The sequence below is a fragment of the Mastigoproctus giganteus genome, chromosome 2 (assembly GCF_048544385.1).
Source record: "Mastigoproctus giganteus isolate SK-2022 chromosome 2, ASM4854438v1, whole genome shotgun sequence".
NCBI lineage: Eukaryota > Metazoa > Arthropoda > Arachnida > Uropygi > Thelyphonidae > Mastigoproctus > Mastigoproctus giganteus.
This window is the reverse complement of record NC_143576.1, coordinates 223,497,300-223,785,657: the sequence shown is the minus strand read 5'-3', so window position 1 is coordinate 223,785,657 and position 288,358 is coordinate 223,497,300. Positions and strand designations below refer to the sequence as shown.

Here is a 288,358-nt window from a genome sequence, read left to right as displayed (position 1 = left end):
TAAAGTTGCCAGTGCCGATTCTGCAGCTGAAGGGTAATTTTGTGATGTTTTGGAAAAAATTATTGATAAAGGCGGCTATTCAACACAGCAAATTTTTAACGTTCACAAGACTGCTCTGTATTGGAAAAAAATGCCGGATCGAACATACATTGCCAAAGAGACAAATACAATCCCAGGTTTCAAGGTGTCAAAAGATAGGGCCATGCTTTTGCTTGGGGCTAATGCACCGGGTGATTAAAAATTAAAACCACTGCTTTTGTACCATTTTGGAAGTCCTCATGCATTTAAGGGCATCAATAAAGCCACCCTACCCATGCATTTCCGATCAAACCAGAGAGCATAGATAACAGTATCTCTCTTTGAGGATTTGTTTAAATTGCTACTTTCCCAAGGTTGAAAAATATTGTAAAGACAACAACATTCCTTTCAAGATTTTGCTTCCATTAGATAATGTTCCTGGATATCCTACGCATCTAGATGATTTCAATTTGAACGTGAGAGTCATATTTCTACCACCAAACATGACTTCACTTATCCAACCTATGGATCAGGGTGTTATTTTGAATTTAAAAGCATACTATTTATGCACATTTGCTCAGGCATTGTCTGCAGTAGATGATGAGAAAAATTTTATGTTAAGAGACTTTTGGAAATCTTACAATATTTACCACACCATCTTAAACATTAATGAGGCCTGGGCAGAAATTACTAAAAGTTATTTAAATGTCGCATGGAAGAAAATATGCCCACAACACGTAAAAGGCTTCGAAGAATTTTAAAAAGACTAATCATGTGAAGAGGTTACAGATAAGATTGTAAAGGTTGCAGAGCTACTTCAGTTGGAGGTTGATGCCAAAGACATGGAGGAGTTAATAGAGGAAGAAGAGAAGGAATTATCTAATGAAGAACTTATTGACTTGCAGGCAGCGATAGTGAAAGAATAAAATGCTGACGAAGCTCAAGATGAACCAAACGGGGAGCCGAGACGCTTTATCACCAGAGAGATGGCAATGGCGAGGTTTGAGAAAATGGATCCTGACAGTGAACCATTCTTAAAAGTTAACAGAGGGGAGTGAATAATATTCTTGCTTGCTACAAAGAAATCTATGATGAAAAGAAAAAAGCCATCGTCCAGTCATCCATTAATATGTTCTTTCGTAAGGTTGAGCAGCCGACCCCTTCTAAATCTTCACAGCCCTCAACCTCTGCAGTGGCATACTTATCAGCAGAAGACGTCGATTCTGGCAGTGATGTTCAAGAGGTAAAACTTACTGACATTATACCTGTCTCCTCTCTTTTTTTGTAATTTTATAATTTTGAAATTTTTTTAATTTGCATGCTTTCGTAATTTTACCCGTGCATGAGATAAAAAATTGAATAAATACAATAAATAATTTAATTTACATGTTTGTTGAACATTTCTTTTTTGATTCAATAAATTCAGCAAGCACAGTTGCGAGTGCTGCACAAGCATGGAGGAAATTCCGACTTACGTAAAATCCCACTTACGTAGTGTTCCGCAGAACTCTACCCTTACTTTAGTCAGGGAGTTCCTGTATATGTAAATTTGGCATTTTTTCTCCATTGTTTAATTTCTACACTTGTATAATTAGTAATAATATTGTTTTTTTTTTCTCTCTTATCTCATCCTTGTTTATTACATTGTATTAGCCTCTCCTGTATACCCCTGGCTTGTAGTTGTAAAAGGTGTTGTGTATGGCTTTTGCCTTTTGTATGCAATAAAGAGTTCTTCTTAGGTAGCAGTGATTGTAATATATTACTTGGGATTTACTTAAAGATATATCTACTATCAAAGGTAAAGAGGAATGGATTTTGTAAAGGCAGTTATAGACAGTTGTAAAGGTGGTTATAGACAGTTTTTAAATTCCTTTCAATGGGATTGATGATGATATTACCAACTACAAATTCTGAATGGGAAGCCTTCAGAGAGGTTCTTAGAAGCTACTAAGCTTTTTATGCCAGTTAAGCGATATTGTTCAAGGCTTAGACCTAAATGGATGTCAGATGAACTGATGAGACTAGTGACAGAGAAGAAAAATGCATGGGATGATTATAAATTAAAAGGGTGTCACAGAAACCTACATTCTTTGTCTGAGAATACTAAAAAAAAGTACCAAAGAATTCTTTGTTTATGTTTAAAACTAGAGGGAAAGGTATGAACCACATTGGCCGACTAGATATGAAAGGAATAACTTTTGGTGATCCTGCTCAGGTTTGCTGACAAGCTAAATAAATATTTTGCATTTACATTTAGCTGTGAAGCAGTTTTTAGGGATGGAAATACCTGAAATATATCAAATTATAACTGAGCTAAATGATTTTGTGATCACAGAGAAGAAAGTGGAATAGACCTAGCTGAAGCTAAAAATAAATAAGGGACCTAGGGCTGATGGGATCTATCCAATTATAGCAAAAGAGCTAACAGATATAAAAGTTGGCAGGGTGGCTAATGACAGTAATGAGCATGCTTCTGCATCAAGATATAGAAAAAAAGCAAATTAGCTGAGAAGTGGCAATTGAAGTTTTAACATTAACAAATTCAAAGTACTGCATATGGGTAGCAGTAATCCCAAGGAAAACATACCAAAAAAAGACTGGGGATAATTTGGAAGTCAGACATGAAGTTTTCTGAAAAGTGCAGACATGCTGCTAGGACAGCTCATGGGGTTTTGCCAATAATATACAGAAATTTTGCCAGCAGGTATAAGGAAGTAATTGTGCTGCTGCATAAAGCAATCATTAGGATACATTTTGAGTATTGCTTACAGGTCTTGTAGCTTCATTGTAGGAAGGATGAAGATCTGTTGAAATAGCAGTGAGATTAGCATTAGCATTAGTAGAGGCATATGATGCAAGAAAGCAAGCTTATGCAGCATCAGCCAAAAAAAAAAAAAAAAAAAAAGAAAAAAAGTCCACTCCCATTTTGCCCCTCCATTCATTCAAAATACCTGTCCAACTGAGCCTTAAATTTATTTAGGCTATCAACTTCCACAACAAGGGTTGGAAGTCTGTTCCACCAACCAACTACCCGCTTGCTAATGACAAATTTCTTCACATCTGTCCTATATCTGTCTTTCCTCAATTTGAATTTATGCCCTCTCAGGTGATTATTCTGAGCAAAAGGAAGAATCCCATCGGCGTTGAGCATGCTCAAACCATTCAAGGCTTTATACACCTCTGTCAGATCACCTCGCTGGTGCCTAGTCTCCAGACAGTGTAATTTGCAAAACTTGAGCCTTTCTTCATAAGCTTCATTAGTCTGGGGAACATGAATGGTCATGAATTAGTCTGGGGAACATGAACTCTTACAAAGGAAATTTTGTAACACACATGAGGAATTCTGTAGGGAAGTGGAGCTTATCAAACTCTAACAGGGAATTAAATGATTTTGTAATAACTGAGAGCAAAGTGGAGGATAAATTGCTGAAGTTAAACATAAGGAAGGCATTAGGAGTGGATGGGATCTGTCCAGTTTTATTAGAGGAGGCAGCAAAGGAAGTAAGCAAGCCCTTAACCATGATTATCAGAGCATTCGTGGACTCGGGAGGTCCCCATGGACTGGAGATGTGCCAATGTATCTCCAATTCACAAAGGGGGATTGAAAGGGGACATGAGTAATTACAGACCTGTTAGTTTAACTTCTGTTCCGGGGAAAATAATGGAGTAACTGGTTAAAGATGCATTGCAGGATCATCTAGACAAGACTGCAGCAATAATTCAGACACAGCATGGGTTTGTTAAAGGAAAGTCTTGTCGGATAAATTTGATTGGATACTATGATGTGATTACAAAGGAACTGGATGCAAAAAATTATTTTGATATCATATACTTGGATTTCAGGAAAGCTTTTGACACTGTTGCGTATGGAAGACTACTGCACAAATTGGAGCAGAATGGCATTAAGGATACAATGGATAAAAGGATGGTCGAGTGGGAGAAGACAAAGAGTAATGATCAGTGGACACTGCTCTTCGTGGACTAATGTTATTAATGAAGTTCCTCAGGGGTCCGTTGGGCCCATTGTTGTTTTCTGGATTTATCAATGATATTAATGAAGGTATATCAGGATTAATTTCCAAATTTGCTGATGATACAAAGGTTGGTAGGGTTGGTAATGACAGCAAGGACAATATGCTACTGCAATAGAATTTAGAAAAGTTGAGCAGATGGGCTGAGAGGTGGCAACTGAAGTTTAACATTGACAAATGTAAAGTACTGCATATGGGTAGCAGTAACCCCAGAGTGAGATGTACCAACTGTGTGGTGTTACATTCAGAGTAGTGGAGAAGGAAAAAGACCGGGCGATAATTGTGCAGTCAGATATGAAGTTTTCTGAGCAGTGCAGACAAGGCTGCAAGAGTAGCTCATAGGATCTTGTCAATGATATATAGGAGTTTTGCTAGCTGAATTAAGGAGGGTGATTATCCCTTTGTACAAGACAATGGTCAGGCCACACCTTGAGTGCTGCATACAGGTCTGGAGGCCTCATTTTAGGAAAGATGTTGAGCTACTAGAGCAAGTACTGAGAAGGGCAACGAGATTAGTGAGCAGAACAAAGGGTTGCTATTACCAAGAAAGGCTTAAGTTCTGCAATTGCAGCATCTAGAGACTAGGCACCTGCAAGGTGATCTGATTGAGGTGTATAAGGCCTTGGATGGTTTGAGCAAGCTCAATGCTGATGGGATTCTTTCTCTTGGTCAGATTCAACACCTGAGGGGGCATAAATTCAAATTGAGGAAAGACAGTTGTAGAATAGATGTGCAGAAATTTGCCTTTAGCCAGTGGGTGTTTGATTGCTGAAACAAGCTTCCATCTGTTGTCGAAAAGATGACAGCTTAAATAAAGTCAAGGCTGAGCTAACTTTTGACAAACTTTTGGAGTGAATGGATGCGTGAAACAGGAATGGTTTTTTTTTTTTTTTTTTGGCTTATGCTATATATGCATGCTTTGTTGTGCAACCTATGCCTCTACTAATTCTAACTTTGGTTCTGAAAATTGTAGCATCTGGAAAGTGCACCTGCAATGAGATATTATTTAGGTGTTTAAGGCTCTGAATGGATTGAGTATGCTAATTTCTGCTGGCATTCTTCCTCTTGCTCATACAACACAAATGAGGGAAGGTTGGTTTCAGGATGTGTGGAAATTGCTTTCAGCCAGAGGGTAGGTGATTGTTAGAACAAATTTTCATCTAGGAGGTGGCTAATATGAATAAATTTAAGGAAGAATTAGTCTAATTAGAGGAGATGGACAGATAATCTGGGATTTTTTTTTTTTTGGCTAATGCTGTGTGTAACTTCTGTACTTCTCTCTCTCTTTCTCCCCCTTCTCATAATGTAATTTGGGGAGGGTGGGCAACTGCACCTGCATAGATCCACTCTTATATGCTGAATTCTGTGTTCGTCTTTCAGCATAATCTAATATGATTCAGTTCTAAAAATTCATCTAACATCATTCAGTTCTAATAATGCCATCTCTTTGCTGCTATAAGCACCATTCTCTAATGAGCAACATGCATTTTCTCTGAACAGTCTTTTATTTTCTTGCCAGTGCAGAAAAAGAAGTTTTCTGGCTCTGTTCTGTTCAAAGGGGAATACAGAAGATGAAGCAGATGGAGATTACTGCATGCTGGAGGGGTTCCTGAAATATGTAGACAAGCTCACCACTTACCATGTCATGAATTATCTTTTGATTCTAATAGTATTCTTCACCATCCTTAAACATATATGCACTTTATTTTTCCCAATTTGTTTTGTTTTGTATGCAACTCGCATTCATTGATTACTTGAAATATGAAATAATTGAAATTAAGAAACATAAAATGTAATTGACTTTAAATTACTTCAAACCATGAAAAAATTTATATGTTATTTCATTATAATTTTTTTAGTAGTGGCAGAAGAAGTTAGTTCCTGCAAAGTAAGTTTGCATATAATTTCTGTGTTATTTTATAATACTTTAAAGTTTTTTTTGTTGTTATAAAAGGAACTGTTACCACTATGAGTTTTAATTAAGTTCTGATTCTTCCTTGTATTGATTCTTATAGGACAGTTCCTGTAGATATATTTTCTGTAACAAAGTGAATATTATTTTGAAATTATATTTAATAATTATTAAACTGTAAGAGAAATTTATATCATTAGCTTCAAATTATTTCGAAGATTTATGACATTCTCATGTGATAGCAAAGCTTATTTGTCAAAACTTAACTCCATAACCATATGGTTAATTCATTGAAGTGATTGGGAAGAACTAAAATCACATGAAGTAATTAAAATACCAACTTTTGAATCCCCTGGAAAAAGTGTATTTCTCCACAATGGTTCATTATTGTAAAAATTAAATTATATTAAAACAACTACAAGGAAACAGAAAGAAGAACCAAGAGTCCTGACATCAGACTTCCATATAATGTTGTCAGCTGGCTCAAGAGTTATCAGAAACAAAGTGAATTAACCATATGGTTATGGAGGTAAGTTTCAATGAATATATTATTAAACATAATTTTGAAAAAAAAAATAGTGCTTTTCTTAACTATGGATAACAGCTGTTAAATTTTAATGTTTGTGGGTTTACTAGTAATTAGCATAACACAACCATAAATGAAATCAAAATAACAGCTATTAAATGCTGCCAAGTTATGAATTTCTGGACAAATTCTCTAAGTATTTGTATTTATTGTATTGTGCACATCTCCACTTAGCATACTGTATAAAAATCTAATGGCATTGGTATAATTCATTCTGCTCTATCTTATTATTGAACAAATATCACTTATGGATAATTAGTTCTTTTAGTAATGTAGAATACACTGCTATATACAATATCAAACACAAAATATATTTCCTTTTAGTCTTGTTTTCTGTGATGACTGAGTGGTCATACTACTTGTCATACTTATTGAAAGGTCTGGGTTAGATTCCCATTGCCAGATAAAAGTAGAGTACTTTCTGTTGAGAAGGTAAGAACCTTTTGCTGTGGCAGCTGAATTATTTGGTCTTGGGCAACCAAAAACCTACACAAAAGTATTGAATATTTTATCCTGTAAACAGGCAATCCAGTGATTTTCAACCATTTTTTTTAATAATGGCACCCCAAAGTGATTTATTTTATTTTGTGGCACCTCTACTCAATTTTCTGCCTGTTACATCCGATTCTCTCTCTGTATACATATAAATATCTAATATTAAAAAATATTAGATAAAAATATTTTAATATATGTTATCATATAACATATATTTTTTAATATATGTTATATGATAGTTATTACAATAATATAATTATAAACGGTCCTTGAGGTTGTAACAGACATTCTCTCAGTTATGCCAGACAAGCTGTACTTGCTACCTGGGAGTTTAAAACTCTGATGGAACTGATATTCGGGTGACATTCAAGTCAGTGGACCCAATTACGGTAAAGTCCGGACCGTCTGTGTCAGCCAAATCCTCTGCTTGCGCCTTCATGATGGTGGGATTGTTAGTAATCCTGGTTATAACCTCAATGCACAAGCACACTGTGTGTGACCACCCAGGTGTGAACCAGCGTAAGGAGAGGGTCCAGATGTGGCACCCACACCACATGGAGGAATGCCGCCACCTCTGTGTTACCAGGCAATACTAGGTGTTAGATAACTCTCATCAACCAGTGCAATACCACCACATGCTTATTGGAGGCTTGAAGTGGTGGAACCCATGTTTAGTCTCCAGAGCTAAGTTCCGGTCAACCCTTCCCCATCTCTTCCATCATGCAGTATGACTGGTGACTTTTGAGGTTCTGATGAACATCATAGCGAGATCCAGTCTTCCTTACATTTCGAGGGTACAGCTCTAAAACGGTATTTGCAGCCGGCCGCTAGTTAGTACACCGGACTGAACCTATTGATCCTAATAGGTTCCTAACTCTTAAGAAGTCTCCTAAAGAGTTAGGACTGATCCTAACTCTTTAGGAGACTTCTGGATCAGCTAGTGTATAATCTTACTACCTCTACTCTGCCAGATAGTGACTGCAGAGAGTCCAAGTAGTGTGTATGCGGGGGACATTGTCGAGGCCACATTATGTCAAGAATCTGGGTATATTCTTACCATGTGTATGCCATATCCAAAAATTTCATTACTTCATACAGCAAGTCCCCCCCCCCACACACATTTTTCTTACTATTGAATACAACGTAAATTGTCAAACTAATAGAGTTAGCTTATCTGCGAAAAGATCTAAACCTCCCAAACACTTCCTAATTCATTTCACAAATATACGTGGTCTCAATTCTAATCTCAACGATTTCCACTTGCAGTCTACCAAGCCCCATGTACTTTTTCTGACAGAATCTCAGTTATCGGCTGATTCAACTACTGCTCATCTCAGTTACCAAAACTATTCGCTGTATGATTCCTTTCACCTCAAAGGTAGGACTTGTGCATATGTCCGTTCTGATATTCCCTATCAGAGACTTGGTAATTTGGAATCACCTCTTTTCGAACTTCTCGGCTTAACATCTCTCAACCTCATTGTGTCAAATTCATCTGTTGTCTCTACCATTCTCCCAACTCCACTAAGAGCTCTTAGAGCTCTTTGACTTCCTCTCTTTGCAACTTCCATAACAGTGATTTAATTTTCCTTGGTGATTTTAAGGTTTACAACTCGAGCTGGCTTCCATTTTCTAGTCACACCGACCCAGCTGGTCGAGATGCTGAGGCTTTTGCAATTACTAATGACCTTGCACAGATTGTTCATTTACCTACAAGAATACCGGACAATCCTAACCATAGCCAACTTGATCTTTTTCCCACAAACAACCCTTCTAAGTACACAGTGGAAGTTAGTGGTCCTTTAGGCATCTCAGATCACAACTTGGCGATTGTCTCTTCTCCAATGGAGCCTTTATCTCATGGCTATTCCCAACCTCGTATTGTTTGGCATTACAAGAATGCAAAATGGGATGACCTATGAGATTTATTTTCCTTGGTTGGATTACTGTTTCAAAACTTCTGATGTCAACATTTGCTCAGATCGTGTCAGTGAAATTATTCTTGTAAGAATGGAATGCTTTATTCAGCACTCCACTTTAAAATCTTGTCCTTTATCTAAACCTTGGTTTTCTAATAAATGTGCTAAGGCTGTTTAAGAGTTCAAGAATGTTGCATATCGTAATTGGCTTGTTTCCAATTCTTCAGTTTCATTTTTTGCCTACACCAAAGCTCGCAACAATTGTAAAGCAGTTATTATTCAGTCCAAACTAGATTTTGAACAGGCTAAGAGTAGAAAACTTGCTTCTTGACCTAATGGTAGCTGAGCATTCTGGTCTCTTGCCAAAGCTATTGGCTGCAACTTTTGCCCATCTCTGCTCCCACCTCTTTTAAATCCAGATAGTTCTGTCGTCACTTCAGCCAAGTATAAAGCTGACCTGCTAGCATCCCATTTTTCTTCCAACTCCTGTATTAATGATCTTGCTAAAACGCCTCCCACCATTCCCAACACACTCCATTCAATGCCTCCTGTGGTCTTCCATCAAAATGGATGTCAGAAGGATTTTGACGAATCTTGATGCTAAGAAATCTCCAGGTCCTGATGGTATTTCTCCACTTGTTCTCAAAACCTGTGCTCCTGAACTTACTTCTGTTCTTTGCCGCCTTTTTTCACTTTCTTATTCCAAAGGTGTTTTTCCTTCTGCTTGGAAATTTTCTCATATCCAGCCAGTTCCTAAAAAGGGTGACAAATCCCTCCCATACAATTATCGTCCCATTACAATTACTTCTACTCCTAAAGTAATGGAGAAATCAATTAACCGCCAACTCGTAAACTACCTAGAAACCTTCTGTCTGATCAATGATTGCCAGTATGGATTCCATCAGTCTTGATCCACTGGTGATATTCTGGATCATGTTACCCATTTATGGACTAATTCAATGGAAAGGTTCGGTGAAACACAAGTAGTTGCTCTTGACTTCTCAAAGGCTTTTGATCGTGTTTGGCATAAATGTCTTCTAAACAAGCTTCCATCTAATGGTTTGCCAACTGTTTTTAGTAATTGGTTATCCAGTTTTCTCTCTGATTGCTCACTGAGGGTGATGGTAGATGGCTCTCTGTCTTCTAACTTCTCCACTAATGCCGGTGTCCCCCATGGTTCCGTTCTTTCCCCCACTCTTTTCCTCTTGTATATTAATGACCTTCTTCCATTGACTGGAAATCCTATCCATAGTTTTGCCGATGATAGCATGTTGCATTCCACTTTCCATTTTGAGAAACCTAGCCCTGCTTAATCAACTTCAACTTCCCAAATATCTGCTAGCAATTCCTTAAATGCCGATTTCCAGGTAATTCTCCAGTGGGGCAAAGACAACTTAGTTGATTTCAATTCTTCTAAAACTCAGTCTTGTCTTATATCTCGCAAAAAGGATTCTTCTGCTTCTATGCTTATCTTTGGTGGCACTCCAATTTCTAGGCAAAATGATATATCTCTTTTGGGGATTACCCTGACTTCTAATCTCTCTTGGCACAAGCACATTACAAGTATTGCTTCCTCTGCATATAAAAAACTTGGTTTTCTCTTTCACTGTCGGCATTACTTTTCCTCCAAACAGCTGTTCACTCTGTACAAATCACAAATCCACCCTACCATGGAATACCGTTCCCACATCTGGAGTGGTGCTCCCAAAACCTCTCTCAGGCTTCTAGATTCTGTTCAGAAGAGGACAGTTAGGTTAATTAATGACTCCTCTGTAACAGAGTCTCTCCACTCGCTAGCTCATAGCATTAACATTAGTAGACGCATATGATGCAAGAAAGCAAGCTTATGCAGCATCAGCCAAAAAAAAACCAAAAAAAAACCCCTTCCACTTCACCGCTCCGTTCATTCGAAATACCTGTCCAGCTGAGCCTTAAATTTATTTAGGCTATCAACTTCCACAACAAGGGATGGAAGTCTGTTCCACCATCCAACTACCCGCTGGCTAAAGACAAATTTCTGTTCATCTATCCTACATCTGTCTTTCCTCAATTTGAATTTATGCCCTCTCAGGTGATTATTCTGAGCAAGAGGCAGTATCCCATCAGCATTGAGCATGCTCAACCCATTCAAGGCTTTGTACAAAGGGTACTAGGAAAGTTTTGCAATATGACGCAACAATGAATCACAGTAAGCTGCTTGTTGCTGCATGTTGAGACATGTTCATACGTGCATAGTAGCCGCCGCGCCAAGTCGATGGGCTCAGTTATTCATTAGTAGTGAGAGTGTAAAGTGCTTGCGATGGCATCGTGGTCACGAAATGAGATAAGGACAGTTTTGCGGTATAATTTCGTGCGTGGTTTAACCATAGACCAGTGCTTAGAAGAAATGACTCTTGCACTAGATGATGATTGTCCACATCGTACAACGATATTCAGGTGGTATAGAGAATTCCAAAGGGGAAATTTCACTCTGGAGGATTCTGAAAGGCCGGGAAGGCCATGAACGTCAGTTACGGAGGAAAACGTTACTGCTGTGAGGAAAATGCTTGACGTAAACAGGCGAGTGACCTACCAACAGATAGAGGATACCTTGGGCCTAAATGCACCAGCAATTCGTTCGATTCTGCAAGATCATTTGCACGTGAAGAAACTTTGTTCTCTCTGGGTGCCGCATCAACTGACTGAAGAGCAGATGACACGACGTGTGACTTGGTGCCGGGAGATGTTAAAAAAGTTTGATAAGCGACAATCTCGGTATGTGAACAACATCGTGACAGGTGACGAGACTTGGCTGTACTATTACGATCTGCCGACCAAGGTTCAAAACAAAGTTTGGGTCTTTGATGATGACGACACACCCGTAATTGTCAGAAAATCCCGATCTGTAAAGAAGAAAATGATAGCTGTATTTTTCAAATCGAGTGGAATTGTGGAACGTGTCGTTTTGGACACGCAGAAGACAGTCACAGCTAAGTGGTATACTGAACAATGCCTGCCTAAAGTCATTGGATCTATGAAGAACCTGCGGCCAAAGTCAAGAATGGACACCTGGTACCTCCATCACAAAAATGCTCCAGCTCACCGCGCCAAAGCCTGCACCGAATATTTGACCACGACAGGACTGAAACTTCTCGAGCACCCTTCCTACAGTCCAGACCTTGCTCCCTGCGACTTTGCACTGTTCCCGCATGTGAAAATGAAGCTAAAAGGGAGGCGGTTTTCCAGTGATGAGGACCTTCTACGGGCTTGGGACAACGAGTGTGCTTTACTCCCTAGTGAAACTTGGCAGAACTGGTTTAAAGATTGGTTTCGGAGGATGGAGAGGTGTATTGAATGTAGAGGAAATTACCTTGAAAAAATTAAATAAACAAAGCTGTATTGCAAAACTTTCCTAGTACCCTTTGTACACCTCTATCAGATCACCTCGCCGGTGCCTAGTCTCCAGACACTGTAATTTGCAAAACTTAAGCCTTTCTTCGTAAGAGCAACCCTTCATTCCGTTCACTAACCTTGTTGCCCTTCTATGTACTCGTTCCAGCAGCTCTACATCCTTCTTGAAATGGGGCCTCCAGATCTGTATACAGTACTCAAGGTGCGGCCTGACCATTGCCTTATACAAGGGAATAATCACTTCCCTATCCCTGCTAGAAAAATTCCTGTATATCAATGATAAGACACCATGAGCTACTCTTGCAGCCCGTCTGCACTACTCAGAAAACTTCATATCTGCCTGCACAATTACCCCCCAGGTCCTTTTCATTCTCTACCACTGTCAGTGTAGTACCACAGAGTTGATACATTGCTCTGGGGTTGCTGTTTCCCATATGTAGTACTTTACATTTGTCAATGTTAAACTTCATTTGCCACCTCTCAGCCCATCTGTTCAACCTTTCCAGATCCTGTTGCAGCAGCATAACATCAGTAGCATCCTTAACAACCCTGCCAACCTTTGTATTGTCTGCAAACTTGGACATTAAGCTTGATATACCATCATCAATATTATTTATAAATACAGAAAACAACAATGGACCCAACACTGAACCCTGAGGGACTCCACTAATAACATTAGTCCGTGATGAGCAGTGTCCATTAATTACCACTCTCTGTCTTCTGCCACTCAACCATCCCTTTATCCATAGCAACAATTTGCCACCAATGCCACACTGCTCCAATTTGTGCAGCAGTCTTCCGTGTGCAACAGTATCAAAAGCCTTTCTAAGATCCAAATATCAGATATTTGATATATAATATCAAAGTTATTCCCTGCATCAAATTCTTTTGTGACTACATCATAGTATCCAATCAAATTGGTCAGGCAATACCTTCCCTTAACAAAACCATGCTGTGTCTGAGCTATAACTGGATTCTTGTCAAGGTGATCCTGCAGTGCTTCTTTAACCAGTGCTTCCATTAATTAGACGTGCGTAATAGACGTGCTGTTTCTGCTGTATGCCTTTTCTACAGATACTGAACAACCTTCCTTCATACGTATTTCCTGAAAATTACAATCTACAGAAGTTCAAGTCTAATGTCAACAAATATCTTCTTTTGTCTTCTCAATCTCCAACCCAAGCATGGTACTAAGTACTATAGGTTCTTATACCTCTCATGTTTGGGGGTTTTCATAAAAAAATACAATTCTTAATACAAATTATTATAATACAACATAATACAATTCATAATATAAATTAACATCAATTTATAGATCACCACAAAATTGAAAAGATACCATACACCTTTTTATAATGAAATATATAAATAAAAAAAATAATAAGTTTAATCAACTTAAACCCAAATTACGTGGCATCCCTGGAATATTGTTGTAGCACCCTAAGGTGCCGTGGCACCCCAGTTGAAAACCACTGAGGTAATCCATATACACATAATATATACACAGTTTATAGACATAGCTGTTTCTCATAGCTATGGTTGCTTTGGTAAACACCATCAGTAAATTCTAAAAATGAGCAGGTGGCCACTTATGAGGCCTAGTTTCTTTTAATGGTTGGTGAAATCTGTATTTAAACTTTTGTTGTTACTTTTATAATAAATGATGTAAATAAGTCTAACCTCTTTGGTCTTATAAAATTAAGATTTTTGACTCTAGTATTATAGCTTATATCCTCCATGGCAGTATAGTGGTTTCACTACTTGTCACTTCTTTGGATAGGTTTGGTTGTGAATCCCATTAGAGACTAGAGGAATTCTTAGTGGCCTCTTGGTTGAGACTGCAGTTAGCAAATCTCAATCAGAGGGAGAAGGGTTTCCCCCCTCATGAGTTATTCTGGCTTTTTCAACCTGCACAACATTCAAATCATCCTATGAACACTTGCACTTATGCAGACATAACACACCAGTGTAATATAGCCTAAGATGTTGATGCACTATAAAACCAGTAAAAGTGGCAGTTATTAGTTATTAATAACTACCACTTTAATCATGTTATAATTTTAAGAAATTCAGCTAAAATTAAAGTGGTGGTTAAACTGCTAATTAAAATTAAAGTTTACAAAATAGCATGTCATTGTATCTGCAGAGTATCGTATATTGATATGGCTGGATACGAGCATGTATAAAGGTTTTTAAGTTAATTGTAAATGATGAATATATAAGTTTATTGTTTATTATCTTAATTGTGTTAGTTATAAAATGTTAATTTATTCTAATACCTTATTTTTTTCTAAGATGGTTCATGGATTATATATACAAATTATTACATATTGAAGGAACAGTGATACTGTGTTAAAAATAAGTTTTTCATAGTAGTGTGATGTTGAATCTGTAAGAAAAACACATTAGAATTGAACACATGAGAAAAACAAAGATTTTATATATATATATATATATATATTGAAGTCATTGATACTAATCCCCACACACTTAATACTAATTTTCAACAATAATAGTTTCTGTAGTAATAAAATAGCTTCATCCTAATTTTTTTAAAGCTCATGCATTTATACGCTAATCGTCTGGCTGCCAACATTTTTAACTGTGTTTAAATTTTATTTAGTTTTCTTAAATTATGATGGAGGTATTCTATAAGGTTCTAGAGGACAATCATATGCATTTCCATGGTCCCCTTAAGTATAATGGTTTCCGCTACTTGTCACTCATTTGAAGAGATTCATATTTGAATTCCATCAGAAACCTGAGGATTTCTTAAAGGCCTCTTCAGTTAATGCTGTAGTTAACTGAACTCAAGCAGAATGAACAGGATTTTCCTTATGATTTATCCCGGATTTTTCAGCTTGAACATATAAATTCACCTGTGAAAACATTTTACAGACATAATATATGGTGTGGCCTAAACATCAGCAGCTGTCATTACCCTACCCCTTAATTTTATCTGCCTAACTTAATTTAATATTATAGTTTAATTCTTTCCTGTCTGTATCCAAATTATGGTTTCTTGCAATTACTGTGATTAAATACATCTAATACTGCTTGTTTTTTAACCAATTCATTTACAGAATAGTAGGATACCATCTATTTTTAGTAAAATATTGTCAATAACATATGAAAACTAATAATATGAAATAAAGTTTGTGAAAAATAACTGAAAAAACTGTAGATAACTGAAATCCATTATCTGTGAGAAAAGATATTTAAATGTATGTTCTTATAAATCAGCATACGTTAAATTAATTGATAAAATTCATAAATTAATCTGAATTAAATAATATTAAATATAAAACTTCTACCAGTAATCTGCTTATTATGTTTTAAGGATTTTCTCTTGATGACTTTAGAAAATTTATGGAAATTCCTTGAAAGCTACACAGGATTCTAAGTGTGTAGCCGAGTGGTCAGGAGCGGGAGTGCAGTATCACATGCTCTTTGAGTAGACCGGGATTCAAGCCCCTGACTGCTGAATATGGTCGATCTGCCAACCCACACTGGACCAACGTGGCAGATTATGGTCCATTTCCCTCAGCATGAATTGTTGAGGAGGCTTCCATCCTGCAGTGTGTTGATAATGGCTGCACTTTACCTTTTTTTTTTACCAGATAAATAGTTTCCAGGATCATCCACTGAAGCAGACGATTTCAGAAACTGTTAGGTACTTTGATTAGGATAAAAGAAAAAGAGAAAATGTTTTAGAATTGTACATGACTATTGTACATGTAAAAACTGTTATTTATATTTTTTAACATTTGTTTAGGAAATTGCCACAATGAAATTCCAAGCTAACCATTTAGACAAGAAGGACTTTTTGGGAAAGTCTGATCCTTTCCTGGTGTTTTATAGATCCAATGAAGACAATAGGTAGCTAACATATTGCTCAAACTAAAATATTTATTTTAATTAAAATATTTTTTTTGCTATTGATTTTGTTATTAGCTATGCTAACAAGAAATATTAGTATTACCTTCAATTAACTTTTTTAAAATTTTTGATTACTGTATTGTAGTTAGGTGTATTTATTTGATATGCAGTCAGAAATTGTTTTTTTTGTATGAATACATGACCTTCATTCAGTGATGTTGCCATCTATTCTGAGGATACAACAGCACATTCAGTGATGTAATGATTAGCAAACACAGCAATGATTAAATTGGCAATAAATATTTAGAGATACAGTGACTAAATTAATCACAAGAGACAGCTTTTAATTTAGAGTTAATTTTTTTACAAGATACACATGCATTAATTTTTATGAGAATGATCAACCTTAATAATCACATGTCCATATTATTATCTTGGGATTAGCTATCACCTTAATGCACAGCATGTTGAAAAAATTAAGTACTCTGAACCTTTTGAACCCTATATGCATATGAAAGATTACTTAGCATGTTTCGTGCTAAGTAATCTTTCATATGCATATAAGGTTCAAAAGAAAATTCCATAAGGTGTGCTTAACTTAAATTTAAAATATAATTATATTTTAAATTTATTAAAATAATTTTTTTTATTAAAAGCAAGGATCTTAGTTATCATATTAATGTAGTCATAGTAATATACATACTTTTTTTAAATGACTAAGAAATAGTCTAGCAAAGGTACATGACACTCAATAAAGCAAAAACATTTATTTTAAGAATACAGGACTGACACATAATAATATTGACATAGTTAATAATGTTAAGTCAGATATATTTTGATAATTTGATGTTAGTGCAAAGGAACATGATGATACAGGCTATAATTAACATTCACTAGTAAAATTATTAAAACCATAACATTTTTATATATATTTTTTTTTGCATAAACTGAGTCTTGGGACATATAAAAACTTAAATTCCCTAATAAATTAGTAACCCATTTTTGTAATAATGAAGTTTTTTCATTGTTTTTTTTTCCATTCTCTGTAACAGCCACATTACCAGAAATGCTAAAGCAAGCAGTATCATGCAAATTCATGTACACATGTTCAAAAATTTTTACCAGCATGCTACTTACCACCTAACCATAGTTACAAATCTCATAATTTAACTATGAAATAAAATTGATAACTTTTTTTTTTTGCTAAAAAAATGTTTAGAATTTAAGATGACATTGTTTCAACATTTACTACAATTTCAAGTAATAAGTTGATTTCCATATAAAAGTTCACATTAGCTAAATTTTAAAAAAAAATTATCACCCACATCTGATTCTCATGCAACAACTGGTACCAACATCTTTATTCATATGATGTAGTGCTAAATAAATAGTATGGTCCAGTGTAGTGTAATCTAGGTGGTATAATGATGTTAACCTTATGAAATTTGATTTTAAATGGCTTTCATGAAATTTCATTTTCATTCTGTTGAACGTAGCCTTCATCCCTTTTAGAATTTCCTTCAAAATAGCTCTATGTAAACCTGTTATTATATCTTAGCAGAGTATATTTTAAGTTGTTGTTTTAAGTCCTTAGTTATTTCAGTTATCATAAAACTATTAATTAGCACTAAAAGAAATATACCTACATATATTAGCAAGGGCACATGATGCAAGAAAGCAAGCTTATATAGCATCAGCCAAAAAAAAACCTTATTTCACCCATACCCTCACTCCAAATGTTTGGCAAGTTCTGCCTTGAATCTGTATAAGCTATCAACTTCTACAATGACAGATGGAAGTTTGTTCCAGCAATCAACTACCCACTGGCTAAAAGCAAACTTCCGCACATCTGTCCTACAACCATCTTTCCTCAATTTGAATTTATGAGCTCTCGGGGAATTATTCTGAGCAAGAGGAAGAATTCCATCAGCATCAAGCATGCTCAAATCATTCAAGAATTTATACACCTCAATCAGATAACCTCACAGGTGCGTAGTCTCCAGACACTGTAATTTGCAAAACTTAAGCCTTTCTTCGTAAGAGCAACCCTTTGTTCCCCAAAGGATGCTGTTTGTATCCTTTGCTCTTTGTCAAAGGATGCAAAGAAAAACAGCAAAGAGTTCTTTACTTATGTAAACTCTAGAAGGAAGGGGATGAATCAGATTGGTCCACTTGATATCGATGGTTCAACTGTTGATGATCCTGCTCAGGTATCTAACAAACTAAATGAATATTTTGCATCTACATTCACACATGAGGAGTTATTCAGGGAGGGAAATGCCAGAAGAGTATTAAACTCTGGCAGTAAGCTAGATAATCTTTTAATAACTGAGAGCAAAGTGGAGGAGAATTGTTGAAGTTAAACATAAGAAAGGCACACCTAGGGTGGATGGGATCTATCCAGTTATATTAAAGGAGGCGGCAAAGGAAGTAAGCAAACCCTTAGCCATAATTATGAGAGCTTCCCTGTACCACGGGAGGTACCCATAGACTGGAGATGTGCAAATGTGACCCCCAATCCACAAAGGAGGATCAAAGGGGGAGACAGGTAATTACAGACCTGTTAGTTTAACTTCTGTTCCAGGAAAATTAATGGAGGCACTGGTTAAAGAACCATTGCAGTCATCTAGACAAGACTTCAGTTATAGCTCGGATACAGCATGGGTTTGTTAAGGGATGTCTTGTCTGACCAATTTGATTGGATACTATGATGTAGTCACAAAGGAACTGGATGCAAAGAATAACTTTGATATCATATATTTGGATCTTAGAAAGGCCTTTGATGCTGTTGCACATGGAAGACTGCTGCACAAATTGGAGCAGTGTGGCATTGGAGGCAAATTGCTGCTATGGATAAAGGAATGGTTGAGTGGGAGAAGACAGAGAGTGGTAATCAAGGGACACTGCTCTTCATAGACTAATGTTATTAGTGGAGTCCCTCAGGGTTCAGTGTTGGGTCCATTGTTATTTTCTGTATTTATAAATGATATTGATGATGGTATATCAAGCTTAATGTCCAAGTTTGCAGACGATACGAAGGTTGGCAGGGTTGCTAAGGACACTAATGACAGTAAGCTGCTGCAACAGGCTCTAGAAAAGTTGAGCAGATTGGCCAAGAGGTGGCAAATGAAGTTTAACATTGACAAATGTAAAGTAATACATATGGGAAGCAGTAACCCCAGAGTAACGTATCAACTCTGTGGTACTACACTGACAGTGATAGAGAATGAAAAGGACCTGGGGGTAATTGTGCAGGCAGATATGAAGTTTTCTGGGCAATGCAGACGGTCTGCCAGAGTAGCTCATGGTGTCTTGTCAATGATATACAAGAATTATTCTAGCAGGGATAAGGAGGTGATTATCCCCTTGTATAAGGCAATGGTCTGGCCACAGCTTGAGTACTGTATACAGGTCTGGAGGCCTCATTTTAAGAAGGATGTAGAGCTGTTGGAACGAGTACAGAGAAGGGCAACAAGATTAGTGAATGGAACAAAGGGTTGCTCTTACGAAGAAAGGCTTAAGTTTTGCAAATTACAGTGTCTGGAGACTAGTCACCTGCGAGGTGATCTGATTGAGGTGTATAAAGCCTTGAATGGTTTTAGCATGCTCAGTGCTGATGGGATTCTTCCTCTTGCTCAGAATAATCGCCTGAGAGGGCATAAATTCAAATTGAGGAAAGCAGTTGTAGGATAGATGTGTGGAAGTTTGCCTTTAGCCAGCAGGTGGTTGATTGCAGGAACAAACTTCCATCTGTTGTAGAAGTTGATATCTTAAATAGATTCAAGGCAGGACTTGACAAACATTTGGAGCGAGTGGATGGGTGAAATAAGGGTGGTTTTTTTTTTTTTTTTTTGGTTGTAGTTCTGCAAGTTTTCGAGTTTTTCTGTTATTTGGTTTTTAGGAGCATTAGCAACTAAGGCCATATTGCTCTGGGATATGCGGTGGTCATTCCCTGACCTTTCCGCATCCTCAGTATTTGGTGGTGACAGGCTCGAACCTCAGTCTAATCAAGAAGCGTGTGCTACACACTGCTGCTCGTTCCCACCTGGCTACGGAGGCGCCTAAGTTTTCGAGTAGGGAACCCACAAAATATGAAAATATAGCAATAACCAATATTAAATAAAGTCATGGTGTGGATCTGTAACTAAATTATTTTTAATAGAATTCATAGAGGCCATTATTCCGTGGAAACAAGCGTTAAGGGTGCTTGTTACATATCCTTTCTACTCTTTATTTTGCCAAGAATGTTTGTGATAAAATTGCAATATGTTACAATTGTTTCTCATAATTTTGAATTTTTACCTCTGCTCAAGAGGTAGAAAAAAAAATTGCTTCCTCGGGCTTGTTTGAAAATATGTGGCTGCTACATACATTTTATACCTATATATATATACATACATATATAAAATATGATATGCACAGTAGAACCTCAGTTATCTGAGCTTCTATTAACTGAGGTCTCTCTCTACCAAGCTGGCTGGCCAAAGCAAAAATAAAAAAAGAAAATAAAAGAAAGAGTGATAGACTATGAAATTTAAAATTTTGTAATGCATGACCGTGTACAATTTAAGTAGCCAATGACTCCATGGCAGCGCTTGAATGTTTTTTTAAATTACTCTACACATACTTTTTATTGCAATAATTGGATATAATAAATACTGTAAATAATAAATGCATACTATTTATTACGTAACTTCTTTAAAAAAATTGTTGAAGAAGTTGGGCTTCTAATAGATAAATCAGCAGGTAAAGTAAAACCATATCATATTAGAAATAACTTTTATCTTATTAGACTGTAAAGCTATTTAAATATAAAAAAAAATTTTACTTTTAGAGATAACAATACAGGTTCATATATGAGTTTTAAGTTTTTTATGGATATTGAAGAAGATTCTAGTCATACCTTGTAGATTTAAGTTACAATTAATTAAATTCTGATTCTATATTAGGACTTCCACGATACTGAATTTTTAATTACACCTTATCAAATTCTTGAGTGTGCATTGCAAGTCATGTTTCTCTCAGCAAAGAATTACATTAAAATAAAAAATCAGAAATCACTTATCAGATACTTAAACTAGACTATAGCTCAAACTGAAATTGTTCTATGACAAAAAAAGTTGGTATGAATGATGTGTCTATCATAAAATGATGAAGGACCTAGAAATTACTTGGATCTGACTTTCATAAGTAAATCAATAATGGGCTCAGTTTAACCATCACATCTCCTAGGTATTATTGGTTTTAAATGCCTTCAATTCCTTTAAAGGATCATCAGTTATTTGAGCTTAAATATTCAAGAACTAATCATTTGTATAACTTAGATTTTAACTAAGTACCTAGTGAATTTAATGATCTGCACGGTGACTTCTTCAAAGATTAAAAACTTAAGAATATCCTTCTTCTTAAAAAGAAATTAAAAATATCCTTACAAAGTGTTGATTTTGTAAAATATAAATTTAATGTTATACACTTTTATTATAATTATTATAAGCCAAATGTAAAATAAATTTGATTATCAAATGAATTCAATCTACTATCTTGGTTTCATTTTATTATTTATATAAGGAATTTGATTCTAATATGCTGTATTTTTATCTCTGAAATTGTAAAGCGTACTGTGTTGCTGTTCTCATAAAAAAAAAAGTATTTTTATTTAAAAATGAGATAAAATAAGTGACTGTAGTTTATATGTTATAAATTATCAGAATATCAATTTTTGTATTCTCAAACCCTGTACAATCTTTCTCTCTCTTTCAGCTTTACAGCAGTACATAAAACAGAAGTTATAAGGAATACTCTAAATCCATCATGGCTTCCCTTTACTATATCTGTTAGAGCACTTTGTAATGGAGATCTACAGAGAATTGTTAAAGTGGAATGTTTTGACTGGGATAGTGATGGAGGGTAAGAAATTAATTTTGAATTTCATGAATGTATTTAAAACAAGCCGATATGGAATCAAATTAAGAATGTGCTTAACATTCTTAATTTGATTAAGAATTTTAATTAACCCCACAAGTTAAGGTTATATTTGAAAGTGTTTGCAATTCTGCCCAGATATGATAGGAGGCAGTATATGCTGAGAGTCTTTTCAATCAATTCGGCATGGAGAGATTGTGCAAGGGTATGGGGTAGAATTTTTCTCAGAATGCTCTGTGCTTTTTTTTATGAATCCCCACAAACACGAGAGGTATTAGAACCTATAGTACTTAGTACTGTGCTTGGGTTGGAGGTTGAGAAGATGAAAGAAGATATTTATTGACATTATACTTGAACTTATGTAGACTGTAATTTTCAGGAAATACGTACGAAATAAGTTTGTTCCAGAAAATGGCAGTTGAATGAATAAAAGAGGAAGATGAAAAGTTGGTTCTGTGAATTTGAAGTTGGACAGTAGTAGTAGTAGTGGCATGTGATGCAAGAAAGCAAGTGTATGAGCTTATGCAGCATCAGTAAATGGATGTTGGCTGGTGGCAGCACGTGTTCGGACTGTTTTGAAAGAGAGAGTGGGAATTATAGAAGCCAATCCAGAAGAACAGTGCCCATGGAAATATCTGTAGAAAAGGCATGCAGCAGAAACAGTACATCTATGAGACAGCGAGTGGAAAGTCTCTGTCAGAGATGAGTCATTAATTAACCTAACTGCCCTATTCTGAATGGAATCTAGAAGCCTGAGAGAGGTTTTGGGGGCACCACTCCAGATGTGGGAACAGTATTCCATGGTAGGGCGGATTTGCGATTTGTACAGAGTGAACAGCTGTTTGGAGGAAAAGTAATGCCAAGAGCGAAAGAGAAAACCAAGTTTTTTATATGCAGAGGAAGCAATACTTGTAATGTGCTTGTGCCAAGAGAGATTAGAAGTCAGGGTAATCCCCAAAAGAGAGAGATGTCGTGTTGCCTAGAAATTGGAGTGCCACCAAAGATAAGCATAGAAGCAGAAGAATTCTTTTTGCGAGATATAAGACAAGACTGAGTTTTAGAAGAATTGAAATCAACTAAGTTGTCTTTATCCCACTGGAGAATTACCTGGAGATCGGCATTTAAGGAATTGGTAGCAGATATTTGGGAAGTTGAAGTTGATTAAGCAGGGCAAGGTTTCTCAAAATGGAAAGTGGAATGCAACATGCTATCATCGGCAAAACTATGGATAGGATTTCCAGTCAATGGAAGAAGGTCATTAATATACAAGAGGAAAAGAGTGGGAGAGAATTGAACCTTGGGGGACACCAGCATTAGTGGAAAAATTAGAAGACAGAGAGCCATCTACCATCACCCTCAGTGAGCGATCAGAGAGAAAACTGGATAACCAATTACAAAAAACAGTTGGCAAACCATAAGATGGAAACTTGTTTAGGAGTCCTTTATGGCAAACCCGATCGAAAGCCTTTGAGATGTCAAGAGCAACTGCTTGTGTTTCCCTGAACTTTTCCATTGAATTTGTCTATAAATGAGTAACATGATCCAGAATATCACCAGTGGATCAAGACTGATGGAATCCATACTGGCAATCATTGATTAGACAGAAGGTTTCTAGGTAGTTTACGATTTGGCGGTTAATTGATTTCTCCATTACTTTAGGAGTAGAAGTAATTGCGATGGGAGGGATTTGTTACCCTTTTTAGGAACGGGCTGGATATGAGCAAATTTCCAAGTAGAAGGAAAAACACCTTTGGAATAAGAAAGTGAAAAAAGATGGCACAGAACAGGAGCACAGGTTTTGAGAACAAGTGGAGAAATACCATCAGAACCCGGAGCCTTCTTAGCATCAAGATTCATCAAAATCCTTCTGATATCCTTTTGATGGAAAACCACAGGAGGCATTGAATGGAGCATGTTGGGAATGGTGGGAAGTGTTTTACCAAGATCATTGATACAGGAGGTGGAAGAAAAATGGGATGCTAGCAGGTCAGCTTTATCCTTGGCTGAAGTGACAACAGAACCATCTGGTTTTGACAGAGGTGGGAGCAGAGATGGGCAAAAGTTGTGCCCAGTAGCTTTGGCAAGAGACCAGAATCCTTGGCTAATATTAGGGAAGAAGCAAGTTTTCTACTCTTAGTCTGTTCAAAATCTAGTTTGGACTGATTAATAACTGCTTTACAATTGTTGCGAGCTTTTGTGTAGGCATAAAATGAATCTTAAGATTTGAAAACATTCCAATTACAATATGCAACATTCTTCTCTTCAACAGCCTTTGCACATTTATTGGAAAACCAAGGTTTAGATAAAGCACGAGATTTTAAAGTGGAGTGTGGAATAAAGGATTCCATCCATACAAGAATAATTCCACTGGCACTATCTGAGCAAACGTTGACATCAGAATTTTTGAAACAGTAATCCGACCAAGGAAAAGAAGAAAAGAAATCTCGCTGGTCATCCCATTTTGCATTCTTGTAATGCCAAACAATACAAGGTTGGGAATAGCCATGAGATAAAGGCTCCATTGGAGAAGAGACAATCACCAAGTTGTGATCTGAGGTGCCTAAAGATCCACTCACTTTGACAGTGTACTTAGAAGGGTTGTTAGTGAGAAAAAGATGAAGCGTGTTGGCTGCATGTTTAGGATTGTCCGGTATTCTTGTAGGTAAATGAACAATCTGTGCAAGGTCATTAGTAATTGCAAAAGCCTCAGCATCTCGACCAGCTGGGTCGGTGTGACTAGAAAACGGAAGCCAGCTGGAGTTGTGAACATTAAAATCACCAAGTTAAATTACCTCACTATTAGGAAAGTTGGACTGGAGAAAATCAAGTTGCAAAGAGAGGAAGTCAAAGAGCCCCAAGTGGTTAGTGGAGTTGGGAGAACGGTAGAGACAACAGATGAATTTGGCACAATGAGGTAGACAGATTTTTAGCCAGAGAAGATCGAAACGAGGAGATTCCAAATTACCAAGTCTCTGACAGAGAATATCGGAACGGACGTATGCACAAGTACCACCTTTGACGTTAAAGGAATCATACAGCGAATAGTTTTGGCAACTGAGATGAGCAGTAGTTGAATCAACCAATAACTGAGATTCTGTCAGAAAAAGTACATGGGGTTTGGCAGACTGCAAGTGGAAATGGACATCGTTGAGATTAGAATTGAGACCACGTATATATTGTGAAATGAACTAGAAAGTGTTTGGGAGGTTTAGATCTTTTCACAGATAAGCTTACTCTATCAGTTTGACAATTCATGGTGTATTCAATAGTAAGAAAAAGTGGTGGGGGGACATGCTGAATGAAGTAATGAAATTTTTGGATATGGCATACACATGGTAAGAATTATAAATCAGGGGCCATCCTCAAGAATTATTAGTGAGTTGGACTAGGAGAGTTGGAAAAGAAGCTTCCTATATCTAAAATAAAGGTAATCCCTGTTGATTTATAATATAATAGAATATAGGAATTATTGAGCATTTAATAGCTCTCAATTATCAAACATGGTAAGAATATACACAGATCCTTGACGTAATGTGGCCTCGACAGTCCCCCCCCCCCCGCATACACACTACTCAGGCTCCCTCCAGTCGCTGTCTGGCTGAGTAGAGGTAGCAAGATTATAGACTAGCTGATCCGGAAGATTCCTAAAGAGTTACCAATAGGTTCGGTCCAGTGTACTAACTAGCGGCTGGCCTGCGAATACCGTTTTAGAGCTGTAACCTCGAAATGTAAGGAAGATTGGATCTCGCCATGATGTTCATCATAACCTCAAAAGTCATCAGTCATACTGCATGATGGAAGAGATGGGGAAGGGTTGACCGGAACTTATCTCTGGAGACTGAACATGGGTTCCACCACTTCAAGCCTCCAATAAGCAAAGTGGTGGTATTTCACCAGTTGATGAGAGTCATCTACCACCTAGTATTGCCTGGTAACTCAGAGGGGTGGAATTCCTCCATGTGGTGTGGGTGCCACACCACAACCCCTGCTTATGTTGGTTCACACCTGGGTGGTCACCTACAGTGTGCCTGTGCGTGGAGGTTATACCCAGGTTTACTAACAGTCTCACCATCGTGAAAGTGCAAGTAGAGGATTTGGCTGTCACAGACCGTCCAGAATTCACCGAAAATGGGTTCGCTTGATTTGAATTCACCTGAATATCAGTTCTATCAGCGTTTTAGACTCCCAGGTAGCAAGTGCATATCTGAGAGAATGTCTTTTTTTTTTTTTTTTACATAAAAAAAAAAAAAAAAAGTCTGTGACAACCTCAAGGACTTTAGCTTGTTAGCTGAAGAGACTGCTTCTAAAGGGATGAGATATAGTTGAATAGAAAGGATGCAAAAATATTTGCTGATGCTATCGAGGCAGTGTTAAGTGGGTTGGAAAACAACTAGCTTTGGGAGGGGGAATACACAGATGAATAGTATTAGCATTAGTAGAGACTTGCTTATACAGCATTTGGCTAATGCTGTATAAGCAAGCTTATTCAGCATTAGCCAAAAAAGAAAAAGAAAAACCCTTCTCATTTCACCCATCCATTTTCTCCCGAAATTTGTCCAGTTCTTCCTTGAATTTATTTCAGCTATCAACTTCCACAACTACAGATGGAAGTTTGTTATAGCAATCAACCACTCGTTGGCTAAAGGCAGATTTCGACACATCTATTCTGTCTTTCTTCAATTTGAATTTATGCCCCCTCTGGTGTGTAATCTAAGCAAGAGGAAGAATCCCATCAGCATTGAGCTTGCTCAAAACATTCAAGGCCTTATACACCTCAACCAGATCACCTTGCAGATGCTAGATCCCAAATGCTCCAGATGCTAGATCACCAATAGCCACGGGTGAAAGTGATCACCACAGGTGAAAGTGATTCTTGCACTGCTTCTATTGGAATGAATAGCAGCCTTGAAAGCAAGGTGCTGGGTATTTTAAGGACTGATGGGTGTCATCATGAAACAAGTAAATATATGGGCTGTGTTAGGGTAGCTAAGAGTAGGAACAGGTGCATGTATACTTGCATGTGCATTAATGCTAGGAGCATAGTAATTAAATTTGATTAATTTGAAGTGCTGATAAAGAAATCAAATGCAGACATTGTTGGGAAATCAGAGATGTGGTGTCACTCAGATATGAGAAATGCAGAATTTGAATATGGGGAGTGAAATATATTTATATATATATATATATATATATATATATATTTTTTTTTTTTTTTTATTTTTTTTATGAAAACCCAAACATGAGAGGTATTAGAACCTATAGTATTTAGTACCATGCAGGGGTTGGAGGTTGAGAAGACAAAAGAAGATATTTGTTGACATTTGACTTGAATTTCTGTAGACTATAATTATCAGGAAATATGTATGAAGGAAGGTTGTTCCCGAAAATCACAGTTGAATGAATAAACGAGGAAGATGAAAAGTTAGTTCTGTGAGTTTGAAGTTGGATACTAAATGGATGTTGGCTGGTGGCGGCATTCGGACCATTTTGAAAGAGAGAGCAGGAATTATAGAAGCCAATTCAGAAGAACAGTGCGCATAGAAGTATCTGTAGAAAAGGCATGCAGCAGAAACTGTACGTCTGTGAGACAGAAAGTGGAGAGAGACTGTTAGAGATGAGTCATTAATTAACCTAACTGCCCTCTTCTGAATGGAATCTAGAAGCCTGAGAGAGATTTTGGGGGCACTGCTCCAAATGTGGGACCAGTATTCCATGGTTGGGTGGATTTGTGATTTGTACAGAGTGAACAGCTGTTTGGAAGAAAAGTAATGCCAAGAGCGAAAGAGAAAACCAAGTTTTTTATATGCAGAGGAAGCAATACTTGTAATGTGCTTGTGCCAAGAGAGATTAGAAGTCAGGGTAATCCCCAAAAGAGAGAGATGTCGTGTTGCCTAGAAATTGGTGTGTCACCAAAGATAAGCATAGGAGTAGAAGAATCCTTTTTGCAAGATATAAGACAGGACTGAGTTTTTGAAGGATTGAAATCAACTACGTTGTCTTTGCCCCACTGGAGAATTACCTGGAAATCGGCATTTAAGGAATTGGTAGCAGATATTTGAGAAGTTGAAGCTGATTGAGCAGGACAAGGTGTCTCAAAATGGAAAGTGGAATGCAATGTGCTATCATCGGCAAAACTATGGATAGGATTTCCAGTCAATGGAAGAATGTCATTAATATACAAGAGGAAAAGAGTGGGGGAAAGAACTGAACCTTGGGGGACACCGACATTAGTGGAGAAGTTAGAAGAGAGAGAGAGCCATCTACCATCACCCTCAGCGAGTGATCAGAGAGAAAACTGGATAACCAATTACTAAAAACAGTTGGCAACCCATAGGATGGATATACAGAAAGGACAGATAGGATAGTAGGGGATGGTCATGCTCTTAGTTAACAAGCACATAAAATCTAAGGCAGGCATCATCAGCTTGGTGTGACCTAAGCACTGAGAATGCAAAAATGAGAGGAGGAGTGTGTTATGTACAATGAAGAACTGTACAGAGAAATAGAGTAGGCCAGGAAATCAGAATGTCTTATAACGGGGGATCTTAACTTTCCAGATATTGACTGGAACTTGTGGGTTCATCACTTACAGACTAGCAAGACTTTTGTGGATTTATTAGATGACAGTTTTCTACACCAGCATGTTAGAGAGACAACAAGAGGGAGTAATACTTTTCATCTGATTATCAGTAGTGATTATTAGTGCATTAAGACACTGCAGATAAAAGAACCATGAGGTGGCAGTGATCACAGTGTACGGATTTGGGATTTACTTAAAGAAAGAATTAACAAAAGCAAAAACCCTTCCCGAAAGGGAAAGAATTTTTGCTTTTTTAAAGGTGACTACATTGGTTTCAGACAGTTTTTAAATTCTATGCAGTGGGACCAGCTGCGGATGTTAGCATCATCAAATTCTAAATGGAAAGCTATCGAGGAATTAATCATAGAAGCTACTAGGCTTTTCACCAACTAAGAAATACTCTTTAAGGTATACAGCAGGCTTTCGTTATAACATGGTTTGCTTTACGCTGATTCGCTATAATAGTGTTCTTATATTATCTCACTATAATGCTGTCACAAACCATTATAACGCTCATTTACAGATTGCAATTTTGGCATATTTAACGAAATCGTTTCATTTGATGGAGTCGATAGCTTGAAAATGAATAGCAAAACAGCATTAAAACGTTTCCCACGCCGACTTGCGAAATTTTCTCATGCTCAGTGAAATTTTCTTGCACGCAAATTTAATTGCAGTACATTGACTTGTTATGTAGTTCCGAGATCAACATTTTAAAAAATTATCAAATATATTGCTTGTAATATTTGCGTTATATGCATTTATCCTAAGTCTAGTCATCGCTCAGTACATATTAGACATCGTGCATAATGGACAGTTTACTCGAACATTGTATCATAATTAATACAACCAATGCACTTACATTTTTGAAGAGTTAATAATGGCAGATAGGAATGAAAAAGTAACATCTGGATGCAGTACAAAGACTATAATTGTAAGAAAAAGACTGAATTTGAAAATTAAATTAGAAGTTTTGAAGCTAATCGATTCTGGTCAACAACAAGCAGATGTGTGCCATATTTTAGGACTGGCAAGTTTAACTGTAAGAACAATTATAAAAAAATAAAGAATTAATTTTAGCAGTGGGAAAGACAGCTGCTAAAATGAATTCTTCCACTGCAAGCAACTAGGGCTAGGCCGGCTATTAGGATTGAAATGAAGAGACTAATTTTATTGAAGATAATATCCAATGCAGAATTCAGTTAAGTTAAATATTATAAAAAAAAAGAGAGAGAGAGAAAAAAAAATTCACCTAAAAAGAAAAAAAAATATATGGAACCATTTAAAACTAGTAGGGGATGGTTGAATAGATTTAAAATCCTGGGAGAAGCTGCAAGTGCAGATCAAGGAGCTGAAACTTTCAAAAAAGAGCTTGTTAAAATTATTGAAGAGTATTATGTGTTATACTTCTCAAGTTTAACATAGATGAGGCAGGACTTTTTTGGAAACATGTCTAAAAGAAGTTTCATATTGAAAGAAGAAAAAAACATGCCAGGTTTCAAAGCGGCGAAGGATCGGTTGACTTTATTGTTGAGTGGTAACGCTGTGGGGGATTTAAAATTAATACCCCTTTTAGTTTACCAGGAAGAGGGCCAAAGTACAACCCGAAATCGACACATTTTTCATGATTAAATTCATCGATTAAATTAAATCAGTTTAGATCAATAAAATTCATGATTTTAATTGGAATTTTAAGTTTAATTGAGTATTTTGATACGTAAGTAGTTACTACATAATTTGTACGTATGTAACGCAGAATATTTACACTTAAATAAGTGTATATTTAAAGTTGAAATTATTTATTATTTATTTTTTTTTTTTGTATTAGTGTTAGTCAAATAAGGAAAGAAGGCCACAGACTTTGCTGCTCCAGATAAAAGTAAAATAAAATAAATAAATTACCTGTGTGTTTCCCCTCCTCATATAGGTAACTATCCAGCCAACCTCTGAATTTTTCCAAGCTTAACTACCCATGTTGACTAGGATAAGGTAATTTATTCAAGTAATTAGCTGCTTACTAGCTGAAAGAAAACCTCTACAATCCATTCTAAACCTCTTGCTCCATAATTTGAATTTATGGCTCTTAGTTCTTCTTCTTGGATTTCTCCATTGTATGAATGGTTATCCTTGACTTGTTTTTTTTTATATTTTAATTTTATTCCTCCACTCTTTTCTATTCTCCAAGTCTCCATTCTTCAATTTCCTCTTTTCTATAGCTACCCTCACTCCCTCCATACATGTGCTTCTAGGTCTTCCTCTCTTTTTCCTTCTAGGCGGGTGTCTATTCCATTGCTTCTTTAGGTAGCCTCTCTTCCCCCATTCTCATAGCATATCCATACCATTATAATCTTTTCTGTTCTATTTTGTCTATGTTGTGTTTTTTGAGTGTCCATTGCTTTTCGTATATCTTCATTCCTGATTGACTGTTTCCAATTTAGATCTTCAGGCTGATCTCCAAATATCCATCTCAACAGCTAGTAATTTCTTCTTTTGCCTTTCCTTTATAGTCGAAACCTCAGATCATTATAGTAGATACTCTGGAAAATTGCATTATATATTAATCATTTTGTTTTTGGAAGAATGTTATTGCGCCATAATACTGGGTTTAATATTCCCAAGACCTTTCTTCCCTTATTAATTCTTCTTGCAATCTCATCTTCAGATGAGCCATTCATCTGCAGAATAGCTCCTAGATATTTAAATTGCTTAATGTTCTTATTTGTGTTCTATTAATATTCAAAATGTCCCCTGTTGAATTCATATATTCCATCTTATTGAAATTTATTGTCAAACTCCATATTTTATATTATTCCAGTAGCTTTCTACGCATATAGTCAGCATCCTCCTTATCCTGCATAATCAGTATCTGGTCATCTGCAAACAAGATTTGAAAGGTGAATGTTTTGATCCACACCTAATCCCATTGGTCTTCATCTTTGGGACCTTACAACTTGAATAAGGTGGGGGATAAGCAGCACCCCTGTAGCAAGCCTTTTGATGTTTTGAATTTCTTTGATATTTCTGACCTGACCCAACTTTAATATAGCAAGTGTTATTTTTGTACATTTTTCTAATTATGTCAATCAGTGGTTGTCGTATTGACATTTTTTCCATGGCATTCCACACCATCTTTCTTGGGACACTGTTGTAAGCTTTTTCCAAGTCAATAAACATTAATCATATATCCTGTCCAGTAGCTTGGCATTTTTCCAGAATCTGCTTGACCATAAATAAATGGTCAGTACAAGAACATTTAGTTGTAAATCCTCACTCCTCTGTAATTTGATCAATTTCTTCTATCCCCTTTCTTAAACACAGAAGTGATGTAACCCAGTGTCATTTCTTATGGTATTTCTTCCCCTTTACAAATTAAATCTATTATCATGGATTTGTTCATTTTTGGGTTCATGGTTATTTCTTTTCTTTCCTTTTTGGTAAATCCACGGGAACTCCAATGCAGCCTTCACCAGAAAATTATCAGACCCGCAGTTTGCTCCTCTTTGTACTCTAACATCTTTAACATGGATTGTACTTTGCTGCTTAAAAATTACAAAGTCTATCATCAATTTTAGTTTCCTTGTTTCTTGTATTCATGTATCTCCTGGTGCTGGAAAAAAAGCATTACCAATCTTCAGTTTGAGCTGTTCACACAATTCAATTAATCTCTCTCCATTGTCATTCTTTTCATTTTCTCCAAATCCTCCTATGACTTTGTTACCTTCGGCCTGTTCAACTCAGGTCTTCCATCAAAAAGATTTCTCTAGAACTTGGTATTTCTTCTATGACTTCTCTCAGTTCTTTCCAAAACCCTTCTTTACACTCTGTGGGAGTGTCATTGGTAGGGCGCATATAATGGAATCACGATTCAACAATCACGATTCCATCTATCAGCATTTAACCTCAATTGGCATTTTTCAGTTAATCTACATAATTTATCTAATTCTGGTGTAGCACACCCTGATTACGGTCATTAACCAGACTGCCCACCTTTGTATCAACAAACTTAGACATTCAGGTTGATATATCTGAGTTTTTTTTTTTTTTTTTAAATGAAAACACTCAACAACAAAGGAATCAAAACCAATAGTACTTAGTACTCTGTGTGTGGGTTGAAGTTGGGGATGTATGTAATTTTCAGGAAATAGATATGAAGGAAGATTATTTTAGAAAGCTGAAGTTGAAGGAATAAATAAGGAAAAGAAAAAAAATGTACATCCATAATTTTAGTAAATATTGAAAACAGTAAGGGTACTAAGCAATGAACCCTGATAACACTGGCCAAAGAACAGCAGTGACCATTAATAACCAACCTAGCTTTCACCCAACCATCCCTTTATCAGTAATCTGCTCACAATGCCACATTGCTTCAATTTGTATAGTAGTCATTCATGTGGATCACTATCAGAAGCTTCACTGAAGATTTAGTATTTGTTAAAAAAAAAATTATTTTTTGCATCCATTTACATCATAGTAGCCAATCATCAGTCAAATGAGATTTCCCCCTTAACAATTTCATGCTGTTATTGCTGTAGCTGCTAATCAATGGACACTGCTCTTCGTGGACTAATGTTATTAGTAGTGTCTCCCAGGGGTCCATGTTGGGCCCATTGTTTTCTGTATTTATCAATGTTATTGATGAAGGTATATCAGACTTAATGTCCAAGTTTGCAGATGATCCGAAGGTTGGTAGGGTTGTTAATGACAGTAAGGACAGTATGCCACTGCAACGGTAATCCCTTTAACCCTTAATTTGAGCTTTCTAATTGCCTAAAGGCCAGAGGTGGGAACAATCTGTACAAAGTTAAGTCACTCGTAATCTGTTCATTATATGGAAATTTTCTTCATTCTGCAGAAACTATTTTAAAGGTAATTACCAAGAGGAATTAAAAAAAATTCGCTATAAAGAAGTTCGTTAAACAGAAGTCAGACTGTAATTAAATCAGAAATGAAGCAATTTTAAAATACATAAGTGGTTCAGTGCACCCTTAAAATGCTGCGCCTGTGGCTGGAGTCCTGCTCACCCTACCGTAGTTCCGACTCTGGAGCCACCCACTGTCAGGACCACTCAGGCAACACTGGTGCTATTTGTGCATTATATTTACAATAGACCTGGTTCTTGTGTATCTTTCTTTTAATTAAAGATTTTTAATGGTGTGTTGTATGTCATTCTGTAAGTTAAGCAAGTAGGATGACATCATGCACCAATTTATTGGTGATAATCATTGAAATGTCTGCTGAATCAGGTGGCTCTGTATTACAAATGAATAGCATTATATACTTTTTTAATGAAACTACTCTTTATTTGCTTATGAGAAGTTATTGCATTGTGTAAATATTATTCAACTGTTCCATTTCAAATATAAATTTAGAAAAATGCCTATTTTATAGCAAATGAATGTGTCCTGTTATTTGTATTATAGCTGCTTAAAATGTTATTAATTTTCGTGGGATATATATAAATTAATGGGTGACATGGAAGCCTATGATAGATATAAGCTGATCTGTAACCAAGTCACATGCTGCTGTTTTCTGCTGCAGCAGCAGCATGTTCGAGAGGCAACCAGAGAGGGTAATACCAGAGAGGATCTGGTTATCAGCAGTGATTATTCGTGTATTAAGAATTTGCAGATAAAGGAACCACTAGGTAGCAGTGATCACAGTGTACTGATGTGGGATTTACTTAAAGATATAATTACCATCAGGGGTAAAGTGGGATCAACTGATGATGGTACCAACAGCAAATTCTAAGTGCATTCAAGGAATTCAAGGAATTAATCGTGGAAGCTACTAAAAGTTTCATATCTATTAAGAAATATTGTTCAAGGTTTAGGCCTAAATGGTTATCAAATGAACTAATGAGACTCATGACAGAGAAGAAAAATGCATGGGATGCATATAAATTATCAGGTGACACAGAAGCCTATGGCAGATATAAGCTAGTCTGTAATCAAGTCACAAAGGAGGTTAGTCAGGCTAAGGCAGATTACGAGAACTCTTTGGCAAAGGATCCTAAGAAAAACAGCAAGGATTTCTTTACTTATATAAACTCTAAAAGGAAGGGGATGAATCTGATTGGTCCACTTGATATCGATGATTCGACTGTTGATGATCCTGCTCAGAAAGCAAACAAACTGAATGTGTATTGTGCATCTACATTCACACATGAGGAGTTATTAAGGTTTGAAAATGGCAGAAGGTTATCAAATTGTAGCAGGGTGCTTAATGATTTTGTAATAACTGAGAGCAAAGTGGAGGAGAAATTGTTGAAGCTAAACATAAGAAAGGCACCTGGGGTGGATGGGATTTATCCAGTTATATTAAAGGAGGCAGCAGAGCAACTAAGCAAACCCTTAACCATAATTATGAGAGCATCCTTGGACTCAGGGGAGGTCCCCACAGACTGGAGATGTGCAAATGTATCCCCAATTCACAAAGGGGGATCGAAGGGTGACACGAGTAATTACAGACCAGTTAATTTAACTTCTGTTCCGGGTAAAATAATGGAGTCGCTGGTTAAAGTTACATTGCAGAATCATCTAGACAAGCCTGCAGCAGTAATTCAGACACAGCATGGGTTTGTTAAGGGAAAGTCTTGTCTGACAAATCTGATAGGATATTATGATGTGGTTACAAAGGAACTGGATGCAAAAAATAATTTTGATATCATATATTTGGATTTCAGGAAAGCTTTTGACACTGTTGCGCATGGAAGACTATTGTACAAATTGGAGCAGAATGGTATTAAGGGTAAGTTGCTACAATGGATAAAAGGATGGTTGAGTGGGCATAAATTAGTGGAGTCCCTCAGGGTTCAGCGTTGGGTCCATTGTTGTTGTTTTTTTTTATGAATGATATTGATGATGGTACATCAGGCTTAATGTCCAAGTTCGTAGACGATACTTAGGTTGACAGGGTTGTTAAGGAAGCTAATGACAGTACACTGCTACAGGATCTAGAAAAGTTGAGCAGATGGGCTGAGAGGTGGCAAATGAAGTTTAACATTGACAAATGTAAAGTACTACATATGGGAAGCAATAACCCCAGAGTAACATATCACCTCTGTGGTACTACACTGACAGTGGTAGAGAATGAAAAGGAACTGGGGGTAATTGTGCAGCAGATATGAAGTTTTCTGAGCAGTGCAGATGATCTGTAAGAGTAGCTCATAGTGTCTTGTCAATGATATACAGGAATTTTTCTAGTAGGGATAAGAAGGTGATTATCCTCTTGTATAAGGCAATGGTCAGGCTACACCTTGAGTACTGTATACAGGTCTGGAGGCCTCATTTTAGGAAGGATGTATAGCTGTTGAAACTAGTACAGGGAAGAAAAACAAGATTAATGAATGGAACGAAGAGTTGCTCTTACGAAGAAAGGCTTACGTTTTGCAGATTACAGTGTCTGGAGACTAGGCACCTGCAAGGTGATCTGATTGAGGTGTATAAAGCCTTGAATGGTTTGAGCATGCTCAATGCGATGGGATTTTTCCTCTTGCTCAGAATAATCACCTCTTAGGGCATAAATTCAAATTAAGGAAAGACAGTTGTAGGATAGATGTGTGGAAATTTGCTTTTAGCCGGTGGGTAGTTGATAGGTGGAACAGACTTCCATCTTTTGTTGTGGAAGTTGATAGTCTAAATAAATTTAAGGCTGAGCTGGACAGGTATTTGGAAAGAGCAGAGGGGTGGAATGGGAGCAGGTTTTTTTTTTTTTTTTTTTTTGGCTGATGTTGCATAAGCTTGCTTTCTTGCATCATATGCCTCTACTAATGCTAAAGCTATTATAACTTTAAAATATTAGATCTTAAGTTAATATTTATATAATACTTTGAAATTTTTGAATAATATTGTACATAGTATTTTCACTTTTAAATAGCAAAATGTAGTATTTCAGTCAAATATTTTTTGGTTTATTTGTTTGTTCTAGTAGTCATGATCTCATTGGAGAATTTACAACAAACGTTTGTACTCTATCACAAGGTCCTGGTCCAGGAAATGAATATGAGGTGGGATAACATTTATAATGTCAGTTAAAATGGTTTTTATGTATACAGTTTTTTTTATACTGTTATTTTTTAAAGCTAAAACCAACTAATAAAGTAATTATTTTTATTTTAATGTTATTATTATTTTTTTTTTTAACTGCCCAGATTCCTAAGCATTAATTGTATTTATAAAATATTTAATAGACGGCAGCAAAGTAATTAAAGGAAATACATTAATTCAAAACTGAACTGTAGATCAAAACGCTGACTCCCAAATATGAATTCCAGCTGACAAAGGTTAAGAACACATGATGTACAGCTTGGAATCTGTTTATTACTCACAGAGCTTAACAATCGTACATATCAAGGATGCCTTCTCCCCTTCTTCTTCACTGATTGTAATCCTGCAGTTGTGCCATTACAAAAACACTAAAGTCTGAAATGGACAAATTATAGTTTGTCAGTGCTTTTCATCCTTTATTTGAGCTTAAAATCCTTTTACAAGCAAAATATTTCCAAATATACAGGGTGTTTCATAACATGTGGGCCAGAATACTTCCAGAATCAATTCAGAACCTGAAAAACAATGAAAAAATTTATATAAACATATTCCCAGATTCAGTTTGTTTTCAAGTTACCTATTTTGAATTCCAGCAATGATTCAAAATGATCAGCTTGTGCTTGAATATGTTCCTGAAGATGCTTGTAATAGACTTAGGCAGTTAAAATTTCCAGGTATTGTTCAGACTTGTAGATACTGTTATTCTACACGTTGGCAAAGCATTTCAGTGTTGTCAATGAGCAATGCATAAACAATGGATTTCAGATGATCACACAGGTAAATATTATGTCTTCCTATCAGATAAGTAGCTAATAAAATAATGAAGTGGATGTAGTAATAACAATGAAGAGTATAATAATCATGCATAACAACATACAGCAAGCCCTCATTATAATGCGGTTCGCTATAACACTGTTCTTATATTATAAGCCATATTTGACTATAATGCTGTCACAGATCACTATAGCACTCTTTTACCAGAGTATAGAAGATTGCATTTTTGGCATATTTAACGAAAATGTTTCATCTGATGGAGTCGATAGCTTTAAAATGAATAGCAAAACAGCATTAAAACGTTTCCCACGCCGACTTGAGAAATTTTCCCACGCTCAGTGAAAATTTCTCGCACGCTAATTTAATTGCAGTGCAGTGACTTGTTACGTAGTTCCGAGATCAAAAATTGATCACATATATTGCTTGTAATGTTTGCGTTATATGCATTTATCAGAAGTCTAGTCATCACTCAGTACAGTATAAATCATTGTGTGTAACGAACAGTTTACTCAAACATTGAATCATAATTAATGCAACCAATGCAGTTACATTTTCGAAGAGTTAATAATTGCAGATAAGAATGAAAAAGCAACAACTTCTGGACGCAGTATGAAGACTACAAATGTAAGAAAAAGACTGATTTTTAAAATTAAATTAGATGTTTTGAAGCGAATCGATTCCGGTCAACGACAAGCGGATGTGTGCCATAATTTAGGACTACGGTTTAACTATAAGAACAATTATAAAAAAATAAAGAATTAATTTTAGTGGCAGGAAAGACAGCTGTTCCGCTGCAAGCAACTAGGGCTAGGCTGGGTATTAGGATTGAAATGGAGAGACTTTAACTAATTTCATTGAAGATAATATCCAATGCAGAATTCAGTTAAGTTAAATATTATATTAAAAAAAAAAAAAAAAAAAAGAGAGAGATTAGCCAAATGATGATCTGAAGAAAACTCACCTAAAAAAATGTGGAACCATTTAAAACTAATAAGGGCTGGTTGAATAGATTTAAAATCCAGGGAGAAGCCGCAAGTGCAGATCAAGGAGCCAAAACTTTCAAAAAAGAATGCATTGAAATTATTGAAGAGAAGTATTATGTGTTATACTTCTCAACAAGTTTTTAATGTAGATGAATCAGGACTTTTTTGGAAATGAATGCCTAAAAGAAGTCTCATATTGAAAGATGAAAAAAACACGCCAGGTTTGAAAGTGGTGAAGGATCGATTGACTTTACTGTTGGGTGGTAACACTGCGGGGGATTTAAAGTTAAAACCCCTTTTAGTTTACAGGAAGAGGGCCAAAGTACAACCCAAAATTGACACATTTCAAGATTAAATTCATCAATTACAATCAATTTTGATCAATTAAATTCATGATTTTAATTGGAATTTTAAGTTTAATTTTGCTACGCAAGTAATTACCACATAATTATATATGTATGTAATGCATAATATTTTATATGTACAAATATTTGAATATTCAATATTTTGACCAACATTTGTGCATCTTTTCACTACTGTTTATTGTTGATTAGGCAATATCCTATGGCACCGACCGCAACTCACAAATACATATGTTACCTTATGGGAAAGCGGTGCCCGCTTAGCGTGGATTCACCTAGTGCTCTGTTTTTCCAGAATGAATTATTAGCGTTAAGCGTGGGTCACTTGTATAGGAAAGTAATTACAATACACCAGGTGTGCAGGAGCAGCAGTGCGTAGCACATTCCTCTTGATTAGACCGGGGTTTGAGCCCGTGCCCACCAAATACGGAGGATGCGGAAAGATCAGAAAATGACCACCGCATATCCCCGGAGCAATATGGCCTTAGTTGCTAATGCTCCTAAAAACAAAATAACAAACAAACAAACAATTACAATACAAAATGAATATTTTTATGATTTAGCTAAAACATTTGAAAATAACAGTGAATTCTATGTAGATCATTAGTTGCATGTGTATAACCATTCGAATGATATAACCTCATATATATAAAACCATTCAACTGAAGAATTGAGATGGTGTACTTATAAATAGCAGAGAAAGCATCATTCAAATGGCAGAAGATTACTATAAAGAAATATATAAGGAATGAGGAAATGATGCAAGCGGTAGAGAAGATGGATCGCAAATTAGCAACACATACGACATACATGATATCCTTCCTGACGAGGTAGAACATGCACTGAAGAAAATGAAGAATAAAAAAGCCCCAGGTGAAGATGAAGTTACTGTAGAATTGTTAAAATTAGAAGGAAGAGACATGACACAGAAGCTGGCAAGACTCTTCACAAAGTACATTAGGAAAGGTGTGACACCTAAGGAGTGGAATAATGCAATCATAATTTTGCTGCATAAGAAAGGAGATAATTCATAAATTGGAAATTATAGACCAATTAGCTTGTTATCCTACATTTACAAGTTGTTCACAAGGGTCATTACTAACAAATTAGATAGAATACTTGACGAGAATCAACCGAAAGAGCAAGCTAGCTTTAGGACAGGATTCTCAACTATGGACCACCTTCATGTAATATCACAGCTAATGGAGAATGCAAATGAATATAAAACACCATTATGCTTAGCATTTGTGGATTATGAAAAGGCATTTGACTCCGTTCAGAATAAGGCAATGTTTCAAGCACTGGAAAGGCAAGGCATTGACACCGCCTACATTATGATTTTGAAGAAAATATATGGGAACTCTACCTCCTTTATTAGACTGGACAAAAACAGTAGCAAATTTAAAATTGAGAAAGGAGTTCGATAAGGAGACACAATACCTCCGAAGTTGTTTACTGCTGCCCTTGAAGAAGCTTTCAGAAGATTCAACGTGAATCTTCTGAAAGGATCTGAGAGGAGTCAACGTGAATGGAGAGTGCCTAAACTATTTACGATTTGCAGATGATATTGTGTTTATAAGCCATGATCCCAAAGAATTAGAGGAAAATCTTAGTCAATTATGCAGAGTTAGTAAGGATTTTGGACTAAAGATAAATGTGACTAAAAAAAAAATAATGATGAATAATGAACAAGTATGCCACAGAAAGGGATATAATGATTGAAGGAGCAGTAATTGAAAAGGTGGATTCATGTACTTATCTGGGACAAGTCATTAGCTGTAATAATGATAAATGGCTGGAAGTCAAGAGAAGAATAAATTTTGGATGGATAACTTTCAGGAAATATAGTCACATACAGAGGAGCAATATCCAAATTTGTCTGAAACATAAAATAATGAACCAATATATACTCCCCACCATGACTTATGGAAGTGAAACTTGAGCACTCACCAAAAGAATGGAAAAGAAGCCAAAAACTACACAGTGAAGAAGGAATGAATTATATTAGGAATCAGACTGTTAGATAAGAAGAGAAACACATGGATTAGGCAGCAAACACAAATAAAGGACATTCTTATGAAAACTAAAGAACTGAAATGGTCTTGAGCAGGACACATAGCTTGAAGACATGACGACAGATGGACTAAGAAAATAACAGAATAGTACCCAAAAGGAGCTAAGAGAAAACCTGGAAGACAATAACGGAGATGGACAGATGAAATTGACAAGTTTATGGGTAGTAAATGGATGGCCATTGCACAAAACAGAAGGAACTGGAAAGTTGCTGGAGAGGCCTTCATTCTGCAGTGGATTGAAAATGGCTGATGATGATGAACCATTCAAAATAGCCATCCATGGAGAAATGCTAGTGATAAAGCCTGTCCAGTATGTTAATTTTCATGTGCACAATACAGCATATTAAAATTGTTGCCCTTTAAACTTATTACACATTTTCAGAAACATCTCCTAGCTCGTCATGACATACCTGTACCTAACTGCTGATTTATGGTTATCTCATGGTTAGGAAGAATTTTCATGCATTTTTTATACCATGGCTAAGTTAGTTGGTCTTAGGTGATGGTTGCACGGTTCTGCTCTTGGAACTGAGTTTGCTCTCACTCCCCCTCCCCCCAAGCAAAAGGGGCAAAGTGACCAAGTAAATATTCCATTTATAGTCACAACCCACTGATGCCTGACCTGATAGCCTTAGTTGCTATGGCTCAAAAACAAAAAACATCAAACAAACAGTTATTCAATTTTATATTATTTAAAAACATTACAGAATTATATATATATATATATATATATAATTGTATTATACATCTGAGAGTGTACTGTATAACATGACAATGAAAACTACGTGGAGATGGAGGGAACTCCTGGTGCCATATGACCCTAAACACACTTTACACATCTGAGAATAAATACATTCATTTTTAAACATGTATAATATGCAGAAATGAGTATTTTGTATAATAGTAAAATATAGCAGTTCTTTCACTTTGTCTTTTGTGTAGTGTATCAATCCCAAAAAAATGAAGAAAAAGGGCTATAAAAATTCTGGAATGGTAAGTATTTTGTGTGTATGTAGCAAAACAGTAGTGAACCTGACTTAAAATTATATATATCAGTTAAAATCTTGTGAAATGGATGCTAAACTTTTTTCCCAATTGCCAGAAAAGTATAAAATGTATTTTGTTTTAGTACCAAAATGATATAATATATTTGTAATGTTATTAACTTGATTCCTCGTCAAGACTTTTAAGATGATATGTTGTAGATGCAAAACTCAGGAAAGATAATAAATGGTCAAGGGTAAGGTCGTGAATAATCTATATTCTCAGTGTGGTCTATGCTTGTTAACAGGAGAGACTGCTTCTACAGAGATGGGATATACTTAAATAGAAAGAGCGAAGAATATTTGCTGATGCTATTGAGGCAGTGTTAGGTGGGTCAGAAAACTAACACTGCCTCAATAGCATCAGCAATGTTAGGTGGGTCAGAAAACTGCCAGCTTGGGGGAGGATACACAGACTAATAGATTAATAGCTACAGGCACAGGTGAAAGTGATTCTTGCACTGCTTCTATTGGAACAAGCAGCAGCCTTGAAAGCAGGTGCTGAGGATTTCAAGGCCTGCTGGGAATCATCATGAAATAAGTAAATACATGGGCTATGTTAAGGTAACTAAGAGTAAGAACAGGTGCATGTATACTTGCATGTACATCAATGTAGTATCGTAAATATGTTTGATGAATTTGAATTGCTCATAAAGACATCAAATTGTTGGGAAATTTACAGACACTGGGACAGACATTGTTGGGAAATTTAGAGAAGTGTAACTCAGATATAAGGGATGCAGAATTTTAATATGGGGAGTACAATTTATACCGAAAGGTCAAGGTGTGTTTGTTTTAATTGCAGTCTCTAAGGTTTCATCTATATGCCACTGTAGCATCTGAAAAGGCATAAGGCCAAGGCCGGCAAGTGTATGTATGTAGGTGTTGTTATGTTGAGTGCAAGCACCTGGCAACTTCTTAGCCAGGAGGGGCACCTGGTTCCCTTCCCCCGACTATCAACCTTGGCCTTGAGAAGGCATGCCAGGGACTACTTTCTAGCCGAGGCACCTGGTCCCCTTCCCCCTGACTATCAACCTTGGCCACAAGGAGGCATGCCAGGGAATACTTTCTAGCTGAGACTCTTACTGGGCCTATCAGGCAAGCACAGGATCCCCAAGGCAATGTATGAAGGAAAGGAAAAGGAATTTAGAGGGAGAAGTGTGGGAGTAGGAAGAGAGGAAAGTAGACAGAAAGCAATTGATTGAAAGAAGAAGCCAACCCCTGAAACAGAAGAATAGGACTTTAAAAATCACCAAAGTATCTGTGTTTTTTAAGGCAGTGCCCAGGGTTCCCCCTAAATGCTGCTGTAGCATCTGTAAGAGCAAATATGCGAAAAGCCGGCAAGTGTGATTTGTGTAGGTATATTATGTGTAAGTGTGTGTTATGTTGAGTGTTGTATGCAGGCACCTGGCAACTTTGCAGCCAGGGGTCAGTAGACGGTGTTCGGAAAATTTATCGCCCTCAATTCACCACCAGCAATTAATCGCTGGTAGTTTACCGCTGCGTCAGTTTATCGCATAAACAGTTTATAGCCTACACATGATCGCTAGCATGTTTTATCATCTATAAGCAATGAGATGTGTTTGGTCAAATGGGTTTAGGCCTAAATGGATGTCAGATGAACTAATGAGACCTATGGCAGAGAAGAAAAATGTATGGGATACATACAAATTAACACATGACACAGAAGCCTATGATAGATACAAGTTGATCTGTAACCAAGTTATAAAGGAGGTTAGGCAGGCGAAGGCAGATTATGAGAAATCTTTGGAAAGGGATGCAAAGAAAAACAGCAAGGAGTTCTTTACTTATGTAAACTCTACAAGGAAGGGGATGAATCGGATTGGTCCACTTGATATCGATGGTTCAACTGTTGATGATCCTGCTCAGGTAGCTAACAAACTAAATGAATATTTTGCATCGACGTTCACACATGAAGAGTTATTCAGCGAGGGGAATGCCAGAGGCGGATTCAACTCTGGCAGTAAGCTAGATAATCTTGTAATAATTGAGAGTAAAGTGGAGGAGAAATGGTTCAAGATAAATACAAGAAAGGCACCTGTGGTGGATGGGATCTATCCAGTTATATTAAAGGAGGCAGCAAAGGAAGTAAGCAAACCCTTAGCCATAATTATTGAGAGCTTCCTTGGACTCGGGGGAGGTACCCACAGACTGGAGATGTGCAAATGTGACCCCAATTCACAAAGGAGGATCAAAGGCTGACACAAGTAATTATAGACTTGTGAGTTTAACTTCTGTTCCAGGAAAATTAATGGAGGCACTGGTTAAAGAAGCACTGCAGGATCATCTAGACAAGACTTCAGTTATAGCTCGGACACAGCACGGTTTTGTTAAGGGGAAGTCTTGCCTGACCAATTTGATTGGATACCATGATGCAGTCACAAAAGAATTGGATGCAGGGAATAACTTTGATATTATATACTTGGATCTTAGAAAGGCCTTTGATACTGTTGCACATGGAAAACTGCTGCACTAATTGGAGCAGTGTGGCTTTGGAGGCAAATTGCTGTTATGGATAAATGGGTGGTTGAGGGGGAGAAGACAGAGTGGTAATCAATGGACACTGCTCATCGTGGACTAATGTTATTAGTGGAGTCCCTCAGGGTTCAGTGTTGGGTCCATTATTGTTTTCTGTATATATAAATTATATTGATGATGGTATATCAAGCTTAATGTCCAAGTTTGCAGATGATACAAAGGTTGGCAGGGTTGTTAAGGAGACTACTGACGCTATGCTGCTGCAACAGGATCTGGAAAAGTTGAGCAATGGGCTGAGAGGTGGCAAATGAAGTTTAACATTGACAAATGTAAGGTACTACATATGGGAAACAGCAACCCCAGAGCAACGTATCGGCTCTGTGGTACTACACTGACAGTGGTAGAGAATGAAAAGGACCTGGGGGCAATTGTGCAGGCAGATATGAAGTTCTCTGAGCAGTGCAGACGGGCTGCAAGAGTAGCTCATGGTGTCTTGTCAATAATATACAGGAATTTTTCTAGCAGGGACAAGGAGGTGATTATTCCCTTGTATAAGGCAATGGTCAGGCCACACCTTGAGTACTGTATACAGGTCTGGAGGCCTAATTTCAAGAAGGATGTAGAGCTGCTGGAACGAGTACATAGAAGAGCAACAAGATTAATGAATGGAACAAAGGGTTGCTCTTACGAAGAAAGGCTTAGGTTTTGCAAATTACAGTGTCTGGAGACTAGGCACCGGCGAGGTGATCTGATAGAGGTGTATAAAGCCTTGAATGGTTTGAGCATGCCCAGTGCTGATGGGATTCTTCCTCTTGCTCAGAATAATCACCTGAGCGGGCATAAATTCAAATTGAGGAAAGACAGATGTAGTATAGATGTGTGGAAATTTGCCTTTTGCCAGCGGGTAGTTGGTTGGTGGAACAGACTTCCATCCCTTGTTGTGGAAGTTGATAGCCTAAATAAATTTAAGGCTCAGCTGGACAGGTATTTCGAACGAACGGAGGAGTGAAGTGGAAGTTTTTTTTTTTTTTTTTCCTTGGCTGATGCTGCATAAGCTTGCTTTCTTGCATCATATGCCTCTACTAATGCTAATGCGAAATCATAAAAAGTTATTTTTTATTTAAGTTTCTGCCTTAAGCTATGATTAGCATATTTTTGGAATTCTATGAACTGTGATGAATAGTACGGAAATAAAAAACACATGTATGGAAATATGTAATTTAATAGATAGATTATGTTGTTGTTATTTGGGGTTTTAGGAGCATTAGCAACTAAGACCATATTGCTCCATTATATGCGGTGGTCATTCCCTGACCTTTCCGCATCCTCCATATTTGGTGGTGACAGGCTTGAACCCCAGTCTAATCAAGAAGCGTGTACTACGCACTGCTGCTCCTTCTCACCTGGCTACGGAGGCACCAGTATAGATTATGTATTTTAATAGTTACATGTATCACAAAAAAAAATAGTAAAAAATCCATTATTTAAACAATATAACAATTGGTTAATTTTAAACTAAACTAATTACAACATTAGGTATGTCATAGTACACTGCAAAAATTCAAATTGAATGTTTATGCAATCTTCAGAATCAGTCACGTTGGGATAATTAATTACTAAGAAACTGTAATATTTACAACACAGTATGTATATTATTAGTAAGAAATATTATGCGCTATACCTCTTAGATAATCAACAATATCACCCCGTTCATCGTATGCACTAACAAGCCTTTTAATTTGTTCATCACAATTAATTCGCTCATCACAATTTTTTTGTTGTCCGAATCACTTCCACTTAAATATTGTTCAATGCGCATTTCGTTAATACTTCGTTATTTTTTAATGCAATCAATAAATTTCCAAATGTTGGTATGATAAGCAGCAACTTGTTCCTTAAATCCTCTATGCCACCCTTCAACAGAATTATTCGTTCTTGGTAATCCTTCAAGAGCAAGCTGGTGTACATTTCATGGGAATACTTTCGTAGTCAACGAAGATGTCGTCTGGTTGGGCGTCCAATCCACGTATCCTCAAAATAATCAACAACTTCTTGTGATTCTGGAGGAAAAACACCATTTTCACACAAATGTTCAAAAACGACTGTCACAATAGGAGTGAGCACAAATGCAATTACTGCCAAAATTTGCATATTTAAAGCAAAATTAGCATCAGTTTCATAACGTTTCAATCCATTATTCTGAATGGAATGAAAAATACATTGTAAAAAATAGAAAAACAACCCTGTTGTTGAAGCATCAAAAAAACTCTTCTGCAAGCATTCATCATTGCTGTCTCACAATCTATAGTTATTGATTGTAGGGACATAGCCAGTTCCAATACTTTCAGCTGCTGTAGTAGAAATACATATGTTTCCTCAGACTTGTTAGGCAATAATGCATAAACTAATGGAAGTGATATTTTGTCCTTGAATCCATGTATCATATACAGCTGATAAAAAAGTAAGGGAACAGTTTTGAAAGTCCCATCGGCATAACAGTGTTCACTTCGCGCTAACAACTGCAAATTTATTTTCGTACTGAAAATTAACATACGATTGTCCTCGGGTCCAGAATCAAATTGTAGAAACAATTCTCCATTGCATGATGTTTTATATTCTTCTGTAAAAACTATGTCTTTACGATGCATTGGAAGAACTAGGCCATCAAAATTTCGGATCATTCGTTTCATTGTATCTACACTTGGAAGCTTTGGGGCTGCTGTTTGGCTACAGGTTCTCGAAACATTTTAAATAATACTATGAGGCGTATTATTTGTTGTTTCTGCATAAGTTCTAATGGTATCAAGAAGTTGTGCTGCCTCAACTCCTGCTGTGTCTCCACAATGATTGTGCTCCTTCCATGTTTTAATGTGCTCCTTCCATGTTTTAATGTGGTTGGTGGGTGGAACAGACTTCCATCCCTTGTCGTGGAAGTTGATAGCCTAAATAAGTTTAAGGCTCAGCTGGACAGGTATTTCGAACGAACAGAGGGGTGAAGTGGAAGTGGTTATTTTTATTTATTTATGTTACTTTTTTTTTTTTTTTTTTTTTTTTTTGGCTGATGCTGCATAAGCTTGCTTTCTTGCATCAAATGCCTCTACTAATGCTAATGCTAATGCTAATGAAGTTATCTACCGTAGTAACTCAACCGGCACATTTGGTTTTTCGGTGATTTTGACACTTCCAATGAATTTTTGTTTCATTTTGCTTGTCTTTATAAAACAAATGTCCACTAAAGCACAATTTCGGTTTTTCTTTTTCTGTTTTCAAAAATTCAACCGACATGATGCGTTCACAAACTCAAAAGGATGAAAAATAAACTCAAAATAAGAAAATGTGATTGTAAGAGATTATAAACATATAAGTACCTCCCTAATCGGCATGCCCTACCCCCACTCCCCTAAAACATGCTACTTAAGTTAAAGGGATTAAGTAGGTACCTACCTAATTCCAATTTTGGAAAATAACAGGAAATTAAATTAAAGCACCTGCAATGGTATGTATTTCTAGGAAATGTATGCCTATCATATAACTTCCATTTTTAGCTGCACTTAATTCTTAAATAACACCTATAGAAAAACCTTATTTTCAATTTAAAATGACCAATAAATTTATATAAATTATATGTATTGCCTGGCGATAAAATATGCTAGCGATCATTTGTAGGCTATAAATTGTTTATGCGATAAACTGATGCGACGGTAAACTGCTGGCAGTAAATTGCTGGTGGTGAATTGCGGGCAATAAACTTTCCTAGACTCGCAGTTGACACCTGATCCAGTGCCCCCTGACTCTCATCCCTGGCTACAAGGAGGCATGCCAGGGACTATAATCCAGGTAGAGAGACACACACACACACACACACACACACACACACACACACACACACACACACACACACACACACACACACACACACACACACACACAGTGTGGTTCCAGGAAAACCTGAAAGCCCTAGGGTATTTATAAAGGAAAAGAGACATAGAGTGAATAGTATGAGAAATGAGGGAGGAAAAATAAAGAATGGAAATAGAATTAAGAACAAAGAATAGAAAGAATAATACAGAGGGAACAGACAAGATAGGAGGGGGTGAGGGGTTGTGCTTTTAGTTAAGAAGCACATAAAATCTAAGGCAATGCATCCAGTTGACATCGGTAGCCAGTGCAATGTTGAGTCAGTTTGGTGTGACCTAAGCACAGAGAAAGCAAAAATGAGACTAGGAGTGTGTTATTGAGCCTAATTACTCTGATCAGTACAATGAAGAACTGTACACATAAATAGAGCAGGCCAGTAAATCAGAATGTCTTATAAAAGGGAATTTTAACTTTGCAGATATTGACTGAAACTTGTGGGGTGGTTACTCACAGACTAGCAAGACTTTTGTGGGTTTATTCGATGATTGTTTTCTAAAGCAGCATGTTAGAGATGCAACCAGAGGGAGTAATACCCTTGATCTGATTATCAGCAGTGATTATTCATTCATTAAGAATCTGCAGATAAAAGAACCACTAGGTGGCAGTGATCACATTGTATTCATTTGGGATTTACTTAAAGATGTAACTATCATCAAGTGTAAATGGAGGATTTTTGCTTTCATAAAGGTAACCACAGTGGTCTCAGACAGTTTTTAAATTATATGCAACTGATGGTGCTACCAACAGCAAATTCTAAATGGGAATTTATTGTTGTTCCAGGAATTAATCATGGACGGTACTAGGCTTTTCATGACAGCAGAGAAATACTGTTTGAGGTATCGACCTAAATGGATGTCAGATGAAACTCATGGCAGAGAAGAAAAATGCATGGGATGCATATAAATCATCGTGCAACACAGAAGCCTATGGTAGATATAAACTAGTCTGTAATCAAGTCACAAAGGAGGTCAGGCAGTCAGAGAATACTGTTGTACATTAAAAGACTGCTGTACAAATTGGTGTAGTGAGGCATTAATTGCAAATTGCTGCTATGGATAAGGGAATGGTTGAGTAGAAGAAGACAGATAGTGGTAATCAATGGATATTACTCTTCATGGACTAATGTTATTATTAGGTCCCCCAGGGTTTGATGCAGGCCCATTGTTGTTTTCTATATTTATTAATAATATTGATGAAGGCATATCAGGCTTAATGACCAAGTTTGTAGATGATACAAAAGTTGGCATGTTGTTTAATGAAATAATGACAGTATGCTACTGCAACAGGATCTAGAAAAGTTAGGCAGGAGTTGAAGTTTAATATTCATAAATGCCAAGGATGCATGTGGGTAGCAGTAACTCCAGATCAATGTACTAACTGTGTGGTAACAGTCAGAGTAGTGGAAAATGAAAAAGACATGGGAGTAATTGTGCAGTCAGATATGAAGTCCTTTGACCAATGCATACAGACTGCCAGGACAGCTCATGTGGTTTTTGTCAATGATATACAGGAATTTTGCTAGCAGGAATAAGAAGATAATTATCCCATTGTATAAGGCGATGGTCAGGCCACGTTTTGAGTACTGCATGCAGGTCTGGAGACCTCATTTTAGGAAGGGTGTGGAGCTTCTGGAACGAGTACAGAGAATGGCAATGAGATTGGTGAAGGGAACAAAGGGGGGGGGGCTTACCGAGAAAGGCCTTTTCTACAAATTGTAGTGTCTGGCGAAAGGGGGCCTGCAAGGTGATCTGATTGAGTTAAGGCTTTGAATGGATTGAGCAAACTCAATGCTGATGGGATTCCTCCTCTTGTTCAGACCACACACTCGAGGGGGCACAAATTCAAATTAGGAAAGGATGGTTTCAGAATAGATGTGTGGAAGTTAGTCTTTAGCCATTGATTGATTGATAGAACAAACTTCCATTTGTTGTCTTTGGAGTTGATAGCTTAAATAAAGTCAAGGAAGAACTATATAAACTATTGGAGGGAACAAATAGTGAAATGAGATGTCTTGTTTTGTTTTGTTTTTTTGCTGATGCTGTTTAAGCTTGCTTTCTTGCATCATTTGCCACTGCTAATGCTGTATATATGAATAACTTTGCATATGTTTATTGGATATTTTGTTTGAATGCTATAATAATTATATGAGAATATCATTGATATTCTCTTATAATTATTAATTCTGTAAAAATAATGAAACAGATTTCATTGTCGTTGAAAGTTTTTCTTGTAATTTGTTTTAGTTTTACAGAACATTAAAAAGGAAAATTGTTTACTTTATTCTTAGGTGAAATTGATGTCAATAAACATAGAACAAGAGTGCACTTTCTTAGATTACATTCAAGGAGGGTAAGTGATTCATAAATTGTGTAATTTTAATACATTTTAAATTTGTGAATATTCTGTTAAATGTATAAGTTCAATTCTACAGTTGTTTGTAACAGAAATAAGAATTTTCTGATGTGAATCAATTGCATATTACTAACTCTTTGTACATTCTAAAACCTAACTTTGGATCTGTTTAATTATATTTAAAGATAACACCCACAGTAAAATAAATAAGTGAACAAGTGAAATTGCATGTATTGGTATTTTTCAAGGTTTCTTGTTTCAGTGATGACGATGTTTGAAGGAAACTAAAATGACATAAAAATGAATTTCTCTGATCAGTAATAGGAACCAAAGTCAATCCTTCCTCAATGGGTCATGAGCAGTAAAGCCATTTACCACCTTAGATCTAAATGTCTAAAAGCATAATTTAAATATGAATAAAAATCAGATAAAACTTACTTTTGCAGAAATTAATGTACAATTAAAGTAAATTAAAACTGGCAGTAACATGCTCTGTGCACATGATTGCCTGTCCATTTGGTTTTGGTTTTCTTTGCTTTCCTGCCTAGTGAATAAAGTGTTCCTCCAGGTACATGGTGAAAGTGTGTATTATAATTCTTCCACTTCATACGTGGAGTTCAGAAACAGTTCACAACTCTTCAGATGAGTAATATTTCAGCCATTACTACAATAAACAATTGTGTTGATTCAAAATGGGCTAGGTATTAGATATTTCATCCACTCAAAACTTATTGAGTGGATGGAATATCTAAAATTGTTTTGTCCATCCTCCTTTTCATTTATAGTAATGTAGAAAACTCAAGAGAAGTTTAGAAATAAACTGAGCACATTTTCAGTTTTGTTAACTGCCCCATATCAAATAAAAAGTTGACTCCATTTTGGTTTTAAAATGCAGAAAAGTGGATTTTTGCCATGAGTAGGCATTTAGTGCAGATTTCCTGAACAAAGCAAAGAAGGCTACTTGAACTTCTTTACCCCTCAAGCAGAATACATTAACCTTAAAACTGGCAAGAAATGATTTTGAATTGTTCACTTTTGACATGCTTCAATTATAATGAATTTTTAAATTCACTCTCCGATTATTTTAACACTTTAATGAACAAATAATGTTAGAAAGTTTCTTATGTCCCCAATATGCTTATCACTATAATTATCTGGATAATGATAAGTTATCTGTTTCCTTGCTTTTTAATTTAATTTATTTATTCAATCATATATCAAGGCTGAAGACAGATTCAAGAATACATAGAAGAATTAATTCAAATCACAGGCAATGAACCTGCATTTATTATTATAATGTTTATTGACATATTAAGCTTATTGATGTGATATCTAAAGTACAGAGTGTCGTAAATGATGTTTCCAATTTTGATATTTTTTTATTCAGAATTACTTCAAGCTACACTTGAAACACATACCAGTTGAAAGATCAATTCAATAAGTTTTATGAAGGTACATAAAGTCATTGGTAAAGTGTAATGTGGCCACCATGAGTAACTCGAACAATATCTTAGCGATATACAATCTCCGGCCACATGCTGTGCGTCATTCCATGATAAATTTTACAAAAGGCCTCTATGATCTGTGCCTTCAGCTCCTGCAGTATCATTGGTAGTGGAGGTATGTACACATTGTCCTCCACATAACCCCACAAAAAGAAATCCATTGGCGTCAGATCAGGATTCATGAAATGCTAACACATAGAATACTTTCTCCTGCCCAGTCACCATTTTGCCATTCTGACAAATGTAGTGCTATGTAGCAGGTAGAATGAAAAATGGCAGTAGTGTGCTAATTTTAATATAACTTATTGAATTGATCTTTCAGCTGGTATGTGTTTCATGAGTGTAGATTGAAGTAATTCTAAATAAAAAAATATCAAAATCAAAACATCATTTATGGACACCCTGTATTGTTTATTAAATGTTAGCCCACACTCACTGTTGTAGAGGAGATATTATCTTTTAAGGGCACAAAAGGTGATATTGTTGTACACATTGGCACTAATGACATCAAGAGTAGGAGATCCACAGATTTACTTAACAAGTACAGGTCAATATTGAAAAAAAAAAGTCACGAGTTAGGATTAAATTTAAAAGTGTCTGCAATTCTCCCCAGACATGATAAGAGGGAGTGTATGATGAGAGCCTTGACAATCAATTCTATCCTGGAGAGATTGTGCAAGGCTAATGGAGTACAATTTTTTTCAGCATGATCTGTGCTTGTTAACAGGAGTGACCTCTTCTATAGGGATGGGATACACTTAAATAGAAAGGGTGCAAGAATATTTCCTGATGTTATTGAGGCAGTGTTAGGTGGGTCGGAAAACTGATAGCTGAGGGGGGGGGATTAAAAGACTAAAATATTAACATTAGCCATAGGCAGAAGTAAAGTGATTCTTATGCTGCTGCTATTAGAATGAGCAGCAATCTAGAAAGCAAGGTGCTGGGAATTTCAAAGACTTCTGGAAGTCATCATGGAACAAGTAAATACATGGGCTGTGTTAGGGTAACTAAGAGTAAGAACAGGTGCATGTATATTTGCATGTATATTTGCATGTACAAAAATCCTAGCAGTATAGTAAATAAATTTTCTCAATTCGAAGTGATGATCAGGACATCAAAGACATTGTTGGAATATCAGAGACGTGGTGTTACACAGAGATAAGGAATGCAGAATTTGAATTGGGAAGTATAGCATTAGCATAAGCATTAATAGAGGCATTTGATGCAAGAAAGCAAGCTTATGCAGCATCAGACAAAAAAAAAATAATAATAAATAAATAAATAAAAAATAACCACTTCCACTTCACCCCTCTGTTCGTTCGAAATACCTGTCCAGCTGAGCCTTAAACTTATTTAGGCTATCAACTTCCACGACAAGGGATGGAAGTCTATCCCACCAACCAACCACCCGCTGGCTAAAGGCAAATTTCCTCACGTCTATTCTACATCTGTCTTTTCTCAATTTGAATTTATGCCCTCTCATGTGATTATTCTGAGCAAGAGGAAGAGTCCCATCAGCATTGAGCATGCTCAAACCATTCAAGGTTTTATACACCTCTTTCAGATCACCTCGCTGGTGCCTAGTCCCCAGACACTGTAATTTGCAAAACTTAAGCCTTTCTTCGTAAGAGCACCCCTTTGTTCCATTCACTAATCTTGTTGCCCTTCTCTGTACTCGTTCCAGCATCTCTACATCCTTCTTGAAATGAGGCCTCCAGACCTGTATACAGTACTCTAGGTGTGGCCTGACCATTGCCTTATACAAGGGAATAATCACCTCCTTATCCCTGCTAGAAAAATTCCTATATATCATTGACAATGCACCATGAGCTACTCTTGCAGCCCATCTGCACTGCTCAGAAAACTTCATATCTGCCTGCACAACCACCACAGGTCCCTTTCATTCTCTACCACTGTCAGTGTAGTACCACAGAGTTGATACGTTGCTCTGGGGTTGCTGTTTCCCATATGTAGTACTTTACATTTGTCAATGTTAAACTTCATTTGCCACCTCTCAGCCCATATGCTCAACCTTTCCAGATCCTGTTGCAGCAGCATAGTGTCAGTAGTGTCCTTGACAACCTTCGTATCATCTGCAAACTTGGACATTAAGCTTGATATACCATCATCAATATCATTTATAAATACAGAAAACAATAATGGACCTAATACTGAACCCTGAGGGACTCCACAAATAACATTAGTCCACGATGAGCAGTGCCCATTGATTACCACTCTCTGTCTTCCCCCCCTCAACCACCCCTTTATCCATAGCAGCAATTTGCCTCCAATGCCACACTGCTCCGATTTGTGCAGCAGTCTTCCATGTGCAACAGTATCAAAAGCCTTTCTAAGATCCAAGTATATAATATCAAAGTTATTCCCTGCATCCAGTTCTTTTGTGACTGCATCATAGTATCCAATCAAATTGGTCAGGCAAGACTTCCCCTTAACAAAACCATGCTGTGTCCGAGCTATAACTGAAGTCTTGTCTAGATGACCCTGCAGTGCTTCTTTAACCAGTGCCTCCATTAATTTTCCGGGAACAGAAGTTAAACTCACAGGTCTATAATTACTTGTGTCAGCCTTTGATCCTCCTTTGTGAATTGGGGTCACATTTGCACATCTCCAGTCCATGGGTACCTCCCCCGAGTCCAAGGAAGCTCTCATAATTATGGCTAAGGATTTGCTTACTTCCTTTGCTGCTTCCTTTAATATAACTGGATAGATCCCATCCACCCCAGGTGCCTTTCTTGTGTTTATCTTCAACAATTTCTCCTCCACATTACTCTCAGTTATTACAAGATTCTCTAGCTTACTGCCAGAGTTGAATACACCTCTGGCATTCCCCTCGCTGAATAACTCCTCATGTGTGAATGTCGATGCAAAATATTCATTTAGTTTGTTAGCTACCTGAGCAGGATCATCAACAGTTGACCCATCAATATCAAGTGGACCAATCTGATTCATCCCATTCCTTCTAGAGTTTAGATAAGTAAAGAACTCTTTGCTGTTTTTCTTTGCATCCCTTGCCAAAGATTTCTCGTAATCTGTCTTCGCCTACCTAACCTCCTTAGTAACTTGGTTACAGATCAACTTGTATCTGTCATAGGCTTCTGTGTCACATGTTAATTTGTATGTATCCCATGCTTTTTCTACTCTGCCATATGTCTCATTAGTCCATCTGGCATCCATTTAGGCCTAAACCTTGAACAATATTTCTTAGTTGATATGTAAAGCCTAGTAGCTTCCAAGATAAGTTCTTTGAATGCTTCCCATTTTGAATTTGCTGTTGGTAACATTATCAGTTGGTCCCACTGTATAGAATTTAAATACTGTCTCAGTCCATCGTAGTCGCCTTTACGAAAGCAATAACCTTTCCCTTTACCCCTAATGGTAGTTATCTCTTTGAGTAAATCCCACTTCAGCACACTGTGATCACTGCCACCTAGTGGTTCATTTATCTGCAGATTCTTAATGCATGAAGAATCACTACTGATAATCAAATCAAGAGTATTACTCCCTCTAGTTGCCTCCCGAACATGCTGATATAGAAAACAATCATCCAATAAATCCACAAAAGCTTTGCTAGTGTGTGAGTGACCAGTCCCCAAATTCCAATCAATATCCCTGTACAGTTTCTTATTATACTCATCAGAGTCATTAGGCCTATAGCACACTCCTACTCTCAATTTTGATCTCCCAATGCTTATGTCACATCAAACTGACTCGACACTGCGCTGTCCAGCGATGTCGACTGGCTTCATTTCCTTGGATTTTGTGTTTCTTAACTAATAGCATAACCCCTCCTCCCTTCCTATCCTGTCTATCCTTTCTGTAGACGTACTCCCCAAATTCCAGTTCTGCATTCCTTATATCTGTGTGACCCCACGTCTCTGAAATCCCAACAATATCTGCCTTTGATGTTTTGAGCAGTACCTCAAATTCATCAAATTTATTTACTAAACTCCTAGCATTGGTGTACACGTAAGTATACATGCACCTGTTCTTTTTCTTAGCTACCCTAACACAACCCATGTGTTTACTTGTACCCCAATGATTCTCAGCAGTCTCTGAAATATCCTGCATCTTATTTTCCAGGTTGCTGCTCATTCCAATAGAAGCAGTTCAAGAATCACTTTTGCCTCTGCCAATGGCTACTGTTAATCTATTGGTCCTTGTATCCCCCCAATCTAGCAGTTTTCCGACCCACCTAACACTGCCTCTGTAGCATCAGCAAACATTCTTGCAACCTTTCTATTTAAGTGTATCCCATCCCTGTAGAAGTAGTCTCTCCTGTTAACAAGTACAGACCAGGCTGAAAAAAATTCTACCCCTTGAGCCTTGCACAATCTTTCCAGGACTGAATTGATCGACAGGGCTCTCATCATATACTCCCTCCTGTGGTGTCTGGGCAGAATTGCAGACACTTTCAAATTCAACCCTAATTCACAGCTTTTTTTTCAACAGTGACCTGTAGTTGTTAAGTGATTCCACCGGTCTCCTACTCTTGATATCATTATATCACCAACTATATCACCTTTTGTGCCCTTAAATTTAATGTTATATGATCACAGGCTGTTACTGCTCTATATATTTAACATTTTTAATATTCATTTTCAAACCATCCAATAATAATTTGAACTACGCAATGAATATCTTGAAAGGTGGAATAATTTTTTTTTTGGCAGATGTCTTTGTTCTAAGGTATGTATATATCAACAGTATGAACAATAATGTGGCTGCTGGAATCCACATACTCTGATTTTCTATATAGTACTATATGCATTTCTGTATACTCCATTATTATGTATTATTATAATAATTATTAGTATATATATCATTGTATAGTATTATGATTTTTATTATCATAATTTATCATGAGATACATATCAACAATAAGTGTGAACAGTAATGTGATTGCTAGAATCCACGTGCAGGACTGCAAACCTACCATGACAGTGACTAGGGGATTCACAATGATTGAATATAGATGAATTACAGAAATAAAGTCTGTATAGGACATTATACACAGAAAATTGTGATAATAATTCTCATCCTTTCTCTAATACTCATCCTTTTTTCTTCCAGAACACAAATGCATTTTACAGTTGCCGTCGATTTTACTGCATCTAATGGTGACCCTCAAAAACCGAATTCCCTTCATTATATGAATCCATACAATCCAAATGCTTATTCTCTGGCTATAAGAGCAGTAGGTGAAATCATCCAAGATTATGACAGTGATAAATTATTTGTTGCCCTTGGTTTTGGTGCAAAACTTCCTCCAGATGGGAGAGTATCTCATGAATTCTTTTTAGTAAGTAATATAAATAGCTAAAAGATAAATTGGGTATAAGAATAAAATGTAGAATTGTAACTATTTCATTGATATAAATTTGTCTAGAAACATTACACTTTATTATATTACAGCCATAAATGATAGACAAAGCTGACAATTTGTCTGTCTTTTAAAAGTGTATATTACTTAATGACAGTTCTTTCCTTTACTTGAATCTAGTAATCTAGAAATTTGAAATTCATATAAAAGTGAATCTGATAGTGGAGAAATTAAATGAATTCTTTATGCATAATAAAGTTAAATCAGTAGTTAGTTTCACAGGACTTTCATTAACTTTATTGTTTTTATTATCACCATACATCCAGTTGCTAGTTCACCTGTGTCCAGTAATTTTAGCATGCTTCTGGTTGCTCACAGCCATTATAATAATAAAATTGACATTTTGTCTGCCATTCCTATATCTAATAACTTCCGCCAGTTGAACTATTAATTTTTCTATGCATATAGTTTGTCATTTCTCTTCCATTGCTGCATACTCTATTCTCCTAACATATATTAGAACACCTCACCCCTTAGAGATTATGGTTAATTCCAGAGATAATGTCAGATATGTGACATTTCCATTTAAAACTAGGATATAAAATGCATACACATTCAAAAACTGGTAGATAGAATGGGATGAAAGGTAGATAGAATGGGATGAAAAAAGAACCTAGATCCTTTCTCAAGAAGTGTGATAAGGTTGTCACATAACAGACATGTCTATTTGCCAAATTACAGAATTATTGGGATAAATTAAAAAAAAAAATAAATCTACAGCCATTATCAATCCACTGCAGGACGAAGCCTCCTCAACAATTCACGTTGAGGTAAATGGACCATAATCTGCCACACTGGTCCTGTGCAGTTTGGCAGATCCGACCATATTTAGCAGTCAGGGGCTTGAACCCGGTCTACTCAAAGAGCTTGTACTACTGCACTTTCGCTCCTGACCACTCGGCTACGAAGGCCTCATATGCCATTAGAAGGTAGAAGGTAATGCATTTATTCCAATCCAGGTAGACCACCATTAATGGCTCCCAGAGCATGCTGAAAGTTGTCAGCATGCTCTGGGAATATCTGAGAATTATAGTGCAATATCATGTACTGTAATTTGGCTGTTTTTCAAAATCAGCTCCTCAATATGGCATAGCTGTTATTGACTACGCATAACTGTGAAATAGGTTAGCATTTTCCTCGCAGCCTTCAGCAAACTTATTACATCAATCATACACACATGTGACAGAATTTCTTTCCCCATGTCATGCACTTAACCTGTGGAAAATTTCAGCCATTTTACTTTCTCTTTTAATAGAAATGTTATGCTATAACACTGTTCTACAGTTGGATTGATAGCCATCTTGTACTGCTTCTAATATGCATGCATGGTTGTCATGGCTATATGTCAGGGACTGAGAGCAGTATTGCCACCAAAATTATCATAAAGAATGTTTTGTCATTCTAGTGCACACACCTCTTAAAAAGCCAGGTCAACCAGAACCACTCTTATGCATGACTATACTTTTTATTCTATAATATTGTGCTTTCTTATCCAACTTTAAAAGCATAACCTTTATAAATAGGTGCCTCCGTAGCCAGGTGGGCAGGAGCAGCAGTGCGTAGCACATGCTTCTTGATTAGATCGGAGTTCGAGCCTGTGCCCACCAAATACGGATGGTGCGGAAAGGTCAGAGAATGACCACCGCATATCCCCAGAGCAATATGGCCTTAGTTGCTGATGCTCCTAAAAAAAAACCAAAACAAACCTTTATAAATAAATTAGTTAAAAAGGATTTTACAAATGTGTATATATATATTTAAAGATGGCTCTTAGCTTAATGAAAAATCAGGGCAAAAGCAATACAGAAATATAAATTAGTGTAAAGGCATCATATCCGTGTACAGTGAATTAACCAAAATTATTATAATGGCATTTTTTTCATTACATCAAATTTTGTGAATGCCTTCACAATGAGTTGCCTATTCGGTTACACTTCCTAAGTTACAGACATAAGTAAGGCTTTTCCAATAGAGAAGACTATCATTACTTATTCTCTCTGGATACCACCACCACCACCCAGATGGCCATTTCAGGATGTGCCAATAAAACCCAACAACCAACTAACCAGCCATTTCAGGGCTATTTGGCCATCCGAGTGGTGGCATCCACTGAGAATAAGTAACAGTAGTGTTTGCCTACCCACCCACCGATGGATGAAATAGCTGTCTGGGTGGTGGTATCCACTGAGAATAAGTAATGATAGTCTTCTGTATTGGGAAAGCATTTGTTATTCAAAGTATACCCGAATAGGCAACTTGTTGCGAAGGCATTCACAATATGAGATGTAATGAAATGGTTGCCACTATATATTTACTGCTTATAGACATCATGCATTTGCACTAACTTAGATGGTTCTTTGTTATGCAGAAAAGTATCTGCTATTCACTACAAAACTGATTTTTTACATTATTATCTGATGTATCATGAACTGTATAAAAACGGAGTGCTAGGTATATTGATTTTTCATTATACAGCACCATTATTAAAATGTTAGTTCCGTTTCAGTTTCTTATTGTCTGATTTCCCTTAATTCTTTTGATCCAGAATGGTGATCCAAATAATCCGTACTGTCAAGGAGTAGAAGGTATCTTGCAAGCATACCAGAGAACCCTCTCTTCTGTTCAGCTATATGGTCCAACAAACTTCTCTCCTGTAATTAATCATGTGGCAAGGTATGATTAAATTGATCATATAAGAATGTTCAAGATTATTATTATTGTTATTCTGTATTTTAATAAATATGCCTTTCATTTTGACATCCTGAGCTACTTATGTTCTATTTCAAAAATAGGAGCACTGAACTATTGTAAGATAGCCAGTTTTATACAGTCTGCACCAAACCGAATTATTTTTAAAATTTTGCGAAATATTATCCCTAACTATCTCTTTGTGCAAACTGGTTCTTTAGTGGACCAAAATCTGTAATTGTGCTGCAATTCTCTTAGTGGTTATAACAAGCTGCCTAGTTTCCTTCTTTATTTGAGATGCTATGCCATATGTTTTTAATTTATTATAATATGTTGAACCACTACTGGGATATCATTTTAGATGCCTCCTGTTCATAATCACTTTCTTAATATATGTTGTTGTATTGACAATTAAAAACCAACGCAAGTGTAACATTTTGGATTGTTCATTATTTTCCATTATCTGTACTGTTTTTACCTCTCCTTCGCTATGGATAAAAGAAAATTGACTGTGTATTTTTTATTTAGGTTTGCAAATTCTTATCAAGATGGATCCCATTATTTTGTCCTCCTCATCATCACAGATGGAGTTATTAGTGATATGTTACAGACCAAACATGCCATTATTCAAGCATCAAGCCTCCCATTGTCAATCATCATTGTTGGAGTTGGATATGAAGACTTTTCTGGTAAAATAGTTCTTAATACCGCATTAAACTGCCTTCAGTGCTTTTTATTCTCCTTTTTTTTTTTTCGTTGGAAGAATTTTTTAATGGGATGTGCTTGAAAGAGACAGAGAGAGAGAGAGAGAGCACTTTTTAAAGGTAATCTTATAATCAGAGTTCAGAATTAGTTGTAAGGCCAAATGTTGCAAGAAAACAGACTTTTCTGCACGAGCCAAAAAAAAATAAAGTTGGGAATAGAAAACTTCAATACCATAACTTATGATAGAACTAAAGTAGTAGAGGAGCAATTTTCTGACTGTTTCCTTGTTGTGCGCTCTACAGAGATCAAGTTTCATACTCCAGAAAGCCCGTAATGCTCTTAAATGCAGTTGCTGGATTTGTTCTTTATACGTTAGGTTTCCGTCCATTACCACTCCTAGGAATTTTACTGAATGAGTGGCAACGAGAACATGCCCCGCAATGGAAGGCTGCAGAGAAGCTGCTGGATTGAGGTCTGCTTGTGCTCTAGGTGAGAAGATGATATATTTGGATTTTTCAGGGTTTATTTTAAGCCCAAAATAGGTAGCGTATTCATAGAAAGAGGACAGATTTGTTCAGGATGACAGAATTCGATAATTCTTCTGCCTGGTCTGGTGAGGTGTTAGCTGGGCTTGAGAGGTAACATACAATGTCGTCGGCATAGGCCATAAATGCAGATATTTCATTCATTAGTGGAATAAATATCACTGAAAAAAGCAGTGCCGACAACGATCCACCTTGGGGTATACCGACTTCACCTGTTTTGTGATGCAGTTATTCCCTTGCTGGAAGGTAAGGCACCTCTTGGTCAGCAAATTTCTGAGGAGCTTCGAGAAATTACCTGTGTAACCATAGTAGTTCTCCAGGAGGCACATAAGTAGCTTAACTTGCACTGAGTCAAAGGCCGCTTTCAGATCCAGAAAAACAGCATGCATAACATAGCCTTGCTCCAGGCTTGAAGGGTTTTCAAATTCAGAGCCTGTATGCATGTTATCGGCGATCTTTGTGAGAGCGCGTAAAGCATATGCTGAGGTCTCTGGGAAAGGATCTGATTGGCAACCACTTTAAACAAGCACTTCTCCGGGCATTGAGAAAAGGGGAGGAGATTGAAATAGGCCTATAGTCAGCAGTAGAGGTCGGATTCTGCACCTTTGGTATTGGGATGACTCTATAATTTAGCCAAGTGTTTGGGACAACTCCTTATTGTAAAATTCTGTTAAACAACTTTGTCAGCTCATCACTGATGAAGTAGGAGGCAACTTTAAGAAAAAAGATGGGAATATAGTCACTTCCCATTGATTTCTTATTGGACAGGGCATTGATGGCTTTGATTAGCTCCTCTTCGCCAATTGTCACGTTAGTGCGATTAGTTATGTCGTAGTGTGCACTGTTCCAGGGGGAGTCCGCAGCTGCACTGTCTGTTTTGACGAACTGGGTTACATGATCCCACCATTCGGCTAGGTCTAACAATTCTGCTGACTGGATGTGATTGGTCGACCAGGATCGCTGGCCACACGCTATCCTCTTTTCCATGAACAAGTTTATAGCCTGCTTCTTGGATTTCTGGAAACTGTATCTGGCTATTGAGTACGCTGAGTATGAACTTTCTGTGGGTGATCTCTTGAATTGGGCATGTAGCCGTTGTTTTTCTTTAAACTGGTGCATAAGGATGCTGGACCACCACGGCTTTGAGTGTGGGCAGATGACGCAAACTCTTGACGTGGCCACTCTAGCAATGAAAGACAGCCATTTCTGAAGCCAAAACACAGCTTCCTCTATATCAATTTCACTGAGAGTTCGTCAAGGGTAGAGCATAAAGAGATCCATTGCTGTTTCAATTTTTAGGTATTTTGGATCATATACAGCTTTCCTTATCTTTTCAATCGAGTTCGATTGGTTTGGTTGGTTATAGCATTCTTTCAATAGGATGAGAGAAGCTTTAATTGGCCTGTGGTCGGAGAGAAATGCCGAATTAGAACTGATTACAGCTTCGACACTCCCATGGCTGGAAAAGATTCTCTGTAATGTGGCTTCTCCGTGAGAGGGGGGGACAGATGCAATGGATGTTGAGACTCGACAGATACGAAATTAACTGATCGAGGAGCTTTGATGCAGTTGGCAGGGGCAAGTTGAAGTCTCCGAGAATTATTACTTTCTGGTTGCACTTCATAGAGATCAGGCGCCAAGCAGAAAAATTAGTAATACATTGGTCTGCAATGGGTGGGGGTAAGTAAACTGCACATACTAGTAACTGTAGTCCATCGACTAGATAGCAGCCCAGTGCAGCCTCAAAATTGTTACCAGGGTATGCACAAGCCTTGATCAGAAGGAACTGTTGCCTTTGGCAAATTAAGACTCCCCGTCCTTTCCTATTCTCCAGAATAGACTGATAACCAATGTTGGTGGTTAAAGGCGATATGTCCATGTCATCACGAAGCCAGGTTTCAATAAGGATAACAAAGTTGTTATCTGCACTTAGAAGTATGTCACTCAGGGCACTGAGCTTGTTCTTCAGGCTCCTGATATTCTGCATGAAGCATTTCACATGTTTATCGTTGACAGGCTTGATCTGGATTAAGTTTCTAGGGTTCCTTTCCCTGAGGATGGTGGCTGATTGGAGGTGGATTCCTCTTGAGCAGGGTGTGGCACTAGGACCCACCCTACTAGTAATGTGCACTTGTATCTGGTTATCAGACTTGACGAGATGATTGCAGGATTTAGTCAGCACGGTGGCTGCTCTTCTTTCATTAGGTTGAAAGGTAGTCTGATTTGCTGCCTAGCTATGCAGAGAGATGCACCCTTCCCACCTCTGGTCTTGAGATAGCATGCACCCCTGGTTGCACATTCTGGTCGCTGAAAGATGGCATCACCAGACCTGCAGGCCAGATATCTGTGTTTAGATATCTGGCTTGCAGATATCCAATAATTCTATATTGGGATCTTTTGATCTTGATCTGGAAAGAGGCATAGCTTGGATGCCTGGTGGGAACCCTAATGGGGGGTACCTGGTATGTCTAGCTGCTTCAGAAGGGTTTCAATTTGTTCCACAGTTGTTTCCGGGGACAGTCAACTTATAAATATGCTTGATGGTTTAGACCTCCTTCCTCTACGTTGCACGATTTTAATACCTAGTGGGTTAGGGTTAGAGTCATCACGATTCTGATCTGCTTGGCTGATAAAGGTTTCTTTACTAAGACTGGCCTTGCCTTGCTTGGGAGACACGTTACCTTCTGCTTATTGCTGATTTCTTCCCCCATGCTTTCGCAACTTCCGGGGTATGGGATGAAGGCGAAAGGATTGCAGGTGACGGCTCTGTTGGGGGCCGCACGATGCGGGAGTCAGAAGCCATTTATTTTGAGTGTTGAAGCATAGGTAAGGAGTCTGTATCCTGGATGGGCTTACTGATGGATTCCGGCAGCAAGGACACAGAATGGTGCATAGAATGTTGTAGGTCTTCCAGCCTATGTATTGACTCTCTTAGGGTTGTATTCTCTGTGCAGAGCTTTCTCAGAATATTTTCAAATAAGGTAAACTTCTCACCCATTTTACTACATTTTACAATTCTGACACATGTGCTGCTCATGCTGCTCTAGAACCTGATCAGTTTGCGCCTGAGCTTCTTGGCGTAGGAGAACTGTGGCAGAGTTGGACATGCTTGCATTAGGCAACCTGCAGTCAACTTCACTGGAGTAGCCCGCTGGCGACGGAGGTGAAGATGCTATCCCTTGCCTTTGATTCTGTGCTGTTCACTTTGTGCCCACGGCATGCAGCACATTGCCATCATGATCAGCCATCGTGGGTTGAGGCGCGACCTAAGTTTTTTAAAAGACAACAGGTCTCACAAAAAACAAGCCTACAGGGGCCACTGCACTTGGTCCAGCAATTTGTGGATTGTGAGCATTTTCTGCACGTTTCAGATTGCTTCTGTACCATGTCGCCACGGGTATAGTAAGGCTTAACTTCGTGGGAAGAATAAAAGTTTAGAATACAGTACTTACTTTATGACGTATGCTGAGAGACACTTCACCCTATGGGGAGATTATCACACCTTCCTGACCTTGACAGTGGTCACAGACGGTAAAGACGGCAATGAGTAAGCAAATTCTTCCAAGCTGTAGGAATGGCGAGCTTCCGCAGCAGAAAGGTGCCTGATTCAATTTAACTAACAGGATTGTTGGAAGCATTAGAAGGTACAGAACTTGAAGATTTTGACCTCAGAAGACATAAAAACACTTGGCCGTTGCCCTAGTACATGTGTAAAACTCTAATCATTAACTTATATTTAAAAACACAACCGATTGTTAGGAGCACTTGAAACAACGACTATGCCGAGTTTGCGCACGCGCAAAATTATCTACAGATAGTTTTATCAGAGATAAGTGTAAGTTGAAAAAATACATAGTTTTGTAAGAAATGAACAGTACTGAGTTTTCTGATGGCATGTGGAAATCCATATCCCTGCTGAATCAGTTTCTGCAAGAAGAGGGAGTAAGTGTGTGTGTGTGTGTGTGTGTGTGTGTGTGTGTGTGTGTGTGTGTGTGTGTGTGTGTGTGTGTGTGTGTGTGTGTGTGTGTGTGTGTGTGTGTGTGTGTGTACATATGTGTGTGTTCTGATGCAGTAAAAGACTCTGGCTTCCTTGCAGTGTATTACTAATACTTCTGTTAGCATTGAAGTTAAACTAGGTTGCCAATTTTCCCATCCTCACCACTGCTTCAGAGAATGGTCTCCATTATAAAGTTTATGATAGGTATTTTAGAAGTTTTGGTTGTTTGAATACCTGCCTACCTTTCTTGTTTTCCTGGAAAATTTTTGTAAATCATATATCTTTCATGGTTTCACAAATTAAACTGTTTTTCACATCTGGGTTTCAGTCAAGTTTGTGTAATGGTTTTTGAATGTACATACATGTTATGGTTTCAGACTGAATTTATTAACATTGGCTTCAATACCACTTTTAAGTGGTGGCTCTCTTTTGGTTTTGTTTTTATCTAGCAGCTGTGTTTTCTGTGATTTGCACGCTTATATACTTATTTAGTTTCCCATAAATTGTATTAGGTTAAATCTAATTTAACTGGCCAATTGCTTTTAAAAAAGAACAACTTGGGAATGTGATGCCTACTTGTGGATTGAATTATTTTCTGTGAGTATGGTTGTCTTCAAATGTATTAGCCTAGTGGTCAGGCGCGCGGGTGCGTAAGTACACATGCCTTGAGTGACCGGGGTTCAAGCCCGTGACTACTGAATACGGTGCTGTTTCTTGTATTCTATCTATCTTGTGAACTCCTCTGACCGTTTGGTCGTCCCGGAGTATAAACAGAAAATTTATTTATTTATTAGGTATACACCTACTCCATAATAGAAAAAAAATCTCTTCCATTATGGGAAGAAAATATTATTTATTTTTCATTCGGACTGTTCTCTGTGTAAATAGTATTGTTTTCAAGAATACAAAAGGATTACCTATATTATTTTAAACATTTGAGCCCATTTGTTTTGAAATGTAGAAAATTTGATCTTTGTCAAGAATGAACATGGAAGATAACACAGACTTCTATGAACAGACTTAACACAGATTTTCTGAAAAAAAAGTAAAGGTTATTGCTTTTTTTTAATTTTTTTTAATTTAAAGTATTCCACATCAAGTAGGTGAAGCAAGAAACACATATGTTTTACTTACATTTGATAAGTACAATACATATTTATGTTTGATTGCTTTTTATATCTTTTGCTGTACTATTTTTTGTTTTGTAAATATTATTAATTAATTATTTGGACCTTTATACACATCCTAATGCTTAGGCATGTGGATAAAGAAATATGCATTGTGGATAAAGAAATATGCATTACAATTCAATTAAAGTAAAGATGTACACAAAATTTTCAGATGGCTATTTTCTTATTAAGGGTTAAAAAATAAAATTAATGATAATAAAAAAAATTATTACAATAGTTAAAACTAGCTGTAACAGTTGAAAGCCACTATTGCACATTTAAAATGTACAAAGCAAAACTAGAACCATAATTAATATTTATTTGAACATGGTGGGGGCAGGGAGAGAGAATGAATACTGAAATATAGATGTATATAAAATCGAATGTTTCTTTGTTGAAGAATAAGAATCTTGAATATTTAGGATCCAAGCTCACATACTGCATAATTTCCATTCTTGTGATCACGACATATAGCTAAAAAGCTCTGTCAGCTTTAGGAAGGAAAACCATTTTTCAAAATTTACGTTAAACTTTTTAACTTAATTTTTTTATTGTTTTTTGAATTGCTTTCAATTCATTGTTTACTGTAATCAATTTGCATTATTATTTGTTTTAATTTCTGGAGGGTATCATATTAAGATAAATTTCTCTTATTCTTCTACAAATATTGATATCAACGTAGAATGTATTGAGCATCATAGCTCTGTTAACTATCAAATTCATATAAAAAATAGTACAGCAAAAATGTAAAATAGCTAATATTATGTAATTAAGCAAAATAATAAAGTGCATTTGGAACACATACAAAGCAAATAGTTTTAAAAATGATTTATTGTGCTCCACGATGATGTGTAATTTTCTTGTTGCATCATATGACATGTATTAATTACTTATTTGTGTGTTATTTGAATGAAATGTATCTGAACATCATTCTAGGATGTTCTGATTGAAGGATGAATATGTATAGAGTTTTCTGGATTCAGTATCCAAAAGTTGGTAGACATGTGTTTATGCAATTCAAGACTTATCAATTATGAAAAAATAATGTGGATTAATGTCATTAGAAAGCACCTGATAAAATTTTTCAGGATTTCTTAATGTAAGATGGCTATTAATATATAAAAGAAGAAAAAAGCAGGTGAGGTATGCTAGCATACCTCAGCTGTTTTTATTAGCAAACTAAACAGATCAGTTAATTGAAAAAAATAGCAGAAGATAAGATGAAAGCTTAACTAAGCTTTTTTGTTAAATCTTTAATGTAGGAGTTGGAGGAAATGTAGAATACAAGTTGGACAGGTTTCCCTTAACGTTTTCCTCCAATGAAACCTTTCCTCAGTTGTTTTTGCATTATGAAAATAACATGGTTAATTATACAATTTGTGTATCTAATATGGTACATTATCATCATAAATAGCCTAACTACTATTATTTTAAGAAAATCATAAAGGTTTAGTACTTTTCAAATGTGCAGTCTTGAAATGAGTTTTAATTTTCTGGCTTTTTATTTTTCATTCATGCATTGATGCTGGGATTATTTTAAGTCTTGCGATGTATATTTTTTTAAAAGTAAAAGAATTGTCATATATAAAAAGGATATCATTCCATTTAAGTGTATTACTATAAATTACATTAATAAGAAATTTTAAATAAAATAATAGTAATAACTATCTTTATTAAAAAATAGCTATGGAAGAATTAGATGCCGATAATGTGAGAATTAATATTAATGGAAGATATGCTGAACGGGATATTGTACAGGTAAAATAATTAAATTGATGATATTAGTTTTAATTCTTTTTTTTAAAAATTGTATGCTGATATCAAGTGTAATATTTACTCAATGCATCTCGACTTCAATGGAGGAAGAACATATGTATACAGGGTGATTCACTACGAGTGCAACAAACTTGCAGGAGGTGTAGGGGACACAAAGACGAAACGGAATCACATAGCATTGCAGGGTCCGAAATGCCTTCGTCATGCGGTAGAGGACATTGAACGGGAGGTCGCGTGAACAGCGATCCCGCTGGAAGTCAGCATTTGCGAACCGTTTCTGTTGAAGAAACCAAGTAGCAAAAGTCCTCCGGAGTGGATAATCTGCAGGCTCCAATGATTGGACGCGTTGCAGATGGTATGAACTCATTTGGTTTGTTGACAGTATCCTCCATGCAGTGGATTGGGAAATACTCAATCGTTGGCCTATCGCTCGGGTACTCGTACTCGGATTGCCTTCTGCAAGACGTAGGACATTCTCCTCATTGTCTGGCATCCTTGTCGTTTGCTCTTGATTCATGGTACCTCTCGTGAAACAACCAGTCTCACGTAACCTTCTGTGCACACGTGTGAAAAACATATGATGAGGAGCACGCCTGTGCGGGAAACGTTCCTGGTACAAACGCAGAGTGGCACGCCCATTACAGTCTGCAGCTCCATACGCGAGGTGCATGTCGGCCAGTTCAACGTTTGAATACTCGTCCATCCTACTGCCTCGGGAACCAGTTCGCAAATACTGACTTCCAGTTCACGCGACCTCCCGTTCAACGTCCTCTACCGCATGACGAAGGCATTTCGGACCCTGCAATGCTATGTGATTCTGATTCGTCTTTGTGTTCTCTACACCTCCTGCAAGATTGTCGCACTGGTAGTGAATCACCCTGTATAATCCAATCCATAGATAAATAATCCACATTGGGCTGTAATGTGATTAAGTAAAATGGTTTTATTTACATATACAGCCAGACAAACTTCCATATAGCGAATTTTTCTATATAGCAAACTTTTTTGGTTTCCCCTTGGTCGTTACACTGAAAATAGTTACCGTAATGAAGAAAATTTCCATATAACGAACTGATTTCGAGAGATCTGGGTACACATTGTTTGCAACTCCGGCCTTTAGGCAATAGAGCTGATGCTGTAGAAAGCACGAATTAGGAGCTAAAAGGATTAACAATTAATCACTTTAGCTTTTAATAGCTAAAGGGTTTAATTGTTAAGAGCATTCTATAATTTAGTGTTGCCCGTAAAGCCATTACTGTAACGAGAAGTGCTGCTGGTCAACTGCTGTCTATATTGTCCACAGTGATTGGCAAAGATTAAGACATATTCCCGATATGAATATTGGCTCTGGTCAACCTGTTTTCTATTATAAACACCCTATTAGAAAATTAGGAGACAGTGATTTTCCTTTATCCCAGAAATTCATCTGTTGTTTCGCAGAAACTAGTCATCCACACTTTCACTAAATTTCACCTATCTCTGTATGGTGGGGACAAGTGGTCCTTAAATCAGTTTTGTTTTAACTGCCATGCAAATAACCTTACAGTGTCTAAGAGGAAGTCTTTAAGTGTAGTGGAAAATGTGGAAGTGCTTAATAGTGTAGATCAGGGTGTTAAAAAAAAAGAAATCGCTTTAAAATTTGGTAAAAATAGTAAGGAGAGAATTAGCCTTGGTTGGTGCAAATATGGCTGGTAATGAAAAATTGAAGCTTTTGGTAATAGGCAAAAGTAAACAACTCCAATGTTTCAAAGGAGTAAAGTCGTTAGAGTTGGACTACAGCTACAACAAAAAAGCTTGAATGACAAGTGAAATTTTTGAACAGTGGATTTTAAATTTCAATAGAAAGATGACGAAAGAAAACAAAAATCGCTCCGATCGTCAACAACTGCCCAACGTCACTTTGTAATTTCGAAACTTACAAGCATGAAGATTGTTTTCTTCCCTCCCAATACCTCGCCTAAACTGAAGCCCAAAATAGACCAAGGTAGATTTCAAGAATTTGAAAATGCACTACCGAAGGTGCATCTTGAAAAAATTATACCGAGAATAGAAACCAACCAACCTATAGATTTGCGGATGTGCATATCAGAGTTGGCAAAAGTGTGAAGTCAAGATGTGAAGGAAACAACGATTAAGAATTGTTTCACAAAAGCAGGTTTTGCTGAAACAGCAATTAATAGCGATGAGAGGGATGAACTGCTACAAGACATTGAGCAATCTTGGGAAGAACCTCCAAGCGAGAGGTTTGATCAGTGGAGAAATTGTTCTTGAAGAATCTTTAGGCGTTAGTAGTAGTGGCATGTGATGCAAGAAAGCAAGTGTATGAGCTTATGCATCAGCCAAAAAAAAAAAAAAAAAAAAATCACACCATTCCCTCCAAATGCCTGTCCAGTTACTCCTTAAATTTATTTATCCTATCAACTTCCACAACGACAGATGGAAGTTGTTCCATCAATTAACCACCCACTGGCTAAAAGCAAATTACCGCACATCTATTCTACATCTGTCTTTCCTTAATTTGAATTTATGCCCCCTTAGGTTCATAATCTGAACAAGTGGAAGGATCCCATCAGAATTCAGCATGCTCAACCCATTCAAGGCCTTAGACACCTCAATCAGATCACTGCGCAGGTGCCTAGTTTCCAGCCACTGCAATTTGCAGAACTCAAGCCTCTCTTGGTAAGAGGATCCCTTCATTCCCCTCACCAATCTTGTTGCCCTTCTCTGTACATATTCAAGCAAATCTACATCCTTCCTAAAATGAGGCCTCCAGACCTGTACGCAGTACACAAGGCGTGGCTTGACCATTGCCTTATATAGAGGGACAATCACTTCCTTTTCCCTGCTAGCAAAATTCCTATATATCACTGACAAAACCCCATGACCTGCCCAGCCAGTTAGTCTGCATTGCTCCAAAAACTTCATATCTGATTGCACAATTACTCCCAGGTCTTTTTCATTTTCTACCACCTTAAATGTAGTACCACACGGTTGGTACGTTTCTCTGGGGTTACTTCGACCCATATGCAGTACATTGCATTTGTCAAGGTTAAACTTCAGTTGCCACTTCTTAGCCCATCTGCCCAAATTATCTAGATCCTGTTGCAGTAGCACACTGCCATTACTGTCATTAACAACCCTGCCAAACTTTGTATCATCTGCAAATTTGAAACAAATAAACTAAAAAAAATTTGTTGTCTTAGAATGTTCCTTTTTGAAAACAAAGAACAGTCTCTTGTGGGGTTCTCATAGTTTTTATTTTTTTTTATTGCACCATCTGAATCAAGTTTCGATGCGAATTTTAAAATTTTTTTCTTGTTGTTTTTAATGTTTGTTATGGTTGACTTTCCAACCTTGTAAAATTTTGCTAACAAAGACCCTTTGAAAGTCTGTTTAAAATCTCAATCTTCGATTCAGTTATGCAAAATTTCTGCTTCCTTTTAAAAGATGAAGAAACTACAGTATGGTAAAATAAAACTCTGTAAAAACTCTGTTCAGAATCTTTTTATTCCGTATCTCACTTGTGTGTATCGTGTTAGTTGTAATTTCTGCATGCCATATTCTTTATTTTCAATCAACGCTTACCTTTTGTTATTGTTTTGATTTTATAACCCCCAAAAACATGTCAGTGAACGGACATATCAGATTACAAGGTGTGTTGAATAACAGATTACAAAGTGTTATGTTTACTTAGTGCTGTATGTATATTAGTTAAGCTATGTATGTAAGCATAAATTTATTTTTATTTTGCCAACCTGTTGATAATATTCTTCAGATTTTCACATATCATTTAATCTTTTTTAATTGGTAAGAAAAAAGGTGTAAATTTGTGCTTTATATCTTCATTTTTATAGCCTGAGGATAATATTCCTCTGATTTTTGCGTATTAGAATTACCATTTAATAGAATCAAAATTCAATTCACAAACATGATTCCAAAAACTGGCACTTACAGCAATTATTTTATGGCACCAGCATAAAAAAATAAATAAATTCTGGCTCGTTCGGATTATTGACGTTCAGATTTTTGCTGCTCCACTATATTATTAATTGCTGGATTCTGATGGAGATCTGTAAAATTAAGGTTTAATTTAGCTTGAAAGGGAGAGATAGTAGAAGTTTCAGAGAAAGTGCTTCTGATTACAGAATAAAAACAAAACTTCACCTGCAAATTGTTGGCAGTAGCAGCCAATAAAATTGAATGCCTCTGCCAACAATTTTCAGATGAATAGGCATTCAATAAAATTGAAGCAGTCCTATAGGGAGGCAGGACAATCCTCACATTGCAAGATTTTCATCAATCTGCAGTAACATATCAGACCTGACATGCTATAGGGAGATTTATCATGAGAAAAAGAAGGCAACTCTGCAGAGTATTTTGATTTCCTACTTCAACTTTAGAGAGGAAACAATGTCGTCCACCTTTGCTGTTAAGAAGTTTCTACTGTAGCAGATTACCCCTGTAAACAAGTACTACTCTGGGGAGGATTTGAGAGGGCTTTGGTTCTCTCCTCCTCTTTAAAATTATCATTTTATAACATACGTCCATTCTAGCATGCATAACATTATTAGCATTCAAATTAAATAAATTGTACTGTTCATTGTTATTTTAATTTAGTTTTTATGCTTTATTTGCATGGTATAATATTCTTTGATATTATTAAAAAAGTTAAATAGTTTTTATTCTTAAGCTTAGGTACTCAGTTACTGCTAATTACATTAATTCTGTAAATATAAATTGTTTTAGCTTAAGAATCACTAAAATTAAGAAGAGATTTATAACTTTGACTGTGTTTGCCCCTTACATATTTTCCAAAAAATTTTAGATACATATTCCTTCCACTCTCCTTCCATTTCTACTTCTGTCTTGGTTATTTATTTGTTTAGCATTAGCATTAGTAGAGGCATATGATGCAAGAAAGCAAGCTTATGCAGCATTAGCCAAAAAAAAAAAAAAAAAAAAAAAACCCCTTCCACTTCACCCCTCCATTCGTTCAAAATACCTGTCCAGCTGAGCCTTAAATTTATTTAGGCTATCAACTTCCACAACAAGGGATGGAAGTCTGTTCCACCAACCAACTACCTGCTGGCTAAAGGCAAATTTCTGTTCATCTATCCTACATCTGTCTTTCCTCAATTTGAATTTATGCCCTCTCAGGTGATTATTCTGAGCAAGAGGCAATATCCCATCAGCATTGGGCATGCTCAAACCATTCAAGTCTTTCTACACCTCTATCAGATCACCTCACCGGTGCCTAGTCTCCAGAACACTGTAATTTGCAAAACTTAAGCCTTTCTTCGTAAGAGCAACCCTTTGTTCCAAGGGCAACAACATTAATCTTGTTGCCCTTCTCTGTACTCGTTCCAGCAGCTCTATATCCTTCTTGAAATGAGGCCTCCAGACCTGTATACAGTACTCAAGGTGCGGCCTGATCATTGCCTTATACAAAGGAATAATCACCTCCCTATCCCTGCTAGAAAAATTCCTGTATATCATTGATAAGACACCATGAGCTACTCTTGCAGCTCGTCTGCACTGCTCAGAGAACTTCATATCTGCCTGCACAATTACCCTCAGGTTCTTTTCATTCTCTACCACTGTCAGTGTAGTACCACAGAGTGGTAAGTTGCTCTGGGGTTGCTATTTCCCATATGTAGTACTTTACATTTGTCAATGTTAAACTTCATTTGCACCTCTCAGCCCATCTGCTCAACCTTTCCAGATCCTGTTACAGCAGCATAGCGTCCTTAACAACCCTGCCAACCTTTCTATCATCTACAAAGTTGGACATTAAGCTTGATATACCATCATCAATATTATGGTGATTGTCTCTTCTCCAATGGAACCTTTATCTCATGGCTATTCCCAACCACGTGTTGTTTGGCATTACAAGAATGCAAAATGGGATGACCTGCGAGACTTCTTTTCTTCTTATCCTTGGTCGGATTACTGTTTCAAAACTTCTGATGTCAATGTTTGCTCAGATCATGTCAGTGAAATTATTCTTGCAGGAATGGAATCCCTTATCCCACACTCCACTTTAAAATCTCGTCCTTTATCTGAACATTGGTTTTCCAATAAATGTGCTAAGGCTGTCCAAGAGAAGAATGTTGCATATCGTAATTGGCTTGTTTCTAATTCTTCAGTTTCATTTTCTGCCTACACCAAAGCTCGCAACAGTTGTAAAGCAGTTATTAATCAGTCCAAACTAGAGTTTGAACAGGCTAAGAGTAGAAAACTTGCTTCTTGCCCTAATGGAAGCCGAGCATTCTGGTCTCTTGCCAAAGCTATTGGCTGCAAATTTTGCCCATCTTTGCTCCCACCTCTGTCCAAACCAGATGGTTCTGTTGCCACTTCAACCAAGGATAAAGCTGACCTGCTAGCAGCCCATTTTTCTTCCAACTCATGTATAAATAATCTTGGTAAAACACCTCCCACCATTCCCAACATGCTCCATTCAATGCCTCCTGTGGTCTTCCGTCAAAAGGATATCAGAAGGATTTTGACGAATCTTGATGCTAAGAAAGCTCCAGGTCCTGATGGTATTTCCCCACTTGTTCTCAAAACCTGTGCTCCTGAACTTACTCCTATTCTTTGCCGCCTTTTTTCACTTTCTTATTCCAAAGGTGTTTTTCCTTCTGCTTGGAAATTGACTCATATCCAGCCAGTTCCAAAAAAAAGGGTGACAAATCCCTCCCATCCAATTATCGTCCCATTGCAATTACTTCTATTCTTTCTAAAGTAATGGAGAAAGCAATTAACCGCCAACTCTTAAACTACCTAGAAACCTTCTGTCTGATCAACAATCACCAGTATGGATTCCGTCAGTGTCGATCCACTGGTGATATTCTGGCTTATGTTACCCATTTATGGACTAATTCAATGGAAAGGTTCGGTGAAACACAAGTAGTTGCTCTTGACATCTCAAAGGCTTTTGATCGTGTTTGGCATAAATGTCTTCTAAACAAGCTTCCATCTTATGGTTTGCCAACTGTTTTTAGTAATTGGTTATCCAGTTTTCTCTCTGATTGCTCACTGAGGGTGATGGTAGATGGCTCTCTGCCTTCTAACTTCTCCACTAATGCCGGTGTCCCCCATGGTTCCATTCTTTCCCCCACTCTTTTCCTCTTGTATATCAATGACCTTCTTCCATTGACTGGAAATCCTATCCATAGTTTTGCTGATGATAGCACATTGCATTCAACTTTCCATTTTGAGAAACCTTGTCCTGCTCAATCAGCTTCAACTTCTCGAAAATCTGCTACGAATTCCTTAAATGCCGATCTTCAGGTAATTCTCCAGTGGGGCAAAGACAACTTAGTTGATTTCAACCTTTCTAAAACTCAGTCTTGTCTTATATCTCGCAAAAAGGATTCTTCTGCTCCTATGCTTATCTTTAGTGACACTCCGATTTCTAGGCAAAATGATATATCTCTTTTGGGGATTACCCTGACTTCTAATCCTCTTGGCACAAGCACATTACAAATATTGCTTCCTCTGCATCTAAAAAACTTGGTTTTCTCTTTCGCTCTCGGCGTTACTTTTCTTCCAAACAGCTGCTCACTCTGTATAAATCGCAAATCCACCCTGCCATGGAATATTGTTCCCACATCTGGGGTGGTGCCCCCAAAACCTTTCTCAGGCTTCTTGATTCCATTCAGAAGAGGGCAGTTAGGTTAATTAATGATTCATCTCTAACAGGTTCTCTCCACTTGCTTTCTCATAGACGCACTGTTTCTGCTGCATGCCTCTTCTACAGATACTTCCATGGGCACTGTTCTTCTGAATTGGCTTCTATAATTCCTGCTCTCTCTTTCAAAACAGTCCGAATACGTGCTGCCACTAGGCAACATCTATTTACTGTCCAACTTCAAACGCACAGAACCAACTTTTCATCTCGTTTATTCATTCAACTGCCGTTTTCTGGAACAACCTTCCTTCAAACGTATTTCCTGAAGACCACAGGAGGCATTGAATGGAGTGGATTTGGAATGGTGGGAGGTGTTTTACCAAGATCATTAATGCATGAGCTGGAAGAAATATGGGATGCTAGCAGGTCAGCTTTATCCTTGGCTAAAGTGACAACAGAACCATCTGGTTTGGACAGAGGTGGGAGCAGAGATGGGCAAATGTTGCGGCCAATAGCTTTGGCAAGAGACCAGAATGATGGGCTACCATTAGGGCAAGAAGCAAGTTTTATACTCTTAGCCTGTTCAAACTCTAGTTTGGACCGATTAATAACTGCTTTACAATTGTTGCGAGCTATGGTGTAGGCAGAAAATGAAACTGAAGAATTAGAAACAAGCCAATTACGATATGCAACATTCTTCTCTTGAACAGCCTTAGCACATTTATTGGAAAACCAAGGTTTAGATAAAGGACGAGATTTTAAAGTGGAGTGTGGGATAAAGGATTCCATTCCTGCAAGAATAATTTCACTGACACGATCTAAGCAAACGTTGACATCAGAAGTTTTGAAACAGTAATCTGACCAAGGAAAAGAAGTCTCGCAGGTCATCCCATTTTTCATTCTTGTAATGCCAAACAACACGAGGTTGGGAATAGCCATGAGATAAAGGTTCCATTGGAGAAGAGACAATCACTAAGTTGTGATCTGAAGTGCGTAAAGGACCTCTCACTTCAACCGTGTACTTAGAAGGGTCGTTTGTGAGAAAAAGATCTTGTGAGAAAAAGATCAAGCGTATTGGCTGTATGATTAGGATTGTCCTGTATTCTTGTAGGTAAATGAACAATCTCTACTAGGTCATTAGTAAGGAATCATGCGGCGAATAATTTGGGCAACTGAGATGAGCAGTAGTTGAATCAACCAATAACTAAGATTCTGTCAGAAAAAGTACATGGGGTTTGGCAGACTGCAAGTGGAAATGGACATCGTTGAAATTAGAATTGAGACCACGTATATTTGTGAAATGAATTAGGAAGTGCTTGGGAGGTTTAGATCTTATCGCAGATAAGCTTGCTCTATTATTTTGAAAATTCATGGTGTATTCAATAGTAAGAAAAATTGGGTGGGACATGCTGTATGAAGTAATGAAATTTTTGGATATGGCCTACACATGGTAAGAATATACCCAGATCCTTGACATAATGTGGCCTCGACAATGCTCCCCCCATACACACTACTCGGACTCCCTCCAGTCACTATCTGGCAGAGTAGAGGTAGCAAGATTATACACTAGCTGATCCGGAGGCCTTCTAGAGAGTTACCAATAGGTTCGGTCCGGTGTACTAACTAGCGGCCGGCCTGCAAACACCGTTTTAGAGCTGTACCCTTGAAATGTAAGGAATATTGGATCTCGCCACGACGTTCATCATAACCTCAAAAATCATCAATCATACTGCATGATGGAAAAAACAGAAGGGTTGACTGGAACTTAGCTCTAGAGACTAAACATGGTTTCCACAACTTCAAGCCTCCAATAAGCAAAGCGGTGGTATTTCACTGGTTGACGAGAGTCATCTACCACCTAGTACTGCCTGTTAACATAGAGAGGCGGCATTCCTCCATGTGGTGTGGGCGCCACACCTCGACCCCTGTTTACGTTGGTTCACACCTGGGTGGTCACCCACCATGTACTTGTGCATGGAAGTTATACCCAGGATTACTAACAGTCCCACCATTGTGAAGGTGCAAGCAGAGGATTTGGCTGTCAGAGACCGTCCGGACTTTGCCAAAATTGGGTACACTTGACTTGAGTGTCACCCGAATATCAGTTCCATCAGCGTTTTAGACTCCCAGTAGCAAGTACAGCTTGTCTGGCATATCAGTCTCTGAGGAAGAACTACTTCAGGAACTCAGTAGTCAAAAATTAATAAATGTGAAACCGATAATGACTAAAGAGGATGGAAATCTCATTCCAACTAGATCCATCATTTTAACATTCAGCACTCCAGACTTACCATCCTCAAATAAAGCTGGCTATTTAAAGTGCCGGATTCGACTTTACATTCCAAATCAGGTTCATTGCTTGGAATACCAAAAATACGGTTATTCCCAGCAGACATGTTGAGGTGATGCCATCTGTCTGGTCTGCGGATCCAAGGAGCATACTCAAGCTGACTGGTTAATTACAACTCGTTTGTCCAAACTGCAAAGGAAGCCTCCCAGCCTTTTCCAAAACTTGTGAACTATGGATAACAGGAAAGAAAATTCAAAAATATAAAATAAAGTTGTTTCCTAAGATGCATTTATACTAACAACCTCTAAAAAAAATACTCCTCCAAGGAAAACTAGCAAAGCAACAAATACCCCAATCAGCATACCTAGTGGTACTCGATTGTTCCTATATGACACAGGACAATCGAAATCTGACATGCTCAAAAAAAAAAATAAAATCTTCCACCAACAGTATGGATGTAGATGAGTCCATTTTAGAACTCCATGCAAATGACACTGCAGATTCTGGATGCCCTTTTTTTCCCAAAAAAAAAAAAAAAAACAAGACAGACAGAAATGTGCCACCTACAAAAAAGAGGTCAGACCAATCTGTTACAACTAAACCTAAATCAGCTAAACCTAAATTTCTACATCAGCATGTTCAGGAGGCAACTAGAGGGAGTAATACTCTTGATTTGATTATCAGCAGTGATTCTTCATGCATTAAGAATCTGCAGATAAATGAACCACTAGGTGGCAGTGATCACAGTGTGCTGAAGTGGGATTTACTGAAAGAGGTAACTACCATTAGGGGTAAAGGGAAGGGTTATTGCTTCCGTAAAGGCGACTATGATGGACTGAGACAGTATTTAAATTCTATACAGTGGGACCAACTGATGATGTTACCAACAGCAAATTCAAAATGGGAAGCATTCAAAGAACGTATCTTGGAAGCTACTAGGCTTTACATACCAACTAAGAAATATTGTTCAAGGTTTAGGCCAAAATGGATGTCAGATGAACTAATGAGGCATATGGCAGAGAAGAAAAATGCATGGGATACTTACAAATTAACACACGACACAGAAGCCTATGATAGATACAAGTTGATATGCAACCAAGTTACAAAGGAGGTTAGGCAGGCGAAGGCAGATTACGAGAAATCCTTGGCAAGGGATGCAAAGAAAAACAGCAAAGAGTTCTTTACTTATGTAAACTCTAGAAGGAAGGGGATGAATCAGATTGGTCCACTTGATATTGATGGGTCAACTGTTGATGATCCTGCTCAGGTAGGTAACAAACTAAATGAATATTTCGCATCGACATTCACACATGAGGAGTTATTCAGCAAGGGGAATGCCAGAGGTGTATTCAACTCTAGCAGTAAGCTACAGAATCTTGAAATAACTGGGAGTAAAGTGGAGGAGAAACTGTTGAAGATAAACACAAGAAAGGCACCCAGTGTGGATGGGATCTATCCAGTTATATTAAAGGAGGCAGCAAAGGAAGTAAGCAAACCCTTAGCCATAATTATGAGAGCTTCCTTGGACTCAGGGGAGGTACCCATAGACTGGAGATGTGCAAATGTGACCCCAATTCACAAAGGAGGATCAAAGGCTGACACAAGTAACTATAGACCTGTGAGCTTAACTTCTGTTCCAGGAAAATTAATGGAGGCACTGGTTAAAGAAGCACTGCAGGATCATTTAGACAAGACTTCAGTTATAGCTCAGACACAGCATGGTTTTGTTAAGGGGAAGTCTTGCCTGACCAACTTGATTGGATACTATGATGCAGTCACAAAAGAACTGGATGCAGGGAATGACTTTGATATTATATACTTGGATCTTAAAAAGGCTTTTGATACTATTGCACATGGAAGACTGCTACACAAATTGGAGCAGTGTGACATTGGAGGCAAATTGCTGCTATGGATAAAGGGGTGGTTGAGGGGGAGAAGACAGAGAGTGGTAATCAATGGACACTGCTCATCGTGGACTAATGTTATTAGTGGAGTCCCTCAGGGCTCAGTGTTGGGTCCATTATTGTTTTCTGTATTTATAAATGATATTGATGATGGTATATCAAGCTTAATGTCCAAGTTTGCAGATGATACAAAGGTTGGCAGGGTTGTCAAGGACACTACTGACACTATGCTGCTGCAACAGGATCTGGAAAGGTTGAGCAGATGGGCTGAGAGGTGGCAAATGAAGTTTAACATTGACAAATGTAAAGTACTACACATGGGAAACAGCAACCCCAGAGCAACGTATCAACTCTGTGGTACTACACTGACAGTGGTAGAGAATGAAAGGGACTTGGGGGTGATTGTGCAGGCAGATATGAAGTTCTCTGAGCAGTGCAGACGGGCTGCAAGAGTAGCTCATGGAGTATTGTCAATGATATACAGGAATTTTTCCAGCAGGGATAAGGAGGTGATTATTCCATTGTACAAGGCAATGGTCAGGCCACACCTAGAGTACTGTATACAGGTCTGGAGGCCTCATTTCAAGAAGGATGTAGAGCTGCTGGAACGAGTACAGAGAAGGGCAACAAGATTAGTGAATGGAAATTTGCAAAACTTAAGCCTTTCTTACGAAGAAAGGCTTAAGTTTTGCAAATTACAGTGTCTGGAGACTAGGCACCAGCGAGGTGATCTGATAGAGGTGTATAAAGCCTTGAATGGTTTAAGCATGCTCAATGCTGATGGGATTCTTCCTCTAGCTCAGAAAAATCACCTGAGAGGGCATAAATTCAAATTGAGGAAAGACAGATGTAGGATAGACGTGCGGAAATTTGCCTTTAGCCAGCGGGTGGTTGGTTGGTGGAACAGACTGCCATCCCTTGTGGTGGAGGTTGATAGCCTAAATAAGTTTAAGGCTCAGCTGGACAGGTATTTTGAACGAACAGAGGGGTGAAGTGGAAGTGGGTTTTTTTTTTTTTTTTTTTGGCTGATGCTGCATAAGCTTGCTTTCTTGCATCAAATGCCTCTACTAATGCTAATGCTAATGCTAACAATACGCAAGCACACACGCACGCACATAGGGGGGGGGCACATAATGGTATAGAACTACAATACCGTCATAAGCCGGTCAACTCACCTGATCGGCTATATCTGAACTTAGCTATTTTAGCCTTGTTGGGTATAAAACCACAACTACAATTTGCACTGAAGTAACCGTTTCTTTGTGTATTTCATGGTTGCATACAAAAATAGGTATCTGGTATCTACATTACGAGGCGGTGTATTTATATACATGATTACACTTACTGTGACATTTGATATTTTGGTCGTCCAAAGCGAATTCTTATAACTTTACATTGGTCCCAAAGCCGTCAAAACATTAACAACTTTAGATTTTTATGTATACAGTGTATAGCAGATTTAATCATTGTTTTTTGAATTTTTCTTTCATTTCTCCAACAGGAATCACACTATTAAATATAATTAAGCTGGGGAAACAATTCGTACCACGTTCACGACGAATGACAACTCCACCCAGCGTATAACAGAAGAAACAGTCATTCGCAAGGTCATTCACAGAAAAATTAAGGGGGAAAGATATACATAAAATAAAAAAAGAGAAAGTTCCATTTATTATCGATACATGTTTTTGTTTTGTTTTGGTTTTTAGGAGCATTAGTAACTAAGGCCATGTTGCTCCGGGATATGCGGTGGTCATTCCTTGACCTTTCCGCATCCTCCGTGTTTGGTGGTGACGGGCTCGAACCCCGGTCTAATCAAGAAGCGTGTGCTGCGCACTGCTGCTCCTTCCCACCTGGCTACGGAGGCCCCTTCGATACATGTGAGGCCAAAAGAGTTTATTTACTCATTATGGCTACAAACATGCTGAATTTATTAATTAAGAGGGCAAGTTTGCTGTGCCACAGTTTAAAATGGACTGTTCATTTTTAGTCAATTTACAGGTCAAAAGTGTCTGCACGCACTAACTACTGGACAACGGCCAGTTTGTTGTTGGATTGCTTCGAATTTGCAGAAAGGTAGCTAAAGCAACGAAGTGTATTTGCTTTGTGTCTTAACCTAAACTACGCGAATTCTACAGTCGGTTTCCTTACAAGCTGGATGAAAAATGGGAGTTAGCATTAGCTTTAGTAGAAGCATACGATGCAAGAAAGCAAGGTTATGCAGCATCGGCCAAAAAAAAAAAAAAAATCCACTTTCACACATCCATTCCCTCTAAACGTTTGTCGATTCCTACTTGAATTGATTTAAGCTGTCAACTTCCACAATGACAGATGGAAGTTTGTTCCAGCAATCAATTACCTGCTGGCTAAGGGCAAATTTCTGCACATCTATGAAAGGGATGGCAAAATGTAATTTTCGAACCCCACGAAGCTTCTCAAGATTCTAACTTTCTTTTCATCTAATACATTGCTTGCAGAATAAATGCGATTCGCCATATAGTAACCAAATGTACACCGATGAGCCAAAACATTATGACCACCTACCTAATATGATGTTGGTTCTCCACGCGGAGCCAAAACAGCTCGTACCCGGAGAGGCATGGATGCTACAAATTTCTAAATGTGTCTTGCGGTATCTGGTATCAACATGTAACCAGCAGAGCCTTTAATTCCTGTAAGGTCCGTGGTTGAGACACCGCAGATCGGAGTTGCTGTTCCAACACAAACCACAGATGCTCGATGGGATTGATGTCTGGGGAATTTAGAGGCCAGGGCAATACCTGGAAGTCTTCTTCATGTTCTGCGAACCAGTCTCGAACAATCCGGGCGGTGTGGCATTTAGATATGTGTGGCATGGCGCATTATCCTGCTGAAAGATGGCACCATCGTTGTGGAAGTTGATAGGTTGAATAAATTTAGGGAGGAACTGGGCGGGCATTTGGAGGAAAAGGTGTGATTTTTTTTTTTTTGGCTGATGCTGCATAAGCTCATACACTTGCTTTCTTGCATCAAATGCCACTGCTACTACTACTACTACTACTACCGCCAGAGGGGAAGACCGTTGCCATGAAAGGGTGTACCTGGTCAGCAATGATGTTTAGGGAGAGTATGTTTAGTGTCAAACGGCACCAGGGTGTGATTTTTTTTTTTTTTGGCTGATGCTGCATAAGCTCATACACTTGCTTTCTTGCATCAAATGCCACTGCTACTACTACTACTACTACTACTAAATAATGTCTAATATCGTAAAGTGGACCTGCAGAGGACTAAGCAGCAATTCTATTCTGATGACGTAAGAGATTTAATCATTCAATTCAATCCAATAGGAGTGAAACATTTATCACAAGCTTCACCAAAATTTACAAATTACACTATATATAGAAAAGACAGGAGCTTAGAGACTCCTGCTTTTGGAGGAATAGCTATTCTTGTTAACTGTCAAGACTACTTTGATCACTTACAGAGCTTCAAAGATGATCTCTCAATACAAATATGGTTTGGAAATCATGATATATCCATTAAGATAAAATACACACACACACACATACATTATTAACCTTCTTTATATCACATTAATTAGAAAAACAAAATAGGTTTTTACTTATATCAATTACAAGCTTAATATTGATACTAAATTGGTAACTTTTCAGAAATCTTTCTGAATCCTATCATCAGACTTAAGCGAGGCTCAGTAATAGGAATACAGTCGGTCCTCGTATAACATGTGTTTACATTACACGAATTCGATCATACACGATTTATAAATAGGGGAACGTTATCTTATATAACACGAACCGAATTCGCTTATGCACGATTCGCCTTTGTGTTTACAAGAAATGGCAGTTGAACGCGGAATCACCCCAACCGAACGCAACACGATAGGAATGAAGAAGATTCTGAAAATGTATTTATGTGTTTTATATCAGTGAAGGGGAAACACATTTCACCATAATAACGTAAAAACCAACACAATTCCAGCTATCGATATAATCGCAAATGCAATTAGATGGAGTTTACTACCAGTTTATAACAGATTCCACTAGCAGAAACGAAACTGGAAATTGTTTTTATTGTTTTATGGTAGTAACCCCCAGAAATGTGCTTTAGTAAAATGTGGGGTGTTAATAGTGTATCTCGGCAACGAAACTGGAAATTGTTTTTATTGTTTTATGGTAGTAACCCCCAGAAATGTGCTTTAGTAAAATGTGGGGTGTTAATAGTGTATCTCGGCCTTTACGGTGTTGTTTATTCAGTTGCTATATGCGCGCAGCTTTGTTTATGCGTATTAAGCGTGCCTCCTCGTTTTGTAATTGCGCTTTATTCCCTAAAAATTAGTAAAATACTTAAAAGGTGTGAAAAGGAAGCGTCCTGGCGAAGACACTGCAGATTCAGAGAGAAAAAAAAAAAAAAGCAATATCGATAAACAGAGGCGGACTGGGTCAAAAATTCTTACCCGGGAAAATTTATAGTGGCCTCATACTACGGTTTATGGCCAAAATCACACCGGCCTCCAGCCCACCGGGATTTCCCGGGTAAGGCTTGTGGCCAGTCCGCCTCTGTCGATAGAGAAAAAAATATGAAATTGTGAAACGCTTTGAGCGAAATGAAAGACCATGTGATATTGCACGTGCTACAGACCTAAATGAGGCAACGCCGAGAATTACAAAGAATGTGGAGAAAATAAAAACAACTTTCATAGCGGGAACAACTGAAAGTGTAATTAAAATCCATTAGATTAAGACACAAGAATTGGAAGAGATGGAACGGCTGTCATCTGTTTGGATAGAAAATCAAACAAAAAATAAGTTTGCTTACGATAGAAGCAAAAGCATTAGCAATATTTTATTATGTAATAGTCGTAAAAAATACGTAAGCATTTTATTACGACTTACGTATTATAAAATACGTAAGTATTTTATTACGACTATTTTATTTAATATAATAATTTTTTTACGAATAAAATACGTATTTTATTCGTAAAAAATACTTTTTTAGTATAAAAAATACTTTATTATAATATAATAAATAATAAAAAAATATTTATTTTTTATTATTTATTATATTATAATAAAAAATATATTATATTTTTTATTACGTATTTTAATTGTTATAAAATACTTACGTATTTTATAACGATTAAAATTACCCGATTATTTATTGTGTTTGGTAATGTTTTGGTTCCAAATGTGTGTTCAATCTTGGGTGGTCGGCACCTAACCCCACTTTTCCCATAGGGCCTGTTGTTTATATTGCACGATTTTGCATTGCACAAGGGTTTCTAGGAACACAACTGTCGTGCTATACGAGGACAGACTGTACCTCACTGACAACATAACTGCTGAATGTTCCCAGGGAACATTTAGCAGTTATGTTCTGTCAAGAATTGATGTCGTTATGTTCTATCAAGAAGTTTTTTTCAAGAATTGATGAGTCAATTACCTCTCAAGTTGCTGAGTAAAAAAATTGTCCTTGAAGCCCTGTACTTTAATGTCATTTATTTTGCATTTATTCTGAAAATAAATTTTTCATTCCAGTGTCACCTGTGCCATCCGTTATGTTACCAAATGCTCATACAAATTATCTTACCTTCGATAACTTTCGGAGGCTGGGGGAGGTCAGTATATACAGTGGCCAAGAGCCATTATATTGCAGGTCACTCAGTTGCCTATAATAGCTGCAGCCAAACAGCTGCTTACATTCAGGCAATAATGGATTTCCAAGAACTAATGGCATTGATATTAGCAGCAATGCTACATTCCTCAGTACAGCTACTGCTATTTTAAATTACATATACATGCACATACATGCTTCCTTGAATACTGTATACAGGTCTGGAGGACTCATTTTAAGAAGTATGTAGAGCTGTTGGAACGAGTACAGAGAAGGGCAACGAGATTAGTGAATGGAACAAAGGGTTGCTCTTACGAAGAAAGGCTTAAATTTTGCAAATTACAGTGTCTGGAGACTAGGCACCTACAAGGTGATCTGATTGAGGTATATAAAGCCTTGAATGGTTTGAGCATGCTCAATGCTGATGGGATTCTTCCTCTTGCTCAGAATAATCACCTGAGAGGGCATAAATTCAAATTAAGAAAAGACAGATGTAGGATAGATGTGCGGTTGATTTGATTTGGATTTTATTGGCGCATTAGCTAGATGTGCGGAAGTTTGCCTTTAGCCAGCGTGTAGTTGGTTGGTGGAACAGACTTCCATCCTTTGTTGTGGAAGTTGATAGCCTAAATAAATTTAGGGCTGAGCCGGACAGGTATTTGAAACAAACAGAGGGGTGAAATGGGAGCATTTTTTTTTTTTTTTTTTTAGGCTGATGCTGCATAAGCTTGCTTTCTTGCATCATATGCCTGTACTAATGCTAATCTCTATTAAATTATGAGATTGAATTTATAGTTTCATTTATTACTTTGTAAAGTTTAATTACTATGTAAAGCAATTTTTGTTATGGGTAGGCCTAAATATGTTTTTTTTTTTTTTTTTTTTTTTTTTGCTACCTATAAGGAACGTAAATTAAAAAATGCCACTTGTTAAAGAAATTTATCTGTGCATAAGAAAATGAAGCATTCTTACCCCTGAAATGGCTTTGAACATGGAAAAATTTTATTTTAAACTGGTTAAATTTATCTGAAACAGTATATAAACAGAAGAAAAAATGTTTCTTTCTCCAGTCAAGAGAAGCAGACCTATGTTTTGCTTCAAATGAAGTGAAGTTCATGCAGGCACTTTTTAGTAGTAGTTATTAGTGGTCGTAATGGCAAATAATGCAAGAAAGCAACCTTATATAGCATCAGCCAAAAAAAAAAAAAAAAACCCTACACAGATAACCCATCTGTACTCTCCACAGATTTGTCTAGTTCTTCCTTGGATTTATTCAATCCATCCACTTCCACAACAACAACAGATGGAAGCCTGTTCCAACAATAAATCACCCTCTGGCTAAAGGCAGACTTCTGCACATCTATCCTGCAACTATCCTTCCTCAACTTGAATTTATGCCCCCCAGGTTATCCACCAATGAATATTATGTCCATAAAATGTGTGACTTTTCTGTTGGTTTGCTTGTTTTGCTGAACAAAATACCAAAGTTTCTGGGAGAAAAAACTTTGCTATCCCCACATGAAGCTGACCAATTCTGTCACTGAATGAAAAAGCCTGTAAAAGTTCCCCATGTCATCGACAGGGTTTGAACCTGGACCTTTTCCACCCTGTGTGGAGATGACAGCAATTATAACCAGTGCCACCTGTGAGGACTGGCATCTTGTTTAGGAATCACCAACCTACAATTTACGAATAACTATATCGACAAGAGGCAAGGTTTGCAGACCATCTTAAACTGATAAAGAGGTGCAGCAGATCAGTGTGAATAGTGTTCGGAATTCATTTTCTCGTTATATCTGTCGAAGCTTATAATGACATAAAGATTGCAGTCTAGGTGGCAGCAAATTAATATATTATAACCTTATAAGATATATAATGATTAAAGAAAAATATTTAAATGTTTAGTAATAATTATAAGTTAATACAAAACTAAACTATTTTGGAAATTTTATTTGTAGTTTGTGCCATTCAGTAAAGTTTCACCTCAGGGAACTCAGGAAAAAATTCAGTCACAACTAGCCAAGAGTGTTCTAGCTGAAATTCCTGCACAGTTTATTGGCTACATGAAAAAAAGGGGGATAAAACCCAGACTAGCATCTGAAAATTCTCCATCCCAGTACAGTAATGCAGGAAATGTACAGCAGCCATTTGTACCACTTCCCACATCTTCCAACATGGGTGCTTATCAAACTGGGTCTGCACCATTTTCACAGTAACTTGTGTTTAAAAATATGTTATGGGTAAGATTGTAAGTACTTGTAAGAACATAACATGATAGTTATGTTATCATATTGTTATTAATGTCATTAGCTTTTTTACAGCTACATTTATTGCCAAAAGTTTGTTGCTTCTGTGAATTTGTGTTCATTATTAATCAAATTAATTATACACCATAGGTAGCTCATAAAAGAAAAACTACAATCGTAGTGTAAAGGCATCAATTTAATTGTATCTCCTATTGTGACTACCTTCACAACGAGTTACCATGTATACATGGTAACTCAATTGTAGTTTTTCTTTTATGAGCTATCTATGGTGTATTTATGCCGATATTTTATAGTATATTTTAAGCTCATATCGTATTATGCCTTGTGCATTTATATTTTAATATAATCAAATTAATGCATTATTGTAGACAATACATGCTATGCATTACTTGACATTTTCTATATGAGGACTGTTCAAAAAAGTTCAAAAAGTAATGTGATATATTTAATCATCCAGATCAGCCATTTAATATCCACCCTGAAATGCAGTACAGTACACTTATTCCATTGCTTGGATCATGATTGGAACATGTGGTCATACCACTTATTGACAGTCTCTTTAATATTTCCTTCATGGCCTTTTTGCTTGTCTCAGTCAATAAAAATTATCTGCCTCCGAGATCATTTTTTTTCAGTTCTGAAAATGAGTCGCCAAAGTCACAAGGTGTCAAATCTTTACTGTAGTTGGACTTGGTATTTTTCCTGCTCAAAAAAATCAGTAACATTGGCATAGTATGTATTGGCATGCATTATTTTGATGAAGAAGAATGTATAATGGCACTTTCTCTGGCCATTTTTGTTTGTTATGTTGCAGCACTGTGCACAAAAAATTAACAGCGAAATGTTGTAGTACTGCATGTTGGTACCAGGATACCTAAGTGGTTGATAAAGATTAGCATCACCACCTTGCAGCACTTTTGCTGTTTCTTACTTTGAAAATTAGCTATTATTAAATTAATAGGTACTATTAAATTTAATAATTTTTATGAAAAATAGCAGCAGCTGCATTCACCAAAACTTCTCTGAAAATGAGCCAAAGTCACTAGGCACCAAATCTGGAGTGTAGAGGAGGGTGGATATGTGGTAGTCTTTCTGATGAAAAAATCAGAAACATAGCATAACACATGTTGGAAAACTATCAGTGTCATGCTTCTTCACTATAGGCTTCTTGCATCATATAGAGTTTCTATAGCAGTCTTCCTTAAGTGAACACAAAACAGGACTGTTTTCCATAATTGTTTCCATTAGTATGTGGATGCATTTCTCAAACTTTTACTTGCAGTTGAAAGCATGACAATATCCACCAGTTGCAAAGTGGTAATAGTGGTAAGCCGCCACTGCTACCCCTCTGCCACCATTACTTATCTGAAATTAGGTCTGATTGGCAGTGTGACCTTTGTTAAGGCCTATTCACACTAGCAGCGATTAACAAACTTTGAATTGAAACTTTTATTTATTTCATTATATTTATTCAGTTTGCTGTTATCCATTTTAGAAGCAATTATATTATTAACAAACAACAGGTGACATGGATTATATATTTTTTTGCTATATTGCCATTGGTGTCATGTTTTATGTTTATTATGCATTTAAATTTTGCCATAAAAAAAAAGCATATGTTAAGTATAGTTATGAATCAAGTTATCATCTTGAAAACAGGAGTTAAACAAACAATGAAAAAAAAAAAAAGCTAGAGTGACTCTTAATGACTGCAAAATTTAGATGCATAGTGAACATCACAGCCCAAGCATAATATAAGGACTATGCATCAAAGCATAGAATAAGGTCTTTGTCCTTTTCAAAAATAATTTTATTTGCATAGCATCCTATTATGTATTGCAAATGGATCTACACTTTAATTTTTAATATAGTTTACAGTGGGATTGAAAATACTCATAAAGCTAAAACTACTCATTTCTTTTACTGGATTTTTCAAACATGACTATGGCTACTCTTATCTTCTGATTTATATCCATTTTAGACTGTCAGTATTATGTTGATAGGAGCCTGGTTTCCTATCAGTGAAATGACAGTAATCATATAACTGCTTGTCAGGGAATGACACTGCATTATTAATAAATGGCAGTTTTTTCTTGGTAGAGAAGTATTATTTTGTTAGTAGGGCAACATTGGATAACCTGGTATAAGAACTGTATCCCTTTAAAAGTGAATTTTACTCATATAGCATCTCACTATATTGCAAGGATAAAAGTCCTGATTGTAACTCTAAACTGAATGAAATTTAATCTCAGATTTTTTTTATCATGTTGCATCTGTAATTTCATGTGATTAGCAGTAAAAATTCACTGAGGAGGATGCATTTTAGCATGAAAATCTGGCTTTTAGATAATCATGTTGTGCATTTATGATGTAATTTTTTGTGATAGATAATTTTATTAACCTTTGAAATATAGGTATAGATTGTAGGCTGTGATTGTATCATTGCTGTTTTAGCAGAAATTTAGGAAAAATCAAAAATAAGATGAAAACCGGTGTTAATATCATCATGGATTTATTTTTTTGCCTTCCAGTTTTACCATTACAAATGGTTCTTCAAAACACAGACAACTTTGTCATATGTATGTACAAATGCACATGTATGCAGAAATATGTAGTATCCTATACTTTTTAGCTTCATTCTGTTAAAAACTATATTAAAAATGAATTGTATAATTAATTATTATATATAGTAATTAAATACAATGAATTATTACGTAATAATTCAAGAGTATTACATCTGGGACAGTTGGATGGACAACTTCAGTAGTTGAGATCCGCTAATTGAAACAAAAGTGGTTAATGACAATCAGTGTATGCCACTTCCAGGAGATCCAGATGAACTAGACAGATGGGCTAAAAATAAAGGTATAGAGTAACAGAGTAAACATATTTTGCTTCAGCAGAGCTCATTTGAAAGTGGTCAGTTTGCTAAATGGCACAACAGGTAATTGATTTTTATTCATTTATTTTCTACAGCTGTAATTTTATTTTAAGTGTGATGGTGAGATTTAGAAGGAATTCTGAATGTCGAACTAGTTTTACTTCAAGGATTGATCTAAAAAAGGGGGTTGATTTGATTTGGTTTTTAATGGTGCATTGGCAGCCAAGGCCATAATATGCCCCTAAAAAAGGAGGAAAGCTAAGAGAAGAACTGTCTTTGTTTAGCATTCTGCATAACACTTATTTGAAAGGTGATTTAATTTCCAGTGATTACTTGCTATTATAGATTTAATGCAAGGTTATGAGTGGATTATTCAGTGTGTGTGAAATAGGAAAACTGTAAAAAATATGCTTAACTGTACAGAAATATAGTAGTTCTTAATTTATATTTTAAAGAGGCTATTTGTCAGTTATTATATAATTAGTAACATTTGAGAACATCTGAATTTGATTCCCTACCACACCAAAGAGAAATATTTTGAACCTGTCATTTGTTGGGGAGGGGGATATTTAGAATGGGAAGTTTAATTACTTTATTGTTCCTACTACTGTGGCTTAGAGAAATTTAGTTATAAATCAGGGTGGAAGGGTTGACAAAATCAATGTTCTCACCATGTAAATAAGAATGTTGATACTTATTCAGGATTGAAATTATACACTAGTGATTATGATACAGTATTAATGAGGGCATTTATATTAAACCATAATTTCCCAGTTTATGAACACTCTGCATCCCTTATATGTGGTTTTTAAATCAAAAGTTCATAAAAATTGAAAGCAATTTTTTTCATACTTATAATGGAAGGATGTGTACCAAAAAAAAAAATTTCCATGAGTTTATGCAGTACAGTACTATTTGCTGTATCCTTTATTTATTGCATATATTATGCTTTCTTTTCTATATTAATATGAGCTTCTTTATATCAGTTTGCCTTTAATAATACTAATACTTATTATTAGTATTATTTGCATATTTACAAAGCATATAAAAACTAATTGCTGTACATTGTTATGTTAAACAGTGATAGAAAAGGCAATACAACTGTGGATAATTGTTTAATTTCTTTTCTGGAATGTCCTGGTTGTAATAATGATGTATTGTCCTTTTACAATAAATATTAAGAAAATTCCTTAGTAGATATTAAGCAAATTCCTTAGTAGCAACACTAATTTTATTTTTTTTTAAATTGTATGTCTGTATTATATTGTATGTGTAAGTACAGTATACATTTTTAATTTATACTGTACTTATATACAATACAATGAAAGTACTTTATTTTGTTTTCATTTATTTTACTCACAAAAGATTGTGCCTTATGGAGTTGTTAAAATTGAGCAAAAGTTTGTAAGGTAGATCAGGCCTTGAGTTCATAAATCATTGACATCAAAAATTCTTGTTTTTAAGATAAAGTGTTTATAAATTAAGAGATTAACTGTGTATATAATTAAACTACAAGCAGCTGGATATTTAAGCATATAACAGTTATGGGGGTCCTTGTTATCCAAGGATAATTGGTTCCAGAAAATTTCGCTTAAAACAAATCCACTTATAAAACGGGGACTACATTTTTGTAATGTGTATTATGTACTTGTACATAGTAAAAAATGGATTGAAGGGACTGAAAAATGAGACAATTATTTTATTAGACATTTTTATTATAATATGCTGAACAATGTAAGGTTAAGTAAAGTTTATTGTAGTTACACTATTTTTCAGTTTTACAAATAAACTAGTTTTTTTTTTTTTCTTTTGCCATATTTTTCAGATAAAATTGTATTGTAGCCTTTAGTTATGTCATTAACTTTGCACTTAACTTTTGCTGCATGATCATGAAGAGGATTATTCTCACAAAAATATTCAAGTGCTTGGTCAATTTTCTCAAGGGCTTCCTTTAATTCTTTAATTTTCAAATCTTTATCCTTTGGTGATTCCATCAAGTCATCATTTTCAGCTTCCTCTTCTTCTGTGGGTAGTTGATCTAATTCTGCTAGCTCCTCATTTGTAAATGGTTTTGCACTTGATTCAAGCAATTGTGCAATATCCCCATCATCAACTTCATGGAATCCTGCTTCTTTTGCAAGACTTACAATTTCATTTTGTAATCTAGTCACATTGAATTCTTCATATTCACTAACAGCATCAGGGTATAACTTTTTCCATGAGCTATTCGTTAATCTACAAGGAATTTCTTGATAAATTCCTTTCCAATCTTCTCCAATCATTTTTATACTGTGCAGAATATTAAAACTTTTCCAAAAATCTTCCACATTATTTTCATTGCTTCGTTATTATCGATTTCAGAAATTAATCTTCGTAACTGCTGGGACTCTGATAATGAATTCTCAGATACCGGGGGACCCCCTTTATATGATAAATTCCTTTTTACTATATTTTTATAAAGTGTAAAACTGAAAGGTAATAGGCACTGCATATTTTTGAATACTGCTATAATTGAGAAATTTTTTTTTATAAAAATGTAGAAAATAATTTAACTTGTTACATATTTAATTTATTTGGGAATTTTTCAATCTCTGTATTGTCACAATCTATTCATTTGATGAATTTAACACTAGTTTAAAACTGTAGGCCAGTATTTTTCAGACTCAGTTCTGTGGAAATTCCCCAAACATCTAAAGATTCCACAGAGAAAATTACAGTAATAAGACATTTATGTTCGATGATGTCACATATAGCATATGAAAAAAAAAAGTGTCTATGTATCTGCATTGTCTCTCCATTATGATTGAGTAACTTGTGTTAAAATAATTTTTATTCTTTTTAGGCCCAATTTAATGTTATATTTCTCACTGTGTTCTAATTTATTTTTCTTTTTGTTAACTGCTTTTTATTAAATATTATTTGTTTTGTTATTTGGTTTTTGCATTTCATATTGGTTTTGTATTTTTTTTTGTATGTTATTTTGTAATGCAAGTAATTGTGCCTAGTCAAATAGCATTATCATTTTTTAGATTATATGAACCATATAAGAATATTTCTATTTGTTTTTAGTAAATAGTGTAGTACTAATAGTTGAAATATGCCGCAGTGATATTTTTTTTTTTTTTTTTTTGTTCAAAACGCTGTATTTAAAAAAAATTACAGTTAAAATGTAGTTAAATTTAATCCTTTTTTATAATGAAAATGAATGCATTACTCGTCTAATTATGTTTTAATAAGGTGTTTTTGTTTTATTATTATATGGTAAAATTAATCTAGTTATAGGTATTTTAATATGAATTTTAAAATGAAATGATTTATAATTGTAAAAACTGTATTGTTTTTTTGTTTTTTTTTTTTTTTACTTTTTACATAAAATCTACATTTGAAAGTTTTCATTTTGCATCCAACAGTCTCTGCACAATGTGAATTGACCAGAAATTGAAAAATTATGAAGTTCAGATCACTTTAGGTGACAGGTTAAACAGAAAGTTAACAGATGTACTATTGATATTGCCAAATCTGAAATGTTCAAGGAAGAATATAATATATTTGCATTTAATATTTTCAATTGTTCAGTGCTAAACATTACTATTTATGTTTGCATTAAATGTGTGCATATTAGGGTAATAAAGGAGTCTGATATGCTTGGAAGTAACAAGACACAGAGAGAAAGGAAATTATTTTTAGTGAATTTATGTTACAGAAAGTTTGTTATAAGTGCGCTACTTCATTAGGCATGTTTATATATACATATATGTATGAATGTATAGTACCTGTTATCTTTGGCACGTCTGTTCATCTATCCACATATAATAACTCTACTCCTAATTGACAGATTTTCACATACTGTATTTTGTATATTATATTTGAAGCACTGGATGTTATTTATTGCCATGCACTGATTGGAAGAATAAATGGGCAATATGGCTAACGCAAAGAAAAGAAATGTTCTCAATTCATACATATGAAGTGGTTTGTTTTTGCCTATATGAATTTCTTGGAATTTATATATTTATTAAATATATAAATTATGAATTGTTACTATTTGCTTATTATATTAATCAGAGCAGAAATATGAAATATATAGTATCTTTCAACTATTATTAAAATCCAGGAGGAAATAAGAAAAGTACATTATAAAAAAATTACTGTATATTATGGTCTGAGGCACTTGGGCCTATGTTACTATTTGTTTTATTTTATTAAATCATGGAAGTATGTTAAATTTCGATTTTTATTAGTAATCCAGGAGGTAACGAGTAAAGTATTACAAAACATTTGAGTGATATTATGTAGTGAGATATGTGAAGTGATGTGAAACAGCGATTTTGATATATTATTAGTTAATTAATTAGCGATGGATTTGTAACATGAAAATTGGTTATTTATTTTCTACATCTGTTAAAAGTCACAAAAAAAAGAAAAAAATGCAATTAATTTAAGAAATAAAATTTGAACATGCCTGCAATATAGTGCAATGTGTATGTTCATAACTTGCATATTACAGTTTTCAGAGAATCAAAACTAATTACTGTGAATTATAAAACATTACAAAATTTTCTTTTGATTCTGCTATACACAGATTAATCTTTTATAATGTGCACATACCATGTGTTTTTGCACATTTTAACAGCTTTTTACTGTGTGTGTGTGTGTGTGTGCGCGTGCGTGCGTGCACGCATGTGAGAGAGAGAAAGAGAGTTTTAATCAGTGCATTTATTTACTTCTATATAAAGAGCCTTTAATAATAATTATCAGTGTTTCAAAATTTAAAATCTTATGAAACAAGACATACAGTGATAGGATATGTTATAAAACTCCATAATGTTGAACCTGCCATTTATAATAGGCCTTAGTTTTCATTGTTCAAAAAATATTGTGTTCAGAAAGAAATTCACTACACCGAAGGAACTGACATAACTCTATGTACATTATGGAAATTGTTGAACATAGTGACAATATTGTTTCCACATAAGTGGACACAATGAGAGCAATTTAAATACATGGTATTCTCTAAAAAATCTTATAAAAAGACACTAAGGTATGGACTTTTTTGGTTACCATAATCCCTTTGAAAGCAGCTACCCATGAAACAATTATCAAATCTGCAAAAGTGTGAGAAGTGTGGGCAGTTGCATTGTCTTATTGAAACCATATTTGTGCACGTCTGTTCATATTATAGTGTTCATATTAGTGTATATTATGGCAACATAATATACACTATTGATCATTCCATTAAAGAAAATGTAAGGTTTCTCGTGAAATTATACACCAGACTCTAAATTTCAGAAGTTGAAAGAAGTTTCTTAAATCTCATGAGGCTTGTCTATTAATGATATTAAAGAATTCTGAGAAATAATGGACAGATTGTGGTACCAATCAAATGGAACCACTCCTCATCTCTCCAGTTCTGTATTCTTTTCTGCAGACTGTAACCACCATTCTTCTACTTAATGAACTGAAACAAAGAAGGAAAACATTATATTAATGAGTAGTTGTGTTTCTTTTGGAGATGCTATATGTGCATGAAAAGACATAGGAGTGAACGTTATAATATTCATGATATTTATCTGGATATGTTGGATACATGCAATACATCAGTAAAACAACTGGAATTACATATCTTTACAGTGTCATCATTTTGTGTGGAAACAAATTTCTGCCATATCTGAATAATATTTACGATGTGCTGGTTAAATATACCCAGTTTCTTTTTCTTTCCATATGCATATTTTTTGCCACATACAAAAAGAGAGGGCAGTTTTTTTTTTTTTTTTTCTTTCCAGTATTTTATAACAAATCCCATCATTGTGTTTTCTGTTTCATGAGATCGTTAAATTTTAAGATACCAATGGCCAAGTATTGATGATATATTCCTTTGGTTTGCATTTTAGTAGTAGTAGTGGCAAAGGATGCAAAACGGCAATATTTCAGAGCATTGTCAAATCTCCAGTCTCCAGACACTGCAAAAAAAAACACCCAACATTTCCCATTTCACATGTTCATCCCTTCTAACAGTTTAGTTCTTCCTTGAATTTATTCAATCCACCCACCTCTACAACACCAGATGGAAGTTTGTTCCATCAATCAATCACCCTCTCTCACTTAAGGCAAATTTATGCACATCCAACCTACCACCATCCTTCCTCAATTTGAATTTATGCCCTCTCGTGTATAGTCTCAGCAAGAGGAAGAAATCCATCAGCATTGAGCTTACTCAATCCATTCAAGGCATTAAACACCTCAGTCAAATCTCCTTGTTGGTGCCTAGTCTCCAGACACTGCAATTTGCAAAACTGAAGCCTTTTCTGGTAAGAGCACCCCTTTTCTCCCCTCACCAATCTTTTTTCTCTTCTGTATGCTCATTCTAACAGATACATGTCTTTCCTGAAATGAGGCTTCCAGACTTGTAGCAGTACTCAATGTGGCCCAACCATTGCTTTTTATAATGGGATAATCACCTCCTTATCCCTGCTGTCAAATTCCTGTATATCATTGATAAAACCTCACAAGCCATCCTGCCACCCTGACTGCCCTTCCTGAGTGTGGTATCACACAGCTGGTACATTAATCTAGGATTACTGATCCCCATATGAAGTACGTTTTGTTTGCCAATATTAAACTTCAGTTGCCACTTCTCAGATCATCAGCCTGATTTTTCTAGATCTTGTAGTAGCATATCCTGATTACTCTAATTAACTACTATGCCAGCCTTTTATCAACTGCAAACTTTAAACATTAAGCCTGAAATGCCTTCATCAATATCATTAATAAATATAGAAAACAACAATGAGACCAGCACTGAACCATGAGGGACTCCACTAATAACATTTGAACAAAAGGAGCAATGCCCATTGATAACCATTCTCTGTCCTCTCCCATTCATCCAACCTTTATCCATAACAGCAACTTACTCTTAATGCCACAGTGCTCTATTGTATGGAAGTCTTTTTTATGCAACAGTATGAAAAACTTTTCTGAAAAATAAGCATATAATATCAAAATTATTTGTTACACCCAATTCCTTTGTTACTACATCATAATATCCAATCAGATTGGTTGGACAAGATTGTGCCTTAAAAGACCATGCTGTGATTGCCATATAACTGCATTCCTTTATAGATGGTCCTGCATTTCTTCTTTAACTAGGAACTCCATTATCTCTATGGAACAGAATTTACACTTCAGTTCTGTAATTACTCACTTCTTCCTTTCATCTCCTGTTTTTCAATTGGAGACACGTTCTGCAACTTCAATCCATAAGAGATTAGCATTAGTAGAGGCATTTGATGCAAGAAAGCAAGCTTATGCAGCATCAGCCAAAAAAAAATAAAGTAAAATAAATAAATAAACAATAACCACTTCCACTTCACCCCTCTGTTCGTTCGAAATACCTGTCCAGCTGAGCCTTAAACTTATTTAGGCTATCAACTTCCACGACAAGGGATGGAAGTCTGTTCCACCTACCAACCACCCACTGGCTAAAGGCAAATTTCCACATATCTGTCCTACATCTGTCTTTCCTCAATTTGAATTTATGCCCTCTCAGGTGATTATTCTGAGCAAGAGGAAGAATCCCATCAGCATTGAGCATGCTCCAACCATTCAAGGCTTTGTACACCTCTATCAGATCATCTCGCTGGTGCCTAGTCTCTAGACACTAATTCGCAAAACTTAAGCCTTTCTTCGTAAGAGCACCCCTTTGTTCCATTCACTAATCTTGTTGCCCTTCTCTGTACTCGTTCCAGCAGCTCTACATCCTTCTTGAAATGAGGCCTCCAGGCCTGTATACAGTACTCTAGGTGTGGCCTGACCATTGCCTTATACAATGGAATAATCACCTCCTTATCCCTGCTAGAAAAATTCCTATATATCATTTGACAATACACCATGAGCTACTCTTGCAGTCCGTCTGCACTGCGCAGAGAACTTCATATCTGCCTGCACAACCACCCCCAGGTCCTTTCATTCTCTACCACTGTCAGTGTAGTACCACAGAGTTGATACGTTGCTCTGGGGTTGCTGTTTCCTATATGTAGTACTTTACATTTGTCAATGTTAAAATTCATTTGCCACCTCTCAGCCCATCTGCTCAACCTTTCCAGATCCTGTTGCAGCAGCATAGTGTCAGTAGCGTCCTTGACAGTCCTGCCAACCTTCGTATCGTCTGCAGACTTGGACATTAAGCTTGATATACCATCATCAATATCATTTATAAATACAGAAAACAATAAAGGACCCAATACTGAACCCTGAGGGACTCCACTAATAACATTAGTCCACAATGAGCAGTGTCCATTGATTACCACTCTGTCTTCTCCCCCTCAACCACCCCTTTATCCATAGCAGCAATTTGCCTCCAATGCCACACTGCTCCAATTTGTGCAGCAGTCTTCCATGTGCAACAGTATCAAAAGCCTTTCTAAGATCCAAGTATATAATATCAAAGTTATTCCCTGCATCCAGTTCTTTTGTGACTGCATCATAGTATCCAATCAAATTGGTCAGGCAAGACTTCCCCTTAACAAAACCATGCTGTGTCCGAGCTATAACTGAAGTCTTGTCTAGATGATCCTGCAGTGCTTCTTTAACCAGTGCCTCCATTAATTTTCCAGGAACAGAAGTTAAACGCACAGGTCTATAATTACTTGTGTCAGCCTTTGATCCTCCTTTGTGAATTGGGGTCACATTTGCACATCTCCAGTCCATGGGTACTTCCCCTTAGTCCAAGGAAGCTCTCATTATTATGGCTAAGGGTTTGCTTACTTCCTTTGCTGCCTCCTTTAATATAACTGGATAGATCCCATCCACCCCAGGTGCCTTTCTTGTGTTTATCTTTAACAATTTCTCCTCCACTTTACTCTCAGTTATTACAAGATTCTCTAGCTTACTGCCAGAGTTGAATACACCTCTGGCATTCCCCTCGCTGAATAACTCCTCATGTGTGAATGTCGATGCAAAATATTCATTTAGTTTGTTAGCTACCTGAGCAGGATCATCAACAGTTGACCCATCAATATCAAGTGGACCAATCTGATTCATCCCCTTCCTTCTAGAGTTTACATAAGTAAAGAACTCTTTGCTGTTTTTCTTCACATCCCGTGCCAAGGATTTCTCGTAATCTGCCTTCGCCTGCCTAACCTCCTTTGTAACTTGGTTACAGATCAACTTGTATCTATCATAGGCTTCTGTGTCACATGTTAATTTGTATGTATACCATGCATTTTTCTTCTCTGCCATATGCCTCATTAGTTCATCTGACATCCATTTAGGCCTAAACCTTGAACAATATTTCTTAGTTGGTATGTAAAGCCTTGTAGCTTCCAAGATAAGTTCTTTGAATGCTTCCCATTTTGAATTTTCTGTTGGTAACATCATCAGTGGATCCCACTGTATAGAATTTAAATACTGTCTCAGTCCATCGTAGTCGCCTTTACAAAAGCAATACCCCTTCCCTTTACACCTAATGGTAGTTACCTCTTTGAGTAAATCCCACTTCAGAACACTGTGATCACTGCCACCTAGTGGTTCATTTATCTGCAGATTCTTAATGCATGAAGAATCACTACTGATAATCAAATCAAGAGTATTACTCCCTCTAGTTGCCTCCCGAACATGCTGATGTAGAAAACAATCATCCAATAAATCCACAAAAGCCTTGCTAGTGTGTGAGTGACCAGCCCCCAAATTCCAGTCAATATCTGGGAAATTAAAATCCCCCATTATAAGACTCTCTGATTTACTGGCCCACTCTATTTCTCTGTACAGTTTCTTATTATACTCATCAGAGTCATTAGGCCTATAGCGCACTCCTACTCTCAATTTTGATCTCCCAATGCTTATGTCACACCAAACTGACTCGACACTGCACTGTCCAGCGATGTCGACTGGCTTCACTTCCTTGTATTTTGTGTTTCTTAACTAATAGCATAACCCCTCCTGCCTTCCTATCCTGTCTATCCTTTTTGTAGACATTGTACTCCCCAAATTTCAGTTCTGCATTCCTTATATCTGTGTGACACCACGTCTCTGAAATCCCAACAATATCTGCCTTTGATGTTTTGAGCAATACCTCAAATTCATCAAATTTATTTACTAAACTCCTAGCATTGGTGTACACGCAAGTATACATGCACCTGCTCTTCCTCTTAGCCACCCTAACACAACCCATGTGTTTACCTGTACTCCCATGATTCCCAGCCGTCTCTGAAATATCCTGCATCTTATTTTCCAGGCTGCTGCTCATTCCAATAGAAGCAGTGCAAGTATCACTTTCTCCTCTGTCAGTGGCTACTGTTAATCTATTAGTCCTTGTATCCCCCCAATCTAGCAGTTTTCCGACCCACCTAACACTGCCTCGATAGCATCAGCAAACATTCTTGCACCCTTTCTATTTAAGTGTATCCCATCCCTGTAGAAGCAGTCCCTCCTGTTAACAAGTACAGATCGGGCTGAAAAAAATTCTACCCCTTGAGCCCTGCACAATCTTTCAAGGGCCGAATTGATCGACAGGGCTCTCATCATATACTCCCTCCTATCGTGTCTGGGCAGAATTGCAGACACTTTCAAATTCAACCCTAATATTAAGATATTAAGATTAGCATTAGTAGTAGCATGTGATGCCAAAAAGCAAGCTTCTACAGCATTAGCCAAAAAAAAAAAAAACACTTCCAATTTCACCTATACATTCCTTACAGTAGTTTATCTAGTTCTTCCTTAAATTTTTTTAATCTATCAACTTCCAAAACAACAGATGGAAGTTTGTTCCAGCAATCAGCCACTTACTAGCTGAAGGCAAACTTCCACACATCTATTCTGTAACCGTAATTCCTCAGTTTGAATTTATGCTCCTTGTGTATAGTTTGAGTAAGAGGAAGACTCCCATCAGCACTGAGCTTGCTCAAACCATTCAAAGCCTTTAACACCTCAATTAGATCACCACTCTTGTATCTAGTCTCCGGATATTCCAATTTGCATAATTGAAGCCTTTCTTGGTAGGAGCACCCCTTTCTTCTCCTCACCAATCTCATTGCCCACTTGGTCCACAGTTCTACCTCTGTTCTAAAATGCCAGACCCATATTCAAGGTGTAGCTTGACAATTGCCTTATACAATGGCAAAATCACCTCCTTACCCCTGCTAGCAAAATTCCTGTATATCATTGACAAAACTAATGAGCTGTCCTGGCAGTCCATCTGCATTGCTCAGAGAACTTCATATCTGACTGCACAGTTACCTCTACATCTATTTCATTTTCCACTACCCTGAGTGTAGTACCACACAGTTGGTGCATTATTCTTGGTTACTGCTACCCTTATGCAGTACTTTGCATTTGTCAATGTTAAACTTCAGTTGCCATTTCTCAGCCCATCTGCCTAACTTTTCTAGATCCTGGTGCAGTAGTGTACTGTCATTAACAACCCTGCCAATCTTTGTATTGCAAATTTCAACATTTAGCCTGACATGCCTTCATCAATATCAATGATAAATATAGAAAACAACAATGGACTCAACACCGAACCCTGGGGAACTCTGCTAATCATATTAGTCCACAAAGAGCAGTGTCCATTGATTAACACTGTCTTCTCTCACTCAACCATCCCTTTATCCATAGCAGCAACTTGCCCTTAATGCCATACTGCTCCAAGGCGCCTCCGTAGCCAGGTGGGAAGGGGTAGCAGTGCGTAGCACACGCTTCTTGATTAGACCGGGGTTCGAGCCCGTCACCACCAAATACGGAGGATGCGGAAAGGTCAGGGAATGACCACCGCATATCCTGGAGCAATATGGCCTTAGTTGCTAATGCTCCTAAAAACCAAATAACAACAACAACAACAACATACTGTTCCAATTTGTACAGCAGTCATTTATGTGCAACGGTATCAAAAGCTTTCCTGAAATCCAAATATATGATATCAAAATTATTTTTTGCATCCAGTTCCTTTGTGACCACATCTTAGTTTCCAATCAAATTGGTCAGGCAAGATTTCCCCTTTACAAACCCATGCTGTGTCTGAACTATAACTGCAGTCTTGTCTAAATGATCATGCATTGTTTCTTTAACCAGTGATTTCATTATTTTCCCCGTAACAGAAGTTAAACCAACAGGTCTGTAATTACTCATATGATACATTTGCATATCTCCAGTCCATGAGGACTTCCAATGAATCCAAGAATGCTCTCATAAATATGGCTCAGGATTTGCTTACTTCCTTTGCTGCCTCCCTTAATATAATTGGATAGATCCCATCTACCAGAAGGTGCCTTTCTTATGTTTAGTTTCAACAATTTTTCTTCCACTTTCTTTTCAGTTATTACAAAATCATTTAGCTCCCTCTTAGAATTTGATGCACACTTCTGGCCTCCAGTTCTCTAAAGAATTCTACATGTGAATGTAGATACAAAATACTTATTCAGCTTGTCAGCAGCCAGAGCAGGATCATCGACAGTTAAACCATCGATATCAAGTGCACCAATTTGATTCATCCCTTCCTTCTAGTGTTTACATAAGTAAAGAAATCTTTGCTGTTTTTCTTTGCATCCTTTGCCAAAGATTTCTCATAATATGCCTTCGCTTCCCTAACCTACTTTGTGACTTGATTACAAACTAGTTTATATCTACCATAGCCTTCTGTGTTGCCTGATTATTTATCTGCATCCCAGATTTTTATTCTCTGCCACGAGTATCATTAGTTCATCTAACGTTGATTTAGGCCTGAACCTTGAACAGTATTTCTTAGGTGGTATGAAAAAGCTAGTAGCTTCCATGATTAGTTCCTTGAATGCTTCCCATTTAGAATTGGCTGACGTTAACATCATCAGTTGATGATGCTTGTAGAATTTAAAAGTTGTTTAAGACCACTGTAGTCACCTTTATGAAAGCAAAAACCCTTTCCATTACCCTTGATGGTAGTTACATCTTTAAGTAAATCCTGTGGTTCTTTTATCTGTAGATTCTTAATGCATGAATAATCACTGCTGATAATCAGATCAAGTGTATTATTCCCACTGGTTGCTTCTCTAACATGTTTCTGTAGAAAAATAGCTCCAGTAAATCCACAAAAGTCTTGCTAGTCTGTGAATGACCAACCTACAAGTTCCAGTCAATATCGGGAATGTTAAAATCTCCCATTATATGATCTATTTACTGGCCCACTCTATTTTTCTTTGTACAGTTGTTTGTTTTACTCATCAGAGTCATTAGGCCTATAACACACTCCTACTCTCATTTTTGCTTTCCCAGTGCTTATGTCACCAGAATGATTCAACATTGCACTGGCCACCCATGTCAACTGGATGCACTGCCTTAGATTTTATTTGCTTCTTAACTAAAAGCATAACTCCTCCCCCCTCCTATCCCATCTGTCCTTTATGTACACATTGTACTCCCCCATATTCAAATTCTGCATTGGAGGCAAATTGCTGCTATGGATAAAGGGATGATTGTTGTTGTATTTGAGGTTTTTGGCACAAGGGCCTCTTGGGCCATATTGTGCCTGTTCATGGTTTGGGTATCACTGATTTCACATTATGATTAGATGTTATCATATAAATTTATGCATTTTAAATACTTAAACAGATATTGAAAATTGCTTCATTACCAAGGATATGTGATAAAGTTAAGGGTTCCTGCAAGTTGGAGAGGGAGCTGAAGCTGGAATTTCGGACAGATGAAAGGTGGGGACATTCAGTGAGAATATGTTTTATTGTTAGGTGCGACTGGCAAAAAAAGCACTCAGGAGGAGTCTCTCCCAAAAGCAAATGCAGATGAGTTCGATGTGAATGACCGATGTGAAGCCTTGCCAGAATTACTTCTTGTCGCCTGTTTCTTCTAAAACTAGATGTCCACAGTTGAGAATGCCAAAGGTGATAAAGGGATGGTTGAGGGGGGTGATGACAGAGTGGTAATCAATGGACACCGCTCATTGTAGACTAATGTTATTAGTGGAGTCCCTCAGGGTTCAGTGTTGGGTCCATTATTGTTTTCTGTATTTATAAATGATATTGATGATAGTATATCAAGCTTAATGTCCAAGTTTGCAGACGATACAAATGTTGGCAGGGTTGTTAAAGACACTAATGACAAGTACACTGTTGCAATAGGATCTATAAAAGTTGAGCAGATGGGCTGAAAAGTGGCAAATGAAGTTTAACATTGACAAATTTAATCTACATATGGGAAACAGCAACCCCAGAGTAACGTATCAACTCTGTGGTACTACACTGACAGTGGTAGAGAATGAAAGGACCTGGGGGTGGTTGTGCAGGCAGATATGAAGTCCTCTGAGCAGTGCAGACAGGCTGCAAGAGTAGCTCATGGTGTCTTGTCAATGATATACAGGAATTTTTCTAGCAGGGATAAGGAGGTGATTTTTCACTTGTATAAGGCAATGGTCAGGCCACACCTTGAGTACTGTATACAGGTCTGGAGGCCTCATTTCAAGAAGGATGTAGAGCTGCTGGAACGAATACAGAGAAGGGCAACAAGATTAGTGAATGGAACAAAGGGTTGCTCTTATGAAGAAAGGCTTAAGTTTTGCAGATTACAGTGTCTGGAGACTAGGCACCGGCAAGGTGATCTGATAGAGGTGTATAAAGCCTTGAATGGTTTGAGCATGCTCAATGCTGATGGGATTCTTCCTCTTTCTCAGAACCTGAGAGGGCATAAATTCAAATTGAGGAAAGACAGATCTAGGATAGATGTGCGGAAATTTGTCTTTAGCCAGTGGGTAGTTGGTTGGTGGAACAGACTTCCATCCCTTGTTGTGGAAGTTGATAGTCTAAATAAATTTAAGGCTCGGCTGGACAGGTATTTCGAACGAATGGAGGGGTGAAATTGGGAGTGTGTGTTTTTTTTTTTTTTTTTGGCTGATGCTGCATAAGCTTGCTTTCTTGCATCATATGCCTCTGCTAATGCTAATCTGTGTGAAATCACGTCTCTGATATCCCAACAACATCCTTCTTCTTTGCATTTGATGTCTTGTCCAGCACTTCAAATTCATTAAATTTATTTACTATGCTCCTAACAGTGGTGTACATGCAAGTATACAGTTACCTATGCTTACTCCTAGTTACCTTAATACAGCCTGTGTATTTACTTGTTCTATGATGACTCCCTTCAGGCCTTGGAATTCCCAGTACCTTGCTCTCCAGGCTGCTGCATGTTTCAATATAAGCAGTGCAAGAATCACTTGCACTTCTGCCTGTGGCTTTTGTTAATCAATTAGTCTGTGTATCTGCCCTCAAGCTTGCAGATTTTCTGACCCACCTAACTCTGTCTTCATACCTTCAGTAAATATTTTTGTGCCCTTAATATTTAAGTATATCCCATCCCTAGAGCAGTCTCTCCTGTTAACAAGCATGGACCATCCTGAGAAAAATTCTACCCTGTGAGCCTTGCACACACACTCTCTCCAGGGCTGAATTGATTGACAAGGGCTCTCATCATATACTCGCTCCTGTTGTATCTGGCAAAATTGCAGACACTTTCAGATTTAATCCTAACTTGTTAATTTTTATCAACATTGCCATGTAAATCCACATACCTCCTACTCTTAATGTATTAATGCCAACATGTACAACAGTATCCCCTTTTGTGCCATTAAAAGATGATATCTTCCCTACAGTGTCATCAACTGTTTCCCTTGGCAGACATAATCTGGTCCTATTCCACCTATCCTTTTTTTGCACAATATATTTTCTGTTTCCCTGACAATAGGATCACCAATAACAACTTGCTGCTGTGAGACCAGCGCATTCTTCCTTTGGGGTTGCCACTGTGTTGCCTGAGAGAAAAATCATGTGGAGGTATGTCTGGTAACAAAGAGGCCATGTAAGGGGACCACAACAGCTAATCCAGTGGAATTGCTAATTTAGTAGGCATTCTCTAATTTGCAGCCTATAATATGAAAGCATGCCTTCCTACTGCCATCATCATTGATTTGTGTTAACAGAAAGTTCTTTGGCACATCCAGACACAATACCTTTCCTTTCATTAAAAAACAATGGCCCATAAACTTTTTTTTTTTTTTGAAATTAACACAGAAGATATTAACATTAGAGCTGTCACCCACCAGTTGCAGATATTTGTTAGGCCTCTAACTGCCCTACACCCTACATTGTGAGTGTTAACTTTCCCACTGATGTGGATGGAAGGTATTCTCATCACTGAAAACAACATGTTGGGGTGTGTGTTTGCACATAAATGTGTTGCACTCCAAAATTGAAAAGCATTCTGTGTAGACAGAATGCTTTTCATATTGTTATGAAATTTGATTTCTTTTGAAAGTCTAAAATTGCATATATTATTACAAATGATATAGTATTGTATTAGTAATATAGTGCAAGAAAGCCACAAGCTTTTGCTGCACTGCCAAAAAAATAAATAAAATATATATAAGAAATACAAATTTTGTGCTTCCCTCCTCATGTAGGTAACTGTTGACTTTTGAATTTTTGAATCCAGTTGACTTTTGAATTTCTTCAAAACTAGCAGCTTCAACTACCTGTAGAGCCAGTAATCAATAAATCACTGGTCTAAAAGTCAACTTCCACCAACCTAGTGCAAACATCTTCCTCTGTAATTTGAATTTATAGTTTCTAGTTCCGGAATTCTTTATAACAGTGAAAATTTTGGCCTCATTTGTTTTACTAACCCCTCTCTGAGCCTTATAAACTTCAATTAGATACCTTCTAAGGTGCCTGGTTGCCAAGCTCTATAATCAATCTTTCCTTTTATGGTCGTCCTTTTGTCGATCTCATCTTTGCACCATTTCTAAAAACTCATCGTCCAAAGACATCTTGATTCAGACAGAAATGTCTAAAGAAACGCCTGCAGGCATTTATGTCTTAATCATGATGTCCCTGGACGATGTATTGAAAGTTTTCCCCAGGGACTCACATCTGGTAATAAATGGGCTTGGCATACCCAGGGTCCTGAGCTGGATATCATCATTCTTCTCTTTCTCTGTGATTCCCTTTTATTTCTGACTCTCTCTCTCTCTCTCAGAGTTAACTCAGAATTTTTTTTTTGGCTAATTATAATAATGTAGCCATATTATATAATTATATAATATGGCTAATTATAATAATAATAATAAGTGGATTTTGTAGCAACTATTATTTAGGTAAAATTTGAATTTAAGAAATATTGAAAAATTTAAATTTACGATATATTACAGAATTTAAATTAACAAAGTATGCCAGAAATTGAACTGCTACTGTAAATTGAACTGCCCATCAGATGGTGCCATATCCCCTAGTGAAGTTAAATTTAAGCTACCAAATATAATGGGTTTTTAAAGGTTAGTTTATTTAACTTTATTGACTTCATTCAGTCTGAATGAAGGAGACTTAGTCATTCAACAAGACAGGACGCTGTTGATAGTACAGCCAAGTATGGTCCAATGTTGGGTTCTGGAAAAGTTCCCGAAATGTTACCTAATTGTATAGTACACTTAGCCAATACAGCTAAATAAACTAACTTTTAAAAAGCCCATGTGGTATAAGAATGCTTATTTCAAGAGAAAATTTTCATTTAATCTATCAGAGTTACCAGAAAGAATTTAACTTAGCAGAAATACTTTAGAAAAGTTAAGAATTAAATTTACAAAATATTGTAAAAATTAATTTCGCAAAATTACTGAAATTAAATTTAAACAAAAATTGTTTACCAGATACCTGATCTTAATCTCCTTCAGTTAATCTGCTGGAGCCAACTTAAAACACGTCTGCCCTCTTTGAACTGCTTTGCTTACAATATAAAATATAGGTTTATGATGGGATTGCTTTAACTCTGAGGCAGTTTATGCAACTGCCTGGATTATTTGTAAATATAACTTTGCATTAAAGTACAAGATTTAAAACTGCTTAAGGTTTTCTAAAATCTGTTATTTTCCTTTCAGTTATTTTATTATTCTTTTATTTTCCTTTCCTGTAATACTTTTTCCTCCTAAAGAAAAAACTCTCTTTACAAAATGCTCTAGTAAAGTGAAAAAAGCCGTCTGCTACATTATATCATAATCAACCATATGTTATTATAGCTTTGTACAGTAGATCTTGAATATTTATTCAACCACATTATCTTAAAAAAAAAAAAAAAAAAAAAAAAACTATTGTACATCATTATTAGTAAATTAATAAGAGGAGTTTACCTCAATATAGTACGTGGAACACTTCCGTATGATACCCTCCAGAAATTAAAACGGAAAAATCGACAACTTACCGGTACATTAAAGTAAAATATAAATAATTAAAGTAAATTATAAATAATTAAATAATCAATTTAACACAATTCAAAATCAATTCAAAACAATTAAAATTCGAATTAACGCAATTAAAAGAATCTAACGAAAATATTCAAAACGATACATTATTTAATAATCTTAAAGACTGTAGACTCGGCGACAATGACAATTTATTCTCATTAGATGTTACATCATTATATACGAATGTAAACGTTGAATACACATTAGATATTATTTGGGATATGTTAAATAAAAACTCGACACCGATTAATTATACGAAGCTGCCTATAAAGGAGATTTTTCACTTAATTAAACTATTAGTTGAGGCTAACTACATCACCTTTCGAGACAAGGTGTACAAACAAATTTTTGGATTACCAATGGGTTTGAGCCTGAGTGGCTTAATGTCAGAGATCTATCTCTCAACGATTGAGCAGATACATTTGACACCTTTTCGTCCCCGTATCACATACTATGGGAGGTATTTAGACGATGTTCTAGTTATTACCGATAGTAGTACTATCCAAGATATTTTACATTCGTTTAACAATATTCATTCTAGACTCAAATTTACATTGGAAAGGGAAGATACGGATACTAAGTCATTAAACTTTCTAAATTTCACGCTTACCCGGGACTCGAACAAAATACAATTTAGCATCTATCGAAAACCCACAAACACCGGTATGCTTCTACATTATAATAGCTACCACCCGTTCACCTACAAAAGATCGATTATCTTTAATCAATTTCTAAATGCCTATAAATATTCAACGACGGATTCTGCTTTAGACTCAGAAATACAAATATTAACTAGCAGATTCTTGAACAGGGGTTATCCCATTAACACTATAAATCGAATTAGGGTACAAGCTAAGGATAGGATACAAAATACTGCACCAATCAACAATAGTAATATCAAAAAATACTTTATTTCTGTCCCATATGTTGAACAGTGGCACAAACAGCTTAACAGATTCTTTAAAGATACCGAATTTAAAATTATAGCTAGGCCTATACGGAAGTTACACACTATACTGAACAATCGCTCGGTTCTTTCGGCGTTCGCAACACAAATTAATGATCTAGTATACAACATTTCTTGCGGTGATTGCGACTCGTCTTATCAGGGTTCCACGCGGTTTTCTCTTAATATCCGTGTAAATCAACACGAAGCCTCTGTTCGTGCTTCTCGTTCAGCAGCGTCAGAATTAGCCTTTCATGCCATTAACGAAAAACATACTTTTTTATTTAACGAGGCCAAAATACTTAACGTTCAACGTAATTATACGCGACTATTAATTGCAGAAACCGTTGAAATTAAATTACACGAGAATTCTGTTAATGTTCGGCGGCCATATTTGATCTCCGATGCGTGGACCTTTACGCGCATGCGCGAAGACACATAATCACTATTTAAGTTGCAGGTTTAGCCTGATTCGATAATTTTCATTCCTGTGATCACGACAGTCGGTCGAAAAGCATTGTCAGCTTCAGGAAGGAAAATCGTTTTGAATATTTTCGTTAGATTCTTTTAATTGCGTTAATTTGAATTTTAATTGTTTTGAATTGTGTTAAATTGATTATTTAATTATTTATAATTTACTTTAATTATTTATATTTTACTTTAATGTACCGGTAAGTTGTCGATTTTTTCGTTTTTTCCGTTTTAATTTCTGGAGGGTATCATACGGAAGTGTTCCACGTACTATATTGAGGTAAACTCCTCTTATTAATTTACTAATATCATTATCAACGTAGAACATATTGAGTATTACAGCTCTGATTCATACTATGTACATCATTATGTATAATACTGTATCATACTTTTGTATACAGTATCGCAAAATTGCAATATTAGCTTTAGCAATTGTATTTTTAAGTGATTTTTGGTAGCCTCATTGATTTAAGCAGTATGTTAACTACAAAAGTTAAGTTATCATTAAAAATTTAATGTTATGTTTCAAATACTCACAGATCAAAAATGATAGTTATATTCTTATAGAAATAATAAAGAAAATGCAAATTGTTACAGAATTTAGATTATCGGATATATATCTATATATCCGATAATTCAAAGCTTAGTATTTGATAGCTTAATATTTATTTTTTTTTTTCTTATTTTATGTCATTACATCTTAACTTTTAAGCCATTATTTAAATATATATGTATATATATATTAAGGAAGAGAGAAAAGCAAACACTGATTCCTTCTAAAAAAATTTATACATTTATTTTTATTGCAGAATATGTTATATTTTAATACAGTACAGGCATACCTCGAATAACGAATAGGATGCGTTCCACGAAATTACTTCGTTAAGCGAAACTTCGTTTTCAGAGGTAAAAATACTATGGCCAGAATAGGGATACGTTCCCACTTAAAGAAAATGAAAAGCTTTTTTTTTTTGAACAAAGAAAAGTTTTATTAAATAAACAGTCAACTTACATACAAAGTGAAATCTCATTTTAAAATATGAGTCTAAAGTTGATTGCTTATGCTTTTTTTTCCTCTTTCATTTAACAATTGCCTATATGGAGTTATTGCATTTAACACTTATCGCTTAACAATAAAACTTCTTCCTAAATCAGGATCATTTTCACTAAAAAAATTTAAAACGTTTTCAATGTCATATAAGCACCTTTTTAAATCTTTGGCTGTTAACACTTTTTCGGCAGGAACTTCTTTAACTTCGTCTTCATTATCTTTGTCTTCGTTGCTAACAAGGTTTTCTAAATCTTCCACTGAAAAACCATCATCTTCGGCATTCAATAAATTTCTAACATCCTCTTCATCGACATTTTCGAAACCTATTGATTGAGCCATCTGGATAACTTCATTTCTAATTTCTTGGATGCTATTTTCTTCTTCTAGTACAACTTCTGGCCATATTTTGCGCCAAACTCCATTTAAGCATTTCTTAGTGACTTCTTTCCAAGAACTATCAATGTTTTCAATTGTGTTTTTAATGGTGTAGTTTTTCCAAAAAGTTTTAACTGTCATTTCCACTTTATCCTCTAGTTCAGTTAAATTGCTTAATGTTCGACGCAGATAATAAGCTTGAAATTATGCTATTACTCCCTGATCCAATGGCTGAATCAGGAAAGTTGTGTTTGCTGGAAGAAACACAACTTTGACAGGAATGCATGTGTCCAACTTGTGAAGATCAGTAGGATGTCCCGGAGCATTGTCTAACAACAAAAGAACTTTTTCTTCAAAGTTGTTTTTTTGACAATACCGTTTTACTTCAGGACAAAAGTGGTTAACAAACCAATCAGTAAATAACTCTTGGTAACCCAAGCTTTTCTATTTGCTTTCCATATTACAGGTAAATTCATTTTTATGTTACCTTTTAACGCCCTCGGATTTTCTGAATGGTAAACTAATAACAATTTTAATTTATAATCGCCAGAGGCATTTGATCCAAAGAGTAACGTTAAACGGTCTTTGGCTGCTTTGAACCCAGCAGCTGATTTTTCTTCAATAGAAATGAAGCTTTTTGTTGGTAGCCGTTTCCAGAACAAACCGTTTTCGTCAACACTGAACACCGAATTTGGTGGAAAATTTTCACGTTCAATTATTTCCTTTAGTTTTTCTGGAAACTTATCTGCAGCTTCTCCTGTTAATTTTACACTATGAATCCTGGCCCGTTTTTTAAATTTCTCGAACCAACCACGAGAAGCCCCAAAGGTTTCCGTAATTTCTTCAGTTTGTTTAGATTTCAGGTGATTAAACTGGAATTTTTTTTTGTTAAATGGGGCTTGAAATTGCGGACTTCGTTATATCGAAGCTTCATTATCAGAGGTAACGTTAACCGAGGTATGCCTGTATATGTATTTTTCAAATAGTGAAAGTGTTTTTATAAATCTGTTTTTATTGTGTACTTATTTAGAATCACTGAATAATGTAATATGTACTTACATTTTTATCATATTTTAATATAAAGTATTGCATTATATTTTATATAATTACATACTATTTCAGTATGTAATTCTTAAAGATCTTTTATAATAAATAAGTCAAATTTTGGATTTTTGCTTTTATGCTCTGATGCAGGATGTCAGGAAGAATAAGACTCATTGTATTTTCAAAATAACTGATATTAAACTGCTTACATCATCAAACTATGGTTCTTTTCAGAGTAAAGAGCAACTCTGAGTTTATTTTTTGGTTGTTTTATTTGCCTTCAGATCTTAGATCCACATGTAGAAATTGCTGGATTCTGCTTGCCTCGTCACTGCCAGCAAGTTCATTTTTTAGCTGCACACACACACACACACACACACACAATTTAAAATTCAATAAACAAATCAATTTGAAGTTCTGTTGTAGCTTTTGATGTAAATGCAAGTTACTTATTGAGTTGGAAGTGTTGCAATAGTTTTATTACAGTCATTAGTAATTAATATAAATGTTTTATACTGATATAAATTAATATAAATGTAGACAACCCACACTAGACCACAATGCCTCATCTAAAAAAGTACTGTATGTGCAAAAGTGCACATACTTTTGTGCACTTTGTACGTAACCCTAATTTCTTTCTTGGGTGAAAGTTGTGGAAATTTGGCATAAATTAAAAGTAAATGCTTCTCTACATGTAAATATGAACAAAATTTTTCATTCATTGGTGTTGAGTAATAACTACAGAAGCCTCCAAATAAATCAACAATCTTGCATAGCTATGACAACATTTTGAACCCACTTTGGGATTCATTTTCCAAGTCTGGAAAGTTCAGAAAACACTTCCAGTCTACAGCATTTCACTTGAAGTGCCAAGCTGTAGAATGGAAGGAAGGAAGCAAGGGCATCGGCAGCATGGTGCAAGTGCACCACCTTTGGATTTCAAAGTAATACACAATTTTTAATATTTACTTTAATTTATTTGAAACATTAAAACAATACAAATTCTTTCTTTCAAAATACAAGTACTTTCTCCCACCATCATGAAACGTTGGCTTGGCTGTGACGTAAATCAGTCAAACTTGACTTAATTAAAATATTTCATGTATTCGAAAATTTGGTGAACAAAAAATTTATTCCCACTTGCACCACCTTGCAAAATATCCAACCATCACCCGTATTTCTTGACTTTATAGATTTAAATATGAATCCCAAATGTTATAATTGTGCAAGATTGTTGAGTTATTTGGACTTCTCGTAGTAATCATTTAGAATCAATAAACAAAGAATTTTGTCCAGTATAACTTTGTTAAATACTTTTTTTTACTCTGTGTACCTTATACATTTATATAGAGTGCTTAGTTAAAATATTACAAAATCTGACTTCAGTATAATATAGAACCTGACTTTAAGAGATGTAGTACGATTCAACTTGTCAGACTTTTAAAAATTATCTAGTGTAATTTTAAGTCATTGCTGTAGTTGTAATTTCTTTCAGTGATGAAGGTAGCAGACCGCATGCTTGTGTACCATATTTGATGTGTCCTACAGATTTTTAGTGGGACTGGAATGAGTGGTGAATCTGCTGCACCACACTGTAACCTGCCATCTGTATGAAGTGGTAAATTTTCAGTTCATCAGCCCAGAATTTCTGTTTGTGTTGAAGCTACCATTATATTTCTTGAACCTACCATGAACAGATTTAGTGTGATGGATATCTACATTATCATTGTGAAAGTGGTCATCTCCTTTCAGGAAAAAATTAAGCATATGATCTGATCAATATCTTATGTATATGATCTGATCAATATCTTAATGTGGCAGCCTTTTGTTGTCCTTTTAGACATATGTGGATCCACTTCACCGAATGTTATCTGAACATTTCCCATGCATTATGAAAAGCAGAAGGACTTTTTCATCCTCTCTCTTGTAGTTTTTTGGCCATCAGGATTTAAACTGCTTGTGGTCTTAATGCACACAGCAGAATAAAATGATCTTGTGTCTTAAATAGATATGGATTTCTTTGGTATTGCACTATTTATAAATAAATGGCATTGCTAAAAGGTTAATTTGCTATTTATTAGAAGTTGAGACTTAGTGTCCTCCATCAGATATAGTAGGTGGACAAAAACATGATGGAATGAAAATTTCATATGAAATTATTCATTCCTGTTGCGTGTGCCATAAGGATGATGTGTGGTGAATCCGCTGCACCACACTGTAACCTGCCATCTGTATGAAGTGGTAAATTTTCAGTTCATCAGCCCAGAATTTCTGTTTATAGTCCTCTATGGTCCAACTGCGTCAACTGAACCACTGCTGCAGTTGTTTTTGATGTTTGGCTGAAATTAGTAATTTGCAGTTAGGATGACAACTGCTGAAAACCAGTATTTCACAGTTTCTTATGTTGGTTTGAGCAGATAAGGGTGAACTTTCCCTAGTTTGGACGTATCCAGCAATTGCTCAACAGTTATACATTTTGCAAATTGTGACGCAAAATATTGGTTGTTGGTTGCTAATTTTTTTGGTGTTATGCAGCACAATAATGCATAATTGGCCACTTATTTGAAGAGATCTGGGTTTAGTTTCCATTGATGAGTGGAATTTCTAGCCCTCTTCAATGAAGTCTGAAAGCTGGTCTCAGGTGGGGGGTAGTAGGTTTACAGGATTCTCTGTAAATCTATTCCCCCCCTTGATTTTTCAGACTACACATACATATTGACTCTGAAAACATGTTTATAAACAAATACACATTACACAGATATATACAAGCTCAGGTTCTGTTAAAAAAAAAAAATTAATTGTGCTGGTAGTAGTATTTAAGTCATCAAAGTTGGTGTGACCAAATTTTTTTTTATTCTCTGAATTGGGATATATTTCCTTTGTATTATATCAGTAGAAATAGAACAAAGTGCCTAATACTGCATGCATATGGGATGATCAAATTTTAATGTTTAGAGGCAAATTCAGCTTTTTTTTTTTTTTTTTTTAAATCGCCTTAAAATACTTACAAATCAGGTAGGCACTATGCTTTGTGTGAGAGTATCTCCATAAATGCTCTTACTTTTGTATTATTCATATTTGTTCCATCATATTTTAGTTAAGTTTCAAATGGTTGCCAGCACTATCAGTATATGAAATTATGATGATTCTGTTTTTTTGGACATCCTGTATTTTGAGACCAACATTGCTGTTATTGACATTTCAATATTACACTTTTAATAAATTAAAATAATTCATTATTCTGTTCAAGAAACAAATCCAACTTTTATGAACTGAATTTTTTTGTAATTGCATATAATTCAGTGTGTGAATTTTAAATATATTTTATAATTGTAAGTTTTGCAAATATTTTTTATCTTTCACTTTGTCCTGAAACTATATGAGAATAGAATGCTGTTGTTATTGAAATCTCAGAATTATAATTCAGTTAATTACAATGATTTGTTATTGGTAATAAAGAAACCGTTTATCCTGCTATCCACTGTTCTCATCAATCAGTTAAATGCTGTACATACATACATACAAACAAATAACTGGCAGCAAAGGAAGTAAGCAAACCCTTAGCCATAATTATGAGAGCTTCCTTGGACTCAGGGGAGGTCCCATGGACTGGAGTTGTGCAAATGTATCACCAATTCACAAATGGGAGTTCAAAAGGTGACACAAGTAACTACAGACCTGTTAGTTTAACTTGTGTTCCGGGGAAAATAATGGAATCACTGGTTAAAGAAGCATTGCAGGATCATCTAGACAAGACTGCAGTAATAGTTAAGACACAGCATGGGTTTGTTAAAGGGAGGTCTTGTCTGACCAATTTGATTGGATACTATGATGTGGTCACAAATTAACTGAATGCCAAAAACAATTTTGATATCATATACTTGGATTTCAGGAAAGCTTTTGATACTGTTGCACATGGAAGACTACTGTACAAATTGGAGAGGAATGGCATTAAGGGTAAGTTGCTACAATGGATAAAGGGATGGCTGAGTGGGAGATGACAGAGAGTGGTAATCAATGGACACTGCTCTTTGTGGACAAATGTTATTAGTGGAGTTCCCCAGGGTTCGGTGTTGGGCCCATTGTTGTTTTGTGTATTTATCAATGATATTGTTGAAGGTATATCAGGTTTAATGTCCAAGTTTGCAGATGATACAAAGGTTAGCAGGGTTGTTAATGACAGTAAAGACAGTATGCTACTCCAACTGGATCTACATAAGTTGGGAAATTGGGCTTAGAAGTGGCAACTGAAGTTTAACATTGACAAATGCAAAGTACTGCATATGGGTAGCAATAACTGAAGAGAAACATACCAACTGTGTGGTACTAGACTCATAGAAGTGGAAAGTGAAAAAGACCTGGGGGTTGTTTTGGTTTTTAGGAGCATTAGCAACTAAGGCCATATTGCTCCGGTATATGCTGTGGTCATTCCCTGACCTTTCGACATCTTCCGTATTTGGTGGTGATGGGCTCGAACCCCGGTCTAATCAAGAAGCATGTGATACGCACTACTGCTCCTTCCCACCTGGCTACGGAGGCGTCCACCTGGGGGTAATTGTACAGTCGAATATGAAGTTCATTGAGCAGTGAAGACACGCTGCCAGTGCAGGTCATGGATTCTTGTCAATGATATATATATAGGAATTTTGCTAGCAGGGACAGGGAGATGATTATCCTGTTATACAAGGCAGTGGTCAGGCCGCACCTAGAGTACTGTGTACAGGTCTGGAGGCCTCATTTTAGGAAGGATGTAGAGTTGCTAGAATGAGTACAAAGAAGGGGAACAAAGGGGTGCTCTTACTAAGAAAGGCTTAAATTCTGCAAATTGCAGCGCCTGGAGAGTAATCACCTGCAAGGTGATCTGATTGAGATGTATAAGGCCTTGAATGGGTTGAGCAAGCCGAATGCTGATGGGATTCTTCCTCTTGCTCAGACTAAGAACCCGAGGGGGCACAGTTTCAAATTGAGGAAAGACAGTTGTAGAATAGATGTGCAGAAATTTGTCTTTAGCCAGCAGGTAGTTGATTGGTGGAACAGGCTTCTATCTTTTGTTGTGGAAGCTAATAGCCTAAATAAATTTAAGGCTGAGCTGGACAGGCATTTGGAACAAATGGAGGGGAGAAATGGGAGTGTTTTTTTTTTTTTGGCTGATGCTGCATAAGCTTGCTTTCTTGTGTGATATGCCTCTACTAATGCTAATGCTACTCAGCTGAATGGAGGAAACATAAGTTTAAATGATCTGTTATTCAAGCCAGAGAAAGTCCTTCCACATCAGAGCCTTACATCTCCCCAGAAATATTAGAAGTGAATTTGGAAGGCGTATGTAAGTTGATACTGCAAAGGAAAATGATGAACAGTCCTCAAAGCCCAGTTGTAAACAAAAAACGAAGCAGTCAAAACTGACTGCCAGAAGTATTCCACCAAATCGTTCAACACGTAGCGGACATAATACACAGCATTCAGGATGTTAAGAAACTGAAGCATCCACGCACAGTTAAATGTACATTCCTGGATTTCAGTTCAGTCTGTTCCGTGTGTGATCGACTTTGGTTCAAGAACAATGCGAAGATTGTAGCAGCTTGAGATCACCCTCTTCTTCAAACAGCATTTCCAAATGAAGATGCAAGTCAAATGTCGGCCTGTAACAGCTGTCATGGCTCTCTCAAGGATAAAGTGGTTCTGGCTCTATCAAAGTCAAATGGTTTTAAATATCCGATGCCATGGCACTTGCCAAAACTAGTTTTGGTATCCACTCAACGAGCATGTGACGGTATTTGTAGTCGGTAGCCATTTTCTGTAGGTTGACTCCAAGACGGAGCAGTGCCTGGGCAGGTAGGAACCGACTACACAGTTTCAATCGGTTGTATTTGAGGATTAGTTTGGGGTCTGACCTCAAGGCTGGCAGAGGATTGTGCCACTGACAGAAATCCCAGATGTTTGGGGCGTTTATCACTCCTATGTACATTTTTAACGTAGTCATTGAATGCCTGCTGTCAATTATCCTCGGGAGTCTGGGTACATTTAGCTGCTCAGCCATGTCAGTTCTCAATTGAAGGGGTCAGCGATGCTTATTTGTGACCCATTTCAGGGTCCAGTAATTACATTAAAACTCTGGTTTTTGAAGTGAGGGCGACGCAGATGCCCAAATTTCAGCAGCGTATAAAATAACTGGATAAACAGTGGTTTGAAGATATCTGGTAGTGGTTGTGGCATCGTTGGAATGAAGTAAGTGTAGCTTCGCTCTCCAGCATAGGGTGTTAAATCGCTTCCGGAGGTATTCTGTGTGAACATTAAATTTCAGCTTTGGATCCAAATAGACACCGATGTCCTTATGGCAGGTAACCACTGGGATGAGAGTACCCAAAATTGATGGTTGAATTACTGTTGGTTGCTGTTTCAATGAGTAAATCATTATTGCAGATTTTGCTACTCAGCTGTATTTCAAGTAAGTTGAAAAACATCTTCAAGTAAGTTGAAAGAGCAGTCAAGTTCTCTGAGATTGAGGACGTAATTGCCATTGTGTTTGCAGACTGGGATTAAGGTAAGAAACTATATCATCGGCATATATTAGAGCATAATCATGTAGATGCATGAAAGGAATTAGAATGGCTGAGAAAAGAAGGCCAGACAGGACACCACCTTGTGGGACTCCTGCATTGATTTTTCTTGTAAAGTGGGTCTTCTTCATTGTGAGGTGGACACTTTTATTCTTCAATAAGGCAGTGAAGAAAGCTAGTAGGTCTCCATTAATTCTGAAGAATTGCAGAAGACAAAGGCTGTGACATCTAGGCTGTCAAAAGCAGCTTCGATATCGACGTACACAATAGCTAATTCGGATTTAGTTTCGAAGGCTTGAAGAATTGAAGTCTGTGCAGCCATGAGGTTTGTTATGGTGGATCTATTCGCGACTGCGAAATGGGACTGTTTTGGTTTCTGTTGCATCAGCTGTTTGTTTAATGCTGGAAGGAGTACCTTTTCAAGAAGTTTGAGGAGGATGGAAGAAGTTGAAATTGGTCTAAAATCTTTTAGGCTTGTTGGCACTTTAACCTTAGGCTTCATTCCATTGAGCAGGGAAAACTTGTGTGGAAAGAACAGAGTTGTAGATTGAGAGCAATGCATCTAGGATGTAGGGGCTAAGGCAATTATGAAATGAGGCAGCTTATCTCGACCTGCAGTACTAAATGGATGTAGGGAGTTAATAGCATATATCAGTTGCTGTCTTGTGATGGAAATTATGAAAAGGTCATCAGTAGAAGCAAATTGAGAGTTTTGGAGAGGAATTTCAGCAGAAGCGGAATTGGCTTTGAATCTTGAAATGTCCATCCAGTTATCTAGATCAAGATTTGAATTGATGAGACTGTCTGGATGAGTAGGGCGCTTTACCTTTAGACAAGGTAGCATTGGTGTATCTCTTTATTGCTGATGCCTTGAGTCTGTTGAAAATAGCTCTTACCCTGGAGTATAGGATTTGATCTTGGGTTGTGCCAGAGATTTTCCACTCCCTGTGAAAGTACTGCTTGTGGAAACTGCACACTAGATCTTTGGTCCACCAAGCTTGGTGGACCAAAGTTTATTTATCCGTACACATTTCTCCAAGGAGAAATGTGTATGGAGAAATATTTAGCCAATGGGACCCAATGTTGCCCACACTCCGCCCCATTGAGGCAGACCACGTACACAAGTATTGTAGATATTTACTCTGGCAGCCCCTGCCACCTAATTTCCTGAGATTTCAGTTGCTAGGACTTTATAAAAAAGACACTAGAGATAGGGGGTCAGCCAAAAGGAGTGCTAGTTATGTGATTTGATGTTTTTGGGTGTAGGGCGATTTAGAGATGATTCAGACGCTAGTTGTAAGTTGAGAGGGGGCGAAGACTAAAGGCTGCGGGAAAAGACGGATATGGGGTCCATATCCGTCTTTTCCCGCAGAAGATGACCCCAAATCAGTGTAGCAGTCCGATGTATTGTCTTTGGTGGCCCCTAGACTGTTGTCCAAATCCACATAGTGTCGCTGTTCATTATAATACATACTGCATAAAATGAGCCAAAAAAAATGCACATGGGGTCTATTAATATGACTATGCCAACTGCACAAAATCATGCACCCTTAGTAGAAGTGCTAGACTAGAGGGTACCAGCAATCCCACTCCTAGGTTGCCCAAGCCTTTAAACCAGAAAAAATAAATAAATGAAATAAAATAATAAATAAAACTGAAATAATAAAAAATAAATTAAAAAAAAAATCCATCAGACCCGCAAGAGTGAAAAACCTCACACTAGCAACCCACTGATGCCAACAACAACAAAAAAAAAATGAATACAGAGTGTAGTTCGTTCATAATTTATCAAGGTATATAAATGCCTCCGTTTACTAAGCCTCACAACTAAATTCCTGCAAGGCACTAAAATATACATCATTGGTTAAAGGTTTATGTTCATTACCAGCACTTTTTAGCATTAGCATTAGTAGAGGCATTTGATGCAAGAAAGCAAGCTTATGCAGCATCAGCCAAAAAAAAAAAAAAAAAACCCACTTCCACTTCACCCCTCTGTTCGTTCAAAATACCTGTCCAGCTGAGCCTTAAACTTATTTAGGCTATCAACCTCCACCACAAGGGATGGCAGTCTGTTCCACCAACCAACCACCCGCTGGCTAAAGGCAAATTTCCGCACGTCTATCCTACATCTGTCTTTCCTCAATTTGAATTTATGCCCTCTCAGGTGATTTTTCTGAGCTAGAGGAAGAATCCCATCAGCATTGAGCATGCTTAAACCATTCAAGGCTTTATACACCTCTATCAGATCACCTCGCTGGTGCCTAGTCTCCAGACACTGTAATTTGCAAAACTTAAGCCTTTCTTCGTAAGAGCACCCCTTTGTTCCATTCACTAATCTTGTTGCCCTTCTCTGTACTCGTTCCAGCAGCTCTACATCCTTCTTGAAATGAGGCCTCCAGACCTGTATACAGTACTCTAGGTGTGGCCTAAACATTGCCTTATACAATGGAATAATCACCTCCTTATCCCTGCTGGAAAAATTCCTGTATATCATTGACAATACTCCATGAGCTACTCTTGCAGCCCGTCTGCACTGCTCAGAGAACTTCATATCTGCCTGCACAATCACCCCCAAGTCCCTTTCATTCTCTACCACTGTCAGTGTAGTACCACAGAGTTGATACGTTGCTCTGGGGTTGCTGTTTCCCATGTGTAGTACTTTACATTTGTCAATGTTAAACTTCATTTGCCACCTCTCAGCCCATCTGCTCAACCTTTCCAGATCCTGTTGCAGCAGCATAGTGTCAGTAGTGTCCTTGACAACCCTGCCAACCTTTGTATCATCTGCAAACTTGGACATTAAGCTTGATATACCATCATCAATATCATTTATAAATACAGAAAACAATAATGGACCCAACACTGAGCCCTGAGGGACTCCACTAATAACATTAGTCCACGATGAGCAGTGTCCATTGATTACCACTCTCTGTCTTCTCCCCCTCAACCACCCCTTTATCCATAGCAGCAATTTGCCTCCAATGTCACACTGCTCCAATTTGTGTAGCAGTCTTCCATGTGCAATAGTATCAAAAGCCTTTTTAAGATCCAAGTATATAATATCAAAGTTATTTCCTGCATCCAGTTATTTTGTGACTGCATCATAGTATCCAATCAAGTTGGTCAGGCAAGACTTCCCCTTAACAAAACCATGCTGTGTCTGAGCTATAACTGAAGTCTTGTCTAAATGATCCTGCAGTGCTTCTTTAACCAGTGCCTCCATTAATTTTCCTGGAACAGAAGTTAAGCTCACAGGTCTATAATTACTTGTGTCAGCCTTTGATCCTCCTTTGTGAATTGGGGTCACATTTGCACATTTCCAGTCTATGGGTACCTCCCCTGAGTCCAAGGAAGCTCTCATAATTATGGCTAAGGGTTTGCTTACTTCCTTTGCTGCCTCCTTTAATATAACTGGATAGATCCCATCCACCCCGGGTGCCTTCCTTGTGTTTATCTTCAACAGTTTCTCCTCCACTTTACTCCCAGTTATTTCAAGATTCTGTAGCTTACTGCTAGAGTTGAATACACCTCTGGCATTCCCCTTGCTGAATAACTCCTCATGTGTGAATGTCGATGCAAAATATTCATTTAGTTTGTTAGCTACCTAAGCAGGATCATCAACAGTTGACCCATCAATATCAAGTGGACCAATCTGATTCATCCCCTTCCTTCTAGAGTTTACATAAGTAAAGAACTCTTTGCTGTTTTTCTTCACATCCCTTGCCAAGGATTTCTCGTAATCTGCCTTCGCCTGCCTAACCTCCTTTGTAACTTGGTTGCATATCAACTTGTATCTATCATAGGCTTCTGTGTCATGTGTTAATTTGTAAGTATCCCATGCATTTTTCTTCTCTGCCATATGCCTCATTAATTCATCTGACATCCATTTTGGCCTAAACCTTGAACAATATTTCTTATTTGGTATGTAAAGCCTAGTAGCTTCCAAGATAAGTTCTTTGAATGCTTCCCATTTTGAATTTGCTGTTGGTAACATCATCAGTTGGTCCCACTGTATAGAATTTAAATACTGTCTCAGTCCATCGTAGTCGCCTTTACGGAAGCAATAACCATTCCCTTTACCCCTAATGGTAGTTACCTCTTTCAGTAAATCCCACTTCAGCACACTGTGATCACTGCCACCTAGTGGTTCATTTATCTGCAGATTCTTAATGCATGAAGAATCACTGCTGATAATCAAATCAAGAGTATTACTCCCTCTAGTTGCCTCCCGAACATGCTGATGTAGAAAACAATCATCCAATAAATCCACAAAAGCCCTGCTAGTGTGTGAGTAACCAGCCCCCAAATTCCGGTCAATATCTGGGAAATTAAAATCTCCCATTATAAGACTCTCTGATTTACTGGCCCACTCTATTTGCCTGTACAGTTCCTTATTATACTCATCAGAGTCATTAGGCCTATAGCACACTCCTACTCTCAATTTTGATCTCCCAATGCTTATGTCACACCAAACTGACTCAACACTGCACTGTCCAGCGATGTCGACTGGCTTCACTTCCTTGGTTTTTATGTGTTTCTTAACTAATAGCATAACCCCTCCCCCCTTCCTATCCTGTCTATCCTTTCTGTAGACGTTGTACTCTCCAAATTGCATTTCTGCATCCCTTATATCTGTGTGACACCACGTCTCTGATATCCCAACAATATCTGCCTTTGATGTTTTGAGCAATACCTCAAATTCATCAAATTTATTTACTAAACTCCTAGCATTGGTGTACACGCAAGTATACCTGCACCTGTTTCTATTCTTAGCTACCCTAACACAACCCATGTGTTTACTTGTACCGCAATGGCTCCCAGCAGTCTCTGAAATACCATGCATCTTGTTTTTCAGGCTTCTGCTCATTCTAATAGAAGCAGTGCAAGAATCTCTTTCACCTCTGCCAGTGGCTACTGTCAATCTATTGGTCTTTGTCCCCCCCAAGCTAGCAGTTTTCCGACCCACCTAACACTGCCTCGATAGCATCAGCAAATATTCTTGCACCCTTTCTATTTAAGTGTATCCCATCCCTGTAGAAGCACTCTCTCCTGTTAACAAGTACAGTCCAGGCTGAAAAAAATTCTACCCCTTGAGCCTTGCACAATCTTTCCAGGGCCGAATTGATCGACAAGGCTCTCATCATATACTCCCTCCTATGGTGTCTGGGCAGAATTGCAGACACTTTCAAATTCAAATTCAAATTCACTTAGTTCTGGTATGACCAGCCGAATTATATCTATATTCTGAATATAAATAGCAATCATACAACATATGGTGCCAGGTTTCCCAAGCACCACAGAAACAGTTGGAATTCATTACCAATCCAAATTTAAATAATTCATCATTCAAAGAACCACTCAAACTACCCTGAGTGTAAAACTGCACAAAAAAACATAAAACTATTATATTAGGGCACCCACTATTTCTAATATATGACCGTATATATATTTTGTCTGTAAATTGCGTGTGTTCTCTGGTCGATTTGCCTGTTTTGCTGGACGAAAAAACCTAGCTATCTACGCCTGAGACCGACTAACTCAGCCACTGAGTGAAAAAAGCTCATTAAAGATCCTCGCTTCATCGACTGGATTCGAATCCGGGCCTTATCCACCCGGTGTGGGGAGGACGGTGACGATACCACTGTGCCACCCGTACAGACTGTAGTACTGCACAGTTGGTACATTACTGTACTCTTCGGGTAACTGCTCAAAATAATTGACCCCAAAACATGCCATTTACACACATAGACAGCAATATGGCCTTAGTCGCTGATGCTCCTAAAATCCAAGAACAAGAACTACCCATATGCAGTACTTTTGCATTTTTCACTTTGAGAAGTGCAAAAAGGACCCATCTGCCAAACCTTTCTTGGTCCTTTTTGCAGCGGTGTACTGTCGTTAACAATCCTGCCAACCTTTGTATCATCTGCAACTTGGATATTAAGCCTGATATATCTTCACCGGTATTATTGATAAATATAGAAAACAATAATGGGCCCACCACAGAACTTTGGGAGTCTCCACTAATAACATTAGTTCAGGAAGACCAGTGTTTTTTAATAACATACACGTATAAGTTATAAATCGAGTTTAATGTAAGAATACAAATATATACTAACAGTAGCTTTCGAGACGCGTGTCTCTTCATCAACTGACATTTAAATACAAAATACAACGGATAAGTGCAGTGAGCTGAGTGAGGCACGTTAATCATGCGTCACTGTTGTTGCACGGACGTGCGCTGCTTTCTACTCCACTGATCATCTAGCATTAAAACGGTTGTCTCTAGGATGGGGTGTAGACGTATGCCTTTTTGGCGATTTAATGCCTTTGGATTGTTTACTATGTTGAGTGACTCTAGCCATAGGCGGTGGCGAAAGTGTCGTGAGTGGTCTACTATTTCAAAGTCACGTTTGGGGTCAAGATCGTGGTTGGTGGCCCAAAAATGTTCGGCGACCGCGGATTGGTCAGTTTCGGCAAGCCGGATTGCTCTGTCGTGTTCCGTACGGCGATCTTGGAGACGCCTTGATGTTTGTTTCTCCTATGTAGCAACTGTTACAGTCTCTACAGGTGATGGGATATACTACATTGCTGCGTAAGACAGGTGTGACATTGGTCTTCACACTGGATACAAGTGAACGTAGGTTCCTGCAGGGTAACTGCACACATTTGATGTTGTAATTTCTAAGGACCTTCGAGATCCGTCCTGACACGCCTGGATAATAGGCAATGTAGGCGGACGATATACCGACTTGGTTCGGTGGTCTTGGGTTGGATGTGAGTTCTTCTGCCTGTAATAGGCATCTGCTTAGCACATGGAATGGATAACCACATTTGGTTAGGTCCGCCTTCACACGGGTGATGTCGTCACGCCTAATTGTATCAGTGCTGGAATGGCTCCAAGCCCTGGAGAATAGGGTGCAGGCAGTGCTATTGAGATGGCTTGGTGCGTGACCGGATCCGTAGTTAGTGAATTGACCGCACCACATAGGTTTGCGGTATACTGAAGTCTCTAGATGTGGGCCTACGCAATGCACTAGGACGTCCAGGAACGGGAGCGTACCGTTCACCTCTGACTCTATAGTAAACTTGATGAAATTAGATAGGGAGTTGAGGTATTCCAGTAGTTCTGTTTCAGAGCCATGTGGTATTACAGTAAAAATATCGTCAACGTATCTACACCATGTTGTAATAGGTGTAGGTGGGTTCCGGTGTATCTGCTCCTCCAGATCTTCCATGGCGATGTTGGCTACTACGGAACTAACAGGGGCACCCATTGCAGTGCCATGTACCTGCTGGTACACTGAATCCTCAAAAGTGAAGTTGCTGCTTGATAAGCATAGGTTGAGGGCGGTACAGATGTCATCAGTGGATAGTGATGTCCTGGATTGGAGGCTTAAGTCGTTCTCGAGGAGCCTTCTGGCGCAGTGCACAGCCTGTTGGACGGGAATTGAAGTGAATAAAGAAATCACATCAAATGATGCCATGACAGTGTTGTCAGGGATTGAAAGGTCCTTAATGAGGTGGATGAATTCACTGCTATTTTTAACGGTGTGCGAGGTATTACCTATAAGAGGTGAGAGGAGGCGCGCGATATGTTTGGACAGTTCATACGTTGGGGCACTGCAGCACGACACTATAGGTCTGAGGGGAATACCCGGTTTGTGGATCTTTGGTAATCCATAGAATTGCGGTAGTTGGCAGCCAGTAGCACGTAGAAGACCCTGAGTTGTAGTCGAGATCTCCACCGTGAAACCAAGAGCGCTGATTATAACAAGTCCAGACTGTTACAACATCTACAAGGTAAGGTCTCGCCTATCATATTTACGAACCTTATACATACCATCTGTCATCGGGCTAATCAGATCTCTGATACCTACCGTTTACGCCAACAGCGCAAATTCATAAACTTAAGCATAGAAGCTAACTCCTTAAAGGCGAGTACACGTTAAAGTGATACAACTTCCTTCGTCTTGAACCTAAGCAGCAAACAACTATCCATCGAACAGCTGAATGTCTTATCCAACGGCAAGAAATTCGCCGTCATACCATCCAAACCTCCATTCACACAGCTCCCTATGGGTATAGAAGCCAGTATTACCAACCTTCCCGAAGAAACTGCCAACGAGATCCGTTTCAGGACTGCCGCAATCCTCCGCAGCACTCGAAAAACTTACTCAAACCTTAACCATCGTCAACATGCCGCCCTATCATCTATAAGAAAAGACAACTCCATCGTCGTACTTCCTGCGGAAAAAGGGCGCCGGACCGTTGTGTTAGACCAATCAACCTACCGAGAGAAAGCCCTGACCCTACTACTAGACCCAAACGTATATGAACCTCTATTTGATCCACCCATTAAGGTCTTGAAACGTCTAGAGACACATGTCAATAAACTCGTCCACACATGGTTTAAGGATAAGAAGATCTCGACTACAACTCAGCGTCTTCTACATGCTACTGGCTGCCAACTACCGCAATTCTATGGATTACCAAAGATCCACAAACTGGGTATTCCCCTCAGACCAATAGTGTCGTGCTGCAGTGCCCCAACGTATGAACTGTCCAAGCATATCGCGCGCCTCCTCTCACCTCTTATAGGTAATACCTCGCACACCGTTAAATATAGCAGTGAATTCATCCACCTCTCACATCCAACCCAAGACCACCGAACCAAGTCGGTATATCGTCCGCCTACCTTCTCTATTATCCAGGCGTGCCAGGACGGATCTCGAAGGTCCTTAGAAATTACAACATCAAATGTGTGCAGTTACCCTGCAGGAACCTACGTTCACTTGTCTCCAGTGTGAAGACCCCTGTCACACCTGTCTTACGCAGCAATGTAGTATATCCCATCACCTGTAGAGACTGTAACAGTTGCTACATAGGAGAAACAAACATCAAGGCGTCTCCAAGATCGCCGTACGGAACACGACAGAGCAATCCGGCTTGCCGAAACTGACCAATCCGCGGTCGCCGAACATTTTTGGGCCACCAACCACGATCTTGACCCCAAACGTGACTTTGAAATAGTAGACCACTCACGACACTTTCGCCACCGCCTATGGCTAGAGTCACTCAACATAGTAAACAATCCAAAGGCATTAAATCGCCAAAAAGGCATACGTCTACACCCCATCCTAGAGACAACCGTTTTAATGCTAGATGATCAGTGGAGTAGAAAGCAGCGCACGTCCGTGCAACAACAGTGACGCATGATTAACGTGCCTCACTCAGCTCACTGCACTTATCCGTTGTATTTTGTATTTAAATGTCAGTTGATGAAGAGACACGCGTCTCGAAAGCTACTGTTAGTATATATTTGTATTCTTACATTAAACTCGATTTATAACTTATACGTGTATGTTATTAAAAAACCATGGACCCCAGTACACCAGGCCCATTCGTTACTAAGACCAGTGTTCATTGATTACCAGATGATATCCAGGCCCTCGGTATTCTTGATTACTAGGTGTCACTACTTATATTCGCTCTAATTGTGTGGTACTACACTCAACATTGTGGAAAATGAAAGAGACCTGGAAACAATTATGTAGCGAGATATAAAATTCTCTGAATTGTACAGACTACCAGGATAACTAATGGTGTTTTGTCAATGATATACAGTAATTTTGCAGGCACAGATGGGAAGGTGATTATCCCTTTTATAAAATCATGGTTAGGTTATAACTTTAATATTTCATGCAGGTCTGGAAGCCTAATTTTAGAAAGGATGTATATCCACTGGAATGGGGGCAGAGAAGTGCAAAACGGTTAGTGAAGGAAACAAGAGGGTGCATTTACCGAGAGAGAGAGGCTTCAGTTCTTCAAATTGCATCGTCTGGAGACTAGATACCCATGAAGACATCTGCTTAAACTGTTTGTGGCTTTGAATGCATTGAGTAAGCGCAATGTTGATGGTATTCTTTCTCTTGCTGAGACTACACAGATGAGGGCCATAAATTCAAACTGGAGAAGGTTGGTTGCAGGATATATGTGCGGAAATTTGCCTTCAACAAATTTTTGCCATTCTTTGCCGTCTAGTTGGTTGATTTTGTAAGAAACTTCCATCTGTTGTTGTGGAAGTGGTTAGTTTGAATCAAGAAAGAATGAGCAATTCTTCGAGGGGATAACCGGCTGAGGTGGGTAACTTTTTTTTTTGCTGATGCTCTATAAGCATTTGCTACTACCAATACTAATATCGATCTTATTAAAATTCCCTTAAATACGATTTTTTTCGTTTTTCAAGAAATTATAATGTGTTTCTATAAATTTGGTTTTGAAATTATTTATTTCCACATTTTTCCAGTGCAAACTTACACTGAGTAGACAGAAATTATGGGACACCTACCTAGTAACGGATAGGCCCATCTTTCACCTGCATAACGGCAGTCATATGAGCATTGGGTCCACTAGTTCACGAAAGCGTTCCACAAGTATTTCCATCCATGCTAGCTGCACTACTGTCCATAATTCTGTTGCATTCCTGGGTAGAGGGTCGAAAGTTCAAACAGACTGTACCACAGCATCCCACCCAAAGATGCTCCACAGGGTTCGCGTCCAGTGAATGGGGAGACCATTGCATGATGGTAAAATCTGCAGAATGCTCTTCGAACCATGTTCTAATCACCACGGCTCTGTGGGGAGGCACATTTTCCTGCTGAAAGAGCCCATTGCTTTGCGGGTATACAAGGATCATGAAGGGAGGCAGATCGTCTGCAAGGATGGACACGTAACCTGGCCCATTCAGAGATGTGTCTAGATGTACCAGAGGTCCCAACGTGTGCCTGTTAAACACGACCCAGACCATAACCGACCGTCCACCTGCCTGAACGGTTCCCTGTTGACATGACGGATGCATAGCTTCATGCGGTTTCCGCCAGATACGCACCCTCCCGTCCACTCGAAATAACGGGAAACAGGACTAATCGGACCAGGAGACCCGTCTACAATTAATAAAGGTCCAGTGTCAATGTTCTTTCGCCCAGTTGAAGCATAGAGTCCTGTGTCATGGTGTTAGCAATGGGACTCTGGTGGAAAAATCAGTTCTGGAAAAAGGCATGATCATTGGCTATCCGGCCAATGGACAGTGGACTTTGTGAAGTGCTGCAGTGGTGAAAGTGTATGAAGACTGCACGAATGGACAGTTTTGACGACCCGACGTGCCAATTGTGTAACCCCATGCGCCATTGATCCAAGAGGTGAACGTTGGCTGAAACAGTTGGTTGGGACCGATCGGCATGCTACTGTTGCTCCAATGCGACATAGTGACATAGTGTTTTTTGACAAGCGGCACCGGTGCTTTCGCACAACTCCGCATTTGCATCGACATTCATATGAAGAGTTATTCAGCGAGGGGAATGCCAGAGGTGTATTCAACTCTAGCAGTAAGCAAGATAGAGAATCTTGTAATAACTGAGAGTAAAGTGGAGGAGAAATTGTTGAAGATAAACACAAGAAAGGCACCTGGGGTGGATGGGATCTATCCAGTTATATTAAAGGAGGCAGCAAAGGAAGTAAGCAAACCCTTAGCCATAATTATGAGAGCTTCCTTGGACTCAGGGGAGGTACCCATGGACTGGAGATGTGCAAATGTGACCCCAATTCACAAGGGAGGATCAAAGGCTGACACAAGTAATTATAGACCTGTCAGTTTAACTTCTGTTCCAGGAAAATTAATGGAGGCACTGGTTAAAGAAGCACTGCAGGATCATCTAGACAAGACTTCAGTTATAGCTCGGACACAGCATGGTTTTGTAAAGGGGAAGTCTTGCCTGACCAATTTGATTGGATACTATGATACAGTCACAAAAGAACTGGATGCAGGGAATAACTTTGATATTATATACTTGGATCTTAGAAAGGCTTTTCATACTGTTGCACAGGGAAGACTGCTGCACAAATTGGAGCAGTGTGGCATTGGAGGGAAATTGCTGCTATGGATAAAGGGGTGGTTGAGGGGGAGAAGACAGAGAGTGGTAATCAATGGACACTGCTCATCTTGGACTAATGTTATTAGTGGAGTCCCTCAGGGTTCAGTATTGGGTCCTTTATTGTTCTCTGTATTTATAAATGATATTGATGATGGTATATCATGCTTAATGTCCAAGTTTGCAGACGATACGAAGGTTGGCAGGGTTGTCAAGGACACTACTGACACTATGCTGCTGCAACAGGATCTGGAAAGGTTGAGCAGATGGGCTGAGAGGTGGCAAATGAAGTTTAACATTGACAAATGTAAAGTACTACATATGGGAAACAGCAACCCCAGAGCAACGTATCAACTTTGTGGTACTACACTGACAGTGGTAGAGAATGAAAGGGACCTGGGGATGGTTGTGCAGGCAGATATGAAGTTCTCTGAGCAGTGCAGACGGGCTGCAAGTGTAGCTCATGGTGTATTGTCAATGATATATAGGAATTTTTCTGTAAGGGATAAGAAGGTGATTTTTCCCTTGTATAAGGCAATGGTCAGGCCACACCTAGAGTACTGTATACAGGCCTGGAGGCCTCATTTCAAGAAGGATGTAGAGCTGCTGGAACGAGTACAGAGAAGAGCAACAAGATTAGTGAATGGAACAAAGGGGTGCTCTTACGAAGAAAGGCTTAAGTTTTGCGAATTACAGTGTCTGGAGACTAGGCACCAGCGAGGTGATCTGATAGAGGTGTACAAAGCCTTGAATGATTTGAGCATGCTCAATGCTGATGGGATTCTTCCTCTTGCTCAGAATAATCACCTGAGAGGGCATAAGTTCAAATTGAGGAAAGACAGATGTAGGATAGATGTGCGGAAATTTGCCTTTAGCCAGCTGGTGGTTGGTAGGTGGAAGAGACTTCCACCCCTTGTCTTGGAAGTTGATAGTCTAAATAAGTTTAAGGCTCAGCTGGACAGGTATTTCGAACGAACAGAGGGGGGAAGTGGAAGTGGTTATTTTTTATTTATTTTTTTTACTTAATTTTTTTTTGGCTGATGCTGCATAAGCTTGCTTTCTTGCATCAAATGCCTCTACTAATGCTAATGCTAATGCTGATTTGAATCTCTTGTGAAGTAAGACAGTACTGTCAAGGCCAGATAGCATATTAGCATTAGCATTAGCATTAGTAGAGGCATTTGATGCAAGAAAGCAAGCTTATGCAGCATTAAATGCCTGATATGCCAAATATGTTAGTGTATGTTCATGTTTGCTTAGTGCGGGTTATGTTGTTCATCTGGCCGATTAGCCTAGAGTCTGTGGAACACCACAGACTGCTAGTTACCATGACTGTCACTGGGAGCCGGGCCAGGTAAGTGGGAGGAGAACTCTGGCTGGCCGACCCTGGGGCTAGCCTGAGCTTCCCAGGTAGGGCTAAAAAAAAAAAAATAATAATAAAATTGAAATAGGAGAAGGGGTGAGAGGTTGAGGAGAAAGAAGGTAAGCAGAAGAAAGAGGGCGAGGTAGGGTGGGCTCCCCTTTGGGGGAAGCTCACCCTACCTCAGGAAGAAGAGAAAAGATTGTGAGGTCAAGTGACCTGCAAAGTCAGATTGCCTAATAGCATGACCCTGCATTTGATAAGTCAAATGCCAGTCCCACTCCCAGAGGTGTATTATGTGAGTTCCAACACAAGTAGGAAAATCAGATATTGTCCTACACCTAGAAGAGAAGAGGTGCCAGCAAGTGAGTGGGTCCCACATTGGGCAAGAGCCCAGTGTCAGCAATTTAATCTTCTTCAGCCAAGGTTGACTTGTAGGCAATGAGCAGTATCCCACACTGGGGAGAGGACTTGGATAATCTTCTCTCAGGGGATGAGAGGAGGCACATGGATTCATGAAGCTCAAGGATTGCTTGGAGTTCTTGTGTCTATTGTAGAAAAGTCCTTTTTGGGTTGGTGGGTTTGTCAGATAGCTTCCTTTGTGAACGTCGAGAGATTCCTGTTAGGTCAGGATAATGATCAATATCCTGTTGGTGTTTTCTTTGATTCCATTCAGGATATGTTCTGTGAATTGAGTTTTGGGTTCATTATAAGATGGGGTGCGCTGAACAGTTTGCTGTAGGTGAATTTGACGCATTTCAAATACAGTCTGGGCAAAAGTAGTGAAGGCTTTGTAGTTGGTTTCGTCAATTATGTAGAGATGTTCCTGCCCACTTGGCCATCGATGTCAAGTGCACCAATCAGATTCATCCCCTTCCTTTTAGAGTTTATATAAGTAAAGAAATCCTTATTTTTCTTAGCATCTTTTGCCAATGATTTCTCGTAATCTGCCTTCGCCTGCCTAACCTCCTTTGTGACCTGATTACAGACTAGCTTATATCTGCCATAGGCTTCTGAGTCGCTTGATAATTTATATGCATCCCATGCATTTTTCTTCTCTATCACGAGTCTCATTAGTTCATTAGATAACCATTTAGGCCTAAGTCTTGAACAATATTTCTTAATAGGTATGAAACTTTTAGTAGCATCCATGATTAATTCCTTGAATGCTTCCCACTTAGAATTTACTATTGGTAACATCGTCAGTTGATCCCACTGTACAGAATTTAAAAACTTTCTGAGACCACTGTACTCACCTTTACGGAAGCAAAAACCCTTTCTTTTACCCCTGATGGTAATTAAATCTTCAAGTAAATCCCACATCAGTACACTGTGTTTTGCAGTGTATTAAGAATTTGCAGGTTCCTTTACCTGCAAATTCTTAATACACGAATGATCACTGCTGATAACCAGATCAAGAGTATTACTCTCTCTGGTTGCCTCTCGAACATGCTGCAGCAGAAAACAATCATCCAACAAATCCACAAAAGTCTGACTAGTGTGTGAGTGACCAACCCACAAGTTCCAGTCAATATCTGGGAAGTTAAAATCCCCCATTATAAGACATTCTGATTTACTAGCCCACTCTATTTCTCTGTACAATTGTTCATTGTATTCATTCGAGTCATTAGACCTATAACACACTCCTACTCTTATTTTTGCTTTCGCAGTGCTTATGTCACACCAAACTGACTCAACAGTGTACTGTTCATCTATATCAACTGGGTGCACTTCTTTTAGAAAAGAAGAAAGGTAGTTTGGAGTCACCAAGAAGAAGAAGAATAATGATATCCAGCTCAGAACCCTGGGTGTGCTAAGCCCATACTCACCAGATGTGAGCTCCTGGGGTTAAATATGAGGTGAGGGAGAATCAGGTGGGCCAATATAGCTGTTTGGGAAGCTTAATTATGGAAGACGAGCAGCAGAGAAGCAAGAATAAAGAACAGCAGTTTAAAAAAAAATGCTTTATAGCGAAATATAATATTATGTGGTCAGGAGTTGGTGTAAGGAACATATTGTTACGGTATCTGTTATGAAGCGTGTGGTACTTTATAGAGCAGGGACATGGATATCGAGAACGGAAGATATATAGAAGATTGGAAAGTTTCGAGATGTGGGTAAGGAGGAGTACTGAAAAGATAAGTCGGTAAAGAATATCGACTTATATCCTCTTTTCCTTGAGAAGTGAGGAGGATTTCAGAATGATGAGTGAGAAGAGATGTTTTACTGAAATAATTAGAAGGCGGGAGAGAAATTGGATTGGATTGGATATGTGCTGTAAGATGAGGGACTGATAGGGGATATAATGAAGAGAAAAGTTGAGGGGGGAAGGTCCAGAGAGAGATAAAGGAAAACTATGATAGATAAATTGAGAGGGAATATAAATAAGAGCCGAGAATCGGAAGATGTCGAGAAGTGGTTGTCGAGTTGTGTTCTGTCCTTAGCAGTATATCGATGATGAATCTCATTTACGGGTTATTATTAATTTTGCTATTTAAACCTTTTATTCTCCTATAAGAATCCTTGGCGACATCGATATTTATCTTGTTTCACAATATCGTAGATTGTTATACTTAAATCAGGTATACAAAGCCTGTATTGGCGAGGTTTTGGCTGGCTATCTATTTTCAAAGTCAACAGGCAGTTGTGTTCCGTTTAAAATTGAGCTCTGTGTATTACTCATGTGTGTTTCGTCATTGTTACTAGATTTCTTGCTGTGTGTGTAAATCAAAACTTGTAATTTTTGTAGAAAGCTGTATATATTTTATCAGTTAGTATACAATAATTTGTCGTCTGTGCAATGTCATAGTGTTTTCATCATAAGTCTTAGGAAGTTCATTTGGCTTTTACTGAAAGAGTAAACTGAATTTTCTTAGTAGTGTGACCGAGCGTAATACGTTTCTGACACTACACGGGCTTCAATAGAAATGGCAGTATTCCAGCCTGGTGTGGCATCTGTACCTGCCACTAAAGTAGAAATTGGAATTTCTTGCAGGTGGGCATGCTGCTTTTAATACTATAATCAACATTCGTGAAATTGAAAACAAACTGAAAAAAAAAAAAAAAACCTAATATTTTTATAGCTGTAGTAAATAAATTCCCTTTTATACTCTAGTACTGCCTAAACAACTAGAAGAGATCACTTCATCCCAACCAGTGTTGAATCCAGAGTGTTTGCACCGGGGGGGAATATAAACTTCTGGAAGTACACATGTTTATTATTATTTAATATTTACAACATATGTATATGTTACAAACAGATCTGTATATTTATAGATGTTATAATAAGAGAACATGAGAAAACAAAATAGGAAACAAAAGGAAGTATTTATTATTTAACATCAAAATACAAACATGCGAGAATCATAACCTTATTCTTCTTTGCATTTTTTTGCATATGTATCAGTCACTTCATTTATTAATTTTTCTGATAACTCATTTGGGTCCTCTAAGCTTATCTTCATGCAATATTAGAGTATAAATGCATATATAATAAAAAGATAAAATATATTGTTTATAGGCTGCAACCAAACCATCTTGTTTGTTTGTGGTATACGAAGGAAGAATTAACCATAAGTAGATTCTTGCTGTGAAAAAAACAAATGAAGGGAATCTGAAAACCATAAAGCAAAACTGCCGACAATTGAAGTTGTGGCTGCAGTAGACTCCCCTCTCATGTAGCCCTTCTCCTGAAAGCCATGGGACACTTTTCATTCAGTAGCATTCGATAGGGTTCATTCCAGCAGCATCCGTTAGGAACCAATTCAGGCAAACCTAATCACGGTTTGCGATCCATTCGCTGTCTTGCGATATACAAACAGAATTAGTCGCAAGTAGGCCGTTTCTGTGAAACATTATCAAGAGATGGTTTGTGTGAAAATAAAGGGAACCTGAAAACTATAAAACAGAAATGGCGACATTTGAAATAGTGACTTTTAGTTACAATTTGTGCAGCCAGAAATACTGCCATTTAATTATTTTGAAAATTTTGTCTTTTGAATTTTAGTGATTTATTTTTGCTGAGTACCACACTTAATTGATGTGATTTTTTGTGTTTTGTTTATTTGACATAAATTTATTGAATTTGTGTTTTTTAATTACAACATTGTGTAAACTGATAATATGGCCCCTAAACACAGTAAGAAGAAAATTAAACAAAAAATGTGGCAAAAATTTCAATGTCCGAGGTCTTTGAACAAATACTAAAATAAAAATTACTAATTTTTGCTTCGCTGGGGGGGAGGGAATTTTATTCCACTGGGGTGAAACTCCCCCCCCCCGGTAATCCCCCAGATTCAACACTGATTGCAGCTGTTTTACAGTAGGTGAAGTGCAAAAGTTAACAATGGACTGTGTATTTTTTGTGGCAGCATTGGTTCAATCCCACAATATGTGTGGCCTCTTACCTCACCCCAAAACAAGCAACCAGTCTTTTAGTTAAGGGTGGATTTAATGGGTGGCAATTGCTACCCATTTTATTTTGCTGGTGCCGAAATCTAGAGGGCCCAGTGAAATAAAAATTTCCAAGCAAATAAATATATCTTTTTCATCAGTGCCCCCCCCCCCCTCCAATTCTTTATGAGTACTCTCTGGAAAATATGTATGCTCAGGACTCTAAATCCATCATTTCTTGCTTACAAATAACTTAATTTTAGTAATCTGTAAGTTATTTCAGCATTTACTGCATTAATATGAACTTTCATAGAATTATATTATTATTGCATTGGTGTTTTGTAAATGGATTGCACTTCATTCTTTCTTTTTATTCGTGACTGAACAGTGCTTTTACCCAGCAAGTGTGTGTGTGCACGTGCGCTTGCCATTGTTGGTTAAGACAGTGATAACATTACAGTTGTTAAGTTGGAATATCTTCCTTCTTTGGAATGAACTTTTTGAATACAGAGTTCAAAAGGTTCATTTCAAGTTACATCTTCCTCAGATGTAGAAATTAACTGAAGTTTCTTTAAATGTAGGAACAAAGCAGATGTTCTATTAAACACGGACAACTTGGACCCTCCTCAGAGGCAGACTGGGTCAAAAGTTTTTACTGGGGAAAACTTGTAGTGGCCCCATACTAGTGTTTATGGTCAAAATCACACCGGCCTCCGGCCCACCGGGGTTTCCCCAGTAAGTCTTATGGCCAGTCTGCCTCTGGCCCTCCTTACCACTTGTCTACTCTTCATGGAAAACTTTTTTTTTTTTTTTTTTTTAAATTCAATTTTACAAATAATGTTTGTACATTTTCAAGTTTAAAACTTTGCATTTTGTTGTACAGTATTAAAACAGCTGCCACTATTCTGGCCATCCTTGAAGCCCATCCAAGTTCTGAATGAGTGCTGTTTGGAACTGATTGTTAAACACTCTCCTGATCTTGATATGGTATTTTGTATTTCTTCATCATTATTATTTAAGAAAATAGGAAACAATAGTGGTCCCAATACCAATTCTTAGAGTATCCAGTTGTAAAATTAGCCCAGTATGATCTGTGATCTTGTGGGACTTAGTTAAGTGCTTTGCTGAAATTTAAATAATGTAGTTCTGATATATAATCTTAACCTGGATCATTTCAACAAATTGGCTCTCAGTGGTTTTCTGTTGTTTTTAGGGAATAAAATGAAATGAAGTTGAAGCATTTTATGTCTTGATTATAAGAGGTGAACTGCTTGTTTGGTGTCTGCCAGACACCAAACAAGCAGTTCACCTCTTATAATTCTTACCCAAGGACTTTTTGCAAATTTGCCTTAGCTAGCATAACTCCCTGAGTAACATAATTACACACTAGTTTCACTTATTGTTGGACTGTTTCCCTTAAATTTATAATCATTCCATGAATTCTTCTCTCTGCTACTAAGGTCATCATTTTATCTGACATCCATTTTGGTCTAAATATTGAACAATACCCTTTAATCAGTATAAAACACTTAGTAGCCTCTAAGATTACCTCTCTAAGCACTTTTTATTTAGCATTTGCATTTTTTAACTTCAGTTCATTCCACTGAAAAGATTTTAAAAATTGAGGCCATTGTAGTCACTTTTATGAAAATAAAATCCTTTCCGTTTACTCTTTTATTACTTGGGATCTTTAAGTAGGTTTAAGTTTCATGTAATATATTATGATCACTGCTACCTGTTGATTTCTTTATCTGGAGATTATTGAGTGAAGAGTCACTGCTGATAATCAGATCCTTTCTAATATGCTGCTGTAGAAAGTTGTCCAATAAATCCAGAAAATTTCTGTTAACATTATTAAAAAAAAAAAAAACTACCCAACTCATTTATTCACTGTACCTGGATTTCCATTGGAGGGCAAGGGACAGATGAGTTGGATAGTGTTTTTTTTTTTTTTTTTGCTGATGCTGTATATTCTTGCTCTCTTGCATCATTTGCTACTACCAATATTATGCATGTTCCAGATATAATATGCCAATACAACAACTGTAAAAATGTTTACAGGTATAATAACGGTTCCAGATATATGAACATTGTCATTGGCACAGCCTTCCACTTGCCCTTCGATCCACAGGTTCCAGCTAATAAAGTTAAACCTCAAGACCTTAAACCATTTTATACCAGTTGAAATGTTGCCAATCATTCATTCTTTACTTCAGCTTGAAGTTGACCCGTGTAACTTTGTCAATGACAGCAGATGCGGACAGTTTGCAGATGTAATCTCCCCTTCCTCAATCAACCTTAAATGACCAGGATATCTGCACAATATAGTGACCATGCCTGTGATTCTGTTACTGTTGAAAAAAATACTTAAAAAATTGAGAGAATCACTTGACTTGCTCTAACAGGTCTTAAAAGGATTACTTTGTAATGATGACAGTTAATAGCAACATTTTTTTTTTTAATATAGACTATAAATTTTTTTATTGCAAATAGTATATAATATATAGACATAATAATAGATAAGCATGACAAGACAAGAAATAGTTTTCAAAAATACAGTGGTTTTTGTTTATTTCAATAAACAAAATATTTGCAGTCATTCCATTTCAGGCACATTAGAAAAGAGAAATAATTCATGATTTATATATATAGTGCTTCAAGTAATTTAGTATATGGATAGCCTATGTGATATGTATGAAAAAAGAAATAATTTCTGGATTTCTGTTAGGCTGAATTTAATTAAATTTGTATAGACTGGGCAAATTGTCCTAAAACAGCCAATTATAAAATTTTATGAAAATCCATCCACAAGGAGTATAGTTATTACATGCAGATAGACATAGTGAAGACACAAGCTCATTCTACTTATATATACTTAAAAAACAAGGAAATAAAGCATACTGATTTGATGCGCAAATTTTGCATTCAAATCTTAAAAGGAAAGTGGATATGCGGATTTATAAATTTGGTTTCATATGTAGGACTAAGAAGAGGAACTTTAAGCTGAACCACTAAAAAAAGTATTAATGAGAATGAGATCAGTCATCGCATTATACATCCAGTATATTGGAGGATGGACCTCTGTTCCCTAAAATAATGCTTTAAGTAATGGCTAGAAATTTTCCTTTGTCAGTTTGGAGTTTTTTTTTTAATGTTTATTTATACGTGCATTGAAATAGCTTTATTCACTTTATAAAAAAAACCTGATAGGCTCTTGAAATGTTCTTAACCATGTGTACAAAAATCAATTTCTTCCCAGCATCATATTTTGTTTCATATAGAGTATCTGAAATGTGAATTCACAAGTGCTTATTAAACAAAATATTAGTGTAAAATGAATATACTAGTAATAGAATATCAAAAATTTATTATTCTCACACTTGTCATCATTGATGTTATAATCTGAACTTTCACTTTCTTCAGAGAGTATTCATCTTTGATGCTATCAAGAGCATTCCTGACACCACCACTACTACTACCGCATTTCTTGAAAGACTTTGAGCTTTCTAGAGCAAGGAGTTTATTGATATTTTTTTGGGGAATAAAGAACAAGTGCTAGTGAGAATTGCTTAAGTCCTTGCTTGAATGTGCTAGACAACAATTTACAATCTGATCTAAGAAAAGAATAAATTCACTATCGTATATACAGTGAAACTTCTCCTAACGGACACCTCTCGCTAACGGACATCTCTCTACAACGGACATTTTCAAATTCCCCAACTCACCTCCATTGGTTTTAACGTGTTTGCAGCTTCTGTCTAGCGGACATTCTCTGTAACGGACGCGGACAGGCAATCTGCACTGTTTCGTTTAGATTAGCACTTAATTTGATCTCCCCATAACGGACAACGGGCGAGCTCACGGCCCTTTTTCTAGGAACGTTTCTTCCACGTATTGCCTCAATCGTGTGTTTATTTTCTATTTCCGATTCTCTGAATTTTATCAAGGTTTACGTCGCGGTTCTAAACCCTTTTTCAAGAATTTTAAGGCACGTGTAAAACTTCTGATGAATTTGGTGTGTGCAGGGAGGGGGGATATATGGTCGGCCTTTCGTCTTTTCAGTTTCAGTTTTCAGTTTTTTTCAGTGTCGTGTGAAGTGCACAATGTCTTCTCGTAAACATTTAACTTTAAAAGATAGTCGAACTCATTAATGCGTATGATCGGCAAAAAAATAGTGTTCGCAATCTCGCTGCAAAATTCAAAATCGGGAAGACGCAGGTAAGCGACATCCTAAAGAAAAAAAATTAACTGCTCAAACAATTTTGGCAACACGTAAATGATAAGGTTCAAAAATCATTCCCGAAAACTGTTGGACTTCAAATTTGTCGTGCACGTGCTAAAAAAATTCCCATTAATGGGCCTATTATTAGGGAAAAGCTTTGGAGGTTTCGAAATCTATGGGAGTAAATGAGTTCAAAGCTTCTGTGGGATGGCTAGACAAGTTCAAAACTCGGCATAAAATTTCTTGGAAAACCGTAAGTGGTGAAGGTGGATCTGTTGATACTGGGGTTGTAACAGAGTGGACCATCAAATTGGAAGATTTATGTCGTGATTTTGAAGCTAATTATATTTACAACTGTGACGAAACAGGGTTGTTTTTTTAAAGCTCTTCCTGAAAACACAATGAGTCTAAAAAACGAAAAGTGCCAGGGCGGAAAAATTTCTAAGGAACGCTTGACTGTACTATTGTGTACAAATATGCTGGGAGACTTTGAACAACCTCTTGTTATAGGAAACCCACAAAATCCTCGTTGTTTCAAGGGCATAAAGTTGAATCTTTTGGATGTTGACTGGAAGTCTAATAAAAAAGCGTGGATGACACGAGATATCATGAGCGAATGGATAAGTCACTTTAACCAAAACATGATTCGTCAAAACAGAAAAATTATTCTTTTCATGGATAATGCTGCATCTCACCCGCACATTGAATTGTCCAACATTCAAAACATTTTTCTACCACCAAACACATCTGCAGAGTGTCAGTCCTTGGATCAAGGGATAATAAAAAATTTTAAGCTTTACTACAGAAAACGTGTTTTAAGACATCTCATTGCAAACAAACATGAACGATGTAACATGTGCGAGTGACCTTGCAAAGAAAATCAGCATCCTAGATGCGATTCAATGGATTTCCTCTTCAGTAAACGCAATTAGAAAACAAACTGTCGTGAACTGTTTTGTAAAGTCTGGCTTCTCAAACGCAAAAATTGAAGTTGTGAACAGCAATGTGGAGCACCAAGAAGAACAAGAACTTCAACATCTATTGATAATGTACGATACTTCAGCTACAAGTGACCCTGGCTACAAAGATATAGACTCAAACCTCACTACATAAGATGGTGCTCTAGATATCAACGACATTATCATTAATATTTTTCAAGAAGTTCCTCATGAGGCTGAAGAAATGGAAGGAGGTCATTCTGTCGAAGATCATATTAACGACGAACCACCGATGAAAATAGAAGCGCTCATACAAATCAATCGTTTAAAAATATTTTTCGCCGCTGAAGAAGATACTGAAGGACTTTCGATGGTTTCTTCACTCCAAACAAATGTTGAAAACAAAATTATCAGCCGGAAGAAGGTGCAGAAGAAAATAAGTGATTACTGTATGTATTTTTCTTAAGATAAAGTCATAATATGCATAGCACAATTGTATGTATATTATTTACAAAAATATTGTTCAAAATCTGTATATATTTTAATTTAATTTTACATTAAACGTTTAACGATTTTTCTTTCTTTTTTTTTTTTCTCCCTCAGACTTCTTGTTAGCGGACACTTCTCTCTAACGGACACATTTTCCTTCCCCATGGCTGTCCGTTAAAGGGAAGTTTCACTGTATATATATATATATACATATTACTAATAATGTCTGCTATATTTACTCTTGCTCTAATCCATTTATTTGTTTTTTTTTTCAGTCTCTTCTGAAACATACTCCTTTCCATTCCACTTTGCACAACTCCTAACCTGAGCACCATATCTTCTGTCATGTTCAAGGTCTCACTGCAGTATGTTATCACTGGAAGCATGCATTGGTCAAATGCTTTTCTCTTTAGATAACTTGCAATTTTTCCCTTAAAGATATTTAAAATTTTTCCAAATGCCATCTATCCAAGCTGTATTTGTACCTTGATTTTAGCATTAGCATTAGTAAAGGCATATGATGAAGAAAGCAAGCTTAACAGCATTAGCAAAAAAAACCCCTTCCCATTTCACCCATCCATTTACAACAAAAGTTTGTCCTGTTCTTCCTAATTTATTTAAGCTATCAATTTCCATAACGACAAATGCAAGTTTATTCCAGCAATCAACCACTTGCTGGCTAAAGGCATATATCCGAAAATCTATTCTACAACTGTCTTTCTTGAGTTTCAATTTATGCCCCCTCAGGTGCGTAATATGAGCAAGAGGAAGAATCCCATCAGTATTGAGCTTGCTCACACCATTCAAGGCCTAATACACCTCAATCAGATCACCTCGCAGGTGCCCAGTCTTCAGATACTGCAATTCTTTCGACTATTGATTTTAATCATTTGTCCAAGGTATATATATGAATTCACCCTCTCCATCTCTTTTCCTTGAACATAAAACATTTTAGTGTTATCTTGTTGTTCAACATCAGTTTGATTGATATTTATTCTTAAGCTTCTCGGGCCTGAAGATTGACTCAATTCTTTTAAACTCAACTCTAAATCTGCTGTCTTTGGTCAAAAGGACTATATTGTCAGTGTCATCATCATCATTAGAATACTTCTATTGATTTTAATTCCTTCTCCTTCACAATTTAAGTTGCAGAATAAATAAACTTCTGTTGTACAAAAGTTTGAGTTGATAATTTCCTTGGATAATTCCTCTGTTTATGGGAAACTTCCACTGTTCTTATACACTGCAAAGTTCTGATATAAATTTTTTTTTGTATTCTGTGGTTTTCATTTAAAATAGCAGAAACTTTAATTTAATCACATGCTTTTTTTTTTTAATCAAATTTGTTATATTTATCTGCAGTCTATCTTTTTAATTACTTATCAAATTCTCTGAATATGATATATGGTACTAAAGTTATGTCTAAATCCTGCTTCTTTGGATTGAAGGTAGTGAAGCTGTTTCACAATTCTGTCATTAATGATTTTTTAAAAAAATTTCTTAAGTTTAAAGTTTAAACTTAAAATTAAGTTTCTTATCTCCCTGTTTGTGAACTATTATTATTAGTGCATTATTCCATACCTCAGGAATCCTTTGTTTCAAAATCTGGTATACACTTTGCTAAATGCACAGCCAGCATCCTTCCTCCTCCTAATTTCAATAACTCCGCTTGTAATCTGTCTTCCCCTGGTGCATTGCCTCCTTCATTGATCACAGTGAAAACTTGACTGCCTCTCTCTCTCTAGATGTGTGGTACTTCTGACATAATACTTCCTTAGAAAATATTTCTTGGTTCTTTCTCTGTTATTGTATAAATTTATGTGAATTCTTTAGTACTTGTTAATATTTAATTTCTGTCTTTTTATGCTTGGTGTCATTTCCTTTAATATTAACTATTTCTGTTCTTTCAATTGGTAGAAATCTTCTGAGTACTTTCATACTCTTATTTTCCTTAATTTTCCTTGTATTAAACTCTTATTTCTGGGTCACTCTTTTCCATACCACTTTAAATATCTTGAGTATATATTGAGTTCCTTATTGATGCATCTCTTATCACTCCTCTCTGATGTTATAAAAGTTGATTTACTTTATTAAATCAACTTTTGACAACTTTTCAATGTTTTGGCAAGAGATCCATCCACCTATTTGAAGAAAAGTTTCTTCCATGACTTGTATTCACATAGTAATAGTAATAGTGGCATGTGATGCAAGAAAGCAAGCATATGAGCTCATGTAGCATCAGCCAAAAAAAAAAAAAAAAAAAATCAGGCAACCATTCCCTCTAAATGTTTGTTCAGTTCCTCCTTAAATTTATTTAACCTATCAACTTCCACAATGACAAATGGAAATTTATTCTAGCAGTTAACCACCCACTGGCTAAAGGCAAATTTCTGCACATCTATTCTACAGCTGTCTTTCCTCAATTTGAATTTATGTCCCCTTAGGTTCGTAATCTGCACAAGTGGAAGAATCCCATCAGAATTCAGCATGCTCAACCCATTCAAGGCCTTATACACTTCAATCAGATCACTTTGCAGGTGTCTAGTCTCCAGCCGCTGTAATTTTCAGAACTTAAGCCTCTCTTGGTAAGAGGATCCCTTCATTCCCCTCACTAATCTTGTTACCTTTCTCTGTACACGCTCAAGAAAATCTACATCCTTCCTAAAATGAGGCTTCCTGACCTGTATGCAGTACTCAAGGCATGACCTGACCTGACCATTGCCTTATACAGAGGGACAATCACCTTCTTTTCCCTGCTAGCAAAATTCCTGTATATCATTGACAAAACCCCATGACCTGCTCTTGCAGCCTGTCTGCATTGTTCAGAAAACTTCATATCTGACTGCACAATTACTCCCAGGTCTTTTTCATTTTCTACCACCCTAAGTGTAGTACCACACAGTTGGTATGTTCCTCTGGGGTTACTTCTACCGATATGCAGTACTTTTGCATTTGTCAATGTTAAACTTCAGTTGCCAATTCTCAGCCTATTTTCCCAAATTTTCTAGATCCTGTTGCAGTAGCACACTTCCATTACAGTTATTAATAATCCTGCCAACCTTTGTATCATCTGCAAACTTCGACACTCCTAAGCCTGATATCCCTTCATCAATATCATTGATAAATATACAAAACAACAGTGGACCCAACACCGAACCCTGTGGGACTCCACTAATAACATTAGTCCACGAAGAGCAGCACCCATTGATTACCCCCCTCTGTCTTCTCCCACTCAACCTTCTTTTTATCCATTGTAGCAACTTACCCTTAATACCATTCTGCTCCAATTTTTACAATAGTCTTCCATGTGCAACAGTGTCAGAAGCTTTCCTGAAATCCAAGTATATGATATCAAAATTATTTTTTGCATCCAGTTCCTTTGTAACCACATGATAATATCCAGTCATATTTTTCAGACAAGACTTTCCCTTAACAAACCCATGCTGTGTCTGAATTATTGCTGCAGTCTTGTTTAGATGATCCTGCAATGCATCTTTAACCAGTGACTCCATTATTTTACCCGGAACAGAAGTTAAACTAACTGGTCTGTAATTACTCGTGTTACCCTTTGATCCTCCTTTGTGAATTAGCGATACATTTGCACATTCTTCATTCATATCATTCAAATCTTTCTTCAGTCACTAATTTTATTTTTTGAATTCTCTCTTCTAGTTTGTCTCTGTATTTATTCATTTATTCCCATTTTAAACTTCTCAGTATTGATCTAGTTTATTTTTTTTCCCATTCATTTATTTATTATTATTCATTTATTATTATTTTAGACCTTGCCATTGGATGGTTGCTCCCTGTATTAGAATTATTGAGAACTGTTGCATCATTAACTATTTGTTTCTTATTGGTTATTATAAAATCTCTTTCATTGAAGACTTGGCCATTAGAACTTTGACTTACCTATTTAGGATATTTCTTTTTGTTAAAGAATGAATTTATTATAAATCATCCTCACTCTTCTGTGTAGCACATCATAGCCTTTGTTGCTTGTGTGCTGTAAAACCTAAACTAAGCCATCTGTCTCTCTTGCCCGCTTGCTCGCTCGCTCTTCTGTAAATTCTGTTAATCTATTTCCTCTTTCATTCTAATTCCTATTCTCCTATATTTTCCTGCTAAGTTAAATTGGTATTATTTTCACCAATTTTTGCTTTGAAGTCACCTATAATTATTGTATAAAATTATTTACCATGTTTGAGCAAGTCCCCTATTTTGCATAGAATTCTTCAGCTTCATCTTCTGGATGTTTGTTTGTTTGTTTGTTTGTTGTTTGGTTTTTAGGAGCATTAGCAACTAAGGCCATATTGCTCCGGGATATGCGGTGGTCATTCCCTGACCTTTCCGCATCCTCCATATTTGGTGGTGACGGGCTCGAACCCCGGTCTAATCAAGAAGCGTGTGCTATGCACTGCTGCTCCTTCCACCTGGCTACGGAGGCGCCCTTCTGGATGTGCACATACTTCTATGATTTTAATTTGATACCTTTTGTTTATTTATATATATATGCATATTTACCCATTTCTATAGTACTGTTTGATATTACTTGTTATTGATATGATTTAGATTTATAATTTTATGATTTAGGAATTTGAGGAACAGAGATGTCTTTTCAAAGTCTGATCCCATGTGTGTTGTATTTCTGATTGAAGAAGGAGGTAAACTATATGAGGTGAGTTGGAGCATAATTTAATTTGAATAAAAATGATTATAGTATTATTATTGGCAACATGATGCAAGGAGGCAAAGCTTATACAGCACAAGAAAAAAAAAAAATCACACTTCATTTGCCCATACTTGCCAGTGCGTTGTCAAAATAATTAAATTTATTCAAACTACTCACTTCCACTACACTAAATCAAAATTTATTCTAATGTTAATATATGTAGGAAGAGACAAATAATATCAGCCATACCAGAAAGATGGATTTTACTTAAAAAGCAAATGGTAAAAGTTATTGTTTGGAAGAGTCATAGAAGTTACCTGGTTATAAGTGACAATACAGTTTGAATTTCAAGGCTAGTTCACACATATTTCTCATTCCTTTAAGAGATAAATTCATAATAAATTTCACTTTGGATAATTTCAGTTTTTGCATACATAACAAACTAAATGTTGTACATTTTAGTTAAGAGTTTTTGGTGGAAGCTGAGGTGTTAGTTTAAAGAGCCCAAAAGATATCTTCAGCATAAGAACCAGCACTTCTGAGCATGGTATTGAAAATGGTATGATGTGAAAATAAGTGTTGTCTTGAAGGAGACCAACTAAGGTGGTTCTTGCAATAGTGGATTGATTCCCTCTGAAGTAATGGGGTCTGTTTAAAGGAATTTAAACAGAATCCTCTACTTTTTTGGGGAATTAATCAGAGGAATGTTACCTCCTCTGCCTCAAGAAAACTAGTTTTCTCTTTGATATTTGATTTTACTTTTCTTTTAAGATTACTCTGTACAAATGACAATTTGCTGTACTGTGGCATATTATTCCCACATCTGGAGTGGTGCACCCATAGCCTCTTCTAAACGCTATTCAAAGAGAGCAATCAGGTTAGTAATGATCCTTCCCTTAAAAAACTCATTTGTCTACTTTCACATAGACATTAAGTTTTTGTTGACACCTTTTATACAGATATTTCCATGGGCACTGTTCTTCTCAATTAGCATCTGTAATTCGACCCTTTTATATATATGTATAACTGGTTCAAGCATTTTCATGAGCTGGTCAACATTTTTTTTTTTTTTTTTTTTCATTTATTCCATCTGCCTTTGTTCTTTGGAGTAACCATCCTTCTTCTGTATGTTCAAAATTACATTGTACAGAAATTCAAGTTGACAAGTATCATCTGCCATCTCAACTCTCCAACTAAATACTGCAATAATTTATTATGTATTCCAATAACTTTTCATGTTTACTATTAAAAAATATAAAATAAAATAACTTTACACTGCATGTATAGTGGTATTTATATTAGTCATATTCTGCTGTGATCCAAAAAGGATGTGATGAAACTGTCTACATCTGTGAGCAGAGAGAGCAGTGAGTCTTCACATGTTAGGACCTCTGGCAACATGCTGCTAACTCACACTTGGTTTTTCCATCATTACTGGTGATGAATAATGTGTATGACTGTGATCCAGAAACAAAGGTTGTTTTCTCTTAGTGGAAGGCAGTCTTCTCCAAAGCTCATAAAAGCAAGACATTCTTGATCATAGGTGTTTATCATATTTTTTTATGAATTTGTCAAATATTAAATCAGGAATACTACAAAACAGTTCTATAGCGATTGTGCGATGCTCTTTAGAGAAATTGGCCAGAAAAGTTGGCTTTGACGAATTGGTACTTGCATCATGGCAATGTCACTTTACACAAAGACACATACACACTGCTTTTCATGCAAGAATTTCTTGTGAAGCACTACATTACTCTGGTCCTCCATCTGCCATGCTTACCTGATTTAGCCCCCCTTAATTTATTTTTTCTTTTCCAAGCTTAAAGCCACATTGAAAGGCCACAGATTTGAAAAAACAGAGGAAATTATTTAGAATGTGAATTGTTGATCATTGGAATAAGTTGCTTTCATCAGTTTGAAGCATGGCTTGGGGAACTTCCAAGGCCTGCTAGATTGTGATACCTAAGGATTGCATAAGTCAGCCACAATGGCCTATATAAAGAAGTTTCCAGTTTTAAGACAGCAGCCCAGGCTATTGGGCCTTATATCAGAATAGTCTTGAGAGGAAGTTTAGTTGCTTCAGTCTTGAATGAGAGAGTGGTTATAAAATTGGATTGAATTATTTTAGCTAATATAAAGATTAGGTAGCATGCTGGTAATGATATTAACATTATGATTAAAGTTAAATTGTATTAAGAGTTATAAAATTTGTTACCTTTTGTGTATTTATATATATATATATATATATATATATATATACTAAATGTTATTGTGTTTTAAAAATGTTTCATTTAGGTTGGAAGAACAGAAATGATAAAAGACACATTAAATCCAGATTTTGTGAAAAAAATAGTACTAGATTATTTCTTTGAAGAGAGCCAGAAGTTGAAGTTTCAGATGTAAGAAAATTAATCAAGTGTTATTCATTGTAAATTCCTATTTTACTAGTAGTACACCAGTTATTCAGATGAGCTTCCATCAAATGCACCATTAGTAAATCCTTTAGTTTGGTTTTATAATGTTGTTATGTATTTTTCGACTTTTTCATTGCTTACTTCACTATTATGTTCTTTTGTGTTTAATTACCTCTGCTTTGTTTTTCTACATTTATTCTCTCTACTTTTGGTCTCCAAAATAGCTTTTTTATATTCATGTTTTGTGAAAATTACAACTTCCAGAAATGTTAAGTAAATTGTGAACAAATTTTCTTGTTTTCAAAACCACCTATGGTACTTTTTTTACCAATCATCAAAAAAAATAAAAAGTAGAAGCGTTTGTATAATGAATGAGATAGTATGCTTGACAAAATATATCAAGAACCATAGTATATTTATTAGGTTTACTGTTTACAGTGTGGTATGCTAAAAGTTTGCATGTCCTCCATTTAACAGTATCATATACCAAATTACTCTGCACTCCAGATTGTCTGATGCTGAATATGTGATCACTGTTTAGCCAAAAGTTGGGAGACTTAGTTTTATTTTTTGCATGTGACAGGTAAGATTTACAACATTTTTTGAAGAAACAAAATTTAGGTTAATACTTAAATATCAGATGATGCAGTATGTTTAGTTTATCAAATATCAACAACAAATAGTAATTCAAAATGTTGATGACTTTCATCATACATTATTTTCTCACTTAGAGAAATGTACCCATAAAGTCTGTCATCTGAAAAATTGTCAAATGGAACTGTTTGTGCTGTGCTCAACCTCAAAGTGGAATGCTGTCTTGATTTATTCATCCTTAGAAATAAATGGCCATTTTCCTCCCAGTGTGGTCTGCATATTAATTTTACTAAAGAATAGCACACAAATTAAAACTTTACATCTGTTGTATTACTACTGTGTATAGGTAAAAGTGATTGATTCTCTTATGGCCAATGATTTTAATTGTCACATTGTACAGGTATAATGCAGACAAGGGGATTTGGAGATGTTAGATCACACATATTAATGTATGAAAATTAGTTTCACCTGTCCAGTTATATTAACAGTCAAATTAGGATAAATAAAACAGAGCTATAATGCTCAATGAGTTCTGCATTTATATTAGTATATAGAAATAAAGAGGAATTTACCTCAATGCTTTTTTAGAATGCTTCACTACAACACCCTCCTAAATTCAATCAGACATAAAATTATTACTCAGTGGCTTCCTTCCCCCACAGACATATGAATGGTCCAATGTATCCACGATCAATAATCAAGTTCTTCCAATCTGACCACCAACACATCAAAACACCACCACCACATAACCCTGAGAGTCAGAAGACATCTTGTCTAATCAGAAAATCATTAAAACCATTAAAATGATTGCGGCGTATAAAAGTTAATCTTTAAATTAGCTAAAATAATTCAATCCAATTTTGAATAATTTCTCCTCCTAAAGTGGACTGGGGGCTTTTCAACGATCTGTCTTGGTCACAGGACGTGACCAAGACAGATCTAGAAGTAACATAAGTTACTTAGAAGTAACATAATGGGAATTTCTTAAACCATTCAAGATTATTTAATATCCCGGTGCATGTGCACAAATGACCACAAATCCAATATGAGAAATGGGCGATGTACATTAATGAAATTCTCATGTAATTTGATTTCCAGCGTTTCCACGATTAAATCAAATTACACGAGAATTCCATTAATGTATGTCACCCACTTCTCATATCTGATTTGTGGTCGTTTGCGCACATGCGCCAGGATATTAAATAATCTTGAGTGGTTTAAGAAATTCCCATTATGTTACTTCTATCCTGTGGCCAAGACAGACTGTCAAAAAGTCCCAGTCCACTTTATGAAGAGAAGTTATTCAAAATTGGATTGAATTATTTTAGCTAATTTAAAGATTTTAACTTTTATATGGCGCAATCATTTTAATGATTTTACGATTAGACAAGATGGCTTCTGACTCTCAGGGTTATGTGCTGGCGGTTTGATGTGTTGCTGGTTGGATTGGGAGATCTTGACTATCGATTGTGGATACGTCGGACCATTCATATGTCTGTGAGGGAAGGAAGCCATTGAGTAATAATTTTACATCTGATTGAATTTAGGAGGGTGTTTTAGTGAAGCATTCTACAAAAAAGCATTGAGGTAAATTCCTCTTTATTTCTATATATTAACAGTCAAAGCGCACAAGAATTTGAAGCAGTGAGAATCCACATGCATTCCAAAAGATGCCTCTAGATTATCTTAATTGGTGTGCGGTCTACAATATCCCACAAATAGACAAATGATCAGACCAGTTTGTTTAAAAAATATGCTAAATTTTGAAGGTTACCAACAGATCGAGGTTTTTTACATATGCATGTGTGTGTGTGTGTGTGTGTGTGTGTGCGTGCGTGTGTATGTGGTGTTATGAAAGTTACAAGGTGATGCAATATATCATGCCTGTTGTATTGCATAATTGTAAATTGCCTGTGTTTGGAGGTATTGTTAGCTCAAAAGATTTGTGGTCTCCATGATCTGATCCAAGTTTCACCAGATTACTTAGTGTGAGGATATCTCAGAGGACATGCGCTTGAAAAAAATACACATTTACTTAATTTATTCATTGTAAGGAGAGGAACTCAGAGAGGGCATTATCAACCTTATTGACTTTATTAACTGAATTCATATTCAGACTTTACATCATTTTTCTGACATGTGACATCATGTGGATATGTGTCTAGTAGTAGCAGAAATTTTCGACTCCAACTCTGACTTAAGTTCCTTATATATGTTTTAAACCCACAATAATCATTTTTCCAAAATATTCCATTTTTACATATAATATGTAGTAAATAAAAGTTTAGAATTCTTCACATTAGAATTAACCTGTATGAGATGTTTTAAATATAAATAACCACATTCAGTTTCTCTGCCAGTTCTTCAGTAATTGAATAAAATTGAAGGGGAGTTAAAGTGTTGTTTCTTTTTAAAGTGAAGAAACTGTAAGAAGAAATAACTCATATCAGGCCAACTATTTATTTTTTTTTTTAATTCTCAGGACTAAAATCACATCTAAACAGAATAATGGTGAGAGAGGGATGATATACATCATGTACTATTCATAATGATGAATAATACATGATACGAACTTTGACAATCAGTTCAGCTCTGGAGAGCCTGTTCAAAGCTCATGGGAAAAAATTTTTCTTATCATGGTCTTGTTTACAGGAAGAGACTGTTTTTATAGGGTTGGGATCTGAAATGTGAATGAATGGGGCAAGAATATTTGCTGATGCTATTGAGGCAGTGCTAGTTGGGCTGGAAAAGTGCTAGTTTGTGTGTGGGGAGGGACACATAGAATAATAGATTAGCAACAGCTGAAAGCAGAGGTGAAAGTGATTCTTGCACTGCTGTATTGGGACATACAGCATCCTGAAAAGCGAGGCAGAGATTAAGCCATATTGTGAGTCTTCATGGAACAAGCAAATAAATGGGCAGTGTTAAGATTAATAAAAGCAAAAAACAGGTGCATGTATACTTGAATGTACACTAATGCTAGGAGTATAATAAATAAATTTGATGAATTTGAAATACTAGTTAGCTTATCAAACCTGAACATTGTAGGATATCTGAGACGGTAGCACTCAGACATAAGCAGTGCAGAATTTGAATGTGGTGAATTCAATGTGTATAGAAGACTGAGAGGACAGGGAGGGAGAGGAGTTTATGCTTTTGGTTAAGAAGCATATAGAATCTAAAACAACACTCCCAGTCAATATGGGCAGCCAGTGTAATATTGAGTCACTTTGGTGTGACATAAGTACTGGGAAACCAAAAATGAAAGTGAGAATGTATTATAGGCAAATGATTGTGATGAGTATAATAAAGAACTTATAGGTCACTTACACAGTAGCATGACTTTTCTGGATTTATTATTCTTCTACTATACTTCTATTATACTTCTACAGCAGCATGTTAAAGAGGCAATGAAAGAAAGCATTAATTACTCTTGATCTGATTATCAGCAGTAACTCTTCATGCATTAGAAAGCTGCATATATGAGAACCACAACGTGGCAGTGATCATATTGTATTTGATGTGGGATTTACTTAAAGGTGTAACTACTCTTAAGGATAATGAGAGGAGATTTTTCATAAAGTTGTATACGATGGTCTTAGCCAGTTTAAACTATTTAATGGCCCAGCCGATGATGTTACAAATAGCAAATCCTAAATGGGGGAACATCGAGCAATCACAGAAACTGTCAGGCTTTTTGTACCAACTGAGAGATACTGTTCAAGGCTTAAGCCAGAATGGATAATGGAAGAACTGTTGAGACTAGTGACAGAGAAAAAAATATAAGATACAGAAACCCACAGTAGGTATAAACTAGCATGCAGTCAAGTCGTGGAGGGAGTTTGGTGAGCTAAAGCAGATTACAAGAAGTATCTGGCTAAGAAAGCAAACAGAATTATCAAAACTTCTTTACTTATGTAAACACTACAAAGAAAGGGATGAATTGTATTGATCCACTAGATATAAATGGCTTAACTGTTCATGATCCTGTTCAGATTGCTGACAAACTAAATTGATATTTCACATCTACATTCACACATGAGGAATTTTTCAGGAATGGAGATGTTTGAATTATATTAAATTCTGACAGGGAGTTAAATGATTTTGTGATGACTGAAAGGAAAGTGGAAGAGAAATTGTTTGAAACTAAAAGTAAATAATCAACTGGGGGTGGATGGGATCTATCCAATTATATTAAGAGAGGCAGCAAAAGAGAAGCAAACCTTTAGAGCCCTAATTAGTCATCCTTGAATTCGGGGGAGGCATTCCACATCTCTGGATTGGTGATGTGCAATGTCTTTCTCCCCAATTGACAAACATTAGTGGGATCAAAGGAGAAGTAAGTAATTACAGAACTGGAAGCTTAACTTCTGTTCCAGGCAAAATAATGGAGTGCCTGGTTAGAGAAATAATATAGGACCATCTAGACAGGAGTGCAGTTATATGGCTTTCACAGCATGATTTAGGGGGCAATCTTGTTCACCAATATGACTGGATACTATGATGCAGTAACAGAGGAATGGGATGCAACAAATAATTTTGACATTATATATTTAGATTTCAGAAAAAAAATCTTTTGGTACTGTTTCACATGAAAGATTGTCATACAAATTGGAGCAAGTTACTGTTGTGGATAAAGGAATTGTGGAGTGGGAGAAGGCCGAGGGGTGGTTATCAGTTGGTACTGCTCTTCTTGGATTAATGTTATTAGTGAGTCTCCCTAGTTAAAAAGTAAAGTGCAGTGTGTTAATTGTCTGATGGCAGCGGGGGTTTCCCCCATCTCCGCGTTGTATTCTTTGTAAGTGACACAGAACTCTGTGGAGGTTAGAAATTTAAAAAGTATGTGGGAGTGGTTTGTTGTGTAGTGTTATGTTCTGTTGTTTCTCTGACCATTTATCCATTGGGACCCACCATTGCCCACACTTTGCCATGAGGAGGCAGGTCAGGCACCCACTAGATTATTTAAGTACTCTGGCAGGCCCTGCCACCTATTTTCCGAGGATTTCAGTAGCAAGACCTATAAAAAAAAAAAAAAAAAAATGGGTGGCGGCACTAGAATTTGGAAAGGCCAAAAGACGTTTACGAGAAAGCAGTTGATTAGAAATTGGCGGCATTGTTAGGGGTGACTTTGATTATGTGGGCTTCAAATCTTCGGAACTAGGTACCTCAGATGGGACCTGATTGAGTTAGGGTGGGGGGGAGAGTGAAGGCTGGGGACGATAGAGTAGGCATTCCCAAAGATGTCAGTGGGAACTTTGCCCCACCAGGCGAAGTATGGGGGAGGCAGGCAGGGAGAGGAGGAGGAGGAGACAGAGACTCATCTTCTCCCCCCCTCCCTGGGGATGGGCTTTTAAAGGGAATCGGGTTAGAGTACCTCTCCCTGGGTACAGTGTTAGGCCCATTTTTGTTTTCAATATTTATTATTAATGAAATTGATGAAGGCATGTCAGGCTTAATGTCTAAGCTTGTAGGGTGGCTAACATTGGCAAGGTAATTAATGACAGTAATCTGGGTATGCTACTGCATCAAGATCTACAAAAATTAGGCAGATGGACTGAGAAGTGGCAATTGAAGTTTAACATTGACAAATGAAAGGTGCTGCTTATGGGTAGCAGTAATCCCAGATTAATATTCCAACTGTGTATGTTAATCCGAGATTAACAAGGCAGTAAGAGAATGAAAAAAATCTGAGACCTGAGGGCTGTTGTGCAGTTCAGATGTATAGTTCTCTGAGCTATACAGATGAGCTGCTAGTACCTGGGTTTTTGTCAATGATATACAGGAGTTTTTCCAACAGAAATAAGGGATGATTATTCCATTGTATGTGGCAATGGTTACATCCTGGGTGATGCATGTAGTTCTGGAAGCCTTAATTTAGGAATGATGTGGTTCTGTTGGAATGGGTGCTGAGACAAGCATTGTGACGAGGTACAAAATGAGTATGCTTACCATGAAAAATTTCATTTCTGCATCCAGCTTCTAGAAACTAGGCATCTCTGAGAAGATCTAATTGAGGTGCTTAGCGCTTTGAATAAATTGAGCTTAATGTTGATGATGTTCTTACTCTCATAAGGAAGCATAAATTTAAATTGAGAAACGTTAGAAATTTGCTTTCATCCAGTGGGTAGTACATATAAATTTAAGGAAGAACTATACAAATTATTAAAGGGGATAGACAGTAATGTGGGAAGTGTTCCCCCTCTTTTGCCTGATGCTGTATAAGCTTGCAGATCATTGTATATTTGAACAATATTTTTATGATATATGGCGAATAGTATGATTTTTGAAATGCTTTGCATTCCTTTATGATTATCTTAATTGATGAATTAACATAATCTGGTGCTGTCATTAGTATTAATCATATGTTAATTAGTATTAATCAAATAAGCCCTGGGATTTTGCTACAACAGCAAAATAATTTTATAAAGATATACAAAGAAAATATTACCTGCTACAGAATATTATTAGAAATCATGTAGAAATAAATTATTCATCTAAAAACAAAATTCCAATCTATCCTCCATCACTCTCCCAACCAACAACAACATCCTCCCTTATTTATTATTTTATTGTAGTATGCCTTTTAATAGTAACATGCAAAACAAAGAAAACATACATGTTACAATATCTGTTTTTAATTATTTATTTTTTTTTTACAACTTACCACTTTATTTTTCTTTCAGATATGATGTGGATTCTTCAAGTTCAAGATTAGATGCCCATGTAAGTGTGCAAAAATATTTACTATTTTAACAAAATTATTCCGCTTTATAGCTTATTACAGGTTATTATATTTGAGGTTCATTTTGTATTTCCTGGGAGAAAGAAGATTTTTTTTGATAATATTATAATACTGTATAAAATTTTATATAATATTTATATAATAAAATTTTTATATAATAATTTTTATATAATATTTATATAATAAAATTTATATAATATTTATATAATAAAATTTTTATATAATACTGTATAAAATTTGCATACGATGTTAAGAGTCATTAATGATCAATGCTATGACTTGAGCAGGCTTCAAGAATGGTCAAAAAAGTGGCAGCTAAGTTTTAATGCAGTAATATGCAGTCTTACACTTTGGGAATAGCAACCCCAAAATAAATGATACACTTGATGGGTTTGAATTAAAAACAGAAGAAGAAGAAAGGGATCTGGAAGTTATGATACAGCTGATGCAAAGTTTCCTGAGCAGTATAGACAGGCAACCAGGAAAGTCCATGGTGTTCTTTCGATGATTTATTGAACAATATCCTGTAGAGATAGGGAAGTCATAATCCAACTGTATAAAACTGGATTTGGTAACAGGCAACCCCCGTATAACACAGTACTTCTACAACACAGTTTCACTCTAACATGATTGATAAATTGAAGCAATCCTCAGACAACATGGTACTTATATAACACAGTTTCGTTCTAACATGATAGAGAATCGCGACAAACCTCGCACAACATGGTATTTTTGAGCTTTTGTGTGGGGGAACCCTGCTATTATGTTTGATATAATTTTTCAACATTTCCATTCTTTTTTGTGAATCTCCGCTGTTGACCAAAAAAAAAAAAATCATTGGGAAATCCCCGTGTTAGTTTCTGTGCTATTGAACTTGTGCTTGCATTTGAATCTATAAAAAATTGTGACTTCAAAGCATGTGCAGTTCGTGACTTTTAAGGTTTTGGTATGGTTATTTTGGTTTTATTTGATCGTTTATAAATTTTTTCGGGTATGTATTACTGAACTTTGTTTTTAGTCTGTCAGTTCCGAAATTCAATCGGTGCGATATTAGAACTTGCTAAGTCAGTAGGAGGGGAGGATCTTGATGATATGACTACTAAAGACGTTCAAGAATTACTGGTAGAAAAAGAGGCTGTTAAAGCAGATTTGGTGTAAATGGCATCGGAGGTGGAAATGGCATTTCAGAGGATGATAGCACAGATGAAAATTCTGAAGTTCCAAATTTTACAATAAAAAGCATATGGAAAGACAGACTTAGCTGAAATATTATTTTTTGAATTCAGATCTTTGACTGATAGGTGTGTTTGAATATTTAAGCATCCACAAAGTTCAAAAGGGAGCTTCAAAAATGCTTAGCTCCATACCATGAAATTTACAAAGGTCTATCAAGCAAAAGCAAACAAACTCACATTACTAATGTTTTAAAGAGATTAGAAGATCACCGAAATCTAGATGCTGCAGAAGAAAGTTCATAAGGTGAAGATATTTTGCAACAGAGAAAACGTTCTCATTTGATTGTGCTTAGCAGTGATGAAGAGGAAGAAAATTAATGAATGTACATTACTGACATAGATGTATCATAGCTTGTAAGACATTTGTTCAGTTATTACTATTTTTAATCAAAATTAAGTTTCAGATACTTTCAAAAATATGGTGTAGTTTTGTTAGCTTTTGGAATGTAGCTCCCCTTTTTTGTACTGGTTCTTAGTCCCATATAACACAGTTTCGCACTACACGAGATTTCATAGGAACTTAACTACCATGTTGTACGAGGATTTCCTGTACTGTGTCCAATTATGAAGACCTCATCTGAAAAAAGACAATGAGCTCCTTGAAAGGGACCAAAGACAGGCAACTTGCATGGTGAGATCGGTAAAGGGGCGACCATACGAGGAAAGACTTTGATTATGTGGGCTACAAATCTTGGGAACTAGGTACCTCAGATGGGACCTGATTGAGGTTTATGAGGTCCCAAGTGGGGTTAGTAAAATGTATGAATGTAAAATTTTCACTGTTATAAAAAATTCCAGAACTAGGGTCTATAAATTCAAAATGCAGCTGAAAAAATTTTAGACTATATTGTAGGAAGTTTTCTTTTAGCCAGCAAGTCGTGATTATTGAATCAAGTTATCATGGCTAATTGTTGTTGTTGTTGTTGTTGTTTTGGTTTTTAGGAGCATTAGCAACTAAGGCCATATTGCTCCGGGATATGCAGTGGTCATTCCCTGACCTTTCCGCATCTTCTGTATTTGGTGGTGACGGACTCGAACCCCGGTCTAATCAAGAAGCATGTGATACACACTACTGCTCCTTCCCACCTGGCTACGGAGATGCCCTCATAGCTAATTGAGGCTGACAGTTTGAAGAAATTCAAAGATGAACTGGATAGTTACTTTCATTAGGAGGGACGGCGCCTCCGTAGCCAGGTGGGAAGGAGCAGCAGTGCGTAGCACACGCTTCTTGATTAGACTGGGGTTCGAGCCCATCACCACCAAATACGGAGGATGCGGAAAGGTCAGGGAATGACCACCGCATATCCCGGAGCAATATGGCCTTAGTTGCTAATGCTCCTAAAAAAAAACCAAATAACAAAATAATAAATTAGGAGGGAAGTGCATAATTTGTTATTTCTTATCTTATTTTTATTATTTTTTTTTTTTTTCTGCCAGTGTGTTAAAAGTCTGTAGTTTACTTGCACCATTTGGCTAAAATTAATACTAACTGTTTTAGGGACAACTAGGATAGTAATTTTGATTTCACAGGAGTTTAACTCAATCAAAATTTACATAATAACAATTTTACATTCACTATATCAATTTCATTATTGGTAATAAAACAAGTATATATTTCATGAAATCTGTGGTGAGCCATTTAATTTCTTGCAGTAGTGTGATCTGAGAAAATCATCAGGAACACTTGCAACAACTATTTGTTAAATATTGTTTTATATAAAAATAGGAGTTGTCTTTATTTTGGACACATTTTAGTTATACAAAACAAGTTATTTCAGCATTGAATCTGGCTAATAAAAGGAAATACACTTGGCATATTATTATATTTACATCGCCTCAGCACCCTTTAATTAGTTAAAGTGTAGACAGTTCCACCACTTCTCACTTATTTGGAGAGGTCTGGGTTTGATTCCCATTGATAATTAGAGGAATTCCCAAAGTTCTCTTCAATTGAGGCCATAGCTATCCTATCTCTGGTAGACAGAATAGGATTTCCACTATGAGTTATTCTGGGTTTTTTCAGCCTGCACAGCATGCAAATCACCCTGTGAGCATCCACTTGTATAGATATAATACACAACAGCAGAGTATGGTCAATGGCACTAATGTGCCTAAAACCCAACAACAGCAATGTCTTTTAGCTAGTTTTGTGCATCATATCAGAATCTTTGTCAACATGTTGCTGCTGACCCACACTTTGTTTCTACCATTATTACTAGTGATTAATCATGGGTGAATGAGCACTGATATGGAAACAAAGGCGTAGTCCTCTCACTAAATGATTCCAACTTCTCCAAGACCCAAAAAAAATCAAGACAATCTTGATCAGATACAAAGATCATGCTTATTGTATTTTTTTTACTCGTAAGGTTTGTTCATTATGAGGCGCCTCCGTAGCCAGGTGGGAAGGAGCAGCAGTGCGTAGCACACGCTTCTTGATTAGACTGGGGTTTGAGCCCGTCACCACCAAATACGGAGGATGCGGAAAGGTCAGGGAATGACCACCGCATATCCCGGAGCAATATGGCCTTAGTTGCTATTGCTCCTAAAAACCAAATAACAACAACAACAATGTTCATTATGAATTTGCTCAGCATGGTCAAATACTGAACTAGGAACACTACAACACAGTTCTATGGTGATTGTGTAATGCTGTTTGGAGAAAATGGCCAGGGCTTCAGGGACTGGCTCTTGCATCATAACAATGTCCCTGCACACTCAGCACTTTCCATTCAAGAATTTTTTGTGAAGCACTCGATCACCATTATCTCCCATTTGTCAAATTCAACAGATTCAGCTTCCTATTATAAAACCCACCACACACACAAGCTTAAAGCTTTCTTGAGGGGTCACAGATTTTCAGTGACTATGGAAATTATTCAGAATGTGACACATGAACTATTAGAAATTCCATAAGAAACCTATCAGGAATATTTCCAGAAGTTGCAGAAACCTTGGAATCATTGCATGCAGCATCAATTAGACCACTTTAAAATAGATCTATCTGAATAGCTGGTAATTATCATTTCCTAAATATTAGTAGTAAAATTCTTTTTCTCTACATTTCATATTAGTTTTTTTTTTTTTTTTTGTAATGTTTATATTCTTTCTTATGCTATCATTAATTGCCTTATAATCCTCAGATTTAAGTAATTATTTTGATAATGTATTTTCAGCTATCTTTTAAGTGTGATCAAATTCACATATATATACAATGGATTCTGGTTATTTGGGCCACTGGTTAATCGGGGCAGCCCGTTCATTTGAGACAAATCTTAAAAAACAGAACCCAATTGAGAAAATAGCCAGGGTTTACCTTGTTTAATTGGGACAACATGCCGTTTAATCAGGGCAGGAGACTGCAGCACTGGAGATTACCCCTACTGGTTCGATCGGATTTCTGGAGGTCACAACCATAAAACAATAAAAACAATTAGCAATCACCTGTTTATTCGGTTTTTCTGTTAATGCAATCTATCATAAACGGATAGTAAACTCGATCTTATTGAATTTACAATAATACCGACAGCTGGAATTCTGTTGGTTATTATGGTGAAATGTGTTTACACTTCCATGGACTCTTCATTCCTATTTTTAAAGCTTCGTAACTTGTTACTCCATTCTCACTTGTGCATATCGTGTTACTTGCAATTTGTGTGTGCCGTGTTCTTTGTTGTTGATTGCTTATCTTTTTACTGTTTTAAATATTAATACCCCCACCCACAAATGTCAGTGAACAGAAATGTCAACTAGTTAGTATGTACATATTACAGTACGTATTAATTATTCTGATTATCACGTATATTCTTCCAATTATCATGCATCATTTAATTTTTTAATTGGTAAGGTAATAAAGAGTAAATTTGTGTTTAATATATTTTTATTTTTATAGCCTATGGATAATATTCCTCCTATTTTCGCTAATTAGAATTGCTGTTTAATAGAATTAAAATACAATTAAAAAACGTGATCACAATGACCGGCGCTTACTACACGTCGTATAGTGAACAGTACTTTACTATGGTGAGTCCATCATAACGTGATTTGATTGTACAGTGAGCCAATTGTAAAGCAGGGATCCATTAGATCCCTAACGGGATGTTAGGGATCTAATGAAGATTTAATACAAGTTATACTGTATTTTTAACTATTCGCCGACCGGGCTAGCCGAGTGGGTAAAGTACCTACCCGGCAACCCAAAGGTCGCGGGTTCGATTCCCGCCTCGGGCTTGGATCAAAGTACTGCAAAAACCTTGGGAGGTGCAATATGGTCACAGAAACCGATGCACCAACAACTACCAAATCAATCAAATCAAATCAATTTTTAACTATTCACGTGAAACTTTGGATAATTGGGGCAGCCACTTAATCAGGCCAAAATGCACTAGTCCTAATATGTCCCATATAACTGGAATCAACTATATATATAAGTTGTATTAAAAAGTTGTATTAATATATTGAATTAAGTATACATAAGAGTCGAATACCCATTTATATATATATATATATATATATATTCACTTTCAACTTTGAATTTTGGATCTTCACAACTTTTAATGTTCTTTTGGCTCATTACCCTAATTTATTTGGCTTTTTTTTTTTTTCTCTTTAAGAATACAATAAATCTATATTCATTTTCAATTGTATAATTATTTGAAATCTTTTTTAGGCCAAAACACTTAGCAAATGAAGAGGTTGAAGAAATGTATATAGAAATTGAGAATCTTCTAGACGAGCAGAAAACCCACTACACTATCATTATGGGGCACTTCAATGCTAAGGTTGGAAAGAGACAAAACAGTGCAGAAAGGGGAACTATAGGAAATTTTGGAATTGGTAAAAGAAATGAAAGAGGTGAAAGACTTGTGGAATTTGCAGAATCTCGAGGATTGTCAGTAATGAACACTTTTTTCAAGAAAAGGGTGAACAGAAAGTGGACATGGAAGAGCATAATTGGTTTAACAACTAATGAAATCGACTTCATTCTCACTAACAGAAGATATATCGTGAATGATGTTACCGTCCTGAACAAGGTGAATGTTAGAAGTGATCACAGAATGGTAAGATGCACACTTGATATAGATGTAAGAAATGAAAGGAAAAAAACTGACTCGAGTAAATAATACGAAGGTCTTTGAGATAACAGAAGAGGAGAAAAAGCAGTATGTACTGGAACTTAAGAACAAGTTTGAGTTCTGCAGACTGTTCAGGACCAAGATATCGACGAGGAATATTACAACTTTCTGAAGGTGATAAAGCCCAAGAAACCTATAAGTAAAAAGAAATCCAAAGAATAAAAAATTAGTCAAGAAATACTTGGCATGATGAACCGAAGACGAATAATTAAGGAAGAGCAAGATAAACACTGACAAGGAGAAAATTGAGTATACTGAGTTATGCAAAGCCATTAGAAAGAGACTCAGAGACGACATAAGAAGATTTAACACAAGAAAAGTAGAACAAACATAAAGGGAAAACAAAGGACTTAAATCAGCAGCCGTGAGTAGTAATACAGAAAGACAAATGATACTGAAACTGAAGAATAGCGATGGTGTACTTATAAATAGCAGAGAAGGCATAAGGAATGATGCCAGCAATGGGGAAGATGGATCGCAAATTAGTAACACATACGACATACCTGATATCCTTCCTGATGAGGTAGAACATGCGTTGAAGAAAATGAAGAATCAGAAAGCCCCAGGGGAAGATGAAGTTACTGTACAGTTGTTAAAGAGAGGAAGAGATATGGGATAAAAACTGGCAAGGCTCTTCACAAAATGCATTAGAAAAGGTGTGATGCCCAAGGAGTGGAATAATGCAACCATAGTTTTGCTCCATAAGAAAGGAGATAAATCAGAAATTGGCAATTATAGATCAATTAGCTTGTTATCCCACATCTACAAGTTGTTCACAAGGGTCATTACTAATAGACTAGAAAGAATACTTGATGAGAATCAACCGAAAGAGCAAGCTGGTTTTAGGATAGGATTCTCAACTATGGATCACCTTCACGTAATATCACAGCTAATGGCATTTGTGGATTATGAAAAGACATTTGACTCCATGCAGAATAAGGCAATGTTTCGAGCACTGGAAAGGCAAGGCATAGACACCCCTACATCCCATACATTATGATTTTGAAGAAAATATATGGGAACGCTAACTCCTTTATTAGACTAGACAAAAACAGTAGCAATTTAAAATTGAGAAAGGAGTTCGACAAGGAGACACAATATCTCTGAAGTTGTTTACAGCTGCCCTTGAGGAAGCTTTCAGAAGATTAGACTGTTCGCAGAAAGGAGTCAATGTGAATGGAGAGTACCTAAACCATTTACGATTTTCAGAGATATCATTGTGGTCATAAGCCCCAATCCCAAAGAATTAGAGGAAAATCTTAGTTAGTTATGAAGAGTTAGTAAGGATTTTGGACTAAAGATGAATATGACTAAAAGAAAAGTAATGATGAACAAGTATGCCACAGAAAGGGATATAATGATTGAAGGAGCAGTAATTGAAAAGGTGGAGTCATATACTTATCTGGGACAAGTATTGGCTGTGATAACGATAAACGGCTGGAAGTCGAGAAGAATAAATTTTGGATCGATAGCATTCTAGAAATATAGTCACATACTGAGGAGCAATATTCCAATTTGTCCGAAATGTAAAATAATGAACCAGTGTATACTCCCACCATGACTTCTGGAAGTGAAACTTGGGCACTCACCAAAAGAATGGAAGAGAAGCTGAGAACAACACAGTGAAGAATGGAACGAATTATATTGGGAATCAGACTGTTAGATAAGAAGAGAAACACATGGATTAGGCAGCAAACTCAAGTAAAGGACATTCTTATGAAAACTAAAGAACTAAAATTGTCATGTGCAGGACACACAGCTTGAAGACATGATGACAGATGGACTAAGAAAATAACAGAATGGTACCCAAGAGAAGCTAGAAGAAAACCTGGAAGACAACGACGGAGATAGACAGATGAAATTCATGAGTTTGTGGGTAGTAAATGGATGGCCATTGCACAAAACAGAAGGAACTGGAAAGTTGCTGGAGAGGCCTTCATTCTGTAGTGAATTGAGAATGGCTGATGATGATGACTTAGCAAATACAGTTTAAGACTTAATTTTAAGATTAATTTTAATGAATTGATATTTTGCTACTTTTCATGGATAGTTTCTGACTGTTCATTGAAATCCCGGTTTTGAAGTAAGACTATGATAATACATTGGATTCCGGTTATTTGGGCCACCGGTTAATCGGGGCAGCCGTTTATTTGGGGCAAATCTTAAAAAACAGAGCCCCAATCGAGAACATAGCCAGTGTTTACTTCACTTAATTGGGACAACATGCCATTTAATAGGGGCAGGAGACCACAACACTGGAGATTACCCTACAATTGTCTCCGACCATACCACGTGGTTCGGTCGGATTTCTGGAGGTCACAACCATAAAACAAAAGCAATCAGCAGTCACCTGTTTATTGGTATTTTCTGTTAGTGCAGTCTATCATAAACGGATAGTAAACTCGATCTTATTGAATTTGCGATAATACCGACAGTTGGAATTCTGTGGTGAAATGTGTTTACACTTCCATGAAATTTTCAGTCATATAAAAAATTAATTTTCAGAATCTTCTCCTCATTCCTATTTTTAAAGCTTCATAACTTGTTACTCCGTTCTCACTTGTGCGTATCGTGTTACTTGCAATTTGTGTGTGCCATGTTCTTTGCTATTGATTGCTTATCTTTTTACTGTTTTAAATTTTAACCCCCACACACAAATGTCAACTAGTTAATATGTACATATTACAGTACTTATATTAATTATTCCAATTATCACATATATTCTTCCGATTTTCACATATCATTTAATTATTTATTATTGATAAGGTAATAAAGGTAAATTTGTGCTTAATATATCTTTACTTTTATAACCTGTGGATAATATTCCTCCTATTTTCACTAATTAGAATCTCTGTTTAATAGAATTAAATTTAAATTCATAAACATGATCACAATGACTGGTGCTTACTACACATCGTATAGTGAACGGTACTTTATTATGGTGAGTCCATTGTAACGTGGTTTATGATTGTACAGTGAACCAATTGTAAAGCGGGGGGGGGGTCCATTGTATTTTTAACTATTTACAGGAAACTTCGGATAATTGGGGCAGCTGCTTAATCGGGCCAAAATGCACTAGTCCCGATGTGTCCTAAATAACCGGAATCGGCTGTACTATATAAGACCTCTTAAAGGAAATACAAAGCTAAATAGTTATTCTCACTTCTTGTTATTAAATAACATATATATATATATATATACATATATCTGGATATACAAATCTATTTTTAATAGGATTTTCTTGGTCAAGTTGACTGCACTCTTGGAGAAATTGTGGCATTCCAAGGAAGACAGTTTAAAAAACAGTTGCTGTGAGTTCTGAATTATAGTAATAAAAATCATTTTATTTTTTAAATATTATTTACTTTAGCATGATCATTTCAAATGTCTTAAGATATGTTTTGGATACTTTTGATTATTTGCTAACGTGAATTTTTCATAGGCTTTGTAATTGTCAGAAGGAATGGAATAATTCTGATATTCTACATGAATTCATATTTTTCATTTTCTTGTAACTCACCTAACTTTATATTTTCATGAAATTCTAGAAGCACCAGAAGAAGAAGGGGATACTAGAAGTATACCAAGTTATAACTAGGAGCTAAGTTATTTTATGATAACTGAGAAGAAAGTGAAAGAGAAATTATTGAAGTTAAAAGTAAAGAAGGCATGTATGGCTGACCTAATCTATCCAGTTATGTTAAAAGAAGCAGCAAAAGTAATAAGCAAACCTTTTGCCATAATTATGTAATTATGAGAGCATTCTTGGATTCAAAGAAGTACACTATACATCTCTAATCTGTAGATCCCTGCAGATTAGAGATGTACAGTGGCAAACAAAAAAACTGCAGCACTTGTGAATTTTGCAAATAATGTGTTTTGCACTGCATTGTGGGTTGCAGATATGTTTGAAATGCATTTGTTAGATGGGATATATATCTCTGTGAATGAAATCCAATAAAAAGACTCCACCTGATATACCTAATTGCCATAAATATCTTCCCAAAGGGTAAAATGCATAATTAATGGAATATGAGAAATCATGACAATGAAACATACATTTTATTGCATTTACTGAAATGACAAGTTAACATAATAGTATTATGTACTGTAAATCAGCAAAATAAGTTCTCAATATTTTGTTGTTCCTCCTCGAGCTGCAATTACAACAGCCTTGCAACGATCTGGCATAGAGTTAATCAACTTTTGTATATACGGTTGCCCAATTTTGTCATACCACACTCTTACAATGCTCTCCTGCAGTTGAATCTTACTTGTTGGCTTCTTCTGATCAATTTTAGACGACATTATGTACCAGCAATTTTCAGTAGGGTTCAAATATGGACTGTTGCCGTCCAGTCCAACACTGTAATTCCAGCATTTCTGAGGTATGACTGCACCTTAAGGGAAAACATTGGTGTAAATATGTTTTAAGCCTTGTGAGAGAAGAAGACAAATTCATTATTAAATCTAAATAGCATAAAACTTACCAATTTTGCTGTGTGGCAGGGTGCTGAGTCCTGTTGAAAAATGCAGTTTTGGATGTCTGTGTGGTGATCCCTAATAAAGGGTTTCAGGCACTCCTCCAAGATAGCAGTGTATGTTTCTGCATTCACCGTTCCGTTAATAAACTTAATTTGCCCCACCCCTTTGCTTGTTATGTATCCCTAGACCATCTGACTGGCGGGGAACTTTACAGTTGGTGTTATGCAGTCAGGATGGTATGCCTCCGATTTTTGTCTTCTGACCTATCGCTTCCCATCCGAGCCATGCAGGTTGAATTTTGATTTGTCAGAAAAGATGATGGTGTCCATTGCTCTTTTGTCCATGAAACGTGTTTTAGTCCAAGCAGGTCACTTCTTCCTTGTTTGTTGGGTCAACAAAGGCTTCTTCTTGGGCCGATAGGCATGCAGACCACATTCTGAAAGCCGTCTTTGGATAGTTTGGTGTAGGATCATCTTGAGAGGAATGCATATCAGGCAGAGGGTAGTAGGGTTTCCTTATGAGCTGTTTTTTCAGCCTGCACAACATGCAAATTGTCACACACTTATAAAGACAGTGGCCAAAGATGCTAATTGACCAAAAAGCAATCTCCACCACCAACAACAGGATTCCATGTAAAAGTTGTATCTCCATATATGACAAAATTATGCTGATAACCTTCAGATAGTTGATGTTCATTCGTCTCATATGTCCTTTACATCCTTAGTAGCCTGCCCACAGTAACACAAACTGTGGAACTCTTTACAAATTAGTCTTATTAATGATGTGAGTAAAGATGGATTTACAAAAATTCTCGGAAATAAAAATATTTTGTAGAATTACTTACCAGTAAGTACATTTTGGAGACAGTGCTGCTAGTTGAATTTCTAAACCCTGTGGTTGGTCCAGTGATCGTCTCTTGCTGATTTTGTCATTTCTTTCTGTAACTTTTGGTGAGGGGTGGATTACACTAGAAAGGTTGCTGGAATCTCTGCATGTTTATCATGAGAAATGTTATATTGTAACATTTCTCATGAAATGTAACAGCCAGCATTTGGATGAATGAATCTTTTCAGAATCATTCAGTCCAAAATTATCATTGGTATGTCATTTCTTAACATTGGGTCATGTTTTATATTTTGCAGCTATTCATATATGGAAATACAAAGTTATATGGCATGTGAAAATAATATACATTTGCACTTCCAAATTTATATTTGGATTTATACTTCCAAATGTATATTTGCAAATCTACAGAAGTGCAAATCCAAATATGCATTTGGATTTGCACTTCTGTCAACAAACATGGTTTATATATTCTCTCTCTCTCACTCTCACTGTACAGAGTTAAACTGAATAACAGCTTTAAATCTAATAAAACATTTTTCCTGTGAAATATAATTAATTGTACAACAAAATGTAAAATTACAAATCTGTATTAATGTTTAAAATTCTTTCTTTTTTTTTAATAGCATGCCTGGAATGAGTGGAGATTTAGGAACTTTGCTGTGTAAGTACTGTGTGATATTAAAATTTTATTTAAAGACTGAAAAATTATTGAATACTATTTACATAATGGTAATCACTCTTTGGTAAAATTTATATTATATTATATATATATATATATATATATATATATATATATATATATATATATATATATATTATACAAATATTTAAATAATGTTGAAATAGTTAGAATCGGAATATTTCCTAATAAAATAAAAAGGGGGTACAGCATACATCAGAGGCAGCAAAAAGCATAATCCTCTACATGATGCTCGAAATATAACCATTATAAATTAGAATAAGGATTAAAATGAAAATAAAATAATGCCAACAGTACGGCAAGACAAGAGCAAAAAAGACAAATAAACTAAATTAATTCAAATCAAACAGGGAGGGAAAAGTGGGGTAACAAGAGTAAAAATATTGCAGCCGAAACTCTAAGTTCATTTAGAAAATCTAAATATACGAATAATAATTCATTGAATTTTTTTGAAGCCAATTAAATGAAATTTAACGGTGCCCCCTCTGACGGGCACCAGGTCCAAATTTATGTGAAATATCACGAAACAGAGATGTAAACCACTACAATAAACCAAAACAAAAATAAACAAAAATAGACTGCCCTTTATGCCCCATCTCGACTGAGGACCACAAGGCCAATAATGGTCAGGGAATCGTTGCAGTTTGAACGCTAGACAAATCGCTGCAAAGTAGAATCGATTGTAAGATCAGTCTGCCACACCGATCCCCAGATCGAACCACCAATGCAGGGAATTGAACAGCGGTGGTCCTGATGCAACGAAAATCAAAAATAGAACAGACACGAGCACTCCTGTGCAAAGCCACACTACTGCAAAAGCAATCTTAACCAGTTTATATAAACAAATAATAAACTATAGATGGCAGTAAAGGTGCGGTGTTAGCAATTCACCCAATACTATCATGTGACATAATTATACAAATATTTAAATAATGTTGAAATAGTTAGAATCGGAATATTTCCCAATAAAATAAAAAGGGGGGGTACAGCATACATCAGAGGCAGCAAAAAGCATAATCCTCTACATGATGCTCGAAATATAACCATTATAAATTAGAATAAGGATTCAAATAAAATAATGCCAGCAGTACGGCAAGACAAGAGCGAAAAAGGCAAATAAACTAAATTAATTCAAATCAAACACGGAGGGAAAAGTGGGGTAATAAGAATAAAAATATTGCAGCCAAAACTCTTAAGTTAATTTAGAAAATCTAAATATACGAATAATAATTCATTGAATTTTTTTGAAGCCAATTAAATGAAATTTAACGGTGTCCCCTCTGACGGGCACCAGGTCCAAATTTATGTGAAATATCACGAAACAGAGATGTAAACCACTACAATAAACCAAAACAAAAATAAACAAAAATAGACTGCCGATTATGCCCCATCCCGACTGAGGACCACAAGGCCAATAATGGTCAGGGAATCACTGCATTTCGAACGCTAGACAAATCGCCGCAAAGGAGAATCAATCGTAAAATCAGTCCGCCACACTGATCCCCAGATCGAACTGCAAATGCAGGGAATTGAACAGCTGTGGTCCTGATGTAGCGAAAATCAAAAATAGAACAGACACGAGCACTCCTGTGCAAAGCCACGCTACTGACAAAACTAAACTGACTTAACCAGTTTATATAAGCAAATAATAAACTATAGATGGGTAAAGGCACAGCGTTAGCAATTCACCCAATACTATCATGTGACATAATTATACAATAATTATACTATCATGTGACATAATTATATATATATATATATATGTATATAATATAAATTTATTTGAATATATTCTATGTGGAATATAAGCTGTTTTAAAAGCAAAGGATGACCCAATGCCATATTAGTTCATACCCGTAACTCTTATCACAGGTGTTTCCATTATTTTATCCACCTCTGTATATATATTTATATGCTGAATTCATTTCAAAGAGGTCTCTTTTGACAAACTTCATTTATAAGCAGTTCAAAGAAATGTATTTCACCCAATTGGAGTTTAAATATTATATTCATTATTATTGTTAAAAGAAAAGCAGTAATTGTGTTACTACATTTATTCAGAGAATTTATTTTAATGTACGGGGTAGCCACAAAGTCCTGTTACCCCATATATATATATATATACACTGATGAGCTAAAACAATATGACTAGCGAGCTGTTATGCAAATCATAGCAACTGCAGGTGAACTACGGTGCGTTTTTTATACCATTTCCACTATAAAAATAGTGGAAATGGTATAAAAAAACACCTGATACTGAGCTCTGTTAATCAGTGTTACTCTTGTTCTTCAGATGAGAAAGGCAGCAGAATTAAGCGAGTTTGACAAAGACCAAATTGTAACGGCCAGACGACTGGGCAGAGCATATCTGAAGTGGCACGGCTGGTGGGGGTGCCCATGGTCAGCAGTGGTTAGTACCTACCCAAAGTGGTCCTAGGAGGGGAAACCCAAGAACCATCGGCGAGGTGTTGGACGACCATGGCTCAATGATGCTTGAGTTGAGTGAAGGCTCTCCTGGATGGTAAGTGGCAACAGAAGGGCAATTGTGGTGCAACTTGCCGGTAATTGGAATGCTTGTGAGGGAGTAATGTGTCACAACACACAGTACATTGAACCCTGCTGAAAATGGGACTGCGTAGCCGTAGGCCACTCTGAGTGCCCATGCTAACCACAGTTGACTGGCGACAGCACCTACAATGGGCACGCAAGCATCGAAACTGAACCTTGAGTGATTGGAAGAAGGTCGTCTGGTCCGACGAATCACATTTCCTGTTGCACCATGTGGATGGCCGGGTACGTGTGTGTCTTTTACCTGGGGAAGTGATGGCACCTAGATGCACTGTGGAAAGAAAACAAGCTGGTGGCAGCGGTGTCATGCTTTGGGCAATGTTCTTCTGGGATACCCTGGATCCAGTCATCCATGTGTCGGCACTCTGACGTCTACCACCCCCTAAACATCGTTGCTGACCAGGTACACCCTTTCATGGCAATGGTCTTCCCCTCTGGCAGTGTCTTCTTTCAGCAGGATAATGTGCCATGCCACACCGCCTGGATTGTTCGAGACTGGTTCACGGAACACGAGGAAGACTTCCAGGTATTGCCTTGGCCTCCAAATTCCCCAGACATCAATCCCATTGAGCATCTGTGGTTTGTGTTGGAACAGCAACTCCGATCTGCGGTGTCTCAACCACAGACCTTACAGGTGTTAAAGGATCTGCTGGTTACATGTTGATACCAGATACCACATAACACATTTAGAAATCTGTAGCGTCCATGCCTCACCGGGTTCGAGCTGTTTTGGCTGCATGTGGAGGACCAACATCATATTAGGTAGGTAGTCATAATGTTTTGTGTCGTTGGTGTAATTAGCCAATATCAAATACAGTGGTACCTTGGATTGTGAGTAACTTGGTCTGCGAGTGTTTTGCAAGACGAGCAAAAATTTTTAATAAATTTTAACTTGATAAACGAGTGAGGTCTTGCAATATGAGTACAGTCAGTCCTCATATAACACGTGTTTACACTACACGAATTCGATCATACACGATTTATAAATACGGGAACTATATCTTATATAACACGAACCGAATTCGCTTATGCACGATTTATAAATACGGGAACTATATCTTATATAACATGAACCGAATTCGCTTATGCACGATTCACCTTTGTGTTTACAAGAAATGGCAGTCGAACACAGAATCACCCCAACGGAATGCAACACGATAGGAATGAAGAGAAGATTCTGAAAATGTATTTATGTTTTTTATATCAATTAAGGGGAAAACACATTTCACCATAATAACATAGAAACCAACACAATTCCAGCTAACAGTATAATCGCAAATGCAATTAGATCGAGTTTACTACCAGTTTATAACAGATTCCACTAGCAGGAACGCAACTGGAAATAGTTTTTATTGTTTTATGGTAGTAACCCCTAGAAAAGTGCTTTGGTAAAATGTGAGGTGTTAATAGCGTATCTGTGCCTTTACAGTGTTGTTTATTCAGTTGCTACATGCATGCAGCTTTGTTTATGTGTATCAAGCATGCCTCCTCATTTTGTAATAGTGCGAGTGATGAATCTGTTTAACGACAATGCAATGTCATATTTCCTTGAAATCCTCAAAAGGAGGCAAAAGCGAGTGTCATTGGATAGGTTCCTTGTGTTAAAGTCGCACAAAAAGAAAAAGTCAACAGATAGCAGTGATTCCATTAGTGACAGTGAAAGTCGTCCTACCCATAATTAATAGATTCAATTGCTTTATGTATATTAAATTTAAATATTAAAAATATAAGAAGGTATTTTTGTATTTTGTATTAATCATTTTTACAGTATTTTTGAGTACACATTTTTGAGTTTTGGAACAAATCATCTGGGTTTCCATTATTTCTTATGGGGAAATCCGCTTTGATATACGAGTGCTTTGGATTATGAGCACGTTTCCGGAACGAATTATGCTCGCAAACCAAGGTACCACTGTATACTATATGGATTCACCTAAGATGAATTATTTTTCTTTTCTTTTGCAATCAAATAGTATTGGATACTTAATATTTTCAGATTTAAAAATGGCTGACCAGAGTAATTACACTATTGAGGAACGTGTTATTGTTAGTTGTTGGGTGCATGACAGGGGAAGAACTAAAAAGACTGTGAAAGAGCTGCGATTACAGGGATTCATAAAGGATATTGTTGCACAACAGCATTTTAATTCTACTGATCAGCTCAAAGAAGCTGAAAGATTTGCTTTCAAACACTTCACTCTTCAAATGATACAAAGGAAATCCCACAGAACTTGGCAGCAAATTATCCTCTGTTACAAAAATGATGGGGAACATACTAATACATTGGATTATTAAACCTGTTGTTTTATATTTCTTTGTTTGTATTGCTATAAATAAATCCTATGTTATAGGATTTATACAATTAATTTGTAATTACCAATTTCAGATAGGGATAATGGGACTTTGTGGCCACCCTTCAGGTGTATAAACAAATTTGCATTAAGTATTTTGTTATCTGTTTACTATTTATGGGAAATTATATTTTTTTTTTTTTTTTTTTTTTTTTGCAGTAGTGGCAGAAGAATTGAGTTCCTGTAAAGTAAGTTCTTAAATTCTTGGTTTTTTTTTTTTTTTAATTCTTAGTTTTTTACAATATAATATTTTAGTAATTTTAAAATATTTAACAAAATATCTAAGTAAATATTTACTGAATAGGCAAAATGTCAGATTAAGTCAGGAACCAAAAGGCAGGAATTTTGGCATTTTGTTTCCCACCATTTCATATCAGTCCATGATTGAACATTGACCGGTACATTCATATGTTGTTTGTGCTAACTCATTTGCAAAGACTGAATCCATAACAAAAACTCAAAAGGTTTCATCATCAATTTCAAGTTTGCAATACTCCTCATTATTCCATACTAATTCGAGTTACCAAATAGCAAATTGTGGGGTTAGTGCAAGACATATTGTGTTCCACATTAGCATCATTTGACATCTGAAAATATAAGGGCAGTTACTGGTGCAGTTAATCATAATCTGTGTAAGACAGTTAGATGATATGCTGCAACACTTAACATTTTAGACAGAAGGAAATGTGAGATGAATATTACATCAGAGTGAATTCCATTCATTACAATATCTGTGTTGTACCAGAATTGTCAGAATATGACAAATTTCATGCAATTCTGCAGATGATTTTCAGAGATGAAAACCAAATACCCTAAGCTCTTAAATGAACTGACAGTATCCAGTGAGGCTCATTTTCACTTTTTGGGATTCATAAATAAACAGAACTGTCATTGTTGGACAAGAAAATCCACATGAAATGCATCATGCTCTACATTCAGCTAAAATTGTATGGCGTTTTGTCCTGTGGTGTGATTGGGCCCTTAATTTTTTGTAAATGGCCAAAACAATGTAGCAATTATAGCAGAACATTACTGCAATATAATTGATTCTTCCCCTTCAGAATTACATTGTTTCAGCAAGCAAAATATTTGATTTAAATAAAATGGAGCCACTACCCACACAAAACTTTCAATGAAATAACTTTGTTCCCTGGACATCTCATATCCCAATTTTGCAACATTTCTTATCTTCCATATTTTTTGCATCCAGTTCCTTTGTGACTACATCATATTATACAATCAATTTGGTCAGACAAGATTTTCCCCTTAACAAACCTATTCTGCGTTTGAAGTATAACTGCAGTCTTGTTGAGATGATACTGCATTACTTCTTTAACCAGTGGCTCCTTTACTTTCCCTGGAACAGACCTGTTAAACTAACAGGCCTGTAATTACTCATGTCACCGTTGATCCCCTGTGTGATTATGGGATACATTGGCACATCTCCAGTCTGCAGGGACCTTCCCTAAATCCAAGTATGCTCTCATAATTATGGCTAAGGGTTTGCTTACTGACTTCACTGCCTTCCTTAATATAATTGGATAGTTCCCATCCACCACAAGTGCCCTTTTTATGTTCAACTGCAATGATTTCCATTCCACATTCCTCTCACTTATTACAGAATCATTTAGTTCCCTGTTAGAGTTTGATAAACTTCTGACCTCCACTTTCCTAAAGAATTCCTCATGTATGAATGTAGACACAAAATGCTCATTCTGTTTGTCATCAACCTGAACAGGATCATCAACAGTCGAACCATTGATATTGTGATACTCTAAAAAAAAAAAAAAAAAAACTGCCTGAGTGGAGGTGTATATCTATTTATTTAAAGCATATGCCATTGTCTATACTGTGTCTTTGGCCTGTTTTTTGGCCACCTCGTTGATAGATAAGTAGGCAACATGAATACTCACATACCATGGGTCTTGTCTCTTCCTTATCCACAATATGCAAGGCTTCATGTATCATGGATATATCTCATCACTGCATTGTTTGGGGTGCCTCCACAGCCAGGTGAGCAGGAGCAAAAATGCACAGCACACGCTTCTTGATTAGACTGGGGTTCGAGCCTGTGACCACCGCATATCCACGGAGCAATATGGCCTTAGTTGCTAATGCTCCTAAAAACCAAAATAACATAATTGCATTGTTTGGATCTTCACAGTGTCTGCTTCAGATTGGACTAATGGTAAAAATGTGGGATCCCTGAAGGACCGATTCTGGGACCACTGTTGTTTCTAATTTTCGTAAAATGATATTGACAAAGGGATAGAGGACATGATGTCAAAATTTGCAGATAATGTAATGATTGGGAGATGGTTAATGACCAGTGCCAAGCAGTGTTCCTTCAGGATGATGTAGTTGGGTTTCGAGGATGATCGTAGAGTTGTAGCTATGCTTTAATGCAGCAAAATTCAGAATAGTTGTAGCTATGCTTTAATGCAGCAAAATTCAGGGTCTTAAACTTGGGGAATAGCAGCCCCAAAATTATTTATACACTTGGTGGGGTTGAATTAAGAGCAGTAGAGGAAGAAAGAGATTTGGGGATTGCGATATAGGTCAACACAAAGTCTCCGAGCTGTGTAGACATGCAGTAAGGATACCCATGGTTTCTATTGATGATTTATCAAAAATTTCCTTGTAGAGATAGGGAGGCTGTGATCCACTGTATAAGGTAATCGTAAGACGGCAGAGAATGGAGACTGCACTTAAAAAAAAAAAACATGTTTTTTTTCACAAAGCACAAAGTTCTTGAAAGGGTGCAAAGATTGAAAGGGTGCAAAGAGCCCACCTCTTTGAAATTGGCAAAGGTACGCTTTTCCTCGTGTGGGCACCCTCATATGGGCTTTAAATTTGCAAACTATAGAGCTTGATAACCAGGTGCTTTAGAGAAGTACATGATTGAGGTCCATAATGCTTTGAGAGAATATTAATAAAATTAATGAAGGTGGGAATTTTTTCCATTATAAGTGATTTTTACTTTCGGGACAACATTTACAATAATTTATTTTAATTTTTATACATTTATTTTATTCTATTTTATGTTTATTATTATTTATTTTTTGGTTGGTACAGCAGAAGCCTGAGGTGGCTGTGTTATGTGGCTAATACTTACTCACCATTGAGACCCGAAGAAGGGTGAAACTGCTTTGTGAGTAATGACATGCATTTTAAATAAATATCTACATACTATATCTATAAAAATAGTGCAAACACATCAGAAATACATAGCTATATCTGAATAAATCAGAATATTAGTAAAACGGCATCGTTTTAAGTTATATCTCATATTGTGAATACCTTCACAATGAGTTGCCATGATATTGCACTACTTCGAATAAGTAACGCTTCACCTAAGGAGAAGACTAATGTTACTTATTCTCAGATGGATACCACCACCCAGACAGCACCGTAGATTGCACTACTTCGAATAAGTAACGCTTCACCTAAGGAGAAGACTAATGTTACTTATTCTCAGATGGATACCACCACCCAGACAGCACCGTTTTGAAATATGGTATTGGTATGGGATAAAGTTCTCGGTTATCCTCATACTATCCCTATTAGACTTAGAAAAGAGATAAAGATGTAGGAAGTTGATAGTAGGAGAGGTAGAGGAAGGAAATGCCGTAGAAGGAAGAAAGGGACAGTTGCTCCTTCAACTCACACTCAAATATTCCTCGAATAGGCAACGCTTCCCCAGTAGAGAAGACTGTTGTTACCTATTCGAGGAAACTCAACTCTTTCGACTCGCACACAAAGCTCATATATTCCTCGAATAGGCAACACTTCCCCAGTAGAGAAGATTGTTGTTACCTATTCAAGGAAACTCAGTGGCCATCAGGCCCCCAGACGGCACCTTTTCAGGGCTATTTGGCCCTTCTTCGGTGGGTGGGTGGGTAGGTACCCAAGTAATGCAATGATGGCAAAACGGTTATGAAGTATAACTCCACAATATGAAAGATGCCTGATGGTGTATCATGTATTTAGACTCTAAGCATTTAGGGCATAAGCCTCAAGCTATGGGAGAGTCAGGACTATGTATAAAAATAGGGCAAACGCATCAGAAATACATAGCTATATCTGAATAAATCAGAATATTAGTAAAACGGCATCGTTTTAAGTTATATCTCATATTCACAATATGAGATATAACTTAATACTTTTACTTATTCGAAGTAGTGCAATATCATGGCAACTCGTGAAGGTATTCACAATATGAGATATAACTTAAAACAATGCCATTTTACTAATATTCTGATTTATTCAGATATAGCTATGTATTTCTGATGCGTTTGCACTATTTTTATACATAGTCCTGACTCTCCCATAGCTTGAGGCTTATGCCCTAAATGCTTAGATATCAACATACTTCTTTCATTGGAGCATTGTTTTTTATTTAGAGTAGTGCAATGCTGAGGAAACTTTAGCATAAGCAGTGGCAAATGATGTAAGGAAGCAAGCTTATACAGCATCAGGCAAAAAAAAAAAATAACACCTCCCATTTCACTTATTCATTATCTCCAATAGTTTGTCCAGTTCTTCCATGAATTTATTTAAACTATCAACTTCCACAACAACAGATGGAAGTTTGTTCCAACAATCAACCACCTGTTGGCAAAAGGCAAGCTTCTGCACATCTGCATATTCTACAACCATCCTTCCTTAATTTGAATTTGTGCCCCCTCATATGTGGTCTGAGCAAGAGGAAGAATCCCATCAACATTTAGCTTGCTCAATCCATTCAAAACCTTAAACACCTCAATCAGACGACCTCACAGGTGCCTAGTTTCGAGATGCTGCAATTTGCAGAACTTAAGCCTTTATTGATAAGAGCACTCCCTTTGTTCAGTCACCAATCTTGTTGCCCTTTTCTATACTCATTCTAGCAGTTCCACGTCTTTCTTAAAATGAGGCTTCGAGACCTTACGCAGTACCCAAGATATGGCCTGACCATTGTGCCGTATGCAATAAGATAATCACCTCCATATCCCTGCTAGCAAAATTCCTGTATTCCTGTATCATTGACAAACCCCATGAGGTGTCCTGGTAGCCTGTCTGCTATCAGGACACCTCAGTTTTTCTTGACTTGTGAAGCACCAGAGATTGATGTACTAAGTAGCAAACCTGGTTTATTCATTAATGTGCCTGTGCATAGAATGAACCACAGCACAAAAGAACATTTAATTTTTTTATAATTTATCTCAGTATTTATCTTATAAAAAGAAAAAAGGTTGTAACTGATGCTGAATATTATAGTTAATGTAATTATGAATTTGTTATCATTTAAAATTTTTTTCTCATTTTCTCCCTCTTCATTCCCATAGGAAATAGCCACAATGACATTTCATGCACAGAATTTGGACAAAAAGGACTTTTTTGGAAAGTCTGATCCTTTTCTTGTATTTTACAGATGTAATGAAGACAACAGGTATTAGTTTTCTTTATCTTGAATACTGATATAAATTAATTTCCCTTTATGTTCCACCATGACTATTTAATAGATGACTTGCCAATTAGAGTGATTTACATCTAAATTTACCTAAATATATAACACTTTTTGCTGAAGCTGTGGACCACGTAAGAAATTCTATATCAGCATACACTGAAAGGACATAATTCATGAGATACCTGATTCCTGGGCAGTGTGCTATGCTATCACCCCTCTCACTGTTGGATGAACCCACCAGGTATATAGGTACACTGCATCACTGTATTCACGTAGACAGTAATTCGATATCAGCATGGATAAACATCGAAATGTCATGAGTTAACTAACTTTGAAAGAGGGATGATAGTGGGTGCCCGATGGGTCACTATCGTGGAGGTGGTACAGAAATTGCAATATCCCCATTCAACAGTATCAAGAGTGTATTGGGAATACACCATTTACGGAATAACATCTCATCGTGGACAGCGCTGTGGGCAGAGAAAGGTGATGGATGAATGTGGCCGTCAATGTCTCTGTTGCATTGTTTCAGCCAACTGGAGAGTGACAGTGGCACAAATCACAGCCGGCTTCAACAAGGGAAGTGCCGAAAACGTCTCCACCAAGACCATCAGGCGATCATTGGCCACAGTAGGTTATGGGAGCCCTAAACCACCACAGTCCGATTGCTAATACCATGACACAGGACTCTACGCCTCAACTGAGCGAAAGAACATCTACACTGGACCTTGGATGATTGGAAACAGGTCTCCTGGGCTGCTGAGTCACATTTCCAGTTATTTAGAACTGACGGGAGGGTGTGTGTCTGGCAGAAACCGCACGAAGCTGTGCACCCATCATATCAACAAGGAACTGTTCAGGCAGATGAACAGTTGGTAATGGTCTGGGGTGTGTTCAACTAGCACACATTGGGACCTCTGGTACATCTAGACGCATCTCTGAATGGTCCAGGTTATGTGTCCATCCTTGCAGACCATCTGCATCCCTTCATGGTCACCGTGCACCCACAGGACAATGGACTCTTCCAGCAGGACAGTGTGCCTTCCCACAGAGCCGTGGTGACTAGAACATTGTTTGAAGAGCATTCTGCAGATTTTACCACCCATTCAGGTGAATGGCTTCCCCATTCACCTGATACGAACCCTGTGGAGCATCTTAGGGATGCTGTGGAAAGTTCCATTCAAGCTTTGGATCCTCCACCCAGTAATGCGACGAAATTATGGACAGTGGTGTAGCAAGCATTGATGGAAATACCTGTGGAACAGTTCCTTGAACTACTGGACTCAATGCCTCACCATGTGACTGCCTTTATCCAGGCAAAAGGTGGGCCTTCCCGTTACAAGGTATGTATCCCATGATTTCTGTCCACTCAGTGTACTGTCCATACCTAGCAAGCCACTTTCATAGTGGATGAACTAGAAAAAATTATTAGATTTTTGGTTGGATATATTTTTAACTACAAGTGATGTTCATTTAATTTGCTGACTGGTGCAAGATCTTGTCTAAATTTACTTCTGGAACAACATTATCTCATTACCTGAATCTTCTGCAGATTTCTCCTTCTCGAAATACTCTCCCTTGAACTTTACACACTTTCAGCACCATGTATTAAATGCTTCTTGCAAGCCATTTTTCAGAAGACTGCAAAGTGCTTCCATTGTGGCTCTGTGAGCATTGTTGTGTTGGATGCAAATGCTTGCCTTTCAGAGCTTTCTTCAGACGTTGAGGTTGTCACAGACATTCGCACAGATATGCCAGACAAGCTGCACTGGCTACCTGGGAGTCTAAAATGCTGATGGAACTGATATTCGGGTGACATTCAAGTCAAGTGGACACAATTTTGGCGAAGTCCGGACGGTCTGTGACAGCCAGATCCTCTGCTTGCACCTTCATGATGGTTGGACTGTTAGTAATCCTGGGTATAACCTCCATGAACAAGCACACTGTGGGTGACCACTTAGGTGTGAACTAAGCAGGGGTCGAGGTGTGGCGCCCACACAACATGGAGAAAAGCCGCCCCTCTGTGTTACCAGGCCATACTAGGTGGTAGATGACTCTCATCAACCGGTGCAATACCACCACTTTGCTTATTGGAGGCTTGAAATGGTGGAACCCATGTTTAGTCTCCAGAGCTAAGTTCCGGTCAACCCTTCCCCATCTCTTCCATCATGCAGTATGACTGATGACTTTTGAGGTTATGATGATCATCATGGTGAGATCCACTCTTCCTTACATTTTGAGGGTACAGCTCTAAAACGGTGTTCGCAGGCCGGCTGCTAGTTAGTACACCGGACCTAACCTATTGGTAACTCTTTAGGAGGCTTCCGGATCAGCTAGTGTATAATCTTGCTATCTCTACTCTGCCAGATAGTGATTGGAGGGAGTCCGAGTAGTGTATATGCCGGGGACGTTGTTGAGGCCACGTTATGTCAAGGACCTGGGTATATTCTTACCATGTGTATGCCTTATCCAAAAATTTCATTACTTCATACAGCATGTCCTCCCTCCCCCCACACTTTTTCTTACTATTGAATACATCATGAATTGTCAAACAAATAGAGTAAACTTATCTGCGAAAAGATCTAAACCTCCCAAACACTTTCTAGTTCATTTCACAAATATACGTGGTCTCAATTCTAATCTCAGTCCGTTTCCATTTGCAGTCTGCCAAACCGCATGTACTTTTTCTGACAGAATCTCAGTTATCGATTGATTCAAATACTGCTCATCTCAGTTGCCCAAATTATTCGCTGTATGATTCCTTTCACCTCAAAGGTGGTACTTGTGCATATGTCCGTTCTGATATTCCCTGTCAGAGACTTGGTAATTTGGAAACTCCTCTTTTCGATCTTCTCTGGCTTAAAATCTCTCTACCTCATTGTGTCAAATTCATCTGTTGTCTCTACCCTTCTTCCAACTCCACTAATCAATTGGAGCTCTTTCACTTCCTCTCTTTGCAACTTGACTTTCTCCAGTCCAACTTTCCTAACAGTGAGGTAATTTTCCTTGGCGATTTTAATGTTCACAACGCTAGCTGGCTTCCGTTTTCTAGTCACACCGACCCAGCTGGTCGAGATGCTGGGGCTTTTGCAATTTCTAATGACCTTGCACAGATTGTTCATTTACCTACAAGGATACCAGACAATCCTAACCATACAGCCAACACGCTTGATCTTTTTCTCACAAACTACCCTGCTAAGTAAACGGTCGAAGTGAGTGGTCCTTTAGGCACCTCAGATCACAACTTGGTGATTGTCTCTTCTCCAATGGAGCCTTTATCTCATAGCTATTCACAACCTCGTATTGTTTGGAATTACAAGAAAGCAAAATGCAATGATCTGCGAGATTTCTTTTCTTCTTTTCCTTGGTCGGATTACTGTTTCAAAACCTCTGATGTCAACGTTTGCTCAGATCGTGTCAGTGAAATTATTCTTGTAGGAATGGAATCCTTTACTTCACACTACACTTTAAAATCTTGTCCTTTTTCTAAACCTAATTCTAAAAACAAAAGGCTCAAGCTAATGGAAGTGCTGTGGCTCAGAGGAGAACTGAGGGGGGCAGTTGCCTTCTGAATCACAGCCTTCTAAAATACACAGCTTGCATGATGTTTGTGGAGCATTCAGGTACGGGACATGATATTGCCATGAGGGATGTCTTTGTGTGTGTGCGCGATGTAAGGAGTGTATCGAAATCAGGCAACAACTGAGCGTTCTTATGGGCCTATATGAGAGCTTGAAGGACAGGGTGGATGCCCTCGAAGAAACTAAATTCAGGGGCCCATCAAGCTCTCAGCTGCCCACATCAACGCCACAGCTTGCACTTGGTCATCGCGCAACACAGCGGCAACCCCCAAGGCAGAATGCGCTGGTCCCAAAGGAACTAGTAGTTGTTGGTGACTCTATTGTCAGGGAAATGGGGAACATGCTTTGTAAAAAGGATAGGTGGAACAGGACCAGGGTATGTCTGCCAGGGGCAAAGGTTGATGACGTTGTAGAGCAGATATCATCTTTTAAGGGCACAAAAGGTGATATAGTTGTACACGTTGGCACTAATGATATCAAGAGTAGGAGACCGGCAGAATTGCTTAACAAGTACAGGTCACTCTTGAACAAAAGCTGAGAATTAGGGTTGAATTTGAAAGTGTCTGCAATTCTGCCCAGACACGATAGGAGGGAGTATATGATGAGAGCCTTGTCGATCAATTCGGCCCTGGAAAGATTGTGCAAGGCTCAAGGGGTAGAATTTTTTTCAGCCTGGACTGTACTTGTTAACAGGAGAGATTGCTTCTACAGGGATGGGATACACTTAAATAGAAAGGGTGCAAGAATATTTGCTGATGCTATCGAGGCAGTGTTAGGTGGGTCAGAAAACTGCTAGCTTGGGGGGAGCAAAGACGAATAGATTAACAGTAGCCACTGGCAGAGGTGAAAAAGATTCTTGCACTGCTTCTATTGGAATGAGCAGAAGCCTGAAAAACAAGATGCAGGATATTTCAGAGACTGCTGGGAGTCATTGCGGTACAAGTAAACACATGGGTTGTGTTAGGGTAGCTAAGAATAGAAATAGGTGCATGTATACTTGTGTGTACACCAATTCTAGGAGTTTAGTAAATAAATTTGATGAATTTGAGGTATTGCTCAAAACATCAAAGGCAGATATTGTTGGGATATCAGAGACGTGGTGTCACACAGATATAAGGAATGCAGAACTGGAATTTGGGGAGTACAACGTCTACAGAAAGGATAGACTGGATAGGAAGGGAGGAGGGGTTAGGCTATTAGTTAAGAAATACATAAAATCCAAGGAAGTGAAGCCAGTAGACGTCGCTGGACAGTGCAGTGTCGAGTCAGTTTGGTGTGACATAAGCATTGGGAGATCAAAATTGAGAGTAGGAGTGTGCTATAGGCCTAATGACTCTGATGAGTATAATAAGAAACTGTACAGGGAAATAGAGTGGGCCAGTAAATCAGAGAGTCTTATAATGGGAGATTTTAATTTCCCAGATATTGACTGGAATTTGGGGGCTGGTCGCTCACACACTAACAAGGCTTTTGTGGATTTATTGGATGATTGTTTTCTACATCAGCATGTTCGGGAGGCAACTAGAGGGAGGAATACTCTTGATTTGATTATCAGCAATGATTCTTCATGCATTAAGAATCTGCAGATAAATGAACCACTAGGTGGCAGTGATCACAGTGTGCTGAAGTGGAATTTACTCAAAGAGGTAACTACCATTCGGGGTAAAGGGAAGGGTTATTGCTTTTGTAAAGGTGACTACGATGGACTGAGACAGTATTTAAATTCTATACAGTGGGACCAACTGATGATGTTACCAAGAGCAAATGCAAAATGGGAAGCATTCAAAGAACTTATCTTGGAAGCTACTAGGCTTTACATACCAGCCAAGAAATATTGTTCAAAGTTTAGGCCTAAATGGATGTGAGATGAACTGATGAGGCATATGGCATAGAAGAAACATGCATGGGATACATACAAATTAACACATGACACAGAAGCCTATGATAGATACAAGTTGATCTATAACCAAGTTACAAAGGAGGTTAGGCAGGCGAAGGCAGATTACGAGAAATCTTTGGCAAGGGACGCAAAGAAAAACAGCAAAGAGTTCTTTACTTATGTAAACTCTAGAAGGAAGGGGATGAATCAGATTGGACCACTTGATATCGATGGGTCAACTGTTGATGATGCTGCTCAGGTAGCTAACAAACTAAATGAATATTTTGCATCGACATTCACACATGAGGAGTTATTTAGCGAGGGGAAAGCCAGAGGTGTATTCAACTCTAGCAGTAAGCTAGAGAATCTTGTAATAACTGAGAGTAAAGTGGAGGAGAAATTGTTGAAGATAAACACAAGAAAGGCACCCGGGGTGGATGGGATCTATCCAGTTATATTAAAGGAGGCAGCAGAGGAAGTAAGCAAACCCTTAGCCATAATTATGAGAGCTTCCTTGGACTCAGGGGAGGTACCCACGGACTGGAGATGTGCAAATGTGACCCCAATTCACAAAGGAGGATCAAAGGCTGACACAAGTAATTATAGACCTGTGAGTTTAACTTCTGTTCCAGGAAAATTAGGGAGGCACTAGTTAAAGAAGCACTGCAGGATCATTTAGACAAGACTTCAGTTATAGCTCGGACACAGCATGGTTTTGTTAAGAGGAAGTCTTGCCTAACCAATTTGATTGGATACTATGATGCAGTCACAAAGGAACTGGATGCAGGGAATAACTTTGATATTGTATACTTGGATCTTAGAAAGGCTTTTGATACTGTTGCACATGGATGACTGCTGCACAAATTGGAGCAGTGTGACATTGGAGGCAAATTGATGCTATGGATAAAGGGGTGGCTGAGGGGGAGAAGACAGAGAGTGGTAATCAATGGACACTGCTCGTTGTGGACTAATGTTATCAGTGGAGTCCCTCAGGGCTCAGTGTTGGGTCCATTATTGTTTTCTGTATTCATAAATGATATTGATGATGGTATATCACGCTTAATGTCGAAGTTTGCAGACGATACAAAGGTAGGCAGGGTTGTCAAGGACACTACTCACACTATGCTGCTGCAACAGGATCTGGAAAGGTTGAGCAGATGGGCTGAGAGGTGGCAAATGAAGTTTAACATTGACAAATGTAAAGTACTACACATGGGAAACAGCAACCACAGAGCAACGTATCAACTCTGTGGTACTACACTGACAGTGGTAGAGAATGAAAGGGACCTGGGGGTGGTTGTGCAGGCAGATATGAAGTTCTCTGAGCAGTGCAGACGGGCTGCAAGAGTAGCTCATGGTGTATTGTCAATGATATATAGGAATTTTTCTAGCAGGGATAAGGAGGTGTTATTCCCTTGTATAAGGCAATGGTCAGGCCACACCTAGAGTACTGTATACAGGTGTGGAGGCCTCATTTCAAGAAGGATGTAGAGCTGCTGGAACGAGTACAGAGAAGGGCAACAAGATTAGTGAATGGAACAAAGGAGTGCTCTTACGAAGAAAGGCTTAAGTTTTGCAAATTACAGAGTCTGGAGACTAGGCACCAGCGAGGTGAAATGATAGAGGTGTATAAAGCCTTGAATGGTTTGAGCATGCTCAATGCTGATGGGATTCTTCCTCTCGCTCAGAATAATCACCTGAGAGGGCATAAATTCAAATTGAGGAAAGACAGATGTAGGATAGACGTGCGGAAATTTGCCTTTAGCGAGCGGGTGGTTGATTGGTGGAACAGACTTCCATCCCTTGTCGTGGAAGTTGATAGCCTAAATAAGTTAAAGGCTCAGCTGGACAGGTATTTTGAACGAACAGAGGGGTGAAGGTTTTTTTTTTTTTTTTTTTTTTTTTATGAGAACCACAAACACGAGAGGTATTAGAATCTATAGTACTTAGTACCGTGCTTGGGTTGGAGGTTGAGAAGACGAAAGAAGATATTTGTTGATATTGGACTTGAACTTCTGTAGATTGTAATTTTCAGAAAATACGTATGAAGGAAGGTTGTTCCAGAAAACGGCAGTTGAGTGAATAAATGAGGAAGATGAAAAGTTGGTTCTGTGGGTTTGAAGTTGGACAGTAAATGGATGTTGGCTGGTGGCAGCACGTGTTTGGACTGTTTTGGAAGAGGGAGCAGGAATTATAGAAGCCAATTCAGAAGAACAGTGCCCATGGAAGTATCTGTAGAAGAGGCATGCAGCAGAAACAGTGCGTCTATGAGAAAGCGAGTGGAGAGAATCTGTTAGAGATGAATCGTTAATTAACCTACCTGCCCTCTTGCGCCTCCGTAGCCAGGTGGGAAGGAGCAGCAGTGCGCAGCACGCGCTTCTCGATTAGCCCGGGGGTCGAGCCCGTCACCACCAAATACGGAGGATGCGGAAAGGTCAAGGAATGACCACCGCATATCCCAGAGCAATATGGCCTTAGTTGCTAATGCTCCTAAAAAACCAACAAAACAAACAAACAAACCTACCCTCTTCTGAATGGAATCAAGAAGCCTGAGAGAGGTTTTGGGGGCACCACCCCAGTTGTGGGAACAATATTCCATGGCAGGGCGGATTTGCGATTTATACAGAGTGAGCAGCTGTTTGGAAGAAAAGTAACGCCGAGAGCGAAAGAGAAAACCAAGTTTTTTAGATGCAGAGGAAGCAATATTTGTAATGTGCTTGTGCCAAGAGAGATTAGAAGTCAGGGTAATCCCCAAAAGAGATATATCATTTTGCCTAGAAATCGGAGTGTCACTAAAGATAAGCATAGGAGCAGAAGAATCCTTTTTGTGAGATATAAGATAAGATTGAGTTTTAGAAGGGTTGAAATCAACTAAGTTGTCTTTGCCCCACTGGAGAATTACCTGAAGATCGGCATTTAAGGAATTGGCAGCAGATTTTCGAGAACTTGAAGCTGATTCAGCTGGACAAGGTTTCTCAAAATGGAAAGTTGAATGCAATGTGCTATCATCGGCAAAACTATGGATAGGATTTCCAGTCAATGGAAGAAGGTCATTGATATACAAGAGGAAAAGAGTGGGGGAAAGAACTGAACCTTGGGGGACACCGGCATTAGTGGAGAAGTTAGAAGACAGAGAGCCATCTACCATCACCCTCAGTGAGCGATCAGAGAGAAAACTGGATAACCAATTACTAAAAACAGTTGGCAAACCATAAGATGGAAGCTTGTTTAGAAGACCTTTATGCCAAACACGATCAAAAGCCTTTGAGATGTCAAGAGCAACTACTTGTGTTTCACCGAACCTTTCCATTGAATTAGTCCATAAATGGGTAACATAAGCCAGAATATCTCCAGTGGATCGACACTGACGGAATCCATACTGGCGATCGTTGATCAGATGGAAGGTTTGTAGGTAGTTTAAGAGTTGGCGGTTAATTGATTTCTCCATTACTTTAGAAAGAGTAGAAGTAATTGGAATGGGACGATAATTGGATGGGAGGGATTTGTCACCCTTTTTAGGAACTGGCTGGATATGAGCAAATTTCCAAGCAGAAGGAAAAACACCTTTGGAATAAGAAAGTGAAAAAAGGCGGCAAAGAATAGGAGTAAGTTCAGGAGCACAGGTTTTGAGAACAAGTGGAGAAATACCATCAGGACCTGAAGCTTTCTTAGCATCAAGATTCATCAAAATCCTTCTGATATCCTTTTGACGGAAGACCACAGGAGGCATTGAATGGAGCGTGTTAGGAATGGTGGGAGGTGTTTTACCAAGATCATTAATACATGAGCTGGAAGAAAAATGGGATGCTAGCAGGTCAGCTTTATCCTTGGCTGAAGTGACAACAGAACCATCTGGTTTGGACAGAGGTGGGAGCAGAGATGGACAAAAGTTGCGGCCAATAGCTTTGGCAAGAGACCAGAATGCTCGGCTACCATTAGGGCAAGAAGCAAGTTTTCTACTCTTAGCTTGTTCAAACTCTAGTTTGGACTGATTAATAACTGCTTTACAATTGTTGCGAGCTTTGGTGTAGGCAGAAAATGAAACTGAAGAATTAGCAAGAAGCCAATTACGATATGTAACATTCTTCTCTTGGAATTTAGTAACAATAAATGTGCCTTAGCACATTTATTGATAAACCAAGGTTTAGATAAAGGACGAGATTTTAAAGTGGAGTGTGGGATAAAGGATTCCATTCCTGCAAGAATAATTTCACTGACACGATCTGAGCAAACGTTGACATCAGAAGTTTTGAAACAGTAATCAGACCAAGGAAAAGAAGAAAAGAAGTCTCGTAGGTCATCCCATTTTGCATTCTTGTAATGCCAAACAATACGAGGTTGGGAATAGCCATGAGATAAAGGTTCCATTGGAGAAGAGACAATCACCAAGTTGTGATCTGAAGTGCCTAAAGGACCTCTCACTTCAACCTTGTACTTAGAAGGGTTGTTTGTGAGAAAAAGATCAAGCGTATTGGCTGTATGATTAGGATTGTCCGGTATTCTTAGGTAAATGAACAATCTGTGCTAGGTCATTAGTAATTGCAAAAGCCTCAGCATCTCGACCTGCTGGGTCGGTGTGACTAGAAAACGGAAGCCAGCTGGAGTTGTGAACGTTAAAATCACCAAGGAAAATTACCTCACTGTTAGGAAAGTTGGACTGGAGAAAGTCAAGTTGCAAAGAGAGGAAGTCAAAGAGCTCCAAGTGATTAGTGGAGTTGGGAGAACGGTAGAGACAACAGATGAATTTTACACAATGAGGTAGAGAGATTTTAAGCCAGAGAAGATCAAAGAGAGGAGATTCCAAATTGCTAAGTCTCTGACAGGGAATATCAGAACGGACATATGCACAAGTACCACCTTTGAGGCGAAAGGAATCATACAGCAAATAATTTGGACATCTGAGATGAGCAGTAGTTGAATAAACTGATAACTGAGATTCAGTTAGAAAAAGTACATGGGGTTTGGAAGACTGCAAGTGGAAATGGACATCGTGGAGATTGGAATTGAGACCACGTATATTTGTGAAATGAATTAGGAAGTGCTTGGGAGGTTTAGATCTTTTCGCAGATAAGCTTGCTCTATTATTTTGACAATTCATGGTGTATTCGATAGTAAGAAAAAGTGGGTGGGACATGCTGTATGAAGTAATGAAATTTTTGGATATGGCGTACATGTGGTAAGAATATACCCAGATCCTTGACATAACGTGGCCTCGACAATGCTCCCCGCATACACACTACTCGGACTCTCTGCAGTCACTATCTGGCAGAGTAGAGGTAGCAAGATTATACACTAGCTGATCCGGAAGCCTCCTAGAGAGTTACCAATAGGTTTGGTCCGGTGTACTATCTAGCGGCCGGCCTGCGAACACCGTTTTAGAGCTGTACCCTCGAAATGTAAGGAATATTGGATCTCGCCACGACATTCATCATAACCTCAAAAATCATCAATCATACTGCATGATGGAAGAGATGAGGAAGGGTTGGCCGGAACTTAGCTCTAGAGACTAAACATGGGTTCCACCACTTCAAGCCTCCAATAAGCAAAGTGGTGGTATTTCACCGGTTGATGAAAGTCATCTACCACCTAGTACTGCCTGGTAACATAGAGGGGCGGCGTTCCTCCATGTGGTGTGGGCGCCACACCTCGACCCCTGCCTACATTGGTTCACACCTGGGTGGTCACCCACCATGTACTTGTTCATGGAGGTTATACCCAGGATTACTAACAGTCCCACCATCGTGAAGGTGCAAGCAGAGGATTTAGCTGTCACAGACCATCCGGACTTCGCTGAAATTGGGTCCACTTGTCACCCAAATATGAGTTCCATCAGCGTTTTAGGCTCCCAGGTAGCAAGTACAGCTTGTCTGTCATATCTGAGAGAATGTCTGTGACATTTGAACATTTGACATTTGATTCCTTTTGCCTCAAAGGTGGTACTTGTGCATATGTCCGTTCTGATATTCCCTGTCAGAGACTTGGCAATTTGGAATCTCCTCTCTTTGATCTTCTCTGGCTTAAAATCTCTCTACCTCATTGTGTCAAATTCATCTGTTGTCTCTACAGTTCTCCCAACTCCACTAATCACTTGGAGCTCTTTGACTACCTCTCTTTGCAACTTGACTTTCTCCAGTCCAACTTTCCTAACAGTGAAGTAATTTTCCTTGGTGATTTTAATGTTCACAACTCCAGCTGGCTTCCGTTTTCTAGTCACACCGACCCAGCAGGTCGAGATGCTGAGGCTTTTGCAATTACTAATGACCTAGCACAGATTGTTCATTTACCTACAAGAATACCGGACAATCCTAATCATACAGCCAATACGCTTGATCTTTTTCTCACAAACAACCCTTCTAAGTACATGGTCGAAGTGAGAGGTCCTTTAGGCACTTCAGATCACAACTTGGTGATTGTCTTTTCTCCAATGGAACCTTTATCTCATGGCTATTCCCAACCATGTGTTGTTTGGCATTACAAGAATGCAAAATGGGATGACCTGCGAGACTTCTTTTCTTCTTTTCCTTTGTCGGATTACTGTTTCAAAATTTCTGATGTCAACGTTTGCTCAGACCGTGTCAGTGAAATTATTCTTGCAGGAATGGAATCCCTTATCCCACACTCCACTTTAAAATCTCGTCCTTTATCTAAACCTTGGTTTTCCAATAAATGTGCTAAGGCTGTCCAAGAGAAGAATGTTGCATATCGTATTTGGCTTTTTTCTAATTCTTCAGTTTCATTTTCTGCCTACACCAAAGCTCGCAACAGTTGTAAAGCAGTTATTAATCAGTCCAAACTAGATTTTGAACAGGCTAAGAGTAGAAAACTTGCTTCTTGCCCTAATGGTAGCCGAGCATTCTGGTCTCTTGCCAAAGCTATTGGCCGCAACTTTTGCCCATCTTTGCTCCCACCTCTGTCCAAACCAGATGGTTCTGTTGCCACTTCAGCCAAGGATAAAGCTGACCTGCTAGCATCCCATTTTTCTTCCAGCTCATGTATTAATGATCTTGGTAAAACACCTCCCACCATTCCCAACACGCTCCATTCAATGCCACCTGTGGTCTTCCGTCAAAAGGATATCAGAAGGATTTTGATGAATCTTGATGCTAAGAAAGCTCCAGGTCCTGATGGTATTTCTCCACTTGTTCTCAAAACCTGTGCTCCTGAACTTACTCCTATTCTTTGCCGCCATTTTTCCCTTTCTTATTCCAAAGGTGTTTTTCCTTCTGCTTGGAAATTTGCTCATATCCAGCCAGTTCCTAAAAAGGGTGACAAATCCCTCCCATCCAATTATCGTCCCATTGCAATTACTTCTACTCTTTCTAAAGTAATGGAGAAATCAATTAACCGCCAACTCTTAAACTACCTAGAAACCTTCTGTCTGATCAACGATCACCAATATGGATTCTGTCAGTGTCGATCCACTGGAGATATTCTGGCTTATGTTACCCATTTATGGACTAATTCAATGGAAAGGTTCGGTGAAACACAAGTAGTTGCTCTTGACATCTCAAAGGCTTTTGATCGTGTTTGGCATAAAGGTATTCTAAACAAGCTTCCATCTTATGGTTTGCCAACTGTTTTTAGTAATTGGTTATCCAGTTTTCTCTCTTATCGCTCACTGAGGGTGATGGTAGATGGCTCTCTGTCTTCTAACTTCTCCACTGATGCCGGTGTCCCCCAAGGTTCAGTTCTTTCCCCCACTCTTTTCCTCTTGTATATCAATGACCTTCTTCCATTGACTGGAAATCCTATCCATAGTTTTGCCGATGAAAGCACATTGCATTCAACTTTCCATTTTGAGAAACCTTGTCCTGCTCAATCAGCTTCAACTTCTCGAAAATCTGCTACCAATTCCTTAAATGCCGATCTTCAGGTAATTCTCCAGTGTGGCAAAGACAACTTAGTTGATTTCAACCCTTCTAAAACTCAGTCTTGTCTTATATCTCGCAAAAAGGATTCTTCTACTCCTATGCTTATCTTTAGTGACACTCCGATTTCTAGGCAAAATGATATATCTCTTTTGGGGATTACCCTGACTTCTAATCTCTCTTGGCACAAGCACATTACGAATATTGCTTCCTCTGCATCTAAAAAACTTGGTTTTCTCTTTCGCTCTCGGCGTTACTTTTCTTGCAAACAGCTGCTCACTCTGTATAAATCGCAAATCCGCCCTGCCATGGAATATTGTTCCCACAACTGGGGTGGTGCCCCCAAAACCTCTCTCAGGCTTCTTGATTCCATTCAGAAGAGGGCAGTTAGGTTAATTAATGATTCATCTCTAACAGAGTCTCTCCACTCGCTTTCTCATAGACGCACTGTTTCTGCTGCATGCCTCTTCTACAGATTCTTCCATGGGCACTGTTCTTCTGAATTGGCTTCTATAATTCCTGCTCTCTCTTTCAAAACAGTCCGAACACGTGCCACCACCAGCCAACATCCATTTACTGTCCATCTTCAAAGTCACAGAACCAACTTTTCATCTTCCTCATTTATTCATTCAACTGTCGTTTTCTGGAACAGCCTTCCTTCATACGTATTTCCTGAAAATTACAATCTACAGAAGTTCAAGTCCAATGTCAACAAATATCTTCTTTCATCTTCTTAACCTCAAACCCAAGTACTATAGGTTCTAATACCTCTCGTGTTTGGGGTTCACATAAAAAAAAATATATATATTTTTTTTTTGTTAATTTGTTTATTTGTTAATAGTTAATATTAAATAAAGAAATATGATTTTACAGGGGAAAAAAAATCCTAAAAATTAACTCTTTATATTTCTGAATATTAAAATTGATATTTGCATTTCCAACACTATTTCAACTGTTTTGGACAAAATATTCAAAAATATTAATGTGTGTTCATGTTATAATCATTTCAAATTGGTGTTTTCAAAAATTCAAATAAAAAAATATATATATACTATAGTTTGCCATTCTGGATGCTTCTCTTTCAGTTGAAGCAGAAGGACAAAAGGCTTTGGGGAAAACACATTACTCGTGTCATTTGATAAATATCTGTTGTATTCCTTTTTTGACTTTTAGCTGCACAAAAGTGTCTTTGGTTTGTTTCTTGGATTTTACGTTTTAATGATTTCCATCTGTTCCAGTTCATGCTGTATTACTGTGTTATTTCAGACTTAATCTGAAATAATATCCAGCATTTTCTGGGACAGAGCAAGACAAATTATGATGGGGGGAATGGATTGCAAAAATTATTATCCAATGTGGTACTGTAAACCTTGATGACTGCAGCAGCTGTGTAATACACTCTCAGAATGCTTTCGGTGGTGTTAATACAAATTTACACACTGGAAGCATAATCAAGGGTAATTCATTCACAGAAGTTAGGTATCCAAGTTTGGTTTTCCCTTGTTATTCAAGAAATCTTAGTGGTGTTCATTAGATTAAGATTGAAATTAGTTGCTGGCTAAGGTTGGTTTTCCATGATAGTCCTGAAACTATTGTTACCAAGGCCATGGTCATATTCATACAGATTGGACCTTTGTTATAGTATTCTTATAAATGTAACTAGAACTAATCCTATATGAAAATATTAGTAAATAGCAATGCTTAAAATTTTGCCAGTCTAATAGAGCAGGAAAAGACTGTGTGGGACATTTACAGAGCAATGAAAAGTACGGAATCTTTTAACAACTACAAGTTAACTGTAATAGTACTACAGAATAGGTGAGGTGAGTATGAGAAATCACCATCTAAGAGAGCAGAATGAGGAAAGGACTTTATCATGTATATGAATACAAAGAAAAAAAATCAGTTTGGACCCTTGTGATGGGCATGGAAAAAGGCATCAACAATCTAGCTGATATTGCTGATGAATTGAATAGGACACTTCACATCAATCTTTATAGACTCTCTATAGTGAGGAGAGTTGCTGATTACTGGAACAAGTTAACCTCTGTAGGTAGTTGAGGCTGACAGCTTGGAAAAATTCAGATTGTCAACTGTATAGTTACCATAGAACATAATTAGTCTATTTTCTTATCTACTTTTTTATAAATTTCCTTTTAGTTTTTGTCTTTCTTTATATTTTTATTGTTATTTTTGATCTATTTATTTATTTTTTATTATTATTTTATTTATTTATTTTTTGGCTATTGAGCAAACCTCCGTGGCTTCCTTGCACTATATGGCTCATACTAATACCAAGTTTTTACTTAAAACTCACAGCTTGATATTTGCATCTGCTTTTATTTTATATTTATATTTGAATTTTATGAATGCTGTTAAGATTGAACATAAGAAGTGAGTACATGTGCTCTTTCCTAACTTTTTTCATATTTCTGAAAAGTTATTTTTTGATGATATTGAGAGATTGTGTAATGCTAAAGGAAACTGACAGACAAGTTTATCCTTTTATTGATGAAAGGGCATTTACGTGGATTATTAATAAATTTTAAAAAAAGTATATTTTTATATAGTTATCAAAAATACAGTATCTCACATCTAGTGCACAATAACTTGCTAAACCTAGGCCATCTTTCTTTATCATCTGCATGGCCCCATCATCATTCCAAAAGGATGGTGTTTGATTCAGATACAACTGTGTACATTCACACTCCAAGTTAGAAATGAAATGAAACTTTTGGTGAAGTAAATCATGCCTAACTGTATCTGAAACTAGCTCCATTTTTTTTTTTCCCTGATGAAAGACTGTACAGATCATCCAGAAGTGCAACCTACCTGGTTTAATATAATATAATTATGCAGATCATTCATAAATCCAGCCTTGTTAATATAATTTGTTAAACCAATGGTTTAGCAAATTATATTAACAGATTTGAGGCACTGTATGCTTGACAACCATACAAAATCAAACTTTTTTTCATGCAGAAAATTGCTTGCCTTTAATTTAATATTTAAGGTTTGCCAGTGGTTAGCCAAATGATGGTTAAGTGGTAATGAGTAAATTTTTAAAGTATCCCATCTGAAAGGGTTTTTTTTTTTTTTTTTGTCCTTAATTGTGTAATTAAATTTTAATAGTTTTTCTTTTCCAGCTTTACAGCAGTACATAAAACAGAAGTTATAAAAAATACTCTAAATCCATCATGGCGTCCGTTTAGCATATCTGTTAGAACACTTTGTAATGGTGATCATCAAAGAACTATCAAAGTGGAATGCTTTGATTGGGACAGTGATGGAGGGTAAGAGATTAATTATGACTTAAATTGCATTTAAGAATTATAAATTTTAAAAGTTTTGTATATAATATGTGTATATTAAACTTTTTATATCTATTATTTGATGTATAAATATTGTAAAATTATAGGTATTTGTAATACTATATTAGATAAAGAGATATTTTAAAGAGAATCACTTGAAATAGCCTTTGGGTTAGTTTTGATTGCTATAGGGAAGACTTGTAAGTAATTTTGTTGAAGTTCACCAATCTATCTGTTACATTGCTTGACCAAGCCAACAGGTAACACTGTGGTATAGGTATGCTTGTATGTGTATATGTAACATAGAGTAGAGCTTTCATATGCTCACTATGGCTTAAAAGTGTTTGAAATGAGAGATTCTAAAAGAATCTTATCGGGTTTTTTTGTTTTTTTTTTGCACATGGAATACTATGGCCTTAATGGGAGGACTTTAAACCAGAAGACTTTTTTTTTTTTTTTTTTTTTATGAAAACCCCAAACACGAAAGGTATCAAAACCTATAGTACTTAGTACCGTGCATGGGTTGAAGGAGAAGTATGGGGGGGGGGGATGCCGGAAACTTTGCTCTAGAGACTAAACATGGGTTTCACCACTTCAAGCCTCCAATAAGCAAAGTGGTGGTATTTCACCGGTTGATGAAAGTCATCTACCACCTGCAAACTTAACAGTTTCTTAAGCCATTTTACCATAATTGAAAAATTTCTAAGGAGAATAGCATAATCCAAAAATCTTTTCCAGTCAAGGATAATAATCACTGATTTTATATGACCTAGTCATATATGATTAGAAATAAAGATGTTTAACAGAATTCAAAGGCTTCAAAAGATACATTCAAGTTAAGTAGTTCAGGTTAGAATAAATCTGTGCCATTTTATACCATTGTTGTTACATTATTTTCTACAAAATCAAATATAAGAACTAACAATATAATCCTTCGAGAACTGGTATTGACATCAAACATTTTAAAATCCTAGCAAGCAGTGAGGGAGTTATCTGTGCTTTGTGTTTATGAGCATATTCTTGGACCTAAGCATGGGTGGCTTCTCATTGGTGGGTGGGCAGGTACCCTGTTGCAATAGTGACAACCCAATTATTAAGTATAACTCCACAATATGAGAGATGCTTGATGGTGTGCATGGTTTAATCTAAATTAAACTGTGTTATACAGGGTTGCCTGTACTTCAAATTCATTAAGTTTATTTACATTTTTTTTTTTTTTTTTTTTTTTTTTTGTTAGTTGGCGCATCGGCTTCTGTGGCCATAATGCACCTTCCAAGGTTTTTGCACTACTCTGATCCAAACCCAAGGCAGGATTCGAACCCGCGACCTTTGGGTTGCCAGGCAGGTACTTTGCCCACCCAGCTAGCCAAGTCGGCTTATTTACAATTCTCCTAGCATTAGTATATGTGCAAGTATATATATTCAAGTATACATACGCTTGTTCTTACTCTTAATTACCTTTATACGACCCATGTACTCACTTGGTGTACGATGACTCACAGCAAGGCCTGAAATACCCGACACCTTGCTTTCCAGCCTTCTGCATTTTCCAATAGAAGCAGTGCAAGAATCACTGTCACCTTTGCCTGTGACTCTGGTTAATCTATTAGTCTGTATATCAACCCCCCAAAGCTAGCAGTTTTCCAACCCACCATTACTCCTCGATAGTATCAGCAAATATTCTTGCACCCTTTCTATTTAAGTGTATCCCATCCCTGTAAAAACAGTCTCTCCTGTTAACAAGCACAGACCATGCTGGAAAAATTCTGTCCCATGCACCTTGCACATTCTCTTCATGGCTGAATTGATTGACAAGGCTCTCAACATGTACTCCCTCCTATCATGTCAAGGCAGAATTGCAGACACTTTCAAATTCAATCCTAACTTGTGACTTTTTCCCAGCATTGCCCTGTACTTGTTAAGTAAGCCCTGTGATCTCCTACTCTTAATATCATTAGTGCCAATGTGTACAACAATAGCACCTTTTGTACCCTTAAAAGATAGTATTTGCTCTACATCATTTACTTTTGCCCCTAGCAGATATACCCTTGTCCTGCTCCACATATCCTTCTTGTACAATATATTTCCTATTTCCCTGACAGTAGAGTCACCAATCATAACCACCTCCTGTGGGACCAGTGCATTCTGCCTTGGAGATCGTCAGTTTTATTCTCTTTTAAGAATAACAAAAAAAAAAAAAAAAAGAAGAAGCTTTTCTTATACATGCCAGAAAGAAAGGTTAATTCCAAATAGTTTACAATAGATAAGGAACCATTAATCTTTCAGTTTTCTTATTGCATTATAATTAAAACACAGACGTGAAAAGTATTATATTCATAATGTGAAAAGGTCAAATACGATACTTTTAAAAGTATTTGAATCTTTCTCTTTTTCTGTTCCAGTAGGCATGACTTTATTGGAGAATTCACAACAAACTTTCAAGCTCTTGCACAGGGTCCAAATCCACTCAATGATTATGAGGTGGGGAAAAAAATATATATTTTATGTATATTATATTGTTATGTAATACTATCATGTTATTGCATTGATTGAAAAAAATACAAGCACTTGCACATTACATTCGAGCCAAAAATTTGCTGCTTTGAATAAGATGTTTTTTTTTTTTTTTTTTTAATATTGACTTTATCAAGGACCAGTTGACATTGCTAACCAATTCAAGTGTGGGGAGTGTTCTATCTGGGATAAGTGAATGGCTGAAATCTGCCCTAATCTTAGAAATTTTGGCATCCCTGGCTGAAATCTGTGTGCCGATCGGGCTAGCCGGGTGTGTAAAGTACCTGTCTAGCAACCCGAAGGTTGCGGGTTCGAATCCCACCTTGGGCTTGGATCAAAGTACTGCAAAAACCTTGGGAGGTGCATTATGGCCACAGAAGCCGATGCGCCAACAACTACCAAAAAAAAAAAAAAAAGCTGAAATCTGCCCTAATCTTAGAAATTTTGGCATCCCTGTCAGCAACATAATCACAGTGGGACCATGCTTGACTAAATGCTCATGCTATGCAGTTGTCCTGGGGCATGTGCACACCTGTAACTAATGAACTGTCCTAGGCACATTGATTTTTTTATATACTGAGGTCACCAAACAGGAACCTACATGCTGAACTAAGACATATAGAAATGGAAGAGCATTATCTACCTCTAACTCCATAGTAAAAAAAAAATATAAGAGGACAGGGACATATTGGGTAATCTGACACTGTTAATACCTTGAAATTAGCATGAGTTGTGCCAGCTACACTGATGTGATCTACTCAAAGAACATACAATGTATTTCTTTTCATTGGCCATTCTCTTGAGGTCAATTTTAAGCTGCTGGAGTGCACTGTTGGAAGTGCTTGGGCAGGTAAGAAATGAACGCATAATTTTAGATGGTTGTGCCACTGATAAGTTCAGTATTCACAGGCACAATAAATGTCCAAAAGGATTGTGTGCATTTGATATTAATTGTCTTTGGGAGCCTGGCCATACTTGATTGTTTAGCCATGTCAGTGGTTCTGGGTTGAGGAAGTTAGTGATATGTATTAGTAACCCACTTAAAAGCCAAGTATTCATATGTGTACACTGATTTCTGAAGGAAGGGAGAAGTAGAGACCCAGATTTCAGCGGCATACAAAATTACAGGATAAAGTGTGGTGTGCAGATATCAGATAGTGATTGCAGTTTTAATGCTGATTGAGATTTAAATAATTTTATGGTAAGTGAGAGGAAGCTGGAAGAAAAGTTATTAGCAAAAAGGCCTTGTTCATTGGGAATAAGCATACTGAAATAACTCTTGTCACTACTGGCAAAACATAAAAGTATAAGATAAAATTTTATTAAAATACAATAAAAAAAATAAAATACAATATATGGGAGATTATTAAAAATAGAAATAAAAAAATATATAGATGAATGATAAAAGTAATAAGAACAAAATATACATTAAGAAACATTCAGAGTGATGTGCCCCTTTATTATATTTGAAGACAAGTAGCATGATATACATCACAGTATTCCACAGAGGCTCAACATATATGCATGCACTAGCAAACCAATGCATATCATGAATTGTAAGAAAAAAAGGAGGAACAAAACATCAGCCATCAAACTGCAGAAGTAGGCCAATGTACATTTTTCACACTATAGGCCCTCCATTTTTAATCATGTGGTGGAACATACCCACATAGGGTATATGTGGGTTCCATGATTGCTATTAATGTTGGCACTCACTACAGCTATATGGCATGCTTCCAACCAGGAGAGATGACCAGAATCATGTGCATGGTTCAAAATTAGAACATTGGTTACAATTAACATGCTGCTCACACCAATAATGCTCAGCAACAGCAGACCAGGTGATGTTAACTTGATGAACAGTCCCCACCCCCTCATGCTCCAAGATGCAGTTGCAAAGCTCCGACCTCACTCACCAATATAAAATACCCCACGTACGATCTGATAATGGAATCTGCATGTTGTAGCAAGAGAATGGCAGATTTAACTCTTGAAACTATTGCCTGCAGCTTCTTGCTAGAGAGCTGCACACAACCAGTATGGTAGTCGCAACACTCTAGCAAGATGTGCAGATATGCCCATGTAGTGGGGAATATGCATCAAAATCACCAGTGCATCAAAAGCCGATGGCTTCCTTGTACTATTTAGCTAATACTAATGCTAATATAAGCAACTAACCGCTGTGATCCAAATAGGAAACAGAATTATTACCATGTAATTGAAATCTATCCAAAACATGGGGGATGGGAGGATATCCACACTTAAACAAATCTGCCCTAATCTTAGAAATCTCGACATCCCTATCAGCAGCATAATCACAGTGGGACCATGCTTGACTAAATGCTCGTGCTATGCTATGCAGATGTTTTGGGGCAAGTGCTGACCTATAATTGGTGAACTGTCCTTCCTTGGTACATTGATTTTCTATATACTGAGGTCACCAAATGCAGCACCTCTGACCCACATGGAATAATCACAAACACACTACCCATATATCTTCACCAGAGCCTAATTTGCACTGGCAGATTCAAAAATATGTCTTCCTCCAAAGACCTCTGTGGTAATATTGGCTATGGGAGCACACTGACTGGAGCACCCTTTGTTGTACCCTGAATCTGCCGGTACAAGGAATTGCTGAACACGATCGTGCAGCCAGACAAACAAATATATAAACAAACATTTGTTGTGACACCCTAACCTATGAGCTTTCTAAGCATATTGCTGATTTTTCTTTTGGCAATTATGAGGCTATTAAATAATGAGCAATAAAATATGATGAAATATTTTGTACATTACAAGTTACCCCTTCAAAATAATTGCCTTGTGCTTGCACACACTGTTCCATATATTTCTTCCAAGCATGAAATATTTTTGGTAGCTATCTTCTGTAAGCCCTTGTAACATTTCGGCTTTTTTATCCTAAAACTTCAAAGGGCTGAAAATGGGTTCTTTTAAGTACACTTTTCAGTTTAGGAAGGAGGAAAAAAGTCAAACGAGGCTAGGTGTGGTGAGTAGTGTACATGTTCACACACAGGGATTTGTTTTATGTCCAGAAACTGGTGGACAGAAAACATGTTGTACTGGAGCATCTGACCATACTTCCACAATTAAGGTCCCTTATGAATTTTTTCACACAGCCTTGTATGATATAGTATGATTGACAGTCTGATTTGGTCATATTAAGCCATAATAATTCCTTTATTATTGAAGAAAACAAGGAGCATGGTTTTCGATTTTGACATTCTTGCTTTTTTTTTTTTTTTTTTTTGGTTTGGCTTTGTCTTCCCCTTGCATTGACTGTCTTTTAGTTTCCGAGTCATACTGGAACAGCAACTTTCATTGCAAGTAATTAGAATCTTTAGGTTAGTTAATTAATTAGATTTTCTGGATCTTCAATTTTTTTTCAAAATATCTTCACAGACTTGGAATCTAGTAAGAACTCCTACTTACTTACTCAAAGAATAAGAACTCTTTGATCTTCGTTCAGAATTTTTGGCACCATCTTGGCGCACACTTTTCTCGTGCCTAAATTTTCAGTTAAAATTTGTCTGACTGTTTCTTTGTCTATAGGGTGTCTCAAAAATATTGGTACAAACGTTTAGGGGAGGTAGGTAACATCTAAAGGAATGTGAATCACATAGGAACCCATAACCGGAAACGTCACCATAAGTCGGTACACGGCGCTGTTCATCAGTTCGCAAGAGGGAAAATTTCTGGTTTACTCATTCAAGCAGTAGTCGCCGCATGAAGAGCATGCATCGATATACGAACTGTGAGCTGGCAGACATGCACCTAGTGTATGGATTAGCAGAGGGCCTACACGGTGTGCGCCCCCATGCGGCACAACATCGCTTTGCAGTAAATGTGTGGGCAGGTATGGTCGGTGACTGCTTAGTTGGCCCATACCTGTTACCATCCCGCATGAACTCCGCTAAATATTGGATCTTTCTTGAACAAGTTCTACCAGGGTTACTTGACAATGTTCCAGCAAATGTGAGACGCAACGTTTGGTTTCAACATGACGGGGCGCTTGTCCATTATGGAAGGTGTGTTCGTGACCATTTGAACAGGCGTTTTGGGTGTTGATGGATTGGCTGTGGTTGACCCCTTGCCTGGCCCCCACGCTCACCTGATTTATCGAGCCTTAATTTCTTTCTGTGGGGCCCTCAAATCTATCGTGTATGAATTGCCTGTGGAGACGGAAATGGATCTTGTGGCAAGACTTGTCTGCGCTGCTGCTACTGTCAAAGAAACTCCAGGTGTGTTTGACCATGTCCGCCACTCCATGCTGCGTCGGTGTCATGCATGCATCGCGTCTCATGGTGGAACCTTCGAGCATCTGTTGTAACATCATGAAATGCATCCATCTCGTACTCCATTGTTAATATTATGTCAAATAAATGTTTGCCACTAATTACTGTCTTGTGTCATTTCTGCTTCTTGTGCCTCTGCTACTACTTTCCCGTGACGTTTCCAGTTATGGGTTCCTATGCGATTCACATTCCTTTAGATGTTACCTACCTCCCCTAAATATTTGTACCAATATTTTTGAGACACCCTGTATATTGAGTTCTGATACAACCATTCTAATGCTTAAACGACAATCACTTATAATCAGTGTCTTTATCCAGTCCACATTTTCTTCATAGATACCGGACAGCCTAGTCATTCATAATCTTCCACATTCTCTCTTCCTTCTAAAAATCTTTAATGCCATTCAAACTTGCATGCTCTTGACATAGTATCTTCCCCATAAACTTGATATAACAACTCATAACATTCAGTTGGTGTTTTCTTTAGTTTTCTTAAAAATTTGAAGGTGATTCATTCGATTCTTTTGTCTGTCATTTTTCCAGAAAACTGCAAAAACACAGGATAATGAAAACCTGTCTCACAGCAAAGTGAATGTTAGACCGTTACTTGGCAGATAACTAGGGAATGACTAAAGATCAACTGCTGTGGCTTTGTTTGACAAGTAGTGCTTGGTGTGTAGTGGCAGCATGCAGTCTTATTATTTAATAGCCACAACTTGTATTGGTAAAACAGACTACATTATCAATTTCATTTTGTTCATTTCCTGCAGATCATTAAGGATGTTAACATTCTGTAGGACGAGGTCATGGTTTCCTTTAATGTGATTTCCCTGTTTACATCTATTCCAGTACTGCCAGTGATTACTTATGTTAGGTGACTGTTGGACAGGGATTCCATGGGTAGGATCTCTGATTCTCTCAGAAAATGATAATCTGTGATGCCTTAAATATTTGTTTGTATGGTTGTGCAATTGGGTTCAATTATTCACTGTACTGGTAGATTCAGAGTACAGTTGTGTGTGCTTTGATCAGTACTTCCATAGTTAATATTACCATGAAGCCCATGGAGGAAGACATATTTTTGAATCTGCTAGTACAAGTTAGGCTCTGGCAAAGATATATGGACAATATGTTTGCGATTATTCCATATGATAAGAGGTGCTGCTCCTCCAATATCTCAATTCCTTGTCCTCTTATATCTTTTTTACTGTGGAATTAGAAGTAGATCACGCTCTTTCAATCTAGATGTCTTAGTTCAGTGTGTGGGTTCCCCTAAGACGACCTCGGTATATAGAAAATCAATGTGCTAAGCACATTAATTTTCTATATACTGAGTCCACCAATTATAGGTTGGCACATTCCCCAGGACATCTGCACAGCACAGTATGAGTGTTATTTAGTTGAGCATGATCCCACTGTGATTATGCTGCTGGCAGGGATGCCGAGGTTTCTAAGATTAGAGCAAATTCGTCTAAGTGAAAATATCCCCCCTATGTTTTGGATAAATTTCAATTACATGGTAATAATTCTGTTTATTATCAACGCTGTGATCCATTTGGATCACAGTGTTGAGTTTATTGCCACCACTTATATTCCCTACTATCCAGGTGTATCTGCACATCTTGCTAGTGTTGTGATGCTACTATATTGGTTGTGCAGCTCCCTAGCAGGAAGTTGCAGTCAGTGGTATCCAGAATTAAATCTCTCATTCCCAAATTGCAGGGTATGTTACATTGGCAAGTCAGATCGGAGGCTTTGCGGTCATATCTTGGAGCATGAGGAGGCTATTTATCAGACCAATTTTACCTGCTCTGCTGTTGCTGAGCATTCTTAGTGTGAGCACCATTTTAATTGTAATTGATGTTCTAATGGTGAAATTTTGGACTGTGCACGTGGGTCTCATAATTACTCCTGGTTGGAAGTGCTCCTTATAGCGTAACAGATCCAACATCGATTACTATCATAGAACCCACATACACTATTATGGAAGTGGTTATTTTGCAGCATAATGAAAGATAATGATCCTGCACCTTGGCAAATATATGTTGGCCTACTTCTGCAGAGTGATGGCTGATGTTTTATACCCCCCTTTTTTTCCTCACTGTTCATAATCTGCATTAGTTTGTTTTAGTGCATACATATATGTTTAGCCTCTGTGGAATATATGGTGTATATCATACCACTTTCTTTTAAGTTGATAAAGTGGAACATCACTCAAAAAGATTCTTAATGTATATTTTGTTCTTATCACTTTTAGGACTTTTATTGCTTTTATCATTTATCTGTATATATATATATATATATTTTTTTATTATTATTATTTTTTTTATCATTTATTTGTACACACACACACACACACACACACACACACACACACACACACACACACACACACACACACACACACACACACACACACAGTGATTCATTACCAGTGCGACAAACTTGCAGGAGGTGTAGGGGGCACAAAGACGAATCGGAATCACATAGCATTGCAGGGTCCGAAATGCCTTCGTAATGCGGTAGAAGACGTTGAACGGAAGGTCGCGTGAACAGCGATCCCGCTGGAAGTCAGCATTTGCGAACCGGTTCCCGAGGCAGTAGGATGGATGAGTATTCAAAAGTTGAACTGGCCGACATGCACCTCGCGTATGGAGCTGCGGACTGTAACGGGTGCGCCGCTCTGCGCTTGTACCAGGAACATTTCCCGCACAGGCATGCTCCTCATCATACGATTTTCGCACGTGTGCACAGAAAGTTACATGAGACTGGTTGTTTCATGAGAGGTACCATGAATCGAGAGGGAACGACGAGGATTAGCATTAGCATTAGTAGAGGCATTTGATGCAAGAAAGCAAGCTTATGCAGCATCAGCCAAAAAAAAAAAAACCCACTTCCACTTCACCCCTCTGTTCGTTCAAAATACCTGTCCAGCTGAGCCTTAAACTTATTTAGGCTATCAACCTCCACCACAAGGGATGGCAGTCTGTTCCACCAACCAACCACCGCTGGCTAAAGGTAAATTTCCGCACGTCTATCCTACATCTGTCTTTCCTCAATTTGAATTTATGCCCTCTCAGGTGATTTTTCTGAGCTAGAGGAAGAATCCCATCGGCATTGAGCATGCTTAAACCATTCAAGGTTTTATACACCTCTATCAGATCACCTCGCTGGTGCCTAGTCTCCAGACACTGTAATTTGCAAAACTTAAGCCTTTCTTTGTAAGAGCACCCCTTTGTTCCATTCACTAATCTTGTTGCCCTTCTCTGTACTCGTTCCAGCAGCTCTACATCCTTCTTGAAATGAGGCCTCCAGACCTGTATACAGTACTCTAGGTGTGGCCTGACCATTGCCTTATACAATGGAATAATCACCTCCTTATCCCTGCTGGAAAAATTCCTGTATATCATTGACAATACTCCATGAGCTACTCTTGCAGCCCGTCTGCACTGCTCAGAGAACTTCATATCTGCCTGCACAATCACCCCCAAGTCCCTTTCATTCTCTACCACTGTCAGTGTAGTACCACAGAGTTGATACGTTGCTCTGGGGTTACTTTTTCCCATGTGTAGTACTTTACATTTGTCAATGTTAAACTTCATTTGCCACCTCTCAGCCCATCTGCTCAACCTTTCCAGATCCTGTTGCAGCAGCATAGTGTCAGTAGTGTCCTTGACAACCCTGCCAACCTTTGTATCATCTGCAAACTTGGACATTAAGCTTGATATACCATCATCAATATCATTTATAAATACAGAAAACAATAATGGACCCAACACTGAGCCCTGAGGGACTCCACTAATAACATTAGTCCACGATGAGCAGTGTCCATTGATTACCACTCTCTGTCTTCTCCCCCTCAACCACCCCTTTATCCATAGCAGCAATTTGCCTCCAATGTCACACTGCTCCAATTTGTGTAGCAGTCTTCCATGTGCAACAGTATCAAAAGCCTTTCTAAGATCCAAGTATATAATATCAAAGTTATTCCCTGCATCCAGTTCTTTTGTGACTGCATCATAGTATCCGATCAAGTTGGTCAGGCAAGACTTCCCCTTAACAAAACCATGCTGTGTCTGAGCTATAACTGAAGTCTTGTCTAAATGATCCTGCAGTGCTTCTTTAACCAGTGCCTCCATTAATTTTCCTGGAACAGAAGTTAAGCTCACAGGTCTATAATTACTTGTGTCAGCCTTTGATCCTCCTTTGTGAATTGGGGTCACATTTGCACATTTCCAGTCTATGGGTACCTCCCCTGAGTCCAAGGAAGCTCTCATAATTATGGCTAAGGGTTTGCTTACTTCCTTTGCTGCCTCCTTTAATATAACTGGATAGATCCCATCCACCCCGGGTGCCTTTCTTGTGTTTATCTTCAACTGTTTCTCCTCCACTTTACTCCCAGTTATTTCAAGATTCTGTAGCTTACTGCTAGAGTTGAATACACCTCTGGCATTCCCCTTGCTGAATAACTCCTCATGTGTGAATGTCGATGCAAAATATTCATTTAGTTTGTTAGCTACCTGAGCAGGATCATCAACAGTTGACCCATCAATATCAAGTGGACCAATCTGATTCATCCCCTTCCTTCTAGAGTTTATATAAGTAAAGAACTCTTTGCTGTTTTTCTTTGCATCCCTTGCCAAAGATTTCTCGTAATCTGCCTTCGCCTGCCTAACCTCCTTTGTAACTTGGTTACAGATAAACTTGTATCTATCATAGGCTTCTGTGTCATGTGTTAATTTGTAAGTATCCCATGCATTTTTCTTCTCTGCCATATGCCTCATTAGTTCATCTGACATCCATTTTGGCCTAAACCTTGAACAATATTTCTTAGTTGGTATGTAAAGCCTATTGGCTTCCAAGATAAGTTCTTTGAATGCTTCCCATTTTGAATTTGCTGTTGGTAACATCATCAGTTGGTCCCACTGTATAGAATTTAAATACTGTCTCAGTCCATCGTAGTCGCCTTTACGGAAGCAATAACCCTTCCCTTTACCCCTAATGGTAGTTACCTCTTTCAGTAAATCCCACTTCAGCACACTGTGATCACTGCCACCTAGTGGTTCATTTATCTGCAGATTCTTAATGCATGAAGAATCACTGCTGATAATCAAATCAAGAGTATTACTCCCTCTAGTTGCCTCCCGAACATGCTGATGTAGAAAACAATCATCCAATAAATCCACAAAAGCCCTGCTAGTGTGTGAGTAACCAGCCCCCAAATTCCAGTCAATATCTGGGAAATTAAAATCTCCCATTATAAGACTCTCTGATTTACTGGCCCACTCTATTTCCCTGTACAGTTCCTTATTATACTCATCAGAGTCATTAGGCCTATAGCACACTCCTACTCTCAATTTTGATCTCCCAATGCTTATGTCACACCAAACTGACTCAACACTGCACTGTCCAGCGATGTCGACTGGCTTCACTTCCTTGGTTTTTATGTATTTCTTAACTAATAGCATAACCCCTCCCCCCTTCCTATCCTGTCTATCCTTTCTGTAGACGTTGTACTCCCCAAATTGCATTTCTGCATCCCTTATATCTGTGTGACACCACGTCTCTGATATCCCAACAATATCTGCCTTTGATGTTTTGAGCAATACCTCAAATTCATCAAATTTATTTACTAAACTCCTAGCATTTGTGTACACGCAAGTATACCTGCACCTGTTTCTATTCTTAGCTACCCTAACACAACCCATGTGTTTACTTGTACCGCAATGGCTCCCAGCAGTCTCTGAAATACCATGCATCTTGTTTTTCAGGCTTCTGCTCATTCTAATAGAAGCAGTGCAAGAATCTCTTTCACCTCTGCCAGTAGCTACTGTCAATCTATTGGTCTTTGTCTCCCCCCAAGCTAGCAGTTTTCCGACCCACCTAACACTGCCTCGATAGCATCAGCAAATATTCTTGCACCCTTTTTATTCAAGTGTATCCCATCCCTGTAGAAGCAGTCTCTCCTGTTAACAAGTACAGTCCAGGCTGAAAAAAATTTTACCCCTTGAGCCTTGCACAATCTTTCCAGGGCCGAATTGATCGACAAGGCTCTCATCATATACTCCCTCCTATCGTGTCTGGGCAGAATTGCAGACACTTTCAAATTCAACCCTAATTCTCGGCTTTTGTTCAATAGTGACCTGTACTTGTTAAGTAAATCTGCCGGTCTCCTACTCTTAATATCGTTAGTGCCAACGTGTACAACTATATCACCTTTTGTGCCCTTAAAAGATGATATTCGCTCTACAACGTCATCAACCTTTGCCCCTGGCAGACATACCCTGGTCCTGTTCCACCTATCTTTTTTACAAAGCATGTTCCCCGTTTCCCTGACAATAGAGTCACCAACAACTACTAGTTCCTTCGGGACCAGCGCATTCTGCCTTGGGGGTTGTCTCTGTGTCACGCGATGCCCAAGTGCAAGCTCTGGCGTTGATGTGGGCAGCTGAGAGCTTGATGGGCCCCTCAATTTAGTTTCTTCGAGGGCATCCACCCTGTCCTTCAAGCTCTCATATAGGCCCACAAGAACGCCGAGTTGTTGCCTGATATCGATACACTCCTTGCATCGCGCACACACACAAAGACATCCCCCTTGGCAGTATCATGTCCCGTACCCGATTGCTCTGCAAACATCAAGCAAACAGTGCATTTTATAAGGCTGTGAATCAGAGGACAACTGCCCCCCTCAGTTCTGCTCTGAGCCACAGCGCTTCCATTAGCTTGAGCCTTTTGCTTTGCTGCTCTGGTCTGAGTCATGATTCTATTAATTTATTAATTAATTATGTTATGTTATTAATTATGTTAAATATAATTAATTATATTACGTTTGTAATCTAAGTCGTTATATGTATTTATTTAAACGTACAATTTAACTGCTAACGAAGTTCAACTAACGCTATCTAGTACGGCATACAACTATCGTATCACAATGGCGGGAAAATTACGAACGGTACCGGAGTTGAAACACGTGGAAACCTTTACCGATACTTTTATGCAATTACAAGGCCGAGTAAAGAATAATTACACCAAGTTAATCAGAAAATCACAAAATAATGTTATACTACTAAATTTAAATCAAAAGTTTTAGAAAAACAATAATTTCAAATCAATAAATAAGAAAAATCCATTTAGCAGCTTGGAACACGACCGTCTCTAGTAGCCTCGTCAGCAGACTCTGGATGCCAGACAATGAGGAGAATATCCTACGTCTTGCAGAAGGCAATCCGAGTACGAGTACTCGAGCGATAGGCCAACAATTGGGTATTTCCCAATCCACTGTATGGAGGATACTGTTAACAAACCAAATGAGTTCATCCCATCTGCAACGCATCCAATCATTGGAGCCTGCAGATTATCCACTCCGGAGGACTTGCTACTTGATTTCTTCAACAGAGTGTGGCAGACGGCGCATTTGCTGCATCCGTATTGTTCACGGATGAGGCAAGTTTCACAAGAGAGGGAACCTTCAATCAACATAATGCCCATTTGTGGGCTTTGGAGAACCCCCATGGTACGCGAACACGTGCAACTCAACGCCGTTTCTCTGTCAATGTTTGGGCCCGGCATTGTTGGAGACCACCTCATTGGACCGTACCTTCTGCACCCTCGTCTGGACGGTAGGGTATACTTGATCTTTCTACAGCAAGTCCTGCCCGAACTTATTGCAGAAGCACATGTTCCTCAGTCATTGCGCCACTCAATGTGGTTCCAGCATGATGGGCTCCCCCACATTACACCAATGATGTCTGCCAACACTTAAACGTTACATTTGGACAGCATTGGATAGGTTGTGGTGTTCCGGTTCATTGGCCTGCTAGATCGCCGGACCTATCATGCCTGGACTTCTTCTGCTGGGGTCAAATGAAGACATTGGTGTACAAGACCCCCGTTGATTCAGTTGAAGACCTCATCGCTCGCATCTCTGTAGCTGCCGGGGAGATTCGGAACACGCCAGGAATCTTCCAGAACGTTAGGGATTCCATGCGGCGGCGCTGTGAAGCCTGTGTGACTGCTTCTGGTCGAACTTTCGCACACCTTCTGTAGCATGCCTTTTTTTTTTAATGACAAGTTTTACATTTGCCAGTGTAAAACTTGTCATTAAAATAATTTCTGTTACTCTAACGAGTTGCTGTTTCTGTTCTTTTTTCTTTGCTTCTTTGTTCAAGCGACCTCCCGCATGATGAAGGCATTTCGGACCCTGCAATGCTATGTGATTCCGATTCGTCTTTGTGCCCTCTACACCTCCTGCAAGTTTGTTGCACTGGTAGTGAATCACCCTGTATACAGTCGAACTTCCCTATAAACGAATTCAATAAATCCAGCGAAAAAATTCGTTATAGAGAAATTTCGTTATACAGAGAATATCTTTTTTATTAAAAATTTTTATTTAATTAGAAAATGAAAATGAATCTACATTTATTTTTAATGTATTTTATTTCAAAAACACTTATTTAAATTACGTTTACACAATTTTTGTCGGTAAGTATCACAAATTAAAAAAATCTGTAATTTTCGTTTGCACAGTACAATTAAAAAATGTCTGATTCTCAAAGAAAACCTCACATTTGTTCAGAGCATTAGGAACATTTTCACAAAACTGTAGACCCATACGAACCATTTTAAAAGCGTTAATCATTTCTTCATGAGTTGGCTTTTCTACAGGTTATTCTGATGCGTCTTCAGCGTCATCGTTAATTTCTTTGTGATCATGGTCATGAAGCAGTATTTCATCATTTGGATGTTCTGTTGTAGTCAGATCTTGATCTACAAAAACATAACTATCCAGTGTTATTTCATTTTCGATGTTTCCGGACGATTCTAATAATGTCCAAAAGTTTTTCAGTTGTGAAAGGGGGCAATTCATCTTGTTCGTCCAGTTGTTGTTTGACTTCTGTATTCAATGCAAATCCCGCTTTCGAAAAACAATTTTGAATAGTGTATTCAGTGACATTGTTTGTCCAAACTTTTGCCAGTTCAGAGATTCAATCTCTAAGGTTAATTGTAACCTCCAAGTTTCTATTTTCTGATAACGCATTGACAATCTTCATTATTATTCTCTTTCGATAATGAAATTTAAAATTTTTAATAATGCCTTGGTCCATTGGCTGGAGTTTTGACGTTACTTTTGGTGGTAAAAACAACAACTGCACACTTTTAAGTTTGGCAGGATGTGCCAGACAGTTGTCAGTTACCAACACAATTTTCCTTTTTTCTTTTGTTATACACCTGTCTAGTTTTAATATCCAGTCTTCAAAGATATCACTTGTCATCCATGATTTTTTATTAAAGGTGTAGTCAACTTCCAAAGATTTTGTGCCTCTAAAACATCTTGGGTTTTTTGATTTTCCAATGATTAAAAGTCTTAATTTTTCACTTCCTGTCATATTTGCCCCAACTAGCACAGTGATTCTTTCTTTGCTTTGTTTTCCACCAAAACATTTATCATCCTTAAAAGCAAGTGTTCTATTTAAACATTTAAAGAATAAACCCATTTCGTCAGCATTAAAAACATCCCTAGGTTCATATTCTTCCAAAATCTTCTTTAAGGTATTGTTCCTCCAATTGTTGCAATCTTCTTCGCTTACATTAGCACTTTCTCCACAAATAACCTTTTCCACAATTCTGCGCTTCTTAAATTTATCTAGCCACCCAGTGCTCGCATTAAATTCTGTATGTCCAAGGGACTGTGCAAATTTCAGAGCTTGTTGCTTAATTATTGGACCCGATATTGGTATACTCTTTTCACATATCATTTGCACCCATTTTAGAACAGCTATATCAACATCTTCATATATACACAACTTAATTCGCTTCTTGTCTGCTCCTCCTTCAATTGCATTTAAAATTGTTTCTCGATTTTTTAAAATAAGCTGCTTGCAGATATGCCATATTTCTCCGCAACATCTTTTTTCTTAAAACCCTGGTCAATATCATGAAGAATCTTTACTTTATCATTAATACTTAAACACTTTTTCTTCGACATTGTTTCTACAATTGTAAAAATTACTCGACTGCAGCTCTTGCCGATACACACCGCAAACTTCGTGTGCTGGCCATATAGTGAATTGTTATTACTGCCTACTCAATGACGTTCACTTGCCAATTCAACAGTATCACGTGACCTTTCCTATCAATCACTTTGAAGAAATATACGACTTTGTGAATTTCTTTTATTCTGCTTTCATTCATATATACACGAAAGAAAATTTGTGGTTAATGTATGCTGTATGTTACTTTTCAGGAAAAAAAAAAAAAAAATACAAGAGCATATAGCCTATGTGAATGATGACAAATTGTTCTAAAATAACGAAATTAAAAAAAAAAAAATTTCATGAAAACCATCTACTGGAAGTCCAGTTAGATGAGAATGAACATATATAATGATTGACAGGAAGGTCACATGGTACGGTTGAGGTGAGAAGCGAATGTCACTCAGTAGGTTATACTAAAATCCGACTATGGTAGCATTCTATGTATTGCCACCGCAGCACGCTAAAGGTTTACCGCAGCGAATTTCGTTTTCCTCTGAGCCAACATCAATTTACAAATTTACCCTATTTATTGTAAAGTTTTATGACCACTTTTAAGAAACCCATTTGGTTTTATAACTGTAACAAAAATGAAACAAAGACCATCCTACAGGTGTCAATGGCCACAAGTATTCACTAAAAGGATGATTAAGTCCAGATGCTAATGCGCAATTCGGAGGGAAGGAGGCCGTATATTTGAGCAGCTGTTTAGCAGTAAATGCTTGAAAATCTTCAAAAATGCTTTTACTAATTTTTTTAAAAATTCGTTATAGAGAGACATACTTTGCTATATGGGGTTAATTTTACATGTAATTTTGTTTCAAGGTGCAATGTTTTGCAAAAAAATTCGTAATATAGAGAAATTCGTTAAATAGAAGTTCATAATAGAGAAGTTCCATTGTATATATGTAATCCAATTAATGCAAAATTAAATAGAGAGATAAAAATGACTAAAAATATATATTAAAAATAAATAGGAAAAAATAGTAGAAAGCTAACACACACACACACACACACACACATATATATATATATATATATATATATATTTTTTTTTTTTTTTTTTTTACTGTATTTTTTAATAAAATTTTATTTTATACTTTTGTTTTGTCAGTAGGCAACAAGATTTAAGAAATTATGTCTAAAGGTGTTTGAACAAGGCCCCTTTGGGCTGATGGACTCTATCCAATTATATTAAAAGATGCAGAAAAGGAGGTAATGAAACCTTTACTTGTAACGATGAGAGCACCTTGGATTTAGAGGAGAGGTGAAAATGTTGTTCCTATTTACAAGTGTGATTAAAAGGATGAAGTGGATTATTACAGACCTATAAGTTACTACAGACCTCTGTGCCCGGGAAAATAATCAAGTCAGTAGTTAAAGAAGTAATGTAAGATATCTCAATAGGAATAGAGCTTTAAGGCAATCACAGTATGGATTTGTCAAGGGATGGTCACAATTGACCATTCTAATTAGCTACCCTGAAGTTGTCACAAAGGAACTAGATGCAAAGAATAATTTTGGCATTATATACTTAAGTGTCAGTAAACTATTAATAGTGTTTCCACACAAAATTATTATCATATAAAGGATGTTATAAGTGGTGTTAAGTAGCCACTGCTCTTCATGGATCAGTGTTCTGAGTGAGTTCTCACAGTGTTCGCTGTTTGGCTCATAACTGTTTTTTATATAGTGGATTCCGGTTATTTGGGCTACTGGCTAATTGGGGCAGCCATTTATTTGGGACAAATCATAAAGAACAGAACCTAATCGAGAAAATAGCCAGGGTTTTCTTTGCTTAATTGGGGCAGGAGACTACAGCACTCGAGATTACCCTATGATTGTCTCCGGTCTGGTCGAATTTCTGGAGGTCAAAACCATAAAACAATTAGCAGTTTCTGATTTATTGGGCTTTTCTGTTAGTGCAATCTATTATAAATGGATAAACTCAATCTTGTTGAATTTGCAGCTGGAATTCTGTGGGTTATTATGGTGAAATGTGTTTCCCCTTCCACAAAATCTTCAATCATTTAAAAAACAAATTTTCAGAATCTTCTCTTCATTCCTATTTTTTACCCTTCGTAACTTGTTACGGCATTCTCACTTGCACGTATTGTGTTTATTGCTATTTGTGCATTCTGTGTTCTTTTTTATTGATTGCTTATCTTTTTTACTGTTTTAAATTTAACCCTCTCCCTCCCCAAATGTCAGTGAACAGAGATATCAACTAGTTAGTATGTACATATTACAGTAAATATTAAGCTATGCACGTAAGCATAATTTTATTTTTATTTTGCTAACCTGCGAAAAATATTCTTCTGATTTTCACATATCATTTAATTTTTTAATTGGTAAGGGAATAAAGTGTAAATTTGTGCTTAATATATCTTTACTTTTATAGCCTGTGGATAACATTCCTCCTATTTTCGCTTATTAGAATCACTGTTTAATTGAATTGAAATTCGATTCACAAACATGATCACAATGACTGGAGCTTACTACATATCATATAGTGAACAATACTTTACTATGGTAAGACCATCGTAATGTGATTTGATCATACAAGGAATCAATCGTAAAGTGGCAGTCAACTGTATTTTTAACTATTTACGTGAAACTTCACATAATTGGGGCAGCTGTTTAATCGGGCCAAAATGCACTAGTCCTGATGTGTCTCAAATAACCAGATTCCACTGTATTTATTACTCATATTGATATCTAAATATGTTGATGATACCATTGTGGGTAAGGTGGTAATGACATTAAACAGGTTTGCTTCAAAATCTAGATCCAACTAGACAGATTGGGCTGAAAGGTAGAAATTGAAGTTTACCTAACATTGATAACTGAAAGGTACTGCATTTGGATAGCAGTAAACCCAGAATAACACATCATTTGGATAGCACCAAATGCAAGTTAGTTGACAATGAAAATGAACTAGGAATAATTTCACAATGCAACATGTTCTCTTACCATTTCTGACAGGCTGCTAGAATAGTTAATGGGATTATGTTAGTGGTATACTGGAACTTTGCCAGCAGGGAGGTGTTTATCCCATTATATAATGCAGTAGTATGGCCAAATTTTGAATATCGCATAAAGGTTTGGAAACCTCATTTTAGGAAGTAGTGCATAGAGCTGTTAGAAAGGGTGCAGAGAAGAGCCATGAGATTAGTTGAAGGCACAAAAGAATGGGATTTTTTAAATGAAATACATGAGTTCTGTAAATTGTAAATTCTTTAATTTTTGATTTACTATATTCCTTCTTATAATTTAGCCCATCCTTGTTATGTTTGCTTCTCAAACTGCTCTATTAGTGTTGCTGAGAGCTGAGATACTCTCCTTCTATTCTCTTTTTCTTGCTGCTTGCTTCACATAAATCTAAGTCCTTTACTCTCCCCCCCTTTCTGCATTTTCAGTGCAATTCACTGATTATCGTTGGGTTTAAGTGATTTCATCCAATGTCATATAAATAAAAAAGTCTTTTGCTTGTGTTATTTGGATTCATTCTTTTAATTGCCTGCTTTTCCATTGATCAGGTGCTAGCAACAAAGCAGCCATAGGGAAGTGGCAACAGGCTTGATATTTGGAAAATAGCCATCCTTTATTATCTTGGATAATTTTGGTGTTCCTTTTGTTTATTAGTAGGTCTTTCAGTCAGAGTCAGATGCCCAAGATATAATCTTTGATTCTTGTGGATTTGAAAATATGTTTCACGTTCTGTGGATATGAGGAGATAAAATATAGTGCAATGATCATATTATGAAAGGAATCTTTGCCATAAGTTCTAGTTCATATCATAATATAACCAAAGTGCTTTTCTTCTGGCTGTATTTGAGAGAGAGAGAGAGAGAGAGAGAGAAAGAGAGAGAGAGAGAGAGAGAGAGAGACTTAAAAGAATCTCTGCACTGCTGCAAGATGTAAACAGAATGAGAGGATATTTGAAAGTAGGCCATTTTCTATAGGAACAAGAATTCAGAAATCACTCTCATTCCTTTCATTTCTCCCATTATTATGAAAAAATAAAGAGCTCAACTTTTTTTAAGACTCCTTATATAACTTAGATATGTATAAGTACTCTGTAAATATCAGTTAAGTGTATATAATGTAATAATTTTCACTCTTTACCTTTTATGCAGTGCATAAATCCAAAAAAGAAAAAGAAGAAGAAAAAGTACATAAATTCTGGAGTGGTAAGTATCACCTGAATGTGTATTAATGAGATTGCTGAACTGGAATGAGAAGTTCTCGTAAAGATTCAAGGAAAGAGAGTGATATTGGTGATCAAAAATCTTGTCTCCTTTTAAGTTCTGTTATTTGAATTTTCTGGTAGTGTTATTCATTTATTTGAAAAAAGGTTTGAGGTCCTGAGAACTATTAACTCTAAATTTTTTTAAGTGAGCTTCCTGAGCAGTATTAAATTACACTGTTCAGCACTCTCATTTCACTAAGACTAAAGGATACTATTAAGTACTCTTTAGTCTTAGTATAACTATAAAACCAAGAGCAACTCAGGCTCAATATATCCTATGTTTAAATTCAGATTAAAATTACATAAGAGTTACCTCAATCTTTTGTCCATAAGATTGCTTCTTTTCCAAACTCTTCAACTCCTAACTTTTATGCACATTTAAAATGATTAGCTGCTTAAATTTCATTAAAATACAAATAAAAATTTATGTTAAAATTTATGACTAATCTACTAAAATATTGATGCTACTAGCATCATCACATTTTAGTAAATTTTAACAGTGTTTATTTTTAAGAAATTTTAAATTTTGACATAATGTCTTCAATTTCTCGAGGTTGTGTGGTGTATTGGATAGATCTGGGGTCAGGTTGGGGCCTTCAGCTGTGATCCCGGTGGTGTCCTGTTAGTCATGGGCTTAGAGAATTGAATGCATTTAATTTTTATTTGTATTTTAACAAAATTTAAGCAGTTAATCATTTTAAACTGTGCTTAAAAGTTTGGAGTTGGAGAGTTTGGAAAAGAAGCAATCAATCCTATGGACGAAATATTGAGGTAACTCTTACGTAATTTTAATCTCTAGTCTTAGTGAAAATGCCCCACATTGAATACACATACCTTGTCTAAAGCTTTCTGATGTCATGCTGAAATGACCAAAAACCAATGCAGCTCTGGCCTGTAGTCACCTAAGCTCATTCTTCAAAATCATTCTTCAGCCAACTACCATATTTACTCAATGGCAGCTCTGTTTGTCTGTTTAGTATATCTGTTTATTAGAAATATTTCTAAATATTTCACAGTCAAAAATATTTATTTCTCAAGAAATAAATATTTTTGAGAAATAGTAAAGTGTGATGTAGAAAGGTTTGGCTTAAAAAATTAATCACTAGGCTTGGTGAAAAAGATGTGTGAAGGGCCTTTTACAGTTCAAAACTTTTAATAGTATATTTTGGAATAGAACATTTTAGTCTGTATATACACACTAGTTTAAATTCATTAAAAGGTGTTTACACAAAGTTGGGTAAAAACTTTCCAGGATTGAATTTGTTAAAAATATCTGAATATTGAATAAGAAACACTTATTTTATTTCGTAACCTAGAATGCCCCAAGTTTTTTTGAGATTGGTGCCATTTTATTTATTTATTATTATTTTTTTTTGAATGAATATCTATAAAAGTTTGCTTTTTGTTGAAGAAATCATCCTCAGACACTACAGAAGTGATTATTGAAGTATATGGTAAAAAAAAGTTTTATTAATTGGTAGGATATTTGAATGGTCAAAGTGCTGGTTGTTTCCAAGCTATCATATCTGTTGTTTAAACATGAAAATATTATGCAACATCTTTGTTTCCAAGTTTTTAACAGCAGACCGACTAAGGAAAAAAGTTTAACTTTTGAAAGAACTAGTTGAAATTTGTGATCAAAATCCAGAATTTCTAAAAAAAAATATTAACAGGAGACAAAAGATGGAATTATCTTTATGACCTGCAGAAAAACATGAATCCTCTAAATGAAAGTTTTTTTTTTTTTTTTTGTCTCCCAAGGAAAAAAATAAAATGGATTTTGTGATAAAGCTAAAAGGAGATTTAGGGTAAAGAGTTATTAAGTTAGAATTATTTTTTTACTATAAAGACATAATTCATTATGAATTTATGAATCGATACAAGGAGGTCATATTGTTAATGAGACTGTGTTACTTAGAAATCTTTAAGCATTAGGGAGATGCAATCAAAAGGAAGAGACCTGATTTAAATTTTTTCTCGCTGCGAGAAAAATAAAAATTTACATCATTTCATTCCCAGAACCTGTTAATCCTATCATATATATGTCGAGTGATCATTAATACCACATTGGACCACTGTTCACATGGATAACAGTCACTATTTGCTTAGGCATTGACTCCACTTGATGTCTTAAGACATCCATTGGGATCTGCAGGCATGCTGCCTGCAGAGCTTTCCACAATGTCGGAATAGATGACAGTTGCATGTCCATACACCTCACTCCCCATTCCAAACTTTCCTACAGGTGTTCAATTGGATTGAGGTTAGGCAAATTTTGAGGCCATACACTGCGCTCCCCATTCCAAACCTTCATACAGCTGTTTAGTTGGATTGAGGTTAGGCAAATTTTGAGGCCAATCAAAATGGGTGATATCTTCAGTGTGTTCCTTGAACCACTTGTGCGGGCCCATTGACATGTTGCATTATCTTGGAACATCCTGTTTCTGTCGAGGAAAAAATGCAACATGGCAGGGCACTCATGGTCTCCTAAGAGCCGCTTGTATACCTCACCAGTGAAGTGTTGGTCCATATGCACCAAGGGTCCTAGCTCTTGCCAGCAAAACATGCTCCATATTAAGCAACCACTGCCACTTGCCTGGATAGTGGGCACTGTGCACAATGGATCCATGGACTTGTGTTGTTTGTGCCACATATGAAGGCATCCATCAGTACGTTGCACCAAGTATTTGGGCTCATCCAACCAGCACACTCATTTTCATTCCTCCAGTGTGTCGTTGACACCACCACAGCATCCACCGTCAACATGATCACTGGTGAGGAGAGGGTCATCTGCCGTGGAACCCCATATGTCTGAGTGTGCAGCACATCATCATTTGGGATATTGCTATTGCATTCCCCATATTTTGTTGTGATGTCAGCTATCACCCAGTGACCTGCCATTGAGCCCATACAACATACTGCACCCTTTGCTCACCATGAACATCCATCTTACGTAAACCTTTACGGTTCTGCTGGCAGGAGGTGGTTTGACCTGTGTTACATGACACCATTCTTTATACACCTTAACCACAGAGGGCCATGAGAAACTAACAAGACATGCTGTTTTCAATATGGATGCACCCAGCATGCGAACTCCCATAATCATGCCCTTTTGAAACTCCATGAGATCTTTACTATGTCCCATAACTGTTACTTTATCACTTTGACTTGCACAACCAGATGCAGATTACCACTACCCCAATCGTAGGAAGCTGTTCAGCTTCTTATACTGTGAGCTATACAGCATAGTCCTTTGCAGATGGGGTGGTCATAATTCAGTGATCTGAATTAAGAACACTAATATCAGTATGAGATAAATGCTTAAGGAGTTAGTAAAGGCCTGAAATGGCTAACCCTGTGTTTGGGCTCTAGAACAAAATGTCCACTTTCTGTTATCTGTTCTTGCACATAGCTTGAGTTAAGGCAGACACCATTGTGCAAACCAATATCCTGCCTTTTGAAGTTCAGTTTTCAAACAAATTTGCAAACCACCCAAGTAGTACAGCAAATTGAACCTATTAACAGCATCTTAAAAGGCTTCTGGATCAGGTAGTAGTAGGAAGTTGTGGCACAGTTGAGGCCACATTTTATCAAGGAGTTATATATAGGTATACCAACCTTCTTTTCTTTTTCGAGAAAACAATGAACAGAAAGTGGACATGGAAGAGCCCAAATGGATTAACAACTAATGAAATTGACTTCATCCTCACTAACAAGATATATCGTGATGTTACCATTCTGAACAAGGTAAATGTTGGAAGTGATCACAGAATGGTAAGATGCACACTTGATATGGACGTAAGAAAAGAAAGAAAAAAACTTACTTAAATAAATAATATGAAGGTCTTTGAGATAGCAAAAGAGGAGAAAAGACAGTATATACTGGAACTTAGAACAAGTTTGAGCTTCTGCAGATTGTTCAGGACAAGAATATTGACGTGGAATACTACAACTTTCTGAAAGTGATAAAGCCCAAGAAACCTATTGGTAAAAAGAAATCCAAAGAAGAAAAAATTAGTCAAGAAACACTTGTAATGATGAACCGAAGATGACAAATGAAGAGCAAGATAAAAACTGACAAGGATAAAATTGAGTATGCTGAGTTATGCAAAGCCATTAGAAAGAGACTCAGAGAATATAAGAAGATTTAACATAAGAAAAGTAGAACAAGCATTAAGGGAAAACAAAGGACTTAAACCAGCAGCCATGAGCAGTAATACAGAAAGACAAATGATACTGAAACTGAAGAATAGTGATGGTGTACTTATAAATAGCAGAGAAGGCATAATTCAAATTGCAGACTACTATAGAGAATTACATGAGGAGCGAGGGTATGATGCCAGCAGTGTGGAAGGTGGATCACAAATTATTAACACATATGACATACCCGATATCCTTCCTGATGAGGTAGAACATGCGTTGAAGAAAATGAAGAATCAGAAAGCCCCAGGGGAAGATGAAGTTACTGTAGAGTTGTAAAGAATACTTGATGAGAATCAACCGAAAGAGCAAGCTGGCTGTAGGACAGGATTCTCAACTATAGATCACTTTCACAGCTAAATGGAGAAAGCAAATGAATATAAAGCACCATTCTGCCTGGCATTTGTGAATTATGAAAAGGCATTTGACTCCATACAGCATAAGGCAATGTTTCGGGCACTGGAGAGACAAGGCATAGGTACCCCATATATTATGATTTTGAAGAAAATATATGAGAACGCAACCTCCTTTATTAGACTAGACAAAGACAGTAGCAAATTTAAAATTGAGAAAGGAGTTCGACAAGGTGACACAATATCTCCGAAATTGTTTACTGCTGCTCTTTCAGAAGATTAGACTGGTCGCAGAAAGGAGTCAATGTGAATGGAGATTACCTAAACCAGTATTTGCAGATGACATTGTGATAATAAGCCATGATCCCAAAGAATTAGAGGAAATTCTTAATCAGTTATGCAGTGTTAGTAAGGATTTTGGACTAAAGATAAATATGGCAAAAACAAAAGTAATGATGAACAAATATGCCATAGAAAGGAATATAATCATTAAAGGAGAGGTAATTGAAAAGGTGGATTCATATACTTATCTGGGACAAATCATTAGCTGTAATAATGATAAATGGCTGGAAGTCAAGAGAAGAATAAATTTCGGATGGATAGCATTCAGGAAATATAGTCACATACTGAGGAGCAATATCCCAATTTGTCTGAAGCATAAAATAATGAACCAAAATATATTAAGAGTTCTTATGAAACGAATAATAATTTTGTAAGAGTGCTCCCCCCCCCCCCCCCCATAAATGGAATGGCAGTGCCTTCTGAAGCTGCTTCTTCTCATCAGGAACTTCTGTCACTATATGCAAAAAAAGTTAAGGCTTGTTTCTCATCCTGACAGATTGAATTTTTATAAGTGTTTTATGTGGCTGAATTACTTGGTATTAAGTGATTGCATTGTGTTTTCTTCTGGAAACACAAGTTTTTTATACCATAAGCAGGCAAGCTGACTGTAGAATACATGAAATTTAGAGATGTATAGGTTTTGTTGCCTCCAATGCTCATTCTAAACTGCCATTAAATCTATTTATATAATAGAATGAATGAATTAAAAAAAAAATTTTTTTTTTTTAGATAAAATTGATATTAATAAACATAGAAGAGGAGCACACTTTCTTAGATTATATTAAAGGAGGGTAAGTAAGCAGGGTCTAAGTAATTTTAAAATGTTGATATTCTTTGAAAATTAAGAATTTTTTATAGCTTAAAATAAACTCTGAAAATAAAATAATACTGAGAAATGTCAGCGTGAGTTAATATTAATTGAGATTAACATTATTGTGTTCAGGAATACATAAACACAGATGCAGGGGCAAACTGGCCCAAGCAGCAGTTGATAATTGATACTGGGGTCAATAATGTTTATAGCTTGTTACTACAAAAAAAAAAAAAAAAGCAGCAAACTACAGCCAGTCTTCCCTTGCTTCACTACGTTAGGACCTTAAACTAATAGCATGTTGCATCCTTTGGCCTGAATCCTGTTCCAGCATGACACAAATCAACCAGGTATTGAAAGGGGACACAAAGAATATTAGATCAGTCATGTAATAAAACTGTCCTCATTTCACAGAGTATTGTGTACAGAGGATTGTTTCGACAGATATTTCCATTTCATCTCACAATGTCCAATAGGATTGATATCCAGGGAATTGAGCTGGCCAAGGCAGATACTTGAAGTCATCCTTATTTCTCAAACTCTTTTGCACATTTTGCATGGTGGATGAAAACATCATCATCTTGAAAGCTCCCCTCTCCATAGGAGCAATATTGTTGAGGATCTTCCTTATCCTCAACAACATTCATGTATTCTTTGGCATTTTCAGTGCCAGAGCCCAAAAACATGCCACACCATTATATACTTCCTCCAGAAGTCCATGCTGTCAGTACAGAACAGGGTGATTCCAGTCCTTATTTGGTTTTCTCCATATGTGCACTCTTCCATTAGTGCTGAAAAGCATAAATGGAACCACATTACTTTCCTGCAGCCCTGCCATATCCATCTTTTGTGTTCCTGGCATCAAAACAGTTGTATTTTCTTTTTGGTGTTCAAGATTACTGGCTTCTGTAAAGGTCTCCTTCATTCCTATGTACTTGTGATGTTCCCCACAATGGGCACCTCCGTAGCCAGGTGGGCAGGAGCAGCAGTGCGTAGCACACGCTTCTTGATTAGATCGAGGTTTGAGCCTGTGACCACCAAATACGGAGGATGCGTATTTGGTGGTCACAGGGAATGACCACTGCATATCCCCGGAGCAATATGGCCTTAGTTGCTAATGCTCCTAAAAACCAAATAACAACAACAACAAATGTTCCCCACAATAAATACAGAGGTTAATTGTTCCATTGTTTGGTGATGATTACACTTGGTTAACTGCTCCAGATGTCAAACACCTTGCTCTGTTACCTCATAGGTGCATCTTTTTGCAGATTTTTTCGGGCATTTTCTCCATTCATTAAAGGCTTGGACAACTCCTGCCTTCATACGTCATCACCAGCCTTTCTACAGTTGACAGTGTTCAGAGTCTAATGACATGCAAAAATATGATTTACATATTTTTACCTAGGTTGCATAAGTCTAAACTTCCACAGTCCTAATAAAGTGGCCAGGCTGTGTGTTAATATTTCTCTGGTTTACACATATATAAATCTGAAAGTAATCTCTAATGCCACTGTCAGTTATAATAGTGATCATGTATAACTAATCAGTGGCCACTATACATTACAATACACTGCAATATGACAGCTGAAAAGAAAAGTAATGTTCAAGCTAAAGTGGAAGGGAATCATTAATTAATGTGACATAATAATGCAAATAAATATAACATCAAAGATACAAAGATAATAAAAATTCAATTACCAGCTTTGAACATTGATGGGTATATTTTATAGTGAAGCACCCATCAGTATGAATAATTACAGACCTCTAAGATTGAATTGTATTCCTGAAAAAATAATGGAGATAGTGATCAAAGAAGTAATGCAAAATCATTTTGACATGAATGCAGTTGCAGTGCACATTTGTTAAAGGAGATCTTGTATGGCCAATCTGATTACCTAATATAATGCAGTAACAGAGGAGCTGGATGCAGAACAATAATTTTGACATCATGTACTTAGATTTCAGTAATGCATTACTGGTTTACTGTGACCAATTTGTAACATGTTCCACATGTTAAAAATTGAAGCAGTGTGATATTAGGGGCAAGTTACCACTATAGATAAAGGATGGTTCAATAGTTGGAAAGAGAGTGGTTATTGGGCCACTGCTCTTCTTGGACTGATGTTATTAGTGGAGTCCCTCAGGGTTTCATCATTGTATTCTTTATTGTTTCCAGTACTTATTAACAGTATTGATGAAGATATATCAAACTTATTTTCTAAGTTTGCAGATGATACAAAGGTTGGCAGGGTAGTTAATGGTAGGAATCAATCCATAGTACTGCAACAAAGAGTTAGAAAAATAAGGCAGATGGGATGAGAAGTGGCACTTGAGGTTTAACACTGATAAATGCAAAGTGTTGTATATGGGTAGCAGTAATCCCAGAATGATATACCAATTTGGTGATACCACATTCAAGCTAGTGGAGAATGAAAAAGAAAGGGGGTAATTGTATGCTTGAACATGAAGTTCTCTGAGCAGTGCAGACAGGTTGCCAGGACAGCTCATGGGGTTCTGCCAAAGATATACAGGAATTTTTCTAGCAATGAAAAAGCTGGTGATTTTCCCACTGTATAAAGCTGGTTAAACCACATCTTGAGTACTGTATACAGGTCTGGAAGCTTCATTTAGGAAGGAGTGGATCTGTTGGAATAGGTGCAGAGAAGAGCAACAAGATTAGTCAATGATACAAAAGGGTATTCTTACCAAGAAAGACGGTTCTGCAAATTGCAGTGTCTAGAAACTAGGCACCTTCAAGGAGAGCTGAGTGAAGTGCTTATTTAAAAACATTAATTTTAAAAAGCTTTAAATGGATTGTTTGAACTAAATGCTGAGATGATGTTTTAGCCCTTGTTTAGATATGGGGACATACATTTAAGTTAGGAAAAAAAACGGTTGCAGGATAGATCTGTGAAAATTTTCTTTCATCTAGGGAGATTATTGATGCAAGCTTCCATCTGGTGCCTTGAAAGCGGATATTTTGAATAAATTTAAGAAAGGACTGACAAATAATGCAATATATATATATATATATATATATATATATTTTTTTTTAATTGTTATGAAAATTCATAATGTTTGTAATAATGGTGAATAAATAAATTTTTTAGGAAATATTTAAATGTGTCAACATGTGCCAGCCTTGTATAAAATATTAATTGATTGATAATTCCTTTGTTGCCATTCTTGTTTACATAAATACATAAAAAATAATTTAAAAAATTGGCAAATGTCCTGGAATGCCAGAGCAGAGGAACTTCCAATTTACTACATATTTGTTTGTCAAAAACAAAGACAACAAATCATTACAAAATAATATAATAAAACAAGTCTCCATCCAATGTGCACTTACATAAAGATACATTTTTGTTTGTAGAAGGGGACTCTGCATTCAAAAATCATTCTATAATATGATCTATTAAAAATAAATAAGTCTGGCTTAATTTTATAATAATATAAAAGTTCATTCTGGCATATATCAAATATTGATTTGTTCTAGTGAGATATAAAGTTGTATATGGACAATATTATTTGTTCTTATCAGTAGTAAAACAGTGGAGTGAAGTGGCTGTTTTGACAAACATTTGAAGCAAATCTGTTAGTGAGATTAGTGAGATAGCTCTACTTGTTATACATATCAGTGTATAACAATCCTCACAAACATTTGCATTATTTGTTTACTGTGACCAATACATTTAAACAACCTATGGCCAGTAAATTCCATAATGTTATTCCAAAATCAGAAACTGAAATGTGAAGGTTTGGCATTGATAAATTTTTGATAAATACAAATCAGTGCATGAATGCACATTTATACAGATATCATGTGAACTATACTGGTGTGCAAAACTTAAGGACCAGTCAGGTTTTCACCTGTAGCTTCTCGTAGGAGTGGCCTGGATATGGGAAAAGCATACCAAAGGAACTTCATGAGGTACAGAAATGATGAAGGAAACAACACCGACACAACAATGGAAACAAAATGGTACAGAGGGACTTTATTCAAAAATGGCAACATAGCACTGGCTGCCATGATACAGATGCATCACTGCCAAAGATGGAACAGAAAGAAGAGGTGGTCCTCAGTAGGAGATATGGCCACCCCTAATGTCGATGCAGGCTTTGCACCGCTTGTCCATACTTAGAACAATGTTATTGACAAGTTCTTGCGGTAACATCATCCATTCCTCTGTCAGTGCCATCTTCAGCTGGTGAACATTTTATGGTGGGTGTGGACGTGCCGCTAGGCATCTCCCCAGAGCATCCCATATGTGTTTGATGGGATTTAGATCGGGGGGGGGGGGACGGGCAGGCCAATCCATATGAACAATGTCCTCGCTTTCCAAAAGCATATCAACAGCTGCAGTGGCTGTTTCCAAAAGCATATCAACAGCTGCAACAGCTGCTCCAATGGCACCTCGGAACAGATGCACATGGGGAAAGATTACCTCAGTACAGTAGCGTGCACTGGTTACAGTACTGCCTTCTAGTATCTGGAGTTGTGTATATCCATCCAAGGTAACGCCTCCCAAGACGAGAACACCTCGACCGCCATATCGATCCCTTTCAGTGATGTTTGCGGGGCGATACCATGTGCCAACCTCTCGCCAGATTAGCTCATGTCCAGAATTGCTGCTGAGACTGGATCTACTCTCATCAGTAAAGAGTACCTTAAGTAAAGATTTTGTGGTTGTAACCTTTAGAAATTGGTCCTTAAGTCTTGCATACCAGTGTAGTACACTGTGATCAATGTAGTCACTGGTGCCAGATACTTCCAAAATATTCTACCAACATGTTGTGCTAAAAATATAGATTTTGCAATTTAACATATTTATATTTAGGATTGATGCATTTCATTGAAGAAGAGCATTATATTAACCATGTAATAATTCATATATCTAAATCTCTTTCTCAAATAATATGTAGCTTACGTTATTATAAATTTTCCTGAAGTTATTGCTTGTTCTTTTCATTTCAGAACACAAATGCATTTTACAGTTGCTGTGGATTTTACTGCATCCAACGGTGATCCACGTGAACCATCGTCCCTGCATTACATGAATCCACAACAGCCAAATGCGTATTCTTTGGCAATAAGAGCTGTAGGAGAAATCATTCAGGATTATGATAGTGACAAATTATTTCCTGCTTTAGGATTTGGTGCAAGACTTCCTCCAGATGGAAGAGTATCTCATGAATTCTTCCTAGTAAGAATTTATATATATGTATATATTGGTTTAAAAGTGTATTAGTATTGCAGTGGCTAAAGAATACAAGAAACAAACTTATTCTACTCAGCCAGAAAAAAGAAATTAATAAGATAAAAAAATAATGAAATTAGCAGTTGCTTCAAAGGTGATGCTTGTCAATGTCTACTGTGATATTCCTTAAAATCTGTTTATTCCATTCAGTCAAATTCTTCTGTTGCCTGTATCATTCTTCTAACTCTACAAATCATCCTGGACTTTTTGACATACTTTCTTTGAAACTACTTTATCCAAACTAACTTTCTTAATGGTGAGGTGATTTTAATGTTCCAGCTGGTCAAGATGCTATGGCTTTTGCAATTGCTAATGACCATACACATGTTCATTTACTTCAAGAATAGCAGGCAATCCTAACTACACACCTAACACTTTTGATCTTTTCCTCATTAAAAGCCCCTCAAATTACAGTCATCATCATTATCTTGTGGCCATTCTCAGCCTCATGTTGACATTACACAAATGTGAAATGGGAAGATCTGCATGAGTACAATAGTCTTAAAAGTTTTTAAATTCTTTTCAGTGGGATCAGCTGATGACAACTGCAAATTCTGAATGGGAAGGATTCGGGGAAGTAGTCATAGAAGCTGCTAAGCTTTTTGTACCAATTTTGTAAAAATACTGTTTAAAGTTCAGACATAAATGGATGTCAGATGAACTGATGACGCTAGTGCAGAAAAATGCAGTGAATGATTATAAAACATCAGGAGACACAGCAGCTTACAGTAAGTATAAGTGGGCGCCTCCGTAGCCAGGTGGGAAGAGGCAGCAGTGCATAGCACATGCTTCTTGATTAGACTGGGGTTCGAGCCCATCACCACCAAATACGGAGGATGCGGAAAGGTCAGGGAATGACCATCGCAGAGCAATATGGCCTTAGTTGCTAATGCTCCTAAAAACCAAATAACAAAATAACAAGTAAGTATAAGCTAGTTTGCAATCAAGTCATGGAGGCAGATTATGTGAAGTCTCTGGCAAAGCATGCAAAGGAAAACTAGCAAACACTTCTTTACTTATGTTAACACTAGAAGGAAAGGGATGAATTACATTGGTCCAGTAGATATGAGTGGTATAACTGGTGATGATCCTGTACAGGTTGCTGACAAAATGAATAGATACTTTGCATCCACATTCACACTTGAAAAATTTTTATTTTTTAGGATGGGGATTTCAGAAGTATATTAAGTTGTAACATGGAGCTGGATCATATTTGGATAACTGAGAGGAAAGTGGAAGAGAAATTGTTGTTGCTAAAAGCAAATGAGGCATTTGGGGTGGATGGTATCTTTCCAATTGTATTAAGAGACAGAAAAAGTGGTAAGCAAACTTTGAGCTATAATTATGATAGGAACCTTGATTTCAGGGGAGGTACCCGTGGATTGAAGACGTGACATCTCCCTAATTTACACCCCTCGACGTGGGCACCTGTACGTGGTGAGGGGACCTCCCAGTGACGCTGCTGGACTTCCAGACTAGCATCACTGGGATCCAACGCCCACAGCCTAGGTTCCGGGCTTACATCAATGGAATCCGGCGTGTTTGCCGTGCGCTGCGACCCGTGGAAATTCGGAAAGGGGGATCCTGGTGGTTGAGGGGCCCAGCTTCAATACACCACTTTGGCCCCTGCTTCGACAAGACGGGTGGTCCTGGAAGGCCCGGCTAGGATCAATCGGCTAGTAGGCTCGCCTGCGAGGGTCAACCGTGTCAATGCCACGCCCCCTACCCTCATGGTCCGAGGACAGGATTCAGGCTGGCGGCGGTGCGGGTATAGTGTCTGGGTAGCCCTGGCGTCCCACTCCCGAGCGCATTTATTGCATGCCGGGTAGTGGGCGTCCCTTTGGGCTCCGTGGTGGGTGGGGAGCCCGGGCACTGAACCATATAAAAAACTTCATGAATCCTGAGAAACTTACTTCTTCAGGGGGCCCCAACCCGGTCCCTATCTGAAAATACCGACACTGACAGCAATATTGCTTCAAAGAGGCAGCGGACTGAATTACCATCAGGTCCTATCCCGCGGTTTTTAATCATGCACTCCACCAATGAAAAACCGATTGGAAAAATGTCACCTTTCTTTATACAGAAAGGGTTAGATGGGTTAGTAGGTTCACCCAAATCAGTTAAGAGGCTCCGCTCTGGAGACCTCTTAATTGAAACTAAAAATGACAGGCAATCCGAACATCTACTCCGAGTAACATCAATCGGAGGAATCCCTATAACGGTGACACCACACAGAACACTCAATTCATCGAGAGGTGTCATTTCGGAGTGGGACCTTCTCGACGTCACCGAGGAGGAAATCTGCTCCGAATTAAAACCACAGGGAGTCATTGCCGTCAAGAGAATCACTGCGCGAAGGGATGGAAAAATAGTTAAAACCAGGAGCGTTATCCTGACTTTTAACTCTCCTAAACCTCCTGACGAGATCAAAGCTGGATACATTAATTGTTCAGTGCGTCCATACGTTCCGAACCCTTTACGGTGTTTTAAATGCCAGAAGTATGGACACTCTCAAATGGCCTGCCGTGGAGTCCTTGCATGCGCACGATGCGGTGCAAAGGACCACGAAACAACAGCATGTTCAGCCACAAAACCCACCTGTATTAACTGTGAGGGCGAACATCCGGCCTACTCACGAGCATGCCAGAGGTGGAAAGAAGAAAAAGAAATTCAACGGCTGAAGGCAGAGCTAAATATATCATACCAGGAGGCAAGGAAATCGGTCAAACCCCTTAATATCAACAGACCTACCTACGCCCAGAAGGTAGCAGGGAGATGTTCCGTCGGAACTCAGACGGACATGACCATTCCTCCAAAGGAGTCTTTCACTCCCATCACGCGGTATCTCTTAAGTTCGCAAAAACCTACACAGAAGGACCAATCAGCTGCCACTCCTATATCGGTACCTCCTAATGCTCCACAATTAACAAAGGTAATTACGAAAGAAAAGAATAAGAAAGGGGAAGTCCCCCGTAGTTCCCAAGAAAAGATGGATGTCGAGCAAAAGGAGGTACCCGAAGAATCAGTCTCGGAACTCTTTGTGGAGGAGGAAATGGACACGGGACAGCGTCCATTCTTCCCCAAAAAAGATAAATCCAAGACTGATAAAAGTAAGCCCTCAGCACCTCGGAAGCCGCCTGATGGACCCACCAAGCCAAAATAATGGCTAAATTCCTACAATGGAATTGTCGTGGATTCCGGCAAAATATGGATGACATCAAGGCCCTCCTGCAAAAGCACGAGCCAGTTTGCTTTTGCTTGCAGGAGACATATCTAAAGGCAAATGATGATCCCACCATGCACAACATCACAGTTTTTCGAAAGGATAGAATTGCGGATGGCCCTGTACATGGGGGAGTGGCTATCCTTGTGGGTAACCAGACCCCAGTGCAGCCTTTGCTAATTACAACCAGCATAGAGGCTGTTGCAATTCGCCTTTCCGTGGGATTTCTATTAACTGTGTGCTCTATTTATTTGCCACCTGGGACTGACATCCCCCAGGCAGACCTTGATGATCTCCTTACGCAGCTACCTCCCCCTTTCTTACTTCTCGGGGATTTTAACGGACATAACACCCTGTGGGGTAGTGCTAACATCAACGGAAGGGGACGAGTCATTGAGCGTATGCTGAATGACAATGACCTTTCCCTTCTAAATACTGGAACAAACACCTTCTTCCACATGCCTACCCGTACCTTTTCTGCCATTGATCTCTCTATCTGCTCCCCTTCTCTACTCCCTTCACTTACTTGGGAAGTGGAGGAGAATCCATACGGAAGCGATCACTTCCCTGTGATAACCTTGTTACACAGTGGGAGACCATGTCTTCCTTTTAGGTTACCACGGTGGAAGATTGATCAGGCTGACTGGACTGCCTTCCAACAACAGGCAAATTTCGATCTTAGCACAGTCAGTCAAGAGCCGATCAATGACGCAGTAAAGTACATCACAGAAATCATCGTCCAAGCAGCTGCTAACGCTGTCCCAAAAACATCAGCCCGGTTTCCACCATTTCCCAAATCTTGGTGGAATTCACAATGCACAGCAGCAAAAAAGGCTCAAAACAAAGCGTGGGGGATATTTCGCCGATATCCTGCCACGAACAACCTTATAGCCTTCAAACGTGCACGCTACATCCGTCGTCAGAGTCAAAAGGAATCATGGATCCGTTTTACATCATCTATTAACCAGTCTACCAACTCTAAGGTAGTCTGGGATAAAATCCGGAAAATGAAGGGAAAATATACCTCCCAACCTTCTGCAATCCTAGATTATAATGGATGCGCTATTGCAGATCCAACTGCAATAGCCAATGCTCTTGGGGAAACATTCTCTAACATCTCTGCAACATCTTCGTATTCCCCAGAGTTCCTGGTCCTGAAATATAAAATCGAAAAACAGGCACTTAACTTTAAAACTAAGGGCATTTATCCCTACAACGGGGATTTCACTATTCTGGAATTGAAAAGAGCCCTTGCTCTTTCCAAAGCAAGTGCCGTTGGACCAGATGGCATCCATTATGAAATGATTAAACATCTTTCACCAAAATCTATGGATTGTCTGCTCCTTCTGTATAACAGAATCTTTACTGAAGGGCAGTTTCCGGACTCCTGGCGAAAGGCAATCGTTCTTGCCTTTCCTAAGCCAGGAAAGGATCCAAAAGTCACCACCAATTATCATCCTATTGCTCTGACTAGCTGTCTGTGGGCGCCTCCGTAGCCAGGTGGGAAGGAGCAGTAGTGCGTAGCACACGCTTCTTGATTAGACCGGGGTTCGAGCCCGTCACCACCAAATACGGAGGATGCGGAAAGGTCAGGGAATGACCACCGCATATCCCGGAGCAATATGGCCTTAGTTGCTAATGCTCCTAAAAAAGCAAATAACAAACTAGCTGTCTGTGCAAAATCCTGGAGAGAATGGTTAATTCTCGTTTAATTTGGTATCTCGAAACAAATGACCTTCTCTCCAACATCCAGTGCGGCTTCCGAAGGAACCGGTCCACTCTGGACCATCTTATTAGACTGGAAGCATCCATCCGGGATGCTTTCCTAAAACGCGAACACTTGGTGTCGGTGTTCTTTGACATGGAGAAAGCGTATGACACAACTTGGAGATTTGGCATTTTAAAAGATTTACATAGCCTAAGGCCTAAGAGGGCATCTGCCCTTTTTTATTCAAAATTTTTTAGCCAATCGATCTTTCCAAGTTCGTATGGGATCCTCACTCTCTCGCTCCTTTAGCCAAGAGGAGGGAGTACCACAAGGATCAGTATTAAGTGTCACGCTTTTTGCCATCAAAATAAATTCCATCACAGGACAACTTCCTCCAACTGTAAACAGTGCCCTCTATGTTGATGACTTTAGCATTTTTTGCCAGTCGTGCAACATGAGGGTTATTGAAAGACAACTGCAGAAAGCCATTGATAGTCTGAATTCCTGGGCACTCGCTAATGGCTTCAGGTTCTCGCCGGAGAAGACCGTTTGCGTACACTTTTGTCGCAAGCGTAATCTTCATCCTGAACCTGAATTAAGGCTCGGACAAAATGCTATCCCAGTAGCAGCGAACACAAAATTCTTGGGACTCATATTCGATAAAAAACTCACGTTTTTGGATCATATTCGTCAACTCCGCACAAATTGCACAAGAGCCCTTAATATGCTCCGCTCGCTCTCCTCTTTATCCTGGGGTGCAGACCGGTGCGCCCTGCTACGGCTTTATCGTGCACTTGTGCGATCCAAATTAGATTATGGGTCCCAAATATATAGTTCAGCCAGAGACAGTGCCCTTCGATGGCTGGACCCTATCCATCATCAGGCTCTACGTATCGCTACTGGAGCATTTCGAACATCCCCTGTCCAGAGCTTATACGTCGAAGCAAACGAACCACCGTTATCGCTTCGTCGTAAGCAGTTGTCTTTACAGTACGCCTTAAAACTGAAATCCCTGCCAGACCATCCTACGTGGCCATTCGTTTTTGAGCCACAATGGGAAAATTTATACAACACCCTTAAGACTGCCAATCGTCCTTTTGGTATTCGTCTCCAAGTGCTACTCAAAGAACTTAATATGAAGGTAGACAAGGTTGCCCAAACACCAAAGCAACCCTTTCCACCCTGGCATGCTCATTTCCCGGCATGTGACTTGTCCCTTAGAAATTGGGGAAAGTCGGACACTCCATCATCGGTCTACCTGCAGCTTTATTCAGCACACCGAGCTGAACATTCCGACTTCGCGCCAGTCTACACAGACGGTTCGAAGTCGGAATCATACGTGGGATCTGCTGCTGTCTTTACAGACAGCACTACATCGGAGCAGATTCCCTCTGAATGCAGTATCTTTACTGCAGAGCTGCATGCCATAGAGTTAGCCTTGGATCACATTAGTGAATGCCAACACCAACGGTTCATTTTATATTCCGACGCTCTCAGTGTGTTACAGGCTTTAATATCTGTGAGGTATAATCCTCATCCAGTTCTGTCTAGCATTCAGCAGAAGATTCACGTTCTCCATGAACGTGAATATGATATCCGCTTCTGCTGGATTCCCAGCCACATTGGGATTAGGGGAAATGATTTGGCTGACGCCGCAGCCAAATCAGCAATTCCCAATAATAACCGTTGCCTGTTAGTCCCCTATACAGACTACAGGCAAATAATACATTAAAACATACACTCCCAATGGCAGGACTCGTGGAATAGACAGACTGCGAATAAATTATATCGTATAAAGCCTGTAATTGAACCGTGGCAGTCTAGTCTGCGCAGGATTCGTAAGGAGGAAGTTGTTCTAGCTCGTCTCCGCATAGGACACAGTCATCTTACACATTCTTTTCTGCTGAGGGCAGATGACTGTCCTATGTGCGAGCAATGCGACACCTTTTTATCTATTCATCACATTTTAACCATATGTCCACGTTTTAGACACGAACGTGATTTATACTTTACCGTTTTTAGTCATCTGGCTGAGCCTTATACACTCAGTCAGATATTATCTGACAATGACCATGTGTCTATATAAAATTTCCATTTTATTGTTTTTTTTCTATTGATTTATCTTTTATACTTTTGTTATTGTTTATTTTGACATGGTGACCTAACTAGTTAGGTCACTGAAAGTTTAAATTTTTATTAGTGACATGGTCTTGGCGCATTATAGCCTTAGTAGCTAATGCGCCAATAAAACCAAAACAAAACAAAAAAAAAAAAATCTCCCTAATTTACAAAGGGGGGGGGGGATCAAAGGGAAAAGTGAATAATTACAGACGTGTAATCTTGACATCTATTCTAGAGAAAATAATGAAGTCAGTGGTCAAAGACAGTGCAGGACCTTTTAGACATGAAATCAATAATAAGGCAGTAATAGCATGGATTTGATAAGCAGTGATATCATCTGAACCAATCTTATTGGGTACTGGATGCAAAAAATAATTTGACATCATATACTTAGATTTCAGAAAAGCTTTTTAGTACTATTCCACATAAAAGATTGCTATAAAAATTGGAGCAGTATGGCATTAGGAACAAGTTACTGCTATGGATAAAGAAATGGTTGAGTGGGAGAAGACAAAGTTATCATTTGGCACTGCACTTCTTGGACTAATGTTATTAGTGAAGTCTGTCAGGGTTTAGTGCTGATATATTGTTGTTTCAATATTTATTAATGATATTGAGGAAGGCACATTAGGCTTGAAGTCTAAGTTTGCAAATGATACGAAGGTTTTCAGGGTGGTTAATGGCAGTATGCAGTCATACATGAGGTCCTCTGAACAGCACAGATGGGCTGCTAGGACAGCTCATGGGGTTTTGTCAATGATATACGGGAATTATGCCAGCAGATATAAGGAGGCGATTATTCTGATATAAGAAGGCAGATATAAGGAGGCAATGATTAGGCCATATCTTGAGCACTGCATACTTGTCTAGAAGTCTTATTTTAGGAAGGATGTGGATCTGTTGGAGCAGGTGTAGAGAAGAATAACAAGATTATTGAAAAGAACTAAAGGGTACTCTTACTAAGAAAGACTTCAGTTCTGTAAATTACAATGTCAGGAAACCAAGCACCTCTAAGGTGATCTGATTGAGTAAGTTAAAAATGTTTATGGCCTCCTTATTCTTGCCCAAGCAACATAAATTTAAATTGAGGAACTTTTGGTTCCACTATAGATGTGTGGAAATTTGCTTTCAGTCAGAGGGTAGTTAATTAACGGGGAAAAAATACCTCCATCTAATGTTGCAGAAAAATACTAGATGGAAGAACTAGAAAAATTTCTAAAGAATGGACAGATGATAAGTGCTTTTGTTGTTGTTGATGCTGTTCGAGCTTTCTTCCTTGTATTATTTATCACTACTAATAGACACTAATACTAGATACAGTTTATAAGATTGCTACACAAAAAATTTATTTTAATATTAGAAAAGAGATTGCATGTTAATCATCATTTTCTGATTATTTTAGGTTATAAAACAAAATTCTTTGGAATTTGGCTTTTATAACCTAAAATAATCAGAAAAATTTCTGTACTACTACTAGCTTTTATAAGCTCGTTAGGTTGATGAAATTGAATAAAGTGATACATAATTAGAAGAAGGTAGTATTACTTCAAAAAAAGAAGTAACGAGTCTTTACTTCTTTGGGTTTTTTTTTTTTTTTTTTTTTTTCAAATTCTTTTTCAATTCTTTTAAAAAGAAAATTGTAAATTTTTTATTTTTTTTATTTCAATTTTATTTTTGAAATGACTTCACTCTAGTATTGGACAACCAAGTCAAAATAAGACCAAATTAGTGTTTAAAAGCATTTATATACAAAGCTCTTGTTTGTAAGACTTTTCAAATTTCACAAAAAAAAAAAAAAAAAAAAAATCACTGTGCTTATAAATTCACAAAAGGAAGGGCTAATTTTCCAGTTAATTATCTTGGATTCTGTTCATCTACAAATTTGACAGACAACTTGAAATAACCAGCATACATAATGACATTGTTTGTTAAAAATAATGTTAGGTGTCTGCTCTCTCTTCTGCAGTATGACAGTCTTTTGTGCTTATGAAACTATGAGACATAAGCACTAAACATTGATATAAAAATGGGATATAAAATCTACAGCTTTACAGTTGCTGAAAGAAATGTGTTGCTGCCATTTTAAAATTACTATGTATACTGTACTCTTGCCTTTTTGTATCTAATTTCCTAACTGTTTTCAGAATGGAGATCCAAATAATCCATATTGCCAAGGGGTGGAAGGCATCTTGCAGGCATACCAAAGAACTCTCTATTCTGTTCAGTTATATGGTCCAACAAACTTTTCTCCTGTTATTAATCATGTGGCAAGGTATGAATAAATGGCTCATAAAATAAAATAAGATAAAAATAAAATTTTTATGGTAATAATTAGTATTTGGTGTCTTTTAAACATATCACTTTATGCAGATTTTGTAAAAGTTTCTAGTAATATACATATTTGATGTGTGTTATGTTATCTAGTAATAAAATCAGTTTTGTTAAAAGGAAGTTTTTTTATTAATACCATAAATTAAAGCATAGTACAGTTTGATTGAAGTTTAGTTTAATAAAATGACTGTTGCGCAGCACTTCCAGCAATTTAAGGTTCTCACTTCTGTTTTAATATCTCTCTCTCTCTCTCTCTCTCTCTCTCCAGTTTTTGTGCTCTTATATATTTAAATAGCTAAAAGTGATGAATTTTGAATTTTAGAAAGCTTGATAGTAGTCTATTGTTTAATTTAAGTATTTAATTTTATTTAACCTAGATAAGTTCTGCAGTATTTTTGCACTTGGTCTTTCACTGAAAACTCTTTTTTTTTATGCATTTCAAATTCATTTTATTGTTTTGTATTTATGCTACACGTTTAGGTAAAAACTTGCTACATGACCATAGTTCCCTAACCTCTCTCACATTTAACTCAACAGAAAGGTCCAAGGCCTCTTTGTTGACAGCAGCTACAGTTCTTTTTTAGATTTTATTTAATGATATTTCTTTCCTTTTTTATTGTAGTTCTGATAAAATTGTAAATTCACAATAAGGCAGATTTATTTTTATCTTATTAAATATTAATTTTTAAAGTTAATTTTATGAAATTTTTGCCACTTGACAATATTTTCTGGATTGACTTTGCTTCTCAGTAGGTGACTTGAATCAGAGGTATTTCCCATTTTTATCTTATTATTTGGGTAGGCAACATAGCTGTGTTCTTTTTCTAATAACTTTATTCACATGTTCGATTGAGAGTGCCAGTGATGCCGCTTACTTAAACTTTGATGTCAGGTGAAACTCTAGTTATGGTCTTTTGATTACAAGAATTTTTAATTTAATTCTTGCAATGTAAAGTGCATTATTTTATTTGTATACAGCAGCAGCATAGTGTATGTTGTATTACTTCTAAGTTTAGTTTACAGCAAGCATTTCCATTAAACTGTTCAGTCACCCATTGAGGGAATGCACAAGGTGTGATTTTAAGTAAATGAAACTTGTTTTATAATAAACATGCTGTCATTGGTAGAAGTACATCAATGAACTGTGTTTCCTTTAAAAGTGGTCCTCTTGAAAAGTTTTACACTTTTAGCTGCTGCTACTGTTGAACACATTTCCAGTACTCTTCCTTTGAAATATCCTTTGTCATCTCACATTTTCTTTAATGTCATCAGCGCTGGAAAATATTTTTCCATGCATTTTCTCAACTTTGGAAAGAGACGTTGGAGGTGGCTGATTCTAATGAACGAGATGGTTGATCAGTCTGTGTGAATGACTTAAAAGTTTTTAAACAATTTTTCCAATAACTTTCCTCATGCTCAAGTGTTCCACAAAAATGAGTCTGGTTGTTTTTTTAGCTAAGTTTAACTCTAGCAATTAAAATAAAGCTTGCCATTTGTCTGAATGAACCAAATCTCTCCCCTACCTTTGAGTGCTTTCATCACCCTTGTGAATTGTTGCATGTCAGTGTCATGCATTATCATTGATATTGTCTCTGCCTTCTTTAAATCAAATTTTTTAAACTAATCAAAAAATCTTTGCTCTATACCATTGATATTCAGTGAGTAGTACATACTGGAAGCGGGGGGCTCCTTTTGGAGAAGTATGCTGACATACAATATCAGCTTTATTTAAAAATTATCTATAAATTTTTCATATCTGTATGGCAGATTTATTTGTGTTAGTCTTGTGAGTTGTTGCACATCAATGTTGTGCATTATTGTTGATATTATCCCTACCTTTAAACCTTTTAAGCTAATCAAAAACATATAATAAAGAAATAAGTCAGTTGGCATATGTAAACAAGTATTATCCCAAATGCATTTAAATGACACATTCTATAGGAAAAATATAATAGTATACGTTAAAAAAAAAAAAAAAACCAGAAAACTATAAGTGGCATGATGTGTAGGTAATGTAAAACTTGTCAAAAGAGGAAACAGCACTTCAACCTATGTTAGAATATCTGTTTATTTCCACTTGGGAATTACATATAGATGTAAATCAGACATTTAATGGGATAGTCTTACAACTTTATCATTGCTCCCAGTTGGAGTCGCCCATTGAAGTTCCTGTGTAAGTCAAACCTTTGGCTTTTCTGATCTATGTAACAGTGAAGTAGTAGTGACACTGATAAAGTGGTTAAGAATACCACTAAATGTCTGATTCCCATCTGTATATAATTTCTAGCTGGAAATAAACAGACATTCTAAGGTAGGTTGAAGTGCTTTATTTCTCTTTTGGCAAGTAATAGGTGGAAAATTGGATCATTGAAAAAGGCTATCAGGAATTTTAAAAGTGTGGATGTTAACTGCTCAACATCTGTCAGGACAGTCTGCATTGATATCAGCATGTAACTAAACAGAGCACATACCTATATGGTCCATCAAAACCTACACAAGATCCTCAATCAACACTGGCTGGCTCTTCTGGAATTAGGGGGGGAGGCAGCATAATGCATTCTACATTAGTTGGTAGAGGATAAATTGTACTTCAGAATCCATATTGACTGTAGTACATATTAACCATTGCAATGCATGTCCTGAACAGATTATTAAGCTTCTGAATGATGACTGGGTAATTTCAGTTGATGTGTTTCCAATGGTTTGCCTCTGATTAGTATATATGGGCCTAAGAACACTGCCCACATACAACCAAATGTTAAATGCATCTTCCAGTGTAATGGTATGTTACATTACCTTATCAGGTGGCCAAAGTAAAGTGATTTTGACTGATGGCAGCTCAGTTCCATCAGATCCTCTGGGTACATGCTGACTGTAAGGTGATACGTTGTACAGAAAAGTAATGTGCAAGTTTTATCAGGAAAACGAGTTTCAACTTCTCTCATAGGCTGGGTAGAGTCCCAGTATGATTGTTATCGAGCATATCTGGGGGATAAGGACAGACATCATTAGATTATGCAGTGATCCAGTATATGATTGGATCAGTACTAACACATGACTTCACAAAATGGCATATTATCAGCACTATTTGTATTAATCTTTTGAAGCATTTCATTCTAAAGCCTGTTTTGTGATTGCATATTTCATTTTATTCTGATTGCACACACTAGAATGGAAGGAACTTCCCACCCCTTTATTTCTATTCGTAAGAAAACAATGAGAGTCTATTGTATTAGTTCTCTCACTCAGCCAACTTCACCTTTTCAAGAAGTTGTCCTCCTATTGTACTACTTTCAAATAAATGGCACTTTACCAAAAGAGCATTTTGATGTTTATTTAAGAGGGGTGTCACCACCCAAACAGCTGTGTCATTGGTACTGCCATCCCATTAGAAAGCAGTTGAACACCAGATATCACACGCTAAGATACAGTTTTATGAAGGATACCATGTTGGTTCTCAAAATTTGCAAACTTTGGTACTTAAATATAGGTGAGCAGCACATGAAATTAATATAAATGTAGAATAGAAGGAATGTTTCTTTTCTTTATTTTTTATAGCATGTAAAAAAAGACTGCTTCATTAGTTTAGAAATTGAGAGCGTTTTTCCCAGGTTTAATGTAAGTGTGAGGTGTAATAAGAAAGTTTGGAGATTGAACTAATATTTGGGAAACAAAGAAGCCAGCTATGTGAATGGGACTCCTTCAAATTAGTGTTTCAAACTATATATGATTCTGAAACTTCTGTAGGCATGCCTGATAAGTTTATTTTGGAATTGCTGATAGTTCCTGTGTCATATTCTGAATAATTTTCTGTCATTGCAAATCTGTGCCCTTTCATGTGGACTTTAAGTTTGGGAGAGGAAAAAACCCAACAGGGAGCTAAATCCAATGAATATGACTGACAGATGGGGCACCACAGTTTTCCCCCATCAGCCCTATTCATTGGTTCCATCAAAATTTCTTGGAACTTTTTGATGGAAGGTGCTGAGTGTGCAGGGGCATCATGAGGCAAGCATTGATTCCCTGGAGCCCACTTTTCTGGCCATTTTCTTCCAAATAATTGCTGTAGAACTTCTGTTATATTCCCGGTGTGCTGTTTGACTGTGTAGGACAAATTCATAATGAAAAATCTCTGTGAATTGAAAAATATAAGTATGATCTTCTTTTTGGATTAAGATTATTTTGCTTTTTTTGGGCCTTGGAAAGACAGAATCATCCACTGAGAGGACTGGGTCTTTGCTTCCATGTCAGAGCATGCACCCACAATTCATCATCAATGAAATAAACAGTGTAGATCAGCAGCATGCTGGTGAAGATCCTGACATGTGAAAACTTGCCACTCTCTGATCATCAGTGAGGAGTAGAGGGAGTGGGAAGGCATAAACTTGGCTGAAATGCATCACATTCCCAAACTTTGTGTTAACACTGATTAACACGTCTCATAAGAAATACCAATTGGTTGAAATACAATTGGTATTTCAACTAGCATCTATGTGGATAGTTAAACATTGAGCACTACTTAACTTATCACAAACATGAGTGATTGAATCATTTGTTTTTGAAGTTGAAGGGTGGCCATAGCAAGGACTATCTAGCAACAAGTTGTTCTCTTTAAACTTTGCAAACTTTATAGAGAGCTCATTGTTTAAAGAGTTTTGTTTTTAACTACTGAAAAGTGTTTGGACAACACATAGCATTTTTTCAAAAACTATTTTTAACATTTCATGGGTTTCTATTGTACTTTCCCTAATTTGAAACAAAATTTAATGCATGTTTGTTGCTCAGTAAATCACTCGTTTTAGAATGCAACACCTTCCTCTTCGACATGCACACATGCAAATTCAGACTGACTGCAGATAAATGAGAGATGTCTCATTACCAAGTCTAGGTAAGTCACACATTGTAGTAAGTTGCAACTTGTCAAAACAAGGTGCAACTTGCTACAATTTTATGATATAAAGCCATTTCCCAAACTTTTTGATCATGCTTCACATAATGAGATATATAGAGAAGAATAATTAGAAATAGAAATATTAAGAGTAATAAAACTAAGAATTGAATAAGAAATACCTAATCCTTAATTATTAAGATAAAACATGTTTTTCAGATTTGCCAGTGCTTATCAAGATGGGTCCCAATATTTTGTCCTTCTTATCATCACAGATGGAGTTATCAGTGATATGTTGCAGACTAAACGTTCTATTGTTCAAGTATCAAGCCTTCCAATGTCGGTCATTATTGTAGGTGTTGGAAATGCTGATTTTGCAGGTAAATTATTCATAATAACTAATTATAAGTGCTGAAACTTATTATTGTATGTATTTTAACGTAAATATTCATCATAAACATATATGGTATATCCTTATAAATCCAATATTGATTTATTCAAAATGGACATATTTCTAAGTCACTAAAATTCCGTGACCAGTGTTATAGTTGTACCAGCAAAAAAACAAAAAAAGGGGTAGATGAGAAAATACAAATTATGCACTTCCCTTCTTATGTAGGTAACTATCCAGTTAACCTTTGAATTTCTTCAAACTCCTAGCCTCAACTGCCTACAGAGCAGCTTGATCACTGGTCAACAACTTGCTGACTAAAAGAAAACTTCCTACAATTTTAGTCTAAACCTCTTCCCCTGTAATTTGAATTTATGGCCCCCTTGTTCTGGAATTCTTTATAACAGTGAAAATTCTGCTTTCATTCATTTCATTAATCCCTCATTGAGCCTTATAAAACTCATTCAGGTCCCCTCTAAAGTGCTTGGTTGCCAAGCACTGTAGCCCACATAAAAATCGAAAGTCTTTCTTCATATGGTCACCCACTTGCTGATTTCACCATATGAGACTGCCCGTCTTTGAACACTTTCAATAAGCTGAGTGACTTTTTTTGGATGAGGTCTCCATACTGGGACACAATATTCCAAATGTGGTTGTACAATTTTTTTTTTTTTTTTATAAAACCACCAAACACGAGAGATATTAGAACCTGTAGTACTTAGTGCATGAGTTGAAAAGGTGAAAGAAGATACTTGTTGACATTAGATTTGAATTTCTGTAGATTGTAATATTTAGGAAATACGTATGAAGGAAGGTTGTTCCAGAAAACAGAAGTTAAATGAAAAAGAAGAAAAGTTGGTTCTGTGGGTTTGAAGTTGGACAGTAAAAGGACATTGACTGATTGCAGAACATGTTCAGACTGCTTTGGAAGAGAGAGAGCAGGAATTATAGAAGTCAGTTCAGAAGAACAGTGACCATGGAAGTGACTATAGAAAAGACATGCAGCAGAAACAGAATGTCTATGAGACAGAGTGGAGAGACTCTATTAGAGATGAGTGATTAATTAACGTAACTGCCCTCTTTTGAATGGAATCTTAGAGTTTTACTCTCAGCATTAGTTTTCTTCCAAAACTAACGCTGAGAACAAAAGAGAAAACCCAGTTTTTTAGATGCACAGGAAGCAATATTTTTAATCTGCTTATGCCAAGACAGACAGACAGACAGACAGACAGACACAGAGAGAGAGAGAGAGAGAGATTAGAATTCAGTGTAATCCCAAAAGAGATATCTGATCTTGCAAAGAAATCAGTGTCATCAAAGTAAGCATAGGTAATTAGCATTGCAAGATGGTAATTAGTATTAGTAGTGTTATATGCAAGCTTATGATGTAGCCGAGTGGTCAAGAGCACGGGTGCAGTAGCACATTCTCTTTGAGTGGACCAGGGATCAAGCCTGTGACTGCTAAATATGATTAACAGTTGTATTGATTGATTTATTGTAAATGCCACTGACCTGGTGGTCATGCCAGAGTATAAACCAGAACATTTTTTTTTTTTTTTTCAATACAGCATCAGCCAAAAAAAAAACCCCTTCCTATTTCACCTATCCATTTGCATCAAAAGTTTGTCCAGTTCTTCCTTGAATCTACTTAAGTTATCAACTTCCGCAATAGATAGAAGTTTGTTGTGGCAATCAATCACTCATCTAATCTGAAACCGTTTTTCCTCATTTTGAATTTATGTCCCCTCAAGTGCATAATCTGGGCAAGAGAAAGAACCCCGTCAGCATTGAGTTTGCTCAAACCATTCAAAGCCTCATAAGTCTCAATCAAATTACCTTGCAGGTAATTAGCATTGCGTCCAGACCTGTATGCAGTACTCAAGGTGTGGCCCGACCATTGCCTTATACAAGGGAATAATCATTTCTTATCAATGCTAGCAAAGTTCCTGTATGTCATTGACAAGACCCCATGAGCTGCTCTAGCAGCCTGTCTGCACTGCTCTTAAAACTTCATATCTGACTGCACAATTACCTCCATATCTTTTTCATTCTCCACTACCCTGAGTGTCATACTGCACAGTTAGTACATTACTGTGGGGCTACTGCTACCCATATTCAATACTTTACATTTGTCAATGTTAAACTTCACTTACCACCTCTCAGCCCATTTGGCCAACTTTTCTAGATCATGTTACAGCAACATATTATCATTCCTGTCATTAACAACCCTGCTAACCTTTGTATCTGCAAATTTGGACATTAAGCCTGATATATTTCATCAATATCATTGATAAATATAGAAAACAACAATGGCTCCAACAACAAACCATGGGAGAATCCACTAATAACATTAGTCCACAAAGAGCAGTGTCCATTGATTACCACTCTCTGTCTTCTCCCACTCAACCATCCCTTTATTATTAGCAACAACTTGCCTTTAATGCCATACTGCTCCAATTTGTACAGCAGTCTGTTATGTGCAACAGTATCAATAGCTTCCTGAAATCCAAGTACAGTATATGATTTCAAAATTATTTTTAGCATCCAGTTCCTTTGTGTACCATCATAGTATTCATTCAAATTGGTCAGGTAAGATATCCCCTTAACAAACACATGCTGTGTCTAACTATAACTGCAGTCTTGTCTAGATGATCCTGCATTGCTTCTTTAACCAGTGGCCTCATTACTTTCCCCAGAACAGAAGTTAAACTAACAGGTCTGCAATTACTTGCATTACCCTTTGATCCTTCCGCTTTTGAATTGGGGATACATTTGCATCCTCATGTGTATGTGTAGATGCAAAATAATCATTCAGTTTAATCTGCTACTTGAGCAGGATCATCAGTATCAAGTGGACCAATCTGATTCATCCCTTTCCTTCTAGAGTTTACATAAATAAAGAAAAAATCTTTGCTTTTTTTCTCTGCATCCTTTGCCAAAGATTTCTCGTAATCTACTGTCGCTTGCCTAACCTCCTTTGTGACTTGATTACAGACTAGCTTATATCTGCCGTAGGCTTTTGTGTCATCTGAATAGATATGACAGGACTAGGTTTTAGAACGATTGAAATCAACTAAGTTATCTTTGCCCCACTGGAGAATTACCTGGAGATCAGAATTTAAGGAATTGGTAGTGGATATTTGAGTTGAAGCTGTTTGTGCAGGACAAGATTTCTCAAACTGAGGAAGGTGAAATGCGTGTGCTATAATCAGCAAACCCAAACCTATGGATAGGATTTCCAGTCAGTGGAAGAAGGTCATTAATATACAAGAGGAGAAGATTGGTAGAAAGAACTGAACCTTGGGGAATACCAACGATAGTGGAGAAGTTCGAAGACAGAGAGCCATCTACCATCACCTGCAGTGAGCAGTCAAAGAGAAAATTGGATACTCCCCAATTACAAAAAAACAGTTGGAAAACCATAAGATGGAAGTTATTTAGGAGCCTTTATGCAATCATGATCAAAAACCTTTGAAATGTCAAAAGCAACCGTTTGAGTTTCACCAACCTTTTCCATTGAATTTGTCCACAGATGGATAACATGAACCAGAATATCACCAGTGGATCGACACTGACAGAATCCATATTGACAATCATTGAACAGATGGAAGGTTTCTAGATAGTTTAAGAGGTGGTGGTTGATTGATTTCTCCATTGTTTTAGAAAGAGTACAAGTAAGTGCAATGGGATGATAATTGGATGGGAGGCATTTGTCATCCTTTTTAGAAACTGGCTGAATATGAGCAAATTTCCAAGTAGAAAGGAAAATATTTTTGGAATAAGAAAGTGAAAAAGGGTAACACAGAACAGGAATAAGTTCAGGAGCACAGGTTTTGAGAAAATACACATTAAGAACAAGTGGAGAAATAATATCAGGACCTGGAGCTTTCTTAGCATCAGGATTGTTCAAAATCCTTCTGACATCCCTTTGATGGACAACCACAGGAGACATTGAATGAAGTGTACTGAGAATGATGGGAAGTGGTGTACCAAGATCATCAATGGACAAGTTGGAAGAAAAGTAGGAAGCTAGCAGGTCAGCTTTATCTTTGGCTGAAGTGGCAAAAGAACCATCTGGCTTTGACAGAGGTGGGAATAGAAATGGGCGAAAGTTGCAGCCAATAGCATTTGGCAAGAGACCAGAATACTACACTAATTTGGACAAGAAGCAAGTTTTTTAGGTCACTAATTTGGACAAGAAGCAAGTTTTCTACTCTTAGCCTGTTCGAAAGCTAGTTTGGACTGATTAATAACTGCTGTACAATTATTGTGAGCTTTGATGTAGGCAGAAAATGAACCTGGAGATTTGGATGCAAGCCAGTTGCGATATTCAATATTCTTACCTTGAACAGACATAGCAGTACATTTATTGGAAAACCAAGGTTTAGATAAAGTACAAGATTTGAAGGGGGAGTGTAGAATAAAGGATTTCATCCCTACAAGAATAATTTCACTGACACAATCTGAGCAAACATTCACATCAGAAGATTTGAAACAGTAATCCAACTAAGGTAAAGAAGAAAAGAAATCTCACAGATCATCCCATTTTGCATTCTTGTAATACCAAACAACACGAGGTTGAGAATGCCTGTTTACACAGCTCAGAAAACTTCATTAATCTGTGAGTTATGATATCTGTAGATATAACTCACAGATTCCTCTCCTCTTCTACAATTTTTAGTTTTACCCCACCAAGTATATAATTTATTTTGGTTTTGCTGATTCTGAAGTGTAAGACTTGCATTTTGCTTCATTAAAACATAACTTCCACCTTTGTGACCATTCTTGAAGCCTGTTCAAGTCATCCTGAAGGATCGTTAATGGCTCTCGCAATCTTTATCATCTGCAAATTTGGACATCATATCCTTTATCGAATTGTCAACAATGTTGTTGATAATCAGAAACAACAGTGGTCCAAGAGCTGATCCTTGGAAGACTCAACTTGTAACATTACACCAATCTGAAGAATATCCATTGATCACAATGCTCTGTCTTCTGCCCAGCAGCCACCCAGAAATTCATCTTAGAATCTTTACAGTAATCCCAACGTATTCTAGCTTATACAGTAACTTCTCATGAGGGACTAAGTCAAATGCTCTGCTAAAATCCAAATAAACTATATCGAAATTGTTGCCTACATTCAGCTCATGAGTAACTGTGTCAAATAACTTACTAGATTAGTTACTCGGTAAGTTTGTTAAGGGAAAATCAGCACAGTTTTGAGCTGATTTTCCCTTATCAAAACCATGCTGTATGTCCTTCAGAATGCCATTCCTTTCTAAAGGTCCCTGGATTGCACTCTTAATCATAGCTTCTAAGACTTTCCCTGCCACTGAAGTTAGACTAACCAGTCTGTGGTTACTGACATCACTTTTATGTATCAGGGATATACAGGGGTGTCTCAAAAATATTGGTACAAATGTTTAGGGGAGGTAGGTAACACCTAAAGGAATGTGAATTGCATAGGAACCCATAACCGGAAACGTCACCATAAGTCGGTACACGGCACTGTTCATCAGTTCACGAGAGGGAAAATTTCTGGTTTCCTCATTCAAGCAGTAGTCGCCGCACAAAGAGCATGCATCGATATACGAACTGTGAGCTGGCAAACATGCACCTAGTGTATGGATTAGCAGAGGGCAATGGACGAGCCGCTCAATGAATTTATGGAGAACACTTCTCAGAAAAGACATGTACCAGACCACCGTTTGTTTGTTTGTGCATGTGCATCAAAATTTGTGCGATTATGGGTCATTTAGAGGTAACAGGAGTAGTGCGGACAGACCACATTCGACGCGAACTCCCGCCATAGAAGAAAGTGTGTTGAATGCCGTCCGGAATAATCCTACTACCAGCACACGTGCCGTTGCCTCTGCCTTAGGAGTGTCTCGTTGCAGTGTACAGTGTGTCTGGCACAACGATTTCTTACACCGCTTTCATCTCCAAAGGGTTCAGTTACTGCTCCCCAAGATCATCCTGCATGTGTGGCTTTTGCGCAGTGGTTTCTCCAAGAAAGTGTTCAACAAGACATGAATTTTCCAGCCTATGTTTTGTTCACAGATGAGGCTTATTTCACTTGGGAAGGCTTATTCAATCAGCACAATGCTCATGTGTGAGCTCACAACAACAACCCACACAGTGTGCGCCCCCATGCGGCACAACATCGCTTCGCAATAAATGTGTGGGCAGGTATGGTCGGTGACTGCTTAGTCGGCCCATACCTGTTACCATCCCTCATGAACTCCGCTAAATATCGGATCTTTCTTGAACAAGTTCTACCAGGGTTACTTGACAATGTTCCAGCAAATGTGAGACGCAACATTTGGTTTCAACATGACGGGGTGCCTGCCCATTATGGAAGGTGTGTTCGTGACCAGTTGAACAGGTGTTTTGGGCATCGATGGATTGGCCGTGGTGGACCCGTTGCCTGGCCCCCACGCTCACCTGATTTATCGAGCCTTGATTTCTTTCTGTGGGGGGGCCTCAAATCTATCGTGTATGAAACCTGTGGAGACGGAAATGGATCTTGTGGCAAGACTCGTCTGCGCTGCTGCTACTGTCAAAGAAACTCCAGGTGTGTTCGACCGTGTCCGCCAATCCATGCTGCGTCGATGTCACGCATGCATCGCGTCTCATGGTGGAACCATCGAGCATCTGTTGTAACATCATGAAATGCATCCATCCATCTCGTACTCCGTTGTTAATATTATGTCAAATAAATGTTTGCCACTAATTACTGTCTTGTGTCATTTCTGCTTCTTGTGCCTCTGCTACTACTTTCCCGCAACGTTTCCGGTTATGGGTTCCTATGCATTTCACATTCCTTTAGATGTTACCTACCTCCCCTAAACGTTTGTACCAATATTTTTGAGACACCCTGTATAGTGTGTTCGTGTCTAACGGCACCAGGGGTTCCCCCATCTCTGCGTTGCTTTCATTGTAGGTGTAACAGTTCACTGTAAAGGCCAGAGATTTAAAAGTGTATGGATTTTGTAAGTGTAGTGTTGTGTATCATTGTTCTTCTGGCCATTTAGCTGCTAGACCCCTGCTGGGGCCCAACGTTGTCCACACTATGCCTCATGGAGGCAGACCAGGTACCCAATAATTTTAAATTTTCATTCTGGCAGGTCCTACCATCTGATTTCCTGAGATTTCAGTGACTAGGACCTTAAAAAAAAAAAAAAAATGGAGGAAAAAAAAAATAAAAAATAATAAATAAAATAATAAAATTAAAAAACAAAAATGGGGCAAAAAAACACTGGAAAAGTAAGGCCAAAAGAGGTTTATATTAATGCAGTTTAATTTTGGACGTTGAATTTTGATGTTGCGTGGGGTTTTTGCTGATAGTTTAGGCAGAGTGGGGAGGGGAGACTGAAGACTGGGAGGAAAAGACAGAAGTATGGGGATGATAGAGAAGGCGACCCCAAAAAGTCAGTGGGACAGGCCCAGGCCCTACCAGGAGAAGAAGAAGGAGGAGACCTGTAATTCTCATTCAACTGCCGTTTTCTGGAACAACCTTCCTTCAAACATATTTCCTGAAAATTACAGTCTACAGAAGTTCAAGTCTAATGTCAACAAATATCTTCTTTCATCGTCTTCTCAACCTCCAACCCAAGCACGGTACTAAGTACTATAGGTTCTACTACCTGTCGTGTTTGGGGGTTTCATAAAAAAAAATAAATAAATACGTACCATAGTGGAACTAGTCATCCACAATTTCTTGTTGGCACCATGTTACTGTTAGCCTTATTATGTCAGCATTTGTTATCCTAACCAGGAATTCAAATTCAGACATTTTATTGGCAGTGCTCTTGACCTAACTGTAGACATAGTTAAGACTAAGTATTCTTTTATAATTTACTAACCTGACAACCTCTGTGAAGTTATTAGGCTTGTTTCCTTAGCTTTATCTTCCCGCTCATTTGAAACATTGCTATCCTCAGGACATCTTTCCAACATCAGCTGTTGCAGCAACAAACAAGAACATTTGAAGTGAGTGCAAGCATTATTATAATTCATATTGATAGATAAACATGTGTATATATAACTCTTCTTCCAGCCAACTGGTAGTTTCCCTGAATCCTTAAGATATCCTCACTGATACTGGCAAAAACCCTTGCACCATATTTGTTCAAATGAATACAGTCTCTACAAATAGAGTTATATGGTTTTTATGTGCATTTGAGGACAGATTATTCAAAATATGTCTGCAGTAAAATTCACACACTGCTGAAATCAACTACAGGCTAACATCATTATAGTGAAATTGAAACTTTAATGAAAATTTTCTATTTTTCCATGTTAGTTTTATAGGCTGGTATGCATATTTGATAAATTACCTTTTATTTACTGAAGGGAATTTTACCAGTGGAATTGAATTTTATTTGCTCTTCGAGCTCATTCTCCTGCCACATCTGTTATACCATGTGTTCCCAGTAGCATTTTGATGGGGCTTATTGCACAAATTTCTGCCATCAGAGCTGGTTTTCTTTCTGCCTATGTTATGGCTGTATTGGAGGGCGCCTCTGTAGCCAGGTAACCACCAAATGCGGAAAGGTCAGGAAATGACCACCACATATCCCCGGAGCAATATGGCCTTAGTTGCTAATACTCCTAAAAACCAAATAACAACAACATGGCTGTATTTTGCAGCCCACCTTGTCAGTAATCAAATTTTTGCCAAAGGAATAAGAGGATACATAGCTTTTCTAACATTTGTTCCTCTGTATGGGGTCATTATTAAAACATTTCCTGGCAGTATATGTGACTTTATTTTCAATTGCAGCTGTTTTACATATCTCAGGCATGTTTCTTTCTTGCTGTCGGAGTTAGTCTTCCCCTCCAACACTGCATGCATTATGGCAGGCGCCTCCATAGCCGGGTGGGCAGGAGCAGCAGTGCATAGCACACACTTCTTGATTAGACTGGGGTTCGAGCCCGTGACCACCAAATACGGAGGATGCGCAAAGGTCAGGGAATGACTACCGCATATCCCGGAGCAATATGGCCTTAGTTGCTAATGCTCCTAAAAACCAAATAACAAATAACATTATGGCAAACTATGTCAAATTTTACCAATGACATAAGAGGATACCTGGTTAAGTATATAAGAGGAAACCTAGATTTTAAACTTGTTTAACATTAGCATTTAACACTATCCTCTTGGGCCACTGGGAAAAATTTTTAAGAATTTTTACAATAGCCTGACATTCCATTTGAAGTTGTTTTTTGCCAGAAAGTGAATTGCACTTTCCCTTGACTGATATAGCTGCATTATCATGTAAATAAATTTCAACCAATAGGCCTAGATATAGCATTAAAAAAATTAGAGGGAAAACAAAAATCAAAATAACAGAATTTATCAGGTAATGGTGCTTTTTTTTTTCTTACCTTGAATTTTGAATATAATTCTACAAAAATAAGTAATTGTAGTAATTCTGATCACTTGTTTTGTCAGAATGTTTTGTAAAGTGTTGCTGAAAAGCAGACAAATAAAAAATTAACAGAATTTGTATAATTTTTTTTTTTCTTCTCTTTGAATGCACATGTAGCATTTTAAATAAATTTTAAACTTTAAATCCTTTTGAATTTAAATCCAGAAATAGTTGTCTTCAATTGGAGCTGTGGGGTATAATAATCTCAGTTAGAAAGAGTAGAGTTCCCTCAAGAATTGTTACTTGTTTTTCAGTCTGTGTGATATGCAAGTTGGCTACATTTGTACAAACATATAGTGGACTAAAAATCCCAAAAACAACTAACCAAATTCTAAATAATAGTAATCATCATACCAATAGAAAACAATAGCCACTTCTGTTTACTATGGTAGGCAGTACTAGACTGAGTAGACAACCTTGAAAATGCTTGTTTCTTTTGCATGTGGAAACACAAAGAAGAAAATGTCCCTACTATGATTGCTTCTAGTTACCACACACAAAATTCAGTTTTATTACTTTATAAGTTTTATTGGATATTCATAAAGTAATTGACATATTATCTTTATTACAAATAGCTATGGAAGAATTAGATGGTGATAATGTAAGAATTAGTGCAAATGGAGTATATGCTGAACGGGATATCGTACAGGTAAGGAAAAAAATAATTATAATATCTGTTTGTTTCTTGTTTCCTTCCATTTAAAGTATTACAATTAAGCAGCAAAACTTTTATTCAGTTGAATAATAGAAAGAGATATTCAATGTTTGAATTTCTGTGCATTAACACTAGTGAGCTTTTATGTGCCTTTTATTATCACTTACTGGATTTGAGTATCTGTGCTTTATCCAATGAACTGTAAACAATTTTTTTGCTGTTCCAAAACTTTTCTCTTTGCTTAGGATAAACTTTTGCAATCCATAGCTTTCTGAAAACTACCAGGAAGGAATTTTGAATTCTAGTAGAATACAGTCGGTCCTCGTATTTTTTTTTTTTTTTTTTTTTTATGTGAACCCCAAACACGAGAGGTATTAGAACCTATAGTACTTAGTACCGTGCTTGGGTTGGAGATTGAGAAGACGAAAGAAGATATTTGTTGACATTGGACTTGAACTTCTGTAGATTGTAATTTTCAGGAAATACGTATGAAGGAAGGTTGTTCCAGAAAACGGCAGTTGAATGAATAAATGAGGAAGATGAAAAGTTGGTTCTGTGGGTTTGAAGTTGGACAGTAAATGGATGTTGGCTGGTGGCGGCACGTGTTCGGACTGTTTTGAAAGAGAGAGCGGGAATTATAGAAGCTAATTCAGAAGAACAGTGCCCATGGAAGTATCTGTAGAAGAGGCATGCAGCAGAAACAGTGCGTCTATGAGACAGCGAGTGGAGAGACTCTGTTGGAGATGAATCATTAATTAACCTAACTGCCCTCTTCTGAATGGAATCAAGAAGCCTGAGAGAGGTTTTGGGGGCACCACCCCAGATGTGGGAACAATATTCCATGGCAGGGCGGATTTGCGATTTATACAGAGTGAGCAGCTGTTTGGAAGAAAAGTAACACCGAGAGCGAAAGAGAAAACCAAGTTTTTTAGATGCAGAGGAAGCAATATTTGTAATGTGCTTGTGCCAAGAGAGATTAGAAGTCAGGGTAATCCCCAAAAGAGATATATCCTTTTGCCTAGAAATTGGAGTGTCACTAAAGATAAGCATAGGAGCAGAAGAATCCTTTTTGCGAGATATAAGACAAGACTGAGTTTTAGTATAACATGTGTTTACATTACACGAATTCGATCATACACGATTTATAAATAGGGGAACGATATCTTATATAACACGAACCGAATTCGCTTATGCACGATTCGCCTTTGTGTTTACAAGAAATGGCAATCACCCCAACCGAACGCAACACGATAGGAATGAAGAGAAGATTCTGAAAATGTATTTGTTTTTTATATCAGTGAAGGGGAAACACATTTCACCATAACGTAAAAACCAACACAATTCCAGCTATCGATATAATCGCAAATGCAATTAGATGGAGTTTACTACCAGTTTATAACAGATTCCACTAGCAAAAACGCAACTGGAAATTGTTTTATGGTAGTAACCCCCAGAAATGTGCTTTAGTAAAATGTAGGTGTTAATAGTGTATCTCGGCCTTTACGGTGTTGTTTATTCAGTTGCTACACGGGCGCAGCTTTGTTTATGTGTATCAAGCGTGCCTCCTCGTTTTGTAATTGTGCTTTATTCCCTAAAAATTAGTAAAATACTTAAAAGGTGTGAAAAGGAAGCGTCCTGGCGAAGACACTGCAGATTCAGAGAGAAAAAAAAAAAAAGCAATATCGATAAACAGAGGCGGACTGGGTCAAAAATTCTTACCCGGGAAAATTTATAGTGGCCTCATACTACGGTTTATGGCCAAAATCACACCGGCCTTCGGCCCACCGGGATTTCCTGGGTAATGCTTATGGCCAGTCTGCCTCTGTCGATAGAGAAAAAATATGAAATTGTGAAACGCTTTGAGCAAAATGAAAGACCATGTGATATTGCACATGCTACAGACCGAAATGAGGCAACGCCGAGAATTAGAAAGAATGCGGAGAAAATAAAAACAACTTTCATAGCAGGAACAACTCAAAGTGTAATTAAAATCCATTAGATTAAGACACAAAGAATTGGAAGAGATGGAATGGCTGTCATCTGTTTGGACAGAAAATCAAACAAAAAACAAGTTTGCTTACGATAGAAGCAAAAGCAGTAGCAATATTTTATTACGTAATAGTCGTAATAAAATACGTAAGCATTTTATTACGTATTATAATTTATACTTACGTATTATAAAATACGTAAGTATTTTATTACGACTATTTTATTTAATATAATAAATTTTTTACTATTTTATTAATAAATCTTTATTATTTATTATATTATAATAAAAATAAAAAATATTATAATATTATTTTTTATTACGTATTTTAATCGTTACAAAATACGTAAGTATTTTGTAACGATTAAAATTACCCGATTATTTATTGTGTTTGGTAATGTTTTGGTTCCAAATGTGTGTTCAATCTTGGGTGGTCGGCACCTAACCCCACTTTTTCCATAGGGCCTGTTGTTTATATTGCACGATTTTGCATTGCACGAGGGTTTTTAGGAACACAACTATCGTGCTATACGAGGACAGACTGTATAACTAACAGTTAAATTAAAAATTACAGAAAATTCAATTCTAAATAGCTATGCTTACAAAGTCTTTGTAAGTAATATCTGCACATTTTAAAATTTTATGTCATGCAAATTTACAGTAGATATTTCTAGAAAGATTTTCAGTTTAAAGTATAACTTTGTGCATTATGCTTCATTACAGTTTCATTAATTGTATATGTTCTCAATTTTATATTAATTCTCTTTCAAATTTTTCAGTGATATTGTCAAAATGACAAATTGTATTGTTTTAATACAGTTTGTCATGTGCTGCCATGATTTAGTCTTCATTAAACTAGAGGTAGTCTTGTGGGTATTACCTTAGCCAATCCTGCTAATGATATGTAGCCTCTCACTGTCGCTTGTCCTATGCAGTGGTTGTTATTATATTAATACTATAAATTTGGATGATAAAATTACACTGTGAATCACGTTGGGAACAGAAATTTATTGTGAAATTAGTCAATTACACTGCATATCTCTTTTTTAAAGTAATATTGTAAAACAGTACAAATTGTATATAAAATATTAAAGACTGGCTTCAGAAGTGTAAATTTGCACTTCTGAAGCCAGCACCTAATTCCCTTTGCACCTAATGGGAATTATTCACTTCCAATAATAATAAAATTATCAGGATGTTGGTGAACACATTTAGCCCTGTTTTAAAAAAGACATTTTAATGAAATGTGAGCTTTATTTTGTTCAATAAAATGCTACATAGTTTTAGTGTCAGAATAAATATTTGTTCCTAATATGATGCACAATATTAATTTTAACATCCAGTTCCAAATCACATCGTTCAGCAAGTAAATAAAACAATATTTATATCTCCTTTAACATATGGATGTAATTGTTTATGTTTTCAATTTTATATTAACCGAATTATAAAATTACTTTCACAGATATAACTGTACCATATACAGTGTGCAGCAAAAATTAAAGATATGTTATGTTTTAATATTTAGATACTGTATCCACAAAATAATATCTTTTTAATAAAATATACTATATAATATTGGTGTAGATACACCATAGTTTACCCATAAATTTGAACTATGTATGTAGTGTAAAAGGCATCGTTTTAATTGTATCTCATATTGTGGGTGCCTTCACAATGAGATAGTTGGTATTGCACTACTTCAAATAAATAACGCTGCCAAAAATTCATCCAGCTCAGCCTCAGTGAATTCCCTAGTACCGTTCACTGATTATAAAATGTATATACAAAGTATATGTAAAGGTCAATGGACTCTTCAGTGGCCAGCACAATTTCATAATAAACTACTTGAAATAAAACCATTTACCAAAATTATGGGCTTCTAGCCTCCTTGCAAACAGACAAGAAGAAGTAATTCTAGCCAGAGCTAGAATCGGCCATACTCATTTAACCCATCTCTTCCTTTTGTCAGGGAATGACCCTCCTCAGTGTAATCACTGTCATACACTACTCACAGTCAAACACATACTTCTGGAATGTACTCTATATAATAATGCTCGACTATTGTCATTCAGTTCTCTGTCAAATTTAAAGGAACCTTTGTCGCTTAGCCATATCATAGGCAAAAAATCAAATCTCACAGAATTCTTCTCCTTCCTAAAACAAATAAGATTGTATAGCTGTTTCTAACTGCTTCTAAATCAATCAACGCAGGCAGTATGAACCACTTTCATAAGTGCAGTATGGCCAAAGTAGCCATTGCACTTAAAACCCCATCAACAACAACAACAAATAAATAACGCTTCTCTACTAGAGAAGCATTATTTATTTGAAGTAGTGCAATACCAGCTATCTCATTGTGAAGGCACCCACAATATGAGATACAATTAAAACAATGCCTTTTACACTACATACGTAGTTCAAATTTATGGGCAAACTATGGTGTATCTACACCGATATTATATAGTTAATTACCTAAAACCCATAAGAAATTATGCCTTGTGCATTTAGTCTTCTAATACAATAAAATATACTAAAAATATTATAAGTTAGCTTAACCTTCTTATATCAATAGGATAGTTTTATTATGGTGTTATGTTAAGGTGGTGATCTCCTTAAGCCAGTGATTCTCAAACATTGCACTGTGGCACACTGATGCGCCACAAGCGGTGGCCAGGTGTGCTGTGAATATTATGAAAGTATATTTTAAAAATGAGAAGAAACCCATTTGTATAGAGATTTATTACATTCATGATCAGTTAATAGCTACGCTAGGCTCCTAGGGTAACAGTTATTATTGTACGCAGCTAGCAAGCAATGTCACTGAGGAGTGTTTGAAATGCATTCATGGCAGCTTAGGATGCAGGCTGGTGACTCGCTTATATTAGTTTGAGCCAGACAGCGGAATAGGCTACATGTTCTCTCTGACTGTTACGGAATAGGCTACATGTGCTCTGTGACTGTGTTAGATGTGCAATTCAATAGATGTATGTCAGTGGTGTATGTATATTCAATATACAATATACATATAGCACCTTATAAAAATGGATAAATTTGTTAAGAGGAAACGTAGCATTGAAGACTGTGAATCTGAAAGTGAGCTTACTTCACAAAAGCGAAAAATATCATTGAAATTAAAACACGACCTAATTGCCAATATTGCAACAGTTATTTAAAGTTTGGTTTTTCTTGGACTGGAAATGAAGATAAGCCTTTTCCACTGTGTGCAGCAAAAAAAGCTTGAACACAGTCATGGTTCCTAGCAAGTTAAAAAGACATTTTACAACTAAGCACTCACATCTTCAAGGAAAAGATTTAAATTATCTCAAAAGATTGTCAGAACAGCAATTGAAACAAGCAAACATTTTTAAAAAAAGATTAACAGTTTCTGAAATGGTTGCACAAAAAATGAAGTCACCTACTCTACCTGAGTCAGTTATTTTGCTGGCATGTAGAAAGATTGTTAAAACAATGTTGGGAAATTAAGCAAAACAAGAAATAAGCAAAATTCCCCTCTCAAATGATACAATTCGTAGATGAATCACAGCACTGTCAGCTGACATAGAAGAAAATGTATGGAATAAACTTCAGAATTCAGATTTTGTTTTGCAAATTGACGAATCTACTGACATCAGTAATAAAAACAAAGCACAGCTACTTGCATTTATTCATTTTATTGATGGAGACCAAATAATAAATAAATTTTTGTATAAAAATTGTGCAAACGCATCAGAAATACATAGCTATATCTGAATAAATCAGAATATTGGTAAAACGGCGTCGTTTTAAGTTATATCTCATATTGTGAATATCTTCACAGTGAGTTGCCATGATATTGCACTACTTCGAATAAGTAACGCTTCACCTAATGAGAAGACTAATGTTACTTATTCTCAGATGGATACCACCACCCAGACGGCACCGTTTCAGGGCTGTTTGGCCCTTCTTCGGTGGGTGGGTAGGTATACATTTTTTATACATAGTCCTGACTCTCCCATAGCTTGAGGCTTATGCCCTAGATGCTTAGAAATAAATTTTTTTGTTGCAAATAAATGCCAGGTACTACAAGAGGTCAAGACATCTTTAATATTTTAACCGCCTACCTTGAAAAATGGAAACGTTCGTGGAAGTCATGCATTGGCATTTGTACAGATGGAGCTTCATCTATGGTAGGCTCTATGAAAGAATTTACAATGCTAGTAAAACAGCAAAATCCCAGTGTTATTATAACTCATTGCTTTCTACATAGGGAGGTCCTCGTTTCAAAAACATTAGGAATTGAATTACAAAAAGTTTTAAACCAAGTTGTCGAAATGGTTAATTTCATTAAAAGCAGACCATTAAAGACTTGTTTATTTAAGCAAATTTGTATTGATATGGATTCACGGTACAGACAATTAATTTTACACACAGAAGTGAGATGGCTGTCAAGGAGGGAAGCTGCTATGTCGTGTATGTTAACCCTGGGGGCTCACATCTGGTGAATATGGGCTTGGCAAACCCAGGGTTTTGAGCTGGATATCATCATTCTTCTCTTTCTTGGTGATTCCTTTCTACTTTCTCTCTCTCTCTCTCTCTCTCTCTCTCTCTCTCTCTCTCTCAGGGGGTAACTCGGGATTTTTTTTTCTTTTTTTTCTTTTTTCTTTTTTTGGCTGGTGCAGCATAAGCCTCAGGCTTCCTTGTACCATATGGTTAATAATAATAATAATAATATGAATTCCAAGAAAGAGAGATGCTTGCATTTTTTGAAGAAGAAAAACAGAAATCCAAACTTCACAACGAATATCTTCGTTGTGAAGTTTGGATTTCCAGGCTGGAATATTTAACAGAGATATTTGTGCACCTTAATAACCTCAATACAAATATGCAAGGTAAAAATGAAAATATTCTAACTTCGACAGATAAGCTAATTGCATTTCAGAAAAGAATAGCAATTTGGAAAAATAGAGCTAGAGATAGTAATTTTGAAATGTTTATTTTGCTATATAAAACCCATATAAAAGAAATTACTCCTATCATGGTTGAGCATTTGACAACTCTGGAAGAGAAATTAAACTTTTATTTTCCATCATTAAACGTAGAAGACTATGATTTGGTTCGAAACCCATTCATAAAAATTCCATCGGATGTTGGTTTGAAATTATCTGAAGAAGAACTGGCTTCTATATCCAGTGATCAAGGATTAAAAATCAAACATGAAGAGTTGTCTTGAAAAATTTTGGATTTCAATCAGAGAAGAATATCCTTCAGTAGCTAAAAAAAAGCTTTGTCCATTTTGATGCAGTTTTCTACTTCATACTTGTGTGAATTAGGATTTTCTTCACTAACATTAAATGCAAAAAAAAGAGAAAGACTCCAATGCATTGAAGATGAAATGAGGGTATGTTTATCTCATATACGTCCTGACATTGAAAAGGTCGGCAAAAAACATCAAGCCCATACTGTCTGTATCTTGTTGAAACCGATAGCTGTGACAGTGTTATTCAGGATTCTGATAGCCATGACTGTAATTCAAGAGCTAGATAGGTTTTCATTATAGTGCAGTAATGTTCTCATGATAGTTACATAACCCTTATAGATGTCAAATAATAGCGATTCAAACTGACAGTGGGAATTTTGTGAATGAATAGTTAATTACTGAGCCACTGATAATTTCACTTATTAATGTTAGTATTGGCATAAAGTTCAGAGAAGCAAGAAGCTTTTGCTATATCAAGGGGGAAAAACTTTCTCCATTTTTTTCTCATAGACAGACCTTTTAATTTCAATTTTACTTATAATACACTCATTCAGATCTCTGAGTGTTCTAGTTACCAATTTCAGTATCCCACTTATTTCAAGTCTTTTTTTTCATATGGACACACCCTTTAGCCAGTTTCACCATGTCCATTGCCTGTATTTGGACCTTTTCAAGACGTGTTTCTGTGTTGTTTTTCAGTCAAGGCCTCCATAACTAGATGCAGAATTTGAAGTGCAGCCTTACAATTGCCTTATACAATGGAATTATAACCTTTCTATCTCTACAAGAAATTTTCTGATAAATCATCAAAAGGACACTATGCACCCTCCTTTCCACTGCACTATCTGCCCATATTGTGACTCAAAATCCTTCTTCTGTTGTTTTAATTCAGTCCCTTTTATGAAGGCTTGACAGTTCTCTTCTATGATATGCTAACAGGTGACCTCATTTACCTCTACCTTCTGAATACTGTTGCTATATCTGTCATCAAAGAAATATTTATATATAGCTGCCAATTCTCTGTATTTATGATGCAATATCAGCCTTTTTTACTTAATTTGATCCTTCTCCATCTTTTTTTTCACAAAAAATAATATGTTAAAATTGGAATTTTTTAAAATGTATATTTATGTATGTTTTTTTAACAAATTGGCCATCAAGTGTGCTGTGGTAGTCCACATTGCAAAATAGAATTCAGGATAACACCATTGTTCTCTGGTATTTGAAATCATTTCTTAGTACTTGTGTAGTGCAAAGCTAATGAAATATGTAAAATTCCAGAAGACATACAGGCAAGATTTTCCAGATATTTTAAAATCTCATAAAAGTAGCATGTTTTCCTTGTGTACTGTATGTAGATGTGATTTTTTAATTTCAATCAGTGGGAAACATGATGTGATCAGACATTTGTTAAGAAATATGCATATGGATAGTGTGCAGTGCATAGAATGAAATGAAATGCAAAAAAATTGATTTAGCATTTCATGGTGATGTCATACCTGCTGAATGTTTATTTATTTTACTTATTTATGTTTATTTTACTGTTATTAATGTTCCCATCAGATTAAAAATAAAACATATAACCAAATATTAATGATACTATTTTGGATTTTTTTTTTTTTTATATAGTTTGTGCCATTCAATCAAGTGTCATCTCAGGGATCTTGGCAAAGAAGACAGGCCCAACTAGCCAAAAATGTTTTGGCAGAAATTCCTACACAATTTATTAGCTATATGAAAAAGAGGGGGCTAAAACCCAAGCCAGTTCATGATGCATCTGTACCCCAGTATAATGATGCCTCTGCACCCCGGTATAATGATGCAGCATATTATAGTGGAATGTAATAATTTCCAAGAGCAGTCATCTCTTTCTCTCATTTCTTTTAACATTGACATATTCCAGACAGAATCAGTACCTGTGGCGTTCTTGCAGTTATTTTCGTACATCTAATGTCACATGATAAGAATGGCATAAAAATATTTTGTTTATGTAATGGGTATATTGTGCATACATTCTTTTTTCTTGTTATTTCTAGTCATTCTGAATGTACCATTGTATTTATACATTTTACCTATGTTAAATGCTCTAATATTTCATTATAAAAATTGTGCCAAGTTTATGGAAATTGCTGCACATTTATGGTAGTAAAGTGTGTTGGCATACTATATTATGAAACTGATGAGGCCAATTCCAGGCATATTTCGAAATGAAACCATATTTTATGGGTTTTTTTATATAGCAGGGAAAGTGCATTTTTCACTCTCATCCTTATTCATAACTGAGTACCCTCCATGACCATGTAAGTTTTATCTCTTTAACTCATTTGGTGAGGTTTGGATTCACATCACCTTGGAGACCATAGGAATTCTTAAAAGCCTTTTCAGTCATGGCTGTAATTGTTAATGAATCTCAAATGAAGGGAAAAGGAGTTTCATTCATCAGTTATTCTGGTTCTTAATTTGCAAATCACCCTGTGAATATGTATACAAATCAGCTAGTAAACATGCTTATATGGCAAACAATATGCTCTGTTGCAAACCATATGAACTGTTGCACAAGGTAGTTGATGCACCAAAAATTTTCACCCAATCATAAATGAACACCACATGATCAAATACTATAGTTGTACAAAGGGTTGACTTTTCTTCTGGATTTACTTTTCAGTAACTTTTATATTATGTTTTTCAAGTGTGGTCATACTGAATTTATGAACTTACCAATATGAAACATCTTATACCAGTCATGAGCACATGACTGGTATATACTTTCTTTCATTCAGATAATAATAGTGTTTCCCTGTCTTTCATTGTGCCTTTGGATACTAGTCTGGTTTTCTGAATGTTTTTGCTTAATTCTTATTTTTTGCTGTTAACATTATTATGTAGATAACTTACCTGAGAATTAATTTTCTGTAAGTGTTATTTTCTCAATGTATCAGGTATCAGCTACTTGGGAAAAAAATTTCTTCCATTTCATTCTTCCATTCTTATACAGAGAAGAGTGCATTATTTATTTTTCATTCAAAGTGTTTTTCACCACATAATGCCCAGGAAATCATTTATTATTGGTTTTTTGCATGTGTGGTTGTGGAGGAGTTTTGATTCAGTTCCCTTCAATCAAGACTGTAGTCAACATCATAGGCTCTCCCCCCCCCACCAAGTTATTCTTAATTTTGCAGCCCACACAGCATTCAGACCATCCCTGAAGGTGCACTTCTACAGACAGCTATACATATGTATATAAGCAATAGCCATGGTTGCTGTTAAAATAATCAGTATAATAATAATAATTGTCATAGAGTAGAGAATATTTCTCAAAGTCAATTTGCCATGGCACTGGACTTCTTAATATGAAAGCAGACACAGGCGAAAATTATACAATTGAAGAGAATTCTATAAATAAAATAGCCAAGATACAGCATGCACCTTCTCTTTCTTACACAGCTGATTTAACTCCTTCCTTTCCTATTCTTCAGACTTTCCTTACATTTGGAGAACTTTGCACTTCAAATCTGTGCACTTTCAATTTTTCTCTTCTCAGCTTTGTTTGCTTGTATGTTTTAGCTGTGTTTTAAAAATCCACAGCATCAGCACATAAATATAGAATTTTGAAAAGCATATTGCTGAATTATCAAAGCTGGTGAGGCTTTGATATAGTGTGAACAAGGCAGTCTTCAGAATAAACACTACAGTGATAAAATGCATTATGTATGATAATGATACAGGTAATCAGCATGGAAATTTAAAGGAGAAGTGGGGGTGTTAGTAGAAATATTGAGAGTGGAGAAATAGGAATTAATTGAAAGAGAAAACTACTGCAAATAAACATTATATAGAGGATGCATAATTTATAAGCAATTAAAATGAAAAGCTTGAAATTAAAAAGATTCAAAGCTTGATAATGCATCTATCATAGATGTCCATGCTAAAAAATCTATCAAGTCAGTGTAAGCTCCATCATGCCTAATACATATTTATGTATGATGTCTTAAGGAGAGAGTGCATCCTCTGTTAAAATGTGCATTTATGTATATGTATATGAAAGTCACCAGAAATATTTTTAGTTGTTTACGTACATAATGAAAACCAGTGTCAATATAGTAAAAGGTATGCTGCAGATTTGAAAAAATTAATGATGTCTAAAATATGGGGAGGAATCACGCTGCTTGCCCTCCCCATTCCAACACCAACGTATATGTATCCTGGTTCATTGAATACCGATTACGGGACTCGTAGCTGACACAACTACATCCAACATGTTTTACTGTCCTTGAGGAGTATCAAAATTTGATCATACTTTTTCCAAAAATGAAGGAAAGCCTGGGAAGCACTAAATAACATTTCTTCAATGGCTATCTGTTATTTTCAGAATACTGTATAGCTCTTGGCTATCTAGGTGGTTAACTGGAATATCTGACTGACTGGAACCCCATGAATGTCCCATTTCCTTTTCCATTCTCTTCAAGTGTGAGGGATAACGATAACATACTCTGTTGCCTCACTACCACAGAGTGCCAGTATTTCAGTATTATGCAGTTGCTCCAAGATGTTGTTCTTATTATACCATAATATTCCTTTTAACTTTCCAAAAATGAAGGAAAACCTGGGAAGCACTAAATAACATTTCTTCAACGGTTATCTGTTATTTTCAGAATACTGTATAGCTCTTGGCTATCTAGGTGGTTAACTGGAATATCTGACTGACTGAAACCCCATTTCCTTTTCCATTCTCTTCAGGTGTGAGGGATAACGATAACATACTCTGTTGCCTCACTACCACAGAGTGCCAGTATTTCAGTATTATGCAGTTGCTCCAAGATGTGTGAAGGCGCCTCTGTAGCGCCAGGTGGGCAGGAGCAGCAGTGCATAGCACATGCTTCTTGATCAGACCGGGTTCGAGCCTGTGATCCACCAAATACAGAGGAAGCGGAAGGGTCAGGGAATGACCACCGCATATCCCTGGAGCAATATGACCTTAGTTGCTAATGCTCCTAAAAACCAAATAACAACAACAACGACAGCTCCAAGATGTTGTTCTTATTATACCATAATATTCCTTTTAACTTTATAATTTAATCTTTCCATTTGGTATACCTTGTTGCTTCCACAAAATCTTTAGTAAAGGAATTGTTGAATCAAAACAATGTTTTTCCTTGTATTCCTTTTTAGTATTTTAGAGCCTCTTTGGGAAAATTAGTTTTAGGTTTGGTATAGCCACTGAAATAAAAGAAATTGGTCACATTCCACATTCTGTATATATTGTAATTTTTGATCCTGTTTTTATTTGTGTGTATCTTATAGCTAGTGGAGTCATATTTTTACTAGTTTTTATTTGTTTAAAAATTTTATGAAAAGCTGATTCAAAGGTAAGCTTATTTCAGAAAATACTAAAAAATTAGTACTATTGTTACTGCTGAAATACTACATTACTATAAGTCTTCAATATGATCAAACTCAAAGAAAAGTTTTATTTTTTTTTAACAAGTTGTAATCTCTTTTTCATGTGACAACTTTTTTAAAAGCATATGTTTCTATTAAACTCATACAGAATTAAAATAATTTGTAATGAAATGCAAATTTATAAATTTGCATTTCATATTTACAAATAGATAAAATAGATAGAGGATTAAAAAACCACAGGTTGCATATCATATATCAAAACAAAGAAGTTTTAGAATGATGCCTTTCTTTAAAGAAAATTTGAGTTAAGACAATAGTTTAGTATGGTGTACTTCATTTAATGTTATTCTGTCTAATATTTAGAAGTTCTGATGAATGCACAGTTGAGGATAAATTCATTTTTTTGTATAAGTATAAGTTTGGGTTTCTATATTATTGTTACTCTCAAATGTGTGTTAACAGAATTATAGATATAATATAATGACGAGTAGCACATGTATCAAATTCACATCTGCTCATAAATTCAACTATTATTACAAGTGCCTCTTAAAATGAAAATGCAGCTCACTATATAATGTAAATACAAAATAAATTTGAATTATTATAACTAAAGTTACAAGAAGTGAAAACTTTAAATGAATCACAGAAATTTAATTAAAATTAGCTTATAAGATGTATTTATCTAGAATTAAATTTTGTATTACTAATATATGTTTTAGAAAAAAAGTTGAATATGAAATTGAACAGAAAGTAAGCTTTTAATTTAGTACTGATACTAGGAATAGTTGCAGTAAAAAATTTTATAATCGTATAGTGAATTCATTACATTCTTTAAAGTGAGTCTATGTAAAGTTTGAAAAATAATTTATATTAATGACAGGTAATGTATTTTTCTAGTTAGAAATCTAAGTAGAAATAAAAAACCTGAAGTAAAATCAAAATAGAAATTTAGGATAAAAAAAAATTTAAACTTTGTGCAAGTTATATTGGAAGTTTTATACTGGTCTATTTTTAACCTAACAGCCATTTATGCTCTTTTGATATTAGAGCTACTGATTCTAAATGCTAAGAGGTACTGACTATTACAATTATAATATTAAAATTTATATTTGTGATAATGATTATTATATAACAAGCATACAGATTTTGGGTCACAGATAATACTTGATTTTTACTAGTTTATAGAAATAAAAATACAAGTATTTCGAAACAATTTTCTTTTATTATTTATTTTGTCTTTTACATATATCTGTTTTTAAAATACAGATAAATACTCTTTATGTGTACTATTACGAATTCTGTATTTATCATATAGAGTTTATCATTGTTGGTAAAGTATTAATAAAAAGGTTACATTTACTTGTATATAGAGAGCTGTTGTGAATATTGTTTACTGAGATGATGTGTTTGTCTCATTGTTATTGTTTTATCATAAAAATGTACTTGTCTATATTTTGATGGTACATATGCGGAAGCTAAGCATCTGTTTATCTGTGATATAATTTTAATCGTTCTTCTTTCCCTAAAAGTTTTGCTGTCTTGTATGATTACCTTTGTTATAAAGAACTTATATTCATGTAATTTTGGAATTCTCACTTATGCATTCACATAAGTTATTGATAAGAGAGAACTTGCTTAAAACCCTAAGCACATTTAACTGATATGGCTTGTGTAGCCTAAGTTAATATTAACTATTGAATTAGTACTTTAATTCTGCCACATTGCACTTTACATGCACTTTTAATGTTTGAGCATGTATGTTTGTGTAGTTGTCTGTAACAATCATACCTTGGTATTGACAAATAATCATACAGGAAGATTTTTAAAAATACAGTTGAACCTCATAAATCTGGCAACCTTGGGACCCACACATGGCAGATTTTTTAAAATTTCAGTTTTTTTAAGGTTATGCACATAGCCTAAATATTCAGGAGTAATTCTTTATTTTTTTATTATATAATGCAGGAGCTCTGATCCCTGTAATCCCATAAAATGATAGTGTCCAGCATTAAACGAAAATATTAACCCATACTGCTAGATTCGCAGGTTCAAATGCTGCCTCCAGTATGGACATTGCAATTATCCAATATTTTTTAATGTGAGATATAAATAGTACAATATGATTTCAGTATTTTAATCACCTTAAAAACTAAATATGTACTACTCTATTATTAAATATTACACTGTGAATTAGTATTGAATTAGTATTAGTCTTGCAAATGAATGATTTAATACATTGCAAATACATAGTAACAATGACATGCAGTCTAGGAGATATGTAAAAGATGTGTACGGTACATTCGGAAATTATTAATAGAAAGAAAATGCATAAATTTGATACCTGTTTTTTTTTTTTTTTTTTAAGTCCCACCAGAGCCTATTTCCCTTCTGCCCTTGTACAGCTACCCACAGAGAAATATTCAAAGAGTGCTGGATTTTTGAGGTTCTATTTTATTTTAATAAAAAGTTATGCAGATTATCTAGGATAATGGCAAATATATTTGTCTTTTTTTAAATTTGTATTAGCTCCCAACAAATCATCTGGTATAGATATTTGTTAATACTTTGATATTGTGCCTTTGCAAATCAAACCTTTAAGAACGTACCAAAAGAATTTTGAAATAATGAATTTAAATGCAATTCTTTTGAATTTATATATGCAATTCCATTACAGATGAGAGAAAAATACTTGACTTTGAAGGATGGTGTGAAGTTAACTTACTAAAAGCTAAGAATATGCCTAGATTTTGTTCTGTTAATTTACTATATTATCCAGTTTGTTCATGTTTATCAACAGTATTCATTTTTCTATAAAGAAAATGTCTTCTGTCACAGCTTTAAAATATGACTTATTTAAATGTCCCTTAGGAAGATAAACTTTGTTACAAGATTTTTATTATTGTATTAACTCTAACCTGATTATTATATTTCATTAGTTCTGTATTGATTACATTCACCAAAATATTAACGTAAGTATTTTATGTAAATACTGATTTATCAGCCAGAATCAACTGCCATAGACTTGATCAAAAAAAAAAAAAAAAAAAAAAAATATATATATATATATATATATATATGTATTTAATCTATTATGAAATTATGGAATAAAAGTAAGGGTGGTAAAATGTGTTTTAGATTATTTCTTTTTGCCTAATGGCCTGCTTATTACTTATATGCTAAAGTTTTATCATATGGTACATATTACACTCTTACAGTAGTATGTATGTATAGTTTTCATTTTCAAAAGTATTTTTATTACTTTATAAAATAAAACCATCTAAGTAAACCTTACAAAAAAATAAACCTAAATATTATCAGATTAGATTTTAATTGTAAAGCAAATATGGCAGTTTCAGCTAATCTAACATTGTCAATGCTGATAGTAATATTGATATTATAAAATTAGTTAAAGCAAATTTTAGATTGCATTAATTCACAAGCCTATTTTAGACAGTACAGTCAATGAACATTAAAATATTTAATAACAATGTGTATGGCTAATAAAATAAGAAGGTACAAGTAATAAGCATTTCTAGCACAGTGTATTAAAATTAATCAGACAAATCACTTTTTATTATCGTTATTGGGCAGCTTTGGATCAAATCTGACTAGACTTCCTCATCATTTTCCTTTTTTACTGGAGATGTACAATATATTTTTAATAAATAGCTAAAGTCATTATAACTTTATTTAAAATTTTGTAAAATAGATATTGTACAGCATAAGGTCTCCATTATAATAAGCCATTGTGTTGATATAATTAACTTTATAGTATTTTTAATTATAATATAGTTATACTATTTGCCCTTTTTGAAATTGTGAAAATTATAAGAACATCTTTGTTCTCATGTTTTCTTGAGCTAGCAGAGCCTAAACTGACTAATAAATGCAGTGGTCTGAATTGGGTTGGGAACCTGTGGCTCCAAGCATGCAAAACTGCAGGTCTCATTTGTGTACATTAAGTAAAAGAAAATATTTACTTTTATTGAACAGTCCTGATATATTGTGACTCAATGTTTTTCGCCCATAGTCTGAATGCTCATAGCAAAACAAACGTTACTGTGAGTCATTAAGGGATAGAGACAGCTTGCTATCTGATGAGAGACCAGTAAGTCCTCAAACAGGCTTTCAAAGCACTGTCTTTCTTTCAAATAAATGGCAGACTCAGACTTAACTAACCTCTTGATGATACCATTTGCTTGAAAGTAGTTCAATAATGAAACTTCTTTTGAAAACATGGTTTTTTCCCTGTGAGCATTAATCCCATTTCATTTAGTCAGCTAAAACTTTACCAGCCAAAAATACATGAGAAGCCAAGAAAGTTTTTGTGATTTTCATAATAATATTTTGTATTTATGGTAAAATTCTTTCTGACACACATATTATGGAAAGAATTTTACCATGGATTGTGTTCCCAACTTTTGAGACTTTCCACAGTATTTTGTATTTGTTTGTATAATGTTTTATTTGGATGTAATTTTTCATGAGAGTTGTAAAAAAAATGTACTCTTCTTTTGAGTATTATGAATAACAAGTAAAGCACTTTTATCCACATAAGAAAAAAAATGCATTGGTTCTGTGTCTTACGAATGACCTTATTACCAGGCAGCCTCTTCCACTTTAAGTAGTTTTATATCAGTGTTATTGTAAATGTTTCAGTCTGTTATGCACGGTCACAGATAAGTAAATAAATAAATGCAGAATATCAGTGTGTGCTGTATAATTAATAATACTGTTAATAGAAATTTGGTGAACCAAGACCCTGCTTTTTTGTTTATATATACACAAACAATTTGTTATTCTGCACTGCCAAAAATATTTGAAGTAAAAGAAAATTTGAAATTAAAAATAATGTAGAAATAGATGTATTAAGAGAGGAAAACAAAGCTTGTTATGCCACAAGATAATTTGGTAATATTCTCAAACAAAGATCAAATTGTGTAGATACTATACATTGTTTATTTACAAACTTTTATATATTATAAATGTTATCCTTGTAATACGTGTAGATATTGTAATACATAATTCAACAATAATAAACTTAAAAACAGAATGTTTGTTTATTTTTTTATATGTATATTCATTACAAAGTATATTCACTGTACAAGGAATGATCAAAAAGACCCATCTAAGCTATATACATGGATCTCCTTCAGAATAGTCTTCTTTACACTGTAAACACTCATTCCTGCTTCTGAAACTCCTGGCAGCATTCCTGGTGAGCTTCTTTTAGAATTGCTAATAGTTCCTGTGTTATATTCTGAATAATTTTCTCACCCTTTGCAAACCTGACCGGCGCCTACGTAGCCATGTGGGCAGGAGCAGCAGTGCGTAGCACACGCTTCTTGATTAGACCAGGGTTCGAGCCCATGACCTCCAAATACGGAGGATGCGGAAAGGTCAGAGAATGACCACCACATATCTCCGGAGCAACATGGCCTTAGTTGCTAATGCTCTTAAAAAGCTAAAAAGCCAAATAACAAACAAACAAGCAAACCTGACCTTTCAAAGTTTTTGCTCGGAGAAAAAATAAATATAGAAAACTAAATCCAGTGAATATGGCAGATGGGAAACCACAGTGAGTGCCTTCCAAGAAATTCTTGAATGGAAAGAACTGAGTTGCAGGGAAATTGTCATGGTGCAAGCAGCAATTCTCCAAGACCCACTTTTCTGGCCATTTTTTCTGAACAGCCTTGTCAAATTACCATAAAACTTTGTAGTATTCCTAGTTCACTGTTTGACCGTGTGGAAGAATAGGACAAGCATGATTCTCACATTTGATCTAAATTCAACTTTGTTGGTGCCTTGGACAAAATGGAATCTTCTGTTGAGGTGGAGAACCTTGTTTTCCGTGCCCACCATACACTCATTATTCATCACTAGTGATAATGGAAGAAACAATGTAGCAGCAGCATGTTGAAAAAATCATAACATGCAAGAATTTTTTTGATCAGTGAAGATGCAAGGCATAAACTTGGCTTGCATCCTCATTGATCTTGGCATAAAAAAAGTTGTTGCAAATGAACACTAAATTTAGTTTCATCAGTTACCCAAAACTCCACCTAGAACTATACTGAGTGCACTTCTGTTTTAAAAAGGGCCAAGGAAAAAATAAAGAACTCTTATTTCAGATTAAAAAAAAAAAAAAAAAAAAGGCATTGAAAGATGTAGCAAAAGAATTGTTTTCTACAATTTTGAATTATGTCAAATTTTTTTTTTGCGCATCACTAATTATTTTTTAATTGTTGTGTGATACTATTTATTAGGGTCACCTGGAAAGTTACTTCATCTACCCATGTGTATTGTGTGTGTAAATTGCGTGTGTTCTCTGGTCGATTTGTTTGCTTTGCTGGACGAAAAACCTCAAGGTTTGGGGGAAAACCTTGATGTCTACCACCTGAGACTAACTGAGCCACAGTGAAAAATGTCCATAAAAAATTTCCTTGTGTCATCGACGGGATTCGAACCTGAGCCTTTTCCACGTGGTGTGGGGGATGATACCACTGGCTACCCATGCAGGCTATGTGCAATGATGCTCTTAAAATGATACAGTGAGTTGACAAATTCTGGAAAAGTTTTAAGAAATTTTGAAATGAGCCTTAAACTTAAGTATATACTCATGAAAAGCATTTAACTCTGCCACTAAATTGTTTCATAGAATGTGACAATACTTTTGAAGCAATATTAAAAGATCCAGTGTTAAGCCAAAATCAAAGAATCACCACTCTGTCAGGTGAATTTGATATCAAAGAATGTATAATTGTACTCTATTATGCAGCATACAGTGCTGTATTCAGAAATAGATCCTATACCATCATGGGCCAACCATGATCCAGTGGTTACAGTATAGTGCTGCAAGAGATTGCAGATTTGTGCCGGTACACTATCAGAAAATGAAAGACCTATTTAACTGGTGCTGAACATTTGGCTTCCTGTAATAGTTTGATATTAGCAGTAGCCAAATATACGGTGTGGTTGCATATATCCATTGATGTGTGTTGTAGGGTTTTTGAAGCATCAGCGGCTGAGGCCATATTGCTCCGTATATACCTTCTAAGTTATGTGTATTCTGTGGTCGATTTGCTGGACATGAATCCCGAGTTTCCGGTAGAAAAACCATACTGCCCTCACTTGAGATCGACTAACTCAGCCATGTGAAAAAGGCCAATAAAAATTCCTCATGTCGTCCAACTCAGATCTTTTCGATCTGGTGTAGGGAGGGCGGCAATTCTATTAACTGTGCTACTCAGATGGCCATTGATGTAAGCAACCATGATGAGTTTCTATAATCTGGTTTTGACTGTCTAGACTAGAGAATAAATAGAATTTATTAATGTGTGGGTTGGAAGATTTGTGTGAAAAATAATACCATGGTTAATCATAAATTTCAAAAACTTTTAATAGAGCAGTTTATGATGATAGAGCTAAATCCTATTGCTACAGGCTTCGGTGTGAGAGGAGTGCAATGCTGCTGTCTGTAGTAGCACTGCGATATCACAGTCTTCTCCGTACCGGGTGGAGTGGAAAAGGCTCGAGTTCGAATCCTGTCAATGACAAGGAATTTTTACAGGCCTTTTTCACATGACTTAATTAGTCTTAAAGTGAGAATTGCATGAATTTTCTCACAGAAACTTGGGTATTTCATCTGCCAAGCACACAAGTTGGCCACAGAATACCCCCAATTTAGGCACAATGTACTGATACCTCAGTTGTTTTGGCACTTACCCACACATACGTACACAGACTGCTGTTGTCTGTCTGCCTGCTTAGCACAATATGTCACAGGCCTCTGTAGAGGTCTGAGTATGATTCTCATGAGAAAAAATGTATAAAACCTTAATATACACCGATGAGCCAAAACATTATGACCACTTACCTAATATGATGTTGGTCCTCCACGTGCAGCCAAAACAGCTTGTACCTGGTGAGGCATGGATGTTACAAGGTTTCTAAATGTCTTGTGGTATCTGGTTCCAACGCATAACCAGCAGATCCTTTAACTCCTATAAGATTCGTGGTTGAGACGCCGCAGATTGGAGTTGCTGTTTCAACACAAATCACATGCTCGATGGGATTGATGTCTGGAGGAATTTGGAGGCCAGGGCAATATCTGGAAGTCTTCCTCGTTCTGCGAACCAGTCTCAAACAATTCATGGATGTGGCATGGTGCATTATCCTGCTGAAAGACAGCACTGCCAGAGGGGAAGACTGTTGCCATGAAAGGGTGTACCTGGTCAGCAGTGATGTTTAGGTATAGGTATGTTGAGAGTCAGATGGCTCCGGGGATTTCTCCCATCTCCGTTCTGTCTGCCGAGTGAGACTACCCTGTCTATGCCAGAGGTTTAAAAATAATGTATGTGGCATGTAGTTTGTTGTGCCCATTGTTTATCTGACCTGTTGCCTAGTGAGACCTGGTGTTACCATTCCTAGCGACAGGGACATCGGCCGGGTGTACCAAGTAGGTGGTAGATGTCAGAGTGCCTGGCACATGGATGACTGGACCCAGGGTATCCCAGAAGAACATTTCCCCAAAGCAAGACACCAGCCACTGGCTTGTTTTCATCCCATGGTGCATCCAGGCGCCATCACTTCCCCAGGTAAACATAATTCATTGGGCCAGATGACCTTCCAATCACTTGAGGTCCAGTTTCGATGCCTGCGTCCCCATTGCCGGTGAACCAGTTAGCATGGGCACTCAGCAGCCTGCAGCGTTCGATGTACTGTGTGTTGTGACACATTACTCCCATCACCAGCATTCCAATTACCGGCGAGTTGCACCACAGTAGCCCTTCTGTTGACATGTACCATCCCGGAGAGCCTTCACTCACCTCGAGCATCGATGAGCTGTCGTCCAGCGGTTTGCGGGTTTTCCCTCCTCAGACCACTGCGGTAGGTACTAACCATGGCTGACAGGTGAGCATCCCACCAGCCGTGACGTTTCAGATATGCTCTGACCCAATCGTCTGGCCATTACAATTTGGCCTTTGTCAAACTCGCTTAAGTCCACTGCCTTTCCCAATCGAAGAACAAGAGTAACAATGATTAACGGAGCTCAGTGTTAGGTGTTTTTATACCATATCCTGACACCCGCACGTGCTGTAGTTCACCTGCAGTTGCTTCGATTTGCATAACGACGTGCTGGTCAATGTTTTGGCTCATCGGTGTATTGCTCTACTATTAGTATCAAAACACCTGCATATCTACAAATAGTCTTTATTTAAGGATAACTAAATATGTGCCAAAACCTTTAGCCAGTGGTTGGCAACCTATGATCTGAGGGTGACCCACTGGCATGATTTGGTTCACTAGTAACCAAACATTTTAATTCTATTTTCATGTTGCCAATTATATTTGCTAGTAGGAATAAGGAAGTGGTCATTCCTTTGTACAAAGCCATGGTCAAGCTGCAACTAGAGTATTGTACACAGGTCTGGAGTCTCACTTTAGGAAGGATGCAAATGTGCTCGAATGGATACAGAGAACTGCAACCAGATTGGTGAAGGGAACAAAAGGGTGCTCTTACCTAGAAAGGCTTCAGTTCTGTAAATTGCAGCGTCTGGAACGGCACCTACCTACAGGGTGATCTGATTGAGGTGTTTAAGGATTGTTTGGATTGGGTAAGCTGAGTGTCAATGGCATGCTTCCTCTTGCTGGGACTACACACACACATGGGGAAATTTAAGTTGAGGAAGGATGGGTGCAGGATAGATGTGCAGAAGTTTGCCTTCAGCCAGCAGGTGGTTGATTGTTGGAATAGGCTTCCATCTGTTGTGGAAGTGGATGGGTTGAACAAATTCAAGGTAGAACCAGACAAATACTTGAAGGCTCATCTTGAAGGGTGTGGATGAACTGTAGGATTTTTTTTTTTTTTTTTTGTCTGATGCTTGCTTTCTTGCATCCTGTGCCATTACTACTATATGTGATTTTTAAAATACAGTAATTTTCACATAAATCAATCCACTCCACCACTGAGAAAAGGAGCATTCACATGATAGTCAGCCTTTTATCCTGCGTTTATAAAATGTGTATGCAAAGAAAATTTCCCTGAAACAGTCAAAGCTACAAATAAGAACCTTTTGATTCAATTTTGATAATTTATTATACTCTAACTGTATGCTACAGATTGCAATTAACTAAATAGCTATATAATAGTAGGCCCAAGCGTACAGAATTTTCCATTTCCCTTAAATTGAGACCTATTTATTAGAAGATGGGAGCTGGTCTGTGCGACGGTCATAAAAAAAATAAACCACTGATACCCAGACCTAGTGTAGGGAAAAGGCAATCGGAAGGCTAATGATTGCTTCAATACTGCAGACAGTCCTTCTGTTCTAGAACTATGCAAAACCCACAGGGTCTTCTGCTTTGTCACTATTGTGGTTCGCAATAATGACTTCGTGGTCACAGTTATCCAGTGTCTCGCACAGCGTTTTCTCTTTCATTCAAAGTACCACAGGAGATCTTTATTGCTAGTATAGTGATAGTATTGAATTCTGCCTCAAGTGAGAAAAACTGTATACACTTCAACGTAAATGAATGAATAACAGCTGTTCTCTTTCCGCATATATAATATGCGGTTGGTTTCACATAAAACTGCCAGATGGGACATATTTGAAAAATGTATTAACAGCATTTTTATTCCTTCCAAACTGCAAGAGTTAAAATCACTTCAAGCTACTGATCAACTTCAATATTTATAAACAAACATTATCTATGCTTATCAGATTGCATAACGCGGCCCTTGTGGGTGGCACAGTTGGTGGGATCGCTGTTCTCCCCGCACTGAGTGGAAAAGACTGGAGTTCGAGTCCCGTCGATGACGAGAGGAATTTTTATGATCTTTTTTACAACGTGGTTGAGTTCATCGGTCTCGAGCGAGGGTAACACGGTTTTTTCTGCCAGAAACTCGGGATTTTCTTCCAACAAAAAAAGAAAATCGACCTTAGAACACAAGCAATTTCAGACAGTGTGCACGGAGCAATATGGCCTTAGTTGCTGATGCGACTAAGGCCCTACTACAACAACAACAGCTATAAAGTGGAAATTTCCCATTAATTACTCATTTCCCTCTTATCCCCTCAGTTAATTATCCTAAGGTCACAAGTTCACAACACCAAGTACAAATTTCAGTGAACGAGGAATTGTTGGCTGGCTTGCGGCGTAAACCGCCTTAAAGAAAAGTATACCGACCTCCAAAAAAGTACACAAAACTCATTTGCTACGATGACGTGCGGAACTTTAGTGGGCTGTTTTCAATTCGTGACTGAGTTAGTCGGTCTCAGGCGTAGATAGCAAGGTTTTCCCCAAAAAACTGGACGAAATGTTTTTTTCGTCCAGCAAAACAGGCAAATTGACCAGAGAACACACGCAACTTACTGACAAAATAAATATATGTGTAGATGTCATCATTTACAGGGGACCCTAATATAATTTGTTTATTGTTTTGTTTTTTGCTACTAAAACGGAACTTGTTGAAAGGATAGATTTTCCGACACCATCACCTGAAAGGCTACTATAAATCCCATTCTTAATAGCATAGAACTGAGTGAAGATAGTACCGGTGAACTCCCCTCTCATTGCCATACCACAGAACAGAATGTCCAGTAGGCATCGCTAAATACTAAGCCAGATTAATTTCACACATGAAGCAATGCAGGCACTGTCCAGAAATCAGAATTTGGCAAAATCCCTGTGCTTGACCTCACTGTTACATTAACATTAGCATTAGTAAAGGCATATAATGCAAGAAAGCAAGCTTATACAGCATCAGCCAAAAAAAAAAAAAAAAAACCCTTCCCATTTCACCCATCCATTCTCTCCAAATGTTTGTCTAGTTCTGCCTTCAATTTATTTAAACTGTCAACTGCCACAACGACAGATGGAAGTTTGTTCCAGCAATCAACTACCCGCTGGCTAAAGGCAAATTTCCGCACATCTGAGGAAAGAAAGTTCTACAACTTTCTTTCCTCAATTTGAATTTATTTCCCCTCAGGTACGTGTTCTGAGCAAGAGGAAGAATCCCATTAGCATTAAGCTTGCTCAAACCATTCAAACCTTGAATGATTTTAGCAAGCAATGCACCTTCTACTTCTCAATCAGATCACCTCACAGGTGCCTAGTCTCCAGATGCTGCAATTTTCAGAACTTAAGCCTTTCTTGATAAGAGTAACCCTTTGTTTACTCACCAATCTTGTTTCCCTTCTCTGTACTCCTTCCAGAAGCTCTACATCCTTCCTAAAATGAGGCCTCCAGACCTGCACGCAATACTCAAGGTTTGGCCTGATCAATTCCTTATACGAGGGGTTAACCACCTCCTTATCCCTTATAGCAAGATTCTTGTATATCATTGAGAAGACCCCATGACTTCATATCTGACTGCAGAATTACCCTCGAGTCTTTATCATGTTCCACTACCATGAACGTAGTACCGCATAGTTGGTACGTTACTCTGGGGTTACTGCTACTCATACGCAGTACTTTGCATTTGTCAATGTTAAACATCAGTTGCACTTCTCAGCCCATCTCCCCAACTTTTTTAGATCCTGTTACAGTAGTATACTGTCTTTAACAACCCTGCCAATCTTTATATCACCTGCAAACTTGGACATTAAGCCTGATATACCTTCATCAATATCATTTAAAAATACAGTAAACAACAATGGGCCCAACACCAAACCCTGGGAGACTCCACTAGCAGTAACATTAGTCCAAGAAGAATAGTGTAAAAGGCATCATTTCACTTGTATCTCATATTGTGCTCATCCTTCACAACGAGTTATCATGTATTGCACAACCTCGAATAAGCAACGCTTCGCTAATAGAGAAGTGTATTGTTACTTATTCTCGGTGAGTACCACCACCCAGACAGCACCATTTCAAGACTTGTTCGCATTTCACCGGTGGGTAGGCAGGTGCCCTGGTATTGCTAACATGGCAACCCAGTTGTGAAGTTAATCCCACAATAAGAGGATTGCATTTGACTAAAATCCAAGTATCTGATATCAAAATTATTTTTTCATCTTATATATAACTTGAACAATTTCTCCTCCACTTTGCTCTCAGTTAGTATCCAATCAAATTGGTCAGATAAGACCTCCCTTAACAAACTTACAGTGCTTTTTTAGCAATGATTCCATTATTTTCCCCAGAATAGAAGTTAAAATAACAAGTCTGTAATTACTCGTGTCACCCTTAGATTTCCCCCTTTGTGAATTGGGGATAAATTTGCACATCTCCAGTCCGTGGGGACTTCCTCTGAGTCCGAGCATGCTCTCATAATTATGGTTAATAATTATCCCATCCACCCCAAGTGTCTTTCTTACGTATAACCTCAGCAATCTCTCCCCCACTTTGCTCTCAGTTATTACAAAATCCTTTAGCTCCCTGTTGGAGTTTGATAAACTTCTGGCATTCTCCTCCTTAAAGAACTCATGTGTGAATGTAGATGCAAAATACTCATTCAAACTGATTCATCCCCTTCCTTTTAGTTTACATAAGTAATAATCTTAATTGTTCCTCATTCATTCAGTACATTCATTCCAGCGGACATAATTCTTTTACTTTTTGACTCTTGTCTCAGTGAAGGCACATTCCTCTCCCAGTGGAAGACCTTTTTGGTTCACTAATTTCTAAGAACCAGACAAATCTTCCAGTTTACCAGAACCGTGCTTTCGCTGTACCACAATGCATATAATAAGCGTCTTTCTCCGCCCCCACCATGTGAAAAGGCCCGTGTTTGGATCCTCTTAATGGCTCCAAGAATTTTTATGGGCTTTTTAGATAACCGAGTTGGTCGGTCTCGGCCAGAGAAACTGTTTTTCTCCCTGAAACTCCAGTTTTTTTGTCCAGCAAACAGACAAATGGACCATACAACTTATGCATAATACACCGATGAGCCAAAACATTATGACAACCTACCTAATATGATGTTCGTCCTCCACGTGCAGCCAAAACAGCTCGTACCCAGCGAGGCATGGACGCTACAAGATTTCTAAATGTGTCTTGTGGTATCTGGTACCAACACGTAACCAGCAGATCCTTTAACTCATGTAAGATCCGTGGTTAAGATGCCGCAGATCGGAGTTGCTGTTCCAACACGAACCACAGATGCTCGATGGGATTGATGTCTGGGGAATTTGGAGACAACGGCAATACCTGGAAGTCTTCCTCATGTTCTACAAACCAGTCTCGAACAATCCGGGCGGTGTGGCATGGTGCATTATTCTACTGAAAGACGACACTGCCAGAGGGGAAGACCGTTGCCAGTAAAGGGTGTACATGGTCAGCAATGTGTTTAGGTGTGTGTAAAGTATATTGATGTCAAACGGCACTAGGGGTTTCCCCATCTCCACGTTGCTTTCATTGTAGGTTAACCAGAGCTTTAAAAGTGTATGGATATTGTAAATGTGTAATGCCATGTACCGTTGTTATTCTAGCCATTTAGCCGCTGGACCCCTACGAGGCCCAACGTTGCCCGCACTTCGCCCCGTGGAGGCAGACCAGGTACACTAGTATTTTAAGTAATTACTCTGGCAGGTCCTGCCGCCTACTTTCCTGAGATTTCAGTGGCAAGGACCTAAAAAAAAAAAAAAAAATATTATCGATTGCGTTTGGGGTGTCGCTTGAAATGAATAGGCCGAGATTGGGCGAAACTAAATTTGGACGAGATTAGATTTAATGTGCGGTGCGTTCGCTTGTGTGCTGATAAAGTGGGGAAGGGGAGGCGGAAGACTAGGGGGTAAAGGCAAAGAATGGGGACGATAGAGAAGATGTCCCCAGATGATCAGCGGGGCATGCCCATGCCCCACCAGGAGAAGAGAGGATCGGCGGGGGAAGGGGGAGCCAAGAGGATGCCTGCCACCCCCCCACCGGGTAGTGTGGTTTAAACTGAAACCGACTAGAGTGCTCGATTCAGATCGCCAATAAGGCTATTGGCAGCATGCTGTGTAGTCCGGGCTCGGTGTGTCGCAGTCCGGTCCTAGGAATATGGTCATTCATTAGCATGGTTCCACGTTCATGTTGTCTTCAGTTAGGTCTAGAGCTGTCCGCTTTTTTAGAATGTCCGATTAGTGAGTCTCTTGTTGTGGTCGGGATTCTGTTCTCTGGAAGGGTGGGTCTTAGTCCACCTGCCATTTTTGGTAGTTAGGTCAGTTGAACCATTTGTTTGTGGTTGTTCCTTGCCTCAGATTTGTTGTTTGTCTAGATTCCCATGTCGAGTTTCTCCTGTTCCTCTTGGTTAGGTTGTTTGGTTCGCTTGTTGGGGTAGCAAGGTTTGGTGTCTCGCGAATAGTTCCTGTGAATATTCAGAAAAGGCAATGTAAGTCTCCTTGCCTTCTAAGAGACGGTGTTCTTGGTCTTTGGGACATTTTCATTTATTTACACACTCAAATATTATGTATAATCTCAAGAAACATATACAATAATTTATATACAAGTTTATGTACATTTTCATTCTCATATATAATTATCCTAACATATATATATTTGTTCAGAATACAGTTGAGGAAACACTGTACAAAACACATGTGTGTGTTTTGGTATAAAGGGCCCCTAGGCATAGCCCATCTCCACCTACTGGATCTGTATTGAATGTAGGACCTCTGCAAAGGAGCAGCCAACACCTGGGCAGCTGCTGCCTGGTGCCTGTCCCCAGGCACGAGTAGCCGAGTTCCCCTTTCTTCCTTTATTTTTTATTTTTTTTAACCTTTTACATGCCAAAGTGCACAAAATCCCGCACCCACTGGAGGTAGTGCAATACCAGTGGGTGCCAGCTATCCCGCTCCCAGGCTGTCCAGGCCTTAGAGCCCGCAAAAAAAAGAAAAAAAAAAGGCTGGAGCTCCAAAAACCCATTGAAGTCACACAGCCAAGACAAACATTTTTAAAGAACTGCAGTTTTCTATAGCATTATATATCAGTTACCCTATTAAGTTTAGCATTAACAAGGAAATAAACTGTTAACATTGATTACACTATTTACATTCCAGTGAGGTTTACCACTCTCTCTGATCAGTTCTAGCAACAGAATTTGAAAATTATTTACAGCCGTTTTTACAGCAATATTAGTTGTTACTTACCAATAGTTACATGTATTTATGTTTTATACAATTGTAAAGACTGACCAGTAGTCTAACTGTTCAGGAAATATATAGTCTGATTTAATTTCTTCTCTTGTAGAATCTGAGCTTGTAGAATAGGGCTGTAGATGTTCCTCAAGGCGATTTCCTTGTAGAGTTCACATAGTATTCCTGAGCTTTAGGCAGGTTTGCCTCTCAAAGAAAGGCTCTAAGAACAGTTCTTCTTGCAAAAACAGCAGCTTCTACTATTCTAGTAGAAGAAGGAAAACCCATAATCTTATGGGCTGCCCCTCCCACTTGTGAGGAATAAAATGGCTCCTGGATACAAACAATGTCTATACAATGCTCCAAGACAATCACCCTTATTTCATCAGCAACTGCCCGTAACAGCGCTGACCATTTATTTGCAAAAATTTAAATCACTATGTTCTTGCAAGCTCCAGAGGTAAAATCAGAGGAGTTATTATCCATGATTGATGACCATGTTTGCTAATTCTACTGCTCTCATGTACTCAGGACACTTAATGTCCCTTACAGAGTGATTACAATCTCTGTTTCTTCTCTTACAATTAATACATTGTGGAGGGTCCTCCTTGTGAGGGCACTCAGCGAAAACATGACCCCCATTAGCACAGTGACCACAAGAAATAGTCTTGTGTGAACATGGCTGTGTACCATGTCCAAAACCCAGACATTTAAAACACTTGTTCACCACCGTGAATTTCCGAAACCTATGGGAACCGAATCCAAGGAAATTTTTTTCATTATGAAACAAGCATTTATATAATCGAGGGCTGAAATCAATGACCCAATTAGTTGCATTAGTTCCAGATCCAGAATTAAATCTGAATGTTACTTCATCTTTTACCTCATCCTCGGTAAATTCATAATCTTTAAAATTTTTATAGTATTTCGTCCTTTGTAAACTCTTTGGGCACCCCTTATACAAGCACTGTTGGATTTGATATTTTAGGCCTCTCGATCGATAGATCAACCTCCTTTAAAGCTGAAACATTCCCTATCCTAGTTTCATATTCTGAGTTTGTGGTTTCTAATAAAACCCCTTTATTCCTTAGGAGACCAATATTTTTAATCTTCATATTCTTATAATCCTTAATTGCATCTGCCACCGCATTCCTGACGTCTTGGCTCGAAGCCAAAGCAGAATTCTCTGTAGGTCTAAGTATAACAATGTTTTTAGGGTCCGAAATACCATGAGGACTAACCGAGGACACAGGCAGAACCTTATCTGCAGCTGTAACACCCATTGCGCGCCTCACAGTAGCCTCCCTAACAATAGTATCACCATTAGAATTCTCACAGACCAAATTCTGCCTAACTGCATCAGCAAATAATGTGAGGAGCTGTCCGTTCCTCCATTAGCTGATCAAAATGATTTGCTCGAATTTCTAGTTCCGCTGATTTAACTTTTAATCGCTCATTGTCAATCAATAAAGCTGTTGTGACTGCCTCCAAATCTGCCCACAAACTATGGATGCGATTTGAGGCCAACTTTGTTACTTTGCTTGAATCAGCTGACATAAACTCTCCCAAAGCGTTTCGGATTTTGGCTACCGTTGCATACACAGCAGAAGCCTCAAGGGACCCTCCAAGGTCCAAACCCTCGGTAAATGACGAATCCTGAACCACATCATTTTCACTAGAACTATTTTGATTATCCGTATTAATCGTAGAAGTAATAACATTGACATCCATTTCTATCGATGGGGTAGACTCTTTCACCCACACATGAGGATTTTTATCCTTATCCTTGTCTTTATCTTTGTCCAACCGAGGAACAAGCACTCTGGGTGTTTTAGGGGTTTTCGGGGTTTTTTTACCTCTACAGTTTTACATTGTCTGGAGATTTCTTTCTCCTCACCGAATCCACTAACTGTGATCCGGAAGACGAATTCTCTGCGTCAGAATGTCTAGTTAAAAGTTTTTCCCAAATCCGTATCCATGTTTAAGAGTGTATGTTTTAGTGAAGAAAAACGAAAGCCATAAATGAATAATCTTATAGCTGGATAGATTTCTCTTCTTCAAAATATCCCGAAGATAATCACCCTACTTCAAAATATGTATATTTTGAATTATATTATATTTAATTATATTCAGTACTATGTATTACTGAGATGGCACTAGTTAGTGTTTTTCATCCCCATGGAAAAAAATAAACAAAAATTCTCAGGTAGCCATTTTCTCCCATGAAAAGTCTATGGGCTAATGCTAAGTCTATGGGAAATTTCACAACGGTATATATTCCAGTGTTGACTATATGTATTCCTATGTATGGTATTCAAATAATGAAAGAGAACACTTCACTCAATGATATCAGCACAACCCCACGATCCCGACACCCAAAATTTAACCCAACAACTCACCAACACTTCATCTTTAAGAAGCACATAATTTTATAGCAGGGGGTGGCTTAAAATGCTTTAAATAATCTTAAGAACAGGAGCACATTTCCACGATTAATCCAACCAACAATCCCTCTAGCGGTACGTGTTGTGGTCTTTGGGACAGTATTGCATTCTTGTGACCATTTGGCAGCGGAGGTCATCATATTGGTGGCAGTATTACATAAGGTGCTGGCATATTTTTTGCTCGCCGCAGGTACAGTTGGGATCGTCTGTGATTCTGAGTGAGGTCAATTTAGCCTTTATGGCATCGTGTCCTGTTAATAGGTAGGACGTGAATAAGCATGGTGAGTACGAGGTCGGTGTTTTCGGCTGAAATCTGTAAACTTTGGGGAGGAATTTTTTGGTGATTTGTCCCTTTGGGGAGGCATTCGGCTGAAATCTGTAAACTTTGGGGAGGAATTTTTTGGTGATTTGTCCCTTTGGGGAGGCATCCCAGCATGCCTGCCACACCTGCAGCAGGTGAGTCTGCAGCCTTCTTTTTTCTGCAGCGTGGTTGTTTGTGGGTTTGACATTGAAATCTTGGTGTGTGCAAACTGTACCCCTCGTGAGCTCATAGAGTATGCCTCTTTTTACCACCTCAAAATCAAGGGGGGGGGGGGTTCCTGCAATAATCTGTAGTGCATGTGCTCACAATGCTGCATGTGAGGGTAGTGGACAATAGTAGATTTCTGTGGGTGGAATCCAGGATCCTTAGGTTGACAGCAGTGCTGGCTTTTTTATACCATGCACCCAATGCCTTGTAGTGCAGCTTCATTGTGCGTTGGTTTAATCCCAAGTCTCGCTCGGCGATTCTTTTAACCAGGGCAATGCAGAAGCGTATCTTCCTTCTCAGGTGGTTGATGTGTGGTTTGAACGATAGTTGCGTGTCGAGTATGACTCCCAGATATTTGAGTTCTTTGCTGGGTCGGATAGTTGTATTGCTTATTTTTATCTGGGAAGGTCTGCATATATCCAATGTTCCCTTGAGGAGTATGGAGTAATTTAGTGGGTGAGATTTGGAGCAGGTGAAGTCCGACCCAGTTTTGGAGGGTTTGTATAGCGCGGTTTTCCTGGGTCTCCAGTTGTAGTTTGGAGTTGGCTGCAATTGTCAAGACAAGGTCATCCGCGAAAGCCTGCGAACGGACTTCCTCCAGGTCCTTGTTCAGGAATTCGTCCATCTCCAAGTCCCACATAGGTGGTCCCAGCACTGAGGTTTAGGTAAGGTGTAAGGAGTAAGGTATGTTAGTGTCTAACGGCTCCTGGGATTTCTCCCATCTCCGCGGAGATGTACATTGTATCGGGCCAGAAATTTGAAGGTGTGTGGGGATCATGTGCTGTATATTGCGTTGTGCCCTTCGTTCCTCTAGTCTATTAACCGCCAAGCTCCTAGTGGGACCGGACGCTACCACACCGTGCCACGGGGAGGCTGACCGGGTGTACCACTGATGTTAGAGTACTCTGGCGGGTTCTGCCACTTACTTTCCTGGGATTTCAGTGGCTAGGACCAGATTTGAGAATGAGATGATCGCTGTTTCTTGAGCAACGGTTGTAATTTTAACAGTCTGCGCGGTAGCACAGTGGTATCGTCACCATCCTCTCCACACCGGGTGGAAAAGGCTCGGGTTTGAATCCCCTCGATGACGCGAGGAACTTTAATGGGCTTTTTTCACTCTGCGGCTGAGTTAGTCAGTCTCAGGTGTAGATAGCAAGATTTTTCCCCCAGAAACTGGGATTTTTCGTCCAGCAAACAGACAAATCGACCATAGAACACACGCAATTAACAGACATAAGATAAGCACGGCAGACGAATTTAATTATTCGGGTGGGCTAAATACTGTATAATAGTTTGTTTGTTTGTTTTGTAATTTTAACAGAGCGTAGGGTTGTTCGCTGATAACTTGTTCTAGGGCCAAATAGGTTGGACAATAATTTTGATGTTTAGATTTAGACCTATAGGGTATATATATAAAAAAAAACCGTTGTGTAAGAGAAAACTAAGGGGGGGGAGAAGACTGGAGGGTAGGAAACAGAAGGAAGGGGCCGATAGGGAACATGGTCCCTGCTGATAGTGTGGCATGCCCAGTGCCTCACCAGAGGGAAGAGTGTGGTGGCGGGGGGACACGAAACCCCCCCCCCCACACAAAAAAATAAATAAAAGCCATTGTGTAAGGGGGGAAGCAAACGTTGTAGTAGTGGCATATGATGCAAGAAAGCAAGTGTATGAGTTTATGCGGCATCAGTCAAAAAAAAAAAAAAAAAAATTTACGAACAATTCTCTCTAAATATTTGTCCAGTTCCTCCTTAAATTTATTTAACCTATCAACTTCCACAACGACAGATGGAAGTTTGTTCCAGCAATTAACCACTCGCTGGCTAAAGGCAAATTTCCGCACATCTGTTCTACCTCTGTCTTTCCTCAATTTGAATTTATGCCCCCTTAGGTTGGTAATCTGAACAAGTGCAAGAATCCCATCAGAATTCAGCGTGCTCAACCCATTCAAGGCCTTATACACCTCAATCAGATCACCGCGCAGGTGCCTTGTCTCCAGCCGCTGCAATTTGCAGAACTTAAGCCTCTCTTGGTAAGAGGATCCCTTCATTCCCTCACCAATCTTGTTGCCCTTCTCTATACACGCTCAAGCAAATAAATAAATAAATTTTCTGTTTATACTCTGGCACGACAACCAAGTCAGTAGAGTTTACGATAAATCGTCAATACAAGTATTTATCGTATCCAGTAGGTCCACTCAAGGAACGCGTGCTATGAACTCTCCCTCCTGACCACTCAGCTACGTCAGGCCTAATATCTACATCCTTCCTAAAATGAGGCCTCCAGACCTGTACGCAGTACTCAAGGCGTGGCCTGACCATTTCCTTATACAGAGGGACAATCACCTCCTGCTAGGGACAATCCCTGCTAGCAAAATTCCTGTATATCACTGACAAAACCCCATGACCAGCCCTGGCAGCCTGTCTGCATTGCTCAGAAAACTTCATATCTGACTGCACAATTACTCTCAGGTCTTTTTCATTTTCTACCACCTTAAGTGTAGTATCACACAGTTGGTACGTTTCTCTGGGGTTACTTCTACCCTTAAAAGACCGGATGGTAGGAAATAGAAGAAAGAAGCCGACAGGGAAGATGAGCCCTGCTGACAGTGTGGCATGCCTAATGCCTCACCAGAGGGAAGAGTGGGTTGTCCGGATGGGGGCGAAAAACCACCAAAAAAAAAAAAAAGAGAGAGAGAGATACCCCGCAAGTGCAGGAGTATATGGCCAGTCAGTAGGAGCCGACAGCTTGGTGGAAATCCAGCAGCATGAGTGCTGCTATGGTGGAAGAGTCATGTTCGATGACGACACCACTGGATCAGTGGTGTCGTCATTGGGACTCCATTCGGTGAGTCT

The 288,358-nt window shown here is 37.3% G+C and overlaps 2 protein-coding genes across 4 annotated transcripts in view; both read left to right on the top strand.

Annotated features, from left to right (window-relative positions):
* The window catches only part of LOC150090168 (copine-8-like), a 138,105-nt gene extending 49,886 nt beyond the window's left edge, over nucleotides 1-88,219 (top strand). The window contains exons 7-18 of the mRNA XM_090390186.1: nucleotides 5,909-5,937; nucleotides 16,127-16,230; nucleotides 21,991-22,137; nucleotides 24,794-24,802; nucleotides 36,659-36,737; nucleotides 41,914-41,964; nucleotides 50,719-50,780; nucleotides 57,380-57,608; nucleotides 60,235-60,362; nucleotides 60,906-61,066; nucleotides 68,478-68,551; nucleotides 87,962-88,219. Coding sequence (XP_090246312.1) covers nucleotides 5,909-5,937; nucleotides 16,127-16,230; nucleotides 21,991-22,137; nucleotides 24,794-24,802; nucleotides 36,659-36,737; nucleotides 41,914-41,964; nucleotides 50,719-50,780; nucleotides 57,380-57,608; nucleotides 60,235-60,362; nucleotides 60,906-61,066; nucleotides 68,478-68,551; nucleotides 87,962-88,219 — 1,331 coding nt within the window. The remainder of the gene's footprint in view (nucleotides 1-5,908; nucleotides 5,938-16,126; nucleotides 16,231-21,990; nucleotides 22,138-24,793; nucleotides 24,803-36,658; nucleotides 36,738-41,913; nucleotides 41,965-50,718; nucleotides 50,781-57,379; nucleotides 57,609-60,234; nucleotides 60,363-60,905; nucleotides 61,067-68,477; nucleotides 68,552-87,961) is intronic.
* A 47,717-nt stretch (nucleotides 88,220-135,936) lies between these two features.
* On the top strand, nucleotides 135,937-263,028 carry LOC150090167 (copine-8-like). Of its 3 annotated transcripts, none has more exons than XM_090368986.1 (17): nucleotides 135,937-136,145; nucleotides 147,785-147,869; nucleotides 150,159-150,262; nucleotides 157,555-157,594; nucleotides 167,218-167,294; nucleotides 169,938-169,975; nucleotides 175,093-175,121; nucleotides 180,261-180,364; nucleotides 196,857-197,003; nucleotides 199,427-199,502; nucleotides 218,019-218,072; nucleotides 223,756-223,817; nucleotides 228,819-229,047; nucleotides 238,298-238,425; nucleotides 243,592-243,752; nucleotides 253,773-253,846; nucleotides 262,705-263,028. In XM_090368986.1, exons 1-17 carry the CDS (start codon nucleotides 136,078-136,080, stop codon nucleotides 262,918-262,920), a joined length of 1,692 nt encoding a protein of 563 aa, XP_090225112.1. In that variant the 5' UTR covers nucleotides 135,937-136,077; the 3' UTR covers nucleotides 262,921-263,028. The 3 variants fall into 3 exon arrangements, with proteins under 3 accessions (XP_090225112.1, XP_090225111.1, XP_090225114.1); XM_090368985.1 differs by having other exon boundaries at nucleotides 199,424-199,502; XM_090368988.1 differs by lacking the exon at nucleotides 196,857-197,003.
* The last annotated feature ends 25,330 nt before the right edge of the window (nucleotides 263,029-288,358 follow it).

Excerpts from the sequence above, each read along its gene's own strand:
- LOC150090167 (XM_090368985.1), top strand. The coding sequence starts at position 136,078 with ATGGCAGTATTCCAGCCTGGTGTGGCATCTGTACCTGCCACTAAAGTA. Across the intron at positions 147,870-150,158 it reads AAGGAGGTAAACTATATGAG|GTTGGAAGAACAGAAATGAT; the intron begins GTGAGTTGGAGC and ends TGTTTCATTTAG. Across the intron at positions 180,365-196,856 it reads AGATGTAATGAAGACAACAG|CTTTACAGCAGTACATAAAA; the intron begins GTATTAGTTTTC and ends TTTCTTTTCCAG.